The sequence below is a fragment of the Coregonus lavaretus genome (assembly GCF_964263955.1).
Source record: "Coregonus lavaretus genome assembly, chromosome: 16".
Lineage (NCBI taxonomy): Eukaryota > Metazoa > Chordata > Actinopteri > Salmoniformes > Salmonidae > Coregonus > Coregonus lavaretus.
Window position 1 is genome coordinate 23406111 of NC_140003.1, and position 205104 is coordinate 23611214.

The 205104-nt window shown below is 43.6% G+C and overlaps 4 protein-coding genes across 5 annotated transcripts; 2 read left to right on the forward strand and 2 right to left on the reverse strand.

The window, feature by feature from the left end:
* Window positions 1-13179: 13179 nt before the first annotated feature.
* LOC311143729 (signal transducing adapter molecule 2-like) lies at window positions 13180-23496 on the reverse strand. 2 transcript variants are annotated; one of them, XM_084179603.1, is made up of 14 exons: window positions 23331-23496; window positions 22343-22427; window positions 20425-20500; window positions 19388-19483; window positions 19066-19212; window positions 18020-18086; window positions 17623-17824; window positions 17305-17399; window positions 17044-17126; window positions 15948-16035; window positions 15711-15765; window positions 15071-15227; window positions 14413-14573; window positions 13180-14175 (listed from the first exon to the last, which is right to left on the reverse strand). In XM_084179603.1, the coding sequence occupies exons 1-14, from the start codon at window positions 23368-23370 to the stop codon at window positions 14007-14009; spliced, it is 1521 nt and encodes a 506-aa protein (XP_084035729.1). In that variant the 5' UTR covers window positions 23371-23496; the 3' UTR covers window positions 13180-14006. The 2 variants fall into 2 exon arrangements, with proteins under 2 accessions (XP_084035729.1, XP_084035730.1); XM_084179604.1 differs by having other exon boundaries at window positions 23335-23414.
* Window positions 23497-23855: 359 nt separating this feature from the next.
* hacd2 (3-hydroxyacyl-CoA dehydratase 2) lies at window positions 23856-33257 on the forward strand. Its single transcript, XM_084179627.1, has 7 exons — window positions 23856-24454; window positions 25567-25684; window positions 26318-26336; window positions 27424-27512; window positions 29660-29781; window positions 31825-32003; window positions 32392-33257. The coding sequence occupies exons 1-7, from the start codon at window positions 24330-24332 to the stop codon at window positions 32469-32471; spliced, it is 732 nt and encodes a 243-aa protein (XP_084035753.1). The 5' UTR covers window positions 23856-24329; the 3' UTR covers window positions 32472-33257.
* Window positions 33258-45779: 12522 nt separating this feature from the next.
* adcy5 (adenylate cyclase 5) lies at window positions 45780-167964 on the forward strand (the record flags this gene model as incomplete). The annotated part of the gene is made up of 20 exons (XM_084179519.1): window positions 45780-46727; window positions 109935-110084; window positions 114020-114141; window positions 133718-133829; window positions 139024-139151; window positions 147071-147229; window positions 148011-148152; window positions 148954-149088; window positions 155783-155805; window positions 156667-156811; window positions 157785-157882; window positions 158647-158734; window positions 162547-162663; window positions 162938-163096; window positions 163306-163481; window positions 165475-165607; window positions 165720-165983; window positions 166930-167134; window positions 167391-167515; window positions 167836-167964. The coding sequence occupies 20 exons, from the start codon at window positions 45780-45782 to the stop codon at window positions 167962-167964; spliced, it is 3558 nt and encodes a 1185-aa protein (XP_084035645.1).
* A 14918-nt stretch (window positions 167965-182882) lies between these two features.
* Window positions 182883-193124, reverse strand: LOC311143701 (vesicle-trafficking protein SEC22a-like). The gene is made up of 7 exons (XM_084179570.1): window positions 192875-193124; window positions 191887-192102; window positions 188992-189155; window positions 188397-188576; window positions 184669-184787; window positions 184282-184350; window positions 182883-183763 (listed from the first exon to the last, which is right to left on the reverse strand). Exons 1-7 carry the CDS (start codon window positions 192886-192888, stop codon window positions 183563-183565), a joined length of 963 nt encoding a protein of 320 aa, XP_084035696.1. The 5' UTR covers window positions 192889-193124; the 3' UTR covers window positions 182883-183562.
* Between the last annotated feature and the right edge of the window lie 11980 nt (window positions 193125-205104).

Genomic DNA, 205104 nt, shown 5'->3' on the forward strand with positions numbered 1-205104 from the left:
CCTGCTCCACGCACCAAGCCAGGGGTGCGAGTCATCAGCCCGGTCCGGCCCGTTCCTGCTCCACGCACCAAGCCAGGGGTGCGTATCGTCAGTCCGGTACGGCCCGTTGCTGCTCCACGCACCAAGCCAGGGGTGCGCATCGTCAGCCCGGTCCGGCCCGTTCCTGTTCCACGCACCAAGCCAGGGGTGCGCATCGTCAGCCCGGTCCGGCCCGTTCCTGCTCCACGCACCAAGCCAGGGGTGCGCATCGTCAGCCCGGTATGGCCCGTTCCGGCTCCACGCACCAAGCCAGGGGTGCGCATCGTCAGCCCGGTCCGGCCCGTAGCTGCTCCACGCACCAAGCCAAGGGTGCGCATCGTCAGCCCGGTCCGGCCCGTCCCTGCTCCACGCACCAGGCCAGGGGTGTGCGTCGTCAGTCCGGCACAACCCGTGCCTGGGTCACCGGTGCCTGGTCAGGTACCGGTCAGCTGCTCCACACCGGAGCTGAAGCAATCCGCTTCTACGATGTCCAGTCCAGCTCCGGTCAGCGGGGCCAAACCGGACCAGGGGCGCCACGGGGGGATGGTTGAAGGGTGGTGGTCTAGCCCGGAGCCGGAACCGCCTCCGAGGAGGAATGCCCACCCAGCCCTCCCCTGGGTTGTTGATGTTTAGGCGCGGTCGCAGTCCGCGCCTTTAGGGGGGGGGTACTGTCACACCCTGGCTCTGGGGACTCTATATGTTGAGCCAGGGTGTGTATGTTCTATGTAGTGTATTTCTGTGTTGGCCAGAGTGGTTCCCAATCAGAGGCAACGAGTGTCAGCTGTTGCTGGTTGTCTCTGATTGGGAGCCATATTTATAGAGGCTGTTTTCCCACAATAGTTGTGGGATCTTGTTCCGTTTGGTTTGTTCCTTGTTGGTTGTTAACCTAGGACGTCACGTCATCGTTTGTTGTTTTGTTCATCGTGTATACCTTAAATAAAGTAATATGTTCGTTCATCACGCTGCGCCTTGGTCTACTCCGTCTAACGATCGTGACAGAAACGTCTGACCTCTGTGATTGCCAACAAGGGTTTTGCCACCAGGTACATGTTTTGCAGATCATTAAAATGCAAATCAATTTATAACATTTTTGACATGCATTTTTCTGGATTTGTTTGTTGTTATTCTGTCTCTCACTGTTCAAATAAACCTACCATTACAATTATAGACTGATCATGTCTTTGTCAGTGGGCAAACGTACAGCAGGCGATCAAATACTTTTTTCCCTCACTGTATAAGCTGGAAGTAGAGGCCTAAACATTGTTGTTCACTAGTTTATTCCAATTAGGGAAGGTGTGGTGGGGTTGGAAAGTAATAAAGGGAAATATATTTAAAAAAAAGGATATGTATATATATGTATGTATATGTACTTATATGTATGTATGTGTATGTATATATATATATATATATATATATATATATATATTTGCGAGAGAAAAAAACATGGGGGATTGGTAGTGATGCAGACAATTACATTGATGGAAGTTACAGTCTATCTGCAATATTAAAGCTGATCTACCCCCTAAATAAATAAAAAAGTCTAAAAAATAAAAATACTTGAAAGTACTACTTAAGTATTTCTTTGGGGGTATCTGTACTTTACTTTACTATTTATATTTTTGACAACTTTTACTTTTGCTTCACTACATTCCTAAAGAAAATTATGTACTTTTTACTCCATACATTTTCGCTGACGACCAAAAGTACTCGTTACATTTTGAATGCTTAGAAGGACAGGAAAATTTTCTAATTCACACACTTATCAAGAGAACGTCCCTGGTCATCCCTACTGCCTCTGATTTGGCGGACTCACTAAACACATGCTTCGTTTGTAAGTTATGTCTGAGTGTTGGACCATGCCCCTGGCTATCCGTAAATTTAAAAAAACAAGAAAATGATGCTGTCTGGTTTGCTTTATATAAGGAATTTGAAATTATTTATACTTTTACTTTTACTTTTGATACTTAAGTATATTTTAGCAATTACATTTACTTTTGATACTTAAGTATATTTAAAAACTAATACTTTGAGACTTTTACTCAATAAGTATTTTACTGGGTGACTTTCACTTTTACTTGAGTCATTTTCTATTAAGGTATCTTTACTTTTACTTAAGTATGAAAATTGGGTACTTTTTCCACCACTGCCCATCATGAACCCAACACTGAACATCTGTGTACAGGAAGCTAAATATACCATCTGGGGATGAGGGAAAAACGCATTAAATTCTGCTGCCTTGACAGTCTGAATCATTTCACCTTTTCTATCTTTCCACCAACATTTCCTCTCTCTTTTGACTCTGTTTTCTCTAGCTTGAGTCTTTCTCCTCATTCAACCTCTCTGAAACCTCAGACACACTCCATCCTTCCCTCATTACTCTCCATCCTCTCTCTTTCGCCAGCAGATACATGCTAGCAGTCATTGTGCTAACACTAGTTAACATTGGCTTGCGAAACTACCTCTAACTTCCTTCGTACTGGACACAGAGACATAAAAATGATATCCACAAGTTCATCGGACTCTGGGGAAGTAGATAAAGGGCCTCATTGCCAAAATCCCAACGTATCCATTTAACACCCTCCAGCCACCACTCTTTTCTGTAAGGAGATTAAGTCCAAACACATTGCTCAGTGACAGGAGTGACCCAGAACAACCCCTGGTCTGAACAGGCCAAGCACTGAATAAGAATAGGGAAAATGTGTAAGTGTGCTCTACTTCCAATTCAAAGACTTCAATTATTAATAGTGTTTTGTTTAAAAGAAGGGTATGGTGAATATAGAATGAGGCAGACTGAGATTCTGCCTATCCAGACAGCATTTGCGACCTGAAATACCACAGTATGCAAAGTAACCATTCAAACAATAAATTCCCTCATGACTGCAGTGACCTACATATAAAGTACATTAAACACATCCTTATGCATGTACGCATTCATAAATCCTTTATAACAGCTACATAATACATTATAACAGCCATCACAACATAAGTCATAAGTGTCAGCAAATCTGACATTCTGACTTTGAAAAAATGGAATGTCTTAAGTTGTTAATATTATCCACATCGAAACTTTGGAGCTGATTTGTTAAGCTGTAATATGTGCACAGCTTACACGCACGCGCAAACACACACACACACACACACACACACACACACACACACGCTAGCACGTGATAGGCAAGCCCCCTGACAGAGAGAGAGAGAAGCAGAAGCCAATAACATTAAGGTGTCCTTGTAATGTTGAATAGCCTTGACAGAGGGCAGTTACCTAGGCAACCAATTAGTTTGGATGTCACAGTCCAGCAGCAAATGGTCTCCTCTGTATTACTGAATAATCATTTTACACAGAAGGACTATTTTGCATTTGTTGCACAGTTGAACACAGGTGCTGCGACAACTATGACTATGTCCAGAACAATATGTCTCACTCATTCATAATAAATAATACATGAATGGTAGTGAATACAGAGAGTGCATTAGATAATGAGAGACAGTGAATTCCCAATCACACTCAAATCAAAGCCACTGGCTCATCATGCAACAGAGGTGACAACCCCATGTTGAAGCAACTGTTTTGTTAAGTGTGTTCACTGTTCTCTTCTCCCAGAATAATTTAACCATTCATAATGTTTCATTCGGACAATACATTTTGCACAGGATGACCCACATTTGTTAGGGGTCTAGTACAGACAGTATGCAACTGACAACTGTTATTGGATAACACAACTGGCTGTGGGTTACAAGAGCATTCATTGCTGAAAAATAATCAGCAAATATCACTAGCTTGGTTTCTAGAGGCATGATAGTTGTGCTATAGTACAGTGTATAGCCTAGTTTTGGACAAGCATGTAGAGTGTAGTGGGAACAGTTTTTCCCCCGATACAATTTTTGTTCCTGTGTAGTAATGCTGTAATTACTCTCGTAACAATATTGTGATATCACATTGTTACATAGTGATCTATAGTAATTGCTTTGTAATTGTGTAGTAATGTCGTTTTTCTAGTTTCTCTCACCTGTCTGAGGATAAAGCTGGTGGAGGTGGTGCTGCCGTCACTCCTCTTCAGCCGGCTGCGTCTGGAGTAAGTCCCTCTGTTCACCTGGTGGGCACAGCCAAAACACATAAGTCACTCTGTCACTCTCACTTTGCAGCACCACAATAAGGGCACCTTCAGGAACTCCCTATCTGACTCCAGCATCTGGGGCCTCAGGTGATCAGGTGAATGTTAGGTGGCTGTGAAAAACCTACTGTATTCATTTCCATCCAGTAGACTTCTGGGTGTGACGGTGTAGACTCCTGGCTGAGACCTGAAGACTTGCATTGGTTCCCCAAACTAATGCCTCTAGGCTTTAGCTCAGCTAGTGACCTTTCATAAGAACTAAGGATGTAACTTATTTGCAGAGGGAAAATACAACTGCATCACATTTGATTTCTGCCTAACTTAAAAACAATTGTGTCGTTTTTAGAACATTTACAGTTTATCACTTGTTGACTTGACTATATGCTGTAAGATATTGAATATGTAAGCTGCTGTATGTAACACATTGATATAAGGCTGTGAAACTAGGTCATGTGTTCAGTCAGTCTGCCCTTCATTATTGGATTCCAGCTATATGGATGAATAATTAAATACCCTATTTCAAACCACATAAATCAAATTCACACACCCTATCTGGATAGGCCAAGTACCCCAGGGGTACTTGGGAAACACTGGGATAGACTGTACCTTGCATTATTGAGCGTTGTTTACAAATGTGAGAAAATAAATAAACTACTGTAGGCTATCAATAAAGAAATATTTAGCCAACATAAATCAAGAATAGAAGCTGAAATGTTTTCTTCTCCTGTAACCAACTTTCTGAAGGTAGACCTATAGAGAATGTTTCCCCCATTTTGGTGCAGTGGAGAACACTTTGTTGTCCCACACTGACCTAGGATAATCCTAAATACATAAATGTAACACACATCACCTCAACTGGATTAAAAAAAAGAAGAAAATCTAGTGTATTTTTTAAAAGCAGTGGGAGAATCGAGTCAAGGACCTAGAGCAGAGTGTACAGTATCTCCTATAATGCGGTACTTTACCTTCTGGAGTCCGTCGCTAGCCCCGTGACGGGTGTAGATGTGCCGGGACATCTCGGCTAGTTCGTCGGTCCAGGGGGGAGGCTGTCTCTCTGTCCCGGTCCATGGCAACTGCTGTTGCGGTTGGTGAGTTGGTTCCTCCAGCTTTGCACGGTTGCTTACAAACTGTCAACAGAGAAGAGGAACGATACAGCACTTTCTTGGTGAACAGTCCGTGTGAATGAACCAGTCTTTGCGCGTGTGCACTGCTGTTGTAGGATATGTTACAGATGTGCACGCGCAACTGGCACGCTCTTGGCTGCTGGTCTCTGCTTCCCGCATCATCCATCGTGCGGTCCATCGCCATTACGTCAATGGTTCCATCTGTCATTCTCATCTGTGTAAGATAGCCTAAGATGCAAATACACAATAGTTTTCTATGTTTTTATGTTTCTAGAGAAATAAGCTTACTCCATTACAGTTTCGTTCCATTAAAGATTTTTATATTTTATATTATACTGTATATTTATTTATTTCTGACCATGGAATAACCTCTGTGAGTCTGTACATATCTATGGATTTGGAATGAAAATAATGTAACAATTTACTCAATAATTAAATATGAAAACAAGAAATCCTGTTGAAATATATTTGGGGAATAGCCTCTGCAGAGGGTCATGTGAGGCTGATAAGATAATTAAACTATTGTCCATTAAGTTTACACAAAATATAAATGTGTCTTTGGTGCTCTGTCTTACAGAGAAAATATAAGAAAATACATAACACATACATATGGCATTACACACATTAAATATACATTTCAACATGCACACAAGCCAGAACAAGCCCCAAAGACAGCTCACATGAAGTAGATCAATTGCCAATGCAGACATTTTTATGTCAATACCAAATCATTTTTGGGTAACAGTTAAGCACCTTACTGTGATTGTTTTAAATTAAATTGGTAAAATATAAACAAAAATACACTACATTACCAAAAGTATGTGGACACCTGCTCGTCGAACATCTCATTCCAAAATCATCTGCATTAATATGGAGTTGTTCCCCCCTTTGCTGCTATAACAGCTTCCACTCTTCTGGGAAGGCTTTCCACTAGATGTTGGAACATTGCTGTGGGGACTTGCTTCCATTCAACCACAAGAGCATTAGTGAAGTCGGGCACTGATGTTGGGCGATTAGGCCTGGCTCGCAGTCTGTGTTCCAATTCATCCCAAAGGTGTTTGATGGGGTTGAGGTAAGGGCTTTGAGCAGGCCAGTCAAGTTCTTCCACACCGATCTCGACAAACTATTTCTGTATGGACCTCGCTTTGTGCACGCGGGCATTGTCATGCTGAAAGAGGAAAGGGCCTTCCCCAAACTGTTGCCAAAAAGTTGGAAGCACAGAATCATCTAGAATATCATTGTATGCTGTAGCATTAAGATTTCCCTTCACTGGAACAAAGGGGCCCAGCCCGAACCATGAAAAACAGCCCCAGACCATTATTCCTCCTCCACCAAACTTTACAGTTGGCACTATGCATTCGGTCAGGTAGCATTCTCCTGGCATCCGCCAAACCCAGATTCATCCGTATGGTGAAGCGTGATTCATCACTCCAGAGAACGCATTTCCACTGCTCCAGAGTCCAATGGGGGCGAGCTTTACACCATTCCAGCCGACGCTTGGCATTGCGCATGGTGATTTTAGGCTTGTGTGTGGCTGCTCGGCCATAGAAACCCATTTCATGAAGCTCCCAACGAACAGTTATTGTGCTGACATTGCTTCCAGAGGCAGTTTGGAACTGCTTTTGTATATATAATGTAGCTTCTTAGCAAAGAGCATTTTCTCAAGCAAGAACGTTGATAGGACTGTCTGTGAGTGGTCTGAGTGGGGAGGGGAAAACTGAAAATGACCTTTTAATGGCAGAGAGGTTTGGAACTCTCTTATTGGTCTATTTACTTTTTTACACCCCCTTTTTCTCCCCAATTTCGATGTTGTCTCATTGCTGCAACTCCCCAACGGGCTCGGGAGGCGAGGTTGAGTCATGCTTCCTCCGAAACATGACCCGCCAAACCGCGCTTCTTAACCCGGAAGGCAGCCGCACCAATGTGTCGCAGGCACCTGGCCCGTCACAAGGAGTCGCTAGAGCACGATGAGCCAAGTAAAGCCCCCCCGGCCAAACCCTCCCATAACCCGGACAATTGTGCGCCGCCCTATGGGACTCCCAATCACAGCCGGTTGTGATACAGCCTGGGATCGAACCCAGGTCTGTAGTGACGCCTCTAACACTGCTTCGCAGACCGCTGCGCCACTCGGGAGGCCCAGTCTATTTACTAATTTACCGCATGGTGATGTCAACATGGAAGGCCAAAACTCCATCCCACCAAAACAGGCTTAAATTGCAGGTGGTCTTTTCAAACAGCTCTTACACTAAAATGGCATTATACATTTTTTTCTTCACAATTTCACAGTATTATTCCAACCTCATAGTATGGAAATATACAGTTGAAGACGGAAGTTTACATACACCTTAGCCAAATACATTTAAACTCCGTTTTTCACAACTCCTGACATTTAATCCAAGTAAAAATTCCCTGTCTTAGGTCAGTTAGGATCACCACTTTATTTTAAGAATGTGAAAAGTCAGAATAATAGTAGAGAGAATGATTTATTTCAGCTTTTATTTCTTTCATCACATTCCCAGTGGGTCAGAAGTTTACATACACTAAATTAGTATTTGGTAGCATTGCCTTTAAATTGTTTAACTTGGGTCAAATGTTTCGGGTAGCCTTCCACAAGCTTCCCACAATAAGTTGGGTGAATTTTGGCCCATTCCTCCTGACAGAGCTGGTGTAACTGAGTCAGGTTTGTAGGCCTCCTTGCTCGCACACACTTTTTCAGTTCTGCCCACACATTTTCTATAGGATTGAGGTCAGGGCTTTGTGATGGCCACTCCAATACCTTGACTTTGTTGTCCTTAAGCGATTTTGCCACAACTTTGGAAGTATGCTTGGGGTCATTGTCCATTTGGAAGACCCATTTGCGACCAAGCTTTAACTTCCTGTCTGATGTCTTGAGATGTTGCTTCAATATATCCACATCATTTTCCTTCCTCATGATGCCATCTATTTTGTGAAGTGCACCAGTCCCTCCTGCAGCAAAGCACCCCCACAGCATGATGCTGCCACCCCCGTGCTTCACAGTTGGGATGGTGTTCTTCGGCTTTCAAGACCCCCCTTTTTCCTCCAAACATAACAATGGTCATTATGGCCAAACAGTTATATTTTTGTTTCATCAGACCAGAGGACATTTCTCCAAAAAGTACGATCTTTGTCCCCATGTGCAGTTGCAAACCGTAGTCTGGCTTTTTTATGGCGGTTTTGGAGCAGTGGCTTCTTCCTTGCTGAGCGGCCTTTCAGGTTATGTCGATATAGGACTCGTTTTACTGTGGATATAGATACTTTTGTACCTGTTTCCTACAGCATCTTCACAAGGTCCTTTGCTGTTGTTCTGGGATTGATTTGCACTTTTCACACCAAAGTACGTTCATCTCTAGGAGACAGAACGCGTCTCCTTCCTGAGCTGTATGACGGCTGCGTGGTCCCATGGTGTTTATACTTGCATACTATTGTTTGTACAGATGAACGTGGTACCGTCAGGCATTTGGAAATTGCTCCCAAGGATGAATCAGACTTGTGGAGGTCTACAATTTTTTTTCTGAGGTCTTGGCTGATTTCTTTTGATTTTCCCATGATGTCAAGCAAAGAGGTACACCTACAATTGACTCTAATTATGTAAATTAGCCTATCAGAAGCTTCTAAAGCCATGACATCATTTTATGGAATTTTCCAAGTTGTTTAAAGGCACAGTCAACTTAGTGTATGTAAACTTCTGACCCACTGGAATTGTGATACAGTGAATTATAAGTGAAATAATCTGTCTGTAAACAATTGTTGGAAAAATTACTTGTGTCATGCACAAAGTAGATGTCCTAACCAACTTGCCAAAACTATAGTTTGTTAACAAGACATTTGTGGAGTGGTTGAAAAACGAGTTTTAATGACTACAACCTAAGTGTATGTAAACTTCCGACTTCAACTGTATATAAAACACAGGAAAATCACGTTTTTGACTGGTCCTTTAAAAGCTTCAGTCTCTTTTTGATTGGGGAAAAAGAGTCAAGAAATCTATCCTGCCGATAGAGGATGTTGGAAAGTTAAACCAGTAAGACCCAAAGACAGCTCACATAATAAAGTGGAACACTTAGACAGAACACCAGGCTTGTTAAAGCTTCAGCCTCTGTGCTAGAATCTTACTAGTTCAGCTCTTCAGTGGTCAAATGGTGAAATCATAAAGAAAACGCTCACTGAATAAAACATTGTCTCCTAGTAACGATTATAGAGGTGACTGCCCATGCATCACTGGTCACAGTGAGATTCTCTGGAGAGATTCTTTATATAGTGGTTCTTCCTCCTCCGTAGACCTTTGTTCACACCCCTCACCAAGGTGGTTATAATAACAGAACGATCCTAGCCCCTTCACCAAAGAGTCGAAAGGAAGGGACACACCATATGACTCATTGAACATTACATTATATCTGACAATAGGGTACTACCTCCAGTTCCACAGGTATAAGATGAATAGTGTTGCGTCTTCCCCTTCTGAATAGATTGTAAGACCCCACAAATGGTCAGCAAGAAACGGAAGACATGAGTGAAGATAAGTATTTTAAAGATGTGTAACACACACAGGAACATTATGAGTATGATGTTTTCTGCATGGGTGAACATATTCCCAAACCATCTGTCTTGTAAATTACTGCCCATTATCGTTATTCTCTTTCTACATCCGAAATGTGTCATTGACTATCGAACTGTTCTCAAAGGACTCAAAAGGATCCCATCAACCAGCATACACTTACAAGATGTCCAATTCTTTCACAGTATTCAGAGAACACATATTACAAGAAAAAAAGGCATTATCAGTACAAGAGAGCCTTGAACACAGGTACATTTTATTTGAACGAATATTAGTCGACTGTGTTACAAAATTATTTTTTACAATAACACAAGATAAAGAGAAACCTTGATGTTACAAAACATAGTCGGTTATTATGTCGGTAGTACTGAATCGGAACGTTCCCTTGAAATGTTTTAATTATAAAGAGTTCTAGATATACAGATGTCACTTCCTTTCAAAAAGTTGTTTCAATTTTTATTTGATTTCTAAAAGAAAAACAAGGCATCCAGTGGTAAATAAAACATTAACAAAGTTAAAAAGTGCAATCCCAACAATGCCAGAAGATATTTTACATGTAATATACAACCCCTTTTAAGAGGCAAGTGAAGACAAATAAAGCATAGACAGTTCTTATTTGAGTCAGAGTTGACTTGATCCAGATAAAACAAAAACGGAATCCTGGTCGTCGGTTTCACTCAACAGATTAATTAAATTCAGATGAACATTTCAGGTCTAAGAGTTCTCTAGCTATAAGTCTTTGTACAATTCACACCTTTATCAGTAAAGACCAAAGAGCCAGTTCTAGCTGTTGGTCACGGTAGCTATTTGTTCTGCTTGCATTTTGTAAATAAAGTAAAAACAATAGTATTAAAAGGAGAAAGTATATCTTACATCTATAAACCATAAAATATTATCTGATCATATGGATATAATCCAGAGAAAATATATAATATAACAAATAAAATTACAAGCGATGTAATTTACAATTTAAAATGAAAGGTCCAACTGTAGAGCCGACAGCCATTTCAAAGCAAAGATAACTATTGCATAAATGAAAATATGTGTGAGAAATATATTTCTATGAAAACGTGACCTCCCGCAGCCCAGAAACATGAAAAGCAGACAGATATTAATTTAATAATTACAGACATCTATTACTAACATCTATGGTCAAAAGCCTTTTCAACAGAAGAGTCAATGAAGAAAGACCATAGAAAAATAGACTAGGCTCATTTCCCAATCAACCACTTATGGCTTGCAATTACATCTTGTTAATCACTGTATATGGGGCCTCTAGGAAGTTGCCAAGAGCCTTGGCACATGAATGTTGTGTTAACCAAAAAACATGTTGTTATTTAGCCTGGTCCCAGATCTGTGTGTGCCGTTTTGCCAACTGCAGTATTGTTATTGTCAAGCCAAACATGACAAATTCCATGAGTTAGCAAGAGAGCAGAAACAGACAGGCACCCAGGCTAGATCACATTTGCATTACAAAAAAAGTGATGTACAGTTGAAGTCGGAAGTTTACATACACCTTAGCCAAATACATTTAAACTCTGTTTTTCACAATTCCTGACATTTAATCCAAGTAAAAATTCCCTGTCTTAGGTCAGTTAGGATCACTAATAGTAGAGAGAATTATTTATTTCAGCTTTTATTTATTTCATCACATTCCCAGTGGGTCAGAAGTTTACATACACTCAATTAGTATTTGGTAGCATTGCCTTTAAATTGTTTAACTTGGGTCAAATGTTTCAGGTATCCTTCCACAAGATTCCCACAATAAGTTGGGTGAATGTTGGCCCATTACTCCTGACAGAGCTGGTGTAACTGAGTCAGGTTTGTAGGCCTCCTTGCTCGCACACGCTTTTTCAGTTCTGCCCACACATTTTCTATAGGATCAGGTCAGGGCTTTGTGATGGCCACTCCAATACCTTGACTTTGTTGTCCTTAAGCCATTTTGCCACAACTTTGGAAGTATGCTTGGGGTCATTGTCCATTTGGAAGACCCATTTGCGACCAAGCTTTAACTTCCTGACTGATGTCTTGAGATGTTGCTTCAATATATCCACATCATTTTCCTTCCTCATGATGCCATCTATTTTGTGAAGTGCACCAGTCCCTCTTGCAGCAAAGCACCCCCACAGCATGATGCTGCCACCCCAGTGCTTCACGTTTGGGATGGTGTTCTTCGGCTTGTAAGCCACCCCCTTTTTCCTCCAAACATAACGATGGTCATTATGGGCAAACAGTTCTATTTTTGTTTCATCAGACCAGAGGACATTTCTCCAAAAAGTACAATCTTTGTCCCCATGTGCAGTTGCAAAGCGTAGTCTGGCTTTTTTATGGCGGTTTTGGAGCAGTGGCTTCTTCGTTGCTGAGCGGCCTTTCAGGTTATGTCGATACAGGGCTTGTTTTACTGTGGATATAGATAATTTTGTACCTGTTTCCTCCAGCATCTTCACAAGGTCCTTTGCTGTTGTTCTGGGATTGATTTGCACTTTTCGCACCAAAGTACGCTAATCTCTAGGAGACAGAACGCGTCTCCTTCCTGAGCGGTATGACAGCTGCGTGGTCCCATGGTGTTTATACTTGCATACTATTGTTTGTACAGATGAACGTGGTACCTTCAGGCGTTTGGAAATTGCTCCCAAGGATGAACCAGACTTGTGGAGGTCTACCATTTTTTTTCTGAGGTCTTGGCTGATTTCTTTTGATTTTCCCATGATGTCAAGCAAAGAGGCACTAAGTTTGAAGGTAGGCCTTGAAATACATCCACAGGTACACCTCCAATTGACTCAAATGATGTCAGAATCAGAACCTTCTAAAGCCATGACATCAATTTTTTTTTTGAGGTCTTGGCTGATTTCTTTTGATTTTCCCATGATGTCAAGCAAAGAGGTACACCTACAATTGACTCTAATTATGTAAATTAGCCTATCAGAAGCTTCTAAAGCCATGACATCATTTTCTGGAATTTTCCAAGCTGTTTAAAGGCACAGTCAACTTAGTGTATGTAAACTTCTGACCCACTGGAATTGTGATACAGTGAATTATAAGTGAAATAATCTGTCTGTAAACAATTGTTGGAAAAATTACTTGTGTCATGCACAAAGTAGATGTCCCAACCAACTTCCCAAAACTATAGGTTTGTTAACAAGACATTTGTGGAGTGGTTGAAAAACGAGTTTTAATGACTCCAACCTAAGTGTATGTAAACTTCCGACTTCAACTGTATATGAAAATCAGTATTGAACCTACAACTGCAGTAATTTGGAAAGGCTGCATGGTCACAATTCAAAATCTATTTAACAATGAATGCTCAGTTAATTTGATAACAAATTCACCTTGAAGTTGCACACAAATGAAAAGGATTAAACATTTTGCTTTACTCCTAGAATGTATTAAACACACAAAGAGAGTGTTGCAAGGCAGGCAGTGTATGGGAAACAAATTGAACTATATTGTGATATTATGGTACTGATTAAACCACAGAAAGAAATACCTATAGCTGTAGCACTTCAAAACCTTTGGCCCCGAGAAGGGTAAACTAAAGTGGATGATGCTGTTAGAGAGAGGGGGATAGAAAAAACAAGTCCTGGTCGCGGTTGGGGTCAATTCCATTTCGAATTGACTGAAATTAAATTGAATTGACTTGTCCTGGCCAGCCATGGACTCCTTCAATTGGACAGATTTCCAGACACCAGAGGGTGAAGAGATAAAGATTCAAAAATAAAAAAGATAAAATAAAAAAACTGAACAGGGACAAACACACACATACCATCAATGATGTAGTTTGGAACTGATCAGCTAGACAGCTGCCCCCTTAAATGTTTTTGAGGCAAACCAGGATAAGGAAAATAACTTATTTTACACTATATTTAAAACGTTCATCCCATCAAAACAGGTCGTGGTGATTGGTAGTTTGGCATGTAGTCTCCCTCCTCTCACACAGCCACTGACCTTTGTGACAATCATCTAGGCGATGTCCCAAATGGCACCCTTTTCCCTACATAGTGCACTACTTTTGATCAGAGCAGTAGTGCACTACGTATAGTTTTTTTTTTTCTTCATATAGGTCAAAATAGGGAGCGGATAATCACACACATTCTTGCGTGTTGTTGTACTGTTTCTGTTGGTGGGGATATGCTGCTGCTCACTCAGACAGCCCTGGTTGTATTGCACTGTCTGCCTTTACAGGAGAGGCTGCTGATAGTAGGCCTGTTGCTGCTGTGGGGCCTGGTGTGATGAAGCAGCCATTTGATAGGAGGCTGGCGGCAGGTTGCAGTTCTGATAGGCCGACATGTCCATCTGTGGGGCCAAACCCATCGGTGGTGGGTAACCGGCAGGTGCATATGGAGCACTGCAGTGAAGAGACAGAATGGTACAATATTTGCCACCTACCGCCTAGCACAAGCATAAAGGCAGACATTTAATCCTCTTAACACAGGAGCAATGCCCCTCAAAAAACATAACTCACAATCCTCTTGTGGGATGTCTCAAAACAAACATATAAACACAAAATGGCTGCCGCTAAGCTAGCTAGTTGCCTAGTCCGGTGTCTCATGGTCCAGGGCTGGTATACTGAGGAGATGCCTACCTGTAAGGAAGCTGTGCTGGCTGACCGTTGGGAGATGTGACGTTAGGGGGGAGTGACTGAAGGGGTCCGGGCTGGTCAGAGCCCATGTAGGCCTGCTGGGCTGGGGGGCCCTGGGGCATCCCTGGAGGCATGTAGGAACCACCAGCCTGGCCTGGGTAACCCTGAGAGCGGGAGGGGAGAGAGAAAGAGACCAGGTTCAATATGAAATTTGATAAAATATTTCATAGTACACTGTACACTGATTTACTCCACTAAAATACAGCATGCATTGGCAAAAAAAAAAAAACATTACTACAGGTGCAGGAAAGTACACAGCAAGGGACAGCTAGTTTTTAAAATGGGTTTGCAGAGCTGTGTAGAAAGTGACAAGGAGGTAAAAGAGTCCAAGCATGACCACTGACACTGACATCCATCATCAGAGACAAACTGCACAGCAGACAAAACACACAAGGTCACACAAGGTCTGCGTCTGAAATGGCATCCCATTGCCTACATAGTCCACTACTTTTTTACCAGAGCCCACCATATGAATAGGGTGCCATTATGGACACTGGCATAGTGTCCCTACCTCCACTGAGGCCACCAGGTTGGGGATGTACAAGGTGGTGACCTAAACAGAAAGTATGTCACAGTGGTTTGTTTGTTTCTCCTAACTGACCTGCATGGGGAGTTGGGAGGCAGGTGCATAGTGGGGCTGCTGCTGGGGCTGCAGTTTGGAGTAGGCTGTGTAGAATGGTGCCTCGTTCATCAGTTTGTTATAGAGCTCCAAGGCCTCCAGCACCTTCACATTCAGCTCAGACAGCTCAGAGTGTTGCCTGCCAGGGAGGGAGGGAGAGGGGAGAGTGAGAGAGGAGAGGGACAGAGAGGAGGAGGGGTGGAGAAAGAAAGACAAGACAAGACAAGACAAGACCAGACAAGACCAGACAAGACCAGACAAGACCAGACAAGACCAGACCAGACCAGACCAGACCAGACAGACAGACAGACAGACAGACAGAGAGAGAGAGAGAGAGAGAGAGACAGAGAGAACCGCAATACGTTGGAGAGAAAAGAGAAGAGGTCATCACGACACTTGTAGGACAAAGACTCTTGGGTTCTGTCCAGGTGATGATCCCTGGTACTCATCCAGATAGTCAATATAAAGCAAGTATGACTAAATCAAAATGTTCATAACTATGTACTCTGGCCTAACCAACAGAAATAAACGGTGTCATGCAAACACTGCAGTATAGCCTCTAATATACTATTGAAAATATAGTCCATTATGAGTAAGTATACTGCAGTTAAATTCACTTTACCTGTCAATGTCTTCCAGCTTGTCATCAATCATTGGATTCATCTGCTCACAAGCTCCTGAGAGGGTAAAGCATTGATAAAGTTAGGCTAAACAGACAAAAACAGTGTGAGTGTAGTGGTGTAGTCAAGCCAACTGCAATGTGTGTGTGTGTGTGTATTTATGTGTTCGTATATAGTCAAGACAACTGCAGTGTCAATGTGCATGGGATTTAAAAGAGCAGTAAGTCATTGTTTTATACCCTCCAGTTGGACCAGCTCTGGGCAGTCAGGTGCTGCATCAGCAGGGTCAGTATTCTGGAGCAGATACAGCGCTCTATCCATCTTCTCCTGCAAAGAAAGAAAAAAAGAAAGAAAGAGAGAGAGAGAGAGAGTGAGTGAGGGGTGGGGATGAGAGAGGGAGAGAGAGAGGGTGAGGGACAGGTGAAGTGAGGGAGGAGAAAGAGTCATTATATGATGCTACATTGCTTCTTCTACAAAGTTACAATGTCAGACTTTTACCAAGTTACAATTGACAGACTGATGAGGGTTTTCATTAGTCAAATTATCAAAATTAATGGTGGACTGATTGTACCCATATAACCAACTATGGATAAGATAAATTATATAGGCCTACAGGTATGGACAGCCATAGGCTGAATCCCAAATCACGCCCTTCTCCTTGGTCCTCCGCCATATGCACATCGCACCAGGCCCCACAGCAGCAACAGGCCTACTATCAGCAGCCTCTCCTGTAATGGCAGACAACCAGGGCGCAATACAACCAGGGCTGTCTGAGTGAGCAGCAGCATATTTCCACCAACAGACACATTGCAAGTGTCCCAAAGCTGAGGGAGTGAAAATTATCAAGTGTGTAGGGGCTAATTAAACCCTCCAATAGCCACTTCAGCCAAGCCAGCAAGGCTGCAGGCTTCAGAGTGAAGTGCTATCTCGACACGCGCACCGCAAGTTTGTGCAGTGTAATACAAAAGAATGGAGAGGCATTCTTAATTATATACCACATGCATTTGTTTATGTCTGATTTTGAGACTTGACACACGTAGCAGATGAAATACCTACCAAATAAATGTTTTAACTGTTACTGAGGTTTATCTTATAAAATGACAGGGGGATTTGTTCATTAGAATTTCATGCTGGTTTTATTACTTAAAAGTAGAACATGAATTGCATCATTCAAGTCACGAGTGTGTCCCGAAGTTGATGGGTTTATTGATCCCCTCGACACACTCTGGAAGTCACCCTCTGAGTTTCGTCAGCAACACGTGACAATGGAGGGCCCTCAGAGCGAGTGGTTTGGGAAGCACCGATACAGTAGGTCCAGTACATAGAAGAACCCACCTCATCTATAAAGACAGGCTCAGGCTCCACTGTGGCTTCTATGCTGGGCTCCTCCGGGGCTGGTGTCTTCTCCACATATGTTACTGTAAGGAGAGGGATTTACATTTGACATTTAGCGACACACTTATCCAGAGCCACTTTAAAGTCAGGATTTCAAACATGAAACCAAACACTAGAATGACTTTCCCTGCCTCAGGATGAGACCGAGGTATGAGGGTACAAGAGAGTGAGGTATGGTACAGGATAAGGGGAAGAACCTACCTAGTTCAGGCTCAGCATTGAGGTTGGTCGTGACAAAGTTGGATGGGAAGAGACCTAATCCTCTGTGGTTCTCTCCTTTCCACCAGTTTGAATCACTGTGACAGCAACATGGTGTCATCAGTTCAAACATTCTAGTAAGCAAACCATTCCCGTTGTTTACATAAATTTACAGAAGGACTGCAGAACCTGAGAAGGTTGGCACTAGATAGATATATGACTGAAGACAATTAAGTTGAAGTGTTGTTTCCACATTGGCCTATACAAAAGGTCATCATATAGGTCAGACTCGGGTTTCCATAGCAACATGTCGTTAGCTACCTGTCATCCAGGACTAGGATGAGCTCCCCGGTCTTGAAGGTGAGCTCGTTGTCTTCGGCCGCCTCGAAGTCATAGAGCGCCCGCACCTTCCGGGAGTCCCTGCTACCCCCGCCCCCGTTGGTGTTGAAAGGGGGGTCGGCGGTCATGGTGAGGGGCCGCGTCTCAGCATGCTGCTTCTGCTCCTGCAGAGACAGCTCAATAGCTGCAGATAGGAGGACAAAGGCATGAGGGCCAAAACACGTACTATCATCAGGACAACAATGGAAATACGTTCTACACTTTTTTTGTGTCATTCTCAAATGTTTTTAATGTCTCTAATAATGTATTTATTCATTCATCCACAGTTCATAATGTAATCTGATGTGGTGTTCTAGAATCTGTTGGATATGATCTGTACCTTTGGCAAGGTCTTCATCGTCAGATGGTTTACTAACAGCAGGTGTGGTGACCTTTAGGCTGGACCCCTGTTGACACAGGTGATAAGAGGTGGTTGGTTATAGAGAGAGAAAGCCTTCCAGAACAAATGGGGATTTGGATTATCTGTGACTGTGATGCCACCTGTAGGGATTAATAGGTACTACAGGCTTTAAAGGTAGTATTGTGGTAGTAAACAGAATATGAGTAAAAGAGGTCCTAAAATAAAAAATAACATCACTTCATATGCTTACAAATATAGCCCAACAACCAGAAAATCGTGACATTCTATGAAGAATAAACTGCTGTCTGTGAGAGGGGTTGGGCAAACTCCAGTTTCAGTAGCAAACGCTTCAGTGTCACTTATTAACAACAGGACACTCAGCCGACCATTTCAGCTAGAAAGTAGGCTAAACAAATAAGCACCAGACTGTCCCTCAATCACATCAGGAATTCTAATCCCCCTTATAGGTAGAACTGGGGTATTATTACATCAAACATGAGAGAGGAAATTCAATTCGGAGCTCACGGCTTAAAAACACACACACAAGCTCCACCCTCCTTCTCTTTATTGGCAACACATGGGCGAGGAAGTGCACCGAGGACACAGGCAGACTGCACAACAGCGGAGCCAGTGAAAGTACACACACAGAGTTTATTTGTTACAGTGGACCACAGGTGGAGGTCATGAGGAGAACTGTGTGTTTGAGCTAGCCGATAACAGTTGTTTTAGTTTTGTTGAGGAGTCTGGCGACAGCTGCAATAAAAGGGGAGAGTACTGATACATTATGGTAAAAAAATGTGGTGGGTCAAATGGCTCTATTTTCCAGTTGCAGCGCATAGGCCGTCAAAGAACAAAGCAACATCCAGGCCCTCTGGCACCAAAATTGTAAATTAAAACAAATAAAAGCCTAACTCTTTTAGGTGGGGGCGACAGAGTTATAGGAAGGGCTGACTGTCCCCGGCCTATACAATGGTAGCGGCAACACTGGGTTAGGGGGATGGACGCCAGGCAGTTGATTACTTTACCTGTGAGCCAGAAGATGGGAAGACGACCCCCTCCTCTCTCAGACACTTAATGGTGGCACTGACCAGACTGAGCTGTGGATCTTTCTGGAACTCATCACACCATTCCACCATCATCCCCTTCAGCTTGTCACACACCTTGGGGTGGGCCTGCGGGGATAATAGTAATTATTATTAGGCTACTTATTTATTTGATAGAGGCAAAACCAATCAAAACATTGACACAAAGAGCTTGATAGAGCCAGACAATTGTTATCATCACGTGTCTGAACATCAGCAATTCACCACAAATATTTCAACAGAAAACCTTGGACAGCTTCCGTACCCTGCTCAATACAGTTCGGACTTCAGTGGCAAACTCCCGCGAGCAGATTTCTAAGTGAAAGATTCTTCCACTGTTATTGACACAGGCAGCCAGCAACTGAAAGAGGGAGAAAAGCCAGGTTAGTGCAGTAGTCAGCCTGGATGATCTATGTTGAGGCATTACAGTAAAACAAGAGAAACGCTTTGATTCACATCCACACCAAAGTTGAATAATTGACACATGAATAGATATGACACCAGTGAAATTATGCATGTTTTTATGCCAGGAGGGGCTAAAGTTGACTGAGTGAGAAGATAAAAAGAGAGAGAAAAATATTTTTTAAAAAGAGAGAGAGAGAGAGATAAAGAGAGACACATCTAAAAATAGAACAGCCATGTGACCATCTACACTGATGGTGAGTCATAGAGAGAAAGATCACATGGTCTGACGTTGAGCATCATCACTCCATAACAACACTGAGAAGCAGAAAGATCAAAACAGTAAAAACCTTTCCAGGGCCCACAGCGAGGAGACTGAGTTACGAGCTCAGAGCTCTAGAACCGCCAAGAGCAGCAGGAGATGGACCACGCTTCCCAAATACTTTATTATTCCCACGGGGGGCCAGTATGAAAAAATGTATGTACTCACTAACTGTAAGTCGCTCTGGATAAGAGCGTCTGCTAAATGACAAAATGTAAAATTACATCAGACTGGAGTGTCATTGAGGCTTAGGGCAACAGTCAGAGTTTTTGATCCACCAGCCACAGTGTATAAAGAAATTCACACTCAGAATTTCTTCCAGCACATTGTTCAAACTCTGTTGTCCATCCTATAGCAGGATTCATGACTCATATTACCTGTGCCTATGATCCCAGTCACTCAACAAGCTCTAGGGCCTGACACCAGGGAGTGAAAAACCTGACCTTGTACTAGGCTCACACCTTTTCCAATATATTTATACAACAGTTATACAGTAAGGAAACCCGCTGGGTTTTCCAACAGTCTAGCGAATAATATATTGTTTTTGTCTTGAATAACACAATAACAAAGTGACTCACGGTGAGGGCCTGCATGGCAACATGTGGGACCTTGTGGTTGACTCTCTTCATCACAGACCTCAGGCAGTCCTTAGCTCTGGGAGACAGGTAGGTAGAGACATACGATTAATATGGCACACAAGTAGGTGGTTATTCCAACATGAGTTTTCTAAAGTATACCATCTTCAATATACACTTATTAATTGCAATTCTACCCACTGCTGTCTAAATATATATTTTTAAATACCCCACTCCCCTCCAACCTTCCTGGAGTCCTGCGGTTACACTATTATGAGCTTATAGTTGCACATATTACAAATACTTGGAAGCAATGTTCCCTATAAGAGAAGCACGAGATTGAACAACGCTCAACTTTCTAGAGTTTTCCACGTTAACACTTAACGTTTCCCTTTACTGTGGGAATTGTGATCGAATCAATGCAATATTAGCCACTTTCAATGCAACATACCAAAACAAAGCAAACTATGAAAGACTTGTTGTAGGCAGAACGCATCGGAGTAGGATTCTATTGCATTGACAGGCATGACTCAGCCGTACTCTACACAGGCCGGTGCGCCATAACCAATCAGAGCTGCAGTAGGCCTATATGCAAATAGACCATTGCGCTATATGGATTTGTGCCGTTCACTTTTACAGCATGAGCGGTCGCGATTATTATGCGCTTGTTTTGAGATCAAAGCAAGAGCTGCATATTGCCACATGTGCACATTTGTTCATATTCTTTGCTAGTTAGTGAGTTATTAGCCCAGTTATAGCTCATTTGTAGTCAGCAATGGGGGAGTGATTGCTTCCTACAAGAGCATAAAACGTGTACATTTCTAGCCATCTTTGAAAAGCGAGTCAGGTAAAGAGCTTTTTTTTATGTCTTAAAGGGGCAGTGTGTATTTTGAGACAGGCTTGAATAAGCTAAGTAGCCAATAGGCAGAGGGTAGCATAATTTGTCTGATTCTCTGCAATAATGGTTTGGGAATAATAATGAATTAGATTTTGTAAAATGGTTTCTTGCATTAAACACAACAAAATGTTCAGTCATCTACTTGTCTGAAGGACAAGTGGATAAACAGGTTAATATCAAGCACTGCATGTTTTTTTCAAAAGTCTCATGGAATGTAGGCCTACATTGAACACCACACATTGGCTGCTACTGCAGGCTGAATGATAGAACCGCTATTTCCATGTTAAAATGTTATGTGATGCATTTTCCCCATTGTTTTTTATGGTAGGCCACTCTGGTAGGCCTACATTATGATCAAATAGCCATAGTAGCCTACTTGACCACTCTTAAAACAATAAATTAAAGCGGGTACAGTATTTAATTTACTGTTGTCCAATGAATTCTGTAACCACTCCCTCTTCAAATCAGGGTTGATTGCAAAAAGCTGTTCAAAAGAGGACATTGTATTATCATATCTTTGTACTCCCTGATGAAGGCCATGCAGCCGAAATGCGTCAGAGTTTTTAAAACTTTGTTTCCATTGAACATGCCATACAAATAAAGGCATTTTAATTAATTATATGAAGAGTGCCTTGGTCTTCCTTTCTTTTTGATGACCAATTTACCCCTTTTACCAAAGAGCACCTTCTGTCTACCAAAATCTACTATTGTGTACCTTAGCAGCATTTCTCTTCCTTCTTTTTTTGCCACAGTAGCCTACTTGGCCACTGTTAAAACAGTAAATTAAATCTGGTACAGCATCAGTATTCACAGTAAATGTGCACCGAAAGTTGCACAGAAATTTCACAAGGTTTGCGCTCAGCAGACCTGAGATTTGCTCAGTGCTGAAAAATATTACAGGGAACATTGCTTGGAAGTACTTAGAAATGAGCCAATTGTTTTCAGCAGGAAATGCAGCTAGTGCTCTGGTCCAAGTAAACATTTTAAGTTATTTTAGAAACAGGAAGTCTCATTCCAGCTTACCCATTGGGTGTATGTCCAACCCTGTCACAGATATCCATGATCAGGGCCCAGTCCTCCACTGTATTGGTTTCATTGGTGGCTTTCTCTGAAAATGTGGTACACCGGGATACATGTGGTTAGTTGAGAGAAGATAATCTGTGGTTCGGCATGTACTGTCCCAATTATCGTTGCTTTAGATAGTTCGAGCATTTTCATAGGATTGACAGTCACTACAATTATGGAGGTTGTTTGATTAGAGTAGCAATAAAGCAGTTAAAAGTCAGTTATTCCTTATATCTTCTTAGTTATGAAATAGCCATTACACATCGGTGACTAGCTAGTTAGGTCTAATTGTACAAAGTGAAATTAATATTGTACAAGGGCATTATGAGAGAGCTTCTGTTCCAAATATGATAATCTGTTCATGGAAAGAGAGGGTGATTTGCATCTAACATTAGCATAAAACAAGCAATCCAATGAAACAGCTTCCTTTGAGTAAACCTAAAACTAATCCAACTCATAAATCTATCTAGCTAGCTAACTAACTAGATAGATAGCTCATGTTATTATTTTTGAATATGTGAGCTTGTTGCAGTTTAGGCTGTCTTGTTATTGAAAATCGTTGATTAGCTACGATACACTGATGACACAACAACTAGCTAACATACTCGCTAGCTAGCACAGTGGTAGCTAGCTAGCGAGGTAGTATGACTGATGACTGTCTGTTAACCCTGTGACTACTAGCTAGTTACCGAGTTTACCAAACCACATAACTAATTAGTTAGCTATTTCAATAATACAACATTTGATTATAACGTCAACGTAGCTGCAGAAGTGTAGCCAAAGATATGTATAACTAAGGTTTCCCCTTCTGTATGTGGTATAGCCAGACTAGTTGTTGTTAGCTCGCTGGCTAGCGGTTCCGCTACGCTCGCTAAGAAGCTAGCTAGCTAACGCTAACGGTTAGGTCCCTCGGAATCAAAATGACCAAATAAAGTGCTCAATTTACCAACATCTTGGTCGAATGGATTCTGCGCAAATAAAGGCATGTTTACTCCTTTAAATAAACCGACGTTGTTGAGAAAGAAAATTTAGAATATTTATAATAAGAATATATATATTTTTAAAATCCCTTCCTCATCCATCAAACTCTGTACAATTATACCAGTTGCTCTTCCGTAAACTTGGGTGGCTGCAAAAATGCCTGAATTTTTTTGGATTAAATGTAAAAGCTATAGAACTAAAATCATATCGACACTTATCGATGCACATATATTTGAAGCTAATTAAAGAACGCAAATTAAACATTGCTGTATTTCTACATTCAAATGTATCATGTAGTCCCCTGTAGCTCAGTTGACAGAGCATGGCGCTTGCAACGCCAGGGTTGGGGTTCGTTTCCCACGGGGGGCCAGTAAGAAAATGTATGCATTCACTAACTGTAAGTCGCTCTAGATAAGAGCGTCTGCTAAATGACTAAAATGTAAATGTACAGGCAGATAAAAAGACACCTCTTATGACCCTTTAAAACATGTTTTTTTCTGGTGTAACACTGCCACCCGTGTGTGGAAGAGGTACGCGAATCTTCCATTGTTCCTTTCCTCTTATTATAAGGTTTATAATACAAATTGAATGGTTTGAAAAAGCATGACGTATATGACCACACATACAGTCAACAGTGGTACATAAATGACCATACCGATATTTATGAGTTGTTGTAATTCGAAATATAGGCTATCCGATACGCACAGTATTTTGTTTGTTTTGTGGCAAAACCCATACAAATCTATGGCATTAACAACTCAAAAGGAAGCACTAAGCTAAAGTAAACTGTTCATGGTGATGTTTCGGTAGGGGGCGCGGGCTGCTGGTCCCGTAAAATATTGCGCAGGCCCAGTTTACGCCTTTCATTTCCTGATTTGGTGGACTGATTCAGAGTATCTCTGACTGATTGCACATTTCTCAGCATTGGAAACACTAATCGGGCAGCGCCAAGTGGGGTTCAGTCATGTCAGCACCTGCTATGGGGACCACGAAGACTGCTCACAGTGATGTGGCTGCGAAGAAAAAGAGGGGACCGGGTGCCCTGGCTACGGCGTATCTGGTTATATATAACGTGGTTATGACAGCTGGGTATGTAGACAATTCTGATACACTTCCTGTTTGACGGGATTGGGGTGCAAGCGTGCATGATCTGCTATAATTAATGTCATGGGAAGGCACGCGCCTGCTACAAGACTAGATCCCCGAACTGTTTTCCTGGATATTTTGCTCAATAATGCTTGTACTTTGGAAATAATGATAGGCTAATGATTAAATCAATCCCATGTCAACAATTTTGCTTCGCTGGCGACACGTTGTCGATAACTCGTTTCATTGTGCTGCCTTCAGCGACATTGTAGCAAATCAAATCAACCAAACACAGAACTACTGTCTTGTTACTTTGTAACAGCCTCCGTCGGGAATGTATCAATTGTCTGTGTCTTTGGTTACATTTTACTCGAGCGCACGCCTACAAAACACTGCAATTAGCTATGTTGGCTAGAGTTGCAACTGTAATCGCGTGAATGGTATGTGTGTGTGTGTGTGTGTGTGTATATATATATATATATATATATATATATATATATATATATATATATATATATATATATTTAAAGGCTGTCATTATGTACAATAATAGCTATTGTTATTTAGGCATACTACATGTAGTTTTACAACCACCATTTGTTAGGAGTTTAAAAAAAAACTACAAATACAGTTGTTTTGTATATCTCTGATTTCACTCAACATATGACACACAGTTGTTGTGCAATAAATTGCACAAGTGCAAAATGCTGGATGCTCTCTCATCCTAACAAGTTAGGTGACATTACAGGATACCCTCCCTCTCCCAATCCTGTCTGGTGAGGTGATACTTGCTCTGTCTATTGAGTACCAGCTACAAAGGGTTTCTATTACTTTATTTAGTAGATTAATTTCTATCGGGTTCAAAACCTGTCACTCCTAACAATCACGACTATTCAAGTATATGACTGTGCAGATGCCTTTTCTATCTATGTATTAGGCCTACCTTCTGTGTGTTTGGACTGTTTTGCTTTATCCTGTCCTCTAAGAGTAAACTGAGGCTATTATTTGATACCAGAAATGTATTCCCACCCCGAACTCCCTGGAAAATAGTGGCAGTTGTTACTGAGTGCACTATCCTGGCAAATAATCTAAATAAAAATGAAATGTTCTTCCAGCTGGCTGGTCATTGCTGTGGGCCTGGTGCGGGCCTATCTTGTCAGAGGCAGCTACCACGGCCTATACTTCTCTATAGAGAAACCCCTGAAGTTTTTCCAGACCGGCGCACTCTTGGAGGTGAGTGGATGTAGGCCAAGTCTCTGTTGTAGGGCCTCAGGGTCAGACCTGGGTCATGTTCATTAGGTACACTAGCAAAATATTATGCAACAGAAAATGGAAATCTGTAGAATTTTTCTTATTTGACAAGTTTAGGTAGTGCCCCCTTTATTTCACTCCCTTTCAAAACGTTTTCTCCCCACTGAACAAAATCTGGGCTTTCCGAGCACTTAACAAGACAGCCCCTTATCACTCTATGTGTGGTGCATTTGGTATGTCCCCTACTGTACGCATACAACTTAATGGCAGGAATGTTCAATCACACAGCACTGTTGTATTTTTAAATAGAAACTCCTCCACCATGACTGGCCTTGGCCTTCCCCGCTCCCACCTCTGTGCTACTTACAGACAGTACAGAGGCCTAGTAGGGTGTTAGTGTGATCCTCTCCAGCCACACAGTAACACAGAGATAAGGGATTAGGCCTAGTGTAACCCAAGCTCTGTCTACATGCTTCTGTCATACCAACTCCCTCCATTCATAAAAATTATGTTTTGACTAGTGCACTACGCTTTTATCTAGTCCTAGACCAGTAGAATGAACATATGGTGTGACTGTGTTGTTTATGCTGTGTTTTTCTTTTTATTTCCCTTCAGATATTGCACTGTGCAGTGGGTAAGTTGAAGTTCCTCCCTCTTCTCATGGTCAAAGTCGCATACTGTGGTCTCTACCAGTCATGTGGACATAAGCCCTACTGAGAGCCATTGCCTCAGATAGAGAGAGCCTTTCCAGGCTACTAAGATAAGCCTGGCCTGATGATACTAATTTGATAACGAACAAGGCCCTGCTCCATTGTGGTCGTGGCACTCCCGGTTCACAGTCCACTACTCATTATCTGGGATTTAAGGATAACCCTGACCTTCATTACGGCAGCTGTCTGTCTGTCTGGACATGTGCTGCCCTCTGCTGGACAAACCTAGACACTACACACTCATGTAGCCCACAGATTATTTATTTATTTATTTATTTATTTATTTTATTTTATTTCACCTTTATTTAACCAGGTAAGCCAGTTGAGAACAAGTTCTCATTTACAACTGCGACCTGGCCAAGATAAAGCAAAGCAGTGCGATAAAAACAACAACACAGAGTTACATATGGGGATAAAAAAAAACATAAAGTCAAAAATACAACAGAAAATATATATATAGTGTGTGCAAATGTAGCAAGTTATGGAGGTAAGGCAATAAATAGGCTATAGTGCAAAATAATTACAATTAGTATTAACACTGGAATGCTAGATGTGCAAGAGATTATGTGCAAATAGAGATACTGGGGTGCAAAAGAGCAAAATAAATAACAATATAGGGATGAGGTAGTTGGGTGGGCTAATTTCAGATGGGCTGTGTACAGGTGCAGTGATCGGTAAGGTGCTCTGACAACTGATGCTTAAAGTTAGTGAGGGAGATAAGAGTCTCCAGCTTCAGAGATTTTTGCAATTAGTGTAATACAGTGAATTCTATAACTGGAATTGGTGTGCTATATTTTTTTCTATCTTACATAAGCTTTTGTAAGCTGCCTGCGAATTAATAGTCCAACACTTGATGCACTTTTGCACAAATTGAAAATATGTCTTCTCTTTGCTTCTCTCGTCATGTATTTTGCTCAGTATCCCTGTGTTGTGAAGTGGTAAAGCTGTGTTTTAAGGTGATACAGTACATATCTTCTAATATGATGATCATGCTGTGTTCTCCTGCTCCAGGGATCGTTCCATCCTCTGTGGTTCTAACAGGGTTCCAGGTGTTGTCTCGGGTCTTCCTCACCTGGGCTGTGACACACAGCGTCCGAGAGGTACATCTCTACTTCATCGAATCATTCAGCCCCCAATTCACCAATTATGGAACTAGCCATTTATTTTCCAGATAAGTTTAGTTTGTTTGATCTGTTGGAATATCAGGATGAACCAGCAATGTGAATTCATTTGAAAGCTAAAATATTACGGAGTGGACAGTAAGAAATATGCAAACTTTAATATGTGGTGATGGTTTCAGGGGAGCAATGCCCCTAGATGTTGTCTTCATTCCAAAGAAAGAGCCTTGCTGATGCACTAAGGTCTGTGAGCCTGAAATAGTGAACATGCTTGAAGCCAACAGGGTGAATAACACTAACATGTTTGTAAGGTCTGAAACGCTCTACTGTATACAGTGCATTCGGAAAGTATTCAGAGCCCTTTACTTTTTCCACATTTTGTTACGTTACAGCCTTATTCTAAAATTGATTAAATTGTTTTTCCCCTGATCAATCTACACACAATACTCCATAATGACAAAGAAAAAACAGGTTTTCAGAAATGTTAGCAATTATAAAAAAATTTAAACACTGAAATATGACATTTACATAAGTATTCAGACCCTTTACTCAGTACTTTCAGTACTTTGTTGAAGCACCTTTGGCAGCGATTACAGCCTCGAGTCTTCTTTGGTATGACACTACAAGCTTGGCACACCTGTATTTGCAGAGTTTCTCCCATTCTTCTCTGCAGATCCTCTCAAGCTCTGTCAGGTTGGATGGGGAGCGTCGCTGCACAGCTATTTTCAGGTCTCCCCAGAGATGTTCCATCGAGTTCAAGTCCGGGATCTGGCTGGGCCACTCAAGGACATTCAGAGACTTGTCCGGAAGCCACTCCTGCATTGTCTTGGCTGTGTGCTTAGGGTCGTTGTCCTGTTGGAAGGTGAACCTTGGCCCCAGTCTGAGGTCCTGAGTGCTCTAGAGCAGGTTTTCATCAAGGATCTCTCTCTGTACTTTGCTCCGTTCATCTTTCCCTCGATCCTGACTAGTCTCCCAGTCCCTGCTGCTGAAAAACATCCCCACAGCATGATGCTGCCCCCACCATGATTCACCGTAGGGATGGTGCCAGGTTTCCTCCAGACACGACACTTGGCATTCAATAGTTCAATCTTGGTTTCACCAAACCAGAGAATCTTGTTTCTCATGGTCTGAGAGTACTTTAGGTGCCTTTTGGCAAACTCCAAGTGGGCTGTCATGAGCCTTTTACTGAGGAGTGGCTTCCGTCCGTCTGGCCACCCTACCATAAAGGCCTGATTGGTGGAGTACTGCAGACATGGTTGTCCTTCTGGAAGGTTCTCCCATCTCCACAGAGGAGCTCTGTCAGAGTGACCATCGGGTTCTTGGTCACCTCCCTGACCCAAGGCCCTTCTCCCCCGATTGCTCAGTTTGGCCGGGCAGCCAGCTCTAGGAAGAGTCTTGGTGGTTCCAAACTTCTTCCATTTAAGAATGATGGAGGCCACTGTGTTCTTGTGGACCTTCAATGCTGCAGACATTTTTTGGTACCCTTCCCCAGATCTGTGCCTCGACACAATCCCGCCCTACGGACAATTCCTTTGACCTCATAGCTTGGTTTTTGCTCTGACATGCACTGTCAACTGTGGGACCTTAAATAGACAGGTGTGTGCCTTTCCAAATCATGTCCAATCAATTGAATTTACCACAGGTGGACTCCAATCAAGTTGTAGAAACATCTCAAGGATGTTTATGTAAATAAGGTATTTCTGTTTGTTATTTGTAATAAATTAGCAAACATTTCTAAAAACCTGTTTTTGCTTTGTCATTATGGGGTATTGTGTGTAGATTGATGAGGAAATGTAAAAAAAAAATCAATTTTAGAATAAGGCTGTAACGTAACAAAGTGGAAAAAGTAAAGGGGTCGGAATACTTTCCGAATGCACTGTATGTGTGTGTGTTTGAGTATTTGCAACTATGTTAACTTTTCATCTCGTGTTTACAATTCTCTCTCTCTTTGCCTGTCATGCGCCATGACATGCAGAGTTACAGCGTAGTATAGTTGGTGCAACAAACTGCACGGTTCTGCCATAACCTCTCGGTCTTCCAGTTGAATGAATCTACTACAAACTATCGCATGCTAGCTTTGAATTATCTGCCCAGTCTCACCCCTGTCTGTTTGTCCTGTCTGATCCCAGGTCCAGAGTGAAGACAGTGTCCTGCTCTTCGTATCGGCCTGGACCATCACAGAGATCATCCGCTACTCCTTCTACACCTTCAGTCTGCTCAACCACCTGCCCTACCTCATCAAATGGGCACGGTAAGAAAAGCTCCCCACGCTCCCTATTGGCTAATTGAATGAGAGGCACTCCACTTCACATTGGAAAGAAGTGCTGGAAAATTACTTTGTGTTAAACTCAAAAAGTCTAAGCCTATTTAACCCCTTTTTTTATGGGCACAAAACTACCTCCATACTTCCAATCGTTTGTATGGGTTACCTTCAGACGAGTCCCGTGACACGTGTGGGAGTCGTAGAGCAAAACGGAGAACACCATCGTCTTCGTGAGAGTCTCCCCCCTAATAGTTTGTAGAGTGGTCATAATAGTTTTTGTGAGAAGACCGATTTTCGGGATGTCTCATGATCTGACAAACACCGCTGTAGCTCGGTCACCTTCCACAGCAGATGCGGAAGGCCGACATAGGTGGATGCGGTGGATTAAACGGACAGATTTTGATGGGGATTTGTTTATTATGTTACTTAGATTGACTCTTAAGGACTCTGTACTTTTTACCTGTACAATTTTATGTAATGTTCACCTGATCATTTAATGTGTGGGTTTAAATACTGTACACAGCCCTCTATTTATTCGCTGTCAATGTATGAGACATACCGCCATGTCGATTGGTATTAACGATGGGGAAGTTCTTTGATGCTTTACACTAGAGTCTCTGTCATTCAGAGGCGGTGGAAGTAGGGGTGCGAGCATCTTGAGAGAATGTTACTGCGTGGTTAAGAACCGTGTGTAAATGTCCTATATTTTCAGCGACATAAAAGCTGACAGCACATAAAATATGCATTTATGGCATTATTCGGGTGAGTAAGGCTTTATTTAGTCTTCTAGGGCAGGATTTACCCAACCCTCTCCTCGGCCCCCTCCCCCAGACAATTCACATTTTAGTTTTAACCCTAAACTGGCACACCTGATTCAATTAGTCCTGACAAATCATCAAGCCTTTGACTAATTGAATCAGGTGTGACAGCTTAGGGTTAAAACAAAAATGTGAAACGTCGGGGGGGCAGAGGAGAGGGTTGGGTAACCCTGTTCTAGGGCAACATGTAATGACAGAAGAGTTGCATTCTAATTATTATAGGCCTAGACAAGTTGACAAACAAATAGCCTACCAAACGTCGGAAATTATTATTTAAAAAGTCGTTATGCCATCCCTGCTGTCATTATACAGTGCATTCAGTAAGTATTCATACCCCTTCACTTATTCTACATTTTGTTGTGTTACAGCCTGAATTTTCTAAAAACATATTTTCACTTTGTCATTATGGGGTATTGTGTGTGAGGAATAAAAATCAATTGTGGGTGTGAAAAAAAATGAATAATCAATTTTGAATTCAGGCCGTAACACAACAAAATGTGGAATATGTCAAGGGGTATGAATAATTTATGAAGGCACTGTATATGTCCATAACAGAGTTTTTTATATATATATATATATATATATATATATATATATATATATATATATATATAGATAGATAGATAGATAGATAGGGCTGTATATGACGAAACATGGGAGTGTATGACACTCCCTCCATAATGTGTTTTCTCAGTCTCAACCATGGCAACAAAGTCTTCAACAAAGGCCTACTCATTGGGGAGGACCTTCTTTTGTTGCCTGGTAACAAATTATGATGATTCTTCTTCTAATGTCAGCCAATGCTGTGGTGCTTCACTCTTTTCACCTTCAGTTGGCTTTATAAAGACAGTTTGTGGTATATGACAGGTAGAAGGGCTGCACGATATGGACAAAATATCATATTGAAATATTTGTACTGAATATTGTGATCGCAATATGACTTAACAAAACAAGAGTCTGAACTTGGGCATGTTGGGCATGACGACAAATGGACACGTCTGGGAAGACTGGTTTTCTATCAGAACATGCTTCCCCAGTCCCTATCAGAACGTGCAGTGGCACAAACAACATGCAGCACAAGATCTGGGCCACCACCACTGGCACTATGAATTGACATTCAGCAGAATGAATTAGCTAGTGATATTGCAGCCTCTTGCAATCTGGATATCGTACATGTCCATATTGAAATGTACTCCTTCCATCCTATCTCCAGGTACACATTCTTCCTAGTGCTGTATCCTATGGGTGTGACAGGTGAGCTGCTGACTATCTATGCAGCCTTGCCCTACGTGCAGAAGACAGGTCTCTATTCTGTCACTCTACCTAACAAGTACAACTTCTCTTTCGACTACTACACCTTCCTCATCCTCACTATGGTCTCCTACATTCCACGTAAGTCTCTCTCTCTCTCGCCGCCTTGCATCTCCCCTACCTACTCACTACAATACATCACTGATGTACTATTTCAGTAGTACGTCAGTGATGTGTTGTATTGAGTATGTAGGGGAGATGCATTTCATGAAATCCAAAAAGCTATCATCTAGACAAGCAAGCACTAAGTGCAAAGTAGAGCATTACAATTCACAGTAAGATGCTTTGTGCTGTGAATTGTAATGCTCTACCTTGCACTTAGTGCTTGCTTGTCTAAATGTGGGCTTTTTAAATGTCATGAAATGGCTCGTAAATGTATTTTAAGGTGTCTGTACTTAATTCTGCGTATGATTCTATGGTTACTTGTTGTTGTTGATCTGACTGTGTTGTTCTCCCGGTGCTTCTCCAGTGTTTCCCCAGCTCTACTTCCACATGATGCGTCAGAGAAAGAAAGTCCTGGCCCACGTGGAGGAGTACAAAACAGAGTAAACACAACAAGCACACGGCAGACTGATCACATCATGCCACGGGGAGGAGTGGAAAAAGACGAGAGAACCTGTAAAAAAAAAGAAAAAAACATGCCTGACCAATTAAATATGTCTGCTTGTTGAAATACCAAAATACCAACTATTTTTCAGATCAAGAAAATAACATGGGGAATGGGGATAATCGATCTAACAATGGTTCTTGCTAATCAGTTTGTTCGGTTTTGGGCTGTTGCCTGGTTATTAAGAAGCTCATGTCATTTACAATATACAAACTGCTTTTCGTTTTCTTTGTAAGCAAATGCAGTTACCATGTTATCAAAATGCTACTTACTCAAAAAACTGTTTTGTAAATCTGATGATGATACAGTTCTGTTGCACTGCCCCTGTTTGAGAGACAGGCAGAATGCTGTCCTGTTGCCTGTGACTTTTGGTCATAATGTGCTGAATGCACTGATTCAATCAATGCCCTCTTCTCTTATAGTCCAGTAGAAGACTAACACTAGAACCCCCTCCCCCCATTCTATCACAGGGTGCATCCCAAATGGGAGCCTATTCCCTATAGTACACTATTTAGGGAATAGTGTCATTTGGGAAGCCACCATGCTTTGTGCTCAAATGAATAGTTGTTGTCCTTTGTTAGGATGGATGGAAGGTTCCATATTTGTCTGACTGAACAGAGGACTATGCCTATTAAGTTATTTGAGTAATTTATTTCTGCGACTAGTTTTTTTCACCTGCAGAACTTCTGATCACATTCCATTTGGTGTAATAAAGCTTTTTTTCTTTATTCTGTGCTTACATAGTTTTATTTTCAAATACTCAAGTACTAACTAACTGCAGTAATTGAGTGCTTATTGTCGTAAGATAGCTTCTTGCTTTTATGTTTTGGATTTTTTGTGTTGACAATATTTGGTAAGTATTTGGACCATTTGAGTTTCTTTAGATTAATATTATGTTGATTGTGGGTTGGTTATTGATTTGTAACTCTTTGTTTGAAGTAGGGGTAGGCCTCCCTGATCTAGAGTGGATAGGACGTCGATAAGTGAACCAGTTGTACAGTTACTTTGCTTTCTTGTGTATATTTTCTGAGGGAACTAATTTATTTACTCAAGCTTTAAACTTAAGGTGGTTCTCAAATTGTATTGGACACTGGTGGACATTGCCTGGAAAACATGTTGAAGAGTTAACCACCCATGAGCCAATCCTCACACTTTTTATTTATTGACTGTTTGTGTTGAACTATAGTAGGGTGCCAGAACATGCGCTGTCAGACAGGAAACTTGCATGGCCAATGGAGTCAATTAGATTAGAGAGCTTGTAGTCCTGCATTTCCAATGAGTTAAAGGGGCAATCTGCAGTTGCTGCATTTATTTTTTGACGTATAGATTAACGATATATACCCATTGTTTTTTGAAGAATATAACTTATAAATGCCTCATGAACTTAGTTCAACTGTTGTACCCCATCAGAACCCAAAACATAAGCTTGTTTAACTCAAATATCTGTAAAGAATAGAAATATAAACGAACACTGTATAGCCTCAAAAACATGATCATTTTGATATCATGGATGATCAGTCCTTGTATCTATAGCTCTGTCTATGAATTTGAGAGTGGTTAATTTTCTCCATCCCTCAGTTTTTTACAAAAACAGTGGTGGGCTGACGGCTTCGTTATTGGTTCAACTGCGGACTGGCTCTTTAAATCTAATAACATAGAGAGTCAGGAATTTGCGTGTGTGTGGTTCAGAGTTTCTGTCCACCTCTGGCTCAGGAGAAGGTAACTGAGAAAGCATTTTGCATATGAGTACAATGTAAAACCCTCTAATGGTTATCAATTTGGATGTGAACAGTAACTGCACTGTATTAACACTGATTGCACAAATAATTCGATTTTCGTTTCAGCTAATAAATAGTTGTAGAACCAATGTGAAAGACAAACTAGATTTTGTGGACTTTAGCTTACTGGAAAGTGTTGTGTTGTGTTTGAGTAGTAATCACCCTTCCATGTCTGTGGGACTGCATCTCCCTGCATGCAGTTCTAGACATTGATCAGGAGTTGCCTGACACTGGTATTGCCCTGATGCTCTTTGGGATGTGTAACGGTATGTTTATAATATCCTGAATGACGCTGTGAAAGGCCTAAACATTGCAAGGGATTCTTCCCCTAAATAATGTTTGTTTCACTCCGATTCTTAAAATGTCCTGTTGTCCTGATAGTTGTTATGTTCGTATGTTTCTGTTCTTTGTTGGCCTCACATTTAGTCTACTCTCCTATGAAAGAGATGAGCTAGCAAGGTGAACTGAAGATGCGTTTAGTACATCAACAACCACCCAACATCCCAACTAACTTGATTTAACATTCCCCTAGGGTATCGAAGGATGTTTTGTAAGCATGGCCAGGATTGTTGGAAACTCCTGTGAGAGGCAGGAGTGCAACTCTGTAAAATTGCATGTAGGAGGAAATAAACGTCCATTATCGTTCAAAGTAATGATACTTTGGTATAACTTACAGTATGGAAAAAGCATGCTACAATACTACTCCACACACTGGTTCTACTAAACAAAACTACAGTATGTTGATCTTTTTGATCATGTTTTGCATGGGACCAGCAGACTTTGTATAAGTATGATTAGTTATATAACTATATATTTACAATAAACTTAACATGGGAAGCAAAAGAGATTTAATGTTTTTTTCTGTATTTTGAGGATTGTTTTGATGATCTACATCTATATGGATTACTGTGATCCAATTAGTGTACTTGTGTTGTATATGTGTGTCCTGTCTGTCTGTCTGTCTCTGTCTGCCCCTACAGTCTGTTTTCTTAAGTGTGTGATGAATAGCAGTACTGATGTGGAACAAATTATTTTACCTCTCACATGATGGCAGTAGTGTTCTACGCCAAAGCTATGCATGTTAATGTTTGACCCTTTCACCCTTGGTAAATACCTTTATTCAGTCCATTTCTTGCAGGTGCCAGTGCAGGTGTGGATGACTGTATTTAGTATTTTATTAGGATCCCCATTAGCGGTTGCTGAAGCAGCAGCTACTCTTCCTGGGGTCCACACAAAACATGAAATATGACATAATACAGAACATCAATAGACAAGAACAGCTCAAGGACTGAACTATACACATTTGCAAGGTAACTTTATCCCATAAATCAGATTCCTGTTGTTCTATATTGACCTTATTCCCAATGGATAACCACCACGCCCTAAATCAATACCGAGGACAGAAACACATGCTTATGCTGCATGCAGGCCAGGGTCACTGTATTTTCGGTATATCCAGGTACATGCAAAGGCATCAGTTTCCAATGGAAGACATGGGGTGAGTCTCATATTTCACGAATTCCCATTGAATACAGGTTTAATCCTCACTGTGATTTCTACAGTAATATACAATGAGCTCCAAAAGTATCGGGACAGTGACACATTTGTTGTTGTTTTGGCTCTGTACTCTAGCACTTTGGATTTTAAATTATACAATGACAATGAGGTTAAATTGCAGACTGTCAGCTTTAATTTGAGGGTATTTTCATCCATATCGGGTGAACCGTTTAGAAATTACAGAACTTTTTGTACATAGTCCCCCTATTTTAGGGGACCAAAAGTATTGGTAAAAATTCATTATACAGTGAGGGAAAAAAGTTTTTGATCCCCTGCTGATTTTGTGCGTTTGCCCACTGACAAAGAAATGATCAGTCTATAATTTTAATGGTAGGTTTATTTGAACAGTGAGAGACAGAATAACAACAACAAAAATCCAGAAAAACGCATGTCGTAAATGTTATCAATTGATTTGCATTTTAATGAGGGAAATAAGTATTTGACCCCTCTGCAAAACATGACTTAGTACTTGCCCTTGTTGGCAATCACAGAGGTCAGATGTGTTTTGTAGTTGGCCACCAGGTTTGCACACATCTCAGGAGGGATTTTGTCCCACTCCTCTTTGCAGATCTTCTCCAAGTCATTAAGGTTTCGAGGCTGACGTTTGGCAACTCGAACCTTCAGCTCCCTCCACAGATTTCCTATGGGATTAAGGTCTGGAAACTGGCTAGGCCACTCCAGGACCTTAATGTGCTTCTTATTGAGCCACTCCTTTGTTGCTTTGGCCGAGTGTTTTGGGTCATTGTCATGCTGGAATACCCATCCACGACCCATTTTCAATGCCCTGGCTGAGGGAAGGAGGTTCTCACCCAAGATTTGACATGGCCCTGTCCATCGTCCCTTTGATGCGGTGAAGTTAGCAGAAAAACACCCCCAAAGCATAATGTTTCCACCTCCATGTTTGACGGTGGGGATGGTGTTCTTGGGGTCATAGGCAGCATTCCTCCTCCTCCAAACATGGCGAGTTGAGTTGATGCCAAAGAGCTCGATTTTGGTCTCATCTGACCACAACACTTTCATCCAGTTCTCCTCTGAATCATTCAGATGTTCATTGGCAAACTTCAGACGGGCATGTACAGTGGGGAAAAAAAGTATTTAGTCAGCCACCAATTGTGCAAGTTCTCCCACTTAAAAAGATGAGAGAGGCCTGTAATTTTCATCATAGGTACACGTCAACTATGACAGACAAATTGAGGGAAAAAAATCCAGAAAATCACATTGTAGGATTTTTTATGAATTTATTTGCAAATTATGGTGGAAAATAAGTATTTGGTCACCTACAAACAAGCAAGATTTCTGGCTCTCACAGACCTGTAACTTCTTCTTTAAGAGGCTCCTCTGTCCTCCACTTGTTACCTGACGCCTTGATAAGTTCCTTTCCTGAGGATGGCTCACCCCTCACAGTTTTGGGGGATTTCAACCTCCCTACGTCTACATTTGACTCATTTCTCTCTGCCTCCTTCTTTCCACTCCTCTCCTCTTTTGACCTCACCCTCTCACCGTCCCCCCCTACTCACAAGGCAGGCAATACGCTTGACCTCATCTTTACTAGATGCTGCTCTTCTACTAATCTCACTGCAACTCCCCTCCATGTCTCCGACCACTACTTTGTATCCTTTTCTCTCTCGCTCTCCTCCAACACTACTCACTCTGCCCCTACACAGATGGTAATGCGCCGCCGCAACCTTCGCTCTCTCTCTCCCACTACTCTCTCCTCTTCCATCCTATCATCTCTTCCCTCTGCTCAATCCTTCTCCCTCCAATCTCCTGATTCTGCCTCCTCAACCCTCCTCTCCTCCCTTTCTGCATCCTTTGACTCTCTGTGTCCCCTATCCTCCCGGCCGGCTCGGTCCTCCCCTCCAGCTCCGTGGCTTGATGACTCATTGCGAGCTCACAGAACAGAGCTCCGGGCAGCGGAGCGGAAATGGAAGAAAACTAAACTCCCTGCCGACCTGGCATCTTTTCACTCCCTCCTCTCTACATTTTCTTCATCTGTTTCTGCTGCTAAGGCCACTTTCTACCACTCTAAATTCCAAGCATCTGCCTCTAACCCTAGGAAGCTCTTTGCCACATTCTCCTCCCTGCTGAATCCCCCCCCCCCATCCCCCCCTCCTCTCTCTCTGTGGATGACTTCGTCAACCACTTTGAAAAGAAGGTTGACGACATCCGTTTGTTAAGTCTAATGACACTGCTGGTCCTGCTCACACTGCCCTACCCTATGCTTTGACTTCTTTCTCCCCTCTCTCTCCAGATAAAATCTTGCGACTTGTGACTGCAGGCCGCCCAACAACCTGCCCGCTTGACCCCATCCCCTCCTCTCTTCTCCAGACCATCTCCGGTGACCTTCTCCCCTACCTCACCTCGCTGATCAACTCATCCTTGACCGCTGGCTATGTCCCTTCCGTCTTCAAGAGAGCGAGAGTTGCACCCCTTCTCAAAAAACCAACACTCGATCCCACTGATGTCAACAACTACAGACCAGTATCCCTTCTTTCTTTTCTTTCCAAAACTATTGAGCGTGCCGTCTTTAGCCAACTCTCTTGCTATCTCTCTCAGAATGACCTTCTTGATCCAAACCAGTCAGGTTTCAGGACTGGTCATTCAACTGAGACTGCTCTTCTCTGTGTCACGGAGGCTCTCCGCACTGCTAAAGCTAACTCTCTCTCCTCTGCTCTTGTCCTTCTAGACCTGTCTGCTGCCTTTGATACTGTGAATCATCAGATCCTCCTCTCCACCCTCTCCGAGCTGGGCGGCTCACTCCTGGATCGCGTCCTACCTGACCGGTCGCTCCTACCAAGTGGCGTGGCGAGAAGCTGTCTCCGCACCACGTGCTCTCACCACTGGTGTCCCCCAGGGCTCAGTTCTAGGCCCTCTCCTATTCTCCCTATACACCAAGTCACTTGGCTCTGTCATATCCTCACATGGCCTCTCCTATCATTGCTACGCTGACGATACACAACTAATCTTCTCCTTTCCCCCTTCTGATAACCAGGTGGCGAATCGCATCTCTGCATGTCTGGCAGACATATCAGTATGGATGACGGATCACCACCTCAAGCTGAACCTTGGCAAGACGGAGCTGCTCTTCCTCCCGGGGAAGGACTGCCCGTTCCATGATCTCGCCATCACGGTTGACAACTCCATTGTGTCCTCCTCCCAGAGTGCGAAGAGCCTTGGCGTGACCCTGGACAACACCCTGTCGTTCTCCGCTAACATCAAGGCGGTGACCCGATCCTGCAGGTTCATGCTCTACAACATTCGGAGAGTACGACCCTGCCTTACACAGGAAGCGGCACAGGTCCTAATCCAGGCACTTGTCATCTCCCGTCTGGATTACTGCAACTCACTGTTGGCTGGGCTCCCTGCCTGTGCCATTAAACCCCTACAACTCATCCAGAATGCCGCAGCCCGTCTGGTGTTCAACCTTCCCAAGTTCTCTCACGTCACCCCGCTCCTCCGCACACCCCACTGGCTTCCAGTTGAAGCTTGCATCTGTTACAAGACCATGGTGCTTGCCTATGGAGCTGTGAGGGGATCGGCACCTCTGTACCTTCAGGCTCTGATCAGTCCCTACATCCAAACGAGGGCATTGCGTTCATCCACCTCTGGCCTGCTGGCTCCCCTTCCTCTGCGGAAGCATAGTTCCCGCTCAGCCCAGTCAAAACTGTTCGCTGCTCTGGCACCCCAATGGTGGAACAAGCTCCCTCACGACGCCAGGACAGCGGAGTCACTCACCACCTTCCGGAGACATTTGAAACCCCACCTCTTTAAGGAATACCTGGGATAGGATAAAGTAATCCTTCTACCCCCCCCCCCCCCCCCTAAAAAAAAAAAAAAGGTATTGTAAAGTGGTTATCCCACTGGCGATAGGGTGAATGCACCTATTTGTAAGTCGCTCTGGATAAGAGCGTCTGCTAAATGACGTAAATGTAAATGTAAATGTAATTAATGGCACCTGTTTGAACTTGTTATCAGTATAAAAGACACCTGTCCACAACCTCAAACAGTCACACTCCAAACTCCACTATGGCCAAGACCAAAGAGCTGTCAAAGGACACCAGAAACAAAATTGTAGACCTGCACCAGGCTGGGAAGACTGAATCTGCAATAGGTAAGCAGCTTGGTTTGAAGAAATCAACTGTGGGAGCAATTATTAGGAAATGGAAGACATACAAGACCACTGATAATCTCCCTCGATCTGGGGCTCCACGCAAGATCTCACCCCGTGGGGTCAAAATGATCACAAGAACGGTGAGCAAAAATCCCAGAACCACACGGGGGGACCTAGTGAATGACCTGCAGAGTGCTGGGACCAAAGTAACAAAGCCTACCATCAGTAACACACTACGCCGCCAGGGACTCAAATCCTGCAGTGGCAGACGTGTCCCCCTGCTTAAGCCAGTACATGTCCAGGCCCGTCTGAAGTTTGCTAGAGTGCATTTGGATGATCCAGAAGAGGATTGGGAGAATGTCATATGGTCAGATGAAACCAAAATATAACTTTTTGGTAAAAACTCAACTCGTCGTGGTTGGAGGACAAAGAATGCTGAGTTGCATCCAAAGAACACCATACCTACTGTGAAGCATGTGGGTGGAAACATCATGCTTTGGGGCTGTTTTTCTGCAAAGGGACCAGGACGACTGATCCGTGTAAAGGAAAGAATGAATGGGGCCATGTATCGTGAGATTTTGAGTGAAAACCTCCTTCCATCAGCAAGGGCATTGAAGATGAAACGTGGCTGGGTCTTTCAGCATGACAATGATCCCAAACACACCGCCCGGGCAACGAAGGAGTGGCTTCGTAAGAAGCATTTCAAGGTCCTGGAGTAGCCTAGCCAGTCTCCAGATCCCAACCCCATAGAAAATCTTTGGAGGGAGTTGAAAGTCTGTGTTGCCCAGCGACAGCCCCAAAACATCACTGCTCTAGAGGAGATCTGCATGGAGGAATGGGCCAAAATACCAGCAACAGTGTGTGAAAACCTTGTGAAGACTTACAGAAAACGTTTGACCTGTGTCATTGCCAACAAAGGGTATATAACAAAGTATTGAGAAACTTTTGTTATTGACCAAATACTTATTTTCCACCATAATTTGCAAATAAATTCATTAAAAATTCTACAATGTGATTTTCTGGATTTTTTTCCCTCATTTTGTCTGTCATTATTGACGTGTACCTATGATGAAAATTACAGGCCTCTCTCATCTTTTTAAGTGGGAGAACTTGCACAATTGGTGGCTGACTAAATCCTTTTTTTCCCCACTCTATATGTGCTTTCTTGAGCAGGGGGACCTTGCGGGCGCTGCAGGATTTCAGTCCTTCACGGCGTAGTGTGTTACCAATTGTTTTCTTGGTGACTATAGTCCCAGCTGCCTTGAGATCATTGACAAGATCCTGTGTAGTTTTGGGCTGATTCCTCACCGTTCTCATGATCATTGCAACTCCATGAGGTGAGATCTTGCATGGAGCCCCAGGCCGAGGGAGATTGACAGTTATTTTGTGTTTCTTCCATTTGCGAATAATCGCACCAACTGTTGTCACCTTCTCACCAAGCTGCTTGGCGATGGTCTTGTAGCCCTTTCCAGCGTTATGTAGGTCTACAATCTTGTCCCTGACATCCTTGGAGAGCTCTTTGGTCTTTGCCATGGTGGAGAGTTTGGAATCTGATTGATTGATTGCTTCTGTGGACAGGTGTCTTTTATACAGGTAACAAGCTGAGATTAGAAGCACTCCCTTTAAGAGTGTGCTCCTAATCTCAGTTTGTTACCTGTATAAAAGACACCTGGGAGCCAGAAATCTTTCTGATTGAGAGGGGGTCAAATACTTATTTCCCTCATTAAAATGCAAATCAATTTATAATATTTTTGACATGCGTTTTTCTTGATTTTTTTGTTGTTATTCTGTCTCTCACTGTTCAAATAAACCTACCATTAAAATTATAGACTGATCATTTCTTTGTCAGTGGGCAAACGTACAAAATCAGCAGGGGATCAAATACTTTTTTCCCTCACTGTATGTGTATTAAAGTAGTCAAAAGTTTAGTATTTGGTTCCATATTCATAGCACACAATGATTACATCAAGCTTGTGACTACAAACTTGTTGGATGCATTTACTGTTTGTTTTGGTTGTGTTTCAGATTATTTTGTGTCCAATAGAAATGAATTTTAAATAATGTATTGTGTCATTTTGGAGTCACTTTGATTGTAAATTAGAATAGAATATGTTTCTAAACACATCTACATTAATGTGGATGCTACCATAATTATGGATCATCCTGAATGAATTGTGAATAATGATGCGTGAGAAAGATAAAATGCACAAATATGATACCCCCCCCAAAATGCTAACCTCTCCTGTTATTGTAATGGTGCATCTTAGCCTATTGCATTTTAGCCTATGCAGCTCTGACAATGACATTGCTCATCCATATATTTATATATTCTTATTCCATTCCTTTCCTTAGATTTGTGTGTATTAGGTATTTGTTGTAGAACTGTTAGATTTTACTTGCTAGATATTGTTGCACTCTCGGAACTAGAAGCACAAGCATTTCGCTACACTCGCAATAACATCTGCTAACCATGGGTATGTGACCAGACCCGTCGCCAGACCTCAGTCTTAAGGGGGGCATATGAAATGCATGGGAGGGCAGGGCACAATTATTATTAGCCTACAGTACGTATATTTAATAAAAACTTCCCTCAAGTGGGGGGGGGGGGCACAAGCATTTTTGGGGGCGGGCCCGGCCCCCTATGGCCCGCCCATAGCGACGGATGTGTATGTGACCAATAGATTTGATTTGATTTGATTTTGATTTGGTGAGAGGTTAGCATGTCTTGGAGTTATGATATTTGCGCATCTGTAACGTTCTCACTCATCATTATTCACGATTCATTCAGGACTATCCATAATTATGGTAGCATCCACATTAATGTAGAAGTGTTTAAAAACATATTATATTCTTATTTACAATAAAAGTGACTCCAAAATGACACAATACATTATTTACCATTCATTTCTATTGGGCACAAAATAATCTGAAACACAACCAAAACAAACAGTGAATGATTCTAATAAGTTTGTAGAGTCAAAAGCTTGATGTAATCATTGCCTGCTAGGAATTTGGGCCCAAATACTACACTTTTGACTACTTTAATACACATATAAGTGAATTTGTCCCAATACTTTTGGTCCCCTAAAATGGGGGGACTATGTACAAAAGGTCCTGTAATTCCAAAACTGTTCCCCTGATATGGATGAAAATAGCCTCAAATTAAAGCTGACAGTCTGCACTTTAACCTCATAGTCATCGTATCATTTCAAATCCAAAGTGCTGGAGTAAAGAGCCTAAACAACAACAAATGTGTTACTGTCCCAATACTGTTGGAGCTCACTGTAACTGTTCTAACTGTTTATCGTGAAGCATAAGAATGAATGAGCTGCTGTTGGTAGTTTTTTATGCTTGAATGACTGACATGATAGTAAGGTTGTGGGAAAGACACATCACAGGCACGGTGCACTTACCTACTGTGTGTGTTTGTGTTAGTTTTGTTCAAAGCCTTTTGTTTCACTCACCAACAAAGGCAGGGATACTGTATGCCATAATGACATTCTCTTTTGTTGAACGCAGTGATCTTGTTTCTCATATTGTGTGTGTTTCAGTGATCCTGTTACGCTTCTTTCCAGAATGTACTGTCCCTGGCAAGGGAAACAGATAGACTATCCAACTTTCAAGAGGTTAGGTTAAATAAGAAGTAAATGGACACACAGCCATTACGAGGCTTATAAAATAAAATGGCCACATCTAGAACAAGCTGTTCTTAGGACGCGCTGCCTGCAACACGATATAGATAGTTGACACAGTAGCATATTGTCTCTCCTGGTTTTAATTCATGCAATTGGTTTATGAGGTGATCAAAGACAAAGAAGATGAAATGGTGATTTAGTGGGGTTGGGATCTTGGGTTCCAGGATTTCTATGGTCATATAGAATAGATAGAGCTATACATGTGCCAGAGAGCTCCTCTCAGTAGACCCCCCCCCCCTCATGGACTATTATGAGGTGAAATTACTAGGTTTTCAAGTACACATAGCTGCTTGTAACAGAGAGAACAGGCCTGGATAGTTATTACAGTATCATAACAAACCCTAGAATAAAGATTTGCCCACCATAATGCTCAATTTGCCTATATCTTACTAACTCAACAAATACCTTGACCATTGACTCAATAATGACATTGACTTGCAAGGAACAGGGCTGTCAACAGCATCAAGCATTTCGCTACACCTGCAATAACATCTGCTAAATATGTGTATGTGACCAATAACATTTTATTTGAAATGCATAGCAGTCTCCTCCAGGCTCAAGTCTAGACCATAAAAATGGAAACTGTCCCTCAGTTACAAGAGTGGCAGAAGTCACATCCATGTAATCAATTAGGTCTTTCGATTTACATGTCAATATACCCCACCAAATAGAATACATGGGGGTTCATCAGAACTTTAAGGGTTAATCGTTTGCGTTTGCGGTCCAGCTGTGATCACAGACCCGCCCATTCATCCAAACTCTGGGGAGAACGCGCAGGAGTCGCGTCTCCAACTGACACGGTCGAAAGCCAATGAAAAGCCTTAAAGTGAAAGTCATACTCTCGCATATCCAATGGGAACGCGCAAACGGCTGATTTTGGGAATCAGACTTCGTTGAATGAAAACCCAACAGCAACCAGCAATGGTAATAAACCGTCCGATTATGCCTGCCTGATCGATAGCGTACAATGCATGACTCCCTATCATAGCCCACTGGGAGTATGCTCAGATTTTTATTCTTCTTCTGGTCAGTCTGTTGTGTTATTCGACGTCGCAGGAATCCAAATAGGGGTTGAACTAGGACCAAACGCTGCGGTAACGTTGGGTGATGTGTGCTGCATGCATCGTATGGATCAAACCCGGATTGAGTCTTCAGGGATTTTGAGTGCAGTCGCTGGTGGGAAGCTCGTTAATTCTGGGCAGAGTTTGACATACAGATGCAGTAATAATACCGTGGAGAACCGTTTTTTTTTATTGCTCTGGCTTTTGTGTGTGTTTAAACGCGGAGTCTTCCTCTCACCCGCTGGTCAATAAAAGCGCGTGAGGGTCGGGATGTGATGGTTTCGCAATTGGGATGTAACCAACCAAGCATCGAAAAGGCTGCAATGAGATGCACAGGTTCACTTCTAGCCCTGAAGGAGACGCTCAACTAATGTAGTTTTGACGTCGACATGGGATTATCACCCACATCATCACGTTTTTTCTTATAATTCGTTTTACATCAAGGCAAAAGAAAGTGCTTGGGGAAGTATAACAGATTCGCAACATGATAGATGTTGGTATGGCCAACTATTGGAGTTGTATAATCTTTTTATTCCATGGTCTTGGCCTATAATTAACAACATTTCTGCATACAGAGTTTATTTTTGGATTATAATCATTTATGTAAAACGAAGTCCTCCTGGAAATGTATTCTACACTAGAGATGTGTTTGTTGTTACAGCATATGTCCCAGATGACGTCTTATTTAATTGTTTTTAAGTGATTTTCCAGAGCATTTTACCAGCTGCCGCCAAGTTATCCCCAGTCATGAATAGGCCAATGCGTCACATTTTAAAATGTATCACGGACATACATTTGCCCTATCATAATGGACTTTTAAATGGACACATTTAATTGACTTCCTCTGATTGTTACCTCTGGAATTCAGTCATCACGGATTTCTCAGGAATTTCATAGACCAGTCATTGAAGAAAACATTGTAACAATGTAACAACATTGTAACAAGAACAGTAATTTGCACGAAATTGGCTTTTATAAGAAACTATAAGCAGGCACGTGTGTGGTCCTGTGTGTTGCTTTTTTATTTAATTTTTATCTGAGAAATATCATGTCCAGATCTAACAGTGTGAGCCCGCCCGGAGTCGGTGCGCCTGGGCTGAGGGGAGGGACTGAGCTCAGATCTGCTTGGGGCGAGTCTGAGTCTATTGCAAACGGATGCCCATACTCGGCTAGATCTCCGAGCAAAAAGCTCGCCCGGTCGAACAGCAGATGGAGGGAAGGAGATGATGATCCCGACCAGCAGCCCGGACCTGGACGAGCCACGACAACGGTTAGCAGGGTCAGTTTTAGGTCTAGATCTGCGTGGCAAGAGCATGGGACTGGGGAGGAGAGCCGAAACAACAACCGATCGTCCCCAAAGCACGCAGATGGAGCCGGGGAAGTGAGACCCAAATCGGTGGAGTTGGGCTTGGAGGACCGGAGAGTGAAGGGCTCCAAACCCGAGGAGGAACTCATGCCTGAAGTTCACCTTTCAATGGTCGCGTGCTGCAGCAGCGCGATGCAGATTTTCAGATCCAAGAAATTCCAATCGGAGAAGTTGGAGAGGCTGTACCAGCGTTACTTTTTCCGGCTCAACCAGAGCAGTTTGACCATGCTCATGGCCGTTTTGGTGCTCGTGTGCGCGGTCATGCTGACATTCCATTGCGCGGGGGGAGTATGCAGGATCACTTACGTGGTGGTCTTTTCCTTGGCCATCTTACTTATCCTCATATTGATGGTGGTGTGCAATCGGAACGGGTTTCATCAGGACCACATGTGGATAGTCTGCTATGTGGTCATTCTAGTCGTGCTGGTGGTACAAGTGATCGGGGTGCTGCTTGTGCAGCCGCAAAGTGCCTCTGAGGGAATTTGGTGGACCGTGTTCTTTATCCATGTCATCTACACGCTGCTCCCGGTTCGGATGCGGGCTGCAGTTATCACTGGAGTTATACTGTCTACCATCCATGTGGCCGTGTCTTGGAAGTTAAACGAAAGGGATGCCTTTATATGGAAGCAGGTAGGTCCTGTTTTATCACGTTTTTATCATGTATTAAGCATGCATAAATCGATCACTTTTACAGTAACTTCAAGCATGGATGAGTCTACCAAATAAGTATATTTGGGGGGAAATTCCATCAAGTGACAAGTGGCCTGTTTGGAGAAAACTTGCTGAGTCAAAGGCCTATTTTATTGCATATAATTCTAATTCTCACAATGTACCTAGCCTAGGCTACTCATTAGGAAATTAACACAGTAATTTGTCTCTCAATATTGCATTACTCATTTTTACTGTGATCGATTGTACATTTCACACATCGAATACCTTTTCACGGGACAGTGACTGACTGATAAAGATGCCGAGTTTGTCTTGAGATGCTACTGATGCTTGTTACTATGGAAACGGTCTCGATTGACCATTGCTCAGTTCCCTTGTTGTTATCATGGAGAAGACCATTAGTAAAAGCATTAATGTAATATATTAGAGAGAGGAAAAACACTTCTAAGAAGGAAAACAGAGCTCACTGGGTAAAACGGAAGTTTTAAGAATTTAGGTAAAATAACTGTTCTAGAAGAAGTTCTAGAATTATGGGTCAGAATGGAAGTGCCACAGATGGACATCCTCTTGAAGTGACAGTGTTGTTGACTGTTTAGGGTTTGTAGACTTGAGAAGAATTGGGTTGGAAACATGGGTTTATTTTGTTATATATATTTTGTAAACATTTCTAGGCTGTTTGGTTTTATTGTGTTATATGTCAATAACATGTTGAGGCCCCTGGCTCTATTTTATTCATTTTAAAAACTTTCACCACCAGAGCTGTGGTGACTGGGGCCAGCAATCTCTTGTTGTCAAATTGACAGGGGCTGAGCGATTTGTAGAAATTTGACGCTTGCCCTTTGCTGGCCCCAGTCAATTTGACAACAAGAGATTTGCTGGCCCCAGTCAATTTGACAACAAGAGATTTGCTGGCCCCAGTCAATTTGACAACAAGAGATGGTCAGATTTGTGTTGACCAATAAGAAGGCTACACCATTAGAATGCAATTTTGTGTGGACACAATACAATTTTTTGGGAAAGAATATTGGGAAACACTATCCACTATTACTGTAGATATATTAAGGACATTTTCTGAAATTACAATGTACATTTGTTACATATAGCTCCATTAAATAGTGAGGTCTGTTATAAAGAAGGAGCCCATCCCAATGGGTCTACATTTGTCATTTTATTCAAAGAGTAGAATCAAACTCAAAATGTCTATTACAATGCCAGAAGGAGCTTGTGTTTGAGATCCCCTCTCTCCGAGGCAGAACATGAAATTGTGCTTTGTATGTAGGATCCCAAAAACTATTCAGGGAGACTAGGGCTGCGTCCCAAATGGCACTATTCCCTTTATAGTGCAATACATTTGAGCAGGGCCATTTGGAATGCACACTGGTAAATGCCTTTGGACTGGCAGTTCTTAATCTCAGTTTATCTTAGTAAAAGGAAAATATTAAAGTAAAAGGATACTAAACTAAAGCCTCTTCTGGTATTTCTATTCAGGACTGTAGCATGGGATTGATTTGAAAATACAATATTATACACACAGTTACAGAAAAAAGATAGAACAAGTATTTCAAAAGAAAAAGGATGACTTCACAGTGCCAAACCTCAAATACAGTGGCCTGGTGACCCATTGTGTGTGCCGCTGTGCCCTCTTTTGCTCGGCTCTGTTCTATCTCTCTCTCTCTCTCTTTCTTACTTTGTCATTTTCTGGCTTGTTCTCTCGCTCACTGTGTTTACCAGTCCCTGTACTACTTATAAACAGCCCTAACAATGGGCTCTTCCCAATAACTTCTTCTTTACAAACCTGGGGAATGGTAACTGTGCATCAGTCCACCATTGAAGTTTAAGGGCTTGTAAATGAATTATTGAACCGTGGAAAAAAAGAAAATAACTCAAAAGCAAAACTTCACACAATACCGCCTCTTTCTTATAGGCTAGAATGGATCAGTTGTGTGTTGTGTTCCTTCCAACACAGCATTCTGGAATATTCTAATCCCCTTTCTTTTTCTTTTTTTGAAACTTTGATTATATTGGTCAGAGAGTGTTTGTGATACAGACATGTGACCCTATATCAAATTGCATTTTCTGTGAAAATATGCTATTTTTGAGATGAGTGTGTGGGAACAGGCTGTTGTAATTGTTTCTCTTTCCTCACGATCCTGTTGTTTTTAGCATATCAGACCTTTTTTTTTTCACGTGAAAACATTATGATATGAAGGGGGAACATAGATACATTCATTATAATTCATGAGTTGAATCAAATGTTTAAACCTTTTCTCATGCTTGGAGTCTTCACCCATTTGGCAAGAATTGTGTGACATAAAACAGTACCTTTCTTTCCTTACATTTATGATACTGCTGTTTGTCTTTACATCAAATACTAAGAATTTAACAATTGAATTACACATTGAACTTGATCCTGTAAAATTCCTGGATATTGCTGTTGACTCTTTTTTTTGTATGGATATCTCGGAAGTGCACTCACTGTAACCTTGTAACATTTCGTATCTCCCTATGTTACAGTGTGAAAACAGTTTTCATTGGCACACATATCCAAAATAATGTATGGATTGCCAAATCGAATGCTTCTAACAGAATGAGTAACTTTAACAAGATGAATCAAACAAAAATCGATACTGTCATTAACAGGGTTCTTCAATAATTATGCATAATAGTTGTTTGATGCGCATTTGATGTCTAGCTGTTTAGTTATATGGGGAAATTATCACGCAACATCAGCTGATTCTGGAAAGGATTTTCTGAATGACAGTCAAGTGATAAAGAGCTAATGTGATACTGCACGCGATTGAACAACAGCCAAAGTGCGGGAATTAATGTTGATCTGGAGAATTGACAGAACATTTAGGTGTCTATGTTGTAATGGCGGTCAAGATAACTAGCCTATGTCATGGACAACATTATGTCAAGATCATTGTAGTAAGATTATGGGCCGTGTACGTTTTGATCACTTGTTTCCCGAGTTAAAATGGAGCAATGGGGAACGTGAAAACAGCTTGTTTATTCCTTTTTTTATATAATGATTTAAAAAAGGCTTGTTTTTCGTTTTTACATATATATAAAAATTAAACAAACTTGATATTTCGATTTTCACATGTGGGTGGGGTTAAATGTTGTATGCCTTTCTTTGGTTAAGTGCACAGCCAACACTTCCTGTCCTTTCAAATTAGGAGTTCACCCTTCTAACTCCATTCTACGAATCTATGAATGTGTGATCTATTAATTAATCGATTAATAGCTGCCCATACTGTGCCACAATGCCAAGATAAAGTATGATTTCTCAATTTCTGCATAAGATTTAGTGTGTATTGACTTATTAATTAACTTATGTTACTGTAAATGGTTAGCTGACTGATATATCCTAGCTACCTAACTAACCATTGGTCATCTTATTCAATGATGCCATACTGCCAAAGCAGAAGTATCTATTGCTAGACTAGAGATATGCCCCAAGCTATAGTTAGTCAGTGGTTGCACATCTAACTAGCTGGAATGAAGCCAGGGTTTGAATAGTAGACATGTAAATATATCATTTCACTGTTTACAGCAGGTCTTCAGCTACCCAGAGCTGTCTGATCAGCCTGATAGGCTGTCGTGGGTGTGTCCAGCTTACACCTGTGCAAATCCATGTGTGTATAGCAATGGAATGAAACATCCAATCAATGCCTCGAGTTGTGCCGTAGGTCCACCACACACCCGGAGAGTTGTGGGGTCCTGTCCAGCAGCAACCCCTAGCCCCTACCCCTAGACACTTGTGGAGATCTTAGAGGATTGGACAGGTGTAAGCAATACTGCCAAAATTCCACCAAGTCTTTCAGAGGGTAAGGTGGAGCTCTCACCATGTCACCACCCATCAATCACTCTCAGATCTCCACAAGTGTCTAGACTCTGTGCAGTAAGGGCTAAGGGTTGTTTCTGGACAGGCCATGGGTATTATGGTAGCACAGTTTAGTTAAACATTTGATTTACTTCTTATTTTATGATATTTCCACACACTATGAGGTAGAGCCGGGATGATAACAGTATCACAATATTTTTTCCATGGCAAAAATTAAAACATGAAGCAGACCTACAGTTAGGGAAAAAAGTATTTGATCCCCTGCTGATTTGATATGTTTGCCCACTGACAAAGACATGATCAGTCTATAATTTTAATGGTAGGTTTATTTGAACCGTGAGAGACAGAATAACAACAACAAAAAATCCAGAAAAACGCATTTAAAAAATGTTATAAATTGATTTGCATTTTAATGAGGGAAATAAGTATCAGAAAGATTTCTGGCTCCCAGCTGTCTTTTATACAGGTAACGAGCTGAGATTAGGAGCACACTCTTAAAGGGAGTGCTCCTAATCTCAGCTTGTTACCTGTATAAAAGACACCTGTACACAGAAGCAATCAATCAATCAGATTTCAAACTCTCCACCATGGCCAAGACCAAAGAGCTCTCCAAGGATGTCAGGGACAAGATTGTAGACCTACACAAGGCTGGAATGGGCTACAAGACCATCGTCAAGCAGCTTGGTGAGAAGGTGACTACAGTTGGTGCGATTATTCGCAAATGGAAGAAACACAAAATAACTGTCAATCTCCCTCAGCCTGGGGCTCCATGCAAGATCTCACCTCGTGGAGTTGCAATGATCATGAGGACGGTGAGGAATCAGCCCAGAACTACACGGGAGGATCTTGTCAATGATCTCAAGGCAGCTGGGACCATAGTCACCAAGAAAACAATTGGTAACACACTACACCGTGAAGGACTTAAATCCTGCAGCGCCTGCAAGGTCCCCCTGCTCAAGAAAGCAAATATACATGCCCGTCTGAAGTTTGCCAATGAACATCTGAATGATTCAGAGGAGAACTGGATGAAAGTGTTGTGGTCAGATGAGACCAAAATCGATCTCTTTGGCATCAACTCAACTCGCTGTGTTTGGAGGAGGAGGAATGCTTCCGAGTGGCGCAGCGGTCTAAGGCACTGCATCTCAGTGCTTGAGGCGTCACTACAGACCACCAGGTTCGATTCCAGGCTGTATCACAACCGACCGTGATTGGGAGTCCCATAGGGCGGCGCACAATTGGCCCAGCGTCGTCCGGGTTTGGCCGGTGTAGGCCGTCATTGTAAATAAGAATTTGTTCTTAACTGACTTGCCTAGTTAAATAAAGGTAAAATAAAAATAAATCAATGCTTGAAGAGTTTACTGATTATAATGATTTAATAATTGTTTTTTATTATTGTCAATGATTTTGTTGTATTATATTATTGTATTCTATTATTATATCAACTATTAAAACATATAGAAATGCTGTTGTTTATCTTTTTCATTCTTCAGGAATGTTTAGCATGGCTATAAATGATAGAGAAGTTGACTAAAGTACAAAAATACCTGGCAACTAGGCATGACAAAGAAACATGCGGTGTCCATGTTTCTTGTGACATTTGTAATGACATGTAGATGTTTTGTTTTTGCTAGGTGGAGTTATTGTCTCATTGTGCCTACCTATACTTTTATTCCTGTAACTACACATGTGAAGCTGCAAGAAAATCATATTTAAATGTATATCAAACCATTCTGACTCTGATGTCACACATTGGCCCCCTTATTTATAGATAGATCCATGTGTACTGCACTCCCAATACATGCAGGGATGACCGGCACCCTGGTAAAAGTAGTGCACTTGATAGGGAATAGGGTGCATTTGGGAGTAAGCCTACAGCCTTTCAGATGGAGCCTCAAATGGAGATAATTGGGACACAACTGACCTCAGTGTTATCTGATTTACCTCACCTTAACCTCCCATCCCACCTCCCCAACTGTATTGTGTCGCTGTTATCATAGGGGGACCTGTGGGCAATCAGGAAGTAATGTGCGTGGGAGTCTGGGAGAGATGGGCTTTGTAGTATTTTAAATGAATGCTGATGCTGTTCAGGTCCCCATTACAGATGTTTCATTAACCCTTTACACTCATACCCGTATATTTTGGCACAAAAGAAAAGCCTAGATTGGAACGCAGTGGCTGTACAGTAACATGCTATACATTACCTCAGAGCTCTGGCTCTTCGCTTCACAGCGCTGTATGGCTTTTGACTGACAGCCGTTCTGAACTTGAGCGCGACAAGTAGTTGCCCCCATCCCTCCTGCTAATTGGGCAACTTTAACAACATTTTTGTTGGCTGAGTGAGGGAAATGCTGTAAATTAAGAGGACTCTATGTATTTAGAAAGATGAGACGTTGAGGATTATAATAAATACCACTTAGATGTCATGCAAGCCAGCCAAACACCCATGAGTTCAAATGTGCACTTCATTTCCATATCATAAAACTCATGTCATATACAGTGTCAACGTTTATGATCACTATGTTTGATATACAGTTACAAGATGAAATGGCGTCATACCCTGGGTTGTTCTGAACAGAATGAGGCCATGTTTGTCTATTGTGAAAAATATTTTGCCGCAGCACACACACCTGAATGCATGCATGACTCCTTTCTATGCTCACCAAAATTATTACCAGTTTCTCTGAATTGCCTTGTGAAAGCCTAGCACTGTAATATCGTAGTTTATAACTTAGCTAGTCATGTTGGCAGTAGAACAAACTTTCAAATGATGCCCACCTGACCCAGATTGCGAATTATAATGGACCTATCACCTGCACATTGAGTGGAAGCCTTTTCTGTTCACATAGTTCAACTTGTTTTGGGATGGTGCTTTTAATGGCGATGTGGGTGCCGTCTATTGCGCCGTTCCTATTTGGGAACGGAATAGACATTATGCGATGGTGTATGTAAACAAAAGTAAACCTTGAATTTTGAGGTTTAGAATATCTCTGGTGGCCAAGTTGCCCTATTTTAAGAAATGCCATTGGTTGGTGGATATAAAATCTAAGATCTTTAATAGGCTGGTGTAGAATTTGTTACAGGAAATAACCACTGCAAGCTAGGTTAGCATAGGCCTAAATGTACCAGGTCATCTACTGGAAACAGCTAACGTGTAGTGTTTTATCACGTCAGCGATTTTAATTGGCTGATTAACATTTTGAGATGGAGAAAAGTCAAACTTAAACTTTTTCTAATGTTCGCAAGTATAGACCCACAAAGCACAGGTCAAAAGTTTAAGATTAGAACTCAAAAGGTTGGTTTCCCGAACACAGATTAGATCACTTTTATTTTTTACTTAATCTGTGTCCGGGAAACCAGACTTTCTTCATATTTGTAATTGGCTGTAATTTAGAGCAGACATTATTGGCTGCTTTGCCATTAAATTCTGAAACTAACGGAATGTTTCCACTTTTATAGCAGCTCTTATGAGCCTTTTTTGTGGATTTCTAGATTACCTCTTGGGTGCACCACTCAATTCAACTCTTCTGGCCAGTTGGCTGGTTTGACTATTGTAGATAAAGAGACACTGCTCACTTTACACAGTGCTCACTTACAAGCAATCTGTATTCAAATGTTTTGAAATGCTGCAATAAGCTTTTAGGATGCAATACAAGTTAGGCAATGCATGGATGTGTGTGGCTACAAATCAATAGTAATAGTTATCATATTCAGACAGTTTGTGCAACATCTTTTGCAAAGAAAATAGAAAGATATTCATTGTGGTTTTCGGGCGTGAAATAACACAAGGCCTTTTCGGTCACTTTCTGTGAGCACTGTGTGCTAAACTGGGGTTAGCCTCTGAGCAACACAGACAGATGAAGCCTGGGGCTGGAAACTGGCCAGAGCCACTCTCTTTGTCCCTGATGATCTGGCAGTTAGCATGGAAGATAACAAACATCTCATCATCTTTCGGTTTCACTGTAGATTTCATTGTTCTCCAATGGCTTTTTTTCTCCTGAAACTCTAATTGATTAGTCAAAATGTCTGTTAGAATGAGATCTCCATATGAACCTTGTTTGTTCTCATTTCTACCAGAGCTCTCATCAAATCAAATAAAAGCTTATTTGTCACATGCTTCGTAAACAACAGGTGTAGACTAACAGTGAAATGCTTACTTACAGGACCTTTAACAACAATTCAGAGTTAAAGATAAAACAAAACAAAAAAAATAAATAGTGACACGAGGAATAAATACACAGTGAATAACGAATAACAATAATGAGAAAAAATAACATGGCTATATGTAGAGAGTACCAGTACCGAGTCAATGTGCAGGGGTACGAGGTGTTACATGATTTTGTGTCACCATAGAGAAAATGGCAGGAGGGTGAAGTGAGGTCATACTTTGTCTAACAACTTATGTATTGTCATGTAACCCAAACACCCTAGGCATTGTTGGCTGGAAACAAAACAGGATTGCTCCATGGCACCACACTGCATTGTACCACAGAGTCATCCACCATATAGAAAACACATTTGTCCCGGCCCAGTCATGACCTCTGTGTAACCCCTAGTGTGTGTCCCTGACATGATTGTCCATCCACACTGTGTTGACATTGAAGCTGCCTCATGGTGTGAAAGTAACAAGTGTTAACTCCCCACCTATCCTCTCTACTCTCCTCACCACTCTCCAGGATGAACTTGTTATCCCTTATATGGTGACTGCCAGGCAAATAAACCATCCTCTTCCCTGTATGATATTCAAATTCATTTTTTTGTCATTTTGAGTACAGTCTTCTAACTAACTCTGTCTGATTGCCTCTATACAAAGCTTAAATAGTAACTTTCATGATGTATTTTTATTTTTATCGAAACCCAGATGTTTTCGGCAAAAGTGATATATTTTGGTATTTTAGTATTAAATCTAGCAGATTTTCCCACTAGCGATTCAACTCTTACCATTGAAATCGTGATGTAGAGGCACCTACACTATATATAAAAAAGTATGTGGACACCCCTTCAAATTAGTGGATTCAGCTATTTCAGCCACACCCATTGCTGACAGGTGTATAAAATCGAGCACACAGCCATGCAATCTCCATACACAAACATTGGCAGTAGAATGGCCTTAATGAAGAGCTCAGTGACTTTCAACGTGGCACCGTCATAGGATGCCACCTTTCCAAAAAGTCAGTTCGTCAAATTTCTGCCCTGCTAGAGCTGCTCCGGTCAACTGTAAGTGCTGTTATTGTGAAGTGGAAACGTCTAGGAGCAACAACGGCTCAGCCGCGAAGTGGTAGGTCACACAAGCTCACAGAACGGGACCACCGAGTGCAGAAGCGCGTAGCGTGTAAAAATCGTCTGTCCTCGGTTGCAACACTCACTACTGAGTTCCAAACTGCCTCTGGAAGCAACATCCACACAAGAACTGTTCGTCAGGAGCTTCATGAAATGGGTTTCCATGGCCGAGCAGCTACACACAAGCCTAAGATCACCATGTGCAATGCCAAGCGTCGGCTGGAGTGGTGTAAAGCTCGCTGCCATTGTACTCTGGAGCAGTGGAAACGCGTTCTCTGGAGTGATGAATCACGCTTCACCATCTGGCAGTCAGACGGACAAATCTGGGTTTGGCGGATGCCAGGAGAATGCTACCTGCCCCAATGCATAGTTCCAACTGAAATGCTTGGTGGAGGAGGAATAATGGTCTGGGGCTGTTTTTCATGGTTCGGGCTAGGCCCCCCTCCTCCTTGCTCGGGCAGGTTTCGGCGTTCGTCGTCACCGGCTTACTAGCCACTACCGCTCCATTTATCATCACCCCATTTGTCTTGTCTTGTCTTGTCAATCACACACACCTGGTACTCATTCCCTCATTAGTCTGTGTATAAGTGTTCCCTCTGCCCCCTTGTCCTTTGTGAGTGATTGTTCATTGTGTGAGTGAGTAGCTCGGTTGAGCTACTCTTTCCTTGTATGTAGCCAAGGTAGATTTTTCTCTTGTGCTAGTTTCGTTTTGACGCTTGCTGCGCTTTATTCATGTACACTGAATAAACTCTGGATTTCGGTGTTTTACCTCCTGCGCCTGACTCCGTCATTCACACCTCATCAAAGAATCACTCACCTCTATGGAGTCAGCAGGAGAGGTGCGCATGCCTGGAATAGTGGCAAGGGTCCAGGAACATTCCACTATGCTGGCCAGCTTGGGGGAAGCGATGGATCGGGTTCTTCAGGTCGTCCAACGCCTGGAGAGAAGAGGAACCGATCCTTCGAGACCAGCTGGCCAACCGGATCCAGCCACCTACATCACAGCACCCGAAGGGAGATCCAGATATCTCGACCACGGGCGTTCGATGGGACGCCGGCTCTATGTCAGGGATTCCTTCTCCAACTGGAGCTGTACTGCTCCAGTGTCAGGCCGGCGCCATCAGATCGAGAGCAGGTGTCCGTCCTCATTTCCTGCCTCTCGGGGAAAGCCCTGGAGTGGGCCAACGCGGTTTGGAGAGAAGGAGGAGCCGCATTGGAGGACTACAGGTAGTTTTCGATCACCCGCCCGAGGGTCGAGAGGCGGGTGAGCAGCTGATCCACTTGAGGCAGGGGACGAGGACAGTACAGGAGTTTGCGCTGGAGTTCCGGATTCTGGCAGCAGGATCCAGGTGGAACGAGCAGGCCCTGATCAACCAGTTCCGGTGCCATCTACGGGAGGACGTCCGACTGGTGGACATGGCCATTCGTCTGGATAACCTGCTGGCAACCAGAGGACGTCCTGGAGGAGGTCTGCCCGTTCCCGCCCCGACCAACGCGGAAACAGAGCTCATGGAGCTGGGTGGTACCGCACACCGAGAGAGCGGAAGACATGAATGGCATGAATGACATGAATGGCCAATCGGATGGCATGAAGGGACATTCCACCACACGTTGTCGTCAGCGCTCTTTTGGGTCAGGAGGCGGCTGGCAGGGCACTCTCGCATCACCCCAGGTATTGAGCACCCACACTTGTTCAGAGCCCTCTGCTGCGCACTGTACCATACCCATATACTTCCCTGATTACATGAGAGTTCCCAAGTGAAAGGCGCTAGTAGATTCAGGCGCAGCTGGGAACTTTATGGTTAAACTTTCGCACGCCGCCAGGGCATTTTATTAGTTCCCCTATCCATTCCACGCCCCATCAGAGCACTTGATAGTCGACCATTAAGGTCCGGGTTGATAAAGGAAGTCACGGTACAAGTCACCATGATCACACAGGAGACGCATTGTGAGCAGGTCACTTTTTCCATCATTGAGTCTCCTGCTTTCCTTGTGGTGTTAGGTATTCCGTGGCTAGCACTCCACAACCCCACTTTCTCATGGCCGCAGAGGGTTCTCACAGGGTGGTCGCGAGAGTGTCAGGGTAGGTGTCTGGGTGTTTCCGTTGGTGCAACCACCGTGGAAAGTCCAGACGGTGCCTCCACCGTGCGCATTCCCCACGAATACCATGATCTGGCACAAGTTTTCTCCAAGAATAAAGCAACTAAATTGCCACCTCATCGGGCGGGGGATTGCGCAATAAACCTTTGGGTAGACGCTGTACCTCCCAGCAGTCATGTATATCCCCTGTCACAGGCAGAGACGGAGGCTATGGAGACATATGTCACCGAGTCCCTGCGCCAGGGGTACATACATCCCTCCACTTCACCCGCCTCCTTAAGTTTCTTTTTTGTGAAGAAGAAAGACGGCGGTCTGCGCCCGTGCATTGACTATCGACCACTGAACAAGGAGACGATTAGATTGAGTTATCCTCTCCCCCTCATTCCATCAGTGGTTGAGTCATTGCATGGAGCGCGCTTCTTCACTAAATTAGATCTCAGGAGTGCGTACAACCTGGTGCGTATCAGAGCGGGAGATGAGTGGCATTCAGCACAATGACGGGGCATTATGAACACCTGATGCCCTATGGTTTGATGAATGCTCCCTCCGTCTTCCAGTCCTTTGTGAACGAGGTGTTTCGGGACATGCTTGGTCGCGGTGTAGTGGTCTACATCGATTACATCTTGGTGTATTCCGCTACGCGCGCCGAGCATGTGTCTCTGGTTCGCAAAGTACTGGCCCGACTGTTGGAAAATGACCTTTATGCTAAGGCAGAAAAGTGTATGTTTTTCCAGCAGTCCGTCTCCTTCCTCGGATACCGCATCTCTACCACAGGTGTGGAGATGGAGGGCGACCGCATTGCAGCCGTGCGTAATTGGCCGACTCCAACTACGGTAAAGGAGGTGCTGCGCTTCCTTGGCTTCGCCAACTATTATCGGAGGTTTATCCGGGGCTTTGGCAAGGTCACAGCTCCCATTGAAGGAGCTGTTGAAGGGTGGGCTGTCCCGGCTCCGCTGGTCTGCTGAGGCTGACAGGGCCTTCAGTAACCTGAGGGAACTGTTCACCTCGGCCCCGGTACTGGCCCACCCCGATCCATCACTACCGTTCGTAGTGGAGGTGGATGCGTCCGAGGTTGGGATGGGAGCAGTCCTGTCTCAACGCTCGGGCACGCCACCCAAGCTCCGCCCCTGTGCGTTCTTCTCAAAGAAGCTCAGCCCGGCGGAGCAGAACTACGGCGTTGGTGATCGGGAGCTGTTGGCTGTTGTCAGAGTGTGGAGACATTGGCTCGAGGGGGCGAAACTCCCATTCCTCGTCTGGACGGACCACCGTAACCTGGAGTACATCCGGGCAACGAGGAGGCTGAACCCTCGCCAGGCCAGGTGGGCCCTATTCTTCACCCGGTTTGATTTCACACTGTCATACATTCCGGGTACAAAGAACGTGAAGGCAGACGCACTGTCCCGGCTGTATGATACAGAGGAGAGGCCCAGAGACAATACCCCCATACTGCCAGACTCATGCATTGTGGCGCCGGTAGTATGGGCGATGGATGCGGATATAGTGCAGGCATTACACGCCTGTGCTTATCCGTGATCGTCTGATCTACTGGGCACACACGTCACCCTCCTCTGGTCACCCAGGTATCGGTCGTAGAGTGCGCTGCCTGACCGAAAAGTACTGGTGGCCTACCTTGGCTAAGGACGTGAGGGTGTATGTTTCCTCCTGCTCAGTGTGCGCCCAGAGTAAGGCACCTAGGCACCTCCCAGCAGGTAAGTTAAAACCTTTACCAGTTCCACAACGACCATGGTCTCATTTGAGTGTTGATTTTTTAACTCATCTACCTTTCTCTCAAGGGAACACCACCATCCTGGTCGTTGTGGACCGCTTTTCGAAGGCCTGCCGCCTCCTTCCTCTGCCCGGTCTTCCCACGGCTCTGCAAACTGCGGAGGCCCTGTTTACACACATCTTCCGGCACTACGGGGTTCCAGAGGATATAGTGTCCCCAGTTCACGTCAAAAGTCTGGAAGGCGTTCATGGAACGTCTGGGAGTCTCGGTCAGCCTGACCTCTGGGTTCCACCCTGAGAGTAATGGGCAGGTGGAACAGGTAAATCAGGATGTGGGTAGGTTCCTGAGGTCCTATTGCCAGGACCGGCCGAGGGAGTGGTCGGTGTTCCTGCCATGGGCAGAATATGCCCAGAACTCTCTCCGCCACTCCTCTACGAACCTAACGCCATTTCAGTGTGTTTTAGGTTATCAACCGGTTCTGGCACTGTGGCACCAGAGCCAGACCGAAGCTCCTGCGGTGGTCGACTGGTTTCGGCGCGCGGAGGAGACGTGGAACGCTGCCCATGTTCACCTCCAACCTCCTGAGGAGAGTCAACGAGGTTATTACTCCCCCCTGATTACCGTATAAACCCCTCGTTTCATGTGTCTTTCTTCAGGCCGGTGGTAGCTGGTCCGCTCCAGGAGTCTGAGGTGCGGGAGGTCCCTCCACCTCCTTTGGACATCGAGGGGGCGCCGGCGTACTCTGTCCGTTCCATACTGGATTCGAGGCGCCGGGTGGGGGGCCTTCAGTACCTCGTGGAGTGGGAAGGGTATGGTCCGGAGGAACGGTGCTGGGTCCTGGTGAGGGATATCCTCGATCCCTCTCTGCTGAGGGACTTCCATCGTCGCCATCCGACTCGCCCTGCTCCGCGTCCTCCTGGCCGTCCCCGAGGCCGGTGTTGGCGCGCTGCTGGAGCTGCGCGTCAAGGGGGGGGGGGGGTACTGTCACGAATTCAGCCGAGGCTGCGCCTCCTCCTTGCTCGGGCAGGTTTCGGCGTTCGTCGTCTCCGGCTTACTAGCCACTACCGCTCCATTTATCATCACTCCATTTGTCTTGTCTTGTCTTGTCAATCACACACACCTGGTACTCATTCCCTCATTAGTCTGTGTATAAGTGTTCCCTCTGCCACCTTGTCCTTTGTGAGTGATTGTTCATTGTGAGAGTGAGTAGCTCAGTTGAGCTAGGCCTTTCCTGTTTCAGCATGACAATGCCCCCGTGCACAAAGCGAGGTCCATACAGGAATGGTTTGTCGAGATCAGTGTGGAAGAACTTGACTGGCCTGCACAGAGCCCTGATCTCAACCCCATTGAACACCTTTGGGATGAATTGGAACGCCGACTGTGAGCCAGGCCTAATCGCCCAAAAACTGGTTGAATTAACGTTGTTTCCACATCACTTCAACCCCCCAAAAATCAATGTGTTGATGTTGAATCAATGTGGAAAACAGATTGGATTTTAAAAAATCATCAACCTAAGGGAATTTAGCCTAAATCCAATGACATCGTGAATAATGTTTTTGATTTCACATTAGTTGACAGCTCAACCAAATGTAAATCAAAACTAGACGTTGAACTGACGTCTGTGCCCAGTGGGTCAACCCTTCCTGTGCTTATAAAGCAGGATTCAAGCCAAGGGAATGAGTTGTATTAGATGGGACAATATGTGTGACCTAGAAGTCAAATCATATGAAGTCAATGTGTGGAAGTAAAATCATTTTGTGGTTGTAGTGTAGGCTAGTGTCTGATCATGTCCTCTGTGGTATTCAGGTGTTTGCACAAAGGTCCATCTGCAGCATAGGCTACCTAGCCTACTTATTTGGTGAATGTTGGTCTCCTATTGTGTGAGTTGTATTCATCTAGACTTCTTTGGGAGATTGCAGTAAAAGGTAAACCTGTGGTCAAACAATGTTATTTGTTCCCATAGTGATGAACACAAATATTACAAATATTTTGTACCATGAGTAGATATGGATCCCACCTGTCTGATTGTGAGATCTATTTGCTAGTTGTCAAACATGTTAACTGCTTGACAACAGGAGAATTAGTCCAGAATTCTTGAACCAACTGCCATCTGATTACATAAACAAAATGGTCAGTGATGGCTAACATTTACATTCTTATGTCCATAGAGTGAAATGTGTTGCCATATAGTCTTTATCATTTAGAGAACATGCTAATGTTGGCACAGTGTTGTGGGACTTTCTTCCTCTGTGTATTGATGCATATTTCCTTTCCTCAGTGTTTGTGCTGCTAAATCAACATCTCTTTAAACCATTATTCATCATAGCTGATTGATGCTGAGAGGGAGGGCTGATTGATGCTTAGAGGGAGGGCTGGAGCGTGGGGAATTCATAAAGCAAAATAATAATAATATTAATTATATCCATCGGAAGATTAGCTGGGGAGTACTTCTACCACCAATATAGTATTCACATGAGTGTCTCTGGGCTAGCCAAGCACATGGCTGTCAATTATTTCTCAGTGGCGAGGAATGACTCAACGACTGCTAGCTAAGCTGCTAATTATCCTCCATAGTTAACCCTGTTCTGTTTTGCAATGTTATTGCTAGCTGTTGACAGCTCTGGTCCCTCATATTGGCTATAGTGTGCCTCGCAAATGGTACCCTATTCCTTATATGTGCACTTACCAGGGCCCTGGTCAAAAGTAGTGCACTATATAGGGAATAGGGTGGCATTTGGGACACAGAGAAGCACATAGATTGTTCCATAGGGTTTCTCTGGAGGCTTTCTTGTTAATAAGCCTCCATTAATGAATCAGTGGTTTAAATGGGAGCTGTGTCCTCTGTCCTCCTAGCGTTGTCCTTTATCTGATTTGACTGTAATTCACAGCCAGGCAGAGCAGAGAAGATATTTCCTCTTGATGACATGCTGTGGAGGTGACCTCTGGTTGGGGTATTTGAGGCCAACAAGAGCCTGGATGGCTTGCCTCAGTGAACTAACAGTCTTTGGGGCAAGAGGAGAGCAGAGAGAACAATGTCCTTGCACCCACTGTAAAGTATTTTTGTAACAAGGTGTGTTGTAACAAAGTTTGTGTGTGATCAAGGTGGGTTACCAAATCAGATGCTGTTGAGTTATTTTATCTCAAGTTAAAATCTCAGCCCTGAATGCTTGATTATTCTTGAAGTGATGTAAGCTAGACCTATTAAGCTTGGATGCTACTTGGTCTCACATACTCCTAATTCTCAATCTCTCCATTTTCTTCTCCTGGGAGGGACTGCAGCAGTTTTGACCATTTTATGATCTGAGGGGTAGTAAAACAACGACTTGTCCCGTATGTCCCAAATGTCACCCTATTCCCTACATATTGTACTACTTCTGACCAGAGCCATAAGTTCCTAAACTTGCAGAATGGCAGAGCTATCCTTCAGCACCACAAGTTGGTTCAACTTCTTTAACATCATTGCATGATCCTGGCTCTGTCCGTTCAGCACCACGAAGGGCACTCCAAAACGACATCTCATCAAGATCGGTTGTTTACACCTAATAGTCATACTCATCACTTATTATTATTACAAATAGAAGATTATCACTTCTCACAATGGTGCTTGTTTAGTAAAGTTAGATCAAAGCTGAATCAATCGGATATAATAGCATAGCATAGTAGGCCTATAACTTTACTGTTACACCTAAAACACCTCCTCATTTCTAATGAGATTTTAGGATGGTTAGCTGAAGCTGAATAGTCCCCCAAAAATGATCATGCACCAAAACTCAACAGAGCGTGCCACTAGGCTGGATATACAGTATGCCTTGATTGAAACAAAATACAAGAAAGGCTAATAGTTTGTTAACACCATCGGCTATAATTCACTCACGAAACAGTAATTCAAGAAGATCTAAATACATATTCCCACGAAACTGATTGAGATCAATCAAATGATAGGCATGGAGATGCAGTTTGGACGTTTCACCGGTAAAACGTGAAGAATTATCATTCACGATTGACAGTGATGATGGCCTATTTTGAAGTTAGGTAGCCTATGCCTAACTTGGTGTTTGAGGGTATTGAAAATTGAACATTTCCTTGAGACAATATGTGTGGGCATAGTCAGACATTGCAATTGGAGGATGCATTTTATGCATATTCTATAATGATAGGCTATTCAATTGGCTACATCTGTCAGTACAAACAATGATTGAGGAAATTATGATGTAATAAAAAAATTATAATGCGCTCCCTATCCTAACAAATAGCACTTCACCACTGATGTTGACGCAAGCCGGTCTGGTTCCTCACTGACCAAGTTGGGTCTGGCTGGCTCTCTGGTTCTCTCGTCTTTGCCTGATCTGAGTACCAAAAGTAACAAGTCCATTACAGAAAGACGGGTATGCCCTGGCCGCTCGTAAACACATCTGTTCTGTTCTCTGGGGTCTGAGGTTTGGCTCGCTGTCCACTGCTCCAGTCCACACAATACCAGACACAGAGTCTCTCAGCCAGCCATGACTAGGAGAGGAGTACACTACATGGCCTTGATATCAACTGTTCCCATAGCCTGGTCCCAGATCTGTTTGTGCTGTCTTGTTGTGTGGTGTTAAAATGAGCATAGGATTTGGTAAGACAGCACAAACAGATCTGGGACCAGGCTACTGTTCCAAACTTCCCACAGGGAACACACTACTAACCACAATGGCTCTTGTGGCTCAACCTCAGTGTAGCCCCTTGCATGGACAGATCTCCTGGCAACAGTGTGGTTCCAGATGTGTATTTCTCTAACATTTGGGGAATATGAGTGTCTCTAAAGAGGCAAAATAATGCAGTTGTGGTTTAAAAATATGTTTTGCAATAAAAGTAACATGACAGACGCTGAGAGACTGCTGGATGGAACATTGTTTTTGTGGGTCTCCTATTTCCAGACCTGGATTCAAAAAGTATTTTGTTTTCTTTACAATAAAGAAAAGGTTTTAGCTGTGCTTAACTGAGCTTGCCCGGCTAAATCAAACCAATGAAATAGTCCTAAAAGTGCAAACCCCGCCCATCTGGCATTCGAGACAGGCTCAATCAAACACCTCAAAGTATTTGAAAAAACTAAAAATGTATTCTATTTGAACCCAGGCCAGCTATTTATGGAGGGACATGATCAGCTGAGTTTTTTTGTTTGCCTGGCCGATGTTTTCCTGCTTGGATCTCACTCGCTGTCCCTGACTCCATAATAATGAGCTAGCTAAGGGAAAAGTACACAGGATTCAGGGTCCAGGAGGACAACAGAGCTCACTGGTCCCAAATGGCACCTTATTCACTATATAGTGCACTACTTTTATGGGCTCTGGTCAAAAGTAGTGCACTTTACAGTGACTCGGGTACCATTTCAGATGCAGCCTGTCTCTACTATATTCTATAAGGCTAGCAGATGGAACTGGCATCTGATCTCATGGCTTAAAACCTCATGAATACAGGAGCGCTTGTTTGTGCCTGGCCCTGCTTGGATAAAGCAAGCCAGGTCTATGATATCTAGCGAAACGGTAGGCTGGTGTACCGTCTGCCTGCATGTTTGTTTTCTGTTCTGCTTCCTCTGTGAGCCCATATGCTTAGTAATGTAAGCAGATCCCTTGATTGGACAAGGGATCATGTCTGCATCCCAAATGGCACCCTATTCCCTATATAGTGTACTGCTTTTGACCAGGGCCCATAGGGGAAAGGGTGCCATTTAGGATGCAGTCCTTGCATCGTTATTGGTCCAGGTGATGATAGCAGGGCATAGATTTACTGGCAGGGCTCAGGTATAAGCACAGTTACAGATATCTTTAGCCACGGTACTGACTCATGAAACCGTACTACCTAGATGAAGTTGCATATACAGTGCCTTCGGAAAGTATTCAGACCCGTTGACTTTTTCCACATGTTGTTACTTTACAGCCTTATTCTAAAATTGAATAAATAAATAAATGTCCTCAGCAGTCTACACACAATACCCCATAATGACAAAGCGAAAACAGGTTTTTAGATTTTTTTGCAAATGTATAAAAATAAATAAATGGAAATACCTTATTTACATAAGTATTCAGACCCTTTGCTATGAGACTCGAAATTGAGCTCAGGTGCATCTTGGTTTCCATTGATCATCCTTGAGATGTTTCAACAACTTGATTGGAGTCCACCTGTGGTAAATTCAATTGATTGGACATGATTTGGAAAGGCACACACCTGTCTATATAAGGTCCTACAGTTGACAGTGCATGTCAGAGCAAAAGCCAAGCCATGAGGTCGAAGGAATTGTCCGTAGAGCTCCGAGACAGGATTGTGTCAAGGCACGGATCTGAGGAAGGGTACCAAAAAATGTCTGCAGTATTGAGGGTTCCCAAGAACACAGTGGCCTCCATCATTCTTAAATGGAAGAAGTTTGGAACCACCAAAACTCTTCCTAGAGCTGGCTGCCCGGCCAAACTGAGCAATCGGGGGAGAAGGGCCTTGGTCAGGGAGGTGACCAAGAACCGAATGGTCACTCTGACAGAGCTCTAGAGTTCCTCTGTGGAGATGGGAGAACCTTCCAGAAGGACAACCATCTCTTCAGCACTCCACCAATCAGGCCTTTATGGTAGAGTGGCCAAACGGAAGTCACTCCTCAGTAAAAGGCACATGACAGCCCGCTTGGAGTTTGCCAAAAGAAACCTAAAGACTCTCAGACCATGAGAAACAAGATTCTCTGGTCTGATGAAACCAAGATTGAACTCTTTGGCCTGAATGCCAAGCATCACGTATGGAGGAAACCTGGCACCATCCCTACGGTGAAGCATGATGGTGGCAGCATCATGCTGTGGGGATGTTTTTCAGCAGCAGGAACTGGGAGACTAGTCAGGATCGAGGCAAAGATGAACGGAGCAAAGTACAGAGATATCCTTGATGAAAACCTGCTCCAGAGTACTCAGGACCTCAGACTGGGGCGAAGGTTCACCTTCCAACAGGACAACAACCCTAAGCACACAGCCAAGACAATGCACGAGTGGCTTCGGGACAACTCTCTGAATTTCCTTGAGTGGCCCAGCCAGAGCCCGGACTTGAACCCGATCGAACATCTCTGGGGAGACCTGAAAATAGCTGTGCAGCAACTCTCCTCATCCAACCTGACAGAGCTTGAGAGGATCTGCAGAGAAGAATGGGAGAAACTCCCCAAGTACAGGTGTGCCAAGCTTTTTTATTTTTAATACATTTCTAAAAAACGTTTTTTGCTTTGTCATTATGGGGTAATGTGTGTAGATTGATACATTTTTGAATAAGGCTGTAACGGGGCGTTCTGAATACTTTCCGAAGGCACTGTAGTTGAGCTTGTTTCAGTAGGCATACATCTCTAGGAGATGAAAATTTTATTATTAGGGTAATTACTATGTAATTATTATCAAATGATCATTTTACCATGTCATTTCTAAGAAATGCCATTTCTAAGAAAATACCTGGCAGTTCACAGTAAAAGGAAGAAGCTGAGGCAACACTGATTTCATCTCCTCATATGATTCATGGCTGTGAACTCACAGATGTCTCCTCAGAATGTATTGAAGAACAAACATTTCAAAATTAGAAAAATGTCCATTAATTATAATCCACAAAATAATCTACATTTCCTCTTGCTGCAGGATTATTTTAGCCTCGTACGAACCATCCTGATCTCGAAAGCTTACATTCTGTTTTGCTACAGGCTAGGATTATTTTACTGTTTTAGCAAACTGGCTCAAATTAAGATCCTACATCTGTACACTAGTGCTATGGCATAGTTTACAGGGTGTTATTGTTAAGGTTATGAGAAGACACCATTACGACCATTATGTGCCATTATGCTAATTACATACAGATAAGGAATTGCATTATATTACCATGACTAATACAGTAAAATTATACTCAGGTTGGTGTGAGGGAGTGAGGGAACGGATTCACTTTCTTATTTTTTGGAAGAAAGGAAAAGCACTCCGGTGAAAATTCACAATGAGTGCATTTAAACTAAGATGGTCAAATGGTTTTGCTGCAGGATACGTTTTTGAAAGAGTTCCAGTGTTGGATAGCCATAGCCAGCTAGCATAGCATCCCTCTCTGTTTGAACCAGGTGTTTGAGTAGACTAAACTAGCTAGCTGCATTTGCTAGCTCAGTGAAAGTGAAAGTAAAAAAAATACAACCAAATATCGCTAGCTCTCTCTCTCTCTCTCTCTCTCTCTCTCTATCTCTCTCTCTCTCTCTCTCTCTCTCTCTCTCTCTCTCTCTTGCTTTTCCTTAATTTTTGAAGAAATTAATTTGTTCAAAACTGTTCAACTATTGTCTTTCTCTCTCTTTGAGTCAACTACTCACCACATTTGATCCACTGCAGTGCTAGCTAACTGTATCTTATGCATTCAGTACAAGATTAATTATCTGATCCTTTGATTGGGTGGACAACATGTCAGTTCATGCTGCAAGAGCTCTGATAGGTTGGAGGACGTCCTCCGGAAGTTGTCATAATTACTGTTTAAGTCTATGGAACGGGGCGAGAACCATGATGTTTAGTATTGAAGTCAATGTACCCAGAGGAGGACAGAAGCTGGCTGTCCTCCGGCTACACCATGGTGCTACCCTACAGAGTGCTGCTTAGGCTACTGTAGACCTTCATTGCAAAACAGTGTGTTTTAATCAATTATTTGGTGACGTGAATATGTTTAGTATAGTTTTATCTAAAAAGGATAACATATTTAATATTTCAAAATTTTTATTTTTATGAAATTCACTGTTGAAGATGGTCCTCCCCTTCCTCCTCTGAGGAGCCTCCACTGAATTCTATGTAAAAAAATAAGTATGTTTTTCTGCATAGGTTATCTAAGTATACCTCTTAACCAGTTCAGTTGTCATTTTAATTAATGATGCACATTGATTATTTAAGAACTTATGCCTTAGGAGTTTAGTACAACTGCCACACTGGTCTATAGTATCATAACACAATAATTAAAGCAAGTTTTTTATTTTCTAAAGTCTAGCAATCTTACCAGCAGGCATACCAGCTAAGACAGTTAGACAAGCTAGTCTAACTTGATTGATAGCCTGAAATGGCTTGGTAGCTAGTTGGGAGAGGTTGGGAGATTGGGAACCTATCATTAGACTTGGGGTGGGGTAGTGAGAAACTCTGGCGGAAAAATGGGGTCCGCGCTGAAAAGGTTTGAATACCATACTGAACAAAAATATAAATGCAACACGTAAAGTGTTTGTCCCATGTTTCATGAGTCGAAATAAAAGATCCCCAATTTTTTCCATATGCACAAAAAGCTTATTTCTCTCCAATTTTGGGCACAAATTTGTTTACATACACTACCGGTCAACAGTTTTAGAACACCTACTTATTCAAGGGTTTTTCTTTATTTTTACTATTTTCTACATTGTAGAATAATAGTGAAGAAATCAAAACTATGAAATAACACATATGGAATCATGTAGAAACCAAAAAAGTGTTAAACAAATCAAAATATATTTTATATTTGAGATTCTTCAAATAGCCACCCTTTGCCTTGATGACCGTTTGCACACTCTTGGCATTCTCTCAACCAGCTTCATGAGGTAGTCACCTGAAATGCATTTAAATTAACAGGTGTGCCTTCTTAAAAGTTCATTTGTGGAATTTTTTTCTTCTTAATGCGTTTGAGCCAATCAGTTGTGTTGTGACAAGGTGGGGGGTATACAGAAGATAGCCCTATTTGGTAAAAGACCAAGTCCATATTATGGCAAGAACAGCTCAAATAAGCAAAGAGAGACAACAGTCCATCATTACTTTAAGACATGAAGGTCAGTCAATATGGAACATTTCAAGAACTTTGAAAGTGCAGTCGCAAAAACCATCAAGCGCTATGATGAAACTGGCTCTCATGAGGACCACCACAGGAATTGAAGACCGAGAGTTACCTCTGCTGCAGAGGATAAGTTAATTAGAGTTACCAGCCTCAGAAATTGCAGCCTAAATAAATGCTTCACAGAGTTCAAGTAACAGACACATCTCAACATCAACTGTTCAGAGGAGACTGTGTGAATCAGGCCTTCATGGTTGAATTGCTGCAAAGAAACCACTACTAAAGGACACCAATAAGAAGAAAATACTTGCTTGGGCCAAGAAACACGAGCAATGGACATTTGTCCTTTGTCTGGAGTCCAAATTGGAGATATTTGGTTCCAACTGCCATGTTTTTGTGAGACGCGGTGTGGGTGAACGGTTGATCTCCGAATGTGTTTTTCCCAGCGTAAAGCATAGAGGAGGAGGTGTTATGGTGTGGGGGTGCTTTGCTGGTGACACTGTCGATGGCGATACGCCATCCCATCTGGTTTGGGCTTAGTGGGACTATCATTTGTTTTTCAACAGGACAATGACCCAACACACCTCCAGGCTGTGTAAGGGCTATTTGACCAAGAAGGAGAGTGATGAAGTGCTGCATCAGATGACCTGGCCTCCACAATCCCCCGACCTCAACCCAATTGAGATGGTTGGGATGAGTCGGACAGCAGAGTGAAGGAAAAGCAGCCAACAAGTGCTGAGCATATGTGGGAACGCCTTCAAGACTGTTCGAAAAGCATTCCAGGTGAAGCTGGTTGAGAGAGTGTGCAAAGCGGTCATCAAGGCAAAGGGTAGCTATTTGAAGAATCTCAAATATAAAATATGTCTTGATTTGTTTAACACTTTTTGGTTACTACATGATTCCATATGTGTTATTTAATAGTTTTGATGTCTTCACTATTATTCTACAATGTAGAAAATGTAAAAATAAAGAAAAACCCTTGAATGAGTAGGTGTGTCCAAAGTTTTGACTGGTACTGTATGTCAAAAATTTAAATACCTGCATTGACATGAGGTTACTCAGGCAGTACATGTTAATGTGATGCTAATGCTTCTCTGATTAATCTTTTGAGTAGGTCTCCCACTGTTTTACTGTGAGTCATAACATGGAGTTATGCAGTAGGTTAACACTGTGATACCTTTGCCTCGGAGGAACAAAGATAACTGTCCTGGACTGGCTCAGTGTTCTCTCTCACAAGCGGGTTGAAGTACATGTTTCTGCATTGGTTTATCCTCAATATATTGCCTATATAGCCTAGAATAGGCATCGGTTGGGATTTAAAGTTAAAATTGGAAATTAAATTATAGATCCTTGACTTTGGGAAGAGCTCTGAAAAGTGTGATTATATGCAAGTGATCATTATCCTGTGGTTGCTGTCGAAAACATCACCCTCAGATCTCGCTCCAGTGATACTTTCCAGTTTCCACATGTTTTGACTGTGAGGATCTTAATGTAGAAAACACACTGCTGCTTGATAAGAGTGAGCTTCTCTCTCTCTCCCATCCTTATATGGACCTCTTGTTCTACAGCACTTTAGGAGGTCAATAGAGATATGAGTAGTGAATGAAAATTGGATATTCCATTCATGAGCACATACAGGTAACTGCCAAAATAAAGGAAATACTTGAATAAAGGAGGGATACAAAGTATATTGAAAGCCGGTGCTTCCACACAGGTGTGTTTCCTGAGTTAATTAAGCAATGAACATCCCATCATGCTTAGGGTCATGTAAAAAAATGCCCAGTTGCCCATTATTTTGGCTATCATGGCTAGAAGAAGAGATCTCAGTGACTTTGAAAGAGGGGTCTCAAAGGGGCATAGGGGGTTTAAAGGGTATTTGTGTTTGTGTGAATGTGTGTGTGTGTGTGTTTTAGTCACCAGATCTCCACCCAATTGAACACTTACAGTATGGGAGATTCTAGAGCGGCGCCTGAGACAGCATTTTCTACCATCATCAACAAAACACAAAATTATGGAATTTCTTGTAGAAGAATGGTGTTGCATCCCTCCAATAGATTTCCAGACACTTGTAGAATGTATGCCAAGGCACATTGAAGCTGTTCTGGCAGCTTGTGGTGGCCCAACGCCCTATTAAGACACTATGTTGGTGTTTCCTTTATTTTGGTAGTTACCAGTATCATTATGCTCCGTAATCCATGTATCCTAGATCGTTGAAAATGTTGCAGCTTCATTTGATGTACACTACCAGTCAAAAGTTTGGACACACCTACTCATTCAAGGGTTTTTCTTATTTTTACATTGTAGAATAATAGTGAAGAAATCAAAACAATGAAATAACACGTATGGAATCATGTACAGTGGCTTGCGAAAGTATTCACCCTCCTTGGCATTTTTCCTATTTTGTTGCCTTACAACCTGGAATGAAAATAGATTTTTGGGGGGGTTTGTATCATTTGATTTATACAACATGCCTACCACTTTGAAAATGCAAAATATTTTTTTTGGTGAAACAAACAAGAAATAAGACAAAAAACAGAAAACTTGAGTGTGCATAACTAATCATCCCCCCCCCCCCCCCCCCCCGCTTTGACTAGGCCATTCCAAGACATTTAAATGTTTCCCCTTAAACCACTCGAGTGTTGCTTTAGCAGTATGCTTAGGGTCATTGTCCTGCTGGAAGGTGAACCTCCGTCCCAGTCTCAAATCTCTGGAAGACTGAAACAGGTTTCCCTCAAGAATTTCTCTGTATTTAGCGCCATACATCATTCCTTCAATTCTGACCAGTTTCCCAGTCCCTGCCGATGAAAAACATCCCCACAGCATGATGCTGCTACCACCATGCTTCACTGTGGGGATGGTGTTCTCGGGGTGATGAGTAGTGTTGGGTTTGCGCCAGACATAGTGTTTTCCTTGATGGCCAAAAAGCTCAATTTTAGTTTCATCTGACCAGAGTACCTTCTTCCATATGTTTGGGGAGTCTCCCACATGCCTTTTGGCGAACACCAAACGTGTTTTCTTAGTTTTTTCTTTAAGCAATGGCATTTTTTTCTGTCCATTCTTCCGTAATGCCCAGTTCTGTGGAGTGTACGGCTTAAAGTGGTCCTATGGACAGATACTCCAATCTCCGCTGTGGAGCTTTGCAGCTCCTTCAGGGTTATCTTTGGTCTCTTTGTTGCTTCTCTGATTAATGCCCTCCTTGCCTGGTCCGTAAGTTTTGGTGGGCGTCCCTCTCTTGGCAGGTTTTTTGTGGTGCCATATTCTTTAAATTTTTTTATAATGGATTTAATGGTGCTCCGTGGGATGTTCAAAGTTTCAGATATTTTTTTATAACCCAACCCTGATCTGTGCTTCTCCACAACTTTGTCCCTGACCTGTTTGGAGAGCTCCTTGGTCTTCATGGTGCCGCTTGCGTGGTGGTGCCTCTTGCTTAGTGGTGTTGCAGACTCTGGGGCCTTTCAGAACAGGTGTGTATGTATACTGAGATCATGTGATAGATCATGTGACACTTAAATTGCACACAGGTGGACTTTATTTAACTAATTATGTGACTTCTGAAGGTCATTGGTTGCACCAGATCTTATTTAGGGGCTTCATAGCAAAGGGAGTGAATACATATGCACGCACCACTTTTCCGTTATTTATGTTTTAGAATTTTTGAAACAAGTTCTTTTTTTCATTTTACTTCACCAATTTTGACTATTTTGTGTATGACCATTACATGAAATCCAAATAAAAATCAATTTAAATTACAGGTTGTAATGCAACAAAATAAGAAAAACGCCAAGGGGGATGAATACTTTTGCAAGGCACTGTAGTAACCAAAAAAGTGTTAAACAAATCAAAATATATTTTATATTTGAGATTCTTCAAATAGCCACCCTTTGCCTTGATGACAGCTTTGCACACTCTTGGCATTCTCTCAACCAGCTTCATGAGGTAGTCACCTGGAATGCATTTCAATTAACAGGTGTGCCTTCTTAAAAGTTCATTTGTGGAATTTCTTTCCTTCTTAATGCGTTTGAGCCAATCAGTTGTGTTGTGACAAGGTAGACAGAAGATAGCCCTATTTGGTAAAAGACCAAGTCCATATTATGGCAAGAACAGCTCAAATAAGCAAAGAGAAATGACAGTCCATCATTACTTAAAGACATGAAGGTCAGTCAATACGGAACATTTCAATAACTTTTAAAGTTTCTTCAAGTGCAGTCGCAAAAACCATCAAGTGCTATGATGAAACTGTCTCTCATGAGGACCGCCACAGGAATGGAAGACCCAGAGTTACCTCTGCTGTAGAGGATAAGTTCATTAGAGTTACTAGCATCAGAAATTGCAGCCCAAATAAATGCTTCACAGAGTTCAAGTAACAGACACATCTCAACATCAACTGTTCAGAGGAGACCGTGTGAATCAGGCCTTCATGGTCTAATTGCTGCAAAGAAACCACTACTAAAGGACACCAATAATAAGAAGAGACCTGCTTGGGCCAAGAAACACGAGCAATGGACATTAGACTGGTGGACATGTGTCCTTTTGTCTGGAGTCCAAATTGGAGATTTTTGGTTCCAACCGCCGTGTCTTTGTGAGACGCGGTGTGGGTGAACGGATGATCTCTTCATGTGTAGTTCCCACCAAGTCTGTGATTTATTAATTCAAGGCACACTTAACCAGCATGGCTACCGCAGCATTCTGCAGCGATACGCCATCCCATCTGGTTTGGGCTTAGTGGGAATATCATTTGTATTTCAACAGGAAAATGACCCAACACACTTCCAGGCTGTGTAAGGGCTTTTTTACCAAGAAGGAGAATGATGGAGTGCTGCATCAGATGACCTAGCCTCCACAATCCTCCGACCTCAACCCAAATTGAGATGGTTTGGGATGAGTCGGACGGCAGAGTGAAGGAAAAGCAGCCAACAAGTGCTCAGCATATGTGGGTACTCTTTCAAGAGTGTTGGAAAAGCATTCCAGGTGAAGCTGGTTGAGAGAATGCCAAGAATGATTCCATGTGTTATTTCATAGTTTTGATGTCTTCACTATTATTTTACAATGTAGAAAATAGTAAAAATTAAGAAAAACCCTTCAATTAGTAGGTGTGTCCAAACTTTTGACTGGTATTGTACATCAACAATTTAAATACCTGCATTGACATGAGGTTACTCAGGCAGTACATGTTAATGTGATGCTAATGCTTCTCTGATTAATCTTTTGAGTAGGTCTCCCACTGTTTTACTGTGAGTCATAACATGGAGTTATGCAGTAGGTTAACACTGTGATACCTTTGCCTCGGAGGAACAAATGTAACTGGCCTGGACTGGCTCAGTGTTCTCTCTCACAAGCACGTTGAAGTACATGGTTCTGCGTTGGATTATCCTCAATATATTGCCTATATAACCTAGAATAGGCATCGGTTAGGATTTAAAGTTAAAATTGGAAATTAAATTATAGATCCTTGACTTTGGGAAGAGCTCTGAAAAGTGTGATTATATGCAAGTGATCATTATGCTGTGGTTGCTGTCGAGAACATCACCCTCAGGTCTCGCTCCAGTGATACTTTCCAGTTTCCACATGTTTTGACTGTGAGGATCTTAATGTAGAAAACACACTGCTGCTTGATAAGAGTGAGCTTCTCTCTCTCTCCCATCCTTATATGGACCTCTTGTTCTACTAAACAGTATTAGATCCTTGGAGGGTGGTAGGGTAGCTAAGTTGAGCAGCTGTACACATGCCACAGGATAGGTCATGTATGGACTACAGTAAGTCATTCCCACGTAACTCCTCACTCCACTTAACCACCCACACCTACAGTAACCATCATCCTCCTCGGACCCTATGTTAGTATGAGAACCAGTGTAGAAGTAGGTACCCATGATTTTGGATTTGGGGAACGGGAAGGAAACATTGGCTCTCTGGGACTAGTCTGGCAGCCAGTCCCCTTACCCTCCTCCTCTCCTCCTCTCCTCCACCCCTCAGGCCCTCAGGGGTTGCCTATTTCCATTGTCTGTCTGCCAGCATTTTTCAATTTAGCAAAATCTCATAATGAAAGAAAGCAACCAGTGTGTGAGAGTATTTGGGTAGTATTGTGTGTACACGATTAATACAAGAACCACATGAGAAGTGTTGAAATATGAGCAAAGGGCTTTTCAGTGGGCCCATATTGGGTGGGAGCGTCGTAAATTTATCTTTATTGATATGTTCAGTATATGTTTATTGTTTGCCTTTGCCACATTTCCACTGTTAAAAAAACACAGACCTTGAACCAATATGGGTTCTTGCTTGGAGATGGTAGCAGTAAAAATATATGAATTCAGATGTGAGAATGTGTCCCTTGGTTTTTGCATTATTGCCTTTGAGACATGCCATTACTTTTAATGACTTTTTATGCCTTTTCCCCTTTCTCAAGTGTTGAAAGTATAAATCAATTTACAGGATACAAAAACCAACAATTTAAATAGGATACAAAAACAACCGTGTCACTTTAGAGAGTGATTATCCCTCTCCAAAATGATTTTCAATATGTCGGCATGATATTGCATCCTCAAAACAGGAGCTTTCTAACCCAATACAAAACGTAGCCTAATTGATGTAGCAGTATCGCACCAAATGAATGCTACAGTACAGTAGATTAATTAAGACCCCCCTTACTCTGAGCACTAGCATTTGGGCTTAGGAGCTAGCACTAGGACCATGGCTGTTTTTTCAAATGGCACCCCATTCCCTACATAGTGCAATACTTTTGACCGGAGCCCTATGGGCCCTACATAGGGAATAAGGTGCCATTTGGGAGGCATACCGTGTTAGCTGATGGCCACATTAACAGATTTGCCTGCTGGTGCTCAGTGATGGGGGCTCAGCAGGGCCTGCAAACAATGCTACCCAGTGTCCATGCACTTGTCCCACTGCAAGAGTAATCCATTAGCCATCAGAAGGTGAAACACGTGGATTATGGAAACACATTAAGCAATTACTGATTCTAAAAATAGACCTGGGTCCTCATCCATCTCCTGGCCAGCCAAAGCTGTTGCCATGTTAACACTACTCAATCTGTAGAGGGTTCTGTTGTTTTCCCTCGCCTCGCCTCTCCACTCTCTGTGTTTCACGGTTAATGTGTCAAAAATAACACAACATAACAATTACAGACGGGTAAGAGGAGCATTTTTAGGGGGCTTTTGTGTGAATAGTTGAATGGATGTAAATATAATATTATAGTGCACAGGTAAAGGGCCTGATGATCTAGATCATGGATGGGCAACTTTGATGGGGGTGGGGGCCACAGAAATTCTGAACTCATCATGAGAGGCTGCAGTGGCTCGCGGGTCTGTGTACCTACATCCATACCCACACATTCACAGTCAGAGCCGTCACTAGTCTTTTGGTGGCCCCAAGTAAAATGTTGTTGCGCCCACCCCAACATTTGAGCAGCCCCCCTCTTGACAGTGGAGAGAGAAAATTGATGTTTTTTGTTAATTTCCTGCAATTCAAGATAAAATGTTGTAATTTTTAAGCAAATTTGCTGCAATTCTACAAATGTAGCCAAGTCGTGGAGAGAAGATTTTGCAATTTTATAACTAATTCAATTTCATGCAATTCTACTCATTTTGCCATTGGGTGGAGAGAAATGTTTGCAGTTTTAATATGATATCTGAGTGAGAGTGACTAACAAAATCAATGGGGGCCCACCGGTCGGTAGATAGTTGACTAGACTTACCAATCTAAACCGTTTTTGCTGACATGGGCTAATTGAGTCACTGTCAGTGTCTGACATAACAAGATAAAATCTGCTGCACCTTGTGTATTCTACTATTCTAACTCTCAACCAGTAGCGGTGCGTGGGTAAAATCACTGGGGGGAAAAAGCCACATTACAACCTGTGTTGTGATAATTGCGTTGTTTGCTCTATAACCTGTTAGTTCATATGCCTTGACACCGTGATATATAGGCCTAAAGGCAGAGACAATAAGACGACACAGTGGCAGAATGAATTCAACCACACCTTTATTTCATCACAAAACCAGATAGCAACATCTGTCCGATTTAGTCCACAAAGCATATTGCATGTAACAGACAGTTACATGACCTACAGAATGGTAAAGCAAGTTAATGTTTCCAGATTTTTCTGACCACTAAACAACTATTGATTTAGAACCATAGAGAGTTACCGCAAGTCGCAAAGAAAACAGGAGCTGCCTCCATTATTCCAGCACCATTTCATCTTCAACATTTCAACATCATCAAATCACCTCTGCTTAGTGACAATACAGTGACAACTAAAAGATACCAAAAACAATTTAGTCCAATAAACGTAACCTAAATATGATGTGGCAGTTGCCCATCCCTGATATAGATGTTTCAATAGTATGTTACATTTCTCTGCTTAGCCGTTTAAATGCTTGTGAATGATTTTACTTCAGAGGAGAGAGGAGGATACAGGCACTCATGGGTTTTGACGGTGCAGGAAACAAGATACTGGAGAAAGAGAGAGGGGAGGGAGAGGAAGAGAAAGAGAGAGGGAGGGAGAGTCATATTAAATGCTGGTTGCCAGAGAAAGAGAGATACAATGCCTCTCTCATGTTTAGTTTAGGTGTGAAGCTAATTGGATGAATAATTGGGTCATCAGTAGATATGATACTACTGTACCAGAAAATGTGATAGAGGTGACAACTGAAACATTTTCAGTTCTCTCACATATTTATGAAGGAAAGTCAGGCTGTTGGCTAGTCTCACTTGTTAATGCCTATCAGTACTGACAGGCCTGATGTAGGGCTGAGGGAGAGGAAGAGTGACAGACATTGTATTGCATGGTGACATTTTTTTAATGCATTTTCTTTGGTGACAGTCTTGATGACAGAGCTCAGGGAATCTTTGGGAATATTGAGGCAAATATTTCCTCAGGTCTGATTCTCTCCACAGAAGATATTACTATAGTCTTGAAGAAAATATCTCAGAGCTGGAGAGCTCAAATAGCATCATGAGAATTATATATTTGCTGTACCTAGAGCATGCTTACGTCATATGTTTTCAAATGGATAAAGGTTCAAGGTTAAATTGATTTGTCATACTGTGAGTGTGATAGAAGGAGTCAGGCGCAGGAGGGTAAATCACTGAATACAGAGTTTATTCCGTCGTATACAAATGCGACACACGAAAACATGCACAGGGGAAACTATCTACCCTAGCAATACACGATACGGGATACTCCAACAATATACAAGCACAGGGGAAATATCTACCCCGGCAATACAAAGGGAGAGCTACACTACTCTCACAAATAACAATCACCCACAAGGACAAGGGGGGCAGAGGGAACACTTATACACGGACTAATGAGGGGATAAGAACCAGGTGTGTGTAATTAACAAGACAAGACAAATGGAATGATGATATATGGAGCGGCAGTGGCTAGTAAGTTGGTGATGACGAATGCCGAAGCCTGCCCGAACAGCCTCGGTGGAAGTCGTGACAGTTCCCACCGCAGGAGCCTCGGTCTGGCTCTGGTGCCACGGTGCCAGAAACGGTTGGTAACCTAAAACACATTGGAATGGCGTTAGGTTAGTAGAGGAGTGGCAGAGAGAGTTCTGGGCATATTCTGCCCATGGCAAGAACACCGACCACTCCCCCGGTCGGTCCTGGCAGGAGGACCGCAGGAACCTACCCACATCCTGATTTACCCGTTCCACCTGCCCATTTGACTCGTGGTGGAACCACGTCAGGCTGACCGAGACCCCCAGATGTTCCATGAACGCCTTCCAGACCTTGGACGTGAACTGGGGACCTCGGTCAGACACTATATCCTCTGGTACTCCATAGTGCCGGAAGACGTGAGTAAACAGGGCCTCCGCAGTTTGCAGGGCCGTGGGGAGACAGGGCAGAGGAAGGAGGCGGCAGGACTTAGAAAAGCGGTCCACAACGACCAGGATGGTGGTGTTACCTTGGGAGAGGTAAAAAATCAACACTTAGGTGAGACCATGGTCGTTGTGGAACTGGTAAAGGTTTTAACTTACCCGCTGGGAGGTGCCTAGGTGCCTTACTCTGGGCGCACACCGAGCAGGAGGAGACGTACACCCTCATGTCCTTAGCCAAGGTAGGCCACCAGTACTTTCCGGTCAGGCAGCGCACTGTACGACCTATACCTGGGTGACCAGAGGAGGGTGACGTGTGTGCCCAGTAGATCAGACGATCACGGATAAGAGCAGGCACGTACCGCAGCCCAGCTGGACACTGAGGTGGAGATGGATCTGTGCGTAATGCCTGCTCTATATCCGCGTCCATCGCCCATACTACCGGCGCCACAATGTAGGAGGCCGGGAGTATGGGGGTGTTGTCTCTGGGCCTCTCCTCTGTGTCATACAGCCGGGACAGTGCGTCTTCCTTCACGTTCTTCGTACCCGGAATGTATGACAGTGTGAAATCAAACTGGGTGAAGAATAGGGCCCACCTGGCCTGGCGAGGATTCAGTCTCCTCGCTGCCCGGATGTACTCCAGGTTACGGTGGTCCGTCCAGACGAGGAAAGGGTGTTTCGCCCCTTCGAGCCAATGCCTCCACACGGTCAAAGCTCGGACAACAGCCAACAGCTCCCGATCACCAATGTCGTAGTTCTGCTCCGCAGGGCTGAGCTTCTTAGAGAAGAAGGCACAGGGGCGGAGCTTGGGTGGCGTGCCTGAGCATTGAGACAGGACAGCGCCTATCCCTACCTCGGACGCATCCACCTCCACTACGAACGGTAGTGATGGATCGGGGTGGGCCAGTACCGGGGCTGAGGTGAACAGACCCCGCAGTTTGCTGATGGCCAGGTCAGCCTCTGCAGACCAGCGGAGCCGGGACGGCCCACCCTTCAACAGGGATGTAATGGGAGCTGCGACCTTGCCAAAGCCCCGGATAAACCTCTGACAGTAGTTGGCGAAGCCAAGGAAGCGCTGCACCTCCTTAACCGTGGTTGGAGTCGGCCAATTACACACGGCTGAAATGTGATCTCCCTCCATCTCCACACCTGAGGTGGTAATGCAGTATCCGAGAAAGGAGACGGACTGCTGGAAAAACATACACTTCTCTGCCTTGGCATAAAGGTCATTTTCCAACAGTCGGGCCAGCACTTTGCGAACCAGGGACACATGTTCGGCGCATGTAGCAGAATACACCAGGATGTCATCGATGTAGACCACCACACCGCGACCAAGCAGGTCCCGAAACTCCTCGTTCACAAAGGACTGGAAGACGGAGGGAGCATTCATCAAACCGTAGGGCATCACCAGGTATTCATAATGCCCTGTGGTTGTGCTGAATGCTGTCTTCCACTCATCCCCCTCCCGAACACGCACCAGGTTGTATGCAATCCTGAGATCTAATTTGGTGAAGAAGCGCGCCCCATGCATTGACTCAATCACTGAAGGAATGAGGGGGAGAGGATAACTAAATCTTATAGTCTCCTTGTTCAGTGATCGATAATCAATGCACGGGCGCAGACCGCCGTCTTTCTTCTTCACAAAGAAGAAACTTGAGGAGGTGGGTGAAGTGGAGGGACGTACAGTGGGGAGAACAAGTGTTTGATACACTGCCGATTTTGCAGGTTTTCCTACTTACAAAGCATGTAGAGGTCTGTAATTTTTATCATAGGTACACTTCAACTGTGAGAGACGGAATCTAAAATCCAGAAAAATCCAGAAAATCACATTGTATGATTTTTAAGTAATTAATTTGCATTTTATTGCATGACATAAGTATTTGATCACCTACCAACCAGTAAGAATTCCGGCTCTCACAGACCTGTTAGTTTTTCTTTAAGAAGCCCTCCTGTTCTCCACTCATTACCTGTATTAATTGCACCTGTTTGGACTCGTTACCTGTATAAAAGACACCTGTCCACACACTCAATCAAACAGACTCCAACCTCTCCACAATGGCCAAGACCAGAGAGCTGTGTAAGGACATCAGGGATAAAATTGTAGACTTGCACAAGGCAAGCAGCTTGGTGAGAAGGCAACAACTGTTGGCGCAATTATTAGAAAATGGAAGAAGTTCAAGATGACGGTCAATCACCCTCGGTCTGGGGCTCCATGCAAGATCTCACCTCGTGGGGCATCAATGATCATGAGGAAGGTGAGGGATCAGTCAAGAACTACACAGCAGGACCTGGTCAATGACCTGAAGAGAGCTGGGACCACAGTCTCAAAGAAAACCATTAGTAACACACTATGCCGTCATGGATTAAAATCCTGCAGCGCACGCAAGGTCCCCCTGCTCAAGCCAGCGCATGTCCAGGCCCGTCTGAAGTTTGCCAATGACCATCTGGATGATCCAGAGGAGGAATGGGAGAAGGTCATGTGGTCTGATGAGACAAAAATAGAGCTTTTTGGTCTAAACTCCACTCGCCGTGTTTGGAGGAAGAAGAAGGATGAGTACAACCCCAAGAACACCATCCCAACCGTGAAGCATGGAGGTGGAAACATCATTCTTTGGGGATGCTTTTCTGCAAAGGGGACAGGACGACTGCACCGTATTGAGGGGAGGAAGGATGGGGCCATGTATCGCGAGATCTTGGCCAACAACCTCCTACCCTCAGTAAGAGCATTGAAGATGGGTCGTGGCTGGGTCTTCCAGCATGACAACGACCCGAAACACACAGCCAGGGCAACTAAGGAGTGGCTCCGTAAGAAGCATCTCAAGGTCCTGGAGTGGGCCAATAGAAAATCTTTGGAGGGAGCTGAAAGTCCGTATTGCCCAGCGACAGCCCCGAAACCTGAAGGATCTGGAGAAGGTCTGTATGGAGGAGTGGGCCAAAATCCCTGCTGCAGTGTGTGCAAACCTGGTCAAGACCTACAGGAAACGTATGATCTCTGTAATTGCAAACAAAGGTTTCTGTACCAAATATTAAGTTCTGCTTTTCTGATGTATCAAATACTTATGTCATGCAATAAAATGCAAATGAATTACTTAAAAATCATACAATGTGATTTTCTGGATTTTTGTTTTAGATTCCCTCTCTCACAGTTGAAGTGTACCTATGATAAAAATTACAGACTTCTACATGCTTTGTAAGTAGGAAAAACAGCAAAATCGGCAGTGTATCAAATACTTGTTCTCCCCACTGTAAATACCCCTGGCCCAGGGACTCGGTGACGTATGTTTCCATAGCCTCCGTTTCAGCCTGTGACAGGGGTACACATGACTCCTGGGAGGTACAGCGTCTACCCGAAGGTTTATCGCGCAATCCCCCACCCGATGAGGTGGTAATTTTGTCGCCTGTGTCATAGAAAATGTGTGCACCAGATCATGGTATTCGGAGGGAATGCGCACGGTGGAGGTACCGTCTGGACTTTCCACCGTGGTTGCACCAATGGAAACACCTAGACACCTACCCTGACACTCTCGCGACCACCCCATGAGAACCCTCTGCGGCCATGAGAAGGTGGGGTTGTGAAGTGCTAGCCAAGGGATACCTAATACCACAGGGAAAGCAGGAGACTCAATAATAGAAAAAGTTACCTGCTCACAATGAGTCTCCTGGGTGATCGTGGTGACTGGTACAATAACTTCCTTAACAAACCCGGACCCTAATGGTCGACTATCAAGTGCTCTGATGGGGAGTGGAATGGATAGGGGAACCAATGAAATGCCTTGACGGCATGAGAATGCCCTGTCCATAAAGTTCCCAGCTGCGCCTGAATCGACTAGCGCCTTACACTGGGGAACTACCATGTGATCGGGAAAGTAGATAGGTAGGGTACAGTGCGCAGCAGTGGGCTCTGAATGAGTGTGGGTGTTCTTAACAAGACAAGACAAATGGAATGATGATATATGGAGCGGCAGTGGCTAGTAAGCCGGTGACGACGAACGCCGAAGCCTGCCCGAACAAGGAGGGGAGGCAGCCTCGACGGAAGTCGTGACACATACAGTATGTATAAAATACACTGAACAAAAATAGAATTTTAGAGAGTCTTGACCGCAGTAAAATTCCACTTGACCATTGAGTCACAGTAATCTCCTCTTATGCACTCAGGACATGCGTTGGTAGTATCCAACTCGCTAATGGCCTGGTACTCAGGGCTCTATTGTTCTTCTATCCACTCTGACATCAATGCAATCGAAAATCACATCAAACACTTATCATCAAAACAGTATTTTGCTTTTAAAACTCACCTCACTGTGATTGATCAATTTGAAGAAAGAAGTTCAACAACAGGTTGAAACTGAGTGGAAAACATGGTCATTGTGGATTTTGTTTCAAAGCCTAACATCAACATGGACAGCGCATTCTAAGGTGATGATTAATTCAAAACACCCATACACATATTGTCGTCACTGGCCTTCTAGCCACTGCCGCTCCTCATCTCATCATTCCATTTGTTTTGTCTTGTTTATTACACACACCTGGTTCATATCCCCTCATCAGTACCTGTATAAGTGTTCCCTCTGCCCCCTTGTCTTTGTGTGTGATTGTTTATTGTGGAGGTTAGTTTAGCTCGGTGGAGCTCCTTGTATTTTGTATCGCCGGGATATTCACCCGTGTGCCTTGTTGTTTCCCAGTGCACCTGTTTTACGCACTGGAGTATTTGACGCATTGCTGCGTACCGCTGTGTTTTCGGAATAAACCCTTTTATTCTGTGATTTACCCTCCTGTGCCTGACTCCTTCAAAATCACTCACCACATTATACAGTTGAAGTCGGAAGTTTACATACACCTTAGCCAAATACATTTAAACTCAGTTTTTCACAATTCCTGACATATAATCCTAGTAAAAATTCCCTGTTTTAGGTCAGTTAGGATCACCACTTTATTTTAAGAATGTGAAATGTCAGAATAATAGTAGAGAGAATGATTAATTTCAGCTTTTATTTATTTCATCACATTCCAGTGGGTCAGAAGTTTACATACACTCAATCAGTATTTGGTAGCATTGCCTTTAAATTGATTAACTTGGGTCAAACGTTTTGGGTAGCCTTCCACAAGCTTCCCACAATAAGTTGGGTGAATTTTGGCCCATTCCTCCTGACAGAGCTGGTGTAACCGAGTCAGGTTTGTAGGCCTCCTTGCTCGCACACGCTTTTTCAGTTCTGCCCACACATTTTCTATAGGATTGAGGTCAGGGCTTTGTGATGGCCACTCCAATACCTTGACTTTGTTGTCCTTAAGCTTTAACTTCCTGACTGATGTCTTGAGATGTTGCTTCAATATATCCACATAATTTTCCTTCCTCATAATGCCATCTATTTTGTGAAGTGCACCAGTCCCTCCTGCAGCAAAGCACCCCCACAGCATGATGCTGCCACCCCGTGCTTCACGGTTGGGATGGTGTTCTTCGGCTTGCAAGCACCACCTTTTTCCTCCAAACATAACGATGGTCATTATGGCCAAACAGTTCTATTTTTGTTTCATCAGACCAGAGGGACAAAGATTGTACTTTTCTCCAAAAAAGTACAATCTTTGTCCCCATGTCCAGTTGCAAACCGTAGTCTGTCTTTTTTATGGTGGTTTTGGAGCAGTGGCTTCTTCCTTGCTAAGCGGCCTTTCAGGTTATGTCGATATAGGACTCGTTTTTGTCACGATCGTCTAATGAGGGAGACCAAGGCGCAGCGTTGCGAGTGAACATATTCTATTTATTTAAATGATCACACGAACCAAAACAAATAAACAACGAATGCGTGACGTCTATGGTACAACACGAACACACACGAACAAAATCCCACAACCCGAAAGAAAAACAGACAGATTAAATATGGCTCCCAATCAGAGACAACCAGCCGACAGCTGACACTCGTTGCCTCTGATTGGGAGTCACACCGGCAAACATAGAAAATAGACAACCTAGAACACCCACCAAAGAAACGGAAAACATAGAATGAACACACCCTGGCTCAACATAATGAGTCCCCGAGCCAGGGTGTGACAGTTTTACTGTGGATATAGATAATTTTGTACCTGTTTCCTCCAGCATCTTCACGAGGTCCTTTGCTGTTGTTCTGGGATTGATTTGCACTTTTCACACCAAAGTATGTTCATCTCTAGGAGACAGAACCTGGAAGCTGTCCTGAGTGGTATGATGGCTGCGTGGTCCCATGGTGTTTATACTTGCGTACTATTGTTTGTACAGATGAACGTGGTACCTTCAGGCGTTTGGAAATTGCTCCCAAGGATGAACCAGACTTGTGGAGGTCTACAATTTTTATTGGCTGATATCTTTTGATTTTCCCATGATGTCAAGCAAAGAGGTACTGAGTTTGAAGGTAGGCCTTGAAATACATCCACAGGTACACCTCCAATTGACTCAAATGATGTCAATTAGCCTATCAGAAGCTTTTAAAGACATGACATCATTTTCTGGAATTTTCCAAGCTGTTTAAAGGCACAGTCAACTTAGTGTATGTAAACTTCTGACCCACTGGAATTGTGATACAGTGAATTATAAGTGAAATAATCTGTCTGTAAACAATTGTTGGAAAAATTACTTGTGTCATGCACAAAGTAGATGTCCTAACCGACTTGCCAAAATTATAGTTTGTTAACAAGAATTTGTGGAGTGGTTGAAAAACGAGTTTTAATGACTCCAACCTAAGTGTATGTAAACTTCCGACTTCAACTGTACATATGCATAGGCCTATATAGTGCATGAGCCCAAGCCTGAAAAATAGTATTTGATCCCCTGCTGATTTTGTACGTTTGCCCACTGACAAAGACATGATCAGTCTATAATTTTAATGGTAGGTTTATTTGAACAGTGAGAGACAGAATAACAACAACAAAAATCCAGAAAAACGCATGTCACAAATGTTATAAATTGATTTGCATTTTAATGAGGGAAATAAGTATTTGACCCCTCTGCAAAACATTACTTAGTACTTGGTGGCAAAACCCTTGTTGGCAATCACAGAGGTCAGACGTTTCTTGTAGTTGGCCACCAGGTTTGCACACATCTCAGGAGGGATTTTGTCCCACTCCTCTTTGCAGATCTTCTCCAAGTCATTAAGGTTTCGAGCCTGACGTTTGGCAACTCGAACCTTCAGCTCCCTCCACAGATTTTCTATGGGATTAAGGTCTGGAGACTGGCTAGGCCACTCCAGGACCTTAATGTGTTTCTTCTTGAGCCACTCCTTTGTTGCCTTGGCCGTGTGTTTTGGGTCATTGTCATGCTGGAATACCCATCCACGACCCATTTTCAATGCCCTGGCTGAGGGAAGGAGGTTCTCACCCAAGATTTGAAGGTACATGTTGTCTTTGTCAGTGGGCAAACGTACAAAATCAGCAGGGGATCAAATACTTTTTTCCCTCACTGTACATATCCTACCGCATATTACGCACAGCAGAAAAACATTAAAACTGATTTAAGATGTCTTTAATTGGTCCAAAATTAAAAAAATTCTAGTAATCTGGACTGTAATCTGGACTGTATTATTATGCATACTGGATGGACTGGTTACCTTATGCTACGCTCCAAACTTTCTATTCATGAGTCTGGGAGAGAACGTACAGGCCAAGGCAATGCTGTTGATTCATTGATTGTGCAGGGCGGCTAAGTCTACAATTATAGGGAATTTGTATTTGATTTTGAATAGCCTAGTAATAGGGAATTGTTTATATTTTTTATAATTAATAGGCTGACACATTACCTTTAGCTACATCTTTTTTCAAATGGATAAAGTTTCAAGGTTCAATTGATTTGTCATACAGTATGTATAAAATACACTGAACAAAAATATAAATGCAACATGCAACAATTTCAAAGATTTTACTGAGTTACAGTTCATATAAGGAAATCAGTCAGTTGAAATAAATTCATTAGGCCCTAATCTATGAATTTCACATGACTGGGAATACAGATATGCATCTGTTGGTACCTTTAAAAAGAAAGGTAGGGGTGTGGATCAGAAAACCAGTCAGTATCTGATGTGACCACCATTTAACCATTTGCCTCATGCAGCGCAACACATCTTTGCATAGAGTTGATCAGGCTGTTGAATGTGGCCTGTGGAATGTTGTCCCACTCCTCTTCAATTGCTGTGCGAAGTTGCTGGATATTGGCGGAAACTGGAACATGTTGTGTACATGTCGATCCAGATCATCCCAACATGCTCAACGCCAGGGTTGTGGGTTTGATTCCCACGGGGGGCCAGTATAAAAAATAAATTAAAAAAATATGTATTCACTAAACTGTAAGTCGCTCTGGATAAGAGCGTCTGCTAAATGACTAAAATGTAAATGTAATGGTAACATGTCTGGTGAGTATGCAGGCCATGGAAGAACTGGGACATTTTCAGCTTCCAGGAATTGTGTACCGATCCTTGCTACATGGGGCCATGCATGATCATGCTGAAACATGAGGTGATGGCAGCTTATGAATGGCACGACAACGGGCCTCAGGACCTCGTCACGGTATCTCTGTACATTCAAATTGCCATTGATCAAATGTGATTGTGTTCGTTGTTTATGCCTGCCCATACCATAACCTACCATGGGGCACGGTGGTGAGATATTTAGCTACAGAATTATTATTATTATTCTTTAATTTTTTTGTCATTTAGCAGACGCTCTTATCTAGAGCGACTTACAGTTAGTGCATACATGTTTTTTTGTGTTTTGTTTTTTCCATACTGGCCCCCCGTGGGAATCAAACCCACAACCCTGGCGTTGCAAGCGCCATGCTCTACCAACTGAGCTACATCTCACCACCATGCGTTTCCATCTCCTCCCCTTTCTCCTTCATTACTTTCTCAAGCACGCAGAGAGAGGAGCTGTCAACAGTTTAATGAAATATGTTTTTTTGTGAAAACATGTTACTTCTGATGTTCCAGGACAGATTTCACTTGGTTTCCCAAATTAAGCACTTGGTAGCTGCGGGAACAGGTTTGGAGAGCCCATGGCATACAGAGTTTAGGCAGAATATCACCTGTCGCGCAGCGAGAGGCTCCATGCTCCTCAAACAGTGGTTGATGCTTGGAGTGAAATAACCGGAGTAGCCTACCCGAACGAACAGGCGGGAAAGGGGCTTCCATTCACTATTCGAGTGCATAGGCAGATGAAATGTCTTTTTTCCCCCTGCCCCTTTCCCTGCCCATTTGATAATGGGCCATTCTAAATCGAAACTAATTTAACATATTAGTAAAGACAATATTAAATTGAGCATAGTCTGGTGCCTGATAATATGAGCACTTGATGAGAGAACAGTGTGTGCGGCCTGAGGCAAGAAACAGAGCGCAAGCTTTTTTTGCGACTTTCTCAAATCATCAATAGCCTATAGTCGCATCATGCAGCCCATATATGTTTTGATTTCTAATACATTCTAAGGTTTCAATCATTACTCTAAATCTATCATAGCCTGTAGGACCTGTTTCAAATTATCACTTTTACACTCAATATAGCCTTCATATGCGCACTCGCTCTGGAATGGGAAAAATATCCTTTCTATTTTATTCAGCTAACATCATCATCAATTATAAAATCATATAATATAAAATAATGACACAGGATTTATAAGCATATCTTGTCTGCTAGATGAAAAAGCCAACAGCCTATGGCATGCCACATAGCCAGATAACATACAGTAATAGGCCAACTCATATTCTGTACATCTGAAATACATTTTCTTCATATCATAATGTTTCTTTAGACCTACCTAAAATAAATTATGAATTTATTGTTATGGTGTATATTAAACTGATTTATTAGACTTGTTAAAATGTGAGATGTTCCAAAGGCATGCATCAACAATTTGTATGTGTTGAGGCCTGGAGATGCTAAACGTGTTTATGTTAATTAATGGTCAATTACCATGAGACCAGCAGTCTTTTGCATAACAATAACCGGTTGACAAAATGTCATGACCGCCACAGCCCTAGTTGTGCAAACCCACAGTTTCATCAGCTGTCCGGGTGGCTGGTCTCAGACAATCCCACAGGTGAAGAAGCCGGATGTGGAGGTCCTGAGCTGGCATGGTTACACATGGTCTTCAGTTGTGAGGCTGGTTGGCGTACTGCCAAATTCTCTAAAATGACATTGGAGGCGGGTTATGGTAGAGAAATGAACATTAAATTATCTGGCAACAGCTCTGGTGGACATTCCTGCAGTCAGCATGCCAATTGCACTCTCCCTCAAAACTTGAGACATCTGTGGCATTGTGTTGTGTGACAAAACTGCACATTTTAGAGTGGACTTTTATTGTCCCAAGCACAAGTTACACCTGTGTAATGATCATGCTGTTTAATCTGCTTCTTGATATGCCACACCTGTCAGGTGGATGGATTATCTTGGCAAAGTAGAAATGTTCACTAACAGGGATGTAAAAACATTTGTGCCCAACATTTTAGAGAAATAATATTGTTTGTGCGATCTTTTATTTCAGCTCATGAAACATGGGACCAACACATCACATGTTGTGTTTATATTTTTGTTCAGTGTACAATGCTTAGTCACTGAGCGATGCATTTGAAAAGGTAAGGGTTGCGTCCCAAATGGCATCCTATTCCCTACTATATAGTGCACTACTTTTGACCAGAGCCCAATGGACCCTGCTAGGGAATGGCTTTTGAATGCTTTTTTTCCAATTCCACATTCAGACGTGTGTGTGTGTTTAAACTTGTGTTTGCTTTAGGCAGTTTCCCTTGTCAATGTCCATGTGTTATAAAGAGAGACAACGTTAACCCCATACAAGGTATGCATAGCAGCGAGGACTTGGGGATGGGATACATTGTGTTGCTCTTAGCTATTGACAGTACTATAATACAGACCGGCTCTACTCTGGCTCGGAGCTGTGTATCCTAACTTATCTCCAATTTACGACGATCCCAGTCTGGTCTATTTTTGTTGGTGCACGGCGGACAGAGTGCAGTCACTCACAGCGTTGCTTTGATCTGGAAGAAACAGAGGCAGACTTGTGTCTGCTTAGTGCTCATTGTCCCTGGCTTAGGGACAGCTCCTGTGGATTCAAACCCAGCAGCACACCCAGCATGTCATGTGGAGTACTTGGTCATAAAAGTGAGATGAGGTGTCTGTGTATAGAAGCCCTCAGCCACGTTGATTTATAGGAAAGTAGTTACAGATGCGGTCAAATATATTGGCACCCTTGCACTTTACAATGGAGTGCAATGGAGCAGAATGTTATTTTTTCTCTTTTTTAAAACTGGTTGAATGGTTATTTTTGCCCAGTAGGCACCTTCAACTTACCACAGGTGAGGTAAATTACACAGTAAACGAGATAACTTGCTTCTAACCAAATTAATATGAATTTTGAATAATTAATCCAGACCATTTTATGTCTTTAAAGTGAAAAATCCAAATTTCAGTTCAGATAATTTTTTGGGGGGGTCCTGTGCAGTTGTAAATCAAATAAATAGACGTGTGAACACAATTATTATTTTTTAAACTTATTTTATAAGAAATCGTGCTAGGGTGCCAATATATTTGACTGCATCTGTGTATGTCTCTTGTAATCGCTCCTGTAGAGGTGAATGTGTGTGTGTTTGTGTGTGTGTGTGTGATTGTGTGTGTGCGTGCCCGCGTCACCCCTGTAGAGGGAATTCAACCCACGCTAAGTTTATCAGCTTTGTTTTAAAGGCACTCAAATGAAGCCAAGTAGCCAACACTCCAAACACAATGAAGCACAGATTCAGAGATATCCTTGGACAACATTCATATTTATCCCCAGTTTGTCCGTAAATGGTATGCCTGGTATGCCAACCGTTCCAGTTAGTTGATTTGTTCACTGACTGAGGTCTGTGCTCTCTGCTCCAGTCCAGCTACTTCTTTTCCATGCAGGGATTGTTAGTTTAGATTCCATTTGCTGTGTCTGAGTGGCCCATTATTCACTCCGTGTTATATTATGGGAATGAGATACTTGTAAACTCAAGCACTGCAGTCAAATATGCCTTATTGATATACCGTACAGCTTTCATGTAAGTCACCATGAAGCCCTGGGAGATTATGTTTCCCTGGGCACAGTAAGTCTGTTTATCCTACATGGCAATCCAGTTGCTTTGTCGTGACCTGTGTCTAAGGTGACTACACAGGTGCCTGAACTGCTCAGTTGCCCATGAACCAGAAGACAAAACGCCCTGTTGATTGCACAGATTCAATTCTAACCTTATGTCCATTCTGTTCACTCCAACGCCAGTTGTGCCTTATAAGATTTGTGTTGGTTTCCCATCTCTACAAGCCCTAAGTAGAGTGTTTTGGCTATATCTTTATAACTGGCTATATCCCAATCAAAAAAAGATAATGCTGGTTCTGATTATAGACTGCCAATTGGCCTGGAGAACAAGATAATGTGTACTTTCTGGGAGTACTAAGACTAGGCATTGGTAATGATGAAGATCAGACAGACACCCTGCTAAGCTCAGCTCTGTACACTTGGCCAAGTTTGTCTTTCTTTCTCCTTGGACTGTGTTGTGGAAAGAGGGCCTGTGCATTGGCTGGGGTTTGGCCAGACTGGTACTTATCTCTGAGTTATCCGTGCTCTATCTGTATTGCCTCAGAGAGTGATAGAGTTCATATTTCCACTAAACCTGGCAGGCACCTGTCGAACTGACCAGAGACTTTGCGATTGTTGTTTACATCATTTTGGAACCACAGACACAAGCAGCGCAATTTATTATTCGTTGTTGTTGTTTTCATGTTGATATCCACCGACAGTTAAATAAAACGTTCCTGGCAGTTTGGCTGTGAACTCTGGTCTCTACTGATTGAGCTAGCCTACATTTTAATTGAAAAAGCATTATTCTCTTAGCACACTGACCTAAGCCCTCGCTCTCCATTATCTAATTTCAGATAATTACCCTTTGAAATGTGGCCATTGTTTGAAGGGTATCAACTGCCTGATAGTAGAACAGAGACCGTTCTGGTCTGATATTATTCTATTGTTTTCAACGCTTCAGTATATTATCTTTTGTTTTGAGGGTGTTATATAGGCCTAGTAGTGCAAGACAAAATATATTTGACAACCTACTGTGCGAAATTAAAGGTCTGATCAGGCACTATGAAGATCTAAAGTTGCACTCATATACTGAAATAGAACATTATCTCTATGACAGTCATTAGTATATTTTCAGTGGAGAGGATGGAACATCTTAACTACTGTTCTATCTGGGGGATGGAGATTCGCTAACGAGCCGCCTAGCGCCCCAAAGCCATAGGGCAAAGAGTCTGATTCAATTAACCCATCTAAAACCACATGTACAGCTATCACAAGTGGCTAATTCAACAGGTATATTACAGGCTTCAATTGGCTCAACAGCCCAAATAGCTCATTTAGCTAATTTCCAAATGATTGTGATTGTTTTCCCCCTGACTGATCCACAGATTGCTTATTATAGCCAAGCTTAATTTTACAATGTATTTATTGTTGAAGTGGCCATGGTCTGTTAGGATAATTTAAAAAATTCAGTGCAACCTTTGTCAATTGAAATGTTTTCAGCCATATTGCTTGTAAACAGGGGACAGAAATTGCAGGCACCACTGGGTAGGCACCTGCAAGGCCAGAGCACTCAGTCTGCCACAGCTGCAACTGAGAGTGTGTGTGTGTGCAACACACTACTGCAACACATCCCATCCCATTCATTCACCTCTTCACCGCTCCACTGAGTGTTCTAGGTCAAGTATGGCCATTAGAACAGAGAATACCTCATCCACTGTCAGTCCACTGTCAGTGCATATCATGAGTGTATTCTGGGGTCACTAGCTAGCATTAGATCCCTATAATTCACTATGGCTAGAGTTAGCTCATAGCCTCATGCTGTATGCCAGAGACACAGATGTAGGTCATGACCTCAGATGTAAGCAGATGTTATGTGGTCTGTGTTGATCCTCAGAGGCCCCTTGTAGTTTATGTCATGTTGAGAAGATGGCTAGCAAAAAACACCAGTTTTGATCATGTTAACTTGGTGGTCAGTCATCACTTATTCATAACACCATACTTACTAGGTCGCATATACAATGGTTAAAGCTGTATAGCAAAAACAGGTTCACTGATGAACATTTAACATTCTTTGGCGCTACCAAAATGGGTCAGTTCATTCTATCAACCGTTTACAGCTATAGGAGCTGAAATGCATGAAAGTGGGAAAACAAAACAACAATTTTCATAATCATATGACTATACCCTGCCTGCAGACATTTGTCTTTTTAGACTAGGCTACAGTATATCTGTTCTCTCTGTCTCTCTCTGTATCTTTAGAAGGAGAAGAAGATGACTTTATTCATCAACATACACATAATTATGCTTTATCCTAACCCCTCTGAAAGAGAACCAAACACACATAGGTTGTAGAGGTTAATGCAAAGTGTTAGTGTTGGTATCCGTTGCACCAAAGGGCAGTTTGTGTATGGTAGGGTAGAAGGTAGGGTGTTTCCGTGTGGACGGCTGCCCTAAATCTAAACCCCACTCTCCCCTCCTCCCCCCGCCTCCCCCCACCTCCTCCACCCTGTTAGTTGTGCATCTGTAGGGAAGCTGGCTGGCTGGGAGCCCTTTGGCCCAGTGTTACATAAGCCTGAGCCCAGCTGAGCCTCACAGGACAGACTGCAGCCTTTATGCTGCCATACTTCCCACAGCAGAGCACAACTCAACTTAATGACGTCAGCCACACAGAGGCTGTGTCCCTGAGCCCTGGTCAAAAGTAATGCACTACATAGGGAATAGGGTGCCATTTGGGATGTACAGACAAAACAGAGGCTCCTATTGACAAGACTGTTGAGTCGTGTAGAAGAAAACATGTATATATTTTAACTGGAACATAATCACATGTTGTTTTGTTCCCCCAGCTCCAACCTAGACTCATTCTTTCTAACACCATCTGTCCTCACAAGGTGAGCCCTAGAATGCACCTGACTATGGACGACTCCATGCCAGATGATAAATCAGGTTTCTCTGGTTGTGCTTGGAGTAGTACTCTATGGGCCAGTTTCCTGGACACAGATTAATGCTTTTTAGTTCAGGACCAGGCTTTCCTGAGAGCTCGCACGAAGATTATAAACTGCGTATTTTGGGTCCTGGATGCTGATTGGCTGAAACAGCATTTCACGGTTATTACAAACAAATAACTTTTTACTGTTCTAATTATGTTGGTAACCAGTTTATAATAGCAATAAGGCATGGCAGTAGAATAAATGTTTCGGACTCATATCGATGCCACTTAAGGCTGTTTTCTAAATGAGAAGTTGTTTTTTAGAGGCAGTTGCTCTTTAATAATAAGGCATGGGGGGGGGGGGGGGGGGGTGGTATATGGCCAATATACCACGGCTAAGGGCTGTATCCAGGCACTCCACTTTGCGTCGTGCTTAAGAACAGCCCTTAGCCGTGGTACAGTATATTGGCCATAAACCACACCCCCCCATGCCTTATTATTAAAGAGCAACTGCCTCTAAAAAACAACTTCTCATTTAGAAAACAGCCTATGTGGCATCGATACGAGTCCAAAACATTTATTCTACTGTCATTGTTGACTACAAAGTGTAAATAGTTAAATGTTTGTCATAAAGTCAGTATCCTCCAAAACAGAGTTTTGTGAGACTTGTGGTCATGACTGCATCGCAACGTAACTGCATCGCAGCTGCACGTGACCCAATTGTAATGCCTGTGGTAAACTTTGGATATCCCTATGTGGCTAGTTAGGGAACATCGGTAAATTACACAATGTACATGGGACAATATGTTCAAATTCCAATAGCTCCAAATTCCAATGACTTAGAAACGTCAAACCAACTATAAATTGTAGAAATTCATACACAAATATTGAAAGCATTTCATGAGAAAACTAAAAGGTGTGCAACATGAATATTGTCTCCATTACTTTGTGTAATTTATTGATGGTCCCTAAATAGCCCCAGAGATAGGCTATCCAAAGTCAAACCAATTTTGCCACGTTGCACACCAGCCAGCAGAAGCTAATTGGCGAAATAATATGGCTAACTCTTCCCACCTGTGAACACACACAAGAGACACCCACATCAAACCACACCCCGAAACGAACTCACGTTTGAATTCAGTCATGGCTGCTAGCATTTCTTAATTAACCAAATCTACAACGAGGCCAAATCAGGAAGTGCAGTCGCCCTTTAACTATCTGTCTGTAAGTGAGTGAGAGGAGGTGATCGGCTTGGGAGCTTTTACAAGTTTCTTATTTACACAGGGGTCTGACCTCAGTTGTTGAGGCTGGTGTGTCCTCATCTCACATTTTCAGTCACTGTGAAATTTCCCTGTGAAGAATAGTCAGTTTGAAAGCTTTTTCTGTGACCTGTTACCTCAGTTTGAGTTGGAGCGAGCCGTCACTCTCGTTTTTCTAAAATATGCTTGACGCAGGCATAACTCAACTTGAAGGCCACTGCGTTTACATATACTTTGAAATTACACACACAAAAATACACCTTCTTAGTCATAGTGACAAAATTACACTGAATTGTTGCATATGTTGAAATAGGCCTACAAAAAAAAAAGCCTGCCAAAAGCCTAAAGTGGCAAACGCCCACTACACGCAGAGAGATGATTGCTCATTTGAATAGACTAATTACTACAAGGCCAGTGACATTCATTAGCCAACCCCTGGATGTTCACTGTCAGTATTTGGGGATGGTGTCTCCTAGCAACACAGTGATTTGATTTCTCTCCCATCCTGGTCATCTATTATTTAGATTTTATTGAACCTTTTATTTAACCAGGCAAGTCAGTTATGACAGCCTTGTTTACAATGATGGCCTTTTTACAATGACGGCATAGCCATCGGTAGTTGTATATTTGACCTTTGATTTGTTTGGCCTTTTGATTTGTAGGATAATGATTTGGAGGTAATCAGTGGCAGCCTGGACATATTGTGGCATTAGGTGGGAGTACCAGCCAGGTATGACATCATAGAAGGATGACTGTAAAGGGTTTATTTGTGTGGCAGCAGGTTGATCCTGGACTGGCCTGAGATTAGTCCTGTTGGTGAGATCGGTACTGGGCTTGTATTCACAAAGAGTCTCAGAGTCGGAGTGCTGATCTAGGATCAGGTCCCCCTCTTTCCATATAATATTAGTCATTATGATCTAAAAGTTTAAAGAACCACTGAACACTCTGATTGGTACATGTGTTTTTCTGTTGCTCTTTAGAAATGTCAGTCTTGGAGGTGTGTTTCCCGTTTGGTTAATGATGTTTGTCCCCCATGAGACACTAGACGCAGAAGCCTATTTCACTTCCTCAAAATCCCCAGAATGAAACTAAGATAACTCAAGAAATCGTCAATAAATTTTTATGTTTTTGCAGAGGATGTTTTAGTTGCGCAATTTTACATCTAACTAAGATGTTTGCTGTTGAGCAGGTCTTACGAACAATCACCACAGCTGTTCACCCCATGTTAGTGGGCAAATGGACATCATCAAGTCAAACCCAACCTTTAATTTACCCATTGTGACGCATGGATGTTCCAAACTCCATTTTAGACTAGATTGACTTTACGACCAAAATCATCCTATTTACACTTTGTAGTACATTTTGACACTACAATAACAATTTTTGACTCATATTGATGCCACATAGGCTGTTTTCAAAGAGATGTGTTGCTTTTTAAAGGTAGCCGCTCTTTAAACTGATCCTAAATCAGCACTCCTTCTTTAAGACTCTTTGTGAATGCAGGACCGGATGATGATGGTGACTGAGCCTCATATTCAGGGCTGCCAAACAGTAGAGGAGAGGTATAGGACCTGGGTGAGGACTTATTCCATATGAGATCCAACATCGGTCTATGGCTGATTTACTTCTAATGGAGCGAGACTGAGAGGGGGAAGGGTTAACGATGGAGAGATGGGAAGAACAGAGCAGAGGGAGAGATGCTGAAGGTAGGAGGTAATAAAGGCGATTTGTGTTAGGGCAGAAAATATACAATTCCGGCTTGTTTATATAATCCAACCTTGAAAGTGCCCAATTGAAACTTCTTGATTCCTCTGATCTTTGTATTTTAAACCTCTAGACATTCCTGCTCTCCCGCAGAGACACAGTCTGCCCATGTACTGAACCTGTGGCTGAAGACAAAGGCTATGGCTTGAGTCATTACATTTGACATGATTGAATTATTGACCAACCTGAAAACCAAAGTGTCAGATGCATTGTGGCTTGTCTTCCAGGTTGCGGTGAGGAAGGAGGCATTGAGCACTTAGCTTGTTCTCTTCTCAAGGTGGTTACCTTGGTGTTGCTTGCTGAGACTAAACTACTCTATTTTCATGCAGCCTGTTGGAGGTCTGTCAGAGGCAGGGGACAGAGCCATATGTCACCCCTGCCTATTATATGTCACCTCTTCCTATTGACTGGATGCCCTTGGGACACATGCATCCATCCCCTAACCCCAGGCCTGTCATGTCACCCTGCTCCTCTGCTCAGACAGAGCTTTCTGGAGAGATCAGTTTCCTAGCTGCTCATAGCTCCACCGATAGGCCCTGGTGGTCTGTAACCATAACCCAACACATCATTCATGTCAAGTGGATATACTGTGTCTGTGACCAATACATTATTACTACTATGAGCTGTGTTCTTCTGAGGTACAGGGTGGAACATATTGGGGTCATCCTGGGAGACAAGGGAGATGTTTCGCACATATCGTTTTGTAATACCAGACCAGTAGACAATGGGACACCCAGTGTGTGTTGGTAGCCTACACCTATATTTGCAAAACTGTCCTCCTCCTATCAGTGTGATGTATCTGAAGACTTAAGGGTTGCATGATGGAATTCTCATTCCCCATCCTGGGTTTTTGATACTGATCATGATGACCAAAGGGAATTCTACCAAGGTGTTGCCTTTCTTTTCGTTTGGTGAAGGTATTATTTCATAGTGAATATACAGTATCTGCCTTCTTTTAACAAATACATGTGTTTATTATTAGGGTCCCAATGTATGGGAGGAAATTGGATTTGAGTGCTAGCTGTTGACATCAAACGCTCCAGAGCCCACTGTGCCCCATGTGGCTGGTGTTTGCAAAGGGGTCTATATTTGGAATGGCTTTGAGTCTCTCTTCTCTTCTTTTTTGAAGTGGGGAGGGAGATGAACAATTTAAAATGCTTTTTCTTCTGTTCCGTTGGTTGGTGGTGGTGGGCGCACCAACCTTTCTTCTTCAAAGGTGTGAGTCAGAATTCGACATTTATGACTCAACGGGCTCAGCTGCCATCTCCTGTGTCGCATGGCATGAGCATTTAAAATGAGCATTCAGTACCCATAGGAGAACAGCTCCATTTAAAAGCTAAGCTATAGTTTGGCACACAAGACTGTTTAGTACTACAGTAAAGTATTACATTGATATTGTAATCCCCTTAGCCCCCAATCCTCTGGCCAGGATTCAATCAATTGCAGATAGTGAACTTTTAAATACTGTAGCTCTTTCAGAAATACCTTTGATTTACGTTTATGTTCCAGTTGACACTTGAATTGGGGATAGTGTCTCCTAAATTGTCAGTGTGGTTGCGTGCACTGCATGACTTCAGAACCTGGTTCCCTGTCAGAACTGAATGGGTCACGCAATGGGTCTGCAAGTGTCAACTTCCTTCCTCTGTCCGGATTACACTGCTGTGAAAATCAAACACAGTTATTCAGGAAGTCTGTTATTGATTGGATCCTGACCTTCAGGCCTCCATTGCTGTTGTCTCGTCGTTGATTTCATAACGGATCACATGAAGAAGCGTTTGTTGAAATGGGAACACAAGATAGAGCTGTGATTATGAAGAAGTTCCTGGAGGAAAGATACAAGTTAGGATAGTGATATAACCAGGAACAGAAGTGCTTTGTAGTGTGTGTGTGTGTGTGTGTGTGTGTCTGTGTGTGTGTCTGTGTGTGTGTCTGTGTGTGTGTACGTTTTATAAAGAAATTGACTAATTTTGCCTCAGTCTGAAGCATTGCAGTGCTAATGTATTCAAGGTAATTCATTTACCCTCTCGTTGAATTTACTGCGCTAGCTAATGTAGAACAGGTCAAACTTGTGTCACATTTTGAGAAAAGGCTTTTTCCCCATTATAAACATTGCCTCATAGAGAATGCCCACCTTCTCTTTTCACTGTGACACCCCATTATGTCTGGCTCTACTTTGGAGATACACTTAGCTACTGTCAGCCTGAAGAAGAGGAATGTCATTATCTTCTGAATATCATCATCCATTCCCAGGTGGGTAAAATGTTCCTGGAGATATTCTTCACTCTCAGAGTTAGTTTGGACCAACATGATTAGGGCCCAGTAATTCTAAGTAATCGTCAGTTGAAAACTGTTGCTCACCGTCACAAAAAGTGAAACGTTTGGATTCTTAGAGCCTTCCCGCTTATCATCACATGGACTGAATCAGATGTTTCAATAGGATATCTGATGGGGCTTTTGGTAAATGAAAAATGTCCGATTCCTGCACGTTTTCTTTTTTCTTTTCAAATGACATGTATCTTAACCAACAAACGGCAGCACATTTGCCTTGCACATGAGAGCATTATAGGACATTGTAGGACCGTAACATGTGGCACCTCACAGTGCCGTGTGATGCTGCTCACAATAAGCAGCAAGCAGCCTGGCCTGCACATGACTTGCATTTATTTTAGCACACAATGCACTTCATTGTGTTGACTTGTACCACACTATATAGGGATTCACATTTAGACCATATCAAACCATTCTCCACTAAACATTCTCAACCTGATGACTGTCCTGTAAACGGGGGAATTTAAAATGATTATTATGATACATCTTTTTGTGTGATTTTTTGTGTGATTTTTTAAAAGAATACATAACATACACATACAAACAACAACATACATACTCACACCAACATCCACAACATCCACCCTGCCTAGACCCACCTGCTCACACCCCCATCTCCAGCACCCGCATCACTCTCCGCCACATGGCCTCAAACTGCACCATTTTGTTTCTCTCCATCGCCCACGCACTTTCAACATTTAGATAATAAAGCATTTAACCTTTCCATTGTGCTAACGATGGAGGATTACTTGATTTCCAGTTTTTAAGTATATGTTTTTTCAAGATGATTGACGAGAAAAGTATCTTCCAACCCATCGGGTATCTCACTGCATCCTCATATGCCATGTCTTGAAATATGCAAACTGATGGATTAAAAGTACATTTACATTGTAACATTTCTGACAGTCAACTTTCTAACTCCGCCCATAACTTTTGGACTTCATAGCATTCCCAGCAGGCATGGATTATTGAGTCATTGTTAGTTTTACACTAAAGACATGACTCTGTCGTTGTGCTGTAGAATTTGTGAGTTTTGTCCCTTGTGTAATAAATTCAATACATTAGTTTATACTGGATTAAGTTTACATTTTTGCTACCTGTAATTTCATTAGTTATGTTCCAACATTCCCTCCATCTTGTACCCATATCAGTTATTTTTCCTACATTTTCCACTTTTCATAGAATATACTTGAGTTCACTGTATGCAGAGTTACAGCAGTTTGTCATCTGCTCATTATAAACCATCTACGGTCTAGCTGTCGGTGAAACACACTACATTTTCAATGCCCCAGTGACAAATGAAATAAAAAAGGCAATTTTCTCAAACTCAACACACCAAATAAAGCTGTCAGCAGCGATATGCACTACGGCATCTTGTCATCATGTCAGACATGGCTGATGAGTGTGACAACAGTTCCCCTCAGAGGCCCTGGCTGGATCCTGGTGGGACGCTTGATATTGAGTTGTTTCTTCTCCTCAGCAGAGAAGCGCGACTCTCTCTCTCTCTCTCTCTCTCTCTCTCTCTCTGGATGATGGGTAGGTAAATATTGACACCAGTGCTGTCTTGCTCTGCAGGGTTTTATGGCTCCTAGCCACTGGCTGATAATTATTAATCTCCCTCTAAAATAATGTTGCACCTAGAAAGGTACGCAGGTGATCTAGTGCGCCGCTCGTTCCCTGGTTACTACAGACGCAAGAAACACGGAACACAGGACAGGACTCAATTAGCATGGCTTGGTAAACAGAAACACGACCACAGAAAAATGTGTTTACACTGACACACTCCATTATTATAGCGGTTAAATACAGAAATGGGTCAGTAGGATTTGTAATACCATATTTGTTTTTAAGTAAAAATAGCCTGAAGACCATAATGATTTATAATAGCCTGAAGACCATATTGATTGGAAATGTTCACAGTGCAGATGGTTAATAGAACCAGACATGGTGTTGGAGAGGACATGACTGTTATTTCAACAAATGTTTTATTAAAGGTTTATAAGCTATCTATAAACTAATGGTTTACAGTTGATAAACTACTTATAAACACTGTTTAAAGTATATTTCAAGTGTACTAGGAATTATCCTGGCCTTATTCGAACAGGAGGAAAACATGTTCTGATGTCAGCGACAGTTCTGACAGCAACAGTTCTTTACTGAGCAAATGAAAAACTGTTACCGCAGGTGTGTTAAAATTTCTTCTTCCAGATCCTAGGTCTATTCCTTTTTTTCTGCTTGGTTGTAGTTATTCTGAGTAATGTGAGATTTTTATGTGGTGTTGCTGAGTGCTGCAGGAGACATCCATTAACTAGAAAGAGACAGTACCACACCGTGCAGGGCTTGACCTCTCCCGTGTTCACTCTGCTCTGCTCTGCATGTACTACACACACACACACACAAATACAGGGACAGGGAGGAATAATGTAATGCACCTGGGGAGAGATAGATCCATTAGGCAAACAGGGTTTGTTGTCTAGGGGGGGCTGTTCAGGGGTCTCAGTTGTGTACTTGTTTGGATTACAGGCAGGCAGTATTACATCCACCTGCAACATGCTCCACTACTCTCCCTGTAGACTCACAGTAATAGGACTGGGACCTTGGTTGACTTCAAGTACTTCAAGTGGGAGTGGTTTTTTTACTGGATTGCAAGGTTTGTTGATGTAGCTGTCCTCGAGGAGGGAGGTAGAAAGCTAGGCTCTCTTAAAGAAGGTATTGCTGTGTTCACTGTCATCATGAAGCTCAGCCATTTTAGTGCATTCGCCACCTTTGCCAGACATTTAGGACATCAACAGAACACGTTAAAAAGTCCAGAGTCTGGTAAGTGGAGTGACTTTTGTCATCCTTTGTAGTCTGAGACCTCACTGGCTTCCTAATATGGTCGGACCAGGCCTGGGAAGGGAGTATAAATAGAGTAGGATTGTTGTTTGGGAATATTTGCATTGACCAGCTGGAAGCCTTCTCTGATGCTCTGTTGTTTCCATGGTAGTGCAGTGGGGCTGGAGAGGGGATGCAAATCCCTCAGCCTGGCCTTAGTCTGCCCTGGCTTCAGCAGCTGCCTTACTGACGCTACTGGCCTACTACTAATGCAACTACTACTCTTTTAGGCTCGCTTAGATAGCTCAGTAGTAGGGAAGGGCCTTTTTTGCCCTGTGCAACATCCACATGACCGTATCTGCTGCTCAGAGCTGGTAACCTCCACCAAAGGTATCTGCATGCTTCCCATCCGAAACAGTTCGTGAATATATTATGATGACATTTTGTGACATTTTTGTTCGTTTTGGTCGTCGGCAAAGGTTTTTTCAGCTGTTCGTGCACACACATTTTTTTCCTGAGGCAAGCCGAAGTTCATTAACCGAAGTCTACGCCCCTTCGTCTGTGATTGGTCAACAGTAGGGATTCTTCAATTAAGTGTTTGTTGTCATTCAACGAGAGACGACTCATTTTCATGCAAAAAAAAAAATATGTGAGAAATACTGCACCTAACATCTTAGTTAGATGTAAAATTGCGCGACGAAGACGTCCTTGGCAAAAACATCAAAATGTATTACAGATTTCTTGACTTATCTTCTGACTATTTTGAGGAAGTGTACAGTATACTGGCTACAGCGTCTCAAGAGGGACAAACAGTAGCTGGGGTTCAACCAGTTGACCTGTAGACTGTCATTATGTAGTTATGTAGTTATATAATGGTCAGGGGTCAATGCAGCTCCACAAAGCTTTTAATACACTTTCCTGTTTAGAGTAGAAAAACACATCAACCTCTTCTGGGTCTCTGTGGGAGAATCTCAATCGCATACTCCTCATGTCCTCTCTCCTCGACTCCTCAAAACCCATTGGAGGAGAAGGTCAGAGGGGAGGGACCTCTGGCTTTATCATCCAATGGGTTTTGAGAAGGAGGCGAGGAGAGAGGACGCGAGGAGTATGCGATTGAGATTCTCCTATTCTCTTGTCTCCCATCTCCTCATCTCTGTTTCTCGCTCTGTGTGTATTTTCTTTTTCTTTCTCCACAGTGCTAACTCTCTCTCTCTCTCTCGCTCGCTCTTTTCTTTTCTTTTCAGTTGTTTTGTTCTACTTTAAGCCTTTTCTCTTTTCTCTTAAGCCTCAAGAGAGATCTCACTAATAGAATATTGACTCTATAAAGACATGTTTTGTTTGTTCGTCATTGGACATGCCATCGGCGTGAGTTCGACTCAGCTGCTGATTCTCTGATTCAGTCCATGTGTGGTTTCTGTGAAAGGGATGGCTGTAGCCTATGGCTGCCAGTCTCAGGACAACAGTGTGCGCCTTTCATCTCTGCTGACTGAGGGTAGTTCAGACAGCCTTCAGGTGCCTGGTGTTATGTACCAGATCACACTTGGTTTGAAATAGCCGCCTACTATTTGTCGTCTTACTTGTGCTTGCCTGGTGCAATAAAACCAATATAATAATACCAAAAAGGTGCAACTCCACCCACCTGGCACTCCAGGCAGGCTCAATCAAACAGAGTATTTAAAAGAAAACAAATACTAGTTATGTTTGTACAGATGGCCTGTAATCACTACTGATTGGCCCTGTCAGTGAGACATTACCCAATCGGCACTGTCAAATTAGTGTCAATACTCTCCCATTTCTCTTCAATTAAGTGTTTGTTGTCATTCAACGAGAGACGACTCATTTTCATGCAAAAAAAAAAATATGTGAGAAATACTGCACCTAACATCTTAGTTAGATGTAAAATTGCGCGACGAAGACGTCCTTGGCAAAAACATCAAAATGTATTACAGATTTCTTGACTTATCTTCTGACTATTTTGAGGAAGTGTACAGTATACTGGCTACAGCGTCTCAAGAGGGACAAACAGTAGCTGGGGTTCAACCAGTTGACCTGTAGACTGTCATTATGTAGTTATGTAGTTATATAATGGTCAGGGGTCAATGCAGCTCCACAAAGCTTTTAATACACTTTCCTGTTTAGAGTAGAAAAACACATCAACCTCTTCTGGGTCTCTGTGGGAGAATCTCAATCGCATACTCCTCATGTCCTCTCTCCTCGACTCCTCAAAACCCATTGGAGGAGAAGGTCAGAGGGGAGGGACCTCTGGCTTTATCATCCAATGGGTTTTGAGAAGGAGGCGAGGAGAGAGGACGCGAGGAGTATGCGATTGAGATTCTCCTATTCTCTTGTCTCCCATCTCCTCATCTCTGTTTCTCGCTCTGTGTGTATTTTCTTTTTCTTTCTCCACAGTGCTAACTCTCTCTCTCTCTCTCGCTCGCTCTTTTCTTTTCTTTTCAGTTGTTTTGTTCTACTTTAAGCCTTTTCTCTTTTCTCTTAAGCCTCAAGAGAGATCTCACTAATAGAATATTGACTCTATAAAGACATGTTTTGTTTGTTCGTCATTGGACATGCCATCGGCGTGAGTTCGACTCAGCTGCTGATTCTCTGATTCAGTCCATGTGTGGTTTCTGTGAAAGGGATGGCTGTAGCCTATGGCTGCCAGTCTCAGGACAACAGTGTGCGCCTTTCATCTCTGCTGACTGAGGGTAGTTCAGACAGCCTTCAGGTGCCTGGTGTTATGTACCAGATCACACTTGGTTTGAAATAGCCGCCTACTATTTGTCGTCTTACTTGTGCTTGCCTGGTGCAATAAAACCAATATAATAATACCAAAAAGGTGCAACTCCACCCACCTGGCACTCCAGGCAGGCTCAATCAAACAGAGTATTTAAAAGAAAACAAATACTAGTTATGTTTGTACAGATGGCCTGTAATCACTACTGATTGGCCCTGTCAGTGAGACATTACCCAATCGGCACTGTCAAATTAGTGTCAATACTCTCCCATTTCTCTCAGGGAGGATGACGCTCTCTTACATACAGTTGAAGTCGGAAGTTTACATACACTTAGGTTGGAGTCATTAAAACTAGTTTTTCAACCACTCCACAAATTTCTTGTTAACAAACTATAGTTTTGGCAAGTCGGTTAGGACATCTACTTTGTGCATTTTTCCAACAATTGTTTACAGACAGATTATTTCACATATAATTCACTGTATCACAATTCCAGTGGGTCAGAAGTTTACATACTGTCACAATCGTCATAATGAGCGGACCAAGGCGCAGCGTGATATGAGTACATACTTTAATAGTACTTAGCAACACGACACAATACAACAAAAACAACAAAACGATACGTGAAGTCCTCGGTCAATAACACAAACCTACACGGAACAAGATCCCACAAAACACAAGTGCACAACAGGCTGCCTATGTATGGTTCCCAATCAGAGACAACAAGCAACAGCTGATTCACGTTGCCTCTGATTGAGAACCACCCTGGCCAACATAGAAACACATAACCTAGAACAGAACATTACATTTTTGACATTTACATTTTAGTCATTTAGCAGACGCTCTTATCCAGAGCGACTTACAGTTAGTGAGTCATTCTTTAAATTTTTTTTTTTTAATATATATATATATATATTATTTTTTTTACTGGCCCTCCGTGGGAATTGAACCCACCACCCTGGCGTTGCAAACGCCATGCTCAACCAACTGAGCTACATCCCTGCCGGCCATTCCCTCCCCTATCCTGGACGACGCTGGGCCAATTGTGTGCCGCCCCATGGGTCTCCCGGTCACGGCCGGCTACGACAGAGCCTGGATTCGAACCAGGATCTCTAGTGGCACAGCTAGCACTGCAATACAGTGCCTTAGACCACTGCGCCACTTGGGCGCAGTGGAAAACGAAACATAGACACTACACAAAGAAACTAACACCCTGGCTCAACATACAAGAGTCCCCAGAGCCAGGGCGTGACAGTACCCCCCCCAAAGGCGCGGACTGCGACCGCGCCAACATAAACCCAACAGGGGAGGGGCCGGGTGGGCATTCCACCTCGGAGGCGGATCCGGCTCCGGGCGTGACCACCCCCCTCTAACAACCCCCCCGTAGCGCCCCTGGTCTGGTCCCGCTGGCTGGAGCTGGACTGGACATCGGTGGAGCGGATTGCTTAGGCTCCGGTGTGGAGCAGCTGACCGGTACCTGACCAGGCACGGGCTGTGCCGGACTGACGACGCGCACCACAGGCTTGGTGCGGGGAGCAGGAATGGGCCGGACCGGGCTGACGACGCGCACCACTGGCTTGGTGCGGGGAGCAGGAACGGGCCGGACCGGGCTGACGAAGCGCACCACTGGCTTGGTGCGGGGAGCAGGAACAGGCCGGACCGGGCTGACGAAGCGCACCACTGGCTTGGTGCGGGGAGCAGGAACAGGCCGGACCGGGCTGACGAAGCGCACCACTGGCTTGGTGCGGGGAGCAGGAACAGGCCGGGCCGGGCTGGCGACGCGCACCATTGGCTTGGGGCGAGGGGCAGGAACAGGCCGGGCCGGGCTGGCGACGCGCACCATTGGCTTGGTGCGAGGGGCAGGAACAGGCCGGGCCGGGCTGACGACGCGCACCATTGGCTTGGTGCGAGGGGCAGGAACAGGCCGGGCTGGCGACGCGCACCATTGGCTTGGTGCGGGGAGCAGGAACAGGCCGGGCCGGGCTGGCGACGCGCACCATTGGCTTGGTGCGAGGGGCAGGAACAGGCCGGGCCGGGCTGGCGACGCGCACCATTGGCTTGGTGCGAGGGGCAGGAACAGGCCGGGCCGGGCTGACGACGCGCACCATTGGCTTGGTGCGAGGGGCAGGAACAGGCCGGGCTGGCGACGCGCACCATTGGCTTGGTGCGAGGGGCAGGAACAGGCCGGGCCGGGCTGGCGACGCGCACCATAGGCTTGGTGCGAGGGGCAGGAACAGGCCGGGCCGGGCTAGCGACGCGCACCACAGGCTTGATGCGAGGGACAGGAACAGGCCGGGCCGGGCTGGCGACGCGCATCACAGGCTTGGTGCGAGGGACAGGAACAGGCCGGACCGTACTGGGAACACACAACACTGGCCTTGTGTGGGGATCAGGAACGGGCCGGACCGGACTGGTAACACACCTCAGTACCTCTCACCGTGCCTCTACACTCTCCCTCCCTCTAACGACCAATGGCCCCCGTAACCTGGTGGCCTTCTCTCCTCGTCCACAAACTCGCCCTGTATCTGCCTCCAGCAGCCCCGTCGTCCATGTCGTGTGCCCCCCCCAAAAAATTTATTGGGGGTGCCTCTCGTCTGTCCGACGACGGCCCGGTTGGCGCCGCTTCTCCTCTCCTGCCTGGGTCTCCCCCTTCATCGCCCTCCGGTAACGGACGGCCTCCTCCTCCGTGATCTGCCCCCAACCGAGGAGGACATCCACTAACGTTACCTCCGGCGTTTGCTCCTGGACACGCTGCTTGGTCCTGTATTGTTGGGATCTTCTGTCACGATCGTCGAAAGGAGTGGACCAAGGCGCAGCGTGATATAAGTACATACTTTAATAGTACTTAGCAACACGACACAATACAACAAAAACAACAAAACGATACGTGAAGTCCTCGGTCAATAACACAAACCTACACGGAACAAGATCCCACAAAACACAAGTGCACAACAGGCTGCCTAAGTATGGTACCCAATCAGAGACAACAAGCAACAGCTGATTCACGTTGCCTCTGATTGAGAACCACCCCGGCCAACATAGAAACACATAACCTAGAACAGAACATAGAAAACGAAACATAGACACTACACAAAGAAACTAACACCCTGGCTCAACATACAAGAGTCCCCAGAGCCAGGGCGTGACACATACACTAAGTTGAGTGTGCCTTTAAACAGCTTGGAAAATTCCAGAAAATGATGTAATGGCTTTAGAAGCTTCTGATAGGATATATATATATATTTTTTTAAATCATTTGAGTCAATTGGAGGTGTACCTGTGGATGTATTTCAAGGCCTACCTTCAAACTCAATGCCTCTTTGCTTGACATCATGGGAAAATCTAAAGAAATCAGCCAAGACCTCAGAAAGAAAATTGTAGAACTCCACAAGTCTGGTTCATCCTTGGGAGCAATTTCCAAATGCCTGAATGTACCATGTTCATCTGTACAAACAATAGTACGCAAGTATAAACACCATAGGACCACGCAGCAGTCATACCGCTCAGGAAGGAGATGCGTTCTGTCTCCTAGAGATTAAGGTACTTTGGTGCGAAAAGTGCAAATCAATCCCAGAACAACAGCAAAGGACCTTGTGAAGATGCTGGAGGAAACAGGTACAAAAGTATCTATACCCACAGTAAAACGAGTCCTATATCGACATATCCTGAAAGGCCGCTCAGCAAAGAAGAAGCCATTGCTCCAAAACCGCCATAAAAAAGCCAGACTACGGTTTGCAACTGCACCTGGGGACAAAGATCGTACTTTTTGGAGAAATGTCCTCTGGTCTGATGAAACAAAAATAGAACTGTTTGACCATAATAACCATCGTTATGTTTGGAGGAAAAAGGGGGTTGCTTGCAAGCTGAAGAATCACACTTGAAGAATCACAAGCTGAAGAACACCAATACTAAATGAGTGTATGTAAACTTCTAACCCACTGGGAATGTGATGAAAGAAATAAAAGCTGAAATAAAACATTCTCTCTACTATTATTCTGACATTTCACATTCTTGAAATAAAGTGGTGATCCTAACTGACCTAAAACAGGGAATTTTTACTAGGATTAAATGTCAGGAATTGTGAAAAACTGAGTTTAAATGTATTTGGCTAAGGTGTATGTAAACTTCCGACTTCAACTGTAGTTGGACAGACATGCACTCTCAGACACACACACACACACACACACACACACACACACACACACACACACACACACACACACACACACACACACACACACACACACACACACACACACACACACACACACACACAGGCCCACATGCCTGTCCTCAGTGTGCAGTGTGAGTTATTCTGGCTGGAGATATGTGTGCAGGAGTACAGTTCAGATCGGCTGAGACAGACAGACGGATGTTATGAACCATGGTGTGTGTGTGTGTCCTGGTGCCCCTGATAGCAGACAGACAAGCTTAGTCCGAAATGGCACCATATTCCGTATTTAGTGCACTACTTTTGACAAGGGTCGATAAAGGTCTTGTCAAAAATAGTGCACAATGTAGGAAGTTATGTACCATTTAGGATGTAGACACAGTCAGACAGTGTTGAGGGAATTAGTCGTGGAGGGGATTGAAATAGTCTACTGTAAGAGTTCTGTATTACATTTATTTAAAACTCTCTTCTTTCTCTCCCTATTTCTTCCTCTCTCTTCTCTCTCTCTTCTTCCCTCTCCCTCCCTTTCTCCCCCCCTCTCCAGATAGTGTCCAACGTCCTGATCTTCTCCTGTTCTAACATTGTGGGGGTGTGTACCCACTACCCAGCCGAGGGCTCCCAGAGACAAGCCTTCCAGGAGACCAGGGAGTGCATCCAGGCTCGCCTCCACTCACAGAGGGAGAACCAGCAGCAGGTAAGGCCCATCATGGGACTGTGGAGGACTCACAGGCAGTAAATTACTTGACATAGTCAGGGCTAGTTAATGCTGGTGTTAAAAGGGCTTTATAAATACATCTAATTTATGTATTGATACTTAATTATTATTATTATTGGAATTATAGTAATTAGTTGATATTATGGTAAGTGATAAAGATCTCTTGGTATAGTTGCAGCAGATACTTTGATATAGTGTTTTCTGACATACTACACTCACACACATGACACTTACACTGTCACATGACTCTGAAGGACCTAATAGGAGACAGGAGGTCATAGAGAGCAGGTGGTTCAGATCACCTGTAATGACGTCTGGTTCTTGGAAGTCTAGGGTTAAAGCGGCAATCCATAGCGGTGAACCTGCCACGTCCGTTCGCGATATTACAACATCAAAGACGTTACTTCAAACAATGAACACTTTTTTCCCCCTCTGACATCATTGCACATCATTGCACGTGTGATAGAACAGCAGAGGATGTACTACCATTTTTTTTTTTACCACGATGCTGGATGCTCATTTCCTCAAAACAAAAACAATAACAAATGCGCCTGGGGCGGCCAGTAGCGGCCAGTGGCGCTGTTTCACCTATCGCGGATCTCAGGTTTAAACTTATTTTCCCAATGGGGAAATTATGAAATATCAATAGGCTACATGGAGGGGACAAAGATTTCCTAGTAACCAAGATCTGCGCTTACTTAAGTGACCTTTGGCTTCTGCTCCCTATAGACCCACAATGTCACAGCCTTAGAAAGTAGCAGCCGTCACCAAGTAGACAATCACCCCAGGTGTTGACAATTAGGACAGGTAGTGATGTAAGAGAGTAAGACGAACGCTGAGTCTGAAATGAAACCTTATTCCCTATAGTCAACATAATGCACTTTATAAACTGGGTGGTTCGAGCCCTGAATGCTGATTGGCTGAAAGCCGTGGTATACCACGGGTATGACAAAACATTTATTTTTACTGCTCTAATTACGTTGGTAACCAGTTTATAATAGCAATAAGGCACCTCGGGGGTTTGTGATTTATGACCAATATACCACGGCTAAGGGCTGTATCCAGGCACTCCTCATTACATTTACATTTACATTTACGTCATTTAGCAGACGCTCTTATCCAGAGCGACTTACAAATAGGTGCATTCACCTTATAGCCAGTGGGATAACCACTTTACAATTTTATTTTTTTTGGGGGGTAGAAGGATTACTTTATCCTATCCCAGGTATTCCTTAAAGAGGTGGGGTTTCAAATGTCTCCGGAAGGTGGTGAGTGACTCCGCTGTCCTGGCGTCGTGAGGGAGCTTGTTCCACCATTGGGGTGCCAGAGCAGCGAACAGTTTTGACTGGGCTGAGCGGGAACTATGCTTCCGCAGAGGTAGGGGAGCCAGCAGGCCAGAGGTGGATGAACGCAGTGCCCTCGTTTGGGTGTAGGGACTGATCAGAGCCTGAAGGTACGGAGGTGCCGTTCCCCTCACAGCTCCGTAGGCAAGCACCATGGTCTTGTAGCAGATGCGAGCTTCAACTGGAAGCCAGTGGAGTGTGCGGAGGAGCGGGGTGACGTGAGAGAACTTGGGAAGGTTGAACACCAGACGGGCTGCGGCATTCTGGATGAGTTGTAGGGGTTTAATGGCACAGGCAGGGAGCCCAGCCAACAGCGAGTTGCAGTAATCCAGACGGGAGATGACAAGTGCCTGGATTAGGACCTGTGCCGCTTCCTGTGTAAGGCAGGGTCGTACTCTCCGAATGTTGTAGAGCATGAACCTACAGGATCGGGTCACCGCCTTGATGTTAGCGGAGAACGACAGGGTGTTGTCCAGGGTCACGCCAAGGCTCTTCGCACTCTGGGAGGAGGACACAACGGAGTTGTCAACCGTGATGGCAGTCCTTCCCCGGGAGGAAGAGCAGCTCCGTCTTGCCAAGGTTCAGCTTGAGGTGGTGATCCGTCATCCATACTGATATGTCTGCCAGACATGCAGAGATGCGATTCGCCACCTGGTTATCAGAAGGGGGAAAGGAGAAGATTAGTTGTGTGTCGTCAGCGTAGCAATGATAGGAGAGGCCATGTGAGGATATGACAGAGCCAAGTGACTTGGTGTATAGCGAGAATAGGAGAGGGCCTAGAACTGAGCCCTGGGGGACACCAGTGGTGAGAGCACGTGGTGCGGAGACAGCTTCTCGCCACGCCACTTGGTAGGAGCGACCGGTCAGGTAGGACGCAATCCAAGAGTGAGCCGCGCATAAGAACAGCCCTTAGCCGTGGTATATTGGCCATATACCACACCCCCTCAGGCCTTATTGCTTAAATATAGCAGTGTTTCCCAACTCCGTTTCTCGAGTACCCCAACAGCACACATTTTAGTTATAGCCCCGGACAAAAACACCTGATTCAACTTGTCAAGCGCTTGATGATTAGTTGACAAGTAGAATCAGGTGTGCTTGTCTGGGGCCACAACAAAAATATGTACTGTTGGGAGTAGTGGACGACTGGAGTTGGGAAACACTGTATATAAACACTATATAGGGAATAGGGTGCACTTCGTATATAGAGGTTGTCATTTTGGATGCAAACCAAAGCTACAGGTTGAATTGAACCCAGGATCAGTCTGTGTTCATAGTATAGGCCAGGACATCCTAGCACAGTAGGTTTTCCAAATGCCTTGTTCATAATCAGATTCATGCCTAACATGAGTAGCTACTAGCAGGCGGCATATGCTTTGTTAGTCACCCAGCATAAGGGCTGTCTTCACAGTAACTAGATGAATGGCGACAGTAATAATGACTGCAGCTCTGCAAGCCACAAAGCAGAAAGAAAGAGAGAGAGAGAGAGCAAGAGATCAAATCAAATCCAATTTTATTTGTCACATGCACCGAATACAACAGGTGTAGACCTTAACGTGAAATGCTTACAATGCAATTTTAAGAAAATAGAGTTAAGAGAGAGAGAGATAGAGAGATAGAGAGAGAGAGATAAACAGAGTGAAAAAGAGAGAGTGAGAGTGAGAGAGAGAGAGAGAGAGAGAGAGAGAGAGAGAGAGAGAGAGAGAGAGAGAGAGAGAAACAGAGTGAAAGACTCGTAGCTAACAGCTAATTCGCTAAGATTTACAAGAAGTTAAAGGAGTGGGTTTGTGTGTTGTTGGCCTATCCTAGCCCCTCGGTAACACCCGTCCACCTACACCTGCTGCTGTGGTGTAAACAGAATAGGAGCTTCGTCCCAAATGACACCCAATATAGTGAACTGGACCAGAGCCCTGGTAAAAATGTGTGCACTATATAGGAAATAGGGTTCCATTTGGGACGCAGCCAAGGAGATGGCATCAAGGGCTGACCCACACTCGTCAACCAGTGATGACATCTCTCAGCAGGCAGGGATACTGTGCTGTGGGCGTCATCGCAATAGAGGGATGGAGAGATGGAGGCAGGGGGCAAGCAGCCGTCTGTTCTAGTGCTCAACTACCCAGGTCTTCCCCTGTTGGATCTGTCATAATCAAGACCTCTCCATTTCTCTGTCTCACTGTCTGTCTCGTGTAATGACTCCTATAAACGAAATCTCTGGTTTGTCCTTTTCTCTCTCTCTCTCTCTCTCTCTCTCTCTCTCTCTCTCTCTCTCTCTCTCTCTCTCTCTCTCTCTCTCTCTCTCTCTCTCTCTCTCTCTCTCTCTCTCTCTCTCTCTCTCTCTCTCTCTCTCTCTCTCTCTCTCTCTCTCCTCCCTCTCTCCCTCTCTCCCTCCCTCCCTCCCTCCCTCCCTCCCTCCCTCCCTCTCCCTCCCCCCCCCGGCTGTCTTGCCTCACTCTGTCTCTCCCCGTCCTCTCTCTCTTCATCCTTCTCTCTCTACTCTCTACCTCCCTCCCCCTCTCTCTCTATCTCCACCCCTCTCTCTCTCGCCCTCTCTCTCATTCCTCTCTATCTCTGCAGGAGCGTCTCCTGCTCTCCGTGCTTCCCCGTCACGTTGCCATGGAGATGAAAGCTGATATTAATGCTAAGCAGGAAGACATGATGTTTCACAAGATCTACATCCAGAAGCACGACAACGTCAGGTACCAGTCACCAATGACATCACCAGGGAGAGGGGGGACACATGCAATCAATGCCATGCTCCAAAGCTATGTCCGGGTCATTCCCTTCATTAACTAACATGCTACTTTACTCAGCATTACCTAGCCTCTGAGGACAGCTACACATGCTATCCAGGGTGTGTGACATATCTCTGTCACTCCCACACACTTCAGGTCTGGAGACTTTGTCAAACTTTTGTCAAGCCTTTGTCTTGGCATTTAAAGGCATGATGAAAGCCTTTGGAACCCATGTATAATCATGCAGTATAAATGCTTGATGATTAATTTATATTATAATCCCATTATTACCATTTTGGTAGTATGTGTTTAACCTCCAGTGGTAGTGGAGAGTATTACTAATCATCATCCAATAGCAATCATTAAAGATGTGTGATGAAGACTAGAGAATCAGAGCTGGCACCATCTTGTTGATTATAGAACGAATGCACAAGGCTTGCATTTGGTACATACTGGCAGAGAAAAAGAGAGACAGAGAGAGAGCGCGATAGAGAGGGGGGGGGGGGGGGAGAAATGGAGGGGGAGAAAGAGGCAGAGGGGGGACAAAGAGAGAGATGGAGAGAGATAAATATTAAGAGAGAGAAAGATGGAGAGATGGTTGTTTTCTCTGTGACTGTCTGGCTTGTGGACACCAAGCAGACTCCTAACATCATGCGGTATGTTGTGTTCTCAGAACCATGCCTGGTAGGCTTCTAGCTCTTCGGTCTTAGGGCAGACCAGACCCAAACACACATAAGAGGTGCTATTGTAGTTTTGAAGAGTCTCTTTGAACCACATGGTTAGAGTTGGAGGTCACGTATCTTTCACTCTTTCCTAAAACAAAACAGTATTTTCATTGCCTGTGTGTATGTGATCATTATCAGTTTGTTGCCGTGTTAGAGCAGAGAGAGTTGAACCTTGAAGTCAGAGAGGGTTTAGCTCAGAGACCTTGCAGTTCCTTCCATACCTACCGCTATGGAAGGAAGGTTCAGGCACAATGCATGTGATGCCTGCTGTTTTTGTGAAGAATGAAAGGTAGAGAAAACACACACACGCAGGCACACACATCATTTCATATAGCACTAACATTTATCTCTAAAAGTCTCTCACACATTTTAAAATGAGTCACTCTAGATAAGCTAGCCACACTGTAGAAAACACTATCGATGACAATTGGTTATGATGACGATGCTTTAGATAACGATGGTAATGCTGATGATGAAGATGCTGTGCGACGAAGAAGTATTTATATTTTCTGTTTGTGGTGATTCCGTCCAGCGACTGATCTCAACTGGTCCTGCACAAGGCTGCTGGAAAAAGCGTTGCCCCTGTTTTTAACTGACTCACTGGGGGTCTGGGATTACTGGCCGCTAGGCTAAGCTAAGCCTGGCTGACTGTGCAGCTAATACCCTGCTAAAGAGAGGGAGGCCTGGGGTAGCGAGCCGCTAACAGTGCCCGGCCGCCCTCTGTAATTGGGCAGCAGACAGACAACAGGAAAAGAGAGTTGACAGCTCTTGGCAGGGATAGAGAGAGAGAGAAAGAGAAAGAGAAAGAGAAAGAGAAAGAGAAAGAGAAGAGAGAGAGCGAGAGAGAGAGAGAGAGAGAGAGAGAGAGAGAGAGAGAGAGAGAGAAAGAGCGCTTGGCTGTGGAGAGAGAGAGAGAAAGGATAGAAGTCTGGGGCTGCTGTGTCTAAACATTACTACATTACTAGTAGCTGTCAAATCCTTGCTTCCTCTATCATTGAGCATCAAGGACCTCCTCTCCTTCAATGGGTTTTGAGAGGAATTGAGGAAACAAGAATGGAGAAAGCAATAATTATTTGACGGCTAGTAACGTTTTCAGACACTGCCCGGGTTTCAGTGTTTCTCTGTGTGTTCCAGGTGGATGGGGGAGATATAGTGGAGGATATACTGTATGTAGCCTAGCACGTGAGGTGGGGTTGCTGAGAGAGCAGATAGCATCTTGTCCTGCAGCATGTCATGTCCCTGGCCGCTCCTCCCAGCTCTGACTGCTCTGCTCTGCTCCTCCCTGCCCTGCTCAGCTCAGCCCACTCTGCTGTTTGTCAGCAGACCTCCTTTTTGCTTTACTGTTTTGGTCCTCCTCCACCGCCTCCTCCACCTCCTCCTCCACTTCCTCCTCCTCCTCGAACAAAAGCCCCATGGCTTTCAGCAATTAGGCTGAAATGTCCCAACTACAAGCGTGTTACGCAAGTTAGCAGCAGTGGGGTGTAGGGATGTTTGTCGAGAAGTTTTGAAGCTCATCTCAGTGAAGTGGGGTATTGATATGTCTACTAGAAGACAACACGGCGGTGCTTTTTTGTTGTGTTAAGTTTAAAGTTTTAAAGTTTATTCGCCATGTGCACAGGATACAACAGGTGTAAAATAGTATAGTGACATTCTTACCTTGAGAGCTCTTTCCCAACAATGCAGTGATAATAATAATGTATACACCGGGTGGGTCTAATCCTGAATGCTGATTGGTTAAAACCGCATTCCAACCGGTGTCTATTCCACAAGTTACCACCGGCAAAATCTATGACGTTATTTACTCTGTTCCATCTGACTGCACAATCCACTGTGTCATCAGCCCAGCCAGGCAAGTTATAAACTTGGTCTCCACTATAAAAAGCATCTAGACATTATCTCACATTTCTTTTAGACTAACATTTAGTTTTCAACAGCGAAGATTTGTATAAACCTTGCTGTCTGTCTCTCCGACATTTGCAACATTGTTTCAGTATTCAAATTCGATCTCCAGCTGTCCCGTAGTAATGAACGTCGGGACGAGACAGACAGGCAGGCACCGTTTCTCAACCAGTTGAAATCATGAATCAGCTGGCATCATTTTTATGGATATATACAAAGAAATGTAAATTGAGTGCAGCTAGTTTGCGGTCTTTCCAGCTTCAGTTTGAAGTGATTGGGTTAGCTGTGTTGTTGGCTAGCTCCTCTGAACAACAGTGTCCTGACGAGAGAGCACATTTTCTATGCCAGGCGAAATCGCAAATCATTAGCTCATGGTTATGGACTTATCCAGATAAATGTCACTAGAAAACAGCTTAAACAAATGCAAATGCAGCTACTGTTGTTATTCTATCTGCACTGTTTGACGTGACTGTAAGTTAGCCGTAGTTGGCTAGCTAGCAAGCAAGCAAGGGATAAGAACGTTGCCAGCCAGTATGGCAATGGAACATTTCGAATGAACGACTGGGTCGCGTCCATAGATACAGAAAAAAAAGACTAAACGACTGGCAACCGAACCGATAGAACGAACGAACGAATGACCAGCTGGCTTGGGTAGCAACCCTAGATTTGTGTCGGGACTATATCTTGTGGAAGGATGAAATAGTATGAATAATAATCAAAATAACGTTTTTAATGAAAATATGCCAATCATTATTTGAATATGTTGGTAACCCGTTGTATAAAAGTGATAATGCTCTCGAAGCCGGTGTGTGGAGGATATATTGGCACGGTTTGCTGGCCCTCGACAAATATATCCTCCAAACACCGGCTTCTCGGGCATTATCACTTAAATAGATAATAATATAAAATAGAATAAAACAAGTTATAAAAATAAAAACCACACAAGAACTACAAGTTAGAAACAAAGGTGTTGTTGCCTACTCTCACCACCTGTGGTCGGCCCGTCAGGAAGTCCAGTATTCTGGTGTTCAGTCCCAGGGTCCCGAGCTTGGTGACGAGCTTGGAGGGTACTATGGTGTTGAACGCTGAGCTGTAGTCGATGAACAGTATTCTCACATAGGTATTCCTCTTGTCCAGGTGGGAGATGGCAGTGGAGATTGTAATTGAGATTGCATCGTCTGTAGATCTGTTGGGCCGGTATGCAAATTAGAGTGGGGTGTCTGGGATGATGGAGGTGATGTGTGCCATGACCAGCCTTTCAAAGCACTTCATGACTACAGATGTTAATGCTACAGGGCGGTAGTCATTGTGGCAGGTAGCCTTAGAGTTATTGGGAACAGGAATGATCGTGGTCAGTTTGAGACATGTGGGGATTATAGACTAGGACAAGAAGAGGTTGAAAATGACCGTAAAGATGCCTGCTCTGAGAACGCGCCCTGGAATACCAACCGGCCCTGCGGCCTTGTGAGTGTTGACCAGATAAAAAACTTTACTCAGGTCGGCATTGGGATGACGGGGGCCCTCGTGCACGGTTCGATGTTGTTTTTGGTTTATACTACATCTATCGACATGTCTGTATACAGTTGTCGCAGTGACATCATTAACATTCTATTGTCATCCGACATTAAACTTGTTGTTGTCGTTATGAAAAAGTATAAACACAAAAACGACAGGCTGCATGACATCAGCAGCCCGGTGGTCCAAAATAGCATAACTGGTGTATTTTAACACCAATAAACCCATCTGTTTAAAAATGAATTTAGTATATGTCAATTTAGGAAAGCAGGCAACTAAACGCAACTTTCTAAACAATGTTTTGGTTAGTTTCTAGCTTGTTAGCTAGCTGGCTAATGTTCCGTTAGCTGGCTAGCCATTTTAAATAATGACCATATCATATAGCTGACAACATCTTAACTTTAACTATTTTGTATTCATTATTACAGGAAAATAAACTCACAACTAGATCAGTATTTACAAGTTAATGGTGAGCTAATTACAGAAGTTGTAAGTGTGACGAAATAATAGCAGGGCATTCTACCGGAGAATTTTAGAACATGGACACTGTCTCGTTGGCCTAATGTTATATCCTAATTTGTCTTTGGTGCAGGTCATGTTGTTCTTCACATTACTGTCTCTGGTAAACACACACTATATCAAATAAAATCAAAGTTTATTTGTCAAATGCACAGGCTACAGAAGTTGTAAACGGTACAGTGAAATGGTTACTTGCAGAGTGGAGGCTTTTGTTTAGACATGTAGCTAGCTAAACAATTAACCATTATCCCAACTCATAATGTTAATACCCTGCATTAATCTACAGATAGCTAAAGCTAACCAACTAGCTAGGTTCAATGTTAGCTAGCTAGCTAACATTAGGCTATAACTAGCAATGCAAATGGCTCTGAGATACGAATATTATTACTACACAGATCATACACGTAACGTTAGCTAGTGAGCCAGCCAGCCAGCCAGCTAACGTTAGCTAGCTAGCTAACAGTACGTTTTAACTTGCAATGAAAACAACTTTCTGACTAAATTAGAAAAATATAATATCTGAAAATGTAGCTAGCTAGACTCTCTTACCCGTATACATGGATGAACGCTTCTACATCTCTGTCACGGATGCCATGGTTGCCCTTAGTTTGAAGATGTATTCCGGAGACAGGTGTTTTATACAACAGCCTTCTGTGTTCTCTTTTCGACTCCCTCCGCATTTGCAATCAAACGACTGAATTTGCTCCATCTCTTTAGCTATCATACTATGCTTCCACTGGGCATTCCACTGATTTCAAAACTCGGTCCTCCAGAAAGTGGAGAGCCTTAGCAACACTTGTGCAGGTCTTTGTGATATCTTTCAAAAAAGCTGCTTTAGAAAGGATTACCTACACATACTAACAGCTCATGTTATAGACAGAAGCGTGCTACATGGCAGACCAATCCGAACTCATCTCTCAGCATGTCCAGTCCATCCATTATCTTAGCCAATCATGGCTAGCGGGACGGTTCCTGTCTTTTTCCGTGGCTAAACCAACTAGGCTCATAATTTAAGAATTGTATTTGTATTTACAGATGGCATACACGTTTGTTATTAAGGCACGTGAAAGTTCACATGTTCCAGAAGGCATTTCTGCCAAAAAACACTTTTTTATCAAAACAATTGTTTTACGTTCAAATGCCTCTCCTGTGAAGTAGTGACGCGTGACATATGCCTAGTTTCCTGAAATGAGTCACATATTGTCCTTTTGCCTGTTTGGTGGCTCTGCGGTGGTCGCAGTGGGACTACTTGTACGCATTCGTGTCTTCAGCCGTAGCTTCGGGGTTGGCTGCGATAGCCCTGTGTGCAGTAGCTCTGCCCTTTAGCTTAGCGTGTACCTCTGTGTTAATCCAGGGCTTTTGATTGGGGAAAGCAGCGAAAATTCACTGTGGGGACAACATCGGCGATGCATTTCTTGATGAAGCCCGAGACGGAGGTGGTTAGCTTGTCGATGCTATTGCCGGAGTCCCAAAACATATTCCAGTCAGCGCTAGCAAAGCAGTCCTGCAACATAGCCTACGATTCTGAGAACCATTTCTCTAAGGAGCGCGTCACAAGTACTTCCTGTTTGAGCTTCTGTTTATAAACAGGAAGCAGGAGTATAGAGACATGATCTGATTTGCCGAAGGGGGGAAGAGGGAGGGCCTTGTATGCTTGCTTGTGGGTTGAGTAACAGTGGTCTAGGACTATATCGCCCCTAGTGGCGAAGGAGACGTATTGACAGAAGTTGGGCATATTGCGGTTTGTGCCATTGTCCCAACCTTAAGACAGACACCTTGAGAGGACTCAGATACATTTTGCATTTAGACATGTCCTTTGGCTGACATTTTTTATTACGATATTCATGAACTGAACTCTGAGTTCTGTCGCTCTCACTCTCTATTGTCTCTCTCATGCATAATCTCCACTCCATCCCCGTGTGGTACAGTAAGGAGAGACAAGTCCATGCTGCTGCAGCTCTGCATGTGTCTGTGTGTCTGCCGGGTGCTTGGCTGCAGGCTGCAGTGCAGTTGTGCTCCAGTCTACAGTGGCATCCAGCCTAGTCTCTTAGTACCTTAAATTACATAATATCCCCTACAGGAGCTACTAGTCTGTGTCCGTGCTGTTCTAACTAGTACTGACAAACTGTCCTTGTTCAGCACAACACAGCACTATAGCAAACAGCACAGGATATACTGCTGAGCTCTGTCCTTCACTTCTCACTTCCCCCCCTGCTCCTCCCCCTATGGACATTCCTTCGGGGACATTCTGTTGTGGTGCTCGGAGCTTAAGAATTTCACTGTACCCTGTAATTACATCTGCGACCCTGTGCATGTGACTAATAAACTCATCTAATCTAATCATCTAATCTAATGTACACAATAGTTTACATTACTAATTAGTATGTAGCAATACATTGGATATTATGCATTCTGGTGACAAGTGGTGTGCTAGTGGACATTAGTACATAGCCCTGGTCGCTCTTCCCAGCTGATGTTGTCACCTGGGTGTAGAGAATATGGCTTCTGAGAATATGGATGATATTGGATGGGAATGGCTTTGTAATGTACAATATCTAAAAGACTGGCACTAAGCTTGTCTTTGGGGCATGCTGGTGTAGAGCTTGGCTTGGATCACAGACAGCAACAGAGTTGACAGGAAGGTGTGCAGCCAGGGACAGAGAGGAGGAAATACAAACTGACAAGCAGCCAAATGTAACAGCTACACATGGGTTTGGTTGGGCATGACAGGCTCGTCACAACAACACACAGAGAGAGAGAGACAGACAGAGGTGGATAAATGGCCACACAGACAGGTAGCTGAACTGGATACTATCCCGATGTGACAGTAGTATTAGAACTAAAATGACAGGAGGAGTGGTAGGAGAACTTTGAAGAGGGGAGGTAGAGAAGGAAGAGAGTGAGAGGGGAATGTGTGCAGGGTGAGGTGAGTGAAGTGGGGAGAGGCAGGGAGGCAATGAGGGCGGCAGGAGGGGAGAGCCCAACCATCAACAGTGCTGAGGGGTCAAGCTATGCGGCGGGAGATGAAAGGCTGATCGTCTGTGGCAGTGCCAGGAGGTCTGGGGGAAACGAGGTTAGGGGGTCAAGCCACGCCGTTCCAGAAGCCCCTTTTGACACGGCAGCGAGATGACCCGTAACAGGTTCTGGGGGGCTAGCTATGTAAGCAGGAAGTGCTCTCTCTCTCTCCCTTTATTCTTTCCCGGGGGGGGGGGGGATGTTGGATGTTGGACGCGGTCCCTGGCATGGCTGCCGTTTTCATGCGAGCCGAGGCCTAGCTAAGAAGCAAGCAAGCGTGGAGGCGTACTGTAACAAACAACTTCCTAACAACATAATGCCGTTCACTCCCTCGCAGCTTTGGTGTCACGTTTCAGCTGAAACTCTGGGTTTCAGCAGTTTCACCCCAAGCTGTAAAAGGGTTGTTATTCCATCCTGGGCCTTGTTGTTGTGCAGATTATCCACCTTTTGGAACCGATTTACAGTAGATTTACAGTAGTTGGGACGTTGCCCGAGTCCAGCGCATGGCCTTATTGTAGCCTGTAAACCAGGTTGTGTGGTTAGTACAGAAGGTTCATTCCATTGCTTCATTCCAATGAGCAAATGATATATGACTGTCTGTTTATCATCTCTGACAGTTTAGCAAAATAATGCAATGGATGAGCACAATAACACTGATGCTAATATATTGTCTCTCTCTGACTTTGAGTGGTTGTAAGGGCTTCAACATGCCTGGTTTCATTAGGTCATGGTCACAGTGTACCTCGTGTGGTAAAGTGATTGCACAATGACTATCTGACGTGTTTCTCCCAGTGGTGACGTCCTGTTTTGGTGAATGTATTTTTCTTGTTAATGTCTCAAATCAAGGAAATGGTACATACACACAGTGACTCATACATACTGCATATACGTACATAAATACAGTAATTTATAGGACATATTCCTCTATAGATAATGGGCCCGCTGTACGTGTTCCTCTAACATGAAAGACATGCTCTGGGGCAGAATTGAATGAAGGACACACATGCACATTGACCCTTGTTTCTCTGAATGCCTTGATGTCTGTGAAGTACTATAGGAAGTTACTGTGTTTACTGTGTCAAAAAAACAACAACACTATCTTAGATATGCCTCCATTAAATATCTCATGATTCATCGTCTAACGATTAAATGGAGCTTTAAGACCTGACACAGCTCTCGTTTTCTGCCCAGACTCCCGCCTACCCCCTCCAAACCAGCCCAAATATACATATATGGTCGTGCCCTAGGAGAACGGAACACACTGCTTCCTGGGAGATAATATTTGTGGCGCTCTTAATCCTCTGGTTGTGGGAGGCACAGGGATTATATTTGTGTCTAAATTTGGCCTCCATGGCGCCCCTGTCCTCAGCTACAGTACAAGTTGATAATCTATGTTTAAAGGGAGGTGGTCTAGGCTGGGTCTAGTGCTCCGCCGTGCCTGTGTCTGTGTCAGCCAGCCAATCCAGGATCACACAGAAAACAGACCAGGGGGACTGGACATTACAGTATAATTCCTATGACATAACCTCTATTTTCTTTCTCTCTGCATTATTGGGAAGGGCCCGTAAGTAAGCATTTCACTGTTAGTCTACACCTAACGAATATACATTTATTTTATTTTAAACAGACAAAAAAGAGAGAATATTCTGTTGCTATCACTTGGTAAACAACACTACAGTGGTGGAGCTTCCATTTGGGGCGGCAGGTAGCCTAGCAGTTAGAGAGGCGAGCCAGCAATGGGAGGGTTGCCAGTTAAAATCCCGGGTCCAACAGGAAATATCTGTTGGGAAGTGAGCTGGCAACCGGATGGTTGCTGGTATCAAATCCTAGATGCCATTGCCTGCTGTTGTACCCTTGAGCAAGGCACTTAACCCCCCACAACAAGAGCTCCCAGTGTGGCAGCCCCCCACAACTCTCCAAAACCTGTGTGTGTGTCTTTCGGAGGGGTTGGGCTAAAAGTGGAAGTAAAATTTCAGTTGGACCTTGTTTGCAATTGACCAATAAAGTGATCTTAATTTCAGATCAAGGCACTCTTGAATTATGAAAAAAAATGTAATAATGAGAATGCAGCCTTTAAATTATTCCCCAGAATGGGGATCCACATCTACACCAAGGGCAGTTATAAGGCAGCATCCCCCATTCCCCATCCCCCCTTCCCATTCCTCCCCCTCTCCTCTCCTCTAATGCTTGATGGCTCTCCTCCTAATCACAATCTGTGGTCATGACAACAGCTCTCTGGGAACAGAAAGGCAAGGATGCTAAGACTCCAGCTAAGAGAGACCACAGTCACTGGATTCTTAGGTGTAAGCAATGGGAGTATGGGCCTACTGGGAGTAGCTCCAGCAATGGGAGTATGGGCCTACTGGGAGTAGCTCCAGCAATGGGAGTATGGGCCTACTGGGAGTAGCTCCAGCAATGGGAGTATGGGCCTACTGGGAGTAGCACCAGCAATGGGAGTATGGGCCTACTGGGAGTAGCTCCAGCAATGGGAGTATGGGCCTGGGAGTAGCTCCAGCAATGGGAGTATGGGCCTACTGGGAGTAGCTCCAGCAATGGGAGTATGGGCCTACTGGGAGTAGCTCCAGCAATGGGAGTATGGGCCTACTGGGAGTAGCTCCAGCTTGCCCTCTGATAGGCTTATACCTATCCAATCCTTTCAGATGAACAGATTGGGGGTTGAGACTAAGGATTGTTCTGTCTAGGTTGACTTTAGATGGAACCATCCCCTCCTCCCCCAATGCTTATTTTATAACCTCGTAACACCTTTCTCTGTCTCTCTCTATGCCCCTGTTCCTTCAGCTCTATTTCCAGCTCATAGACACCTCTTATCTTGTCCCCATTCATCTTCCTGCAGGCAGGGCTGCTAGTGGCATAGAGCTGGGCTGTACCCTGTGATACTCATGTGAGCGTATTTGTCTCTGAAGCTGCTCTTTTCTTCCTCTCTCTCTGCTCTCTCTCTCTCTCTCTCTCTCTCTCTCTCTCTCTCTCTCTCTCTCTCTCTCTCTCTCTCTCTCTCTCTCTCTCTCTCTCTCTCTCTCTCTCTCTCTCTCTCTCTCTCTCTCTTCCCTGCCGTCTTTATCTCCATCCCGTGATGAAAGAAAAGAACACAGACAAATATATCAAAATATATAATTACCCAATGTTAGTCACCCCCCCACCCCCACTCCCTTTTTAGATACATATAATAATAGTTGTGAGGACAAACTTTGATCAGTTCCTTGACAGCCTGTCTCTTAACGGGCTGTCTATTGAGTACTCCTTTAAATGGCACAGCATGTTCTCCGGAAACCCTTCAAGCATTCTCAGCCAACCTTCAGACTTGGATAAGGAACGGAGGGCCACAACGTCCCTGAGAACAACTCCCAGTGTCACCAGAAGCTCAAGAGATTAGTCAATCATGTCATGTCAAGCCAACCTGACCAGTCCCACCATGGCCTAATGCTGAAATCGAGCTGTTGCTGCCTCTCCTCTCTCTTTGTCTCCAGATTGAATATAGAAAAGTGAAACTAGATGAGCTCATCTTCATCCACACTGTCGTAGTGTTGTGTATGTGTCCTGTCCCGACCACCCAGGGGAAACACAGATAATACACAGCCCTATCAGTTACCTTTTTCTCAGGGAAGATTACCTGCCTCCACAAACTCTCTCTCTGTGTTGAGTGAGGAAAGCCTCTGTTCTCCAACACCATTGGGAAATAAATGTATTTTTCATTAGCATAGATTGCTAACACTCAGCACAGTCACATAGCCAGAAGTAATTTTATTTTTCAATAGCTTAGATAGCTACTTGTCTTTAGCACTCATCACAGCACAGTCAGTCAAGTAGTCAGCCCACTGGAATGGTAATGGGACTGATGTAGTGGTAACAAATATGATAAGGTAGTGGCGGCTATTGTTACTGTAGAAATTAAGAAAGTCTTCTCATTAAAATTGTATTTTGACAGGGAGTCATGCTGAGACCAAGGTCTCTTTTACAGATGAGCCTTGTAATTACAAAAGAATATACACATCAATACACTACAAAAAGCAAAGCAGAGACACAAAACACAATCATAGAAAACAAACACATTGTTCTGTAAAAAGGTCCTCAATCAGCTGTCTGAATTGCCTTAGAGGCACCAAATCATACAATTTTAGAGAGTTTGGGAGATTATTCCACAAGTAAGGTGCAAAACAACTAAAAGCAGATTTACCTAGCCTCGTACAAACCATCCTGATCTCGCAAGCTTACATTCTGTATGAACCGTTGATCCTCTTTCTTGTTCTTTTTAAGGTGGATTATCACGTGAGTGTGACGCAACAGACGTCATCAGAGCGCGCAACAGAACAGTGTACTGTCCACACTCGGTTTGGTGTTTTTATGAAATAGTTTTCATTAAATAGCTTTTAATAATAGCTAAAGTTTGTATTGGTACTGATTCCGCGACGCGGTCAGTCTTTACGGCTGGAACCATCATTGTGGGCTGCTCGATGGTGAGAGATTTTGGCCTGCTTACGGTCTGTGAACCGACCAAGGTCCAAAGTCACCAAGGAGCCCGTGTCCATGAAATCAACTCTCTCCTGCCTACAGTTCTGGCCAACTACGTCAATATTGACACTATCGTCACTCACGTAGGTTTTAACGACCTCTGTTTTAGGCGGCCTGAGGAACTGAGGGAGGCCTACAAATGTTTTTTAAACACCCTCCCTAGCACAGGGAAGAGAATAATCATCTCTGGCCCCCTCCCGTGCTACCGAAGGTGTTCAGAACATTTCAGGCGACTCTAGTACCTAAACTAGTACCTGAAGAAACTTTGCAATGACAGGAATGTCTCTTTTTGTGTCAACTTTGATTTGCTGTGTAAGCAACCAGCACTTTTTAAAAGAGACGGGATTCACCCTAACCGCAGGGGTTCCAGGATTATTTCCAGTAACATCGCAGAATGTTTTAGAGACTGACAGACAGGGTCTGGTAGTGCTCCAGTTCACCCTGTCAGAATAAGCAACAGAGGACTTGGAAACCATATCAACTCCTGTAGAAATGGCACTATGGTTATTATGAGTAACCTCATTTATGTTCCTTTAACTCCGCCTTCTAGTGAGTTTATACAAACGGCCATCTCCTACCATTCTGATAGATTGGAGACTGTCAGAAAACGTTGTTGTAACATTAATAATCTGGTTGTTATTCCATTGGTTACCTCTAGGCAGATGCCCTACCTCTAAGCAGATGCCCCAGGGGCAGAGTGGCCCACACTCATTGAATATGGCACTTTTAAATGTTAGAGCAATCGATAGTAAAACCTTTCTTGTGAATGACCTCATTACTGAGTGCAAGGTTGATTGCATGTTTCTCACTGAAACATGGCTGTCTTCAGACTGTAGTGCTTCTCTTATTGAAGCCTCCCCCCGGACTACAGCTTTTCATAGTCTTTCAGAAAAGGGGAAAAGGGTGGGGGGACAGCCTCTATTGTTACTAATGCTCTCAGCTGTAAGGACATTTCATTTGGCAACTTTGGGTCTTCTGAGCATCATGCTGTACTGTTTAAATGTCAGCCACCAGTGCTGGCCATAACCCTGTATAGGCCACCAAAGCACTGCCCCACTTTCTTTACTGATTTCTGAACTATTGTCTATTGTCCTTGAGAACTATGATAACATCATTGTGTTGGGTGATTTTAATATTCATGTTGACAAAGAGACTGACTCCAAGGCCATTGATGAATCTTTTGAGCTCTATGGACTTTATCCAACATGTTACTGGGCCCACCCATAACCGCGGCCATACTCTGGACCTGGTTATTACCAAGGGGCTTTCTATTGACATATCCTCTATTGTTGATGTTGCTTTATCTGGTCACCACTGTGGATTTTTTACTACCTTGTTGCCCATAGCACAGGGTAACACTGAACGCATTATTAAGAAACGCTATCTTCCTCTGAAGTTGCAATAGATTTGATTGAGTGTATGAACAATACTCCATCACCTATTCTGCCTTCCTCTTGTGATGATTTGGTGGTCCCCTGTAGCTCAGTTGGTAGAGCATGGCGCTTGCAACACCAGGGTTGTGGGTTCGTTTCCCACGGGGGGCCAGTATGAAAATGTATGCACTAACTGTAAGTCGCTTTGGATAAGAGCGTCTGCTAAATGACTAAAATGTAAATGTAATGATTTAATTGATAACTTTAATAGCAAATTAAGGGCAACCATTGATGCCATAGTAAAGTTGAAAAAGGCCAGATCCAAAGGGAGAGCCCCTTGGATGAGTGAGGAACTAATACATTAAAGAGAAATTGCAGAAAGGCAGAGCGGAAGTGGAGAAAGTCAAAGTTGCAGGTCCATTATGATATTCTGAGAGAGCAACTTGGCATATACAACAAGGCAATTAGAAATGCCAGACAGGCACATTTTTCTAACTTGATCACTAATAATCAGAATAATTCAAGAGTGCTCTTCTCGACCATTGATGGCATGATAAATCCTACCCCTGCAAACCTAAGTTAACTTTTCTCCACATCTAAATGTTTGTGGCCTATTTCAGAGATAAGATAACAAACATTAGGCTGGGTATCAGTCTAGCAAGACCTGATGAGAAGTTTGATGATATGTGCTCTAGCCTACCATGCAAAGGCACTATGGATTTAGTTTCCCTGGTTGACACAGACATGCTCAGGAAAGGGATATCACAACTTAAGCCTTCTACCTGCCTTCTCAATTTTATCCCCACCAGCTTCTTCAAAACAGTTTTTAATTGCATATCTGAAGAGGTGCAAGCAATTGTTAATCACTCAGCCACTTTCCACACTGCACTAAAAACTGCTATGATGAAACCCCTTCCGTAGAAAAGTAACCTACATTCTTCAGCTCTTAGCAATTGTCGGTCAATCTCCAACCTTCCATTCTTAAGCAAACTTCTGGAGAAATTGGTTTTCAAACAGCAAAATTATTTTTTAAGTGCCAACTGTATTTTTGAAAAATTATAATGTGATTTTCGGGCCCACAACAGCACAGAGACAGCCTTAGTTAATGATCTTAGAGCCAATTGCCGATTTTGCAGGTTTTCCTACTTACAAAGCATATAGAGGTCTGTAATTGTTATCATAGGTACAATAGTTATCAAAAATCCAGAAAATCACATTGTATGATTTTTAAGTAATTAATTTGCATTTTATTGCATGACATAAGTATTTGATACATCAGAAAAGCAGAACTTAATATTTGGTACAGAAACCTTTGTTTGCAATTACAGAGATCATACGTTTCCTGTAGGTCTTGACCAGGTTTGCACACACTGCAGCAGGGATTTTGGCCCACTCCTCCATACAGACCTTCTCCAGATCCTTCAGGTTTCGGGGCTGTCGCTGGCCAATACGGACTTTCAGCTCCCTCCAAAGATTTTCTATTGGGTTCAGGTCTGGAGACTGGCTAGGCCACTCCAGGACCTTGAGATGCTTCTTACGGAGCCACTCCTTAGTTGCCCTGGCTGTGTGTTTTGGGTCGTTGTCATGCTGGAAGACCCAGCCACGACCCATCTTCAATGCTCTTACTGAGGGAAGGAGGTTGTTGGCCAAGATCTCGCGATACATGGCCCCATCCATCCTCCCCTCAATACGGTGCAGTCGTCCTGTCCCCTTTGCAGAAAAGCATCCCCAAAGAATGATGTTTCCACCTCCATGCTTCACGGTTGGGATGGTGTTCTTGGGGTTATACTCATCCTTCTTCTTCCTCCAAACACGGCGAGTGGAGTTTAGACCAAAAAGCTCTATTTATGTCTCATCAGACCACATGACCTTCTCCCATTCCTCCTCTGGATCATCCAGATGGTCATTGGCAAACTTCAGATGGGCCTGGACATGCGCTGGCTTGAGCAGGGGGACCTTGCGTGTGCTGCAGGATTTTAATCCATGACGGCGTAGTGTGTTACTAATGGTTTTCTTTGAGACTGTGGTCCCAGCTCTCTTCAGGTCATTGACCAGGTCCTGCCGTGTAGTTCTTGACTGATCCCTCACCTTCCTCATGATCATTGATGCCCCACGAGGTGAGATCTTGCATGGAGCCCCAGACCGAGGGTGATTGACTGTCATCTTGAACTTCTTCCATTTGCGCCAACAGTTGTTGCCTTCTCACCAAGCTGCTTGCCTATTGTCCTGTAGCCCATCCCAGCCTTGTGCAGGTCTACAATTTTATCCCTGATGTCCTTACACAGCTCTCTGGTCTTGGCCATTGTGGAGAGGTTGGAGTCTGTTTGATTGAGTGTGTGGACAGGTGTCTTTTATACAGGTAACGAGTTCAAACAGGTGCAGTTAATACAGGTAATGAGTGGAGAACAGGAGGGCTTCTTAAAGAAAAACTAACAGGTCTGTGAGAGCCGGAATTCTTACTGGTTGGTAGGTGATCAAATACTTATGTCATGCAATAAAATGCAAATTAATTATTAAAAAATCATACAATGTGATTTTCTGGATTTTTGTTTTAGATTCAGTCTCTCACAGTTGAAGTGTACCTATGATAAAAATTACAGACCTCTACATGCTTTGTAAGTAGGAAAACCTGCAAAACCATAACTTGCTACATTTGCACACACTGTATATATATTTTCTGTTGTATTTTTTGACTTTATGTTTTTTTTACCCCATATGTAACTCTGTGTTGTTGTTTTTATCGCACTGCTTTGCTTTATCTTGGCCAGGTTGCAGTTGTAAATGAGAACTTGTTCTCAACTGGCTTACCTGGTTAAATAAAGGTGAAATAAAATGAAATAAAAATAAATAAATAAAAGTATCAAATACTTGTTCTCCCCACTGTAGATGCCAAACAGCTCTCTGTTTTTGTACTCTTGGATTTAAGTGCTGTGTTCGAGACTTTTGATCATGATGTTCTTCTGGACAGACTGGGGAGATGGGTTGGCGTCTCCGGTCCAGTTCTAAATTGGTTTAGGACCTATTTAACCGGTTGTGAGTTTTTTGTCACCCTTGGTGAACATAACTCAGAGATTATATATCACATGTGCTGTTCCACAAGGTTTGATTTTGGGTCCGGTACTGTTCAGTTTTATACACTACATGACCAAAAGTATGTGGACACCTGCTCGTCGAACATCTCATTCCAAAATCATGGGCATTAATATGGAGTTGGTTCCCTCTTTTCTGCTATAACAGCCTCCACTCATCTGGGAAGGCTTTCCACTAGATGTTGGAACGTTGCTGCAGGGACTTGCTTCCATTCAGCCACAAGAGCATTAGTGAGGTTGAGGAACTGATGTTGGGCAATTAGGCCTGGCTCGCAGTCGGTGTTCCAATTCATCCCAAAGGTGTTCGATGGGGTTGAGGTCAGGGCTCTGTGTAGGCCAGTCAAGTTCTTCCTCACCGATCTCAACAAAACATTTCTGAATGGACCTCTCTTTGTGCGCAGGGGCATTGTCATGCTGAAACAGGAAAGGGCCTTCCCCAAACTGTTGCCACAAAGTTGGAAGCACAGAATTGTCTAGAATCCTAAGACGGTACCACGTTGAAAGTCACTGAGTTCTTCAGTAAGGCCATTCTACTGCCAATGTTGGTCTATGGAGATTGCATGGCTGTGTGCTCAATCTGTCAGCAACAGGTGTGGCTGAAATAGCTGAATCCACTAATTTGAAGGGGTTTCCACATACTTTTGTATATATAGTGTATGTTACCCCTTTGCAGGGTTATCAGAAAGCACAGCATTGATTTTCACTGCTACGCAGACGATACACAACTTTACATTTCTGTGTCACCATAGGATTATTAGACTATTAGTGATTTAAATACTTGGATGGCTCACAACTTCCTCCAGCTAAATCAAGACAAGACCGAGGTACTTATTGTTGGAGCCAAAGCACAGAGAGAGAATCTGGCCACACAGATAAAACACCAGGTAAAAAACCTAGGTGTTATTTTAGATTGTGAACTTAATTTCGAATCACACATTAGAATGTGACCAAAATAGCTTTTTACCACCTGAGGAACATTGCCACGGTGCGGCTGTTTCTGTCTCAGGCTGATACAGAGAGACTCATCCATGCTTTAATTACAAGCAGGCTTGACTACTGTAATGCTCTCCTGTCTGGTCTACCCAAGAAAGCCATTGGTCAACTGCAAAACATACAGAATGCTGCAGCACAGGTACTAACCAAGGCAAACGGAGACCACACATTACACCGGTTTTAAGGTCTCTGCACTGGCTGCCTGTGAGTTTTAGAATACATTTTAAGATTATTCTATTGGTTTTTAAATCAATCTTCGATTGTGCACCCCAATACGTCAGACATGCTTTTACCCAGTAGGTCCCTCAGGTCCTCTGGCACTGGCCTTTTAACCATCTCAAAGTCTAGGACCAAGAGGCATGGAGAGGCAGCCTTTAGTTACTATGCCCCCAGCCTCTGGAATAGCCTGCCAGAGAACCTGAGATCTTAAAACACACCTTTTTAGCTTTGCTTTTCCTTAGATTGCTTTCTAGTCGTTCAGTTTTTATTGTTATTCTTTAGTTTTTTATCCTCTTGTGTAGTTTATTTTCATTTTTATCTGGGAAGCTCATTGTGTGGCATTCCATGTCTGAAATGTGCTGTATAAATAAAGCTTGATTTTATTTGGTGATGAACCTAACTCAGTGGAGATCGAAGGGATCTCCAACATTAGAAATCCCTGAGTTCGGGTCTGGTAGCTCGTACGTCTGTAGGTTAACAATTAAGTAAGGTACGGGGGAAGTTTGTTCAAGAGGGCTTTATAAACAAAAAGAGTGCAATGCATCGATCTACGAGACTTCAAAGAGGACCAGCCTACTTTCTGATACAGAATGCAGTGATGTGTACTGAACCTGTCGCCTGTAATAAAGCTTAGTGCACTATGATAAACTGCATCCAAGAGCTTCAATACAGTGGCAGCTGCATTCATATATTATAGACGATATCGCCATAACCTATAACCGGTATGAATGTTGACTGAATTATTTGTGATAATTATTTAGGTCGGAGGGTTCACCACCACTTTGTGGAGTGGGAGCACATGGGCCGACTTCCAAACCCTGGGGATTGGACCGAAATAACCGTGAGGTAAAAAATATGTGTCAATGATTCCGCAATCAGGGGAGCAAAAGAAAGGATCAAGTAAATCTGAGTTTTTTTTTACAGCAATCACAGGTAGAAAGTTGTTGAAATGGAAACAAAGATTCACTAGAAGTTTGCGGATCTTCCTTCGTGCCAACTAGAGGCTGGGACAGAGAAGAGCAGTCGACTAACTGACTATGGTCAAATAATCCACAATTTCTTTCAAATAAAAAGCCTGCCAAGATAAAATGCTGATTAAAAGCATCAATTTTTTCATGTTTCTCAGAAATGGTACCATTGAATTGAATGGATCAGTGGCAATCAGTCTTGAGTCAGAGCCACCTCCGTACCGATGGTAACGGCCGATGCCATTCAGTAAGAGTGGTGCAGCGTGGGTATTGGAGTGCAGGAAGCAATCATGACTTTCAGAATATCCTATAATTTCTCCACTTTATACCCAGTTGTATAACTTCAGGGTGGAAAAAAAGGATAGGAAATAATGTAGCTTTTCATTCAACAGTTCTATCTGCTCACTTATTCAATGTTGGCTGTAAGGTACTGAGCACTGTGCTGAGTTCAATGTCTCAGCCAAGATACAGTATGTTAAGAGGTACTTAGTACTGATCCAAGATGAGTATTAAGGAATAATCAGGAAATGACCTGGAGTGTACTGGCTTGCAAGTACAGAATGTTTTCTATCGAAGTAACTGGAGCTAACCATTTCTCTCTCTCTGTCTCTGTGTGTCTCTCTCTCTACCTCTCTCTCTATATATCTCTCTATCCTTCTCTCTCTGTGTGTTTGTGTGTGCACGTGTGCGTCTTGCAGCATCCTGTTTGCGGACATCGAGGGGTTTACCAGTCTGGCGTCCCAGTGTACTGCCCAGGAGCTGGTGATGACACTCAATGAACTGTTCGCCCGCTTCGACAAGCTGGCTGCGGTGAGAACACACACACACACACACACAAACACACACACACACACACACACACACACACACACACACACACACACACACATACACACACATACACACACACACACACACACACACACACACACACACACAGGTGAACCCTGCAATCCTAGGATTGTACAGTACTCCCTCCTCCCACTTTGGAGTCCCTTCTTCTGCTAATTGAAATACCAGGCAGATATAGTTGATGTGGGAGTTTACTGATAACGATGTGGGATCTTTGAATTCCCTGACACAATTCATTGTGTGGTTATGTACCCCGCTGGTCTGCCAGCCAGGCCTCAACTCTCTCCTCATTAGCCCACTGCAGGGGCACTGAGTCACAGCACACAGCCCAGACACAGACACAGACCCAGTCTCACCCAGACCCAGCAGGGACCACTGTGACCTCCCTGGTACTGGCAAAGAGAGCAGAGCACACACAGGCCCATAAGCATGAACACATACATACAGTGCCTTGCAAAAGTATTCATCCTCCTTGGCGTTTTTCCTATTTTGTTGCATTACAACCTGTAATTTAAATAGATTTTTATGTGGATTTCATGTAATGGACATACACAAAATAGTCCAAATTGGTGAAGTGAAATGAAAAAAATAACTTGTTTCAAAAAAGTATAAAAAATAAATAATGGAAAAGTGGTGCGTGCATATGTATTCACCCCCTTTGCTATGAAGCCCCTAAATAAGATCAGGTGCAACCAATTACCTTCAGAAGTCACATAATTAGTTAAATAAAGTCCACTTGTGTGCAATCTAAGTGTCACATGATCTGTCACATGATCTTAGTATATATACACCTGTTCTGAAAGAACCCAGAGTCTGCAACACCACTAAGCAAGGTGCACCACCAAGCAAGCGGCACCATGAAGACCAAGGAGCTCTCCAAACAGGTCAGGGACAAAGTTGTGGAGAAGTACAGATCAGGGTTGGGTTATAAAAAAATATCCGTAACTTTTAACATTCCACGGAGCACCATTAAATCCATTATTAAAAAATGGAAAGAATATGGCACCACAACAAACCTGCCAAGAGAGGGCCGCCCACCAAAACTCACGGACCAGGCAAGGAGGGCATTTATCAGAGAGGCAACAAAGAGACCAAAGATAACCCTGAAGGAGCTGCAAAGCTCCACAGCGGAGATTGGAGTATCTGTCCATAGGACCACTTTAAGCCGTACACTCCACAGAGCTGGGCTTTACAGAAGAGTGGCAAGAAAAAAGCCATTGCTTAAAGAAAAAAACAAGCAAACACGTTTGGTGTTCGCCAAAAGGCATGTGAGAGACTCCCCAAACATATAGAAGAAGGTACTCTGGTCAGATGAGACTAAAATTGAGCTTTTTGGCCATCAAGGAAAACGCTATGTCTAGCGCAAACCCAACACTTCTCATCACCCCGAGAACACCAACCATGGTGGTGTCAGCATCATGCTGTGGGGATGTTTTTCATCGGCAGGGACTGGGAAACTGGTCAGAATTGAAGGAATGATGGATGGCACTAAATACAGGGAAATTCTTGAGGGAAATCTGTTTGTCTTCCAGAGATTTGAGACTGGGACGGAGGTTCACCTTCCAGCAGGACAATGACCCTAAGCATACTGCTAAAGTAACACTCAAGTGGTTTAAGGGAAACATTTAAATGTCTTGGAATGGCCTAGTCAAAGCCCAGACCTCAATCCAATTGAGAATCCGTGGTATGATTTAAAGATTGCTGTACACCAGCGGAACCCATCCAACTTGAAGGAGCTGGAGCAGTTTTGCCTTGAAGAATGGGCAAAAATCCCAGTGGCTAGATGTGCCAAGTTATAGACATACCCCAAGAGGCTTGCAGCTGTAATTGCTGCAAAAGGTGCAAAGTATTGACTTTGGGGGGGGGGGGGTGAATAGTTATGCACGCTCAAGTTTTCTGTTTTTTTTGTCTTATTTATTGTTTGTTTCACCCCAAAAAATATTTTGCATCTTCAAAGTGGTAGGCATGTTGTGTAAATCAAATGATACAACCACCCCCAAAAATCAATTTTAATTCCAGGTTGTAAGACAACAAAATAGGAAAAATGCCAAGGGGGGTGAATACTTTCACAAGCCACTGCACAGTACTTGCATGCACAGGCACGTACACATAATACACTCTGCACACACACATAGCCGTGCACACACACACACATGCAAGAACACATGAACAGAAACACTCACCCGTATGTGCATGTGAAGACACTGAGCACTGCCCAGCTCACTAGCCATGTCTTAGCTGACTCCAGTACACATACACACAATCACTTTCATATGTCAGATTAATCACATAGGCACATTTATGTTGCAGTCAGAAGGATTTTCTTAAATGCACTTAAATAGATTTAGATCCTTTCAGACGTTCCAAGGCAGTTGTGAACAGACACACACGCACACACGCACGCACGCACGCACGCGCACACACACACACACACACACACACGAGCACACACACACACACACACACACACACACCCACACACTTTAATTTGCACAACACTAGGAGTGATTGTATGGGCCCTGGTCTAAACAGAGCCATGTGCTGTGGAGACAGAAGACATTCAGGTGGCTATCATGAGACATGAGCCTGCTGCAGTCCTGTGCCCTGCCCGAGGGAGACACACACACATACACTCTCTCACACAAACCATTAGGCTGGATATTTACAGTACAGCACAAGGCCAGACTCCCTCTGCCAAGCAACCATTAACCATTAACGTCATACCCAGGACATGCTCAGCTCCTTAACTATGTGTTCTAGAAGACACACAGAAGAATGATTACTCAAGCTTTCCATGAATGCATCTTTCTTGTCTTTTTCCTTTATGTTGTATGTGATCACTCTGTGTTGTCCCCCTCCTCAACTCAATATCTTTATAGCCTTGAATTCTGAGTTCCAAATAACAAACCATCAAGCACACACACACAATAGCATATTTTCTGTATTTTACAGTACAAAAGCGATAATGGATGGAGAGCAGCAGTACTTTTACCTACTGTTGTTTACAGTAAGAATGAGGGAAATAATGGAAAATAATAAGTTATTAACAGTATTTTATAATGCAGTGAAATTGTATTAAAATAGGTAAAAGAAAAAGAGCAATTCTCTTTAACATGTCAAGAGAGCGTTTTTCAGTGCAGAATTCCCAGAAAAGGAAGATCAGTGATTCATTTAATATGCTTCCAGACCTCGACGTTAACAATGGGAGCAATAGGTTTCCAATGTCATTCATCACTAACTGATGTGAAAGTCCACACTTGGTATTTAGATTTGGTATTTATAAGCGACAGTACATTATATAGAGGTAATAATACACTGTATGTATCATACCCCATACATCGCAGTGCCGTCAGAAAGTATTCATACCCCTTGACTTATAATTATTTTAATTGTATTTTTCTCTCACCCATCTACACACAAGATCCCAAAATGACAAAGTGAGAACATGTTTTTAAACATTTTTGCAAATTTATTGAAAATGAAATACAGAAATATCTCATTTTCATAAGTACTCACACCTCTGAGTCAATACTTTGTAGAATGCACCTTTGGCAGCGATAACAGCTGTGAGTCTTTCTGGTAAGTCTCTAAGAGCTTTCCACACCCGGATTGTGCAACATTTGCCCGTTATTCTTTACAAAATTCTTCGGGCTCTGTCAAATTGGTTGTTGATCATTGCTAGACAACCATAGACTTTCAAGTAGATTTAAGTCAAATCTGTACCTCAGCCACTCAGGAACATTTACTGTCTTCTTGGTAAGCAACTCCAGTGTAGATTTGGCCTTGTGTTTTAGGTTATTGTCCTGCTGAAAGGTGAATTAATCTCCCAGTCTGGTGGAAAGCAGACTGAACCAGGTTTTCCTCTAGGATTTTGCCTGCCTGTCCATTCTCTTTATACCCCCCCCTGAAAAACTCCTCAGTCCTTATCGATTACAAGCATACCCATTACATGATGCAGCCACCACTATGCTTGAAAATATGGAGTGGTACTCAGTAATGTGTTGCATTGGATTTGCCTCAAACAAAACATTTGTATTTAGGACAAAAAGTTAATTGCTTTGCCACATTTTTTTGCAGTATCACTTTAGAGCTTTCTTCTTTTCACTCTGTCAATTATGTTAGTATTGTGAATTAACTACAATGTTGTTGATTCATCCTCAGTTTTCTCCTATCACAGCCATTAAACTCTGTAACTGTTTTGAAGTCACCTTTGGCCTCATGAAATCCCTGAACGGTTTCCTTCCTCTCCGGCAACTGAGTTAGGAAGGACACCTGTATCTTTGTAGTGACTGGGTGTATTGATACACCATCTAAAGTGTCATTAATAACTTCACCATACTCAAAGGGATATTCAATGTCTGCTTTTTTCTACCAATAGGTGCCCTTCTTTGCGAGGCGTTGGAAAACCTCTCTGTTTTTTGTGGTTGAATCTGTGTTTGAAATTCACTGCTTAATGGAGATACCTTACAGATAATTGTATGTGTGGGGTACAGAGATGAGGTAGTCATTCAAAAATCATGTTAAACACTATTATTGCACACAGAGTGCATGCAACTTATTATGTGACCTGTTAAACAGATTTTTACTCCTGAACTTATTGAGGCTTGCCATTTCAAAGGAGTTGAATACTTATTGACTCAAGACATTTCAGCTTTTCATTTGTAATTCATTTTTTAAAAATTCGAAAACATAATTCCACTTTGACATTATGGAGTGTCGTGTTTAGGCCAGTGACACAAAAATCTCAGTTTAATCCATTTGAAATTCAGGCTGTAACAAAATGTGGAAAAAGTCAAGGGGTGTGAATACTTTCTGAAGGCACTGTGGTTTTATCCCAAGTGTTGGCAAAATGTGAAGCCAGCATTTGGTTGCCTAGATATAGTGGTCAGGTTCTAAATGAAAGGAATTATTTTCCATTTTCCATTGAGTTTTTAGTCATGAAGCAGAAGCTTTTATCCAGAGAGACTTACAATACCAAGTGCATTTCAACAAGCAGGCAAAAAACTAACACTTTTTATGAGCATCATATGTAAAACCCTCCTCAAAGGGAATGCTAGTAACACACTAACACATTCTGTGTGTGTGTCTGTGTGTGTGTGTGCATACATGTGTGTGTGTGTGCGTGTGTGTGTGTTTGTGTGTGTGTCAACAGGAGAACCACTGCCTGCGTATTAAGATTCTTGGTGACTGCTACTACTGTGTGTCTGGGCTGCCAGAGGCCCGGGCCGACCACGCATCCTGCTGTGTGGAGATGGGTGTGGACATGATCGAGGCCATCTCGTGAGTATGGCACGGCCAAATACATATAAACGGTGTATATTACATAAATGTATGTCTATGGACACAACAGACCTGGTCTGGTCTGGCTCTGTCCAGCACAGCTCACGCTAAAACAACCTTGTCTAGAGAGAATTGAGTTTCATTCCAAAACGCTATATATCCATTTTCAGAAATGTTGGTAAATGAGCTTTTATTGTTTAAAAACCTTATGAAAGAGATTGGTATGTTTTTTCACCACCTAATTACTGCGCGGGGTTGTTCAATAGCAGACATGTATATGATTGAAATCTATCACTTGATGGTTTCATTTCAGAGAGACAAATAATCATGTTGTTTAGCAAAATGCTATATTTCACTCTCAGAGAGATAAGTAGTAGATCTGTATGTAATATGACATTTTAGTCATTTAGTGGATGCTCTTATCCAGAAAGACTTACAGTAAGTGCATTCATCTTATAATAGCTAGGTGAGACAACCACATATCACAGTCAAATATACAGGATACGAACATTCCATTCCAACTAAACAATGTATATATAGCGTTTTGCAAAAAACACATTTTCATACACATCTAAAATCTATGAATAAAAAATCTGAGAACAGTTATATTATACACACACATGAAGTTACCCAAAATGATTGACAAACACAAATGTGAAAAATAGGTTGATATTGCGTTTTGGAAATAAACTCTACAATTGTTCTTCAACTCTGGTCCTGGAGAGCCACAGGATGTACAAGCCTTGTTTCAGACAGGTGGTAGGAGGCAGGTGTGCATTAGTGCCATAGTACTCCTCCACTTCCAAGCCCAGAGAAACCAGAAAGGTTCAAATCAGGTTCACTCTATACCCATGAAGAGGCACTTAGCCTAATTTGTGTCTGCAGAGTTTGAGTCAATGAGTCCAGGACAGGTGCTTGGTGTGCTTGAAACAGTATTTCTTTGTGGTTTCTGGTTGGTGTTTGCTGAGAGAGATAAGGGCTGGCTGATTTATTGATTGGCTGTTTCTGAATGATGAGACAGATGTCTGTCTCCACCCACAGACCTGACTGTCTGCCCCTCAGCACTCCTGTCATCAGTAGTGTGTTTGTGTGTGTGTGCGTGTGTGTGTCAATGTGTGTGTGTGTGTGCGCGTTCGTGCAATTGACTGTGTTTTCGTCCCTTAGACCAGAGCGGCTGTGATTATTGCATTTCTACTTCACTTAGCTCTCTCCTTTTTCTAAGCAGTCCCCCAACTTCCATGATGCAATAACATGGAACAATGTTGAAAAATCTAGAATATTGCCACTGATTAAGAATTTAAAAGCCGACCTATGCCCAGTCAGTTGAAAAATGACCATACTGTAGTGAGAAAATATTCTGGGTCAGTGTCCCTGCCCTCTACATTCACACAGAGTCAGTGAGGCACCGCATTAGGAGACTGCTCTGAGGTTGTCCTCAGTTAGAACATTAGCTGTGATGTTATAATGAGGTTTAGGTGATTACAGCATTGTAACCAAAGTTACTGAGCTTGAGCAATTTTGACAAAAACAATGGATATATGTTAATTTTTTTTTTGGGGGGGGGGGGGGGGGGGGGGGGGGGATCAGCTTAATATTGCAGATAGATTGTATCTTCTATCAATGTAATTGTCTTCATCACTTCCAGTCCCCCATGTTTTTTATATACAGTGGGGAGAACAAGTATTTGATACACTGCCGATTTTGCAGGTTTTCCTACTTACAAAGCATGTAGAGGTCTGTAATTTTTATCATAGGTACACTTCAACTGTGAGAGACTAATCTAAAACAAAAATCCAGAAAATCACATTGTATGATTTTTAAATAATTAATTTGCATTTTATTGCATGACATAAGTATTTGATACATCAGAAAAGCAGAACTTAATATTTGGTACAGAAACCTTTGTTTGCAATTACAGAGATCATACATTTCCTGTAGGTCTTGACCAGGTTTGCACACACTGCAGCAGGGATTTTGGCCCACTCCTCCATACCGACCTTCTCCAGATCCTTCAGGTTTCGGGGCTGTCACTGGGCAATACGGACTTTCAGCTCCATCCAAAGATTTTCTATTGGGTTCAGGTCGGGAGACTGGCTAGGCCACTCCAGGACCTTGAGATGCTTCTTACGGAGCCACTCCTTAGTTGCCCTGGCTGTGTGTTTCGGGTCGTTGTCATGCTGGAAGACCCAGCCACGACCTATCTTCAATGCTCTTACTGAGGGAAGGAGGTTGTTGGCCCGAGTGGCGCAGTGGTCTAAGGCACTGCATCGCAGTGCTAGCTGTGCCACTAGAGATCCTGGTTCGAATCCAGGCTCTGTCGTAGCCGGCCGCGACCGGGAGACCCATGGGGCGGCGCGCAATTGGCCCAGCGTCGTCCAGGGTAGGGGAGGGAATGGCCGGCAGGGATGTAGCTCAGTAGATAGAGAATGGCGTTTGCAACGCCTGGGTTGTGGGTTCGTTTCCCACAGGGGGTATGAAAAAAAAATATGTATATATATGCATGCACTAACTGTAAGTCGCTCTGGATAAGAGCGTCTGCTAAATGACTAAAATGTAAATGTAAAAAGATCTCGCGATACATGGCCCCATCCATCCTCCCCTCAATACGGTGCAGTCGTCCTGTCCCCTTTGCAGAAAAGCATCCCCAAAGAATGATGTTTGCACCTCCATGCTTCACGGTTGGGATGGGGTTGTACTCATCCTTCTTCTTCCTCCAAACACGGCGAGTGGAGTTTAGACCAAAAAGTTCTATTTTTGTCTCATCAGACCACATGAACTTCTCCCATTCCTCCTCTGGATCATCCAGATGGTCATTGGCAAACTTCAGACGGGCCTGGACATGCGCTGGCTTGAGCAGGGGGACCTTGCGTGCGCTGCAGGATTTTAATCCATGACGCCGTAGTGTGTTACTAATGGTTTTCTTTGAGACTGTGGTCCCAGCTCTCTTCAGGTCATTGACCAGGTCCTGCCGTGTAGTTCTGGGCTGATCCCTCACCTTCCTCTTGACCATTGATGCCCCACGAGGTGAGATCTTGCATGAAGCCCCAGACCGAGGGTGATTGACCGTCATCTTGAACTTCTTCCATTTTCTAATAATTGCGCCAACAGTTGTTGCCTTCTCACCAAGCTGCTTGCCTATTGTCCTGTAGCCCATCCCAGCCTTGTGCAGGTCTACAATTTTAACCCTGATGTCCTTACACAGCTCTCTGGTCTTGGCCATTGTGGAGAGGTTGGAGTCTGTTTGATTGAGTGTGTGGACAGGTGTCTTTTATACAGGTAACGAGTTCAAACAGGTGCAGTTAATACAGGTAATGAGTGGAGAACAGGAGGGCTTCTTAAAGAAAAACTAACAGGTCTGTGAGAGCCGGAATTCTTACTGGTTGGTAGGTGATCAAATACTTATGTCATGCAATAAAATGCAAATTAATTACTAAAAAATCATACAATATGATTTTCTGGATTTTTGTTGAAGTGTACCTATGATAAAAATTACAGACCTCTACATGCTTTGTAAGTAGGAAAACCTGCAAAATCGGCAGTGTATCAAATACTTGTTCACCCCACTGTATATACTCCCCTTTATTACTTTTCAACCCCTCCATCCTTTCCCTACTTGGAGTAAAAGGCCTCTACTTCCGATCTATACTTACTATCTACACCTTATGGACAGAGTTAATTTTACAATAATTATATTATATATATATAATTATTTATTTTTTTGCTCCTGAACTTCTTCTACTCTCAACCTCTCCGATCATTTTCATGATGTCCATCCGGTTTGCTTCTATATGCCATATCTTTCTAACTGTGCTCTTTCCCAAAAGCTCCCAACATACAACCTATATAATTATAATGGACACAGTATGCTTACATTATTAGCTATCTTTGTTATTATTTGTTGTTATTTGTTATTAGTCCCATCCTTCAACTCTATTCAATACCTCCCATCTCTCTCTTAACACCATCCATATAGGATTTCTATTTGCCATATATATTTCAACCGTACTGTGATGTTTTACAACATTTTACATTTACATTTTAGTCATTTAGCAGACGCTCTTATCCAGAGCGACTTACAGTTAGTGAGTGCATACATTTTCATACTGGCCCCCCGTGGGAAACGAACCCACAACCCTGGCGTTGCAAGCGCCATGCTCTACCAACTGAGCTACACGGGGCCCGTGTAGCTCAGTTGGTAACTCTAATGAGTTCTGAACCTTTCTATTCTCATTGCTTCTACAGATTGTGAATTAAAAATAAACATTTTTGCTAAAAGTATTATTATATTATTGATTGATTGACTATGACTTTTCAGATCACCCAGTAATGCTATCTGGGAAGGTTAGCTCCAGGTAAATATTGCAATCCTTTAGCCATTCCTGGACCTGTGTCCAAAAACAAGCTACAAATGGACAGTACCAAAACAAATGATCTAATGATTCTGTCTCTTCACAGCAAAATCTGCAGAGCTGGGAAGATTGTATCCCCCATATAAATAACATTATATTGGTAGCAAGAATTTTATATAATAATTTAAATTGAAAGATTCAAATTTTTGAATCCGGTGTTGTTTTGCGTGTCAGTTCATAAACACTATGCCATGGGATCGGTACGTCAAAGATCTCTTCCCAACTATTTTGCAATCTATATGGGACGGCTGTCAATCCTTTGGTCCTTAAGTGAAACTGATATACTTTTTTATTTATCACAGTTTTCCTTAACCAATTATGTTCTTTAATGCAAGGCCGACAGACAAGTTCCTTACTTTCTCCCCCTTCCACTTTCCTCTTCCACTTTTGCGGTAAGGCTGCAATTATTTGGTTGTAATTTTGGGTAGAGCAGACATTTCCATATGTTTTTGTTAGCTGCATGTGCGACATAACTCCACCAGTCCTACCGATGATATCATTTACGAAGATTATACCTTTTTTAAACATTCTGTCAAAAAATTAAGGTTTTTTGTCAATTAGTATATTTGAATTTAACCACAATATTTGTTGCATTATTTGTTCTGTCGTTTCTGGAGGATTAAATTGAAATTGCAACCAACTTTCTATGGCTTGTTTTAGAAATAGTGATATTTGGGAGATGATTTCCTTTTCAAATAACTGCAAATGAGTTGTTGTAGCTGAATAAAGGGAAAAAGGCCTTTCTTGAACATTGGGTGAGACAATCTTACTAATTTGCTTGAGAACCAGTTCGGGTTTAAGTATAACTTTTGTATGACTGAAGCTTTTAGTGATAGGTCTAATGCTTTAATATTTAATAATTTCTGTCGTCCGAATTCATATTCATTATATAAATATGCCCTTTTAATTTTGTCTGGCTTGCCGTTCCAAATAAAATTGAATATTTTTTTCTCATATAATTTAAAAAACTGTTCGCTAGGTGTAGGCAAGACCATAAGCAAATAGATAAACTGGGAAAACACTAAAGAGTTAATCAGGGTGATTTTTCCACAAATTGACAGGTATTTTCCTTTCCATGGTAGTAAGATCTTATCTATTTTTGCTAACTTTCTATTAACATTTATTGAAGTGAGATCATTTATTTCCTTTGGGATATGTATTCCGAGTATATCCACATCACCATCAGACCATTTTATTGGTAAATTACATGGTAATGTATAAATTGTATTTTTTAGTGATCCAATACGTAATATAGTACATTTGTCATAATTTGGTTGTAATCCAGAGAGGTTAGAAAATGTATCTAGATCCTCTATGAGGCTGTGGAGGGATTCTAGTTGTGGATTTAAAAGAAAACATGAATCATCAGCGTCCAATGACACCTTTGTTTTTAAGCCCTGTATTTCTAATCCTCTGATATTATTATTGGATCTGATTTTAATAGCTAACATCTCGATGGCCACAATAAATAGATATGCCGATAGTGGACAACCTTGTTTCACTCCTCTTGACAGTTTAAAACATTCGGAGAAATAGCCATTATTTACTATTTTACACCTAGGGTTACTATACATGATTTTGACCCATTTTATAAGAGATTCTCCAAAATTGAAATGCTCCAGGCATTTATATATAAACCCCAGTCGAATTTTATCAAATGCCTTTTCGAAGTCTGCTATGAATAGCAGGCCTGGTTTCCCATATTTTCCATAGTGTTCTATTGTTTCCAATACTTGCCTTATATTATCTCCAATGTATCTTCCATGTAAAAAACCTGTCTGACTAGAATGAATAATATCCGACAATACCTTTTTAATTCTATGCGCTATACATTTTGCTAGGATTTTTGCATCACAACACTGAAGTGTAAGGGGCCTCCAATTTTGTAAATGGACTGGATCTTTATATTTTCCACTTGTATCCTGTTTCAGTAATAATGAGATCAGACCTTCTTCTTGAGTGTCAGATAATCTACCATTTAAATAGGAGTGGTTAAAACATGCTAATAACGGTCCTCTTAGTATATCAAAAAAGGTTTGGTATACCTCGACTGGTATGCCATCCAACCCTGGAGTTTTCCCAGACTTAAAGTATTTAATTGCATCCAGATGTTCCTCCTCTGTAATTTCACCTTCACATGAGTCTTTCTGTGTGGCTGTTAATTTGACATTATCAATAGAAAAAAATCTCTACAATTAGCTTCAGTTAGAGGAGATGGAGGCGACTGAAAAGAAAACATATGCTTAAAGTACTTTGTTTCTTCCTTCAAAATATCATTTGGTGAATTATGGGTGACTCCGTCAATTGTAACCAGTTTCATTAAGTTATTTTTGGTAGCATTCCTATGTTGAAGATTAAAAAAGAATTTAGTGCATTTTTCCCCATATTCCATCCAGTTTGCTTTATTTTTATAATATATTACACTTGATCTTTCTTGAATAAGTTTCTCCATTTCTTTTTGTTTTTCCTCTAATTTATTCTGAGCCTCTATGTTACAGTTTTTATTGCCATCTATCTGTTCTGTTAGACTTTCGATTTCCTTTCTTAGTATAAACTCTTTTGACCTAAATTGCTTTTGTTTTCGAGATGAGTACTGAATTGCATGGCCTCTAAAGGCACATTTAAAGGTGTCCCATACAATAAGGGGATTCGCTGTACCTATGTTATGTTGGAAAAAGTCAGTTATAAATTCCTTTGTTCTAATTATAAATAAATTATCATCCAATAGGCTTTGATTAAATTTCCAATATCCTCGCCCACGTGGAAATTCAGTAAGAGTAATGTATATGGCTATTATATGATGGTCCGACCGCATTCTGTCCCCTATCAACACTTTTTTTTACTTTTGGTGCCAACGAGAATGAGATAAGAAAGAAGTCAAGACGACTAGCTTGATTCAGTCTCCGCCATGTATATCTCACTAGATCAGTATATTTAAGCCTCCATATATCTACTAATTCTAATGTATCCATGACATTCACAATTTCCTTAAGAGCATGTGGGTGATTGTTTGTGGATAATGTTGCCCTAAAGCTCTTTGCAGACGGAAATATTGCCGATTTCCTAGCCGAGTACACAACTTGTCCCTCTAGTCAAAGCGGCTAGTGCCTAGGAGGGCGACAGCCGCCCATGACCATAGCAACGAAATAACCAAATATTATCGACATAAAAACGTATTTACATGCAATAGAAATTATGAATCCAAAAATAGATTAGAAAGCAGTTACTTTTATTGTTAAAAGTGACTCTGTAAACTGATAGTGTTAGCCAGCTAGCTAGCTAGCTAAAGTGGGCAAGTTAGCTGGACATACGTGCTGATGTATCACAACGCAGGCTACATTTTCTAGTGTGATTGGTCAACAATCGGCTGAGCTGCTTCCACGGGCACGAGCACCGCTGACCGCTCCGCCTGGATAGAATACTTGGGAACAGATTTCCTATTTTATCCCTCCAAAATCAGTGCTCAGTGGTCTCTAACTGTTTCTGTCTCTGTCTGTGTGTGTGTTCTAGGCTCGTGAGGGAGGTCACGGGGGTCAACGTGAACATGCGCGTGGGCATCCATAGTGGCAGGGTCCACTGCGGGGTGCTGGGACTCAGGAAGTGGCAGTTTGACGTGTGGTCCAACGATGTCACGTTAGCTAATCACATGGAGGCTGGGGGCGCAGCAGGGTACATCCGGCCAATCATGACAAACCAGTACACAGTCAATCACCCAATGTTCTCCTATGCTCTGTATCAATATACACTATAATACTACCTAAAATAGCACTTAGAATTAAGTGATGTATTGGGCATGCATTCTAAGTGGTATACTAGTATGGATATTGGATATGTAAGGGCTAATCAACTAGGGCCTATGCATTCTATGGAAAAGAATGAACGACGTGGAAGGTGTGTTCCACGACGCACTAGCAGTCCCAGAGAACACATAGAGCCCCGAGTTGATTATACCTTTTATACCTATAATTTAACACATTTGCCACTAGAAATGTGTTCAACATCCACTGAAGTAGCTAGCAAGTTTACTAGATAGCTACAGTAGTTGCTGTGGTAACAAAACAAACAGACTTGCTAGTTTAGCTAACCAAATTATGAAAATCGAATTCAACAATACCAATACTGTTTTCAATTCAACTTTTGCTTTCATAAGCAGCTCAAACAAAACATGTACAAATTTACTATAGCAATTAAATTATACAGTGCAAATATACCGTGCCTTGTAGAGAAATAATGCACGCTCTAGAATGCCCTTCAAGCCAATCAGAAAGGAGTATTCAACAATGCCATGGTATAAAATCTCTATATATCACTGGCAAACAAAGATTTACACTACATTATTATGACAATTTTACACAATCCTTTTCTATGGTATAATCCTGAAATGAATTGATGAATAATGTCAATTCCTGACCATTGTGTCCAGTAAGTTATTGCTGTGTTATTGTGCCAGGCGGATCCACATCACCAAGGCCACTCTGAACTACCTGAATGGAGACTATGACGTGGAGCCAGGATCAGGAGGAGAGAGGAACGTCTATCTGAAGAAGCACAATATAGAAACCTACCTCATCGTGGGCTGCAGCCAGAAAAGGGTACAGTACAGCCTTATCAACCCTTTACTGTTAGATTAGGTTATTATTATGACTATGGCCCAGAGGTTTACCTGATCACGTGATCTGACCTTAAAGGGACACCTCACAGTTTGTTTTACGGCATATTTCATTGCTATTTTCACATGTAGACACTAGTATGGTGCTGGAGATAATGAATAAAGTAATACTAGTAATACTAGTCCCGTGGAAATACGGCTTTACACAGACATGAGTAAGATTTCCAATGTAAATTACACAGACATGAGTAAGATTTCCAATGTAGAAACTTGACTAGGAAAAACTCTGGTTGACCGTAATAGGAAAACAAACTCGGCCCTGCTGAGTCAAAATTCTGATACATTTTCATAAACACTTTTTTATTTACTGGCTGATTATCGAGCTTTCAGGCTGTCTTATTTTTTTTATAAGCAGCTGGTCGGCTTACTTTTGGAAATCATGCATGTTTGAACCACTACACTCATCCCAGGTCAGCTATCACTACCTATAAGCATATTTAATTGTAGTAGGAACCGTTGAAAACATGTAACTGATCTACAGTAGATTAAGGGATTGTTGCATGGAATTCCCCCAGTATTCCCCTAGAAATACAGCATAGCTGTAAGGGGTGGAAATGGGGGGCAACCCAGGATAACTGTGTTCCGGGAGTGAAATCATTTTGACATTTAAACATGAGGTTTAACATGATCTTTAATTCAAGGATTTTACATTGGTAGTTTCCTGCTCCCCAGAGTGACTTTTTCCATTACCACCCCTAGTATATCTGTCTCCCTTGCATTGCAGAAAGAAGAGAAGGCGATGATAGCGAAAATGAACCGTCAGCGCGCCAACTCTGTCTCCCACAACACGGGCCACTGGACCGACCGACCATTCTACAACCACGGAGGAAACCAGATCTCCAAGGAGATGAAGAGGATGGTGAGAGACCATTCTGCCCTCACCGCCATTCGTACTTTATCTTTACTCTTCTCTGATCTGGCCTTCACAGCAAGGCCAGGTTGTTGTTGTTTTGTGTTTATGTATTAACCAGGGACTATAGAAAGCCAAGGACGTGAGGCGGTTTTGTCATTGCATACAGTATATCTTTCATTGTCTCTCTAGGCTCTCTCTCTGTCCCTGCTCCGGTGTCCGAGAAACCCCACAGAGAGAGAGAGAGAGAAGAGAGAGAGAGAGAGAGAGAGAGAGAGAGAGAGAGAGAGAGAGAGAGAAGAGAGAGAGAGAGAGAGAGAGAGAGAGAGAGAGAGAGAGAGAGAGAGAGAGAGAGAGAGAGAGAGAAGAGAGAGAGAGAGAGAGAGAGAGAGAGAGAGAGAGAGAGAGAGAGAGAGAGAGAGAGAGAGAGAGAGAGAGAGAGAGAGAGAGAGAGAGAGAGAGAGGAGCAGAGTCAGTGGAGCGGTAGCAGGATGGCCACAGTCAGTCACACCCTTAATGATTTAATCAGTCACCAATAAGGGAAACTCACCTGAGGTGGATACACCTTTTATCTGTGTGTTTCCTGTCTGTGTAGACATCAGTGCATAACTACCACAGGTACATATAATAATATTATAATAGTCATTTTATCCCAATACACTTTTTTCCAAAACTGTCAGTATTGACAGTGACACATATATTCAATATATCCATGTCTCTCCTCTCTTCTGAGATGACGATGTAAATCATTTGCATTCAGTAATGAATTCCCAGAAAGCTTCTGTATAGTCTCAAGGGTAGAGGGGGTGGCAGGCTGGCATGCTGGCACCAAGCAGTGGCCCTTCACACTATGGTTCACCTCTCCAGCAAGTGTCTCTCGAGGACTACTCACTCTGTCACAATACAATACGTGGGCAACAGGGATGAACAAATGCCATAACATTCAGTCAGTGAGGTCCCATCTGTAGCAGAATAACATTACTCAGATTCCCAGGGGGAATCATCTCTCTAACACAACAAAGACATACACAAAAGCACACACACATACACACACGCGTACACAAACACATACACACGCACGCAAGCACAAACACACAGAAAATTGCTATAGTGGTGTGACCATTGAGTCCTCTTTCTGTTCCCCAAGGCCTCCCACTGTGCTAAAACAATGCTGCTATGGTGACTCACTGTCTGTTGTTTACCTTTCCTCCTCTCTCTCTCCCTCCCCTCCCCTCTCACCTCCTCTCCTTTTCTCTCCTCTCCTCTCCTAACATTAACTCAAGGGCACTATGTCCAAACAATAATGGTCTGAATCTGGTTCCAATCGTAGCACCTGCCTACTATTGTCTTCACCCCAGAGTTTTTGGTGTGCAGATTTCAATCAGATAATTATTTCTGGTTATCTCTTTATCTTATTATCTCTTCCCTGCTGGATCTGAAATCAGTGTCTGAAATCAGTGACTGAGCTCAGTGCGTGTGGGCGTAAGTAAGTCCTGTCTGATTTAATTATTGGCTAGCTGCGACAGGACAGCTGTATTGTGAGAGACCGTCTCTCTTTGGCAGCCTTTCTCAATAGCAAGGCTATGCTCACTGAGTCTGTACATAGTCAAAGCTTTCCTTATGTTTGGGTCAGTCACAGTGGTCTGGTATTCTGCCACTGTGTACTCTCTGTTTAGGGCCAGATAGCATTCTAGTTTGCTCTGTTTTTTTGTAAATCCAATGTGTGAAGTATTTATCTTTCTGTTTTCTCATGATTTGGTTGGGTCTAATTGTGTTGTTGTTGTTGTCCTGGGGCTATGTGGGGTCTGTTTGTGTTTGTGAACAGAGCCCCAGGACCAGCTTGCTTAGGGGACTCTTCTCCAAGTTAATATCTCTGTAGGTGATGGCTTTGTTATGGAAGGTTTGTGAATCGCTTCCTTTTAAGTGGTTAGAGAATTTAACGGCTCTTTTCTGGATTTTGATAATTAGCGGGTATCGGCCTAATTCTGCTCTGCATGCATTATTTGGTGTTTTTCATTGTACACAGGGGATATTTTTTGCAAAATTCTGGATGCAGAGTCTCAATTTGGTGTTTTTTGTGAATTATTGGGCATAAAGGGCAATGGGTTCTATAACTGATTCAAGTATTTCAAGTATCTCTCTCTCCCCATCTCTCTCCCTCCCTATATCTCTGTCTCTGTCCCTCTGTCTCTCTCTCCTCGATATAAAGAAAGAGCAGATATAGAGGGAGCAAGGAGTGAGGGAGCAAGACAGATGCAAGACAGCATGAAAGAGGGGGAGAGAATGTGTGTGAGGCGAAAGGAAAGGGAGTCACGGTGATAGTAATTCCCACTATCCCCTGTCCGCCAACTTTCCAGCAGGCAGGGCAGGCAGCGGAGTGAAGATGACTTATAATGACCTGCTGTCAACTGTGTTTATTACGTACATTCCTACTATATCATTAATCACTGTTCTCCTATTCCATATAAAATACAGAGAATGCTGGTATTCGGGGATGTTCCCCATCTCTGTTTGTAGAGTGCAGTTTTATCAGTGGAATTGCTTATGTTATTATGTTATAAAAGACATCCTAGAAATTCTGTTGGAAAGTCTCCTCCAAAAAGGAAGGGTTTCAGGGTATTTTCAGCTTAGGAGTATAGATTTTACCTAGATGTAACAAAGGCACAAAGTAATAGGTTTACTGGTCAGACAGAAGAGTGAATCATCAATTATATACATATGGGAGTAGCTTTGTTGATATGGAAGTAGCTCTAAGTTTCTCATGGAGATGTGTTGATGTTTCTTGGAACTGTACAGCAGAGCACATTTTCTCCTGTTGTTGTTGCTATCTTCATCCAATAGAGGGCACTTCCGTTACGTGATCGATTTAGAAACTCTTCATTTCACCTAATGGTCTCTATTTTCAGCTGGCTCTAAGGAGGCGCAAGAGGAACTTTGCAATTTTGTCATGTAAAAAACTGCTGCACTGGAATTTTCCAGCCCTAAAACCAGGTTCGGCAATTTATCTGTCTAACATCAGCTCTCTTGCGCAATATCTGAGGTGTGTCCTTAAAAACAAGCGCAAAGTGACTATTTCATGCAGCACTAATGAGAAGTTTTAAGACCCACAAAAAGCAGGTCTTAACGTTAATGCAGTTGATAATGGAATGGATTTTGAGAGCGGAAGCGAAGCCTATCCAGCCATGACACACAGTGCCCATGGAAGAGAGATGAGCCTTTTGTGCTGACAAATCTCATATTTAGAAACATAAAACTATTTTAGTTTCCCCCCAGTTCGTTTAGTTTAATTAAAAACCAAACATAGCCTACCCTCCCCTTAATCAAGCCTGGTTGAGCAGTATCGCATAGGTGGGTCTTTTTATCCTGGCCATTAGCCAAGTAATTTAGCCTACAAATAAAGGTGGGTTAAATGGTCTACTAAGAGTGCTTTAAAATACAGTGGGGAGAACAAGTATTTGACACACTGCTGATTTTGCAGGTTTTCCTACTTACAAAGCATGTAGAGGTCTGTAATTTTTATCATAGGTACACTTCAACTGTGAGAGACAGAATCTAAAACAAAAATTTGCATTTTATTGCATGACATAAGTATTTGATACATCAGAAAAGCAGAACTTAATATTTGGTACAGAAACCTTTGTTTACAATTACAGAGATCATACGTTTCCTGTAGGTCTTGACCAGGTTTACACATACTGCAGCAGGGATTTTGGCCCACTCCTCCATACAGACCTTCTCCAGATCCTTCAGGTATCGGGGCTGTCACTGGGCAATACGGACTTTCAACTCCCTCCAAAGATTTTCTATTGGGTTCAGGTCTGGAGACTGGCTAGGCCACTCCAGGACCTTGAGATGCTTCTTACGGAGCCACTCCTTAGTTGCCCTGGCTGTGTGTTTCGGGTCATTGTCATGCTGGAAGACCCAGCCACGACCCATCTTCAATGCTCTTACTGAGGGAAGGAGGTTGTTGGCCAAGATCTCGCGATACATGGCCCCATCCATCCTCCCCTCAATAGGGTGCAGTCGTCCTGTCCCCTTTGCAGAAAAGCATCCCCAAAGAATGATGTTTCCACCTCCATGCTTCACGGTTAGGATGGTGTTCTTGGGGTTGTACTCATCCTTCTTCTTCCTCCAAACACGGCGAGTGGAGTTTAGACCAAAAAGCTCTATTTTTGTCTCATCAGACCACATGACCTTCTCCCATTCCTCCTCTGGATCATCCAGATGGTCATTGGCAAACTTCAGACGGGCCTGGACATGCGCTGGCTTGAGCAGGGGGACCTTGCGTGCGCTGCAGGATTTTAATCCATGACGGCGTAGTGTGTTACTAATGGTTTTCTTTGAGACTGTGGTCCCAGTTCTCTTCAGGTCATTGACCAGGTCCTGCCGTGTAGTTCTGGGCTGATCCCTCACCTTCCTCATGATCATTGATGCCCCACGAGGTGAGATCTTGCATGGAGCCCCAGACCGAGGGTGATTGACCGTCATCTTGAACATCTTCCATTTTCTAATAATTGCGCCAACAGTTGTTGCCTTCTCACCAAGCTGCTTGCCTATTGTCCTGTAGCCCATCCCAGCCTTGTGCAGGTCTACAATTTTATCCCTGATGTCCTTACACAGCTCTCTGGTCTTGGCCATTGTGGAGAGGTTGGAGTCTGTTTGATTGAGTGTGTGGACAGGTGTCTTTTATACAGGTAACGAGTTCAAACAGGTGCAGTTAATACGGGTAATGAGTGGAGAACAGAAGGGCTTCTTAAAGAAAAACTAACAGGTCTGTGAGAGCCGGAATTCTTACTGATTGGTAGGTGATCAAATACTTATGTCATTCAATAAAATGCAAATTATTACTTAAAAATCATACAATGTGATTTTCTGGATTTTTGTTTTAGATTCAGTCTCTCACAGTTGAAGTGTACCTATGATAAAAATTACAGACCTCTACATGCTTTGTAAGTAGGAAAACCTGCAAAATCATCAGTGTATCAAATACTTGTTCTCCCCACCTTCGTCCGATTACCAAAGACGCGCGCCTCCAAACTATTCAGTCGTCCTATAATGCACATAGGCAATAATCGAATTGACATGAGCCTAGTATTTGGTATAGACGTGTGAATGTTATTAGTAAAGACATTTAGGCCTACGTGTGCACACAGTGCCATGGAACGAGAGAAGTGATTTATGCTATCATGCTTCTGACCCCATCCTATTTAGAAATATTGTTGTTGTTTTAAAAAAACATATTGCTTGTTTTCCGTTTTATATCAAGCCCTCCATAGGCTACCCTTACCCTAGCCCTAGGCTACTAAGGCTGGGTTAACAGCAATGCGTCATGTCTTATTTATCCTGGCTTGCAAAGTAGCCCATAAAAGGTGTTTAAATGGTCTATTTGTCAGAGTGCCTTGAATTTCTAATATAATGCACATCCTAAAACATACACACGTATACCTACCTGCATACTTCGTTTAGCTTGTTCAAGTATCCATCCCCATCTCCAAAGAGCGCCTCTCATCCGGTTACCAAAGACGCGCTCCTCCAAATGTATTTAAATGATTCAGTCCTATATAATGCAGTATCAACATTAGGCCTAGGCTATATTTTGCTTATTGAGAACGTGCCTCACACATACAATACAATTTACGTGAGCCTAGTATTTTTGATTTTAAGTGTGATGTGTAGAGACATGTAGGTTCGGCTATAGCTCATTGAAGCCAATTACAACAATGTTTACTGCCAACACTCCAAACATAGGCTATTGAGCTAACACTGGATGTTTTTTTGTTGTTGTTGACATTACTCGTTACTTTAGCCTATGCTATTCAATAAACTGTAATATCAATCCACAATGGACCAGGATGAGAATATTCTGTCCCTCAGCCGAATTGGAGTTGTTGACAACGCAAAGACCGTCAATAACCTACAGAACTTGAGACAAACGCATGCAGTATTAAGCCACGGAATGTGCTGAATGGCCAGTGAGTGTCCAAGCCCTCGTCATACCTACAATTTGTTTATTCATCAAAACTTAGCCCTTTTGCACCACTGCCAGCTATATTTCTGACACACCAGGGACCTATAGCACTACTGCCAGCACTTTAATTTACCATTGCGTTAGGTTTGTTCAAATAGAGCCCCATGTGATGTAAATAAATAAACATACATTATTATGAATTAGGTGTGTGGTAAGCAACACTAACCACCCTGCTGGTATAATTATCAGTGTCAAGCTTTAATGAAGGCTCAGAGAGACCCCCTCAATGGTCTTATGACAGGCAGACAGTCTTCTATAGAAGCACTATTGACTCATCTCCCCAGGAAGATGCCTGGCTAGCTGTTGTTCTCAACTTTGAATGTGTCCGATATGGCACCCTATTCCCTATATAGTGCACTACTTTTGACCAGAGCTCTATGGGTCCTGGTCAAAGCAGTACACTATGTAGGGAGGGAATAGGGTGCCGTTTGGGATGGAGCTTCTGTTGTTGTTTTTAGCATCTTGAGCTGAGAGCTTGGGCAGAAATGAAGCTGGCAGAGGTGTCAGTCTCTTGTCTTGGTGGTTGACGCTCAATCTTTTGTCAACACCTGACTGTGTGGATGGATCCTACCTCTTTCTCTTCTAAAGAAACTCAAGCACCACTTAAGCTTCTCTGTTTGCAGATGTTTTCCAGTCAGCTAACACTCTGTTCTGCTCTTTTCTTCTCTCTTCTAGGGATTTGAAGACCCCAAGGACAAGTGAGTAGAGAACCCTTCTCCCCATCTCGCCTCCTGTGAGTCAAGGTGGTGGGCTGCCTTCTGCTGCAGGTCATGTTTTCAGGGTTTCTAAAGACAAAATGGCAGTATCAAAGCCATAGATCTTTAAATTATCTGGATAGGTGTGTGGCAGTCACAGAATTAAACTACTGTAGCTATAATAGTCGGCTTTCACTACTGTAGCTCAGCTGGTAGAGCACGGCGCTTGTAACGCCAAGGTAGTGGGTTCGATCCCCGGGACCACCCATACACAAAAATGTATGCACGCATGACTGTAAGTCGCTTTGGATAAAAGCGTCTGCTAAATGGCATATTATTATTATATTATTATAATACACAGCATAGCAATCGAAAACACGACCAGAACATCCAACTCGCCATGTTTCTTGTATGACATGGCCATGACATTCATACCCATGAGTGGACAGTGATCTCAGTGTCTTCCCAAACTCACTTTAACGTATGCTGTCTGTTATTCATAAAACATTCTAATCACCTGGTTTGAACTTGTCCACTGATCCACTGACAATAGGCCAGATTGCCTCTGTAATTTATGCAATCAAACAATACACTGCTGATTCAACGACTGATTAGTCCAATCAAACTAACATGATGACAGTGGTCTGATGATCTCAATCACTTTGCTTGTTATGGCCACACTTGATTGAGGTGATGCAGTTCTGTGGTGAGGTGTGGAGTTAAGTTGTGGTTGTTGCGTGTGGTTGTGGTTGCGGGACTGGGGGCGGGCTGGCCCATAGAGACATAGGACCTCTTGTGATGGCCTGAAACAGAAAACAAAAAAGTGTCTCCTCGTCTTGTGTTATCTAGACATTTCATTTTCAGAAACACGCAGGAAAACCTGAACCCAGAGGACGAGGTGGACGAGTTCCTAGGGAGAGCCATCGACGCCAGGAGTATCGACCGGCTACGCTCCGAACACGTCAAGAAGTTCCTGCTGACCTTCAGAGAACCAGACCTGGAGAAGAAGGTACTGACGGGAAGTGACTCCACATAATCAGACTAGGACTCTGAGTGAATTTTCTGGATAGATCTTTAGCAGTAGATATGTCAAACGAGTGAGCAGTGTATTCGTTTGTGTCAGAATTGATTGTCAAACTCAGGGCCTTGGGTTTTTCCTGACTACAAGGCTTGACCAGGAAAAAGGTTTAGTGTTAGTCTATAACTAAGGGATTTTTCCTTGTCAGGTGTCATGGTCAGTAAAAATTGAAAAATGCAATTCTGCTACAAATTGCTACACCACTCACTGGTTTGACATATCCAGGGCATGTCAATTAAAGCTTAAATGAAGGGAGAGTGGGAGAGAGAGAGTGGTAAAAATGATTTGGTTAAAAGAGAAGATACATAAAAGGTGAGAGGGAAGGCGAGAGAGGGTGAAAGCCGACTGAAAGAGAAGAGGCAGAGAGGCCCCATTTTCAACCTGCTGTATTTCTCCTCTCCCTCTGTCTCTCTCATCCATCTGTCATTCTCTCTCGTCAGGGTCTGGTTACCCTAACGTAACAGACGTAAAATAAACGCTTGAGCAGGGTTGGAAGCATACAGTTTTCAGGCTTTGCCTCTTCTCTGCTTTTCCCTGAAAACCGGATGCTTCCGATTTCTGACAACCCCGCTGAGGGTGGGGTATGGTGGGCTGTATAGTGGCTACATAGAGGGGATCAAAATCCCTCTCTCAGTGTGTCTGCCCCCAGCCAATAGCCCAGTCTTTTGTGGGAGAGATAATCACTGCCGTTGTTTTCCTCCATTACCTGTCCACATACAGATCTCATAATTTACCTCCTGAGTACCATACATTAGGCTATGGATTGCAGTTCAGCTGTGTAACCCTTACCATGCTGTTGTGTCAGTATACTGTACAAAAGGGTTTGAAGTGAGATGTGAAGCAGTCAGCCAGCCTCTGTTTACCTTTCTTCTCTTATATTCTTCCATTTCCGTTTCTCCTTCAGTACTCCAAACAAGTGGACTCCAGATTTGGAGCGTACGTGGCCTGTGCATCTCTTGTCTTCCTCTTCATATGTTTCATCCAGATCGTCATTGTACCACAGTAAGTACTGAATCTCTCCTAGTGGATATTCATACAGTATAGTACCACAGTAAGTACTGAATCTCTCCTAGTGGATATTCATACAGTATAGTACCACAGTAAGTACTGAATCTCTCCTAGTGGATATTCATACAGTATAGTACCACAGTAAGTACTGAATCTCTCCTAGTGGATATTCATACAGTATAGTACCACAGTAAGTACTGAATCTCTCCTAGTGGTAATTCATACAGTATAGTACCACAGTAAGTGCTGAATAATTCTCTACTAGTGAACAACAGTGCATATCTCCCATATCATTCACAACCTGGAGCCCTAGGTCTTCCTGGGCTGAGGGCAGGGCTTTGGGGATGAGTAGAGGAGGAGACTGAGATAGACAGTACCTAGATGAAGCTGGTACTTGAGGGGACCCAGGACAGGCAGTCCCAGACTGGCCCAGTACAGGGACTTGGCCCAGACATTAATAAATGTCCCGTCACCTGCTGTCACCACCTTTCCTCCTCCTCTGCCGGAGGGGCTGATGGGTACCGCTGGGGCTGCCGGCAGCTGGCTGTTTGTTCATTCTCAAGGATGCTCCTCAAGTGTGTACCCCTCTATCTTTCTCTCTCTCTCTCTCTCCTTCACTCCCTCTGTATTGATATTTTCTTCACCATTCCTTTTTTATTATCCCCTTTTCCTTTATCCTTTTATCTCACGGTCTCAGACGTATTTACTCATATTTATCCTACCACTCTCTCCCTCTCTCTCTCGCTGTTCTTCCTCAGCTCCACTCTGATGATTGGGTTTTACACCACCTGTCTGATCATCCTGATGGCTGTCATGTTTGTCTCAGCAGTCTACTCCTGCTTTGGGGTGAGTACTTAGGTTTTCCCAGGAATTTGTTTGTGTTCGGAAGCTTCCTCATACTATGACGTCGATGTCTATACCACAAGACAATGGGCGACGCAATGCCCATCTATCCAGTACCCATATAGCTCTATCCCTTAGCCTGACGCACTGGCGCAGTGGGAGCTCTCTGTGGCTGTCTGGGAATGTTGTATCACACAGTATAACAGGTCTGTTTCCACAGCATGACTGGGCCAATCACACAGCAGGTAAACCTGCTTGGTGGATGGTATTGATTTTTAACTGCCCTGAGAGCAGCAGTCCCCCGGAGAGATACAGTCAGAGTCAGACTGCTTAGTGAGGCCTTTAGAGAGGAACTGGTATGTAATTGGGCGAAAGATTGAAGTGGACGTAAGCTCACAATAGGGGTATTACTGCTTTGTCAGTTAAAGATGTTTGAGAACAACGGCAGCCGACTAATGATGTCATAGCTGTGTTGTTGTTGTTCCTGGAGGGCTCTATATACACTGCTCAAAAAAATAAAGGGAACACTTAAACAACACAATGTAACTCCAAGTCAATTACACTTCTGTGAAATCAAACTGTCCACTTAGGAAGCAACACTGATTGACAATAAATGTCACATGCTGTTGTGCAAATGGAATAGACAACAGGTGGAAATTATAGGCAATTAGCAAGACACCCCCAATAAAGGACTGGTTTTGCAAGTGGTGACCACAGACCACTTCTCAGTTCCTATGCTTCCTGGCTGATGTTTTGGTCACTTTTGAATGCTGGCGGTGCTTTCACTCTAGTGGTAGCATGAGATGGAGTCTACAACCCACACAAGTGGCTCAGGTAGTGCAGCTCATCCAGGATGGCACATCAATGCGAGCTGTGGCAAGAAGGTTTGCTGTGGAGGCGTTACCGGTAGACAGGCCAGTACATCAGGAGACGTGGAGGAGGCCGTAGGAGGGCTACAACCCAGCAGCAGGACTGCTACCTCCGCCTTTGTGCAAGGAGGAGCAGGAGGAGCACTGCCAGAGCCCTGCAAAATGACCTCCAGTAGGCCACAAATGTGCATGTGTCTGCTCAAACGGTCAGAAACAGACTCCATGAGGGTGGTATGAGGGCCGACGTCCACAGGTGGGGGTTGTGCTTACAGCCCAACACCGTGCAGGACATTTGGCATTTGCCAGAGAACACCAAGATTGGCAAATTCGCCACTGGCGCCCTGTGCTCTTCACAGATGAAAGCAGGTTCACACTGAGCACGTGACAGACGTGACAGAGTCTGGAGATGCCGTGGAGAACGTTCTGCTGCCTGCAACATCCTCCAGCAAGACCGGTTTGGCGGTGGGTCAGTCATGGTGTGGGGTGGCATTTCTTTGGGGGGCCGCACAGCCCTCCATGTGCTCGCCAGAGGTAGCCTGACTGCCATTACGTACCGAGATGAGATCCTCAGACCCCTTGTGAGACCATATGCTGGTGCGGTTGGCCCTGGGTTCCTCCTAATGCAAGACAATGCTAGACCTCATGTGGCTGGAGTTTGTCAGCAGTTCCTGCAAGAGGAAGGCATTGATGCTATGGACTGGCCCGCCCGTTCCCCAGACCTGAATCCAATTCAGCACATCTGGGACATCATGTCTCGCTCCATCCACCAACGCCACGTTGCACCACAGACTGTCCAGGAGTTGGCGGATGCTTTAGTCCAGGTCTGGGAGGAGATCCCTCAGGAGACCATCCGCCACCTCATCAGGAGCATGCCCAGGCGTTGTAGGGAGGTCATACAGGCACGTGGAGGCCACACACACTACTGAGACTCATTTTGACTTGTTTTAAGGACATTACATCAAAGTTGGATCAGCCTGTAGTGTGGTTTTCCACTTTCATTTTGAGGGTGACTCCAAATCCAGACCTCCATGGGTTGATACATTTGATTTCCATTGATAATTTAAGTGTGATTTTGTTGTCAGCACATTCAACTATGTAAAGAAAAAAGTATTTAATAAGATTATTTCATTCATTCAGATCTAGGATGTGTTATTTTAGTGTTCCCTTTATTTTATTGAGCAGTGTATATTTCATTTCCTGCTTTCTCCTCATTGGCTGATGGCCGGCTTGGGAGAAATGAAATAAGCCCTTAAATGGGAATTGGAGACAAGAAGAACAACAGGCTTATGATCTTCTTTAGTTGTATACTGATGAGATTAAATTAGGGATTTTTATATATTGTAAGCGGCTTTGATAATATTGTCATTGTGGCACTGTAAGTGAGGGGTTTAGAATTCCAAAGAGTATTCTTCATAACTCACCAGGTCAAATGCGATCTCTATAGGATCTACACTACAGTTATGATACTGTATATATGTTGAAAATGCTGCATGCATTGTAAGGGGACTAAACACCTCCCTCTGCAACTGGATCCTTATTACTTCCTGGCGGGCCGCCCCCAGGTGGTAAGGGTAGGTAACAACACATCTGCCACACTGATCCTCAACACGGGGGCCCCTCAGGGGTGCGTGCCCAGTCCCCTCCTGTACTCCCTGTTCACACATGACTGCATGGCCAGGCACGACTCCAACACCATCATTAAGTTTGCCGACGACACAACAGTGGTAGGCCTGATCACGGACAACGATGAGACAGCCTATAGGGAGGAGGTCAGAGACCTGGCCGTGTGGTGCCAGGATAACAATCTCTCCCTCAACGTGACCAAGACAAAGGAGATGATTGTGGACTACAGGAAAAAAAGAGAGGACTGAGCACGCCCCCATTCTCATCGACGGGGCTGTAGTGGAACAGGTTGAGAGCTTCAAGTTCCTTGGTGTCCACATCACCAACGAACTATCATGGTCCAAACACACCAAGACAGTCGTGAAGAGGTCATGACAAAGCCTATTCCACCTCAGGAGACTGAAAAGATTTGGCATGGGTCCTCAGATCCTCAAAATATTCTACAGCTGCACCATCAAGAGTATCCTGACTGGTTGCATCACCGCCTGGTATGGCAACTGCTCGGCCTCCAACCGCAAGGCACTACAGAGGGTAGTGCGTACGGCCCAGTACATCACTGGGGCCAAGCTTCCTGCCATCCAGGACCTCTATACCAGGCGGTGTCAGAGGAAGGACCTCAAAATTGTCAAAGACTACAGCACCCTAGTCATAGACTGTTCTCTCTGCTACCGCACGGCAAGCGGTAACGGAGTGCCAAGTCTAGGTCCAAAAGACTTGTCAACAGCTTCTACCCCCAAGCCATAAGACTCCTGAACAGCTAATCATGGCTACCCGGACTATTTGCACTGCCCCCCCCCCACCCCATCTTTTTACGCTGCTGCTACTCTGTTAATTATTTATGCATAGTCACTTTAACTCTACCCACATGTAGATATTACTTCAACTACCTCAACTAGCCGGTACCCCCGCACATTGACTCTGCACCGGTACCCCCCTGTATATATAGCCTCCCTACTGTTATTTTATTTTAGTTCTGGTCTTTTTTTCTCAACACTTTTTTGTTGTTGTTTTATTTTACTTTTTTATTAAAAAATAAATGCACTGTTGGTTAAGGGCTGTAAGTAAGCATTTCACTGTAATGTCTGCACCTGCACCTACCTGGCGCATGTGGCCAATGAAATTTGATTTGATTTGATTTGAGTCTGGTTTTGTGGAAGAGGAGTAGGACAGCACTTCAACCAACATGAGTTGAATTGCAGCCAAAAGTCATAGCTGGTATTGTGGCCTATAGGATACAAACACAACATTCTCTAATAACTCAGGGATGAAATAGACTGACCTACTGACCATGCCCTCTCCCTCCGTCCCCTGCGCTCGGGACAGTTTTTCCCGGTGCCTCTCCAGACCCTGTCCAAGAGTATCGTCCAGTCCAGACTCAACAGCACCCTGGTGGGAGTCTTCACCATCATCCTGGTCTTTCTCTCTGCCTTCATCAACATTGTAAGTCCCTGAGCTTCCACTCCAAATGGTTGCACAGATCATTTGAAGGGCAAAACCCTGACAGCAAAGCTTACATGCTTATGCATTAATGAGTGTTTGACATCTGTGGGTTGTGTTCATTAGGGCACACCGCAGCTAAACATTTTTGCAAACAGAAAACAAAAACAAGTATTTCTTATTGGACAAGTTCAGATGTTTCGTGCCTACTGAACACTGCCCAGTTCTCATTCATAATCATGTTAACCCCATTTGACCTCTGCCCTCTGCGCCCTAGTTCACCTGCAGTACTGGAGACCTGAGGACTTGTCTGAGCTGGGAGCTGAACATCAGTCGCAGCAGTGTCAACGCCTGCCATGCACGCAGCCTCAACTACACCCTTGAATCACTAGTCGGCTTCTGTGGCAGCCCCTCACCCAACTGCAACTTCCCTGAGGTGTGTGTGTGTTTGTGTGGTGTGCGTGCCCAGCTGGGCTTGAGCCAGAAGTGGCCAATTCATTTCACAATGGCATGCTAAAAGATTTGCAAATGTTTGACGTCTCTCTCACTCCCTCTCGGCCTCCCCCTTCTCTCTCCCTCCCTCTACCTCCTCTCCTCCCTGCACCCTCCCTCTCTCCCTCTCTCCCTCTCTCTCTCCCTCTGTAGTACTTCTCTTCCTGTGTGTTGTTGAGCCTGCTGGCCAGCTCAGTCTTCCTGCAGGTCAGCAGTATAGGTAAACTCCTACTCATGCTCTTCATCGAGATCTTCTACGTCCTCATCATGGAAGTGCCAGAGGTCAGCCTGTTCGACAACGTAGACCTGCTGGTCATGGCCAACGCTATGTGAGTATTTTAGAAAATCCATTAACTTGCAGGTACAAAAAAAAAGTAAAGCCATGAAAGAAAATTGATACCCTAACATTGTTGAATACTCCCGCAGAAGCCTTTGGGTAGAAACCTTGCACAATAAAACTGCAGGAGCATTCAACAGTGTGCCGGTATCTACCTTTCTTTCACAACACTAGTGACATAAGTTAATGTGTTTCTGTGGGATCATGAGGCGACTTTACCACAACGGTACAGTGTTGTGTAGCGATTTGTACTGGCTCAGGTTCTCACAGTTCAAATTACAGGTTTTATTGTCACGTGCACAAGTACAGTGAAATGCCTTTCCCAACAATGCAGTCATCAATACCAGTAGTACTATAAAATAAAGTAGAACAAAAACACACGAGAAATAGAAATAAGAACACGATAAAAGTAATGAAGCTATATACAGGGTCAGTTCCAATACCATATTTACAATGTGCAGGGATACTGGAGTGGTAGGGGTAGGTATGTATAGGGGTAAGGTGACTATGCATCAGGATATATGATAAACAGAGTAGCAGCAGCATATATGATGATTGTATGTGAGTGTGTGTGCGTGCGTGTGTAGAGTCAATATGAATGTGTGGGCGTGTTATGTGTGTGTGAGTGTGTGTTGTGAGTGAGCATAGAGTCAGTGCAAAAATACAAATAAAAAGGATCTATGCAGATAGTCCGTATAGCCATTTTGTTAGCTATTTAGCAGTCTTATGGCTTGGGGATAGAAGCTGTTCAGGAGCCTGTTGGTGTCAGACTTGGCGCTCCAGTACCGCTTGCCATGCGGAAGCAGACAGAACCGTCTATGGCTTGGGTGGCAGGAGTATGTAACTGCAGGATTGAAAATGTTCAATAGTATTTTATGCTAATGCATTCAGAGCAAACCAGGAACGTGTCAGATTTCTCATATCTTAATTTACTGATGTACACCTAGCTTTAGATATGATGGAAGAAATGAGAAGAACTCTGGGTAGTGTAAATTGCCCAGTAGATACATTTTAGACTGAGTTGAAAGGAATGAATGGGTGGACGAATGACTTGCGCTAAACCATGCCAGTTATTTACAACAGGCAAGCAGCAGATTTAAATTCAAACCTCTCCTGAGTTTAGTGTTGCGTTTACTTAATGTAATGGATGACTGTTGGTTAGTCCAGGGCCAGGTGCTGTCTACAGTTATCCGTCTCTCAGATGAAGTGGAGGTTTCGGTTGCCCTGCTTCTCCCTCTCCCTAAAATGTGCTCTGTTTGTTTTCTCTTCACAGTGAGCACATAAATGGAACAAGGTGAGATTTATGTAGCTTAACACTACTAAACAAATTGAAACACACAAATTATTTGAGATCAATTGTATCCATTATACTATAGCTTTAATGCCTCTGAATGCTCGGCTATGAAAAGCCAACTGACATTTACTCCTGAGGTACTGACCTGTTGCACCCTCTACAACCACTGTGATTATTATTTGACCCTGCTGGTCATCTATGAACGTTTGATCATCTTGAAGAACAATCTGGCCTTACATGGCCATGTACTCTTATAATCTCCACCGGGCACAGCCAGAAGAGGACTGGCCACCCCTCAGAACCTGGTTCCTCTCTAGGTTTCTTCCTAGGTTCCTGCCTTACTAGGGAGTTTTTCCTAGCCACCGTGCTTCTACATCTGCATTGCTTGCTGTTTGGGGTCTTAGGCTGTGTTTCTGTATAGCACTTTGTGACATCTGCAGATATAAAAAGGGCTTTATAAATACATTTGATTGATTGATTGATCCTATAGATCTTCCTGGTACTTCATATGCCTTAGGTAGTTAGATAACATTGATAAACAGTGTTGTGACCTTGTATATTGTTTAGTAATGGTATGTAGTATCTAACGTTATTAGATAACATAGATTAAAGAGTGCTGTGGCCTCAGGCCTGTAATTGATCTCTGTAGTTGATCTGTAGTTGATCTTTGGTGTCTGTCCTCTCTGTCTAGCTGTGTGATGGACTCTAAGGTCCCTCTGAAGATCATGACTCCCGTGGTCATCACTGTCTTCGTCCTGGCCTTGTATCTACACGCCCAGCAGGTGGAGTCCACAGCCAGACTCGACTTCCTCTGGAAACTACAGGTAGGTGTGTGTGTGTCTGTGTGTGTGTCTGGGCTATCCAAGGTCATTGATACCTCTTTTCCCTGCCTCCCTCCTTCCTTCCTTCCCTCCCTCCCTCCCTCCTTCCCTCCAGGCCACAGAGGAGAAAGAGGAGATGGAGGAGCTACAGGCCTACAACCGTCGCCTCCTCCACAACATCCTCCCTAAAGATGTGGCCGCCCACTTCCTGGCACGGGAGCGCCGGAACGACGAGCTCTACTACCAGTCCTGTGAGTGTGTGGCCGTCATGTTCGCCTCCATCTCCAACTTCTCTGAGTTCTACGTAGAGCTGGAGGCCAACAACGAGGGAGTGGAGTGTCTCAGGCTGCTCAATGAGATCATCGCAGACTTTGATGAGGTGAGAGGGGAGGGGGGAGGAGAGAGGTATGAGGAGGGGTGAGGAGGCGGGAGGAGGAGGAGAGGTATGAGGAGGGGGAGGAGGAGGGAGGAGGAGGAGAGGTATGAGGAGGGGGGAGGAGGAGGGAGGAGGAGGAGAGGTATGAGGAGGGGGGAGGAGGAGAGAGGTATGAGGAGGGAGGAGGAGGAGGAGCAGTATGAGGAGGGGGAGGAGGAGAGAGGTATGAGGAGGAGGGAGGAGGAGGAGAGGTATGAGGAGGGGGGAGGAGGAGGAGTGGTATGAGGAGGAGGAGGAGAGGAGAGGTATGAGGAGGGGGGAGGAGGAGGAGTGGTATGAGGAGGAGGAGGAGAGGTATGAGGAGGGGGGAGGAGGAGGAGGAGGAGAGGTATGAGGAGGAGGGAGGAGGAGGAGAGTTATGAGGAGGGGGACGAGCAGGAGAGGTATGAGGAGGGGGGAGGAGGAGGAGAGGTATGAGGAAGGGGAGGAGAGGTATGAGGAGAGGGGAGGAGGAGGGAGGAGGAGGAGAGGTATGAGGAGGGGGAGGAGGAGGGAGGAGGAGGAGAGGTATGAGGAGGAGGAGGAGAGGTATGAGGAGGGGGGAGGAGGAGGAGAGGTATGAGGAGGGGGAGGAGGAGGAGAGGTATGAGGAGGAGGAGGAGAGGTATGAGGAGGGGGGAGGAGGAGGAGAGGTATGAGGAGGGGGGAGGGGGGAGGAGGAGGAGAGAGGGGCCTTTCTCTTTGTGTGTGTGTGTGTGTGTGTGTGCGTGCATCTCTTTTCTATCATATTCCTCCTTATATAACTACCGTTATGGGTACTAGTGACTATTCTTGGACCCTGTTATGTTGAAAGAGAGCTAACAATGTCAATGCTATTAACCCAAGCAAACCAAGTAGTAAATGTATTTCTCTCACCACTCACTTCCCCATTCTCCTCTTCTTCCCCCAGATCATCAGTGAGGACCAGTTCCGCCAGCTGGAGAAGATAAAGACCATCGGCAGTACCTACATGGCTGCCTCTGGCCTCAACGACTCTACCTACGACAAGGAAGGCCGCTCACACATCAGAGCCCTGGCAGACTATGCCATGAGACTCATGGATCAGATGAAGTACATCAACGAACACTCCTTCAATAACTTCAAGATGAAGATCGGTAAGGCTGCCTATGGGAAAGATAATTTTGTTGCCTTGTTGTTTATTTTGACGTGACAATTGGTTATTCATGAGTATAATGGTATGCTTAAGCGATAGTGCCTCACAAAATGTATAATGAGTAATGGTAAAAATGTGACCTAACCTGTAAAAAACTCTGCTGGCCCATAACCCTGAAAACCCCCCAAAATGATATTGAACATACTGTGTATATTGTTAAAAACATCCTGAACCATATCCCTGTCCACCTGCTGCAGGTCTGAACATGGGTCCAGTGGTGGCTGGGGTGATCGGGGCCAGGAAGCCCCAGTATGATATCTGGGGGAATACAGTCAATGTTGCCAGCCGCATGGACAGCACTGGCGTACCTGACAGGATCCAGGTAACTCACAGACACAGCACGGTAGAAACTGATAACACACCTAGGATTTGTTCTGTGACCTTTTTCTGACTATGATGAAGACCTAAGGCTCGAACATTTTTGATAAAGCACATGGGAGCATAGCTTGCAGTGTGCGGTCTTTTTAAAAATATATATATTTTGAATATTATCATGTGGTAGTGTGAAAGTGGAGGCAGTGTGCCTATGATCAAGATATGTGGACACTGCTATCTTCTCAGTGTCACTTTATGACTAAAACGTCTTACTTTCTACCCTTTATTCCCTTCCTCCACCTCTCTCTTTTCTCTTTCTCCCGCCAGGTGACCTCTGACCTGTACAATGTGCTGAACTCCTATAACTACACACTAGAGTGCCGAGGCCTGGTCAAGGTGAAGGGTAAAGGAGAGATGCAAACCTACTTCCTCACTGGAGGACCTCCCAGCAGTTAACACCCAGGGTGTGTCTGAAATGGCACACTATTCCATGTATAGTGCACTACTTTTGACCAGTAGTGCACTACATAGGGAATAGGGTGCCATTTCAGACGCGGCCTATTCAGAAGCAGCCCCAGTAACAGACTGACACTGGCGCAGGAGAAGTAGAAGGCTCAGGGGAAAGGGCTGTTGGACTAAAGGGGGCTGACCCCCAAGCCTTTGACAGGCAGGCTCATAGACCTGTGTTAGCTTGGGGAACTTTCTGCCCCCCACCCATAATCCTTTTCCTACATTTAGCCCCTCCCTACCTGCACAGGTCAGCCTCCGATTGGCCCAGAGTGAAGGAGACCCCACCCAGCCTCCTCTCGGATTGGGGGAAAGAGACAGAGGGAGGGGCTTAGAGGGCCTGGGTTCGCTGAAGAGACCAAAGAAGTCCCATCAGACTGCAGCAGACAGAGACACATTATGACAGCAGCAATCTCGCACAGTCTTATTTCCACCAGTCAGAGTGTGAGATAAGGAACAGCTTACAGCCAATCATCTCGCAGTACTTTAGGTCTCTGTAAGGTTCTCTGAGGAAATGGCTACACTACGTGTGTCGTCATAGACATTCTGCTGAAGTATCCAAGTCGCTCCAAACAAACCCTGCATGAAGACACTGAAAACCATATATACACGTAAAACACACACTGTTTTATGTGTATATATAAGTGTATATATGTGAAAACAAATTGTTTTTGTCCATACAGTCCATGTATGTTGTCTTTGTACACTGTTGTACTGTTAAGTGGTACAGATATTGCAATTCTCCAAACCATGGGTATACTACATACTAACATGGCCATCGCCAGCCAGCACAGCAGCACTGTCAAACCCTTTACTAGGAGCAATGTGTTTCATCACCAGTAGGGGTCCTAGGTGGGCCGTGTTAACCTGGCTGGGTACTTGAATGACCAGAGTGAGACTGCTCTACTCTGCTCTGCATGAGTTTACAGAACTCTTCCCCAGTACACTTTACTCACACACGCACACGCAGAAACACACACACACACACAGACATGCGCTAGACACACACATACATACGCAAATAACACACACAGACCCCACCACACACACATGCTTGAACTGAAAACACTTTCAACCGAGGATGTCAATGAAAAGCTTTTTTTGTATTTTCAACATTTTGTATTTTGACTCCAAAACACCAAACTCTATCAGATATTTTAGATTCTATATTTTGTACATTAATATATTAGAGAGAAATATCTATAAATAAACACCAAGTGTAATCGGATGTACATAGCTGACAGAGACCTATTACAATCATGCACATTCGCTAGGGGTGGGGATATCAAGCAGTTGCCTGCACTTGTGGCAAGGCCATTTTATTTTACCTTATTAACACCCTGCAGTCAGTCCATACCATAGATATATATAGTTTTGGTGCTCTAAGACGCCATTTTGCAGTACACTGCTACTGTCCCCACCCCATCCCACCACCCCTGGCTCAATCAGATAGTATGACCCAATGAATGTCCAATGTTCTCCAATGAGGCCTTTATTCTATAGGCTATAATATACTGATGATATGTTAAATAAAGTAAGGACCAGCTTTGTGGGAGTCCATGTGGAGATGTTTTAATTTTGACCTTTGACCTGCTGTATGTTTTTATTCCTGGTTGCATCACAAATGGCACCCTATTCCTTATATAGTGCATTACTTTTGACCAGGGCTCATAGGGCTCTGGTCAAAAGTAGTGCACTATGTAGGCAATAGTATGCTATTTGGGTCGCACACCCGTTTTACTAGAGCAGCCCCATTAGATGTCTTATCCTCTGGTCTTTAATAATTTCAAACTAAAACCCTTCTACATTCTTTAGTCCCTCTCCACTCCTCAAAATGGTGCCATGTTTTGCTCTTGTGACTTTTTTTTTACCGTCATTGTGTGTCATCGGTTGTGTTATAAGGTTTTATAGGAGGTTGAGATTGTACTTTAGTTGCTGGGCCTTTGAAAATAAGCAAGGAAAATACAGTGCCATTGAATTCCATTTACCTTTAACGTTCGTTCTCAAACTTGACTTCGGGGGGTTGGGTATATTTCAGGTGATGGGACAGACTGTCTCTGTTAGGGGGGCAGTGGGGCATAGCTCCCTTCCTCTACCTACAGTGATGGAAAAAAGTATTTGATCCCCTGCTGATTTTGTACATTTGCCCACTGACAAAGAAATGATCAGTCTATAATTTTAATGGTAGGTTTATTTGAACAGTGAGAGACAGAATAAAAACAAAGACATCCAGAAAAACACATGTCAAAAATGTTATAAATTGATTTGCATTTTAATGAGGGAAATAAGTATTTGACCACCTCTCAATCAGAAAGATTTCTGGCTCCCAGGTGTCTTTTATACAGGTAACGAGCTGAGATTAGGAGCACACTCTTAAAGGGAGTGCTCCTAATCTCAGCTTGTTACCTGTATAAAAGACACCTGTCCACAGAAGCAATCAATCAATCAGATTCCAAACTCTCCACCATGGCCAAGACCAAAGAGCTCTCCAAGGATGTCAGGGACAAGATTGTAGACCTACAAAAGGCTGGAATGGGCTACAAGACCATCGCCAAGCAGCTTGGTGAGAAGGTGACAACAGTTGGTGCGATTATTCACAAATGGAAGAAACACAAAAGAACTGTCCATCTCCCTCGGCCTGGGGCTCCATGCAAGATCTCACCTCGTGGAGTTGCAATGATCATGAGAACGGTGAGGAATCAGCCCAGAACTACACGGGAGTATCTTGTCAATGATCTCAAGGCAGCTGGGACCATAGTCACCAAGAAAACAATTGGTAATACACTACGCTGTGAAGGACTGAAATCCTGCAGCACCGGCAAGGTCCCCCTGCTCAAGAAAGCACATATACATGCCCGTCTGTAGTTTGCCAATGAACATCTGAATGATTCAGAGGAGAACTGGGTGAAAGTGTTGTGGTCAGATGAGACCAAAATGGAGCTCTTTGGCATCAACTCAACTCGCTGTGTTTGGAGGAGGAGGAATGCTGCCTATGACCCCAAGAACACCATCCCCACTGTCAAACATGGAGGTGGAAACATTATGCTTTGGGGGTGTTTTTCTGCTAAGGGGACAGGACAACTTCACCGCATCAAAGGGACGATGGACGGGGCCATGTACCGTCAAATCTTGGGTGAGAACCTCCTTCCCTCAGCCAGGGCATTGAAAATGGGTTGTGGATGGGTATTCCAGCATGACAATGACCAAAACACACGGCCAAGGCAACAAAGGAGTGGCTCAAGAAGAAGCACATTAAGGTCCTGGAGTGGCCTAGCCAGTCTCCAGACCTTAATCCCATAGAAAATCTGTGGAGGGAGCAGAAGGTTCGAGTTGCCAAACGTCAGCCTCGAAACCTTAATGTCTTGGAGAAGATCTGCAAAGAGGAGTGGGACAAAATCCCTCCTGAGATGTGTGCAAACCTGGTGGCCAACTACAAGAAACGTCTGACCTCTGTGATTGCCAACAAGGGTTTTTCATGTTTTGCAGAGGGGTCAAATACTTATTTCCCTAATTAAAATGCAAATCAATTTATAACATTTTCGACATGCGTTTTTCTGGATTTTGTTGTTGTTATTCTGTCTCTCACTGTTCAAATAAACCTACCATTAAAATGATAGACTGATCATTTCTTTGTCAGTGGGCAAACGTACAAAATCAGCAGGGGATCAAATACTTTTTTCCCCTCACTGTATACTTGGAGATAGTATGAACCTCATGAGGTGTTCACTAGATGATGGAGTGGCGAGAAGAAGAGAAATGGCATCAGTGCGTTTTTAGTCAGAGGCTAACCTTGGGTTGTCTTTGCTTTCTATCATGTCAAACACTATGCTGTTTTTTTTACATTCAAATAAACCACTAAAATGTCAAACTTGTTGTTGGAAACTCCTTTTTTTATGTGGCATGCAATGTGCCTTTCTATAACCTTATTATATTTGGATGGTTGTTGCAGATGTACACCCATATACAGTCAGTTTATTAGGTACACCCATCTAGTACTGGGTCGGACTCCCCTTTGGCTCCAGAACAGCCTGAATTCTTCGGGGCATGGAAACGTCGCTCAATTGGTATCAAGGGACCTAACTTGTGCCAGGAAAACATTCCCCACACCATTACACCACCGCCAGCAGCCTGTACTGTTGACACCATTTTTTACATTTTAGTCACTTAGCAGACGCTCTTATCCAGAGCGACTTACAGTTAGTGAGTGCATACATTTCCATACTGGCCCCCCGTGGGAAACGAACCCACAACCCTGGCGTTGCAAGCGCCATGCTCTACTAACTGAGCTACAGGGTACCAGTATGGCAGGAAGGGGTCATGGACTAATGCTGCTTACGCCAAATCCTGACTCTGCCATCAGCATAACGCAATAGGAACCGGCATTTGTTGGACCAGGCATTGTTTTTCCACTCCTCAATTGTCCAGTGTTGGTGATCGCGTGCCCACTGGAGCGCTTCTTCTTGTTTTTAGTTTCTAGGTGTGGAACTCGGTGTGGTCGTCTGCTGAAATAGCCAATCTGTGACAAGGACCGACGAGTTGTGCGTTCCGAGATGCCGTTTTGTTGTACTGCACCGTTATTTGCCTGTTTGTGGCCCGCCTGTTAGCTTGCACGATTCTTGCCATTCTCCTTCAACCTCTCATCAATGAGCTGTTTTCACCCACAGGACTGCCATTGACTGGATGTTTTTTGTTGGTTGCACCATTCTCTGTAAACCCTAGACACTGTCCTGCGTGAAAAGTCCAGGAGGCCAGCCGTTTCAGAGATACTGATGATCGTGCCACACTCAAAGTCGTTTAGGTCACTCGTTTTGCCCATTCTAGCATTCAATCGAACAGTAACTGAGTGCCTTGATGCCTGTCTGCCTGCTTTATATAGCAAGCCACGACCACGTGACTCACTGTCTGTAGGAGCGAACCATTTTTGTGAACTGGCCACCGAGTGTATATTATATATACAGTGGGGGAAAAAAGTATTTAGTCAGCCACCAATTGTGCAAGTTCTCCCACTTAAAAAGATGAGAGAGGCCTGTAATTTTCATCATAGGTACACGTCAACTATGACAGACAAACTGAGGAAAAAAAATCCAGAAAATCACATTGTAGGATTTTTTATGAATTTATTTGCAAATTATGGTGGAAAATAAGTATTTGGTCACCTACAAACAAGCAAGATTTCTGGCTCTCACAGACCTGTAACTTCTTCTTTAAGAGGCTCCCCTGTCCTCCACTCGTTACCTGTATTAATGGCACCTGTTTGAACTTGTTATCAGTATAAAAGACACCTGTCCACAACCTCAAACAGTCACACTCTAAACTCCACTATGGCCAAGACCAAAGAGCTGTCAAAGGACACCAGAAACAACATTGTAGACGTGCACCAGGCTGGGAAGACGGAATCTGCAATAGGTAAGCAGCTTGGTTTGAAGAAATCAACTGTGGGACCAATTATTAGGAAATGGAAGACATACTGATAATCTCCCTCGATCTGGGGCTCCACGCAAGATCTCACCCCGTGGGATCAAAATGATCACAAGAACGGTGAGCAAAAATCCCAGAACCACACGGGGGGACCTAATGAATGACCTGCAGAGAGCTGGGACCAAAGTAACAAAGCCTACCATCAGTAACACACTACGCCGCCAGGGACTCAAATCCTGCAGTGCCAGACGTGTCCCCCTGCTTAAGCCAGTACATGTCCAGGCCCGTCTGAAGTTTGCTAGAGTGCATTTGGATGATCCAGAAGAGCATATGGTCAGATGAAACCAAAATAGAACTTTTTGGTAAAAACTCAACTCTTCGTGTTTGGAGGACAAAGAATGCTGAGTTGCATCCAAAGAACACCATACCTACTGTGAAGCATGGGGGTGGAAACATCATGCTTTGGGGCTGTTTTTCTGCAAAGGGACCAGGACGACTGATCCGTGTAAAGGAAAGAATGAATGGGGCCATGTATCGTGAGATTTTGAGTGAAAACCTCCTTCCATCAGCAAGGGCATTGAAGATGAAACGTGGCTGGGTCTTTCAGCATGACAATGATCCCAAACACACCGCCCGGGCAACGAAGGAGTGGCTCCGTAAGAAGCATCTCAAGGTCCTGGAGTGGCCTAGCCAGTCTCCAGACCTGAACCCAATAGAAAATCTTTGGAGGGAGCTGAAAGTCCGTATTGCCCAGCGACAGCCCCGAAACCTGAAGGATCTGGAGAAGTGGGCCAAAATCCCTGCTGCAGTGTGTGCAAACCTGGTCAAGACCTACAGGAAACGTATGATCTCTGTAATTGCAAACAAAGGTTTCTGTACCAAATATTAAGTTCTGCTTTTCTGATGTATCAAATACTTATGTCATGCAATAAAATGCAAATTAATTACTTAAAAATCATACAATGTGATTTTCTGGATTTTTGTTTTAGATTCCGTCTCTCACAGTTGAAATGTACCTATGATAAAAAATTACAGACCTCTACATGCTTTGTAAGTAGGAAAACCTGCAAAATCGGCAGTGTATCAAATACTTGTTCTCCCCACTGTATATATACATACATACAGCTGCGGAAAAAATTAAGAGACCACTGCAAAATGATCAGTTTCTCTGGTTTTACTATTTATACAGTAGGGAAAAAAAGTATTTAGTCAGCCACCAATTGTGCAAGTTCTCCCACTTAAAAAGATGAGAGAGGCCTGTAATTTTCATCATAGGTACACGTCAACTATGACAGAAAAAATGAGGAAAGAAAATCCAGAAAATCACATTGTAGGATTTTTAATGAATATATTTGCAAATTATGGTGGAAAATAAGTATTTGGTCAATAACAAAAGTTTCTCAATACTTTGTTATATACCCTTTGTTGGCAATGACACAGGTCAAACGTTTTCTTTAAGTCTTCACATGGTTTTCACACACTGTTGCTGGTATTTTGGCCCATTCCTCCATGCAGATCTCCTCTAGAGCAGTGATGTTTTGGGGATGTCGCTGGGCAACAGACTTTCAACTCCCTCCAAAGATTTTCTATGGGGTTGAGATCTGGAGACTGGCTAGGCCACTCCAGGACCTTGAAATGCTTCTTACGAAGCCACTCCTTCGTTGCCCGGGCGGTGTGTTTGGGATCATTGTCATGCTGAAAGACCCAGCCACGTTTCATCTTCAATGCCCTTGCTGATGGAAGGAGGTTTTCACTCAAAATCTCACGATACTTGGCCCCATTCATTCTTTCCTTTACACGGATCAGTCGTCCTGGTCCCTTTGCAGAAAAACAGCCCCAAAGCATGATGTTTCCACCCCCATGCTTCACAGTAGGTATGGTGTTCTTTGGATGCAACTCAGCATTCTTTGTCCTCCAAACACGACGAGTTGAGTTTTTACCAAAAAGTTCTATTTTGGTTTCATCTGACCATATGACATTCTCCCAATCCTCTTCTGGATCATCCAAATGCACTCTAGCAAACTTCAGACGGGCCTGGACATGTACTAGCTTAAGCAGGGGGACACGTCTGGCACTGCAGGATTTGAGTCCCTGGCGGCGTAGTGTGTTACTGATGGTAGGCTTTGTTACTTTGGTCCCAGCTCTCTGCAGGTCATTCACTAGGTCCCCCCATGTGGTTCTGGGATTTTTTCTCACCGTTCTTGTGATCATTTTGACCCCACGGGGTGAGATCTTGCGTGGAGCCCCAGATCGAGGGAGATTATCAGTGGTCTTGTATGTCTTCCATTTCCTAATAATTGCTCCCACAGTTGATTTCTTCAAACCAAGCTGCTTACCTATTGCAGATTCAGTCTTCCCAGCCTGGTGCAGGTCTACAATTTTGTTTCTGGTGTCCTTTGACAGCTCTTTGGTCTTGGCCATAGTGGAGTTTGGAGTGTGACTGTTTGAGGTTGTGGACAGGTGTCTTTTATACTGATAACAAGTTCAAACAGGTGCCATTAATACAGGTAACGAGTGGAGGACAGAGGAGCCTCTTAAAGAAGAAGTTACAGGTCTGTGAGAGCCAGAAATCTTGCTTGTTTGTAGGTGACCAAATACTTATTTTCCACCATAATTTGCAAATAAATTCATAAAAAATCCTACAAATGTGATTTTCTGGATTTTTTTTCCACAATTTGTCTGTCATAGTTGACGTGTACCTATGATGGAAATTACAGGCCTCATATTTTTAAGTGGGAGAACTTGCACAATTGGTGGCTGAGTAAATAATTTTTTCCTCCACTGTAGATATGTGTTTGGGTAAAAATAACATTTTTGTTTTATTCTATAAACTACTGACAACATTTCTCTCAAATTCCAAATAAAAATATTGTCATTTAGAGCATTTATTTGCAGAAAATGACAACTGGTCAAAATAACAAAAAAGATGCAATGTTGTCAGACCTCGAATAATGCAAAGAAAATAAGTTCATGTTCATTTTTAAACAACACAATACTAATGTTTTAACTTAGGAAGAGTTCAGAAATCAATATTTGGTGGAATAACCCTGATTTTCAATCACAGCTTTCATGCGTCTTGGCATGCTCTCCACCAGTCTTTCACATTGATGTTGGGTGACTTTATGCCACTTCTGGCTCAAATATTCAAGCAGCTAGGCTTTGTTTGATGGCTTGTGACCATCCATCTTCCTCTTGATCACATTCCAGAAGTTTTCAATGGGGTTCAGGTCTGGAGATTGGGCTGGCCATGACAGGGTCTTGAACTGGTGGTCCTCCATCCACACCTTGATTGACCTGGCTGTGTGGCATGGCGCATTGTCCTGCTGGAAAAACCAATCCTCAGAGTTGGGGAACAATGTCAGAGTAAAAGGAAGCAAGTTTTCTTCCAGGACAACCTTGTACGTGACTTGATTCATGCGTCCTTCACAAAGACAAATCTGCCCGATTCCATCCTTGCTGAAGCATCCCCAGATCATCACCGATCCTCCACCAAATTTCACAGTGGGTGCGAGACACTGTGGCTTGTAGGCCTCTCCAGGTCTCCGTCTAACCATTAGACGACCAGGTGTTGGGCAAAGTTGAAAATTGGACTCATCAGAGAAGATTACCTTACCCCAGTCCTCTACGGGTCCAATCCTTATGGTCTTTTGCAAACCTCAGCCTGGCTCTTCTTTGCTTCTCATTGATGAAGGGCTTTTTTCTAGCTTTGCACAACTTCAGCCCTGCCCCTAGGAGCCTGTTTTGAACCGTCCTCGCCGTGCACTTCACCCCAGCTGCCGTTTGCCATTCTTTTTGTAGGTCAATTGATGTCATTCTACAGTTGTTGAGTGACATTCGAAAACGGTCATCCCGGTCAGTAGAGTCATTTTTGCCGGTCTGTAGCTTTGTTGCCCCCCAATGTCTGCTGCTTGACCTTGTTCTTATGAACTGCCGTCTTTGAAATTTTAAGGATGGAAGCAACCTGACGTTCACTGTATCCCTCTGCCAGTAAAGCCAGAATTGAACCTTTCTTTTCCTCACTCAAAACTTTCATTTTCAACTCTTTTGGCATGGTCAATAGTTATTTTTTGATTAATATTACTTTTGAGGTACTATTAGCACTGTTTTTACCATCCAGCTGGTCCTATTGCAAGAGGATAGTGATGACAACAGCAGTGGTTTTTATACTTTTCCTCATTAAATAAGATTTGGTTCAGGTGATCACCTAATCAGTACCTAATTCAGTAGAATGAGGTGTGCCTGTGTTGGAATTCAACAGACACTGGAATGGAATGGCTGTCATACATGTAGAGATGCTGATTTAAGAACATTTTGCAGTGGTCTCTTAATTCTTTCCACTGCTATATATATATATATTATTTTTTTTACAGTATTTTGCCATCCAAATGGTAGGCTATTATGTTTCAACAACCTGCCCCTAAAGCAGAACCTTTTCTATAAGCAGGTACTAGTAGGAAGAGAGGAGAGTTGATTGTTCCTCTAGATGTCCAGAGGGTGGCAGCAGTACACTGTTATTGATGCCATAACAATAGATAGGTTGTACTAAACAGTGGCTCCCTTTGTCTCGTCTTCATTAATGATATAGCTATGATATTGGCTAGATTAAAGCAATATAGAGATTTAGGATACCACTATATTCCCTATAAAGCTGGATGAAGAAGAAAAAATAATTATCAGAAGCACCTATTTCTAAAATAACCTAGTAAGTAGCCTACAGTACAGGTGGCAGAAGTGATTTAGCAGGACTCATAATAATACATTGGCTATCTTGTTAAATGACGACAGAGTCCTTAACCTTTAAAGCACCACACCTGTGAGCTGGCCACGGATGCTGTGGGCATTGAGAAAATAACCTTAATTATGTCTGCGGGAGTAGATTAGAATGGTCACAAATAGGCCTCTGACGGACACTCATTTGCGTTAAAATAGAAATAGCACAACAAATTAGCTACAATTTCCCAAGTGTTCTTTGTCTGCATTCAACCACACACTTCCTGATTAAGAACAAAAACATAAAACCTGGAGGAACATGGAGCTCTTGGCTCAATAATCCTCTATGTACCTCTGGAGGAAATGTTTGCTGCATCTAATATTGCACACACTAATAATCATCAAGGTAATCACCATAATGTCTCCCAGAGCACCTACCTTTCACTGCTTCGTGCCTGAAACTCTGCTTTTGAAACTAAATAGGTGTTGCAGCCAGAAATCTGGGTCTGATCTTTCTAAATCAGAAGCGCTTGTTCTCAAAAAGGAATAAAGGGGGTAATTCATATTAAACTTGTAATAGATTTTAAGTAAAATTCTTGATTATGCACATCAGAAAAGTCATCTAAGTAAAATTTCAATCTTCTTAATTGCAATAGTATGTCAGTCCAAATGGCCAACATCAAAAGTTATGACCCATTTCATACTGGAGGCTAACATTGCTAAGTCTGCTAAGATTGCTAATAAGTTTTGGCCATTGTCGGTGACAAATCTTAAAGGTCCAGTGCAGTCCAAAATGTGATTTTCCAGTATATATATATATACACTGCTCAAAAAAATAAAGGGAACACTTAAACAACACAATGTAACTCCAAGTCAATCACACTTCTGTGAAATCAAACTGTCCACTTAGGAAGCAACACTGATTGACAATACATTTCACATGCTGTTGTGCAAATGGAATAGACAACAGGTGGAAATTATAGGCAATTAGCAAGACACCCCCAATAAAGGACTGGTTTTGCAGGTGGTGACCACAGACCACTTCTCAGTTCCTATGCTTCCTGGCTGATGTTTTGGTCACTTTTGAATGCTGGCGGTGCTTTCACTCTAGTGGTAGCATGAGACGGAGTCTACAACCCACACAAGCGGCTCAGGTAGTGCAGCTCATCCAGGATGGCACATCAATGCGAGCAGTGGCAAGAAGGTTTGCTGTGTCTGTCAGCGTAGTGTCCACAGCATGGAAACGTGGAGGAGGCCGTAGGAGGGCAACAACCCAGCAGCAGGACCACTACCTCCGCCTTTGTGCAAGGAGGAGCAGGAGGAGCACTGCCAGAGCCCTGCAAAATGACCTCCAGCAGGCCACAAATGTGCATGTGTCTGCTCAAACGGTCAGAAACAGACTCCATGAGGGTGGTATGAGGGCCCGACGTCCACAGGTGGGGGTTGTGCTTACAGCCCACCACCGTGCAGGACGTTTGGCATTTGCCAGAGAACACCAAGATTGGCAAATTCGCCACTGGTGCCCTGTGCTCTTCACAGATGAAAGCAGGTTCACACTGAGCACGTGTGACAGACGTGACAGAGTCTGGAGACGCCGTGGAGAACGTTCTGCTGCCTGCAACATCCTCCAGCATGACCGGTTTGGCGGTGGGTCAGTCATGGTGTGGGGTGGAATTTCTTTGGGGGGCCGCACAGCCCTCCATGTGCTCGCCAGAGGTAGCCCGACTGCCATTAGGTACCAAGATGAGATCCTCAGACCCCTTGTGAGACCATATGCTGGTGCGGTTGGCCCTGGGTTCCTCCTAATGCAAGACAATGTTAGACCTCATGTGGCTGGAGTGTGTCAGCAGTTCCTGCAAGAGGAAGGCATTGATGCTATGGACTGGCCCGCCCGTTCCCCAGACCTGAATCCAATTGAGCACATCTGGGACATCATGTCTCGCTCCATCCACCAACGCCACGTTGCACCACAGACTGTCCAGGAGTTGGCGGATGCTTTAGTCCAGGTCTGGGAGGAGATCCCTCAGGAGACCATCCGCCACCTCATCAGGAGCATGCCCAGGCGTTGTAGGGAGGTCATACAGGCACGTGGAGGCCACACACACCACTGAGCCTCATTTTGACTTGTTTTAAGGACATTACATCCAAGTTGGATCAGCCTGTAGTGTGGTTTTCCACTTTCATTTTGAGGGTGACTCCAAATTCAGACCTCCATGGGTTGATACATTTGATTTCCATTGATAATTTGTGTGATTTTGTTGTCAGCACATTCAACTATGTAAAGAAAAAAGTATTTAATAAGATTATTTCATTCATTCAGATCTAGGATGTGTTATTTTAGTGTTCCCTTTATTTTTTTGAGCAGTATATATATATATATATATATATATATATATATATATATATATATATATATATATATATATATATATAGTGCATTCAGAAAGTTTTCATACCCCTTGACTTTTTCCAAATTTAGTTTTGTTAGTTTCTCCCATTCTTCTCTACAGAACCTCTCAAGCTCTGTCAGGTTGGATGGAGAGCGTCGCTGTACAGCTATTTTCAGGTCTCTCCAGAGATTTTTGATCAGGTTGAAGCCACTCAGGGACATTCAGAGACTTGTCCTGAAGCCACTCCTGCATTGTCTTGGCTATGTGCTTAGGGTCGTTGTCCTGTTGGAAGGTGAACCTTCGCCCCAGTCTGAGGTCCTGAGCGTTCTGGAGCAGATTTTCTTCAAGGATCTCTCTGTACTTTGCTCCGTTCATCTTTCCCTCGATCCCGACTAGTCTCCCAGTCCCTGCCGCTGAAAAACATCCCCACAGCATGATGCTGCCACCACCATGATTCACCGTAGGGATGGTGCCAGGTTTCATCCAGACGTGAAGGTTGGCATTCAGGCCAAAGAGTTCAATCTTGGTTTCATCAGACCAGAGAATCTTTAGGTGCTCAAAGCGGGCTGTCATGTGCGTTTTACTGAGCAGTGGCTTCCGTCTGGCCACTCTACCATAAAGGCCTGATTGGTGGAGTGCTGCAGAGATGGTTGTCCTTCTGGAAGGTTCTCCCATCTCCACAGAGGAACTCTGGAGCTCTGTCAGAGTGACCATCGTGTTCTTGGTCACCTCCCTGACCAAGGCTCTTCTCCCCCGATTGCTCAGTTTGGCCGGGCGGCCAGCTCTAGGAAGAGTCTTGGTGGTTCCAAACTTCTCCCATTTAAGACTGATGGAGGCCACTGTGTTCTTGGGGACCTTCAATGCTGCAGAAATGTTTTGGTACCCTTCCCCAGATCTGTGCCTCGACACAGTCCTGTCTCTGAGTTCTACGGACAATTCCTTAGACCTCAAGGCTTGGTTTTTGCTCTGACATGCACTGTCAACTATGGGACCTTATATAGACAGGTGTGTACCTTTCCAAATAATGTCCAATCAATTTAATTTACCACAGGTGGACTCCAATCAAGTTGTAGAAACATCTCAAGGAGCTCAATTTGAAGTCTCATATCAAAAGGTCTGAATACTTGTTTTCACTTTGTCATTATGGGGTTTTCTGTGTAGATTGATGAGGATTTTTAATTAATCCATTTTAGAATAAGGTTGTAACATAACAAAATGTGGAAAAAGGTTAAGGGGTCTGAATACTTTCTGAATGCACTGTATATTTTTCCACACGATGAGGTTGGAATAATACTGTGAAATTGTTTAAATGATACCGTTTTAGTGTAAGAGCGGATTGAAACTTCAGATCGTTTTCGTGGGATGGAGTTTTGACCTGCCTGGTGACATCACCAAGCGGTACATTTGTTAATAGACCAATAAGAAAGACTTCCAAACCTCTCTGCCAATAACAGCTAGTTTTCAGTTTTCCACTCAGACCACTCCGACAGTCCTAGCAAAATTATTGATTGAGAAATTGCTCTTTGCTAAGAAGCTATTTTTGACCATATTAATTGAAAACAATCACAGTAAGTTACTTAAGTGTTACTCAGAAATGATTTGACATTACATTTACATTTTAGTCATTTAGCAGACGCTCTTATCCAGAGCGATTTACAGTTAGATATCGAGATAAAAACAGCTGCATTGGACCTTTAAGGGTTGAATCAGTGCAATAGTCCCCAGATATACATGTAGTTAGTTGCCAGATGTTTTTAATACTTGGTTCCATGTTTGTACTCTCCCTCCCCTCATGCAGTGATCATCTCTGGTGTGACTGACACTGGCCATCGATACACCCAAAATAAAAACCAGAACACTCCTTAACTCATCATTAAATCAACTAATACCCTGAAATATTTGGATGGTGAGGGCTCACAGGTCAATTCAATCTTCTCCAGCAGCAGCTGCTGTTACCTCCCCTGTCTGTCAGATGATACAGAGTTGACAAGGTTGTCCTCCCAGTGCTGACAACAGTGGGATAACGCCACCACATTACATATCATTTGTTTATACATATGCCATGCCCAACTCTGCTATCAAGTAATAGCATATGACTGATGCCTGCACCTGCAACAAAGTAGAACATGGATGTTACAGGCTTAGTGAGAGTATGCGTAAAGTCCCCTGTAGCTCAGTTGGTAGGCATGGCGCTTGCAACGCCAGGGTTGTGGGTTCGTTTCCCACGGGGGGCCAGTTTGAAAATGTATGCGCTCACTAACTGTAAGTCGCTCTGGATAAGAGCGTCTGCTAAATGACTAAAATGTAAATGTAAAATGTATTGTATGGATTAAAATCACTGGCCAAAATAGAAGTGGACCATAATCATGCACATAATTTATTCAAAAGTATCTTCATAATCAATAAACAAATATTTACTAGCCATGTCAATGAAGAAGGATGAAAATAAATAAATAGCCTAACTACAAAAATGCTCTAAACATGTGAGATGTCTGTGATGCCAGGGATTCAGAGAATGACAGTTGAGTACTGACCTAACCTCACTGGATATGCAGTACACATGGCAAAAAGAGGACCACATTCAGCAACCCTGGCATCCAGTAGACCCATTGGATAACATGTCCTAATCATCTAAGACCGAAACCCCTGTTCAGACTCCTGATAATTACCCCTAACACATTCATATGATTGTTATTATTAGCCAATTAACTAATAATTTAGCTGTAGTGGCACCGCCCATTAATCCTATTGGTCCGCATCACTTGGAGGCCATTCTAGAGTGAGCTCAGCGTCCCACAATCCTGAGCTGTGGTGGGGAAGCAACGTGATGAAGATGACAGGGGCAGAGATGCCTCTTTTCCTTAGATGTTGTAGTTTCTAGTTTTGCTGTTGGTGGTTGGTTGGTTGTAAGGAAGTATCTTTCTGGGGTTTTCTCAGACAAACTTTTTTTTGTTGTTGGTTTGTTTTAGTCTTTTTGTCCGACATTGTAGTGTGTTTTTTTTCTTGTTTGGTTGTAAGTCTCATGGTTGTCAGACGTTGTAGTCCGGAGCTTTGCCCTGCGGCTGCCTCAGTCTGATCTGTAGTGTCGTGAAGGCCCCTACAGTCACATGGAAGAGGATCTGCCACACGTTCCTCAGTTCATACAGGTACATGTTGGACAGACAGATCAGGGCGAAGGCCAGGAACGACTTACTGTTCCTCCACACAGAGAAGTACGCAAACAGGTAACACTGAGGAGAGAGAGAGCGAGAGCGAGAAAGAGAGAGAGAGAGATCAACTTCTGTGAGAACAATAGAGCTCCTGCATTGTATTGGAAATGAAGATCCCTTGCAGGACACCAATCTTTCTTTGCTTTCAAACCATGTCCAATTATTTGACCAAGAGAGTAACGATCAATGATTTTAAATGAAGAACACCCCAATTATTTAGTGCAAGCGTCAATCAGCAATCTAAAAAAAGCCATAGACTGCATCAAAAACATATTTTTTGCACTTTTCAGTGTACCCAAGGACACTTACAGAGCACAATTATGTGAAAACTGTAGCTAGACTACACGACCAATAGCCAAATCCACTAATTTGAAGCGATGTCCACATACAGTATATATACACAAAAGTATCTTGGTCAAACTAACACCCCCCTCTGTACAATGAGAGCTGTGATGTAAATCATGCTGTGATGTAAAGTGCAGGGTTGTTAGTCAGTCAGCACAGTGTCAGCCGGGCAGCTCTTACTAACTATCACTTACCTGATACAAACAGGCTGCTGTGCCCAGGAAAAAGGCAATCACGTAATTAAAGTCTTCGTGGTCGTCATTCTGCGGATGCACAGGAAGGTAAGGAGGTAGAGAAGGAAGGGAGAAGAATAGATTGAGGTCAATTAAAGTATAGCCACTGAATGTTTAGCAGCAGGTAGGCTTTCAAAAAGGCTTGGTGAAACAACAAGAAACCAGCTAACAAAAGCACTGGACAAAAATAGCCCCTGAAATGCAATAAGCGTATCTCCAACTAAGAGGTGTTTAAATGATTCCTATGAAAAGGCTTGGTTTGACATATTATAGCTACAGGTGTTCACTTTTGTCATACCCATAGAATGAAATAGAATAATGCAATGCATCTCTATGGTCTTACTGTACCTGCATAACGCTCTCTATGGCATGAACCCCTCGGAGTAGATTGAGGCCTCCACAGAGGATGCTTAGCACACAGGAGACAACGCCAGGTAGACACACAGGCTCAAGCTGCTGGCTGGGAGCTGGGAGGAGAGGAAGGGAACTGTTCAGAATCAGCAGTAATGACCTGCTGGCCAATGAGCCATAGACACATTAAGAAGCTCTACTGATTGAAATAAAACCGCCACATTCTGTCCTGAAGGATCACAATACACACTCCCTGCCAGAGACTTCACTGACTTAGGGTTTGGTGTAAAGTAGTCTTGTGACTAAATTAATATAAATTTGAAAAATAGCTACATAGAGCAGGATTAGTTTATGGGTTCTGAGAATAGGTGAAAAATAAATGGTAAAGCACTACACCAGGGCTATTCAACTATATTCTTATGGGGGCCACATTTTCCAAAAGTTAATTGCTGAGGGGCCAGACACCAACAAAAACAACATCTGACAAAACCCCAGAAAGATATTTACACCAACAGCAAAACTAGAAACTACAATGTCTAAGGAAAAGAGGCATCTCTGCCCCTGTCATCTTCATCACGTTGCTTCCCCACCACAGCTCAGGATTGTGGGACGCTGAGCTCACTCTAGAATGGCCTCCAAGTGATGCAGACCAATAGGATTAATGGGCGGTGCCACTACAGCTAAATTATTAGTTAATTGGCTAATAATAACAATCATATGAATGTGTTTGGGGTAATTATCAGGAGTCTGAACATGGGTTTCGGTCTTAGATGATTAGGACATGTTATCCAATGGGTCTACTGGATGCCAGGGTTGCTGAATGTGATCCTCTTCAGAAGAACTATCAAAAACAACACACATATACCATACAAAGCACTTAAATGTTGATTAAAGTAATCAGGTAGTTTTAAAATCCTCTGAAAACATGTTTCCTCTTTACTCCCCTAACAGAGATAGAGATAACATGGACCAGCAAGCTATTTATTTGATTCTCTGTTTTAAGAAACAAATGTGTGTACAAATTATTTAAGGAAATTTGAATCTGGACTTATTGCCATTATCTCAATAAAAGTTATAACACAAATATGGCAATCAAGTAGCCTAATTCCAGTCTGAAGGAAGTATGCTTTGAATTCATTTTCCCCAGTCATTAGGTTCTAACATGTTGCATCAGAGAGAAACAGAAGACACGTATGTGTTCCTGAGAGTCTTAGTTTTCATGCATGGGGTTATAGCCCAAACCATTCAAAGGCTAGAGCCAAATTCATAGGAAGAAAAATTAATAAATAAAAAACACGCCAAATTAGCACTAGAGACCACACTATTAGGCCTAGTAGCACTTGTCATTTTGACAATAAATGTCAGATTCCCCCCCCCCCCGAAATGCATGTTCACTATGGACTAAATTAATATTTTTAAATATTTCGTTCAAAGTATTCATTGTGATGCAATGTTACTTATTTTCTGTATCAATTCAGCATTCATTTAATCCATAACCTGCGCTTTCTATCATCTCCAAACATGTCCGGTTGTAGCGCATCGCTCACTGTATTGCCTAATTGGTGGGAGTGGCAAATCGGCACAGGTGCCTGCAATGTGTAATCGGGGCCTGTGTTTTCTTGAAAAGGTATGTTTCCTGACTGTGTGGAAGAGCCATTTGTTTTAGCCATCAGCCATGTGCGTTTACTTTGGAAGTCTGCTGATTTTTAAATAAATGAAATGCTTTTATAACTATTTATATCGCAGTTCCTCTTTTAAGCATTTTAGATGACAAGGTATCAGCCAGCCTGTAACAAGGGGCAAGGCTAAATTGATAAAAGGGTGGGATCTGGCCCGCGGGCCTCCAGTTGAATGTGCAATCTTAGAATTCTCCCCAAATCTGAAAAGAAACCACTGATTCAAACCCAAAATGTGGAAATCTTAACTATAGCGCTATGACAATGTTGTGATGATCATTCTTCCTACTCTTCCCCTATCCACAGTGAGTGATAGGAAAGCAGTGGTTCTTGAGGGAGACAGAGGAGCTGTGGTGACCCAGGACAGAATCACTTAGCTGGGGTTACAGAGGTGTGAAGGTGTCAACAGAGGGGTTACTGATCCAGAGCGTCAGGAGTGGCAGGCAAGGGGCTCTGTGGAGGCCCGTCTCAGTCAGGGATCACTAATGGAGGGGCCGGGCCAGACACACACACACACACACACACACACACACACACGACAGCTGCAGGGTAAGGTGTCCTTCAGAGAGCTGCCCCTATAGGGCTGTCATGTGATTAACTTTGGCTCTGTTCCAATATGTTCCCAACCAAGCTGTCCATGAGGTATGGAATGGATGGAAGCCATTTTAAACGTGCTAACATGACAATGGGAGTTACCTACAGTAAATGGGAAAAGGGAGGATTAGAATGAGGAGGATGGAATGCAAATGAAATCCATTTGTCAATCAGTACACAGTTAAGTGGTTATGTTAAAGCTTACGTGAAGAGTCATTTTTTACAGTGCCTAAAAGCATCAAAGGCAGCTAGGCGCTTTGATTGAAAAAGGTCTCAGCCAACAAAAATCTCTAGTCTACAGTATGTCAATCTACTATAGTAGAAAAGTCTAGGCTACCTATTCTATTGCTTAGCTTGTCGAGAAAGAAATAGCCTATTCCAAACACTCTGGGACAGTACACAACAAGTTGGCCTAGGCTACATAAAAATAAACATTAAAAAACAGTGAGTCTGATGCAATAGATCAGAACGTTTAGCTTAAAAATGTTGATGAACTTTTATTTCTTCACATTATAAACACAGCAATGTGCACAAGGCATTAGGCTATGTACAAATGTTCTTTCCATAATGTAATTAGCGTGAAAACACCGTTGTCAAAATGGCACAGCACATGCGAGCAGTTTCATATGACAGATGAAAATATCCGTTATAAATGTAGGAAGAGAAGAGATCTGATAGGCTACTTACATTTTACATTTTAGTCATTTAGGAGACGCTCTTATCCAGAGCGACTTACAGTTAGTGAGTGCATACATTTTCATACTTTGAAGCAAGGTAAGACATGCCTCATAATATGTATTAAAATGTTCAGGTTTCAAACAACTAAGTACATGTCTTCAAAATGCATACTGCCTCCAGCTCATTGCAAAGTGGTGTGTGACATGCTGATTAAGCCTGCCTTCCGTTGCCGTTTGATGCCGCGTTCAAAACTGTGAACTCGGAAATCTCCGACTTCCGAGCATTCAAGTCAAAAAAAATAAAAAAAATCTATTTAAACGGTCATCCAACTCGGAATCTCGGGCCTCTTTCTAGAACTCCGACTTTCCGACCTGAAGATCACTGACTTCATGATTTGACTTAGTATTTTTCCACATACTTCTGCAGCAGAAGCTCTTGCGCTGTCTGACAGATTTTTCACGCAAAGGCTCTGTATCTGTATGCGTGTGATAAATAAGATACATAACGAATATACTGTACACACGTGCCAATTTAATTCAACTAATTATGCAAATTAACCTATAGAACGATAAGCATGACCAGTCAAATGTATTCACAGCGACTGGTATTTCCATAATTGAATAGGCTAAAAAGTATTATTTCACAATGGGAATTTTTATTCTCCTGGACAATCGGCCGGCACCAATTTTATTCATAAGCTTTTCAATTTTATTAGCGGACAAAAGCCGGCTATTACCGGCTAAGGGAAACCCTGGTGCGTGCATGTGTGGAACCTACCTATGCCCTTGTACTTGGAGGCCGTGCGGTATGAGAAGTTGTTGATGGATCCTAGGTCCTCAGGGGACAGCTGGTATGTCGGTCGCAGCTTGAGCTCTGTCTGCATGTTAGCCAGGTTGATCTTAGTGGACAGAGAGCGGGGGCTATTGTAGCGCTGCTTCGTCTTCTGGAGGAAGTTGTCTGGAAGTGGCAGTAACACAACAACGGTTTGAGAATGGTTGGACATATTTATCATGAAAATACAACCTACGCTGGAAAGGTATGTCATAGCAGCATCTGCTGGTACAGTCTATACTTGCTCTATCAAAAGAATTTCGAAAATGGTACAACCATAAAAATAGAATGATTAGTATGATAATAGTAATTATATAGGTAAAACAGGGTTTCAATTTGAAAGTGTTGCTTCAAAACAGGGAAACCCTATGTTTGATTTGACAGTAAGGCAAAATGTGCATTTGTAGGGAAAACATAGCTTGGTCACAGATCCTGCGGTCTTGCCAATGTATGGCCATTTGTCATGTCATACCGACCATAGGAGTTGGTTACAGGACCACAGACATGGGACCAGGCTAGGGAAAACAGAGGAGAGACTCACCAAACTCTATGAAGGAGTATGGCCTCACAGCGCTGTTGACACGTTTGTTGTCGTATGTGATGATGAACTCTCTCTGCAGCTCATCCAGGAAACAGAAGGCCAGGACATTGGGGTAGTTCTCTGTACACACCATCAGATATCCCAGTCCCAGAGAGCTGGTGAAACTAACACACACCAAGATTACCTTGGATGACTATCATCTACTGCAATTACAGTGCTGAACAGTGGGAAGTACAGTATCTAAGTACACAAATCCAGAACTAAGAAATGTCCCTGCATGTGATGTTCTTCAAGACAAAATTCAATGAATGTAGCCTAGCTGCATTGTCATGAGATAGACCTATCTGTAACAAACACTGGCATCATCCTATCGGTGTGGAAAATGACCATCTCTAAGATATAGCCTAACACAACAAAGAATGGTGTTTTCAACCAATCTATCAATAAAATTACAGAAAATCTATTCAACATCAGGTGGCTTGAAGGCTTGTTAGTTGTGTGGCTGCATTGTAGAGCAGAGTGATGCCAGTATGTTTACCACTGTGAATTTCTTCACAGAAAGAACACGACTCACACCAAACAGGCATTAAAAGGAGAAGGGGAAGTGGGGATAGCGAGCTCACGCTCTTTTTCCCCCCTTTGCTTATGATGAATAACAGTCATTTGGAGAGTGACAGGCAGGGACTGACTAAAATCACAGCCCCACCCACTCAGAGCAGAACCCCTCAAAAAAAGTCAAATACATCCGAGTTAGGCATTGCCCAAAAGGATCTTTAAATCAACCAGTGATTTAAATGCTGCCTGGCACGTCCGCCGTCACCTTCCTTCACAGTGTCAAGGCCAATGTTGGGCCTTGAGATATCAAATGAGGCTTCAGACTGTAGAGTGGATGGCCAACCAACCCTGCTGCTGGAGAGAGGGATGTGCATGTGTGCGCTCCTTTTATTCAAACCTATATCTGCCTTAATGGGACCAATTAGCTAATAACCCATTTCCATGTAAACAGATGGCCTCTAAGCATTTTATAAAATGAGGACAGAGTGATAACACCGATATTCAAAGCAAAATTAAACTATCAAATGTTATTGGTCGCGTACACATATTTTGTAGATGTTATCGCAGGTGCAGCGAAATGCTTATGTTTTATAGCTCCAACAGTGCAATAATACCTAACAATACACACAAATCCCAAAAATTCAAAGAAAGGAATTAAGAAATATCAGAATATATAAATATATGATGGTGTGTATAGACATTATGGACAGTATATGAAAAGGTGTGTACAGCAGTAGTTATATAGGATAAGCCTGGACTACAATACAGAATATACATATGAATTGGGTAAAACCGTATGTAAACATTATTAAAGTGACCAGTGTTCAATGACTATGTATGTACATAAGGCAGCAGTCTCTAAGGTGCAGGGTAGAGTACCGGGTGGTAGCCGGCAAGTAACAGTGGCTAAGTTCAGGGCAGAGTACTGGGCGGAGGCCGGCTAGTGGTGACTATTTAACAGTCTGATGGCCTGGAGACAGAAACTGTTTTTCAGTCTCTCGGTCCCAGCTTTAATGAACCTGTACGGGCTCTGCCTTCTAGATGGAAGCGGGATGAACAGGCCATGGCTCGGGTGGCTGAGGTCCTTAATTATCTTTTTGGCCTTCCTGTGACACCGGGTGCTGTAGATGTCCTGGAGGGCAGGCAGTGTGCCCCCGGTGAAGCGTTGGGCTGACCGCACCACCGTCTGGAGAGCCCTGCGGTTGTGGATGGTGCAATTGCCATATAAGGCGGTGATACAGCCTGACAGGATGCTCTCAATGGTGCATCTGAAGACGTTTGTGAGGGTTTTATGGGCCAAGCCAAATTTCTTCAGCCTCCTGAGGTTGAAGAAGCACTGTTGCGCCTTCTTCACACTGTGTTGATGGATCATTTCAGGTTGTCAGTGATGTGCACGTCGAGGAACTTCTCCACTGTGGCCCCGTCGATGTGGATGGGGGAGTGCTCTCTCTGCTGTCTCCTGAAGTCCACGATCAGTTCCTTCATATTGTTGACATTGAGGGAGATGGGTTTATTCCTGGCACCACTCCACCAGGGCCCTCACCTCCTCCCTGTAGGCTGTCTCGTCGTTGTTGGTAATAAGGCCTACTAATGTTGTGTCGTCTTCAAACTTGATGATTGAGTTGGAGACATGCGTGGCCTCCCAGTCATGGGTGAACAGGGAGTACAGGAGGGGGCTGAGCACGCACCCTTGTGGGGCCCCCGTGTTGAGGATCAGCATAGTGGAGGTGTTGTTGCCTACCTTCACCACCTGGGGTGGGCCCGTTAGGAATCCAGGACCCATTTGCACAGGGATGGGTTCAGACCCAGGGCCCGAACATAGTGATGAGCTTGGAGGGCACTATGGTGTTGAAGGCTGAGCTGTAGTCGATGAACAGCATTATTACATAGATATTTCTTATGTCCAGATGGGATAGGGCAGTGCGATGGCGTCATCCGTGGATCTGTTGGGGCAGTATGCAAATTGTAGAGGATCTAGGGTGTCGGGTAAGGTGGAGGTCATATGTTCCTTAACTCTCAAAGCACTTCATGCTGACAGAAGTGAGTGCTACAGGGTGACAGTCATTTAGTTCAGTTACCTTCACTTTCTTGGGCACAGGAACAATGGTGGACATCTTGAAGCAAGTGGGGACAACAGCCTGGGATAGAGATTGAATATGTCCATAAACACTCCAGCCAGCTGGTCTGCACATGTTCTGAGGACGCGGCTTCGGATGCTGTCTGGCCGGTATAGAGAACTGCTAGCAACTTTGGGTGGTGGTAATATCAAAGTCTACAACAAGAGTTTATATAAAATGTTGGATAATACCACTTTATGATTCACAGTAAAGCCAGACTTACTTGATATTGTACTGTCCAGTCTTCAGAGCACAGCGGTCTGGGAACTGGCCGAGTTTCTTGGACAGAGCTTTGACATGCTTTTTGGTTTCCTGTAGGCCTTTGTCCTGCTCATAGTCTGTGGAGGCAGACAGGGGTAGACCATCCCCAACCCGCAACACCGAGGCAAACAGGACCATGGACATCTTACTGTTCAACACGCACTCTCTGGATGGACACCTGCAAAACAGAGCGAAGAGGGAGCATGTTCACAGATCCAAGGGCATGATGATTGTGAATTCATGAGCTTTCTGATAAAATAGGCCTAGTTTCACTAAATTGCCAGATTAGCCTGGCAGCGTATCAATATTACCATATCATCTAGACTGCCACGATTCAGTACCTTGGATAGCTCCTTGATGAACTGCTAGTTCTAGCTAGCTACGTCTCGCGACAACTGTGTGCCCTCGGCGCCGTTTTACCTCTCGCTAACAAGCAAACTGGGTAAATGTGTCTTGAGTGAGCCTGAAAAATGTGTCAGTTTGCCTTGATATGGTCCATGCATAAGCGATTGTCTGGGCATTGTTAGCTCAGCAACACTGGAAAAGGAGCTAGTTAGCTTTTGCAGCAGGCTAATACTGGGTAAAACCGCTGAGGATGGTGCAATTTAATAGATGGTGATGCTTGCTAGTTAACTAGCTAGGTACCGGTTTAGTTTACACCGCATATTCAACAGCCGGACTATTCAGAGTTTTTGAAAAGCATTGCAATATCTAGCTATATCTATGTCGCATAATTTCACAAACAAAGCAAAGGCGCCACCTTGCTAACGTTATCTGGCTAGCTAGTTAGTTCCTCAAATATGCCCCCTGCTGTCAGTTAGCTAACTAACGTTACCAGCTAGTTACTGCACGTGGCTACTGCTGTACGACGCTAGCTAGGAAAAGCAAAGCTAACATTCGCAAGCATGGCCTTCAAAACATAGACAGGAATTGTTATTTTGCGAGCTAACCTGAACAGAGGCATGTGTCAATGCACCGCTGCGAAGATGTTTCTTTCTTGTAAACGTAGCTACCATCACCCGGCAGCGTTTTATTTTTATAGCTACATCCGTTCTTCTTCTATGGTATATTGCCGATCACACAATTTAATGTGCATCCTGCCACCAAAAAAATTAACAAACTTCCCCCCAAAAAACAAAATCAAACAACTTTAAATTAAAAAAAATACATCTGATCTGATCCCTACACATGCTCAAGGGGAACCTGGGAGGGCGGGTCTTCCGGCGCCAGTACCCCTTGCAAGTATTCAGGGTATTGTGCTAGTGCCTCAAGCAAATTGACAATAGAAATAGGCAGGTAAATATCACTCCTTAGAGAAGGCACTCGAGGGTACTCATAACACTAATGAACCCACTTCATGGAAATCCACAGTGCCCTTTCCCTTTCAGTGTGTGTGTGTATGTGTTTGCCAGGAACTGTAGGATCTCCATTAGCCATATGTAATGTTATGACTGTGACACTGATCAGAGGTAAGGTTCAAGGAGAAGAGCAAAACCCCACCTCATCATCACTGCTATTCCAATTTGCATTTAGCCCATGGAATTGTCATATGAGAATCACCATGGAGAACTAGCTAGCCACAGTTTTTGTGCTCTAATTATTAAAAGCCCAGCTAGTGCTCAGGTGAAAGCAGAGCTGCTTTAAAATTCAGCACACGCAGCATTACAGATTAACTAACTGTGTCCGGCTGTGATTATATCCCAAATGGCACCCTATTCTTTATATAGTGCACTATCTAGGTAATAGGATGCAATTTGGGATGTAGCCTGTGTGATTCTCCATGCACCCTTTAGGAATGCATGGATTATTGATGAGTTGGTAAATATTTGTAATTACTGTGGTTCAGGTCTGCTACTGATTTTCAGATACACGCTCCTACGCTCCTGCAGGTTCAGGTTTATACCTTTAAACTTTTTTTTAAATATGTGCTCTCCAGTGGAGTGGAGTCATCTGCATTGGCAAATATTAGACCCAGTCAAACAAAGCTCAGTGTTCTGTTGTTATCATTATAATTGGGTTTACTTGAACTGTTCAGACTGCAAGTTGATTATGACCTGATATTCTAGTAATGTGATTTACATAAAGAAAAGGATGCATTATCAACTTCAGTGCCCTTTCATCATTGGTGGCAATCTTGAGAGAGAATGTATGAATTACATACAGAATTCAGACCTCGCCTACCAACAGCTAATTCTGAATAAACAGTGATAATCCACTTGAAAGGCAAACTTATTGCACACTTTACATTGCAATGGCAAATACTCAACACAAGAAACAATATAAAGACGCAATTAACATCAGCATTCCTGTTTCTGGTAAGGTTAGAAAAAACCTCCTAAACAGGAGAAACCACATGACAAGAGACCTGTACAAAAGGCGTGAATTTCCAGCACACCTAGGAGGCGGAACCAATTCACAGATGTGGTGAGTCAAACAGGTTGGTGATCAAACAATAGAGATTCAATTGCTAAACATTTCTTATTTTATAAAACAGAGTATTGTAGCGAATTCGAGGGGTAGCCCCAACAGGGTCTCAACCAATGATTTACAGTGAGCTCCAAAAGTATTGGGACAGTGAAACATTTTTTGTTGATTTGGCTCTGTACTCCAGCACTTAGGATTTGAAATTAAATGAAATTAGATGAAAGTGCAGACTGTCAGCTTTAATTTGAGGGTATTTTCATCCATATCAGGTGAACCGTTTAGAAATTACATTACTTTTTGTACATAGTCCCCCATTTTAGGGGACCAAAAGTATTGGGACAAATTCACTTATATGTGTATTAAAGTAGTAAAAGGTTAAGTAATTGGCGCCATATTCATAGCATGCAATGATTACATCAAGCTTGTGACTTTACAAATTTGTTGGATGCATTTGCTGTTTGTTTTGGTTGTGTTTCAGATTATTTTGTGCCCAATACTGCAACCTTAAAAAGTCCTAAATGATGTCACCAGTGCCCTTGATTTTAAGCAATGTTGTGCTGCTATTTTTATTGACTTAGCCAAAACTTTTGATACGGTAGACCATTCCATTCTTGTGGGTCAGCTAAGGAGTATTGGTGTCTCTGAGGGGTCTTTGGCCTGGTTTGCGAACTACCTCTCTCAAAGAGTGCAGTGTATAAAGTCAGAACATCTGCTGTCTCAGCCACTGCCTGTCACCAAGGGAGTACCAAGGCTCCATCCTAGGCCCCACGCTCTTCTCAATTTACATCAACAACATAGCTTAGGCAGTAGGAAGCTCTCTCATCCACTTATTTGCAGATGATACAGTCTTATACTCAGCTGGCCCCTCACCGGATTTTGTGTTAAACGCTCTACAACAAAGCTTTCTTAGTGTCCAACAAGCTTTCTCTGCCCTTAACCTTGTTCTGAACACCTCCAACAAAGGTAATGTGGTTCGGTAAGAAGAATGTAATATATACATCGGCAGGTAAGGGTGTCCTCGAGCGGCTAGATATTCTTACCTTTCGGCCATCAGATTTGTCACCAATGCTCCGTACAGGACACATCACTGCACTCTATACTGCTCTGTACACTGGCCATCTCTGTCTACCTAATGCAAGACCCACTGGTTGATGCTTATTTATAAAACCCTCGTAGGCCTCACTCCCCCCTATCTGAGATACCTACTGCAACCCTCATCCTCCACATACAACACCCATTCTGCCAGTCACATTCTGTTAAAGGTCCCCAAAGCACACAAATCCCTGGGTCGCTCCTCTTTTCAGTTTGCTGCAGCTAGCGACTGGAATGAGCTGCAAAAAAACACTAAAACTGGACAGTTTTATCTCCATCTCTACATTCAAATACTAAATCATGGATACTCTTACCATGCTGTGTTGTCATATGTTGCTGCCATGCTGTGTTGTCTCTTTATGTAGTGTTGTGGTGTCTCTCTTGTTGTGATGTGTTTTTTGTCCAACATTTTTATTTCTAATCCCAGCCCCCGTCCCCACAGGAGGCCTTTTGCCTCTTGGTAAGCAGTCATTGTACATAATAATTTGTTCTTATTTGACTTTCCAAGTTAAATAATGGTGAAATAAAATAATAATAAATAAAATAAATAGAAATGAATGGTAAATAATGTATTGTGTCACTTTGGAGTCACTTTTATTGTAAATAAGAATATGTTTCTATACACTTCTACATTAATGTGGATGCTACCATGATTATGGATAATCCTGAATGAATGGTGAACAATGATGAGTTAGACATGCTAACCTCTCACCATTACAATAACAGTGGAGGTTAAGGGCCTCCCGTGTGGCGCAGCGGTCTAAGGCACTTGAAGTGTCATTACAAAAACAGGTTCGATCCCGGGCTGTGTCGCAGCTGGTCGTGACCGGGAAACCCATGTGGTGGCGCTCAATTGGCCCAGTGTCGTCTGGGTTAGGGGAGGGTTTGGCCGGCCGGGATGTCCTTGTCACATCGCGCTCTAGCGACTCCTGTGCCGGGCTGGGCGCATGCATGCAGCGATGGGACAAGACTAGCATTTCTAGGGGGGAGGGTATGATATTTGGCATCTGTAAATGTAAATTCATCCAACAAATTTTAGAGTCACAAGCTTGATGTAGTCATTGCGTGCTATGAGGCAAGTAACACTGAAACATGCATGAGAGCATCAGCTGTTCCAGACTACTGTGTGATCACGCTCTCCGTAGCCGATGTGAGTAAGACCTTTAAAACAGGTCAACATTCACAAGGCCGCAGGGCCAGACGGATTACCAGGACGTGTACTCCAAGCATGCGCTGACCAACTGGCAAGTGTCTTTACTGACATTTTCAACCTCTCCCTGTCTGAGTCTGTAATACCAACATGTTTCAAGCAGACCACCATAGTCCCTGTGCCCAAGAATACTAAGGTAACCTGTCTAAATGACTACCGACCCGTAGCACTCACGTCTGTAGCCATGAAGTGCTTTGAAAGACTGGTCATGGCTCACATCAACACCATTATCCCAGAAACCCTAGACCCACTCCAATTTGCATACCGCCCCAACAGATCCACAGATGATGCAATATCTATTGCACTCCACACTGCCGTTTCACACCTGGACAAAAGGAACACTTATGTGAGAATGCTATTCATTGACTACAGCTTAGCGTTCAACACCATAGTGCCCTCAAAGCTCATCACTAAGCTAAGGACCCTGGGACTAAACACCTCCCTCTGCAACTGGATCCCGGACTTCCTGACGGGCCGCCCCCAGATGGTAAGGGCAGGTAACAACACATCCACCACGCTGATCCTCAACACGGGGGCCCATCAGGGGTGCGTGCTCAGTACCCTCCTGTACTCCCTGTTCACTCATGACTGCATGGCACGACTCCAACACCATCATGACACAACAGTGGTAGGCCTGATCACCGACAACGATAAGACAGCCTATAGGGAGGAGGTCAGAGACCTGGCCATGTGGTGCCAGGACAACAACCTCTCCCTCAACGAGATCAAGACAAAGGAGATGATTGTGGACGACAGGAAAAAGAAGAGGACCGAGCACGCCTCCATTCTCATCGACGGGGCTGTAGTGGAGCAGGTAGAGAGCTTCAAGTTCCTTGGTGTCCACATCACCAACAAACTAACATGGTCCAAGCACACCAAGACAGTCGACAAAACCTATTCCCCCTAAGGAGACTGAAAAGACTTGGCATGGGTCCTCAGATCCTCAAAAGATTCTACAGCTGCACCATCGAGAGCATCCTGACTGGTTGCATCACTGCCTGGTATGGCAACTGCTCTGCCTCCAACCGCACTACAGAGGGTAGTGTGTACGGCCCAGTACATCACTGGGGCCAAGCTTCCTGCCATCCAGGACCTCTATACCAGGCAGTGTCAGAGGAAGGCCCCCCCCCCCCCCCCCCCAAAAAAAAAAAAAAACTGCATTGTTGGTTAAGGGCTTGTAAGTAAGCATTTCACTGTAAGGTCTACACCTGTTGTATTCGGCGTATGTGACAAATAAAATTTTATTTGGGATGAATTTGTCCCAATACTTTTGGTCCCCTAAAATGGGGGGACTATATACAGAAAGTGCTGAAATTTCTAAACGGTTCACCCGATATGAATGAAAATACCCTCAGATTAAAGCTGACAGTCTGCACTTTAACCTCATAGTCATTATATAATCCAAATCCAAAGAGCTGGAGTACAGAGCCAAAACAACAAAACATGTGTCACTGACCACGTGTGTCATTGACACACAGTATTCTGGAAAGTAGCACGTATCCCGCTTAAGGTCTTATTTGGGAGAAACTGTTTACATGCACCTTTGATATCCTGCTCCCGAGTATCCCTGTAACCATGAATAATCAGAATATTCCTAATTTAAATTCATATGGGTTAAATGGAATAGTAACTGAAATCTGGACACTGACTGTAGGCCTATAACATCTCACATGTAGCCTAATATAATGTTAATTCTTGCAGAATTATTCATTTCTTGCAGTAAAATTATACAAAAAATGTTAATTTTGTTTTAGGAACAAGAGTAGAGAAACATGATTTTTTTCGTTCAGCAGCTCTTGAGAAAATGCAAATGTGCGTGGAATGCGTTGCCTTTGTTATGCAAGCAGACAGTATTTCAACCACATAAAATATGCACTTAAGACGAACTGAAGTCTTATCAGAAATGTGTTTAATCGTTTTCTCAGCTTTTCATTTGGACATTTTGCACATGAACAATCTTTCCACTGTTTTGGAGTTATTGCGCTTTCTCCTCGGTCCCTAAACTAAACAGACAACTTCACCGGTGTCAACTAGATTACTAATGAATTAATTATATGTTTTCAATAAACATTTGGAGACTAAATATAGTTTACATGTTAACAGTCTAAGCCAACCCTGTCCGTTTTGCCTCATAGTTACTCACGCATCGGTGTTGTTCCTAAATAACCAACACGTCTGTAGTCCTAGGGCAAAAACCCAAAACGTGCACCCCTGGGAGGCCCCAGGACTGAGTCTGGGAAACCCTACTATGGTGCTTCTTCTGAGGAGTACCAATATGGCCTACCGGTGGCTTCAATACTCATTGGCCAATACATAGCATCAGCAATCTAGTGTTTATATACATCATTGGTCTCAAACCCGGGTCCAACGACTGTCAAGCTAACAACTTAACCGTTATGCCAAGCGGTCCAAACCTCTTAAAGAGGTCGCTAGGTTAAACCCCCTTCCTTCGGGAGAGAGTGTCAACATGCTTTTATATACCAAGTCCCTTACATGTACACGCCTCTCTGATGGCCTCATGGCACCAATGTAGCGAATGAGGGGAAGCCCGGTAGCACTGACCGGGAATCAAACCCGGGTCCAGCGACTGTCAAGCCAACACCTTGACCGTTATGCCAAGAGGTACAAACCTCTTGACGAGGTCGCTAGGTATTGGGTTAAGGTCGCTAGTACATTATGTTTTACTTGACAAGTGGTAGCTTAGCAAGTTGCAAGCGCCATGCTATACCAACTGAGTATCAGAAAAAGAGAATAATCACATTTGAAGCCAGTTTCTCATCTCTCCCTCACTTTAAACAAAACCACCCAATATCCCCAGAGCGCACTGATCCTCAGATGGCCATTTCAGCATGGAGGGACCTCCCTGAATCCCTCTCTTCCCTCTCTCTCGGTCCCAGCAGGCCAGGCTGTGGGTCCTGTAGCTACATGGTGATGATGATGGATGTCTGCTGCACTGACAACTTGATGAATGGCCAGTGGTCCAGGGGAATGTTTAGCGCTGAAAGAATGTCAGGTGAGAGCAAGGCGTTGCTGTCATTCACACCAACTAAATAAATGGGGAGGGACAGTGACACGGAGAGATGCGGTCTCTCTCTCTATATCTCCTGTTTGTGTAAAGCTGATTCACTTGTGATTGGTGGTAAACTTTTAAAAGCATTTAGCTTAACCTTGTTGTTGTTGAGAACATCAATCAATCAAAAAAAATTTACATCAGCAGTTGGCACAAAGCACTTTGCAGATGCTCAGCCTAAAACCCCAGAGTAAAGACTTCCTAGAGGCAGAAACCTAGGAAGAAACCTTAGAGAAACCAGGCTCTGAGGGGTGGCCAGTCCTCTTCTGGCTGCAATGGGTAGAGATTTAGGAGTACATGTAGCCATTAAGGCCAGATCATTTTTGAAGACGTTCAAATGTTCATAGATGACAAGCAGGGTCAAATAATAACCATGGTGGCTATAGAGGGTGCAACAGTTCAACACTTCAGGAGTCAACGTCAGTTTCCTTTCACAGTCAGGCATGGTCAACATGATGTTTGGTTTCTTTGTTGATTTTTGGAGCTGAGTTTTCACCAGATGAGGGTAGAGAGAAACTTACTTAAGTCTTCAATAGAGTTATTAATTTAACATTATGATGAGGGGAGTTTGGCTGTAAATCAATCACTGTACTGTATCTAGGCAGGCTGCAACCCCCTGGGCTATCTGAAAACCTCTTATTCCTGTAAAGACAGCCAAGGGTCGATTCAACTAGAAACACTGATCACTTTGGGATCAATTTTGACCCATTCAACATGCTGACTGGATTTGAAAGACATTTCAATCCACCTCGATTCACTTCGGTTTCTTCCACTCAGCTTCTCCCATTGATAGTAATACACTTTTTCATTCAGCTTTTCCCATCGATGGTGTAGACTGGAGCAATAAAGGATGAACACTCAGTTCTGACATAATGAAGCTCTGAGATGGGCACGCAAAACTATAATCTTTCAATTTCTATCAGCAAACGGGGAAGCAGTTCTAGTGGCCGTTGACTGGCAGCTCTATAGTACTCTGAACTAAATGAGAGTATGGATCTTTCAGCGGAGGGTGTAAATCATTTTGATTACTGCGTTGAGAGAAAGAAGCAGGAGAAAATCTTTATTTCGCCAGATAGAGCAGATCTTCCAGGGCCTATTTATTTATTTGACTTCTGTTATTCAGACCAATTTGTCCACACGTCTCCTTGTATTGAATAGTCTTCCAGGCAATTCATTTTCCAAACCACATGCAGGCATAGCCACAAAGGCAGATAGCTTTTGTTTAGGGTCAATGTCTGTAATATTTCCAGAGATGCAAAGATATTAAATGAAAGGGAAAAAGACCCAAGCAACAGTCAACAGGATAGTATATAGAGTATTTTGCCAGCACAAAAGGACTAACCCACTGGGAACAGACGTCAATTCAAAGTGACGTGGAAACAATGTTGATTCAACCAGTGTGTGCCCAGTGGGAAGTGGGTAGTTGTGTCTTCCTAACTGATACTAGCAGCTCTACATTTACATTTACATTTTAGTCATTTAGCAGACGCTCTTATCCAGAGCGACTTACAGGAGCAATTAGGGTTAAGTGCCTTGCTCAAGGGCACATTAACGTCATTTAGCAGACGCTCTTAGCCAGAGCGACTCACAAATTGGTGCGTTTACCCTATAGCCAGTGGGATAACCACTTTACAATTTGGGGGGGGGGGGGGGGGGTAGAAGGATTACTTTATCCTATCCCAGGTATTCCTTAAAGAGGTGGGGTTTCAAATGTCTCCGGAAGGTGGTGAGTGACTCCGCTGTCCTGGCGTCGTGAGGGAGCTTGTTCCACCATTGGGGTGCCAGAGCAGCGAACAGTTTTGCCTGGGCTGAGCGGGAACTATGCTTCCGCAGAGGAAGGGGAGCCAGCAGGCCAGAGGTGGATGAACGCAATGCCCTCGTTTGGGTGTAGGGACTGATCAGAGCCTGAAGGTACAGAGGTGCCGTTCCCCTCACTGCTCCATAGGCAAGCACCATGGTCTTGTAGCGGATGCGAGCTTCAACTGGAAGCCAGTGGAGTGTGCGGAGGAGGGGGGTGACGTGAGAGAACTTGGGAAGGTTGAACACCAGACGGGCTGCGGCATTCTGGATGAGTTGTAGGGGTTTAATGGCACAGGCAGGGAGGCCAGCCAACAGCGAGTTGCAATAGTCCAGACGGGAGATGACAAGTGCCTGGATTAGGACCTGTGCCGCTTCCTGTGTAAGGCAGGGTCGTACTCTCCGAATGTTGTAGAGCATGAACCTGCAGGATCGGGTCACCGCCTTGATGTTGGCGGAGAACGACAGGGTGTTGTCCAGGGTCACGCCTAGGCTCTTCGCACTCTGGGAGGAGGACACAGCGGAGTTGTCAACCGTGATGACGAGATCATGGAACGGGCAGTCCTTCCCCGGGAGGAAGAGCAGCTCCGTCTTGCCAGGGTTCAGCTTGAGGTGGTGATCCGTCATCCATACTGATATGTCTGCCAGACATGCAGAGATGCGATTCGCCACCTGGTTATCAGAAGGGGGAAAGGAGAAGATTAGTTGTGTATCGTCAGCGTAGCAATGATATGAAAGGCCATGTGAGGATATGACAGAGCCAAGTGACTTGGTGTATAGGGAGAAAAGGAGAGGGCCTAGAACTGAGCCCTGGGGGACACCAGTGGTGAGAGCACGTGGTGCGGAGACAGCTTCTCGCCACGCCACTTGGTAGGAGCGACCGGTCAGGTAGGACGCAATCCAGGAGTGAGCCGCGCCGGAAATGCCCAGCTCGGAGAGGGTGGAGAGGAGGATCTGATGGTTCACAGTATCAAAGGCAGCAGACAGGTCTAGAAGGACAAGAGCAGAGGAGAGAGAGTTAGCTTTAGCAGTGCGGAGAGTCTCCGTGACACAGAGAAGAGCAGTCTCAGTTGAATGACCAGTCCTGAAACCTGATTGGTTTGGATCAAGAAGGTCATTCTGAGAGAGATAGCAAGAGAGTTGGCTAAAGACGGCACGCTCAATAGTTTTGGAAAGAAAAGAAAGAAGGGATACTGGTCTGTAGTTGTTGACATCAGTGGGGTCGAGTGTTGGTTTTTTGAGAAGGGGAGCAACTCTTGCTCTCTTGAAGACGGAAGGGACATGGCCAGCGGTCAAGGATGAGTTGATCAGCGAGGTGAGGTAGGGGAGAAGGTCACCGGAGATGGTCTGGAGAAGGGAGGAGGGGATGGGGTCAAGCGGGCAGGTTGTTGGGCGGCCTGCAGTCACAAGTCGCAGGATTTTATCTGGAGAGAGAGGGGAGAAAGAAGTCAAAGCATAGGGTAGGGCAGTGTGAGCAGGACCAGCAGTGTCATTAGACTTAACAAACGAGGATCGGATGTCGTCAACCTTCTTTTCAAAGTGGTTGACGAAGTCATCCACAGAGAGAGAGGAGGGGGGGGGGGGGGGGGGGAGGATTCAGGAGGGAGGAAAATGTGGCAAAGAGCTTCCTAGGGTTAGAGGCAGATGCTTGGAATTTAGAGTGGTAGAAGGTGGCTTTAGCAGCAGAAACAGATGAAGAAAATGTAGAGAGGAGGGAGTGAAAAGATGCCAGGTCGGCAGGGAGTTTAGTTTTCTTCCATTTCCGCTCCGCTGCCCGGAGCTCTGTTCTGTGAGCTCGCAATGAGTCATCAAGCCACGGAGCTGGAGGGGAGGACCGAGCCGGCCGGGAGGATAGGGGACACAGAGAGTCAAAGGATGCAGAAAGGGAGGAGAGGAGGGTTGAGGAGGCAGAATCAGGAGATTGGAGGGAGAAGGATTGAGCAGAGGGAAGAGATGATAGGATGGAAGAGGAGAGAGTAGTGGGAGAGAGAGAGCGAAGGTTGCGGCGGCACATTACCATCTGTGTAGGGGCAGAGTGAGTAGTGTGGGAGGAGAGCGAGAGAGAAAAGGAAACAAAGTAGTGGTCGGAGACATGGAGGGGAGTTGCAGTGAGATTAGTAGAGGAGCAGCATCTAGTGAAGATGAGGTCAAGCGTATTGCCTGCCTTGTGAGTAGGGGGGGACGGTGAGAGGGTGAGGTCAAAAGAGGAGAGGAGTGGAAAGAAGGAGGCAGAGAGAAATGAGTCAAATGTGGACATAGGGAGGTTGAAATCCCCCAAAACTGTGAGGGGTGAGCCATCCTCAGGGAAGGAACTTATCAAGGCGTCGAGCTCATTGATGAACTCTCCAAGGGAACCTGGAGGGCGATAGATGACAAGGATATTAAGCTTAAATGGGCTAGTGACTGTGACAGCATGGAATTCAAATGAGGAGATAGACAGATGGGTTAGGGGAAAAATTGAGAATGTCCACTTGGGAGAAATGAGGATTCCTGTACCACCACCCCTCTGACCAGATGCTCTCGGGGTATGCGAGAACACATGGTCAGACGAGGAGAGAGCAGTAGGAGTAGCAGTGTTTTCAGTGGTGATCCATGTTTCCGTCAGCGCCAGGAAGTCGAGGGACTGGAGGTTGGCATAGGCTGGGATGAAGTCAGCTTTGTTGGCAGCAGAACGGCAGTTCCAGAGGCTGCCTGCGACCTGGAACTCCACGTGGGTGGTGCGTGCAGGGACCACTAGGTTAGAGAGGCAGCAGCCACGCGGTGTGGTGCGTTTGTGTAGCCTGTGCAGAGAGGAGAGAACAGGGATAGGCAGAGGCATAGTTGACAGGCTGTAGCAAATGGCTACAAAAATGCAGAGGAGATCGGAATGAAATGAGCTAAGCATCTGGGAGCGGAGAGAGCAGGGCCTCCCTCACCAAAAACTTCTACCTCAGAAACTAAAATTGTTTCACTGAACCACCCGAACAAAAACTCTCCCAACTTCCACCTTTAGAAATCAGAATTGTTGTGAACCACAGCGGTTCAATGTTTAAAGGAATAGACTCAACCCACTTTATTCAACTATGACACCATAGCTAACTAGCAAGCTAGCATCCAATAACAATAACACACTGTATAGCACCAACCCTTGGTCACAACAAACCACCAATAGTGTGATAACACACTAAACAGATCATTCGTGTCTGTGTCAAGTTCCTTTCATGACGCAGCAATGATTAGACGTTGGCTAGCTAGGACAAGTATATTGTATTTAGCTACTACCGTACAGTTAGCTGGTCGTGTTTGGTAGCTAGCAATGGCCACTGTGTTGACTTTGTTTGAAGAACGGCTAGCTAGCTAGCTTCGTGCTACACCCGGCACACAATGGCTATTGTGTTGACTCTGACTCTGTTCGAAATAACGGCTAGGTAGCTCGCTTCGTGCTACAGCCGGCACTGCCAAGACACAGTAACTACCCACAACAACCCACGATGCCTAGCTATGACGCCGTAGCTAACTTGCAAACTAGCATCCATTAACACACAATTTAGCATCAATACTTGGTTACAACAAACTGCCAAGAGTGTGTTAGCATACTAAACAGATAA

Coding starts and splice junctions, on each gene's coding strand:
- LOC311143729 (XM_084179603.1), bottom strand. CDS start 23,370: ATGCCTTTATTTGCGCAGAATCCATTCGACCAAGATGTTG. Junction 17,127..17,304: donor CAATGCTGAGCCTGAACTAG/GTAGGTTCTTCC, acceptor CTCTCCTTACAG/TAACATATGTGGAGAAGACA. Junction 15,228..15,710: donor AAGCTGGAAGACATTGACAG/GTAAAGTGAATT, acceptor CCTCCCTGGCAG/GCAACACTCTGAGCTGTCTG.
- hacd2 (XM_084179627.1), top strand. CDS start 24,330: ATGTCAGCACCTGCTATGGGGACCACGAAGACTGCTCACAGTGATGTG. Junction 24,455..25,566: donor AACGTGGTTATGACAGCTGG/GTATGTAGACAA, acceptor ATGTTCTTCCAG/CTGGCTGGTCATTGCTGTGG. Junction 27,513..29,659: donor TGACACACAGCGTCCGAGAG/GTACATCTCTAC, acceptor GTCTGATCCCAG/GTCCAGAGTGAAGACAGTGT.
- LOC311143701 (XM_084179570.1), bottom strand. Junction 184,351..184,668: donor CCATAGAGAGCGTTATGCAG/GTACAGTAAGAC, acceptor GTGCATCCGCAG/AATGACGACCACGAAGACTT. Junction 183,764..184,281: donor CAGCAGCCTGTTTGTATCAG/GTAAGTGATAGT, acceptor CTCTCTCCTCAG/TGTTACCTGTTTGCGTACTT.